The sequence below is a fragment of the Anser anser genome (assembly GCF_964211835.1).
Source record: "Anser anser genome assembly, chromosome: 3".
Taxonomy (NCBI): Eukaryota; Metazoa; Chordata; class Aves; order Anseriformes; family Anatidae; genus Anser; species Anser anser.
This window is the reverse complement of record NC_139722.1, coordinates 77,567,801-77,856,158: the sequence shown is the minus strand read 5'-3', so window position 1 is coordinate 77,856,158 and position 288,358 is coordinate 77,567,801. Positions and strand designations below refer to the sequence as shown.

Genomic DNA, 288,358 nt, shown 5'->3' with positions numbered 1-288,358 from the left:
GCCGCACTTGGCTCTGTTTATTTCATTATATTTCATTTATTCTTTGGTGTTCACCCTACCAGAAATATAATAATAATCAGACAGATAGATTAAACAAACCAGAATCTCTGCCTAAAGATTCAATAAAAATTGAGCTTAACCATCTAATAAGATCAAACAAACAAAAAACACTCTTAATTAATTTTCCTTTCATTCTTCCCTTCTATTTAATTTAATTAGAAAAAAAATTCTGGGTCCAGAAGGAGAGCTATCAAAATCCTTTGGGAAAGACATCCAATTGCAACCCAACCAGAAAGAAGTTTGCACTGGATCGTGTATGGGGGCTTCTGTTTTTGTTGCTCGCAGCCCATTTTCACAGTTGCAGAGAGATGTCAGCCTCTCAGTGTTCTGAGTGCTTACAGCAGCAGAATTCCTGAAGCTCCCAAAGTTTTTCTATTGCTGTTGGTTTGTTTTTGTTTGAAAATTACTGTACATAACCCAAAATCTAACAAAATGAAACAATGAAAACAGGAATGACCGAATGACTCCTCCAAAAAGGAGCCAGAAGCCTCCCCTGAGCCCTGTCACATCCTGGTGTGCCAGACCAGTGGGGGATTTTGCACCCAAGCCAGGCAGATGAGTTTGTGCAGTGGGTCTCCATCCTTGCAGGAGCATCCTTGCCACCTCAGCCACCCAGACACCCCAGCCTGCCCTTTCCAGCAGCACTGCTGTCCTTCAGGAAGGCGGTGCTCAGGGGATGAAGCGGTGAGACGGGATGGGGGCAATGCAAGACCTTCTTGCCCCCATCCTCCACAATCTTGTTGTTATAGCTGTTATAATTAATTCAAATAAAGACCTTAACTGCTCCAAGCTGTATTCACATTTTCCATCACTGAAACTCTACAGGCCAGTGAAAGGCATTTCTAGGAAAGCGATACCCTGAGATATCTTTAGGCAATAAATTATCCTTTCCCCCCTCCCCCTCCCCACTCATTTCATTTAAAAGTGAAGGGTGCTGAGTTTTATTAGGCCCCCTCTTGTCATCACAGGCTGTGATTTGCAGTCCCAGGGCCAGACTTCTCTTCCCTGTTTTCCCCCACCCGCCACAAGATTGAGTTACATGAGACAGAGAGGTCTGCCAGGTCATGGCCCTGGTTGCTGTCGCCTACTTCCCGTTTCCTGCAAAACCCATACGTGGGAACATTTTCCCTTCATCTTTCAGAATAAATGGCCGGAGGGTTAGTCCACGCTGGCAAACAAAGGCGCTTGCTGTATTTGTGTGTGTGCGATGCTGATGGACATGGCCGCACCTATGAGCCAGATAGACAGAATATCTGAAAGGGAAAGTAGGGGAAGTGGTTAAGGCTGAGTGTCTGGAAAACACATTTTCCACCCTTGTACCACTTGTCACCGCCTTTCAAGCAAGCCATCACCCTGACAGCAGCACACCGCTGCTCGGCAGCATCCCCCTTGCTGCCCGCCGCGCACAGCGAGCATGCTCGGCTGCCACACCGGGATCTGCCGATTATTAAGCTCAAAGCAAAGAAAAACAAACACTGCCACAAGTGTCGGTGACAGAAAGGGAGCAGAGCGCATGCTTGCCAAAACCACAAATGGTGTGAGACCCATGGGGACCCAGGTGGGTGCTCAGAGAGCAGCATCGCCATAAGCCCAACCCAGGGGGAGCACAGCGATGCCAGCAGAGGCATCAGCCAGGGTCCCCAGCCTCCTTCCCCAAGCAGACACTATGGCTCTGGGAATACTGGTGAGTGGCAAAAAAGCCATCAGGGCTGGTCAGGAAAATCCAAACTTGCAGGAGCTCTTTCTCCCAAGTGACATACGCAGCAAGTTATGAATTACAGTCACCGCAGGGGGATCATCAACAGTATCATTGCAGCCTCGGTGCTGGAAAATAAAGACAGCTCCCCTCAGGGGAGTAGGAGAGCCAAATCATTTTCTTTCTTCTCTTGCATTAATCCCCGGTGAGCTGCCTGTCTTCTGTGCGAACATAGCCCATAGCCAGAGCTGAAATAAAGGGCTGACTTTATCAGACTCTGCAGGTTGGTTTGCTCTCCTTTATGGAATCAGTAACAGGAAGGAATTTTCTTTCTTATCTAGGAAGTGAACCTAAAATTGCTTTTCCTCAGGCTTTTGGTTTCGCTGAATGGTATTTGCCATTAAAAAACAGCAATCGTTAACTGCAGCAGAGTGGGGCCCCTTTCCCTGGGAGGGCAGTGGAGATGGCTGTCCTAGCATCTGGAGTGAGGGGACAGGAAGCGCACCAGTCTTTCCCTGACGAGTTATCAGCAGCACAACAGAGGTGTGAAATGGAAACCTAACCACGTGAAAGGGTCCCCCTCTTCTGAAGCTATATGAACAAATAGTGATACAAGATCTCTCTGTTGAAGGTATGCTTCCAAGCCAGAACTACAAACAGAAATTTGACCACATGAATCTTTCAGACTCCTTAAGTATGTCAGATATAGAAGAGTGTAATGCAAATGAGGAGAGACAAGAGAGACCAGCCCTGAGATATGCAGATGGGGTAAGGGATGACACAAGGCAAAATCAAGGATGGTGGCTGGAGTGTAGCTGTGTGAAGCTTCAAAGAGTAAGTAAAAAGAGGCCTGACCTTACCCTGGAATGCCAGTGAGAGTGGCCAGGGATTCACATGGGGAGTGATGTGTCTGATGAGAAGGGAATGATGGTGTTATAAGAGATGATCTTTGTGGAGTCCTTCTGGGGTGGACAGGAGAAAATGGCAAAGAGCAAAGCAAGAGTTAATCAATGTCTGGGCAAGGGACTTAGCAGAAAACACAGGAAGAAAAACAAAGTGTTGGAAAGAAAGAAAATACTCAACATTTGTGAGAAACAAGCCAGAGTGATGAAAAGGCAGGAGAGAAAAGAATCAAATCAGGTAGTGGGGATGCATATGGAGATGACAGCAAAGTTAAAAACTGTGAAAGAGGTAAGGGGAGCACTGCAAAGGAAAATGTTCAATGCCTGTCATTCTGGCTGCACATAGCCAGATGGAAGAGTGAAGGAACAGGCAGAAATGTTAAGAAGAATGCAAAAGGAGAAGCCAAGACAGAGATGTAAGTTGGTCAAGACAGGGTTGCTTCTGCAGTCCAAGGTGTGACTGAAGTCACCTGGGTATAGAAGGCAGAGGAAAAAAAAAGGGGGGAATAAAACCAAGGTAACACCAAACTCAAAAGTCAGAAGCAAAGATGGTGCCTACTGAGAAGCAGCAAGAGAAAGAGGAGATCCTAGAGAAAGAAAAGAGCTCAGGAGGCAAAACTATTGAGTTCTGAAATGAAATACAGAGATAAATGGTCAAAAAGTCCTTTTTTTTTTCTTTTTTTTTTATCCCCAGACAAATATGCTGCACAGTAGCAGAACAGTCTCTCCTTACTATGTACGCACTCCACAAACCAAGGGGTTTGATTTTAAACACAGACCATTGAGGTCTGCTCCAGCATTAACTGCAGGAGAAAAAAGAAAAAATAATGCAATTACACTGGTCTGGGATTGAAGTGAGAAGAATGACTGCTTGGAATAGCACAAGTTAGCAATATATCCCAGCAGAATGTGGAAACCGCTGCCCTTCTCATGTTGGGTGCAAAAAGGGAGATGAAAATGTGTCTGACCCCTGCCTTGAAGAACAGTCAGTAAGGTCTCAGCCATCCAACCCCAGCAGTGGCAGGCAGAAAAACAAAGCAGGAAAAAGGCAAAGGCGGCCCAAACTGGCACTGAAGACTCACAGTAGTGCTTCAGATAGTGTGGCAGGGCTTTATATAACTTGTTAGCACACAAACCTGCCTACATGTAGTGAGTCACTTGCACATGTCTGACCAAGCATCATGCAGAGTCTCGGCAGGAGGCTTTGCCTGCACCCTCTCTGATTAAGAGCTGCTGCCAGGTACAGCATGTTCCTCCTTAGGGCGTAGAGGCAGGAGAAGGAAGCAATGCTTTGCTTCACCCTTCTCCCCTCTTCTCTGGGGTCTCAGCTCCTTCTCCATGCACCTGGATCCGACCCTGTGGGACTGCTGAGGAGTAGAAGCAGAGGCTGGCTGAGAGTGTAAAGAGGCTTGGTCTGGAAGGTCAGGGCGGAGCAGCAAAGAGTCTCAAGGACCATCACATGTGGGTTACTCTCCCTCCATTGCTGCTTCTTGTTCCTTATACCCAAACTAACTAATGCAGCAGGTGGAAGAGGTCTCTGTGTAGGCTGCAAAGCAAGAGTAATTCTGCAGGATGTTCAGGGGCATTGAGCTGCCTACTGGACAGCTGCATTGATGACAGTGCTCAAGAGGCTTCAAAGGTGCTGGAAAATGTCTTTGTGAACTACCACCACCAAGTGATGGGCAGACACCTTGGGGAGACGTTGTGTCTGCTGCAAGAGGCATTACACACAGGGGTACCACATTTGTGACACTGGCACGGGTAGTGGCTTTCTCTTGATCTTTTCCATGGCAATGAAAAAACAGTTTTTGACCTCTGATACATGTACAGGACTACTGTCTACTTGCAATGAGAGCTATGGCTCTCTGCAAGCTTTGCTGGGCTGTCCATGGGAGGATTAATTCCATGGTTATTTCCCCCCCCCCCCCCCCCCACTTTTTTTTTCAGCAGGTTTTCTACTCCAACTGTATGAAGCATTTGAAGTAAGTCTGATATGCCTGGAAGTCCCAAGGGGAATGAGGGGAAGCCTCAAGGAGAGGCAGAAAATTGAAGATTTAATGACTTATAGATGCTCTGCTCAGCCCTCTGCTCACTGCTAAGATTAAAAGCTTGACCTGCTTCCCATGTATCTCAAGGCTGGATTTTTGTTTCATTTGAACAGAGCAACGGTGGGCCCGTAAGACCTGATACTCTATGTCTTCTGCCAGGAAATGCACTGTAGGGAGTAAGGATTCATGAGTCAAACCTCTCCAAGGGTCAAAGGGTGAGCAAATGGGGACAAAATAGTTTTAAAAGTAGACTTCAAAGAGACACATGAAACATTAAAATCTGATTGAAAACCATGTACAGCTGTGAATCTGCTTCCTCTTCTGCATAAGTGCACACTCCCGAGTTTCCAAAAAGTAGGGCATTTGGGGAAAGAGTTCAGGCTGGGAATGTTAAATTTTAAATTAACAGCAGGCATATTTCTAAACAAATTGGCTGAGAATCCCTGCTAGGCTGGGGCACCACAGACACCTGTTTTCCTTCTTATAATGAATTTCTTGTGTATTAGCTTGCATTTTATTCTTTCCATTGCCCCATGCATGGCAAAGACATTTTCTGAAAGAAATAGATTAAAATTTCTGGGTGAGCATTCAGTTGTTTATATGAAACACCAACACAACTGAAGCTTGTGAAGTTTCTGGCCTCAAAATGAATAACTCCCTGACAGAACACTCCCAAACCTACTCTGTTTTTGGGGCTGCTTGTGGATATCCTCCTACCTCATTCCAGGGCCTCTTATTGTGGTTTTAACTTTCACATTGGGAAAACAGCCTTTCCATTTACATTTTGTCAAGTAAGTGAGGTTTAAATTCCTCTGCACATAATTACCTCTAAAATGAAAGACACATTTACAAAATTACAGCAGAGCAAACTTTGCAAAAGTCTGTAAATATACAAGTATTTAGAAACCTGTCATGTAGACTTCTAAAATCCCTTTCCTGAAGATTCTTGCTCCTCCTAAAATTATTATTATTATTTTAAATTTTTATTTATTTATTTATTTTTAACAGCAAATTGGGCAGAGCTTAGCCACAAGGATAAAGTTTTCATAGAATCATAGAATCATTTAGGCTGGAAAAGGCTTGCTTGGTGTAGGCTTGCACCCTAAATCAACCTGGGTTCATAAACTTCTGAAACATATAATGAACCTGTACCAAGTTTCCATTGTTACCTGATACTGGCAAAATTAAACCTTTCTTCATTGTGAAAAGCAGTCCAAGGTTTAATTTTTAAGCTAACAAGGCAGCAATAGGCAGCAAAGTTGATGGTATTACATAGAAGCTGAGCCCCATGTCCATGATTCAAAATGTGCCATGCCATTTATCTCTGAAGCAGTAAAGTGCTTCTGCTTCCTTGGTACGTTGGGAGCACCCAATTAACACCACTGAGGTAACAAATAGGTTTAAAGTTACATGTAGTTAAGTTCTCTGCTGGATCAAGGTTCAACTAAGTACGTTAGTTGATGAAATCCAACCATCGAGGAGATCTTTATAAACACTTTGGCATCTTTTATCTGCTGTGTTGGCATTATAACTGTTCATTTCCTTCACAGATATATGAAGAGTGAGATATGAAAGAAATAGATTTTTTTCCTATTTCCAGTTAGATGAATCTGGTAACTGCCTGTATTTCATCTAGAGAAGCCCACAGAGAAATTTTTCATCTTTCCCTCTATAATGTCCTTACCCCAGTACTGAAGATCAAATAGCCCTAGTCTCTCACGAGGCCTTTTGGCTACCCAGCCCAGCCAGACACAGGAATCATCTCCGTTTACTCACAGTGCTAAGAAGTGATCAACAGGGGTTGGTCTGCCCCAGCTCTTTGCTCTCTGCAGCTGAGCACTAGTGGCTGGGGTCAGGGCATGAACAAGGACGCGATGTTAGGTGATGTGCAGGGCTGTTCTTGTAACTGTGAGAGGAAGGCAGGGTACAGCTGGGTACCCACATGTACATGCTGTGTAGGCAAAAGTTAAAGAACTATAAAAATTATTCAGCTCCACGCAGGCTTTTAAGAGATCACTCAGGCATTTCAAGAAGAGAGCAGAAAAGGTCTTTCGGTGCTAACGTCTAAAGCTGTGAAAATGGGACCTTTTTTCCCATCAGTGCTGCAATAAGCCACCATGCAAGGCAAAGTTAAATTTTCTCTTTCATCACATGCCTGTCACTCCAAGTGTTGCTAATGTCTGAAATCAAATCTGAGTGGCTCCCCAGCTCACTTGATGCTCTGGGCCTCTCGTTTCTCTTTGGGTCCCCAACCCCTGAACAAATCATCACATTAAATATGTATCATTTAAGTTGGCCTGTGGGAGAAGCAGTAACTGTATCATGTACTAATGGCCATATTTTTAAGTGGATAACCTCCCAGGGCTCTATGTGAGCTCTATCTTGGGCTCTGGCATGTTGCCTGAGTTCAGAACCATAATGAGCAGATTTGCACCTGACTCTGTAAAGTATTATTACTCATTTGCTGCTTTTATTTCCTCTCCTTAATATCCTCTGCCTTTCTCCTTTGTACTGTAGGATGCTCAAAGGCTCCAGGGAAACCTACTGACCTCCATGTTATGACTCCAGTGTGTGCATGTACACACAAAGAGGGACTAATCTTTCTGCTACAAAAAGAGACCAGCATCTTGGGTTTTCCCTGCAGAAAACAGGATCCACAAAGGCCTGGATGTGCTTCAGTGGCATTTTGATGACAGCCTAGAGGTAGAATACAGACTTGGATAAAGTGACCCTTTCCATCCTTAGGACTGTTCTCAGCGGGGGTTATTTGTGCCATAAGATCCTAGGGATGACACAGATAAATATTTGGTTAAGAGGAAACAAACCAAGCAGACAGAGGGAGGAGTAGAGTGAACAGGCACAAAGTGGTCTAAAGTGTCCCCACAGCGATGGGAGCACAGATCACAGAGAACTCCATCCTACGGTTTTGGAATAGAACATGTCCTGTTTTGTTTCCTTATAGTAACACTTTCTACTGCTCTGCTCCATGGGCAAAGCTGAACAAGAGGAAGATGCAAGTTCAGCTTCTTTGTTCCTCACAAATCTTGGAGGATTTAACCCCAGTGGAGATAGAAAGGATTTTTACAGGAAGAACCTTGGATATGGGAAGTCTGTGCCATAAAGAGGCATTTTAAATTTTAAAATGTAGCACCCAAAGTAAATAAAGGGTCAGACCTTAGACAAGTTATAGAGTTATATGAAGTAAATTGCTACCTAATTCTTAATCCCATTTCAATGACTTGCCGTCACTTGAAATTTTTATTGAAATGCCGCTGTTTTCTGTTGTATTCTCTGAAATTGGTGAAGCTACTTGAAAGACAACCTAAAAACTATAATAAATTAAGATTTTGTTTTTAATTATTTTTTTACAGTTTTGTCTGTTTAACTGGAGAAGCTAGGATTGATAGACTAAAGCCAGTGCTCATAGCACTCAGTGCAGAGCATTCATGGTAAATCTAAATCAGTAAGTAAGTATGGATTATTTCTAAGAGTTCTCATTGTCATGATAAATGAATCCAAAATATAAAAGAAGATTGAAGAAACTGGAGCTGGAATATTTCAACAAGCAAAGGGCAGGCCCATTCTGATCTTGCTCATCACAAATTAGTAAAAAGGAAGAAAGAATTAGGGGAAGATACTGACAGGAAGGAAGTTAAGAAGCCAAGAGCAAAGAGCTAGGACATAGCACCCTTGTATTATTTATAGAGGGGAAGATTTATGAATCATAATCTGGGACTGCAGCAGACCATTTGCAGACAAAATTAAACAAAGGTTATTTCTTTCCAAAGGAACTGCCAATCCAATGCCAACTACTGAAAATGCTGAAAACCAAAATGATTAATGGGAGAAGAAAGAGGGACGTTTCCTGTCCCTTTATTCTACAGCTCTACAAAATTAAAGAAAGGATAAACTGCACCCTCCAAAACATATCCAGAATGTTCACTGGTTTTATCTGGATCTAGGCACAGAGACAAAAGGGAAAACACAATCTTCAGCATAACCTCATCACCACACCTCTTAAACAGCAACCACCTACAAAAATATTTTAACTACTTTTCTAGTTTTCCTGTTCTGATTTCAAACTGGATAGGCCAAGATCACTGGCAGACTACGGGGTTCTCATTCCCCAACTTATCACTTCCTGTGCCTACCTCCAACTTCCTCCAACACTGGGGAATCTTCTCCTTGATTCGGGTTAGTATATATGGAGATGGAAATAATTTTTTTTCTTTTTTTTCTTTTTAAATTCCAGTTGAGTGTCAGGAGCTATAGAAGCTCTAGTGAGATGTGGTTGCTTGTGAACATATAATGTAGATATAATGAAATACACTAGAAAATACTGACAATTAGGGCAGCATTGTCCTATGTTGGTGCTAATGCTTATCATTTCAAGACCTTAGGCAATAGGAAATATACTTAGACATTGAAGTCAATGGAATGTTGAAGTGCTCATCACGTTGGTATAAGAGACCATTTACATATAATACTAACCAGAGATAAAGACTTAGGACTCTGTATTTGAACATGCTAGCCTTGGTTATGAGCTGAAGTGTGTTATATCTTCCATTTTAGCACAAGAAGACTTTGTGGTTAGCACTGGCTGCAAGAGCCAGCAATTATCGATGACTATTATTCTGTAATTCCATGTCCTTATGAAAAATTCATTTTACAAAAGAGCAGAAGAAATCAGCTATTTTTGCTTGGAAAGGCAATGGCTGAGAGGGGATGGAAGTGCTGGCTGTAAATACATCATGAAGCAGTAAACCTGAGGGAGGGGAAAAGAGCTATTTAAAATAAAAAGTCACTTTGGCACATGAACAAACAAGTGCTAACTGGCCATGAAAAAAAAAAAAAAGAAAAAGTAGAAGTAGGTTGCCAACAATCCAAACAATGAGAGAAGGAAGGACCTTTCCAATAGAAGAAACACAAGCACAATACCAAAGTACATTTAAGACAGGGTTTAACTATTTCCTGAAAGGGAATAAGAGGTTTGCCTGTTGTTGTCACTAAGTAGTGAGGCCTGGGATCACTTCCATGTCAGAATGATATTCCTGTGAATGACATCTTCTGTCTCCTTGCATCCCATTTTATGTCAACAAAGACTCCAAAGACCACTGGTAAAAAGCAAAGCAAGAAAGATGGCACATTACAACTCAGCCAGGTTTCTTTCCTGGAAATTCAGGGAACCAAGAGTTTAGCTAATGCTACAGAATGTACAGTGACCATGGTCCCACTTGTGATACCACAGGTCTGTAGTAAAGTGTCCAGAAAGTCTCTTTTTATGTTTTTAATAGTCAATGCTTCCCTATTTTCTAAAGAAAAATACCCCATATTTCATATAAATAAAAAGGCAAGCCATTGCAAGCACATTTTATTATCATGAAGACAGACACACATTCCAACCGCTAAATGACTAATCTTTAGTTAATTAAGCTACTACTAATTATTAAACTGAACACCTTACTGCTATTTACAAGGGTTTGTAGGACCACAGGAGAGCTCTGATCCCTTGACTGGCAGACTGACACAACTTACTCTTTGAAGACTATTTTCTCTCAGGGATGTCACATTGATGAAGTGTATGTTCTTTTTCCTGACTTGATTATTTTCCTGTCAAGGCAAAAGATCCTTAATCACACACATTTGTTTTATATAAAGAAAACAGTGACAACTTCTACTGTCTACAGTGAAATCACACCAGGTGAATATGAAAGATCATCTTAAAGTTTGTCTGTTGAGATTTAAGTGACACATCCCTCATTCAGCTGCAGACAACGCCACTCCATTCCTTCCAGAAGGATGGAATTCCTGTTGTACTCATAAAATTAGATCCAAAGTGAGACAGTAGAACTTAATTCACAAGGCTATTTTCTAGCTTTTTCGAAAACTGCCACAAACTTGACAAACTACTAAGCCTCAAATATCTCATGCAACACCATTTACTTTACCACCAGTCTTACAGCTGAAAAGTTCATTCATTTTCCCACCAAGAAGTCCCAAAAACCACTTATAGCTGGCAGAGCACATAAGGTATTAGCCCCCATGGAGCACATTCCTCACCACTTGAATTTTCTACCATTAAAATGTTCTCTTCAGCTTTTACGTGATGTCGTCACTTTGCCTCATCTCTGTCTCTTGGCCAACTGACAAGCTAGTTTTGCATCAAACAACACATGTCCCAAGTCCCCATGCCTTGAAGAAGCAACTCCCCACCGACTTCAGACAAAGTCTTGTGGAGACAGTCACCCGCTGCATTGCTTGTGTACTGTGCCTAGCCACTTGTCTCAGGAAACAAGCAGCAGAGACCCCAGTGTCACCATGACTGTGAAGAAGGCTCTTTTCACTGTCCTTGTGAGCAGGTGTTGCTTAACCTCATTTCCTGGGTGCAGTGTGTGCAGACAGCCTTTGTGTCCTGGGAAGTGATCCATGCACAACTGCCTCACTTCCCAGGACCGTTATCATCAACTCTTCCTCTTTGCTGGTCTCTTGGAAAGGGGATAATTTTTTCCCAGGCTGTTCATTACTGTGAACAAGAGAAGGGGGAGTAGGAGCAGCAGCCCCAGTTTGACAAATGAGCCTTAGTAACAGATTAAACAAATGGTAAAAATTAGCTGTACTACAAACTCTTTTAACTCCCTCTCCTTTCACTTCTCCACAAGTGCTTTCTTTCCCACCTGCATCTACCTAATAGGCTGAAAGAGATCTTCTTGGCATCCTTAATTAGCAGGAACACATTAGAGGAGAGGAAGGATGACCACAGCACACACAATTAGTCACTGAATATAATTGTAATTCAGGACACATCACTGACTAATTGATTCTCAAGTCCAGCATTGCCCAGACGCCAGTGAGTATGCCTGGCATGGAAGCACTCTGCCTCCAGTAATCACTCTCACATCAAAACCTGTGTCACAATGACTTGCATCAACAAAAACATCCAGGGCATTCGGAGTTGAGTCAGTTGTTAACTTACTCCACACAATGGACACTAGAAAAGAAAAGGCACAGAGGTGGTGTAGACCTTCTAACTGCCAGCTGGAGATGAGGAGGCAGCTGGGTTTTTAGCATGATCAGATAGTTAAAGAGCACAGGACTGTCCAAGTTCTTCCTTGACTCCATGAGGCATTTTTGAAAGATCCCCTGTTGTTCTTGTGGGGGTATATTCATACCCAGGAGTTTGAGTGCAAAAGGTAGAACCTCTACATCTGCAAATGTTGAAGGTGCAGGTCACTAGAGGCTGGAGAACAGACTTCTGTCCTCTTCTAGCATGGCCATTCCTATGATCTGATTCTGGAGGTTATGCAGACATCCTGCCTTTCTGCTCAGCCTCCCCCATCATGTCTCTTCGTGCAACCAGTCAGCTGGCAGTGGAACCTAGCACTATATATTGTATCTTTTGCTTGACCACACTGACTTCTCACCTTTTTCTAAACTTCATCTGAAAACAGGACATTTTCTCTCCTGCTGTTTTTGCAAGGAAGTAGTCAGATCAGGTGAAGTTGTTTTCTATTGTTTTTTCATTTTTGATTAGAATGGCCAAGTTCTGCCCTGCTGTTAATTAAGCTAGTGCATCTTTTAACCTCACTGCAAACTAACCTGATCCTTTCAGCAAGTCCCTTGTTTGAGGGCAAATCCCTGGGATGAAAACTCTTCCAGTTCTGCAAGGGGGATCTGGATTCTGATGTATTAATTTTCCAATGTGCAGGAGTCTCCTTCTGGGACAATCAGAGATCTTGCTACATAGGGTGTGATCCAAAATGTGGCCCGGTGAGGAGTGCTTGACCTCTGGAAGACTTTAGGTTATGCCTGCATCTCATTTCTGAGCAATCATGTTAGAGACCATCTAACCGTGCCCTAACCTGTCTCTCATTGATGTTGAATATCCCAACTGCTTCTCTCACATCACTAATCATATCAAACATGGAAAAACTGAAGCTACAGAGTTGCTCTCCTTAGCACACTTCCATGTCTGTTATTTTTTTGCCAACAAAAAGATACTGCATCAGCAGATGAAAGTACCTGAATTTCCAAATTAAATAACTGTCATTATCCATTTCCGAGTTTTCCATTACAGGAAAGGAGATTAGCCTGAATCACTCTCGGCACTTCACAGGAACACTTCCATTTTAAATCAACTGCATGAAGTACAGATTCAGAGAATGAGGGCTGAAAAGTTTGTCTTGCAGTCAGCCAAACATGCAGGAGAGAACTCAAAGTTTAAGAAGACACTGAGAGCTTGGGTAGTGTCCTTTTTTTGTGTGTTTGTTTGGAATTTACTGAACTGTGAAATGTTTGTTAATGAACCAGTGAAATGTTTGGAAGATCCTTTTGGGCCAATGCTGTGCTACTGCTTCACAGCAAATAGGATCTCCTTCTATCATATCATCACTGCTATGATAATTTCTGTATGTAATAAACAGTTACATAATTTCAATGCTACCTAGTCAGTATGTTGTGAAAGACTTAAAGTGCTAAGTCTGGAATCTTTATTCCTAAAACTTTGAATTGCATCAGGTTACACACTCCAATCTTTGTCTATAAAGGTACATCATAAACACCTGCATGTCGAACACTGAATCTTTGCCTGGAAAGATGAAGACTGAAATCCCTTAAAAGTGGGATTGTTTGAGTCAGTGTCTGTGTAGCCCAAATTACTTACTTATTTCTACTCCAAATCATAAAGTAGGATTTCAGTAGATCACCTACTCCTTACCTTCCTTGATAAAGGCTTTATTTTTCATTTTAAGAGCCAGCAAATAGTACATTTCAATGAGAACTTGCTAAAGGAACATCACTGCTTACAGAGGACTCAGTTTTTGTGCAGACAGATGATGAAATCGTCAGTGTTGTTTGCTATTAGCAATGCAAATAACTGCATGTGGCTAAGCCACCACGAACCCAACACTGTTTCAGCAAAGCTATAGTCAAATCTGTCACAAGTGTCTACCTGCATGTGACGCTAGTGTTCACCTCTATTGTCCCAAGGCTTTCAGCCCTATCAGAGGCTGTTGGGTTCATCACCGTGACCATGGTTGGGGCATTTTAGCCTATGCAACCTGCAGTCTTTCCAGCCTGCAGCAGTCCAGAGGAGAGACTGCTTTTCTCAGGCATGCCCTTTTGTCCAGTTACATCTGGAGTATAATGCTAATTTAGCATAATAGGCCAACTGCTCAGCTGTGTAAATCACTTTAGATCCCCTTGAGTCATTGGCTGTACCAATTAACTCCAAAGAGAAGTCTGGTCCAAAGTACCAGAGAGCTTGCTTTTGTCTTATTGTTGAGGCTGTGAGAACACTACTACTTTCTGGTTCTTGTACTGAACTGTGACCCTCTCTCCAGCTCAGGCTAAGGTATACTCTTTGAACACAGCTATATTATCTTCTCCTTGTCAATGCACCTAATTAAACTCTGCGGCAGTTTTTGGTTCTCATTAGGGACCCTGTAAGATGATGGCAGTACAAGGCTCGTTTGAAGAGATGTTCAACAGGAGTACACAACTGACTCTGAAGTGCTGCGTTTAGGGTCTGGGTACATGACCCCCCCGAATCATACAGCACTTTTTTGATGTAATTGTGTGCTCAAGTACCTTCAGACTACAAGTGTGAAGTTTGGTGCTGTCCTGTATATAGGCTACAGAGAGCCAGGTACATTTGTTGTATCTGGTCTGAGATCTCTACGGCTCTTCTGAGGTCTGCCCTTTGTAAAGTTTTCCAGGTAAAGGAATTGCATTGAAAAGGCTCAAGTTTCCAAAGAAGTAAGGAAACCAGCACAGAGTCAGTGTTCATTGAAAATGAACAGATTGAACTGAAATCAGGCAATCTTACTCTGAAGTTTTATGAAGTATTATTAATTATTTATTTATTTATTTATTTATTCCCTGCAGGATTAAGCTGACCAAAACACATTTATTTCATTTAATTTGCATAAAGCACACTCAGTCTTTCTAATCACGAGGGCCGGGAATCTCAAGTGAAACCTTCCCTGCAAAATTCCCAAAACACTGCTGTTAGCTTTGAAATTTTGTGAGAATAACCTTTTTATTTTTCCTGGCTTTTTGGCACTCTTTCTTCAAGTCAAAAGCAGAAGTACAGAAGACTCAAAAAAAGGAAAATAGGCAGAACTAGCTAGGTCTTCGCAGAACCCTGCCCTAACAGGGTCCAGATCCAGACTGGTTCATACCCCATCAGCAAGGATGGCGGACAAGGTTCAGCTCTGCCTGTTTGCCGAGATGCTATAGAGTCTACCTCCTCCTGCACACAGAGAGCAACTGTTAGCAGTTCTGGTGAGATCTGAGCTGTAGGGAGTTAACTCACAGCCCACCTCTGAATTTGATCCTGTAGACTAATACTGCAGCATCCTTCAAACCTCTAGTAACTCTGATGAAAATGTTTTAAAACAAGATATCAGAACAAAAGTATGGTAAAAACAAAGTGGTTTGTGGAGAGTTTTGTCTAGCCTTGTAGAGCAAGAAACTCTAAGCAAATATTTATAGTCTGCTCATTAGGAGTTTAGATACAAACCCCAACATACTAATATCAGCACTCGAGAATTAGTCATTCTTCCCTTTCCCATTATGCAACAGATTCAAGAGAAGAATTTTCTTTGAGGTTTGCTGCAGGCAAGGTATATTTAATAATTGGAGGGTAACCTGGTCAGGAATGCAGAGGTGTCACCAAGGACACCCCTGCTCACTGGTATCCTGAGCTGTGCTATGTGGACAGTCTGATTCCTTCAGGGTAGGTGTCTGTCTGCGGCGTGATGTCCACAAACCCCACCAAGATGCCTTGGTTCCCTTTTTATGGCATTACCTCTTGAAGGGATTGAATTGTGAGAGCAATTTGGCAGCAGAAGAAATCAGCCAGAGGCCTTTAGCATGGATACTAGCTTGGTCCATGTCTCTGTTTTCTGTGTCACCTGAGCTTGTATTTCAGTTCTGCACATGTGCTCCCCACTACACATCACCTGCTGCAGACTTTGCATGTGTTCACCACATGCACATTGGGTAGACACCTTTGGGAAATACAGCTCTACAATAGAAAGAGCTCTGAAATATGGCTGTGGTGAAAATAGTTGCTTTTTTACTTTTCCTTGCAGTGTTACTTATATTCATCTTTAACAAGGCAAAAAGCTTCTGCAGGAATCCCTCCATTGCAGGAAAAGAACGAAGAAGAATGAGCTTGAAACACAGTCTGAGCAGGTGCATGTTGTCCTCTCAAATGATATTTCCCCTCTTCCTCAGTTTCTTTTTTCTCCGATGTGGCTGGCAGACCTTTTACATAGCATAGCTGAAAAGTGAGGATGTTGTGCTTTGAAGCAGGAGGATTTGGGGCAGCCATGAGTTAAGAATTAGTTAATATGAATTAAAGTAAACAACACTATTAGTTTTACCTTTCCAAAATGTGATAATAAAACAATAATGTAAGTCACCAATTCCTGGCCTTTCTCCAGTATTCTGAAGTTTTGTTATGATTTACTGGACACAACAATGTCAGGCAAATCTATTATCTTTCAGATGGCTGTTTATCTCAAGCCTGGTCTCCAGACCTAGCTTTTTTTTCAAGGCATCCAGCTTTATCTTGAATTCACAGAGACTGACCTGTCTGACTCCTGCTAGAATATGCTATGGTTACTTTCCAAGCTATACACAAATATATACATACATAGCAAAAAAAGTATATGGCAATGCCAGAATTTTAGTTACATTTAGTATTGGGGCAAGTCATGATTTTGTTTTATTTTTAATGCCTCTGTTGGCATGAAACCAGCAGTATGCAATAGCACACCTACATCAAAATATTGGCAGATATATTGAGTGATAACATTTTAATCTCGGATTCCACCAACATAAACTTCAATGTGGATTTCCTTCCCCTCTTCCCCTCTCATTACTCATTACAAGTTCCACTTCTGCTTTTTTTTTTTTTTTTTTTTTTTTAAATCTGGAATTAGAACCTATTGCAGTCAATGAAATGAGACATCTGTAAATTTAGCTTCAGGCTCCAATATATTAAAGGTGGTGTAATTGCAGTGTGCAAAGGTGGATAATTACAGTGTGTGGATCTAGGCCTGGTTGAGATCTATGTTCAGATGTCTAGCCGAAGAGGACTCAGCTCGGTCTGAAAATACTTATTGGAGGCTATCTCACTCTCAGTCTGTCAGATCTGACAGCTCAGCTTGTGTTCTTTCTCCTTCCCATAGAAAAGGCCTGATAAACCACTTCTGTCCCTCACAAGCTGTTATTTCATCACGCAGTTAATCACAGCATTGGCTATTCAGTAAAAAACAAACAAACAAACAGACAAACAAAAAATTAAACAGACAAAAGCACACAATCAAGCTATAGCATGGGAGTTCACCACTTCGGAATATTGTTCTATAAAGAATGTCTGTTTTGCATTCTGTGGTATAATTACTTAGATATAAGCATTCGCACAATTGAAAAAAAATTATAGAGAGCACTGACAATACTGGGTTCTTGTTATTCTTGGGAGTCCAGCATATGAAGAGGGTTTTTTGTTACATGTTAAGTATTGATCTAATCTACCAAAGGGCTCTTATTGCTTCTTGGAGCTCAGAGGAACATTTTCTGCTTCCAGAACCAGAACTGCAGCATCAAATGAGCACCGAAGGGCAATAACCAACCTGACTTCTTCCTGCTTTTTTGCAATACCTCAGCAAATTTCTGTCTAAAGATGTGGCCCCATCTTTCTTCTCCTTTGATACAACCCAGTAGCACATATGCAAAAAGTGAGCTACTGCAAAATTAAAATTACATCTTCACCTCACGACAAGACACTGGGAACTGAGGCAATGTCTTTGGTCATGACAACCTAATTCTCTCATTCTTGACAGAAAATATGGAGCAGGATGCTGAAAGGAGAAGTTGTACTTTGGATTTAGATTTACTACACTGTAACTGAGAGAGAAATTTTCCTGGGAGGGTCTTCATTGTCTTGGTGCTACACTCATATGCAGAACCATGCCATGTATGAACTTCGAATGTCTATGACAATTTTTTCTTCTTAGGCTCACAGCTGATTTCTCCACAGAGAGCTGAAGAAAACACAACTGTTGATGAGCTCTCAACTTACTCCTCTAAGAGGAATGTCAGGCCATGCTCAGTAGCATGGGGGACAGAGGGTTATTGGGGTGGATAGTTCTCACAGATGCGGAAGCAAACAGCTGTGGGAGCACTGTCCAGGAGCCAACCATAGGTACATCTGTTGCTGGTGATGCTCTGCTTAAGCACATCTGTCTGTCCCAGCTGCACATTTTATTTCTTCTTTAAAGTCATAGTCTTTTTAGTAGCAGTAGCTCCAGAGGCATTTATTTGTGATCCAAGTGAAATCCCAGTAGACTCACCCTTTTGGTCTGCTTCTAAGACTCTGGGAAAAGGAATCTTGACAGAGGGCCGTGGCTGACTGTCTTTTTGTACTCAGCATTTTAGCATTAGAGAAAACAAACTTGTCACACTTGCCTTGGGTGGTTTCTGGAGACCAACGCCAAGCGTTCCCTGTAGAAATGGAAAGAAGCCAAAATGCTGTTTTTACACACCTTACTCTAGCATACAATTAATGGATTCTAAATGTAAAACAGATTAATGCAAATATTTGCCTGACAATTAAGCTGAAGTTAAAAGTTTCTCTCTATTGTCATTAGAAAGATCATTTTCTCTAGCTTTTGGTGAAGTCTCTGTAACCAATCTAACAGTTCCCTGGCTTGCCTGTTAAATGGCTGTCAGACTACCCTGGACTGGATATCACCCTACCATGTGCCTTTGCAAGGCAGTTACCCAGATTAATAGCCATGTCTAGCTTTGAATGCAGTGCTCCTGACCGCAAGGCTTGGGGGACATTCCTACTTCTGCTCCTTGAAGGACATTAAAATCTGGACACAAAAAAATATCCCTGGCTGAACTGAGTTTGGTGTGTCTTAGTCTATTTTTTTTTTCTTTAAACCGTGATTCTCTAAACAAGTCAACGTCATCTGGGAATGGCTGCAAACACCAACATTTTTTAATTATATGTACACATAATAGTGAACAAAGATTTGTCAGTGATCCTCCCGTTGGCACATCTTTGCTCAAAAGAAACGTCTGTCTTTTAACCATACCCCTCTAAGCCTTTCTTTTATGAGGCATCCTGTTATGCAAGACCTTGGCTGCAATCCAAACCATATTGGGCCCCTTTTAAGCATCCCTTTTACAACCTATCCTTTACAGTAACACACCAGTCCCTTGTTTCCCAACAACAACTTTCTGTACAGAAAGCTTTCAGCCCAAAATAAGCCTTTAGACCCAGCAGTTGTGTGATTTTCACCATAAATAATAGCTCTTATTAATCAGCGGCATTAATCTATGAAAGCATTATTCCGAAAACTAGCAGCTTTACAGAAGTTGCTGAGAATGTTACAAGAAAGTAACACCTAGAAAATCCTTTGGATTTAACTAGTGTTGTATTTCTTTTGGGTTGTAATGTTCTGTTCTGTTAGCATACTATCTCTCAGTTGTCACTTAGTTGACCTAGACGATGCAGTGTATATATTAACCATCCACTGATCTCCAGAGAAATCCTCCTGAACTAATCACTGAGCCAGTTATAGGCTTATTTCACGACGACATAAGAACTAAGAATGTGGAGATCCCAATATCCTTTTACACACCCTCCTCATGCTGCCATCTGGTTAACAAGCCAATACGAAGGGAAGTAATTCATCTGTTTATAGGTCTTCACGGAGAAGTCAAAGAGAATGAGTTTTTGATTGAAAAAAAAAAAAGTTTATTTAGGATATTGAAAAAAGATAAGGGATACTTAGGCATCGTCCAACACTCAAATCTCTTGCTGTACATGGGAATGCAAAATATAGCAATCTAATTAAGAAACATTTCTGTCCTGTAACCAGAATATCCTGCGTTCATTACAGTGTGGCCCAGCACCTCTAAATAATGTGGATGAGTTTTAAACTCTTAAAATTTTGTTTTTCCAAGTCTTTAATTTAATTTTGCAAGCAGAAAGCAATAACAGTACATATGAATGCTTTCCTAGGGAAATCGCAGTTGCTGTCTTGCAAATTATGACTCGAGCACAGGCCAGGAAGAGAGGGTATTTTGCCAGGGAGGGCAAAATATCAGTGGATGTTTTCATTATCATTAAACATAAAGGTCAAATGAGCAGATTTTTTGCCTGGGCTGGTAAATTTTCAGGCTACTTTGAAAGCTGTATTACAGTACCTAGTATACAAATTGCTTATTGTACCATACTTCCACAGTCCCCAGTTGGAATTTGGAAGAATCTGTGTTTGAAAGACTGAGAAACAAACCATAATGGATTATTAGTGGCAAATGGGTTACAGTAACAAGTGGAATGGTGATATGGTGTCATGTTCTTGATCCTGTGACACAAAAAATTAAAATCCTGTGGTCAGATTTTTTTTTTTTAATGGTGCTGGTGTAATTCAGAGATGACGGGTTACACAGGAAAGGAGAATCAGAATCCAAACATGACATTCCTGCTGCATACAGCCTGGTTGGGGTCATTGACTCTGCTTTTGGGGTAGCCTCACAAGGGTGAGACTCACAGCTCTGTGTAAGGAGAAAAAGTAGGCACTACTTGTACCTGCATTGCACTACTTCAGGACCTCTTATGGCGCTCTCCAGACTTTTTCTCCAGCCTCTCCAACAATGTGTAGTTTCATTAATTTGTGAGCCTAGCCTGGTTTGGCTAAAGTATTTGGGAACTGTTTTTGAGTTAGATTATTAATACATTTTTGGAACGGAGTGGGAATGAAAGCAGGGAAAGTGCATTTTTTCCTATTAGTTCTTCACCTGAGGCTATCATTGTACAAACATGATTGGAAAGAACAAGAATAAGTGAATACATGACTTCAGCAGCGCTTTAATTCCTCTGCTGTCAGGTATTAATTTAAGCCACAACTAAAACAATGGGCTGCTGGACGCCATTGATTCAACCAAAGTCCTAGTGCACATGACTTTTCCACTGGAATGCTTTCAAGGTCTTTTTCCTCTTCCTATGCTAGCTCTAAAACCTTTATGCAAACGGTCTTAGTCACAATTAGATTACATCAAAGAATGTTTGTCTTGGTTTCAAGCCTGCTTGGGTTAAAACCAAGATAAATTGCAAATTGGCTAAAACCACCAACAAACACCCACTTTTTCTGGTCATTACAGATGAGGAATGTACAGTGCATTTAGGTCTTGTATTTCCACCGCCCTATCCTGTCCTTAGTCAGCAATTTGTTAGGTAATTGGAAAACAAAGTTCAATAGACACTCTGACAGTGGGTGGGGTTTTTTCTTTCCCCTTTTGGCTTTTGTGCGTCATAGAATACCTACAAAGGCATCAAGTCACAGCTGGACACGTAAAAGTCGTCACATGTGAAACATAAAGAAAGGAAGTAATGCTGGTGCATAATGCTCGAAGACAAGTAAAGCTTAATATGACAAATGACAAGGGAAGGCAACCCTGTTCTGCCTCCTTCTCTTCCTCCATGGTCACAAACTAGGAAAATAAATAGGTACCAAACAAGCTTGTCCTCGTCCCTTTGCTAAAGGGAAACTGCTGCCCTCAAAATTGTCTGCAGACTGGAAAGGAAACAGGGGCCACTTAAGCAGACACTAAAATGGAGATACCTCTGGAGGGACACACCACAATGTGGACAGCAATCACCACATGGGAGCCTCTGAACCCTGGTGAGAGCGGAGTTGAACACCCTGCAAATGGCCAACCAGGGATGTGAGGAATAATATTACATTAACAGAGCTGTTTTTGCAGGCTATGGTTGGAGATAGGTAGTGAAGTCAGGAGCCAGGACTGACTTTGCACCCAGTAGACTGGAAATGAAAACTCACTGTTGGTGTAAACGACTTTTTCATTCCTGAAGGTTGAAGAGAGCTGTGCAATCTCACCGTGTTAGGGCTGTGCTGTTCAACTCTCACAGCACCATGCCAATTTTGCTATGTAAGTTTTAAATCTGTGTAGCTCAGTAGACACCGGTGAAGTTATTCTGGACTTATACCACTACTTTTTAATAGAGGTGGCCAGAAAAAATAAATACGATCCATGAAAAAAAGTTGAAAGTACAAAAATATTCTTGGCTAGATATTCACCACAAGGAATATTTACTCCTTGACATTTATGTTGGCCAGTCAGCCCAAAATAGACTGTTTTCCCAGAAAACAATTTCACAAAGGTACATTTCTAGAGACATTTTTTTCCAGGCTCTTTCCCTTAAGTATTCCTGCCAGAGCTTAAGGTGGCTGCCATGACTGCTAACCCTGTGCTGACATTTCTGCCATTCAATCATAAGCTGGCAAAAGGGCTGCATAGAAAACTTAAACAGCTGGAAGTTCAGGATTTCAGTTTCAACTGTGAGCTGCTGCACGCAGCAGATTAATAAACTCCTCTGGAATGCAGAACAACCATAATTATCACTTACTCCAAGCTGAATGAGAAAAGCGTGCCTGATGGTCATCTTTCTAGGCAGGAAGAAATCTAGGAGACCTTCACATCAGATCTATGTCCTTAATTCCAGCAGTTCCCCTGGGTTTTAGTTTTTTGCCCACTTTCATCCTTTTAATAGGAGCAATATTAGATCCTTCTCAATCAGAACAGAGGCATAAAAACTGGGTCTGAAGCTGGGGTGAAAATTACAGTTTTAAACATGAAATTAGAAAAGCGGGTCCAGATATCAGCAGGTAAGTATGTTATGAAGCTTTCGTCTTAGATGAATAGTAACTCATAAGCTAAAGGTCACTTTGGACTTTTTATAGCTTTCTTTTTGTAAGAGGTTCTAGTTTACATGGTGAAGTGATGCTGAGTTCAGCAAGGTAGAAAATGGTTTACACTGCTTCCAGAAGAAGCTTTTCCAGTAACTGAACCGATATTGGTGTACAGCATGGCCCAGTCTGGAACAGTAACAAGAACTGCAAATTGAAATGTTCATCTCCATGGTTACTGAAGCTGTCACCAGAGACAAACGAAAAATTCAATGACGTCAAAAAATACCCCCAAAAACTTTTTGAACAAATCCATTACTTGAAATTCCTCTGAACTGACTAGGCATACGATTAGGTTACAATCCATATTGTCCCATTTAGCCCTGCTATTCAGTTTGCCATGGGGTCTTGGCCACCTCCAGCTGTGCAGAGTGCACTTTCCAAGGGAAACATGAACAAGAAGGACAGCTAGCGCTCAAATCTCAACCAGAAAAGAGTCATTAGGTGGTCTTGGTGTGGCACCCAGAATGGAAAACTAACTCCCAGGTGTGAAAACGCAAGGTAGTCTAGAGTATAATGGATTTGGCTACTTGGAATGATATAGAAGTTAGGTACAAGCTGACAGGTAACAGATCCCTGTGCATTATTTTCTGATGGAAGAAAATGTGTGTAAACTAATTCAATGCCTTCCAAAGACTTTGAAGGTCTTGGTGATTTACTAACTCACATAGCTGTTTTCTTCAACAGCTTGAAATCCTAGAAAAAAACAAGTATCTCTCTAAAAATACTGTTGACATTAAAGAAAATAATTGTTGCTATTATGTTGAGTACTATTTCTAAGGAGGTTATTAAATGCTTCTTCTCTGATGTTTTGAGAATTAAGTGGAAATCAAGATTCTCAAAAAGCATGGGTGGTTCAGGGTGCATTGTGTCTGTGTGTCAAATTGGTGTCTGATTTCAGGCCTGATTTTCAGAAATGTTGAAAAATGGCTGTCTGAAGAACAAGCCATATAACACTGTTGAAAATACCAGTCAGAGTTCAAGATACAAACATAGTTACAACTTTCAGGAATGATTAAGTCAGTGGTCTGTTTTTTATCCTTCACAATTATCATGATGACTAATGAGGTTGAGATCTGGTTCCAGATTTTCTGAAAGTGTGGGACAGTTTAGATCTGGCATGTCCTAAGGCCATGTGCCCATTTAAATTACTTACTTGACTGAAAAATTTGGATTAAAGTAACATACTAACTTTAAAAAAAAAAAAAAGCATCAGCACACTACTGCAGGCTATGTGCATATACAACTGCTAAGCAGCAAAATGTTTTCAGACTCACTCACAAGACAATTGGAAGGGCTCATTACTATCATTTAGTATGAACGCCTAAAGAGTTCTCCAGAGTGAAAAGTTTTCACTCATTAATTTCTGCATCAGATCCGTAGCTTCTGTTGCACAAACACTTACTGAAAGAAGCAATGCTGTAGTGGATTAAGATTTGAGGGGATGGATTTTTGGTGGAAGTCAAAATTAAGCTCAGTGTATGCAACTACATTCAAGTTGAAACATGGAGCCCAGTCAGTGAGCTACTGGGACAGTCCAGAGCAAAGAGCAATGGTTCAGAGTTGTGTTTGAGGATGCCAGTCGGTAGTCTCTGTAGGAAGGCATCCAAGATTGAATTCCTGGCAGACACAGGGTGGTTTTATAATTTCTTGCAGGTTGCCAGTTTTTTTTTTTTTTTTTTTTTCAGGCAGTGAGCACATTCCTAAGAGTGATTTTTTGTCCCTCTTCCTCACTTCCCTGCCTGTTCGTGCATTGCTGGCCAGTTTTTCTGTTTTGCATGGTGCTGTGATGGGAGGGAAGGTGTGGGGGCGGGGAGTTGCTGCTGGTGACCCAGTGGCGCAGCAGCCGTCGTGGCTGGCGGGGAGCAGAGGGGAGGCTCTCAATGGAGTCGTTGCTGAAGTTGGCTTTAATCAATTTAATTGTTAAGGTTCTGGGAAGAGTGGGAAGCATACCACAGACTTACGTGGTGAGGTTAATGTAAGGAGAAGTGATAAAATACAACCTTACAGCCCGCTGTGCAGCAAGGCCCAGAGAGATTAGGAAGTTATCGAGCGAGAGAACAATTAAACTGATTTGTAATTAACTTTGCAGAGAGTAAAAACAGCAGAGGTAATGGAAGGCAAAATATCACTTGCTGGGGTTGTCCCTAAATATCGTTTTAGTCCCTGACTCTTCCTTCTCTGTGCCTCAGAGCAAACATGAAGAACTGGCAAGCAGGGCCCAGGGTGAGCCCGCGTTGGGCTTGCTGCAAGCCAGAGACAGTGCTCACCCTGCTGCTGTTGCCCGATGTTGGAGACGAGCCACAGGGAAAGGGAAACAATTATTCCTGATGGTTTAGACAGCTGCAAAAGTACTTGCCATCGGCCTGTCAGTGAGGGCAGGGAGGAGGTTGTGAGCTCATGCCTCATGCCGGTGCATAGGGCAGAGCCTGCTGGGCATCCTTGCACTGAGCAGCCACCACAGAGAGGGGCTGATAAATGGCACAGCCCTGCTAGTGACCTGGCTGTGGCTGTCAGGATGTGGGTGGTGCAATGTGGATGGCTTGCCCACAGCTGCTGGGGATGGCTCTCCTTGTTCCAGCACCAGACAGCATCACTGGTGCTCCCGTGGCTTCATGGCCACTTCCCCCAGAGCTCCTAGCTGTTGGAGCAGCAATGTCCTGCTCATTTCTTTCTCAGGTTTAACGTGGATCCGAGACCAACTCTGCTCAGAGAGCAATGCCTCCTCTTGTAGCAGATCTTTGTTTCAGGATGAACCCTGGCTTATTTTAACCCAGCTCCCATCTGTACTGAACCCCACCCCCATTTCCCCCAACCTCAAGGTTACCAGTGCATTTAACTAAGCCAGTCACCCCTTCTTTGGTTCTAAATTAAAATGTCACTCGCAGCCTGTTTACTTTGTAGTGTGTATATAACCTAACCTCCCTAAATGCTATCAATATATTCCCAACTTACCACAGGGAGCAGAGGCGAGTCGCTGCAACCATGGCAGGCTGATGTGTGTGGTGCTAACCACCACGACTGTCTGCAGGGAAGATGGGCCACTAAATTCCAGCTTCCCACATGCCTCAGTGCTCGTGGCAATGTGCAGCTGGCTTGAAGAGCTGCAGAGGTGGAGTACAGTTCCCGGTTAGGGAGACAGGCAGGGAGGGATGTCTCACCTCAGACAGTTGAGTGTGATTAACAGATGAGAAAGAAGCCCACCCAACTGGGTGTTTTGCCCAGCAGCCTGTCTAGGGCTGACATGAGAAATGAGACAACGGAAGATTGCATGCCTGTGCAATGGGCTCCCCAGTGCAAGAGAGACATGGGCATACTGAAGAAAGAAATGGAGGATATCTCCTACGGGGAAAGGCTAAGAGAGCTGGGACTGGTCAGGGTGGGGAAGAGGAGGCTCGGGAGAATCTTATCCATCTGTATAAATCCCTGAAAGGAGGGTGCAAAGAGGACGGAGCCAGGCATTTTCAGTGGTGCCCAGTGACAGGATAAGAGGCAAAGGGCACAAACTAGACCACAGGAGGGTCCTTCTGAACATCAGGAAGCACTTCTGTGCTGTGAAGGTGGCTTTGGACAGGGATTTGGACCTCCTGATTTGGAGCAGGGATTTGGACCAGATGGGCTCCAGAGGTCTCTGTCAACCTCAACCCTTTCGTGATTCTGTGCTTTGCTACCTTTTGGGGCACAAAGTGTTTTTTAGTCATAGTTTATCGCTCTAAAGCTGCAAGAAGGGTGAAGTTTTCTTTCCTTTTGGCAATAATAATGTAACACGGAAGGAAGAAAGGGAAGAAACAAAAGAGAAGAGAGGGAAGTAAGGGGACAGCTAAAATAAATACAGAGGGGAAGGGGGAAGTTAATGAACTTGCTCTGCCTAATAAACAGTTTCCTTCTTTCCCCCGCAAGAATGCTGTTTGTTCACCAGCCTGTGCTGGCCACATTTCCCCAGCGCTCCCTGCCCAGGCAGCTGAGGAGCAGGGCCTGTAGGACACGCACCGGGAAAGCAGTGCCGAGGCAGGTGGTCACCCAACCATGGCAGCACCACCACAAGCAGGGCTACCTTGAGGAAGGAGCAGGAAAGCAAGTCCCTGTGGCCCAGACAAACCCCTGTCTCTTTTCTTAGTGTGCCAATAGGGACAGCAATTAATGCCAAGGGGGGTGGTGGCTTTAATGATGCGGACACCTGTTCCCCGAGAAATGGCCCGAGCTCTATTTGGCACGAGTCGCTGCTGAGGCTCCTCAGCCACAAATTGCTTTTCCATAAAGGCAAAGCAGCTTTGTTTATAAACTGCTGTAGATAGGCTGGAGTTTTCATGATGAGAGCACAGAAGCAACAGTCATTACAGCCATATAAATGAGTTTATTTGTTCAGCGAGAGCACATCTGCCAGGCTGTCGTGAGGTAATCTGCTGCCGCTACAGCCTACAATTAATGGACGCTGGGGGACAAACAAGACAAGAGCGCGACCCGTCTGTACGGAAAGGAGAGCTCCACCAGCTTCACAGGGAGCCTCAGCACCAGTCCCTGTGTGGTGGCAAGGGGTCTGCCCGGGACAACATGGCAGACCAGGCCCTGATGCACAGGGCAGGAGCATGCTTGGAAGAAGAGCAGGCTGGGAAAGCAACCATAGCAGCTCCACCCCAAAATAAGCAGCCTGGAGAGTAGGGCTGTTCCCATTTATTCTGCTGGACATTAAAATAAGAAGCGAGAATAAATCTGGCCTGGAAACACAGGATGGTGTCAAGGGTTAGATTTCAGACCCAGACTGAAAATGGTCATCCTTCAGGGGCTGCTTGGATCCAGAGTTTTAACTTGATTCACCAAAAAAACTGGAACCGTTTCTTGACTCTGTTTCTTGGCTCACATTTTGGGGTGGGGGTCAGTGCAAAAGAGGTGTTAATCCAAGGGTTTGGTTTGGACTCTTGCTTAGCTGGAAATGAATGCCCTGCCTGTGGCACAGTTCCTGCAGACAAGTGGCAGAAGATTAGTCGGCTGTCATATTTTTGACCCAATGAGGACTGAAGAATTTGGTTGCAATGCCGCTGAACTGGTCAAATGCTGAAACATGAAGGACAGATGGAAATAACTGCAAAATGCTGTAACCTGGCACGTCCCCAACACTTCACAGCTTTCTTACCGACTGCCAGCAGTAGCAGAAACAGGCATTAACAGGGACAGTGGAAATCTAGAAAAATACCCCAGTTACAGGAGGCAGGGCTGAGAGAGGTTAATCCACAAGTCTATACAGCCAAGTCCTTAATATCTTGCATGACTGTAGAAACAAGGCAAAATAAGAGGCTGTAAGATGCTCAGACTAGAAGAAACACCCCCATCCTTTCCCTTCCACCTCCAGGGAGAGGCAGACGTGACTGGCAGGCCCAGCTGATATTGCTGCTGCTCGTCTGGTCCCATCCAATGGTCCTGACAGATGTTTTAATCTACTGTTTGAAGAATGACTTATGCACAGCTCTGCTGTTCAAACATCTGTTTCTGTTTAGATAGACAGAGGCATTTCAAACTGCACTGGCCATGCCACACACTGGGAATTGTTTAAACGGCAACCCAAGTTGCTTACATTACTCAGTTACAGCATGAGAAGGATTTACTGCAGCAAACCTTGACATATTTTTAAGCCCTGTAAAACAGATCATTCATGAAAAGGGAACAGTTTTGCTTCCTAAATACATCCTTTAAAAAGGGGGTATTTACAATTATAAACCCATAAAGACATCTCTGAAAAGTCAGGGCTTTTCTACTTCCCACCCCTGTAGCCATGTCAAGGGAAGAACTGCTTGTTTAGTCATGATTTCCTTATCCTTGGCTTTCCTAGCTTTTGTAGTTGAGTGTGTGTGTGTTTTTGCTGTACCACCTCTTGCCCTGCTGTTGTCAACACCCTGTGATTACTCCTGCTCCAAACAGCATGAGACACATTGCATGTCAGAGAATTTCTGTGCTGAGCAATTTCAAAGCAGTTTCTCAGCAGAGAGGACCAAGACGAGTCTAAATTTCAGATGACAATGGTGAGAGCTCAGTATCACTAGACAAGTAAAATTTAGAGGACCTTCTACATTCTCAGGTTTTGTGTCCCTATTGTTCTACCCTTGAAATTACAAAAGATACTCCCACCTCTCTTCTTTTCATCTGACTTGCCTAGTTGTTCAAGCCCTGAACTATAAAGCACATCCCAAGATTGGATTTTCAGCTGGTCCGTAATTGCTGTATATCACATGTAAGGAATATCCTGACTGCTGACCATCAACTGGGAGCTGCCATCATCCAGCCCTTTGCCTGCATTCTTGTAACAGGTGGAGAGCTTCGTTAATGCATTTGGCTGATTTTCAACGGTGCAATATTCCCCTGAGGTTCTAGTTTTAAAAATAGCAGAAATCAGAGCGTTGTCTACAAAATGATAGGAGGAACACACTATGAGCTTCTGCCTTTTCAGTCCTACTGGGAATTACTGGGATAAAACCACATGCTGAAGGATCATCCTTGTTTTCTTTAGCATCCTTCCCCCTTTCTGGGGACTTCTCAGATTTGCTAGCCAAGGAGCCAATGTAGCATTCTCCCAGGTTAGCTTTTCTTTTCCAGTTGCAGGCTTCCTTTACAAGCACCTCTCAAAACAAAACACACAACAACGCTTTTGTCCTTCCACATTGTTTCTATTCTCTCTGAACAAAAGAGTAGGTTAAAAGGAAGCCCTTACATAAACATGAACATGCTGGTTTATGGCTGGCTGTGTTTCTGTACGTGAACTGTATTTCTGTGCTACTCAAGGGATTCATTTTCCTTTATGCCTCTGGATATATGGCTCACTTCATCAAAGTCCTTAAGCACACATGTAAATCTGAGTCTTTGAATAATCCCACTGAAGTCAGACGAAGAGCTCACCTTCTTTAAATTAGACATGTTTGAATGTGCTCCTCATTTGAGTCCTGCAGTAATTAGCCTGGAAACAGCAAATAGCCAGTTGCATTGAGCCGAACTTTTCTTTCAAAGAAGTGCCAAAAACAATCAAAAGGGACTAATGATATTTCCTGAGATCCACCTGTTGCTCAGTTTCCCTTCAATTAAGCGACAAAGGGGAGGTGCGGGAACCGCTTCTTGTTATAAACAGAAATTAGTATTCGGATAAATGGAGCTAGAAAAAGAAAGGCAAAGGCAACGTGAAACAATGAGAGAAAAGCAGGCACTGCTTTATCAAGGCCTGGCCATGCACGGGGCTCTCAGGAAGAGACACATTCCAGTACTGCACAAAGGCTCAAAGAACAATGCCCTCCTTCCTTAATAAGGTGTTTGAACAGGCTAAATGATCCCTCTGGAGATTATATGGAAGTGAAATACATCAAAATAGGAAAGGAGGAAGAAACACATTTCTGCCTTGATGAGGCACAGCCCACATTTTGCTGAGACATGACAATGGACTTGTAGTGAAAACACGAAGCAGCAGATGAATATTTTTCTGGGCGTAATTGCCAGCCTCTGCTCCACCATGATGTGAATGTGCCTTGGGGGCACCAAGCCTTGGCACACTGTCTCTGCTTAGGTTGCACCCCTGCTTGCCCCACATCCTTCTCCTCCATCCCACAGTTCTCTGGCAGCACTCACTTCTCCATGCCGTATTCTAGGTGTCTTTGACATCTATAATCAAAACCTCAGTTCAAGGTGCTGCAGCTCCACTGTTGTACTATCATTTCAATGCCTGTAGGAATAAAGCTGAACAGGAGGTGACTTGCTCATTAGTCTTCAGGAATTCCCCAACACCCTTGGAGCACCTTCACAGTGTCCAGGCCTTAATGTGACCTCCTTTATGGAGCAAATGCTCCGTTAAGTAATGGCCATGGCCCTTCTCACTGCATGTTCATCCTCTTGGCACAAGTACAGCAGTGTCTTTCAGGCAATTATGCCCACCTGACTGGGCAGTGGAGGAACTAGGTACTGATGGCTGCTAGTGGGGATTGACAGCCCCTTTTCAGTGAGGACATTCCCCCAGGGTTGCCCTACTGACTCCCTGTATCATTCCCATGACAGAGGGTGGTGGTCATGGAGGTGCTCCTCAGCCACCCTTCCAGTGAGTCCGGAAGAGCCTTTTCCATTTGGTGTCCCTGCTTGCTTTGCTGTAGGGTAGCCAGGAGTGAGGGACCCAGCTCTGCTCTTAAACCTGGTAGAGAAAGGGACCCCTTTCTGTCTTCCCTATTGTCACATACCAGGGGATGTCCCAAAGCCCCTTTGAGCATCAGGCAGAAATTAGGAGGGATTTTGCCGGATGCTGGGAAAGAAGGAGAAATCCTTGAACAGACCCTCCTGTACCTCCTCTGCTGCTGAACAGCACCTGGGTGTTGCAGGAGGCTTTGTGCTGTAGGTTTGCCACACAGATGACTACTCTCCTTTATCTTTCTGATAACGCTTTCATGTTGCAGCAAGCAGCCCCACTGAGGAGCATCTCAAATACATCCTGAGCCAGAGGAGACTCTGCAGTGTCACCTCTGACAAGACCCCAGGGTGCCACATGCAGCACACTCTTGTCCTTGTCACTGCATGTCCTTGTGTACTCTGGAAGAAAATTTGGGACTACACTCCTTCATGCATGATGGCTGAGGATAACCCACCCTGACACATTGTCACTGGTTTTACTTAGGACATATTTCATACCCCATGGCCACACCACCTCCGGAGTCAGATGACAGAGTTTGTCGTGTCTGACGTTGTACGTGTCAAAATCTCACAGGCATATATGCACTGTAACAGAATATCGTTAGATGCTAGTGGAAACACCACTGGTGACCTTTGTCCATCTTCCCATCACTGCCAGATGAGCATCCTGTGACAGAGGCTGTCATCTGGGAGCCAGTGACAGCACCTGTTAGTAGTATCCTCGAGAACCTCATCTACACCTGAGTGTTTTGTAATTTCAGGTTATCCATGTACTGTTCAAAATATTCCTTCCTTCACTCCAGGGATCTCATTGTCTTGGCTCTGGGAGACACCACAGCCAGGTACTTTCCCAAGAGATCAGGTAAGAGCAAGTAAACATATCTTCAGGAGGAGGATATTCTGCTTTCAATTAAGTTAATTTGTGATCAGATTACACCGGCGCCTATACTCATGAAGCGTTCAGCATTATTTAGCAGATGCTTTTTCTAGTGATGTCCATCTTAGGCAACTTTATCCCTGCTTTGACATGAAACAAGTTGTTTTCTAAATAAACATTCAGTCAGAAGGAGGTGGGGAGGGAAATAACCCTGTCTAGAAAAGCACTAAGGGGCATGTAGGCCCGTGTTAGTTGGGTAGATTAATATAGGGCTCAAGTGGGGTGGGTATGGACGTGTCAGAAACCTGGTGGGGAGGGGCCACTGGGGTTATTGTGAGCTGAGATAAAATCTTGTGGAACAGAACCTGCTAAGGGACACAGTTCTGGCATCACACTGACCGGGGAGTAAGTTTTCCTTAAGTGTAATATTTGTGCATTTACATCCATTTGCGTCTTCAAACTGTACAAAAATTGTTCATACCACTCTCTGAGCTGCTGGCATCATGTTTTCACAAGTCTGAGCAGAATGGGCCAGCTTCCACTCTGACTTTGGAACAATTTCTGAAGTTCTTTCTTCGGAAGCAAAGCTTTATTTAAAAACTGTGGTTTCTTAAAGAAGTGCTTTTGGGGGCAATTCCCTATTTTACATGGATGTAGAAGAAATGTGCTGCTAGAGAAAAAGATAAAGCTTCAGACTAGATCACATTCATAAACATATGAAAAAAAATCCTAGCTTTATAGAGATTATGAGTACCTTTGACAAATACCCATTACTTCAGCTCGTTTGCTCTTTTTTTGTGTGCACACAAGTACTAACAGTGTTTTCTTGAAGGAGAAAAAGCGCCTGAGATAGTTTGTTCTGCCAATCATTCCCTAAATTATTTATATAGTGTTAGCATTTGATTAGAAAGTGCCTTTAAAGTCACAGTGTAATACCTTTGCTATTTTCTTCACAGTTGTACAATGAAAAACAGCTGAATTGCTAGCACTGAGTTGGGTTTGTCTGAGGCCTGCTGCCAAGTGTCCAGGATAAAGATCTTCACATAGAGGTAACCTGTAATTTCAGTGAGACCTTTGCTTGGGAAACAATGTGCATCTTTATCCTAGATAAATACATATATGCTTTATCAGTGGAGGTATGGAAGATGCTTATCCTTATTGACTGCTGAAGGCACAGGAAAGAAACTGTCTGCTAGGGGAGAGCACATTAAGTCTCTGGGATCACCAGTGCTTCATGGATTCATGGAGCAGGATGTGCTGAGCTGTGCCTCACACAGTCTTAAGTCCCATATGGGCTAGCAAATGCCAAAAAGGTGCATATGTCTGGGACTGGGGAAATGGGAAACTTCCAACCCTGCTGTCTTACCTTGGCTCAGTTTGACATTGCTTCTACCCAAGTAAAAGCAACAGCTGATTATATATAATAAAGATAAATGCTACATTGCAGTACTGTGTTTATTAAATCACTGCATTTGTAGGGGAGTTCCTTGGCATTGTTTGTCTATGATATAAATATTTTAAGTCTCTGTCGGTAAGTGAGGCTGGTGTGTGTATATTACATAGTGTACTCTCTTATCCGGTTAAGAAAAGCAACAGATGCAAATTGTCCAAACAAACATTTTGTTTCTCCCCACAGCTGGCCTGATTGTCATCATTCCTTCCAGCCTCAGGCTCCTTCTCTGCTCTGGGTCGAACACGTTACTTTTACAGGTGTGGATTGCACTGGGGAGGGACAATCTGAGCTCTGGATTTCCCTCTTTCTCCACTTCTCAGATCATCTTGCACAGATTCAGCCTTCTGCTCCACCTAATCAGAAAGCCAAGGCTGCACCCATCTGCAGTCCTCCACTGCAGCCCATTTTTCTTGTCCCGTCCACAGTCAATATAGAGAAGAGTTTATTTCCTTCATCTTTGCAGCAACCACTTACATAGCTGAATTTATGTTATTGGTCTCCTCTTAGTCCTGTCTTTATTCTAAACAACCTCAGTCTTTTCAGCTTTTCCCCATAGGTTATTTTTTTGAGCTCTCTCATCACTTTTCCCTGGACCATTTCCAATTGGTCCGCACATCTCTTGCAGCGTGGTGCCCCAAGCTGGACACAGCACTCCAGCCGAGACCTTCAAGTGGAGAGAAACTATTTTGCTTGCTTTATGTTCAGCACTCCTCTTACAGTTCATATGTCACATTGCAAGAACACAGCAAAATAACCCATTACAAAGGGACATGGCCATTTCCTTATAGAAGGACAGAAGAAGATCACAATAGTAGCATCTGAACTAGACTGTAGTCCTCTACTATGTCTCACTTTAGGGCCGTAAGCACTTCAGAACTCTTAGCAAGCCAATTTCTGATGAAACCAGGATGTGAGATTGACTTTTGGGTCTCATCCTGCTCCAGAGTGACTTGAATCCCAGTATAGACAAAGGCACAAGGGGTAAAACTGAGAAGAAGAATCAAAGCTGCCAAAATGACTGCTAATCTCAGCAGAGAGGAGGGAGGTGGCTGTGGGAGGTGAATTGTGGGGTCAGAGCAGCTGCTGGTAAAGGACATCCTATTCCTGAGATGGACCAGAAAGAAACAGACTCAAGGAATGAGGAATTTCACTCAGTATCAGAATAAATGCCTAAAAAAATGTTGTTCTGATCTTGCACAAAAGTGATCATTGCACAAAAGTGATCACAGGAAATACACCAGGTAAACTTATAGAAGCCCCCACCAGAAACTGATGTATAGTCTGGCAGCACTCATGGATCCCCATGCTTCCACATCCCAGTTGTGTCCTCTTGCACAGAACAGATTTCAGGTCATCAGCACAGGAGAAAATATTGGGTCTGGATGAATTTGAGTGTCTGAATGACATGCATACAGGGGTAGCCAAGGATGGAAACACATGTTTAATGGATTGGTAAAGATGTGCGAAAATAAATGATTGACACATGATACTAAAAAAAAATATTAGAGTAAGCATGCTCTGTGTGAAAGACAAAGCTACCACAGGGGAAGTTAGACCAGGATATCCCTGGTGAATAACAGCTGGTGGTGCAGGGCCTAGGAGGAAGGGTCCCATGGCAAGGCCAGTTCCTCATCTGTAAATACCTCAGCACCCCAAGCACTACTGTATGTCTGGTGTATATTTTAGTGTTTCATTCTAACAGTGCTATTTGTTCAGCAAGCTAAAAGTCACCCAAAGTACTTTGGTGCAGAGATGAGCAACATTAGTTCAATCACAAAAAGGAGCTACTTCTGTAGGTGCTGAAATCATATTTTCTTCTTCATGATGCAAGTGAATGAGAATGCACCTTATCAAAATTTGTAACTTTTTTGGATCATGTTTTCACCAACTTATGTTATTAGGAAGCAAATTATTTTGGTAAAAAGCCAGATGCCATCTTTATGCGAAGGTAAAAACCAGAACTGCTTTCTGTTGTAAGAAGGATGTTCAGCAGTGTCTACTGCAGTGAGAAGCCCAGATGGATTCACAGGTTGTCAAAGGAGTAGCCCAGAATCATTTTGCATCATTAATTCTGACTTTTGTAAAATAAATCTTGATGCACGTGTGGTACTAGAGTATTGGGAAAGATCGTCATGCTCCACCAATATTAAAAGTCTAAATCATATGTATTTGGTACATGCCTCTGGAGTTTTCTGTCTAACAGTCTCAAAGTGCGTGGTGTCTGCAACCATCCTTAAATGCTTGAAGGCAGTGGTGCAGATGGGTCGTGATGAGTACCTGGTGCATACAACAGTGCCTGCCATGCTCCTGAGGCCCATAACCTAGAAATGATTTATTTATTTATTTATTTAAAAAAAAGCAACCCCCAAAACTCTAGCAAAATCAGGATGCTGCACTGGTCACTCATTCCCAGAGTATTTTCTAGCAAGTGCACTCTTTAGTAGATTAAGTAAAATAATGTTAAAAATCATCTTGAAAAGAAGTATTTCCTTGAAAGGGGTAAATAAGCTTTTCCCTCACCTTAAGCTTCCTCTTGAGAGTGACACAAACACCGGCGATTAATATCCCAACAAAAGATCACATGGCAACATCTCTACAGTGGGACTTACCATATGTATAATAACATGTTGTCATTTGTCAGCCCCTGAGGTAACCTGATGGCTTTTGTTACTCATGCTTTTGGCAGTGAACGTGTTTCCTCTGAATTTTTGCTGCTAATAAGGAGAGAGGAAAACAAACAAACAAACAAACAAACAAAACAGAATGCGACCTTAAAAATACAGAAGTATGTTAGAAATTGATATTACGATATTTTAATTGTGCTTATCATCCTAAATAAAAAAAAGCGTCTTGGATATAGCATCTGTGTTCAGCATTTGCTCAATGGTGGCTTGCTGTGCAAAGCTGTTTAAAACCTTCCTGCAGGAGGCAACATGACCGCGCTGGTGAGGGTTAAGTGAGAGCTTTGGGGAAAACCCTTAGGAACTGCGTATGTGTATGTTATCACTGCTGTTTGTGCAGGTTGTGCCAGACCCGCACAGCTCACAGCACTAACACATGAGCTTTGTGGGTCTGGGCGCCTCAGGATTCAGTGAACCACAACTGCACCATGTTGGTAACCCAAAAGCGCTGAGACCCCGAGCAGAGGACATCCTGATGAACCATCTCATGATGCTGAAGAGGGAACTGGAGCAAGGAGGACAAGTAACAAATACACAGCACGAGGCCAAGGGTCTTCAAGGTTCTGATACCTGCTCCAGCAAGGAACTGTCATCACTTTCTGCGGTCTTTGGGCAAAGGTCTTGCTCATTTCAACTTTCAGCATTCTCTCATATCACTTTTTTTTGGCCAGACTGTCATTTCTCTGAGCTCCGTGAAGAGACACGAGAGGAGGCTGAAGGAGGGAAGAGATACAAGGCAGTGCCGGAAAGTCAGCCCTGGGAAGTCAGTCCCGTGTGTGGGACTACAGCGGCCGTCCTCTTGTTTAGTAAATAATCCTCTAACGAATAGTCAGTTTAGTCTCAGGATGACTGAGTTCCCTTGTGTTGTTTCTCAGTCCATGACACGTGTCTTACTGATATTCCTAGCATAGCTGTCCTTTACTTGATAGAAAATATAGTTTAACAAACACTCTGTATTTTGTATATTCATTCCTGTTCTTCAGCAATTTAATCCCCAGCCTATGTCAATTTAAAATAGATAGCTGAACCTAGGTTTGCAGCTGACATTTGGATTTCCAGGGTGAACTCCCATATGCTCTTCCTGGCTGCCAGCACGATCCATGTGGAGGAGCTCCACGAGGGAGCCCAAACCTTTGCCCAGGACACAGGAATGGAAGGTTTGCTGTCAGCCCCACCTCGAGCAGGACTTGGCATGGTGTGGCATCAGGGGGAGGTGGCACAGTACAAGGCCGAAGGCATTTGCCAGAAGGGAGGAGAAGAAGTGTCCCACGCACAGCTTGGTGGTGCCATGAGGGCAGCTTGCCTCAGCTCTCAGCCCACCGCACTTCCACTGATGCTCACTGGGGCAGGGATGGTCTCGCTGCATCGGTGTGCACAGGAGAGACCAATTCTTGATCAAGAACTCTAGGATATTTTTTTATTTTACCCTGCATATATAATTTTATATATATTATGGCATTTCCTGGCACAGCATCAAGTGTGTGCATATGCTGATTATGGAAGATTTGTATAGCTTTTCCCCTTGTGAACTATGTCAAGCCAGCCATGGTTCCTATACACATTCAAACACCTCTTTTACCTGTGTCTTGTGGGATTCTTCAAGCCCTTAGCTGAAAAAGGAAGACAGAGAGAAGGTATGATGTGATCAGGTCCCTCCATGAAGCTGCATTAATTGGAAATGTAACTAATGTGCTTTGAATCTCATCTTCTGAGCCATATTGGTATTATTTGAGCAGGTTGTGTATGCTAGAAATGTCTTTAGAGACACACCTAAACTGCTTTTATTCTGATATATTCTGTTTCTGGTTTCCCTGAGCTGTTTACCTTGGGAAAATTAAATGTCATGCAGAACCACACAGTGCCTCCTCAAAGAGAAGTCATCACCGTGCATAGCCACTGCTTTTCCTCTTACCAAAAAGTTTAGTGTCAGAGCTACCAGTGTAGCAAACGATGTACATTATACAACGTACATCTCACCGGGCATTTCCGAGGAGTGAGTGTTGCTCTCCGAGGAGTGAGTGTTGCTCTCAGAGGATGGTTTATTAACAAGCAGAGAGAAGCCCTACCGATTTTGCATTCACAAAAATCGACTTGGGATTGTAACAGATGGGGTCTGTTTAGGTTTGGCTGTTTTTTTAACAGCACGAGGAAGGGTTCTCAACCGAACTGTGTTAGATGATCCATCAGCAAGAGGGTTCAGTCGAAAGGACTGAAAGGGAAAAAAAAAAATCCCATTCATTTACAGCTACAGCCATCCAAGTTAAAGCCTCTCTCGCCTGACAGCAGCAAGTGGCAAACTTAGGGAAGCAATGGGTCATGGGAAAGGTCCCATTAGATCAGTGGGAGCACACACTAAACAAATACAGCCACATGGATGCACACATTTAAATACTGCCCAAGGGAATATGTGGACATATGTTCAGTGTGGCTGAGAGAAGCAGGCTCTAGGCCTCGAGAAAGCTATGTTTAAAAAAAAAAAAAAGAAAAAGAAAAAAGAAAAAAGAATTCCATCAATCAGTCCCTGGGCCTTGTGAAGTATGAAGATGAAAACTGCAAAGGAAACATGTGCTGGGCTCTCTCCAACAGCTGCCCCATTAAGCAGCGCTGCTCTGCAGTACGGCCCTGGAGACCCCACGACTTCAATTCCAGCCCCTATTTAAGCCTGGGTGTGAGAGAGAGAGATTGGGAGGGAAACAGAAAGAATAAGAACAAAAAATAGACTAGTACCACTTAGCTTTTTCTGCAACCTGTTTTTTATTTATTTATTTTTTTTGCCAGTGATTATGAAATTTACTTTTTATGTTGGTATCTCTCCTTTTGAGATCTGACTGAAGCTTATATGGTAACAGAAATGCTATTAGCACAGCAAAGCAGGGAAAAAAGAAAAGACAGACACAAACTCGAACATGATAATCTTACTGTGCCACCTCAGCTGGTGCCAGCCGGGGCTTTGTGATGCCATCTGCAGTGATTCTGTCACTGGGGCATTTCCCTGCTTAGAAAAATAAGATCAAATCAAAGTAAAAGGAATGGGTCTTCATCCCATAGCACTGTGCCACTTGCAGATGTTAATTTAGCAGTCAAGTGTATTCCCTTGCTTCACATCACTCAGGCACACTGCCCCATCGTGCACAGCAGGCACAAAGCCTCCTCCTTGCTCTCGTGCTGGAGCAGGAGGGATGGGGTGGCTGTGCCCCCGGGGCAGGAGGGATGGGGTGTTCATGACTCCAGGGCAGGAGGAATGGGGTGATACATGATGATTTGTCAAGGTTTCTTGGGAAGAGCCCTAAACAACTCGCAGCTTCACAGACCCTCCAGCTCCACTTGGTGCCTTTGGTAAGGCCATAGACATGATCTGGGATGTGTCAGCATCAGCTTTCAGCAGTGCTTTCTAAGGAACTGCCTTACAGCCAGGAGACCTCAATCTCACCTAGCCCTGCTAACCCAAACTGCCCTCAGGAATTGTTCTATCTTATGCCAGGCAGGGACACTGCAACTGCAGCAGGATGTGTGGGGTGATGTCTGAGGATGTGGGTTACTTCAGCCAACAGGCATTCCCCAAAGAGCAAAGGGACACTTTGAAGGCCGTCCTCTTTCTTAAGAGAGCACCCACGCTCATGTGCCTGGGGGTTTCTTCCCTAGAAAACAGAGCACCTCTTCCCAGACCCTCCTTCCTGGCGGCTGTGCAACATTTCCTTCAGGAGCCATTTTCCACATCAGGACAGGGTGTGGGTAAAGGCAAAGCTGGCTTTTGGGACAGGAAGAGGAAAAAACAAACCTGATGTGGCTATGCTTCATCCCTTCAGTTCCTTCAAAAAGTTATGGGGATCTTTGTTGTGGTGGTTTTCCAAGAGGCTTGGCTTGCTTCGCACCATGCTGCTCTGGGCACTGACAAACCTGCACCTAGCCTCCACAGGACTCTTTCTTGCTGAGTGAAGATGCTCTGTGGTATGGGATCACCACGTGCAAAAGTCAGATCTCTAGCTTTAGAAGGTAGGAGCTTGTAAGGGACACGGAAGGAAGCTGGAAAGGGAAAAAGCTGTTTAAAGGGTAGGAAAGGGAGGAAAGTGTGGAAAGCAAAGCGTGAGCAGGTTAAAATTTACTGCGGCAGCCAGCTTTGCACTGATATCCCAGAAGATTTCCTCCCCTCCTTCCCCCGCCCTGGCCCAAGCTGTTTGGAGGCTGGGAGTCTCCAGACATGTGGCCACCGCAGGGGTCTGGTGCTGGAGGCTCTCGGAGAGACAGCCCCAGCCCCTGCTACACGCGGTGGTGCTGGGTACCCATCTGCTCACTTCAGGAGGAGCTGCACCCCCAGCCCAAGGTTTCCCACTGCTTGACATCTTCCCTTTGAAAGTACAAGAGCTTGTGTATCGGGAAGAAGAGATACGCAGGCGTTCACCAGGCTGCAGGTTGGACAACGCAGCTCACCTCCACTACCAGTGCATCAAAACCTTTACATAAATAAATAATTTTAAAAATATATATTGAATTTCTCAATATATGCTTATAAAGCTGTTCACAGGTAATTATCACTCCCATTACACGCACAAGAGCTCTTTCCCCCTCGCTCTCCCCGTGCACAGAGCCCTTCACACACAACAAAGAGGGAGGCAGAAGCCTGCATTTTATGTCCCTTTTGACCTACAACATGGATCTGTTCCAATCTAGCAGGTAATTAAGTGATGAGGCATCTTTTTAATCCACATTTTATGTTCACAATCAGGTCTTTAGGGTATTGATATAATTAAATCATGTGATCCCTTATAATGAAATCCTTAATTAGGGAAAATATAATTAAACTGGGTTTCTTAAAAACCGAATGTCACAGCATTTAAGTGTGTTTTTCTTTTAAACATGCACAGCATTTTCTTTTAAACATGCACAGTAATCAGGCTACATCTCCTGCTGATGCTTTGCTCAATTTTCTGTATAAATGGCATTATATATATTTATGTGTTTAAATGGAATGAAGGGATTTGAAACTAATTTTACAATACAGTCTTTAAAATTAGTTCTTAATGCAAGATTCCAGGCATTTAACTCTGAAGACCGTGAACAAAAACTGCTAAATCTGAGACCTGTGTTTGGCAAATCTTGTGCTCATAATGTTTAAGGTTTCAATTGTGAAATACTGAAAGCGAGACATATTTTTGGCTTCTTTGTTTGCTTTTCAGCATCAACTAATTTCATTATTAAAACTGCCACACCGAGAGCTGCTAGAGACCCTGGGGAGCTATTCCTTCCCTGGCCCCCAGCCTCATGCTGTAACATTATTCAGCAAGGTTTTTAGGTGGAGGCAGAGGTGGGGAGGCAGGGAGGAGAACCTGGCCCACCGTTGACCCTTGTCTGTCTATACCTGTAAGCTGCTACTTCCTAGACGTTGTGTACAAGGTTTGTCAAAGGGATGAGGTGCTGAGTTAACACAAGTCAGCATCTCCTAGCTGCTCAGTGCTGCAGGATTTGCTCTGGGGCAGATGCTGCCGCCCAGGGTGTTTGGTACCACCTCAGTGACAGACCAACAAAGAATGTGGCTGTGCTCTTTGCATCTTACCTCGGATGCTGTCAGGACTTTGATGCCAATTCCTCCCATGGGTGCTCTGGGGCAGCAGCGACACCACAGCTGCCATCAAGCCAAGCAAGACATCTCATTCTGATTTAGGCAGGAATGAAGAAGGCAACAATCCTAACGCTTGTGCCTGAAACTGGTGGAAAACAGGGTGTGAAATAAGCGAAATAATTGTATGCTCTGGCTGCGCAGAAAGTGAAGAAAGATTTCTCTGTTCCTTTCGCTGCGAGTTGGCACTAGCGCCTTTGGTAATGAATGACATCAAAAATCTATTCTGTTTTAGTTTGATATCCAGTGAAATGCACTCTCTTTTAGAATAATTTTGCCACTTTAAGGCAGTGTTTGCCTGGTTGTTTGGGTGCAAGTCAATCTGAGAGGATAAACACCACATCTTGGACTAGACATTGACACTCCCTGAGGAACTGAGTTTGTTAAGAGCTCCTCATCAGTGACAGGAATTCAGGGACCACACAATGCCCAACTCCTGAAAACAAGCATAGAAAATATTTGTGCTGTTTCTGGAAATAAATAACTCCTTAAAAGAGCACAAGCTGTTGACCAGTCTCCTGAAGGAAGCAGGTGAATCACAAGCTGGTGGTTGATACTGACACCTCAAGCACCATTTGTGGTCTGGGATTCATTTTGCAGGAAAATGTTGAAACAGCTCTGAAAAATAACAAACTTGACAAGAGATGTAATGTTCTCTGTAATCACTTTCTGACTGAAACTGGCCATGAGACTGGCGTTTCAGCTACAGCTCACCCATGCCTCCCTTCTCCCTCTACATGTCCTTGCCACTGGAGATGGCTCTGAAGTCTCTGTCTCTTGCACAGGACATTCCCTGAACACCTTCAGCAGGCCAGCAGTGATGTGGCAGTGAGTGGTGAGCAAGAGGATGTCACACTGTGCTCTGGCTGTGTTAGTGCCTGCAGGAGGAGCAGGGAGCCTAGCCTGGACGGGATCAAGGATTCAGGTTTGGTGTCTGCAGTTCACTGGTTTGGGAGCCACAAAAGCTATAACCTGAAGAGAAAGGTGCCTCTTTTCACCTCTTAGTAAGCTTCAAAACCTTCCCTCAGACTTAGACAGATGCTTTGTCTGTACACTTGGCTTTGAGAAACAAGTGATGAAGTGTGTTTCAAGGGTGTCAGAGCTGTCTTGATTTTGCCAGTTTAATTTCTTAAGAAGATGCTAATGTTCTTTACTAGTTTCTGAAAATGGCTTTTACATAAAACAAAACTCTTAAGAAATGTCCCAGGGATTTCTAATAGTCATAAACATAAAATCCTAAATATTTGTAAACCAATATGAATTAATCGTTTTACTACTTCAGAGTGCTCCATCTGCAGCAACTAAAACAACTAACCCATCATTTGATTTCAGTGGACTTTCTGTCCTAATCCCCAGCCTGTGACAACTTTATGCCCAAATGCCCTCTGAAGGGTCCCTGTCACCAGCTCCCGTGTCTCTTGGTGCACCCAAGGAGATGCCTCCAGGGATCCTTCTGCACAGGCTGAAGCTGCAGGCAGTTCCCCCCCAACCCTGACAGGCAATGCCACGGCTGCAGCCGGAGCGCCTGGGCTGGGCACAGGGTGGCTGCAGGAGCTCCTGCAGTGGCTACAGAGGTGGGGAGCAAGCCACACTTATGGGGACTCGGCAGTGCAAGTCCAGCCTAACCTGCTGCATGGTAACTGCAGCACTTGCATCGAAACCACTGGCAGCTGTGGTTTAGCCTCTGGACCACAGGAATAAAAAATCTGCTGTGGTTAAGGCTGCCTTTTACCACAGTACCCCATGCCTGTGGTGTGGTATGAGAGAGGAGCATCTTCTCTGCGTTGGGAGATACTGCTACCAGCACACATTCCTCAGCTCATGGCTCCTCCAGCATTGAACAGCATCAGGTACCATGAATCATGAAGCCAAGTACACAGCCCACACATCTCCTCCCATGGCAGCCCTTATTTCCTGGTAACACCGGGGTCCTGGGGGACATTGCCACTGACGTCTCTGCAAATCAAGGTGCGAATCACTCACTGTGGGGATTGAGAGGAGGTGAGAGCCTGTTTGTGCTAGGGCTCGCACAATTAAAAAGTAGGACCCCCTGTGATGGTCTTTCTCTTGCTGTGTTCTCAGCTGTAAACAGAAAACAGAAAAATCCAGTGCACAGACTAGCTGAACAGTGACACTGCTGAAAAGATGTTGTGGTCACAGTGCAATTCAAGCAGAGCAAGCAGTGCAATGCTGCCTTTTAGATATCTTTTTTCACAGAAAGTGAAAAAAAAATCTTCAACTGGTGAATGTGCTTGTTTTGTGACAGCCATTGACAATGTTTATTTCAAATGGCCCTGAGGTTTCAGCTGGGGCAGTGAGCAGGGAGGAGGAAGAGTAAAACAAGAGACATGCAGAACCTCCTGGGACACAAAAGGATGCTGCCTTAATGAGAAATATGGCTAGTTAATCCTCATCTCCACCAAGGACAGGCCAAGAATAGCTGCTTTATGAAGGGACAAAGAGAGATAAGTAATGCAGAGGGAAAACATAATAATTAGAAAGGTATCATAGACTGTTTGTCTTGATATAATCATCACTTACAACATTGAAGCAGGTTAGCTTGTTAGACCAAAATCCTCCTCATGGGTGTTTAAACACTGAGTTGGGCAAAACCATGGTCTCAATGCAGCAGGAGCAGCACAGCTGGACACCCAGTCTCCTTCCAGCCACCTACTCCTGTCATTCTCTGCATAAGAGACCTAGATAGAAATAAGAAGTCTGATTTTTTTTTTTGTTTGCTTGTTTGTTTGGCTGTTTATCACAAGATGCTTATTTTCTTCCTGGTTAAGAAAGCACCAGGTAGGAATGGTGGCAGTTGTTAACAAATTTATTGAAGACTGACAGCCAAAGTTGACATGGCAGGGGAGGTGGAATTAGAGGGTCTTTAAGGTCCCTTCCAACTCAAACCATTCTATGATCCTATGAAATATTTGGGTTATTGTTATTTGTCGCTAGTATTGTATTTTAGTTAAAACTAAAAATTACTTTTTTTTTTTTTGTCATGGAAAATGGTGTTGAGACAGCCATCTTTGACATATTATATATACACCATCATTTATTAAACAACTTTCATGCATATGCTGCTGATATTTGTCTGTCTTCCTGTATTTGTTTGTGTTTAGCAAGAGGCAATTTGAAGGCTGTTTATCTTCAGCTCTCATCTGCAGCCTGAAAAGAAACAAGAAGCAAGCTTTTCCATGACTTTACATTAGCTCAGATAGTTGAGAATAAAAAATAGTAAGATAACTGTTTGCAGAAAAGTAATGCTGTTTGTAACTCACGTAGTCCAAGAATCAGAATGATCAAATACAATCACAACCTTGTGACCACTGAATAGTGTTGGACTATTTTGGCTGGGACTATTTTCCCAGGTGCCAGTAATGCTTTTGGTGAAGTGAAATACCTTCAAAGGTTCAAAGCACTATTGAGAAGTCCTAGTTCTTCTCTTGAGCCCAAAATCATGGGAATGCTGGGTGTCTGTATTCATTTCCCATTTATTTAGCATCCTCCTTCCCTGTCCCCCATAGGATTTTGCCAGTTAGAACTCAAACCCTATGTCTGGTGTTAAAATACCTGAACTGTTGTGTAGGATTCTTTTTGTTATTGTTGTTTTTTCCAGAAGGGATTCAGGATGTTTCTCTGCTCCAGTAGGTGCATTTTTAACAAATGCCACTAAAGAAAATAATTCCAATACTTCTCTTTGCACTCTACTTTCCTCAGAAAACAAGTTTGTCTCAACATCAGGGAAACTTATTTTCACACACCATCAACTGCAGTTTTGCTAAGGTGTTTCACCTGCAGATTAATGCAGTGTCTACTCCTGTGTAGTTGATGTTTGTAATAAGATGTCTATTAACATACAGTACAAAATGAAATTTTTGCTGACTGTTTTAAAATTTCCCTCATTTTCAAGGAGGATGTTAAGCTTCATCACTTTTCAGATGTTTTATATGATTCTCCCAAAGAAAATAAACTTTATTATCCTCATTGTTGTGTGCATATTGTGCTGATTTCAGCTTAATGCAACAGCATGTCATAGCAGCTCTTGGACAGCATGCAAGTGTTTCACAACAACAGCATCCTCCACACAGAGATCAAACTAGAGCCTCGTGTTGTTTGCACATTTGAAGATTGTAGAGAAATCTTTTCTTCTCCTCAGTCAGCATTGTCTGTCTTCAGTAACACAAGATGAGAAGTGCACGAAACACCCAACAAGCTCGAATGAATTGACTCCCAGCATTAGTTTTTATAGCAGTGGATCACTGCTGACACACACGTTTTTCCTAAAGGGTGTGTATCCTCTCAGACTGCTGTTGAACAGAAGGCTCCAAACTGATGCTTCCCTTGAATCAACACTTCTGATGTCAGAGCACAACTTCTGCACTTGACAAATTTTGTGCAGAAACTCAATGTGAAAACAGTAACTGCTAAAGCATTCCCAATGTCAGGCTGCCAGTCACACCCTCCAGCTCCTTCAGCAATTAAAGAATAATGGAAACTTTGTAAACCACCAGCTATTTCTGTTTGATAGCTGTCATATGCTTCAAGAAGATGTATTGTCAATAGTTGTCATCTCAGGAGAAATGTTTAACAAGAACGTATGTTTGTTTAGCAGAGCTGGTGAAGATGTGGAAATGGAGTCCTCTCATAGCATGCACAGTCGCCCACCAGATCTGCTTCTCTACACATACATTGCAAACACAGCTCTCTCAAGTCTCATGATGTTTTTTTTCTCAGGCCTTAATTCAGTGCGACTGGCAGATTTATTTTTTTTCCCAAGTACCCAGAAATTGCTGGCTTTACCATTTGCTTCCCTGCCGCAATGTTTGTGGCTTGAGGTCGTAATATCCACGCTGTTCCTTTTTTTCAAACATTTGCTTCCAGCTCTTTACACTCTGCGTGACACTCTTTAGTGGCTTCTCCATACGTTCCTTTCTCACAAACCAGCTTCACATTTAATTAAATGTACATCTTTTTTGCATCTAAACACCAGACTTTTATTGACAAGTTTGTTTTGGCAGGGAGGGAGCATGGTAGAGGAAAGCTAATTACAAATTGCTTCTTAAGCCAAAAGAAAAAAAAAATCCACCAGAGTCCACCAGTGAGCCTTCTAGCAAGAAACAGCGGGTGGGAAGGGGATGGTTTTAATACATAAGCACAGAAAATCTTTGTGCTGAATACTGTTTATGCTTGTAACCTGTTAATATAGGTGCTCCAGAAACTAAGTGAATAACATTTCTCTGTTCTTACCAATAACCTTCTCTCCTAAGCAGAGAGAAAACTTCAGGATATACATGGCTGAACCGAGGTTACTATGAGGGCTCATCTTCTCTGGAAATGGAGGAGAGCACTGTTTACTTGGAAGCTCCAGGGAGAACATCACTCTGTTCTCTCTTTTTCTATTTTCTAAGTACACCTTCTTTTCCTCTGTACTTCTTTTATCATACGTACTTTTTCTTTCCAGGCAAGATGTGCAGTGGCAGCTTTGTAGACAGATATCTGATCCAATAGACTCAGAACCATCCCCATCAACAAAGCTGCCACTGCACATCCCCACAGCATCTTCTAACACCCAAACAACTTCTCCTTTAAGCCTCACATTTTTTCCAGTATTCCTGCAAATAACTCAGCTCTATTCCCAAGCAAGCATGCAAGCAGCAGTCCCATCCCCTGCCCTCCCATCTTATCTCTCTGAGCCTTCATTACCCACATTACTCCTCCAGTACACAGCCCTCTCCTTATTACCAGCACCAACAACCTCCTGTTCTGCTGATTACACACAGATAATGTCACAGATCAAACAAATAAATCTTTCTTCCAGCTGCAGCAGTGCCCTCCCCACCACAGAATCCTCTTTGGCCCCATGACTGGGAGCCCTCCCTGTCCCCCTATTTATGTGCACCTGCCCAATTAGCACCTCATTAAGAAACACACCTGCAGTGGCTTTACTTCCACCCACTGCACTGCAACCATTAACTCTCTATGGTAAGTTACTTGAATAGCATCCTCCACTTCAAAGCCACTGAGCCTTTTTTTCTTGCTGATTTTTTTTTTTTTAATGTTAATTGAGAATTAGCCTGGTCTGAGTCTCCCACTGGAGAAAATATGTTGTAAAATGAATTTACACCTGAGAAACACTAAAAATTTGTGCTGGTGACAGTGAGGCATGGGTCTAGCACTATGGGCTAATCTGTGTGTTATGTGTATCTGAGGCACAACCCATCCTAGTGCCATGTTGCCAGAAAGCAGGGAGTCACACCACATAGAGGACAAAGTCACAAACACCTCCAGGTAGGGCAACATGAAATTTCTTCTCCTTTGAATCATATTCCACCAGAAGACACTAGTTAAAATTCATAGGTAGTTGGAAAGGACAACAGTCCTGTATGATTAACCTCACAGACAAAGGATAATTAAGATATTCTCTCTTTACTGCTAAGGATGTGCAAGTAGAGTTGCCTCTGATCTTTATTTTGTTTTATGTTTTTGCTGGTGTAGCCTCTGAAAGGCGACAGCCAAGGGAATTTGTATCAGTAAAACCTGTGCCAGATCAAATCACGTCTGACATCCCACCTCCTGCTAAATGCTTCAGGCAAAGGCAACAACAGAAAACTCATCCCCAGCCTTGCTCCCACTGGGCAGTTCCTCATCCTTTAGCTGCAACAAATGCCACAGTCACAAAGACACCAAGGGCTCCACAACATAAAACTGTGTGAGGACTCAGCCGATTGAAATTCTTAAAAACTCTTTGTGTCTTTCATGAAAGAGGCTTGGGCTCAGCTCCCAGTGCACTGGCATGGGCTTCTCCTGTCTCTTGAGGCATTTGTGGAGCACGTAGCACTCTATCCAAGCTACCTGTGGGAGACATTTCTTCTTCAGCCTTCTAGCAACTGATCTGTGCCCTGCAGCAAGTTCATCCAATTGTGCAGATGAATACAGCATCTCCTGCTTGTCTTTTACTAGTAGCTGTTCCCCAGAAAATTGGCTGTCTTTGATCATCTTGTACCCAAGGTAGAGAATTTCATAGGCTGACCATCAATGATGAACATGTTCTTATTTTGGGCCTAAATTTGTTCCCCATGTATGTAATATTATGTTATAATTGTCAAAAAATGTCTCCAAAACACATTAAAAAATTGATAAATGAAGGACAGAAATAAACTAAAGATTTCCATGGGATTGTCTTATGATAAAATAATTTTCTGATCAAGTGTGTTCATAGGTTGTAAAGCCAGGACCACTGTGATCAACCTGCCTGATTTTCTCTGTAACACAGGACATGAAAGTCCCGGGAATTATGTGAAGCATCTCTCATTTTTTGTGGCAGAAAGAGATGGGGAAATCCTGATGTGATTTAAAATTCTCTGGCACAAGAGAATCCATCATAGCCAGCAGCAAACTGTTTCAGCACTTCGTTGTCCTCCGCCCTTCCCAGGCCCTTCACGCCAGCTCCTTGCACTGGGTGGTGTTGCACTTGGGAAGACCAAGGACCTCTCTTTTATGCTGGGTATGGATGCTTTTCCTGGCATTTTTGCTCAAGTTTGTAGCTCTGCTCAGCTCCCTTCTCTGCAGCCTTCTCTTCCTCACTTACCTCCCTCTCAGCCTTTGCTTGCTTCGTGCCCAACATGATTTTGTTTCCTTCCAGATCACTGAGAGAAACGTTGGAGAACTTGGTTCAAAAATGCATCTTCTGAGAGCTGCTAGAAAGATATTTTGTGCTTTCTGTTACCCTTGGAGATGTATCAGCTGTCCAGTTTATTTAGTACATTTTATATCTTTCCAACCTCTTAATAAACAGACCTTGCAAAACCATGGCTTCCTTACACAGTCCAAGTACTTTAGTCACCCAAATATACAAATTCTTCAAAAAAAGATATAGAATTGCTTAGACAAAATCTGTTCTCCTTGCCTCCTAATTTACTGGCACAAGATATACAACTTCCTTATTATTCACTAAATAAGACCCACATTAGCTACCAACTTGATGTTAGTTGTTTGTTGTTACAAGAAAACAACCTGGAAAAAAAAAAACCAGCAACACTGAAAGGTCAAAATGTAGGTAGGAGTCTGTGTGGAGGAAGAACATCTGCTCTCAATAAGAGCATCGCTTCATTGCACGGCATTGACGGCCACTACCAGGCCAGCACCACAGTGCTTCAGAGCATAGCTGCTGAGCACTGGAGCGCTTTAACACCAGCACAGGCCCTTTTACATAGCTGCAGGCAAAAGGAAAGTGCTCGTGCTCCTCTGTGGCTGTGTGAGTAATATTTCCCAGCAATTCTCTTAATGGGGAAAGCAAGGGTTGTTTCTCTGGAAAATCAGAGGAAAAAATAAGCTCTGTCCAAAAAATACACAGCCTTTTTTTCTCTTCTTCCTTTTTTTTTTTTTTTTTTTTTAAAGGGGGGAGATGGTGACGAGGCTCAGGCAGAGACAAAAGACAAGATTTGTCTTCAAATAGCAGCACTTAAATGCTAAGCCCCGACCACGGCAGGTGTTTCAATCCTTGATGAGCAGGTGCAGCAAACTGGCTATTGGGCCTTGCAATGCCCTCCAGCCAGATTAGACCATTCATTCAGAGAAAGAAAAGGAATGTGCAAAGCCACCGGGGATCTGGCCAAACGCCGGGTGACTCTCAAGAAGGCCAGTGCTTGTAAAGAGCCCAAGGCCAAAATAATGGGAGCCTCCACTTGCTGTGCCTGCCTTGCATCTGTCGTGCTGCATCCCTGAAAGCGGGCTGGGGTGAGCCCAAGCTTCACAAATCTGCAGGGCGAGGAGCACCGGGCATGGCCTCATCCTGCCGGCACGGCCTCATCCTGCCTCTCCTCCCAGAGAGGCTGGGAAGGAGGGTGGTGAAGGGGGCATCGCTGGCTCTGTGGGGACAAGGATAGGAGCTGGGGGGGCTCAGGCAGGATTCTTCCACCTCCCACTCATTATCTTCATGGCTGCCATTAAAACTGACACCTCATTAACAGCTTGTAGTGAACACCAGTAAAGCACGTGCTGGTAAATAATAAATATATGTGGCTACCTGATTGGCGATTACAAACATGGCTCATGCTGTTGGGTAACTCAGTTCATGGTAAGCAGCAGTCAGAGGCTTCACCAAGCCTTCCTCTCCCATCCTCACAGGCACTGCGAGCTAAGCTGAGAGCAGGCAATGCACAGCACACCCTATGTTGCATGTTGCCACAGAAAACATCTCATTGTCTGTAATCCTAGCCCTGCCAGCATATACCCATACCTACAAATCATTCCTGCAAAGCATCATGCCATGGGCAAAAGCCCTGCTCCTCCTCCCAGCCAGACCCCGATCGCCTGCTCCCTGCTTGTGCTTTGTCTTTATGGTGTAGTTCTCCCAGGACGCCTGCATGTCCCACATTTCAGGTTTTGGGGAGCCTGTGAGGACCACCAGTGCTGGGACTCATTGGGGCAGGCTTTCTATGGGCACCTCCATGGGGAACCACCTTGCTCAGAGCCCACTCACCCCGCACCTCTGCACGCTCACGTGCAGCCAAGGCACTGCGTGGTGTGGCCAAGAAACCCTGCATGCAGGCTTCATTTTGCCAAGCTTTTGCCACCATCTGAACAAACTGCAGCTCTTCTGGCACCCAGAAGCCAGCTGGCCCAGAAAAGACAGCTGAACTTGGCCCAAGAGGGCCAAATACTATGAAAAAGTCTATTTCCATAATCTGCCTGACAAGTCAGTGCTGGAAAGCCCTTAAAAGAACCTGAGTGAGCGCTGTTTTGTGAAGCTGGCTCATTGAAGGGAAAGGTTTTAAAAATGAATCACAGGAAAAGTAACCTGCTTTATTCCCTCACATGCAGGGGAAGGAGAGAAAGAAAACTGGTTGTCCTCATAGCTGCCCTGCCAAACTGGTCCCCAGGGCTGCAGGTCCTCTCCTGGGATGGCGGAAGGGCAGGAGAGGGAACAGTTTAGACTGGTGCTCGTGGGACCGCGGTGATTTTGCTCTGCAATCATAACAAGCACTCGGGGAGAGGGGAAAGGGAAGCTCAACAAGCTTTCACAGGGCAAACATACATCTCAGTCTGGCAGCAGTGTATCGCAGCCATCCTCTCTCAGGCTCTTTGGGTGGGCATGTTTACAGCAGAGAGCACAGAGCGCAGGCAGGGGCATGAGGAAAACATCACAGCTGCAGCAAAGAAAAGTTTGGTTAGACCTCCTGAGTTCATCAGAGCATTCCTGGTGGTGAGAGTCAGATGACACCTCCTATCTGCAGCAGGCAAGCCCTGTACACACAGCGTTTGGCAGTGTGGTCCTCCCTGGCTCCTGTGCACACCAGCATCAGCAAAAACGCAAGCCCGAGCCGCGGGCTCTCCAGCTGCCTTGGTACACAGACTAACACACGTCTCAAAATGGTTTTCAAACGAGCTGCCTCGGGTATCCCTGCACATCTGATGCAGTAATGAATGCAAGGTGCAAAATGGCATGTTTCCCTTCGGTTTCCCATGTTCTGTGGATATCTCATGTTTTACATTTTGGAGGGATCTGTTAAATGCTTCTCACCCCTTTCATCTACCCTGCCTTTCATCTCTGGGAAATCGTCGTTTCAAGAGTTTGGGTAGCTCTCCTCATCCCATCACACTGTGCTGGGAGCAGGATGGGGATGGGGATGGGGAGGGAAGGGAAGAGGGCAAACTCTGGTGGTGCCAAGTGACTCTGTCCCACCCAGGACCATGGGGAAGTAGCTCCTTCCTCGTGAGCATCTTTTTAGCCTCCAAAGCAATATGTCTAGAGAGTGGGACCAAAGAAACTCCATGCTTGGAAAAGCCTGACACGCTGTCATTTCTACTGCTGGTGCTGCAAGCGCCTCCTTTGATACATTCCAGACAGCTGCATTATTCCTGCTGTAATTTGGCATGGGCTTTGCTCCCCTGTTTGCACAGCGTGCCAGGTGCCTTGCTGTTCATCAGCCCAGCCCCATCGCTACTATGGAGCCTGGCAAGCAAACAAGCAGCGACGACACGCCGGCGATACCGAACGCTCTCAGTCTGCAGGGCCAGCAGCCAGGGCAGGGGCGTGCTGCCTGAGCTAACATCCCTGGGCTGGACACACGTTCCCATTTCCTCCCCTTCCAGAGGGTGAAGGTGGGCCTTTCATCTTCCCTAAGTAGCTTTTGTGACTCAAAGTAATCATACGTGGTTGGACACCCCTAGAGATAGCGGATCGCGTCTACTGGAGCTCGCTCACCACCGCAGGGCCGGGAGCTGTCAGTGAGCTGATATTCATTTTGAGTTGCACACTTATTGCAAAAGCTTCACCCTAATTCTCCAGGCTTGCTGTCTGTCGAGAGCTCCTGACCGCTTGTTCCCTCATCACACGTGTCCCCCTCACCCACACACCGTCCCCGGCTTTTTTGGCAGCAGACTCTGCAGACGCAGGACTTGTCCGAGCCCTCTTCCCCAGTCCCCTGGTAACCTCTGCAGGAAGAGGTGTCCCATTAAACGTGAGGTGTTAACTGCTCTCCTGCCTGCATATTCCAAGATGTTTCCTGCTCATATTTCAGGAGCGGTCTGTAATGTTGCAACCCCCAGTGGGGCCGTTCTGTCAGTCCAAGCATTTAATTAGCTAATTACAACCTGCTGACATGAATACACAGAATATGGTGTTCGAAGAGCAATTTTTTTTTCAATTCATTTATTATTAACCCCCAGTAAACATCTGATATGCTCTTCCCCGAGGGGACAGAGTGGTAATTGGTCCCTTGAACACCGGGTTCTCTTTCTAATCTGCCGGGGCTGGAGCCGGGTGTCACCATCTGTCAGTGTTTGCACATACAGCCCACCGCGCGCTTCACGTGGTGAAAGGGGAGAAAGAGAAAAAGGAAGCAGAAAAATCTCAGGCAAGGGTTTTGAATGCAGCCAGGTCCCCAGCTCCTCTGCCTGGCATTCATCGCTCACACATCTGCAGCCGGCCTGGCGGGCGGCACGGCGGGCCCAGCTGAAGCGCCCGTCCCAGGGTGCTGCGCTAATTGGGCTGGCTCCTTTTAGCCTCACTTTCCGCCCTGTTTCATCAGGCGTCTGTGTGATGGTTGAGGGAAGGGTGGAAATGATCCTCCCCTCGAGCACTCTGACCGAAGTGTCACAAAACAGCAAGAGATGGGCTGTGTTTCTGGAGGGGACGTGGAGGCCTTGTGGGAAGCTGGGAAATATTACAGGTGCCTGATCCTGGGCGCAACACCATGGCTGGAAGTGCTCTGGTGAGCACAGGATCTACCAAGCCAGGCTATGGTTTGGCCTACATGGTGTTTCTAAAAGCAGTGTGACTGATATTTGTGCTGTAACTGATGCTGGTGGCCTTCTTGGTGCTGCTACATTTGGAGCCGAGGGTCAGACCCCGAAATGCTGGGGGGCCCAGCAGGGCTCGTGGCTGCCACGCTTCCCAAGGCTGCCTCCCCGTCACTGTTAGAAAGACAAACCAAACTCCTAAGTCTAATAAATATTGATATGAAAAAACAATCAGACAAAAAACCAAACAAACAAACAAAACAAGCAAAACAAAACAAAACAAAACAAACAGAAAATCTGCCATGGTATTTTAACACACCTGGATTTCACCTGTACTCGTGGGTTTCATCTGTACTCATGCTGTTCCGGTTTCTGCTTTCTACAAATGCCTTAGTGACTCCATTTGTTAGCAGAACTGAGCACCGAAACACAGAAAATGCTGGGAAATATCTAGAAAAAGCAAACTTCTAAACTTGAATTGTGTGAATAGAGACATTTCTGCTTAAAGTGATGGGGAGACTCTCTAATGGGTGCTTTGTCTTCAGTATTTTCACCATGGTATGTGCCAGGGTCCCAGGGACAGAAAGTAATGTCAAGGTGAAGCCACGGAAAGAGGCAGGAGAATCTGGGAAACCACAGAAATAAGGGATCTTGGGGTATGAGTACCAATACCTAACTTACAGTCTCATCCAGGGGTTTTAAGACTTCAACAACAAAAATATGCATTTGTCTTTGGGCTTCTAATAATCTGATTTGCCCGTGGTTGCTTTGGAGGAAAGTGGAGCAAAATCCAGAGGAAAAAGTAAAAATACATAATAATAAAAATAAATAAATAAATAAATAAATACATACATACATACATACATAAGGAAAATCAATAAATAAATCTTTGTGTAAAGAGGACATGGGGGCAGACCAAGTACTTAGAGCTAGATGGTTGACTGTGGACAGCTTGTCTTGCTGCCAGCCTGAGCAGAAGTGGGGTGCTGGTAGCTATCCAAAGCTTGTCCTATACAAGGTGAGTCAAGCACAGGCAGGTGCAGGCATCATCAATGAACTGACTAAGACTGACTAAGTGTTCAGTCCTGGGAGCAGGAAAAGTATTAAACTGCAGTGGCTGGGTTGTTTAGAAAGAGACTAGTTCTGGCTAGGCTGCTTGTTTGACTCGAAACATTGACTCTGGCAGTACTCTGACTCTGACCCCAGCATGCTGTTTTTGTGGTGGTCTAAGAGCATGTAGCACACCATCTCTCAGAAAGCCAGTTAACAGCATTTTCTAATGCAATGTACTAACTTCTAATTATTTCTAATGTAAAGCATATGAAAAAAATGTATTTAAAACATGATCGTGTAGCACAGTCTCTGCTTCAGGAGACCTTGCTCTTTAGAAAACCTTGGGCTGCAGTTCAGGTACAAACTAGTGACACTTTGGCATCCTCTAGGAGCCTTCACAGCTGCTGAGGGAACACCCCATGCTGTGCACAGTGCTCAGGAGGAAACCCTCAGATCTCAGGCAGAAGGCCCGAGGCGCTGGCTTCTCCCACTAGAACAGCAGAGCCCACTGCGGCCTTTAGTTGGGAGCCACGTGTGAACTTCCCCTTACTTTAGTGGTGTGTGGCAGAGTGTCTGCTCTTAGAGATTCGGCCAAAGCTGCCCTGGGTGTTGGAGGCATCCCTAACATGGCTCCACCGCTGCTCTATGGCCCTGCTCTCCTTCGTGGGCGGCTGCCACAGGACTGAAGCAGAGAGCCCCTGCCAGCCCTTGGGGCAAGGCCTGAGCTGGAACCTCTCAGCCTTCCTTCATCAGACAGGGGATTTCTGTGCACCGCTGCGATCTGCCTGGATGAGCAGAGGACAGAGCCCTTGTCACGGTCCTGGTGCATTTATGTTAAGCAGGTTTTGGGTAGGTGCCACGCACAGATGGATTCAAAACATTTCAGCTGTTCTCTTGTTGTTTGCTGCCACAAAGGGATGCAATAATTTCACTGAACCCTGCTGATGCTGTAGAAAATGGTTTTCTTCTCTTTTAGCTGCCCTGGCCTTTTTTCTTTTCTTTCTTTCTTTCTTTTTTTTTTTTTTTCCTTTTTCTTTTTATTATTTTTAATGCAGCATTATTCAAACAGGTTGGCCACTGACAATTGAGATCACGATGGCAAAGACAGTTTAAAAAATATCATGAATTAATTATTTTCTCCCATGCCCTACTGTATCACTTATCAGGCCTTCAATGGGAGCACTGGCCCAGCTCTCTTACCATGTGCACGCTAATGGCTTGCTCCTCTATTATCCCTTTTGATCAGACACAGGTGGACAACAAGGCCTCCTCCTTGTCTGCTGAAAAAGGTGCACACTGTTGTCAGGGTGATTATATCTAATTACATCCTGGTTAATTATCAAACATGAATAATTATAGTAGAGCCACTCTCCTCCAGAGATAGGTGCATCTTCCAGATGTCACCCTGCAGTCTCCACAGGGCAATTTCCTGAGACTTTTGTCAGGATGCTCCTGCTGCAGGAAGGGGGTGCTGAGGATGTGCTGAGGGGACCCGTGGTCTGCTCTGGCCCTCCCTGTCCCTGCAGCCAGCCAGGATGGGTTGCTTTGTGTTGTTCATGTTGATAACACAGAGTCCTCACATTTCCCTCACTGGGGTCACCACCATGCTTGTTTATGCCAAAACCTCTTTCTCTTACATTTGCTCTCTTCCCCCTTGCGTTTCTTCTTATTCCTTCACTTGATCCTTATCTCCCAGCAGACACCTTCCCCCCCAGCAGTGTCTCAGCTACTGCCTACAGAGAATGCAAGACAGAAAGGCATATCAAGACATAAGAAGAGTATGTAGTACGTGGTATTGCTCCTACTCTAGCAGCTTTTGCAAGAGGGATCCCAGTGTGTGTCCCCTGATGGGTGAGGTCAGTCGGCAGTACCCATCCCAAAACCCACATGCTCATACAGCCCTCTCCACCCTCCTGCCCCTAACCCTGCAGCTCGGTTTGTAAGGTCGCCTCAGCCTCACTCTAATCAGTGTATGGAAGACATGAATACCTCTGACAAACTGAAAGCAGCAAAATAATTAAATATTTCATCAGTTGGATCCATTGCAAAATATAACCATCTTCAGCTAAAAGGCCATTCCAGAGTCTATATCTGTCCTGGTTCCAGTTAGGACAGAGTTAAGTAGCTCATAGTAGCTGGTAGGGTGCTATGTTTTGGATTAGGATGAGAAGAGCGCTGATAACATGCTGATGTTTTAATTGTTGCAGAGCAGTGTTTACACCAGGCCAAGGACTTTTCGGCTTCTTGCTCTGTCCTGCCAGCGAGCAGGCTGGGGGTGCAGCAGGAGCTGGGAGGGGACAGACCCAGGACAGCTGACCCAAACTGGCCAAAGGGGTATTCCATACCATCTGACGTCATGCTAAACAATATATAGGGGTGGCTGGCCGGGGTGGGGGGCCGGCTGCTCGGGAATAGGCTGGGCATCGGTCAGCGGGTGGTGAGCAATTGCATTGTGCATCACTTGTTTTCTTACACATTATTATTGTTAATACTATTACCATTATCACTATTATTATTATTATTGTTATTATTATTTTCCTGTCTTAATAAACCGTCTTTATCTCAACTCACCGGCTTCACTTTCCCGTTTCTCTCCCCCCATCCCAGAGAGGGAGGGGGGAGGGTGAGCGAACGGCTGTGTGGTGTTTAGCTGCCAGCCGGGTTAAACCACAACAGTCTTTTTGGCGCCCAACGTGGGGCCCGAAGGGTTGAGATATCGACAAATCTGACCAGAGTGTGTTAAACTAAAATTGGTATAAGTATTGGACCTGCTTAATAGTTGCTAGTCACGATGTTGATTGCCTTAATCTCCAGTCTGCTGTACCTGTATTCCAAATTGAGTTTTATGGTGCGTTACTTTCTGTATGTGCTCCCTGTTGCACTGTTTATCCTTTCCGGGCCCTGGTTTAAGATTGTTATGGTACTGTGCGGTGTAACAATGGCTTATGAAATGATGAAATATCTGGTCACGACTTTAACCTGGTATTTGTACTCAGCACTGACGTCGACTCTATACTTTGGAGCCCATATCTCGGAAACTATTAGCAATTACACCTATTGCCTGTTTTCGTTAGGGAGCCAATCTGTGAAGGGGACAGGGGAAGACATGTTTCCCTACCTGTTCACTCTCCCTTTCTCCTTCACCACCACCCTCTTATCCCCCGAGTTAGTTACGGTGGTTCTCCGAGATGTTGAATATCCTTGGGATACTCAGACCAGCCTGCTCTTGTTGTTATGTCTCCTGAATGCGCTTCAGATTTTGTGGAGGGTTAAACAACTACTTAGGAATCTCATCCGGAGATCTGTCTTGAGGCGGGATAGTTGCGAGTGGCAGGGAGTGTGGGAGGATATGGGCAGGTTTCTAGAGCAGTGGTCACCTCCAGTGTTTTGGACATTCACCCCTGAACAACTGCAAAATCCTAAAAAGCTGGCAGAATGCTTGAAAAAAAGGTGTCATGACTCTGGCAGTTCCAAAGTGACACAAATCACTGTAGCGTGCTGGGGTCTGGCTTGTGCCTATCGAGCTGCAATTGATGTTATTAGCAACCTAGCTCCAGCTCCTGCAGCCGCTCCAGCTGCAGCTCCTGCAGCCGCTCCAGCTGCAGCTCCTGCAGCCGCTCCAGTTCCAGCTCCTGCAGCTACTCCAGCTCCAGCTCCTGCAGCCGCTCCAGTTCCAGCTCCTGCAGCTACTCCAGCTCCAGCTCCTGCAGCCGCTCCAGTTCCAGCTCCTGCAGCTACTCCAGCTCCAGCTCCTGCAGCCGCTCCAGCTCCTGCAGCCGCTCCAGCTCCAGCTCCTGCAGCTACTCCAGCTCCAGCTCCTGCAGCCGCTCCAGCTCCTGCAGCCGCTCCAGCTCCAGCTCCTGCAGCTACTCCAGCTCCAGCTCCTGCAGCCGCTCCAGCTCCAGCTCCTGCAGCTACTCCAGCTCCAGCTCCTGCAGCCGCTCCAGCTCCTGCAGCCGCTCCAGCTCCTGCAGCCGCTCCAGCTCCAGCTCCTGCAGCTACTCCAGCTCCAGCTCCTGCAGCCGCTCCAGCTCCTGCAGCCGCTCCAGTTCCAGCTCCTGCAGCTACTCCAGCTCCAGCTCCTGCAGCCGCTCCAGCTCCTGCAGCCGCTCCAGTTCCAGCTCCTGCAGCTACTCCAGCTCCAGCTCCTGCAGCCGCTCCAGTTCCAGCTCCTGCAGCTACTCCAGCTCCAGCTCCTGCAGCCGCTCCAGCTGCAGCTCCTGCAGCCGCTCCAGCTCCTGCAGCCGTTCCAGTTCCAGCTCCTGCAGCCGCTCCAGCTCCAGCCCCTGCAGCCGCTCCAGCTCCTGCAGCTGCCCCAGCTCCTGCAGCTGCTCCCACTCCTGTGGCTGGGTCAGAGAAACGAGCTGTAGCAGTGCAAGTTGACCCCGCAGAGGGTATCCCAACCCCTGTGGCAGACCCTGTGTCTGGGTCAGAGAAACGAGCTGTAGCAGTGCAAGTTGACCCCGCAGAGTGTATTCCAAGCCCTGTGGCAGACCCTGTGTCTGGGTCAGAGAAACGAGCTGTAGCAGTGCAAGTTGACCCCGCAGAGGGTATTCCAACCCCTGTGGCAGACCCTGTGGCTGGGTCAGAGAAACGAGCTGTAGCAGTGCAAGTTGCCCCTGTAGACAAGGTGAAAAAATGGTATAGAGGCTCAGGTCGTTTAAAACGCAGACAGTCTTCTGCTAAGTCTGGGCGAAGTGAAGACGAGGCTGGGCCATCAAAGGTGCAGGAGACTGAAGATGAGGATGAGGATGGCGAAAAATCAACAGTAACTACCCGGACTCCATACCAGCCATCAAAGGTGCAGGAGACTGAAGATGAGGATGAGGATGTCGGAAAATCAACAGTAATTACCCGGACTCTATACCAGCGTGAGCTACGAGATGTGCGAAAAGATTTTGGTCGCTGTATAGGCGAGCAGCTTGTCACCTGGCTGCTCCGGTGCTGGGACACGGGAGCCAATTATGTGGAATTGGAGGGCAAGGAAGCCAGGCGGCTGGGATCCCTTGCTAGGGACGCATGCATTGACAAAGCAATTGGAGATGGAGCACAATCTCGCAGCCTCTGGAGGCGTCTCCTGTCAGCTGTGAAGGAAAGGTATCTCTTCAAGGAAGAACTTGTATGTTTACCAAGCAAATGGACCACCATGGAGAAGGGAATTCAGTACCTGAGGGAATTGGCCGTACGGGAAGTAATTTATAAGGACCTAGATGACGCACAAACATCCACAGATCCAGATGCAGTCCAGTGTACACCACCCATGTGGCGGAAGTTTGTACGGAGTGCCCCATCATCATATGCCAACTCATTGGCAATACTAGCCTGGAAAACGGAGGAGAATCCCACAGTGAATGAAGTGACTAAAATACTCCGGCAGTACGAAGGAAATCTCTCCTCTTCCCTAAAGGCCTGTGTCTCAGCTGTGGAGAAACTCTCTGAAGAGGTCCACCAACTTAAAGAGAATTTATCTTCCCCTCCACCTGAACGAACCAGTGTCCACCAGCTAAAAGAGAATGCTTTAGAGAAACTTTCTGAAAAGATCCACCAACTTGAAGAAAGACTATCTTCCCCTTCACCTGAACGAACCAGTGTCCACCAGCTAAAAGAGAATGCTTTGGAGAAACTTTCTGAAAAGATCCACCAACTTGAAGAAAGATTATCTTCCCCTTCACCTGAACGAACCAGTGTCCACCAGCTAAAAGAGAATGCTTTGGAGAAACTTTCTGAAAAGATCCACCAACTTGAAGAAAGATTATCTTCCCCTTCACCTGAACGAACTAGTGTCCACCAGCTAAAAGAGAATACCTTGGAGAAACTTTCTGAAGAGATCCACCAACTTAAAGAGAGTTTATTTTCCTCCCCACCTGTACAAACCAGTGTCTCAGCTATTAGGGGTAAACGTTCATCTATGCAAGGAAGACAATATGGTGGGCACACACACCGCGCCACCCTGTGGTTTTACCTACGTGACCATGGAGAGGACATGAGAAAATGGGATGGAAAATCTACTGCGACCCTAGAGGCACGGGTACGTGAATTGCAAAGGAAAACAATTGGGAAAAAGGAGTTCTCTGAAAGGTTTGCTGCTCCAACTTCCAGCAGGCAGTCCTTTAAACACAGAAATGAAGATTCTGACCAGGACTAGAGGGGCCCTGCCTCCAGCCAGGGGGAGGAAAGGGACAATCGAGTTTATTGGACTGTGTGGATTCGATGGCCTGGCACGTCAGACGCACAGAAGTATAAGGCTTTGGTAGACACCGGTGCACAATGTACTCTAATGCCATCAAGCTATAAAGGGCCAGAGCCCATCTGTATTTATGGTGTGACGGGGGGATCCCAGCAGTTAACTGTATTGGAGGCTGAAGTGAGTCTAACCGGTAATGAGTGGCAAAAGCACCGTATTGTGACTGGCCCAGATGCTCCGTGCATCCTTGGCATAGACTATCTTAGAAGAGGATATTTCAAGGACCCAAAAGGGTTCCGCTGGGCTTTTGGCATAGCTGCTTTGGAGACAGAGGACATTAAACAGTTGTCTACCTTGCCTGGTCTCTCAGAGGACCCTTCTGTTGTGGGGTTGCTGAGGGTTGAAGAACAGCAAGTGCCGATCGCTACCACAACTGTGCACCGGCGGCAATATCGCACCAACCGAGACTCCCTGAGTCCCATCCATAAGCTAATTCGTCAACTGGAGAGCCAAGGAGTGATCAGCAAGACTCATTCACCTTTTAATAGTCCCATATGGCCAGTGCGAAAGTCTAATGGTGAGTGGAGACTAACAGTGGACTATCGTGGCCTGAACGAAGTCACGCCACCACTGAGTGCTGCAGTGCCGGACATGCTAGAACTCCAGTATGAACTGGAATCAAAGGCAGCCAAGTGGTATGCCACAATTGATATCGCTAATGCATTTTTCTCCATCCCTCTAGCAGCACAGTGCAGGCCACAGTTTGCTTTCACTTGGAGGGGAGTCCAATATACTTGGAATCGGCTGCCCCAGGGGTGGAAACACAGCCCTACTATTTGCCATGGACTGATCCAGTCTGCGCTGGAGCAGGGGGAAGCTCCTGAACACCTGCAGTACATCGATGACATCATTGTGTGGGGTGACACTGCAGAAGAAGTTTTCGAGAAAGGGAAGAAAATAGTCCAAATCCTTCTGAAGGCCGGTTTTGCCATAAAACAGAATAAAGTTAAAGGACCTGCACGAGAGATCCAGTTTTTAGGAATAAAATGGCAAGATGGACGCCGTCAAATCCCAATGGATGTGATCAACAAAATAACAGCTATGTCTCCACCAACTAGCAAAAAAGAAACACAAACTTTCCTAGGTGTCGTGGGGTTTTGGAGAATGCATATTCCAAATTACAGTCTGATTGTAAACCCGCTCTACCAAGTAACCCGTAAGAAGAATGCTTTTGAATGGGGCCCTGAGCAACGACAAGCCTTTGAACAAATTAAGCAGGAAATAGTTCATGCAGTAGCCCTCGGGCCAGTCCGAACAGGACCAGATGTAAAGAATGTGCTCTACACCGCAGCCGGAGAGAATGGTCCCACCTGGAGCCTCTGGCAGAAAGAACCTGGGGAAACTCGAGGTCGACCCCTGGGGTTTTGGAGTCGGGGATACAGAGGATCTGAAGCCCGCTATACTCCAACTGAAAAGGAGATATTGGCAGCATATGAAGGAGTTCGATCTGCTTCGGAAGTGGTCGGTACTGAAGCGCAGCTCCTCCTGGCACCCCGACTGCCGGTACTAGGCTGGATGTTCAAAGGAAGGGTCCCCTCTACGCATCATGCAACTGATGCTACATGGAGCAAGTGGGTTGCACTGATTACTCAGCGGGCTCGAATAGGAAACCCCAGTCGCCCAGGAATCTTGGAGGTGATTATGGACTGGCCAGAAGGCAAATACTTTGGGATATCACCAGAGGAGGAGGTGGTTCGTGCTGAAGAAGCCCCCCTGTACAACAAGCTACCGGAAAATGAGAAGAAATATGCCTTGTTCACTGACGGGTCCTGTCGTATTGTGGGAAAGCATCGGAGATGGAAAGCTGCTGTATGGAGTCCTACACGACGAGTTGCAGAAGCTGCTGAGGGAGAAGGTGAATCGAGTCAGTTTGCAGAAGTAAAAGCCATTCAGCTGGCTTTAGATATTGCTGAACGAGAAAAGTGGCCAATTCTCTATCTCTATACTGATTCATGGATGGTAGCAAATGCCCTGTGGGGGTGGTTACAGCAATGGAAGCAGAACAACTGGCAGCGCAGGGGCAAGCCCATCTGGGCTGCGGCATTGTGGCAAGATATTGCTGCCCGGGTAGAGAACCTGGTTGTAAAGGTACGCCATGTAGATGCTCATGTGCCCAAGAATCGGGCTACTGAAGAACACCAAAACAACCAGCAGGTGGATCAGGCTGCTAAGATTGAAGTGGCTCAGGTGGACCTGGACTGGCAACATAAAGGTGAATTATTTATAGCCCGATGGGCCCATGACACCTCAGGCCATCAAGGTAGAGATGCAACCTACAGATGGGCTCGTGATCGAGGGGTGGACCTGACCATGGACACTATAGCACAGGTTATTCATGACTGTGAAACATGTGCTGCAATCAAGCAAGCCAAACGGTCAAAACCTCTTTGGTATGGAGGACGATGGCTGAAATATAAATATGGAGAGGCCTGGCAGATTGATTACATCACACTCCCTCAAACCCGCAACGGCAAGCGCCACGTACTTACAATGGTGGAAGCAACCACCGGATGGCTGGAAACATATCCTGTGCCCCATGCCACCGCCCGGAACACTATCCTGGGCCTTGAAAAGCAAGTCTTATGGCGACATGGCACCCCAGAGAGAATTGAGTCAGACAACGGGACTCATTTCCGAAACAACCTTATAGACACTTGGGCCAAAGAACATGGTATTGAGTGGGTGTATCACATCCCCTATCATGCACCAGCCTCTGGAAAAGTTGAACGATACAATGGACTGTTGAAGACTACACTGAAAGCAATGGGTGCTGGGACATTCAAAAATTGGGATACACATTTGGCAAAGGCCACCTGGTTAGTCAATACCAGGGGATCTGCCAACCGAGCTGGACCTGCCCAATCAAACCTGTTACGCACTGTAGAAGGGGATAAAGTTCCTGTAGTGCACGTAAGAAACATGCTGGGTAAAACAGTCTGGGCTACTCCTGCCTCAGGAAAAGGCAAACCTATTCGTGGAATTGCTTTTGCTCAGGGACCTGGATGCACTTGGTGGGTAATGCAAAAGAATGGGGAGGTCCGGTGTGTACCTCAAGGGGATTTGATACTGGGTGAGAATAGCCCATGAGTTGAATTGTAGTATGTTAATTATTATATAATAATGTATGTCATCACTACCATGATTGCTATATATCATAGATGAAAATGGTGATTAATTAGAATGTATTGGACAGAGTGTAACCTGAGCATGACATAAATGGTATGGAATAAGGGGTGGATATCTGTCCTGGTTCCAGTTAGGACAGAGTTAAGTAGCTCATAGTAGCTGGTAGGGTGCTATGTTTTGGATTAGGATGAGAAGAGCGCTGATAACATGCTGATGTTTTAATTGTTGCAGAGCAGTGTTTACACCAGGCCAAGGACTTTTCGGCTTCTTGCTCTGTCCTGCCAGCGAGCAGGCTGGGGGTGCAGCAGGAGCTGGGAGGGGACAGACCCAGGACAGCTGACCCAAACTGGCCAAAGGGGTATTCCATACCATCTGACGTCATGCTAAACAATATATAGGGGTGGCTGGCCGGGGTGGGGGGGCCGGCTGCTCGGGAATAGGCTGGGCATCGGTCAGCGGGTGGTGAGCAATTGCATTGTGCATCACTTGTTTTCTTACACATTATTATTGTTAATACTATTACCATTATCACTATTATTATTATTATTGTTATTATTATTTTCCTGTCTTAATAAACCGTCTTTATCTCAACTCACCGGCTTCACTTTCCCGTTTCTCTCCCCCCATCCCAGAGAGGGAGGGGGGAGGGTGAGCGAACGGCTGTGTGGTGTTTAGCTGCCAGCCGGGTTAAACCACAACAGCATCGAAGAAACTTCCTAGAAACTTTGCTAAATAAATATGTGCTAAACATGCTCATGTTTTTCAAATAGTTTCTAGTAAACACACTTAGATACGTCCTTTCGTGGCATAAATCACTAGATACAAAAAGATAGTGGACTTCTGACATAAGTGTCTTCCTTGGCCTTTACTTCAAAATGTTAAATATCCACAAGTCATTATTGACCCCTACCCCCCCAGATAAATAGTTTTTTTAGAAAGTAGTTATCAGCTTCTGCTGTGACCTTTAGACTTTCTTGGTGTTCATTGTAGGAGCTCATGAATCTTTGGGGCAGCCTTGTGATAAAGAGGCAGAGGGAGAACATGTTAGCCCAGGAGCTGCCATGAAGAAGCAGACCTGAGGTTCGCTTAGGCATTGATCAATATTTATCAGCACCAGATATTTCAGAAAGAGACAGAGGAAAACCAAACCAGAAAGATATGGTACAATCCACCCCCATTAACATATCGTCTTTAAACTTAAAACCTGACATTATTTTACAAGTAAAGCTTTGTTATGCTTATTAAAATCTCTTCTAAATTTCATTAGTATAATTCTGTTTATTCTTGTTACAGTACAAAAGTCAAGCCCCATGTTGAGTCTTAGTAAGTTCTTGGGCACAAAAGATACATCTGCATTAATGTTTTAGTTTGGATCTGAGGTGTGTTTTTGAATCATTTCTCCTCATGGTCCCCGTGTGCAACTAGACAGTTCATGGTGTAGAGTGTTCGTTTCCATCAGATGAAAATAAATCAGAGTATGCACCTGAGGAGTACAACTCACTAGTTGCTGCTGGTGGTTGTCTGCTCTATGGGATAAGAGTGGGTCCAATCTGGCATAAAAGCCCCAGGTGCACATAGCATGGATGGAGGGTGCCCAGCACCAGCCATTTGCTCTGCAAGTCCCTCCTGTCATGCCACACTACTTGCTGCTACAGGCTTAGCAGATAATGCCTGGTGGCATCGAGGCCAATGATACATGTGCAAAATATTTTCTTTTCCTAATCAGCTCTGAGATTGCTGCTTTTTCAGATTAGCCACTCCACTTTTGTTCCTGAATTGTAACACACCAAATACGCTTTCTACTTGCTAGTTTTATATCACAACCTACCTTTACAATATTTATACAATATCACATCTTTTTCAGCTTTTTTTAAAGGTAAACTTAGGTCTAGCCTTGTCAGCCTCTTCTCACATGAGAAATTTCAAGTGTCCTTTTCCATTCCCGTCACCTTTCTCTGAACTCTGTCTTGCTTTGGTGCAGTCTTCTTGTGAACTTGGGAGTATTGGGTGACCTGTACTGCATATGTTATTCCAAATGTGAATGCATCATTGACTTACATTATTAATTGCTTGTATTTTACACATTATTCTCTGTCCTGTTCCTTGTGCAGTCTAACACCTTGCCTGACCAATAAATTAGAGCTGTGCTCTGCATCCAAATGATCATTGAGCCGTCCACGGTGAAACTCAGCTGACTTTCCCAAGCCCCTGCAGGTAATTGAGAGCCTTGTGAGCTATATGAGCACATCCATTTTTTTCTCCCCTTCAGTGTGCAACACTTTGTCTGAACAGAGCTGAACTTTATCTGACACCATGTCACCCATTCATCTAGTCGGATTAGGTGCCTCTGAAGTTTCTCCCAGCCTTCACAGAATTTGACTAATTCTACATTCTTTGTGAATTTGTTGGGTTCATAGCCACCTTTTCCATCTCTCTCCTGAATATCCAACAACCCAGAAGGCAGCATGAAACCTTAAATAACCCAAAGGCAAATTTTTGCCATGATGAAATACAGACATTTAAACACACATTTGTTTCCTATCTCAGAGACAATTAAAACACTTGAATGAGCAAATGTTACACTGGACCCGTTATTTTTGTGCTCTTCTCTCAGGACCCAGGGCTGTTCCACCCATACAGGTGCAAACAGATAACAAGAGCCCATTAAGTCAGCAAGAGCAGGAATCTTTCCTTAAGACCACTCCAAAACATTAAGGATGGCTCTAGTTCCTAGTGGTATCCACCAGCAGCCCCATGTCTCTTAGGGGTAATTTCCTCCATTCTATCGTAATTAAAACACCATGATTTTCCTTTATTCTTCTGTCAGCTCAAATTTGCCTGAGGTTTCAGGAGCACTGTGTGTCTGTTCCTTTTTTTCCTTCTTTTTATTTATTTATTTTTATTTTGAGGAAACGATATGGCATTGCCCAAGCGTGGCAGACTCGAACATGGCAAGGAAGAGAGGGACAGGAAAGGTGCCAAGCATGAATTAAGTCTGCATTCTGCCAGAACAATGCTGCATCGTACAGACGTGTCCCGGAGCGCACAGCACCCTAGTGATAATTTCACAGAATTAATTTTCCCAAAATGAAAAAAAAAGGCAACAGCACAGAAAGGACGAGGCAAATTACCAACACTAATCAGTCTCTCTCTCTCTCTCTCCCCTTTTCCCTTGTATGATAATTATGATAATTAACAAGCTAACAAGCTCCTAGTAAAAACAGTTCCAGAATTTCAATGTATAATTAATATTTACATCCATAACAAGTTGTCATTTATAGTGAATGTTGATTTTCTTTTTTCAAAAGAAACTGCACTTTATACTCAGAAAAGAGAAGTCCATCGAGAATGTGCGCTAAAAAGGCATCCTAAATTCAGAAACCTTGTCCTTATTTGTTATTTATTTATGCAGGGATATGGAAGCATCTTAACATCTGCGTTTTTTACAAATTATGAGTTACATATGCAAACAAATGCAGTTTCCCTTTTCTTCACAGAAGAGAAGGCCACAACCGCACCATGATGCTTAAAGCCAGAAAGCAGATGCTTCCACAATGGACCTGTGCTTCATGTGGGTCCCAGCACACAAACCTTCTGTCACTGTTTAGTGACCTATAAAGCCAAGCTCAGGTGAGCAACCAGTGATCTGCAGAAATTTCAGACCCTTATTATTTAACGCTTTGCTGCTTGTTGATGCATGCCTTCTCCAAGGGAGCTGGATCTGCAGTTTTCCAGCTTCTGAAGGGTGCAGAGTAGGAGGCAAATGCTTCACTAAAATAGGCTCAAACTCCTCAGTGCTCATGCAGGGTGGCAGCCATGCTCCGATATCATGGTGATGTTGGACAGGAGTTGCACAGAGGAAAAAGCTCAACAGCAAGTTCACTTTGAGTATAAAAGCACCACCCACGGACAGATGGATAAACTGACTGCAGTGACCACTTAAAAGCTGCAGCTTCTGCTTTGCAACCAAAAGATCTTGTAACTGAAAAAATAAGAATGGTGCTGTCTCAAGGGCACGTACCGACTGAGTACCTCTTAACCCATCCATATGCCATATCTCTCATCTCACCCCACAGCAAAAGATGGTCCTCAGGCTCACAATACGAAAGCACTTCAAAGGAATAACTGCAGGAGACAGGACAGTGATTCACAGGGCACTGAAAAAGGTTACGTGATGAAGCAAATCTGTATGGAGTTGCAGAGAAGAACAGCAATGGGGGATGTGGCCAAGAAAATTTTTGAGAAAACTTTCTGTTCTTACCTATTAGTATTTGACCCAGCAGCATATGTTTTTTGGCCAGTTGGTTTTCAGATTTTGTCTTCCCCACAAGTGGAGTAACCAAATTTTCAAGAGAAGAAGGAACGGTGGAGTGAAGGGCTTGTTCCACCAGCCAGAGTCCAGGGAAGGATGCTGCAGCAGTGGGGTGGGAGACAGCTCATCCTCGAGCTCCCTCCGGTGGAGACCACAGCCCATGTTGCTGGGGGTCTGCTTGGTAGAAGGGTTGGCAGCAGGGAACATGGGGAAGAAGAAGGGAGGGAATATGTATCTGGTAAACCTAGGGTGGCTTTGAGTCCTTCTAAGACACAGGTGTTCACAGAAAGGAAGGGTGCTGTAAATATCCACAGGCTACAGAGAAGCTCATAGAAGTAGCCAGCTTCAGAAGGGAGTCGACACTTGGTGTTTGAGTTGGAACCTAATGTAAATTTCTATGAAAGGGAAGTTGGACTTGAAATCTGACATTTACTTCTTTGATAGATTAGATTGAGCATGTGGTCTAGATATACAGCTGAGTCCACAGAACCTGAACTAATTAGAATAATTCACTAAACTGACCGCTCACATCCCAGCTGTGGAGGTGTGAATAAGCTTTCATCTCTACCAAGTCATCATCTTGTACAGTATTTCATGGGGAAAAAAGAAAGAGTCGTGAACTTGTGCTTCTTCCAAACTGCTATGCAAAATGATCCCTGGCAAATGTTGACAGTAGAGTCATCTTTTGGTTATTTCCCAAGTGACTGGCAAACTTTGAATGAATTCTTTACATAGAACAGAGATTATGGATTACACCCACCTTGGTTGGATACTTGCACAAAAGTAATTAAACATACACAGAAAGTCATAACAGAAAAAGTTCTTGTGTACAAACCTACGTGACTCCTTGTAAGCTCTGCATCCTGTAGTTATATCAAGACTGAAAGAGGGTACTTTGTCGTGATAAAATACAAAAATATATTTCACAGAGGATGCTCAACAGATGTTGAACTACACATTCGATTAATAAGGGCAAAATAAAGGAGATTTAGATTTCTTCCATAAAGCATTTCACCTGGTACCATATGGCATTTTAATTAAAAAACTAGGACACTACAAGATCAAAGCTCTTAGATTAAATTTATTAAAAATTAACTAATATCCCTCAAAGTGCAATTTGAAATGGCAAATCATTACCATCAGTGTCAATCTCCAGTAAGTGGGTGTGACTTTTATACACATAATATATATTTATACATATTTTTATCAGTGGGGAGAGAGGGGTTATGATATTGCAGGTGGCACAAAATAACTCTCTATCTATGTACAATTTAGGACTTATGGTAGAAGCTAGGCAATTCAGATGGTACTGTTAAGCCATAAAATGTTGTGATGCATTGGAATCCCTCCTCGACTGTCAAAACTGAAACATTCCTTGGCTGGAGTACCAGTCACTTACTAACCATGCATTAATCCAACAGTGGGGATGTTTAGAGGTTGTTTAGGCAAGGAAATCAGTTCTGCAGTGTACAGCTATACGGAAGCAAATTAGTAGCAGCAAAGACACCTGCTGATGGTAAGGAGAAGGATGTAAAACTGTTTAAACATTGACTCAGAGAGCTAAGTAAAAAGCTTCAGACGAGAAAGAGGAAATAAAGACACACTCTCCTGAAGGAATTTCACTTGAATCCTGGAATCCTCTCTAAGGACAGGGAGAATACATCTACCTAGACATGCTATTCTGAAGTAAAACTGCCAAATGGAAAGAGAAGTTAAAAAAATTAGAAAGCTTCCCTCATTTTCATGATTTGCACTGACACTGAATCTCAAACACACAAAAATTTCCCACAGGTGGGAAATTTGCTTCTTAGTGGTGATAGTAAAATTTTGGGATGGTCTTTGTCATATCCTTGGAGGATGCTGCAACAAAACTTCATTTGTTGGATTTGGGGGGCCTTTTGGCAGAGAAATCCCTGGACACACAGCCCAACTGATGACGTTGAGAGTTGCTCAATTGACAAAGAACTGACTAAAGACACGATTCTTTGTTTGTAGTAGAAATCCAGTTTCACCAGCAACTATTTTTAAGGAACCCTATAGTGAAATATGTATGCCTATAATGAAATATTTGTATTTTATTTCCAATAAGACTCTGAATTTGTGAATATCATGATCAGTGTCTGTGTCTCATCGAGTACTTGGACTTTGCCCTCTGTGCTTGCTACTCTCAATCTCAGAGGTCCCAGATATGTAGGCACATTTTGAACTAATTTCCCCAAATCGGTTCCATTTTTGCACTCTCTCTGAGCATACATGTGGCTCTTGATCACCTGCAGGAAGCCCCACATGCAACAGGTGAGCTAGGCAGGGAGCACAGAGACATGCCAGGGGCATGGCCACAGTCCCCGGTGCCTTGTCCATGTACCTCTGAGCACAGGCATGGACCCGCTGCCTCTGCCTCTCCACCCATTGCAGTTTTTGACTTCTGGCCTTCTCTCTGCAAAAAAACCATTGCAAGGCCATTCATACCAGGGAAATTCAGGGGCTTTGCCTTAGTCAGGACGTGCCAGCATTTTAGTCAATGGAAAGCCTGATTTATTTTTTCTCCCAGTAGGTAAGAATGCTTCTGTGCGGAATATCAGAAGAGATCCTCCACCACCCCCTCCTTGCTGTCTATTTGTTTTCTCTTGGTTAAGTCTGTGAGGAAATCCTCTTGGTAAAGCCAGTTAATAAGATTAGATAAATGTCTTTGAAACCAAAATGCTGATATAAAAATCAGAACAACAGAGCACCAGCTGGCTTTTCTTTTGCTCATTCAGATGCAGCTGGAACGCCGCAGCCAGTAACGTGCAAACTGGGAGTGATAATCAATAAGCAGTAAAACAAGAGCGAGATGCCTCTGGAGGAATTTTCCCTTGGTGAGAAAGATGGATTAACTCTAATTCTCAAGGCAGCTGAACAAAAACATTTGCCTAAATTCAGACATAATTTAAATACTGATCCAGAGAAATGTGACAGCCTGAAATAGCAGTGAAACAAGATCCTCTGCTCGCAGCCAATGACGCTGTTTAATGTTGGCACTGGATTTATTTATTATTATTTTTTTAATGTAAGGTAGCTGCTGCACTGCACAATAAGGAACACCTATTAATGAAGTGTAATGATTAAAGGCTGTTTAGCTAAGGACACCAGGTGAGAGGATGATATTGCTGACTATTACGGCTCTGTGCATACAGAGGCACACAGTTCTGGGCAGCTTATCCAGCAGGGTGCTGTGTACACAGCAGGCTAAAGACAGAAACATTAACTAAATCACAAGATTCGGATCATTTATCTTATTGTCACATGGGGAAGGAGTTTGTCTTCCAAGCTGGTGCACCTGCTCTCCTGGTAAAACTTTACTCGCGCCATTACCGAGCGTGTTATTGTTTCTTGTTCAAACATGCCGCTGCAGGAGGCGGCAAAAGGTGGGTGTCCCTCCTGGAGCGGGCACCAGCCCAGCATCCACACATCCTCGCTGGCACAGGGCACCGCTGTGTGAAAGCAGCAGACAAACACCACTGCCTACTCGAGTCAGCCACAGGAAGGGCAACAGGGTTGAAAAATCCCACTGACATAGATTTTGGAAGAAATCTGGAGGGTCTTTAGGAAGACAAAAGTTATGTGAAGTGTCAAACCTCTGGCCAAAGGGAGAACTCTGTGAGGACAGCATCAAATCCATGTGGATGAGTGATCACCTCAAAAAGTGTATTGAATTAAACAAAGACTGCAAAAATACTGGAAATTGAGGTTGACCATCGAAGAAGACGCTCTAGGAGTAGGTGTGTGTCACTCAAGTCAAAATTATTCCACTCAATCTGGACTTACCTGACAAAACAAGAAAAAAGTAAAATAATTCTGGCATTTAAATATAATAAAAAGCAAGGAAAGTGAGGCTTTTCTGAAGATGTAGACATCACAGCTGTTCTAGCATGACCTGAAACCTAGAGGAAAGCTTCTCCTTCCTGTAGAAGGTGTGGATGGCTAGTGGGAGGGAGGCCCTTGAGATGGAAGCCACTACATCCTAAGAAGCTGTGAAATAAAGAAAGGACTGTGTAGACTCCTCAGGAGTCTGAAAAAAATGCATCCTGTGAAGCTGGAAGATCAGGGGCAATATTTTTAACAGGTATTTCAAGTGAGGAAGGGTCAAGGGAGATTGATTGTCAGTGCATGGCATTGTTCCAGAGGGAAAAAAAAAAAAAAAAAGAAAAAAAAACCATCCAACCTGCATGCTTACTTAAGGAAGATCAAGAGGAAAAAGACCTTTATTTATGAGGTGATCATAGAATGACTCATCAACAGGAGATGCTGCAGAGGAAGATGTGGTCCTATCATGTAGTACATGAAGTAAAACCAGTGCAAGCAGGGAGGTATTTCTGCCATGACTCCAGATGCTGGTACAACGTCCTCTGCAGGTCTGGTCCCATGGATGAGGAACTGAAACCAGAACAGGTGCAAGGAAATGCTATTGGGTATATCCAGGAAATAATGAACCCGTTTTATGAGTGGACACTATACAAGCTGGGCTTGTTTAGCCTAGCAATATGAAAAATGAGAAAAGATACTGTTCCTTATTATAAATACATCAAAGTGATGTGTAAACATTAGACAGGGAGAGGAGTTACCTAACTAGGGGACAACACTGGCACAAGAATAAATGAATACGAATGGACCACACAAAAAAAAAGGGTACTAGAAAAGGGTTTCTAAGCAACCTGAGCGAGGTTCTAATACAGCAGTACGGCAAACAGAAGAGTAGGCGAGATTAATTATTTCTGGTATTTGATACAGATCAAAAAGATAGCATGCAATCTGGTTGGCTGCAGCAGCAGCACACAGCACCTAGGAGGCCCTTTCTAGTCCTATTCTTGACGTTTCTAAATGCTTTTCACTAATTGGAGGGGAAACTACATATACAAAGGTCGAACTCACGATCTTTGGAAAATTTGGATAGAAACACCTGAATAAATAGAACTCATATTAGGCCAGTCCGTAAAAGTCAAAAGGAAACGATAGCTTCCTCTTGATTGCTAACAGCTGCAATCCCTGCCATCCAGTAAGGGTGTTGGCAAGCAAATCCCAACCATGACAGACCCACCGATGTACATGACCAGCCTGCTCACGCTCACACACCATTTCCTATGTGCCTGCAGAAGCCCCAGCTATATATAATGGTGCAGCAGACACAGGGAGGCAGGGCTCCTTCCATTGCACTTCCCATCTTTCCCACAGACAGGACTGCATCTTGCTTGCATTTCAATTAAAATATCCTAACAGAATATCCACAGTATAGCTTTGATATAGACTGGGTTAAATTAATTTCCATTAAACATGCATGTATTCACAGAAATGGCTGTTCACTCCTGATTTGTACACAGCATCACGCAACAAAACTGAGTCATCCTGTTCAGTTCAGATGATTTACAACCTCACTTAGGATGTCCGGGCACAGCCACAGTGCAAATAACAAAAAAAAAATAATATGCAATTTTAATGCTCGGGTCCCTCTCCTGAGTTCAGTAATATGTCTTTCATTCTTCAACACATTAACTGGCTGAAAGTAAGGGATGCTAGGAATCTCTACTGGGCACTGTTTCATATTATCTGGTATGGATAGTCAAGTGAAAAAAAAAATACAGCAATAACCTCCACGGATTTATACATATTACACGTATTATACACATGCAAATGCACAGGGGAGACTTCACCCAAAACAAAAAAAAATCAACCAACTAAACACCCCCCCCCCCCAAATTATTCCACTCAATCTGACCTTACCCAACAATACAACAAAAAGTAAAATAATTCTGTCATTTTAAAAAAAGAAATATTACAAATCAGGAGGTTAAATTGGCCAGTATTTCGAGCATGAATAATAGATTGTAAACAAACAAACAGAAATGGTGTGGCAGAGCTTTAAAAGCTCACTACGTGACTCCTCGTGTCAAGCAACCGCTGATTAATCTGAATAGAAATTAGAGCAAACTGGGAGATAATTGTGCAGCAGCCCTGTCTGTCCGGGATGCAGAGCGCAGGTGCTGGGCCACATCTGCCCCCGAGGACAGCGCAGCCACCATTACTCTCGCCCAGAAAACACCCTGTCCCACTTTTACAGCAGCGGACCCAGGAGGACAGAGAAATGCTATCAATTTGATGGCCATCACTTCGGTAATCATCCCACAGCCATCTCCCCAGAGATGTATTTAGTATCGGCTGCATTTTTCAACCAAATAAATATTCCAGACTTCAGCGTTAATACACCATTAAGATGACACCATCGTGCTACACGGGGTACTATAAATTAGACCTCGAACACAGCAGGCCAGACAGGAATAGCCATTACTCTCTCCCCGCCCCACTTTCCCCATCTCTGCCTATCTTCCCTAAGAAAAATATTTTTAAAGGAAGCAGAATAATTGCTTCCTTGTAACAACTCCTCTGACTTCGAGGTGGATGCTGTTTCTCTGCTGATGCAGGTCCCTGGATATCAAGAAATAAGCCCTGAGAGAGCCAGTTTGTAGGGCATTTTCAGTTCAGAAAGCATTATTGTTTTGGTAACATATTGTTATGGTGAGCTGGGTTCGCTTTATTTTCCCTCCTGCTTCTCTTTCCCCTCTCTCTTCCCTCACCTCATCCCTCCTTACTCCCTCCCTTTGGTGCTACATAAACCAGAGGGCAGGGCATCCAGCTGCTTCCACAACAGAACAATGTTTGGGCAGAGTCCATGTTGACACAAGTGCATTATATCCTGAAGGGTCAACTGCAGCTTTTTTTTTTTTTTTTTTTGAGAGGAGGGTTGGTTAGTTTTTCTTTACCAACTGCGTAGAATTAACCTTCCACTCCTGCAGAGCTGCCATTGGTCCTACATCCATGAGCTCATCTAATTATCATCTCCTATCATTGTCCTATGCTGCCGGTTTAAGAATATTACCATTTTCCCATTAACACATTTAGAAACCCTCCCCTTCCTTAACGTTTTAATAAAAGTTACACCTAGGAGATGCACGTAGGACTTGTTAGACAGCCAACACCACCCTCTCTCGTTTTGTGCTTTTCTGAGCAAGGCTGAGTTCAGCTAAAGGGCAAACACAAACACACAATATGCCATCCCATGGTCCAAATGCTGGCTAACCACCCCAGTATCCACCCTCATGGGTAGAGGAGAGCTGCCCTAGGGCTTGGCATGCTGTACATAATGCCTCTCCCAGCACACCTATCCCAGTCAGTCCTGTGGTCCCCAGTAATAGTAAACTGTACATGAGGGGGCCTACACCATACAGCTTCTTTGGGGGTACATTTCCTCCACACCATAATATTTTTCCTGTAGCAATATACGTCCCAGTCTGAAGACTTTCTAAAGGTGCTTCGATCTTCCTTCTCTAATGGGATCTGTACTAAAATGAGCATAACAAACTTTAAGCCCCTTTCCACCCCATCGCTTCTAAATATTGACTGCACATCAGTAGTTCAGTGTCCAGGCATTTCAGATATATAACAATCAAAATAATACATTTTATTTATTTATTTTTAAGAAACTTCCACCATTCATTTTCCAGGAAAAGTCTTTGTGTTTGCCCTTCCAAAACACAATGCTGTGGTATCTTGGAGTTTCTGAAGTGGCAGTGTAGGCACTGTACTCTTATGTTTCATTGAGTGCTCGTTCAAAACAGCTGTATGTTCTATATAAAACATGTTTACATAGTAAATGTACTTCCTGTAGACACAAAGAAATGTTAATGAATAACCATTCCTGCATTTCAAATTTTGCAGGGCTGTGGGAAGGATCAGTGCATGACAAAATAGTTAATGTTCACCCACTTTCTGGCACATGAAATCTGTTACTACAACTAATCCCTTACAGAGAAAAGAAAACATGGAAAACAAACTGGTGCTGGCTGGATCTACTATGCCTTTTTTTTATTATTATTTTTAGAGAAACTGTGAGATGCATATACATGGAAGATGAACAGAGGAGGTATTCGGTGGAGAATGCCAGAAGGCATGGACTCTTTCTGGTAGGCAAGGCTGCTGCTGGTTTTAATTGTATACATTGTCTTGGATTCTCACCTTCAGAAAAAATGCCAGTTTCATCTCCCACAGTATTCACTACCCATTATTTATATCCTATTGCCTGGGGCCCAGGGAAGGCAAACAACAGGTATTTTCCTTTCAGTCAATTTCTATCTGAAAATCTATATGACTTAAAAGACTTCTTAAATAACAGATATACATTTATCCCTGAAAATTTAAAAAAGGCAAAAATCAAATGATCTAACAGCATTGACCCTGAAAAAGCCTCAGAAAGAAAAACAATTTAAATGAAGTTCTTTCTAAAACACAAAAAATATTTTAAAAATGAAGAGTTTGGTTTATAGCTGTGAAGTCCCACACGATCTCCACTTCCCTGTGAATTAAGCCACTAAGTTAATTAGTGTTTGTTGTTGTTGTTTTGTTTTTTAATATATATAGCAGTTTTATCTGAAATACATGGCTCACTCTTCTAGTCCCCTGAAAAGATGCAAGTCCAAAAAGGAAGCACTGATAGGAGCCAATTCACTTCAAGGGAAACACAAACAGCATGGGGCAGATCCTCAGTGGAGTAAAAACTCAGCACTGAAGTAGATGGGACAAGAATAATTTACTCCAGGAATCTGCTCAGCATCTGCAGACCAATTTATGAAAAAAAGGTGATACACCATACATGGACCAGATGCACTGCTGTAGTATAAGGCAGAAACAAGCTTTGTTGGGGATGTTCCAACATTTCTACACAAGATTTCACAGTGTACTAAAACTGCTTCATGTGAATGAAAATCTTTTTTAACTGCAACCTCTTTGCGTGGTCTGAAAGTGCTACTGTGGACATGGATTTCAGAGGCCACCCAACAAGCAATGCTCAACTTTATCTTCTTCACAGGGTGGCATACAAATAGCACATTTCAGTTTTAACAGGCTGAAAAATCATTACCATAGCAATAAGGCTAAGACCTCAGAGCAATTTTCTCAATAAACACATTCCTTGACAATTATCATTTTTGTACAAAAGATATATTTTGCTTTTGAGATAAGACTTGTTTTCATGATACCACAGCAATTAACAAAAGATAATCTGGAAACTTTTCTTTTAGGAATATCAAACTATCTCATGTTCTGTAAGAAACAATAATTAAACTGTTTATTAAATTCATAGAACTTATCCTCAAGCTCCTTGAGGAGAGGGGAGCTGGATGGAGTACTGGCAAATTTGAAAAGTCCTCAGAAAATAATGTGGTGAGTGATAAACCTCTATCTTATTATTAGAATGCAATTTACAAAACATTTTTAGAGTTGTTCAGTTTCTCCAAAAGTGATCTGAAACAAATGAGGAGAGAAAACACTTTCAACAGAAGCAACAGCCACAATAAAGGACACACAACAAATAACAAAGCTGACAAGATTAGCAGAAAACTTGACTACTTTACAAACACATTCAAAGGAAAGAGATGAGAGTAAATGTCAGGACGTGATGTTATTTTGAGTTACCGAACACTGCCACCATGCGTTTGCTTCGAAGACTATCAGGCTGCTTGAAAACTGCTAGATAATGAGCATTAAAAGATAAAGTAAATCAATTTTGTTCCCGTATAATACAATAGTAATAACAACCCCAGAAATGTTTTAAATATTTGTCACTTGAGTTACATTTTTATAAGGACATAGGGTGCTGTTTCTAACCCCTTCTACCATCGTGGTGGTGAACAATAACTAGAAAATGCTAGAGAGACAATAATGGACAGGCTTTGTTTCCACACACAGGTTCCTACATAATTGATGTTTTGTTGCATTTCTACAGTGCCCAACTCAATAAACTACACATTCATCATCGTGATCCCAACCAGGTACCAAAGCCCACAAATATTGACACAAGTGCAACAGAATTACTTCAGAGATAAGCTTTTCTTCAAACTTTTATGTGAATGAACTACAACATTCATATAATGATGTAGATAATGGATTCAGAAGACTTCCTACAACATTAATTTTCACCAGTTCCTGTTTCAACAGCATAGGATCTCTACTCATATTTGAAAACTATATCCATTCCAATTTGAATTAAAAGCATTACATTTCTTACTGTTTAATTCAGTCTTTTATCTAAAACCTCTCCTTGAGGTGGATGACAGGCTGCATCAGAACTCCTGAAATGCTAAAATAATTTAAGATGCCCTTCTTATGGGGGATATTCAAGAATATGCAATGGAATTCGGGACAAGGAGGTGATCTGAGACAGCCAGCACAGCTTCACCAAGGGCAAATAGTGCCTGACCAATTTGGTGATTTTCTATGTTGGAGTGACTGCATCAGTTGATAAGTCAGAAGACTGACCCATGTCATCTACCTGAACTTCTGCAAAGCTTTTGACACTGCCCCACATGACATACCAATCTCCATATTGGAGAGGGAGTTGAAGGTTGGACCATTCAGTGGATAAGGAATTGGCTTGAAGGGCAGATCCAGAGAGTTGTGGTCAGTGACGCCATGTCCAGGTGGAGGCCAGGAGCAAGTGGTGCCCCTGAGGGGTCTGTCTTAGGACCATTACTATTTAACATCTTTATCAACAACATAGGAAATTGGATCGAGTGCACCCTCAGCAAGTTTGCAGATGACACCAAGATGAGTGGTACAGTTGATACAACAGAAGGAAGGGATGTCATCCAAAGCGACCTGGACAAGCTTGAGAAAAGTGGGCCCATGCGAACCTAATGAGGTTCAACAAGTCTAAGGGACAGGTGCTGCACCTGGGTCAGGGCAATCACAGACAAAAGTACAGACTGGGAAAAAACTCACTGAGAAGAGCCCTGCAGAGAAGGACTTGAGGGTGCTGGTGGACAAGAAGCTTGACATGAGCTGGCAGCGCACGCTTGCAGCCCAGGCGGCCAACTGCACCCTGGGCTGCATCAAAAGAGGAGTGGCCAGCAGGTGGAGGGAGGTGATTATCTCCCTCTGCTCCGCCCTTGTGAGGTCTCACTTGGAGTACTGCATCCACACCTGGGGCCCCCAACACAAGAAGGATGTGGACCCATTATAGCAGGTCCAGAGAAGGGCCACAAAGATGATCAGAGGGCTGGAACACCTCTCCTACAAAGAAAGGCTGAGAGCGCTGGGGATGTTCAGCCTACAGAAAAGAAGGCTCCAGAGATACCTCAATGCAGCTTTTCAGTACTTAAAGGGGGTTTATAAAAAAAGATGGAGAGCAACTTTTTCTCAAACAGATAATGACAGGACAAGGGTGAATTGTTCTAAACTAAGCAAGGGGAGATTTAGATTAGAGGTTAGGAGGATGTTCTTCACTCCTAAGGTGGTGAGGCATTGGAACAGGTTGCCCAGATAAGTTGTGGGTAGTGGTGAACACTTCAACATCCATGGAGGTGTTCAAGGCCAGGCTGGATGGGTGCTTTGGACAACCTAGTAGTTTAAGGTGTTTAAGGTCCCTTCCAACCCAAGCTGTTCTATGATTCTATGAATTCCATTGATTTGGCCAGGATGGATGCCTGATTTTCTTCAATGTTTTCAAAATTTCTGTATTTTTTTTTTTTTGAGTTAGAATGCTTAACATTAGCTTGTAAGTTCAGGAAGTAATAGAAGCAAACTCAGCTATTTTTTTATATGTATCTGCGTAGACATATTATAGAATATATGTATATGCATATATACACACACAAATACAAGTTGACTAATTGAACTTGGAAGAACTAACCGAAGAATTCTCACTCCCTCATTAGCATTACCCAGGTTTCAGAGATCCTTTTTAAACAAAATATTTCAACTACCTTCCTCAGACTACTTTACAGATTCTGCACCTATGTCTATACACCTTCACTGTACTACCTTCAGGAAAATGCAGACCTCAGGGAGCAGGGCCAAGAAATAAAACTGGCAAAAGTAATACTTGGATAAAATGCTACGCTTGCAAGAAGACATTTTCTACTCTTCTAGACATTTGAAATTTCAAGAACGAAAACATTTTTAAAAAGACTGAGCAAATATTTATACACTTAACAGGAGACTGTGCAATTTTGGATAGCTCAGTCCCAGAATTATGTTTAGGACAACAGAAAAATCAGAACACTTGCATTTAAACATCAAGTGTTTTGTCAGCTTTACTCATGCATGCACCCACTAGATACTTTTGGTTATTCCAAACTTCTTTTATTCTTGGGAATACTGGAGTCCTGACTCTGAACCTACTGTATCTTAAAACTCCAAGTGATTCCAAACAGATGGCAAAGATAACAACTGGAGCAGAGAAGTCATTTCAAGTAACTGATAAAGGACAAAACCAATGATTTTATCATGTCACTTCCCATTTGCTCTCCTAGGTGCATTGCAGAATATAAACTTATTCTGCAACTCTATTCTGTAAGTCTTGTAACAACAGGAAGAAACCATAAGCCTTGCATGCAGCTCCACTACAAATGTCTAAGAAATAACAGCATCAAGACAGAATTAATTGGATTGTCCTAGTCTGTTCCAGATTTGTCTAACCAATAGACGGTAGCAATGTTCCCATCAGGGAGCTTCAGAGGTAGGAAAAACAAAATTGCCAGAAGTCCATCATGTTTCTTACTGCAGACTTAAAGCAGCAAAACACATCTGTGGCATTAATTAGTAAATGAGAAACTGTCAATGCTCTCCTTCTTAGGTAAACACAGATGAAGAGAATAGTGTGCAAGATCATTTTAATGAAGTTTAAATATAGGAAGAAAAGGAGAACTTTTATGTTGTTGAAAATACACACAGTCTGTAAGGTGCTTTTCAGTACAAGAACATATTTTCAACAAGGAGAAAGCATGTCATCTATTTATGCACTTTTAAAACACTAGGAGTTTTAACTTCTTAATCTCTTTCCTCAACAAATAGGCAAAGCTTTAATATTTTTTTGCCTTATAACACTTACCACCATCAAAGCAAGTGTCATAAAAGTAACTACCAAGCTACGCCTAGCAGAAGTTAACACTTCTGAGCAAAGTCAACAGATAGAAAATGCATCTTCCTAATATAATTAAATTTGCCACTTCAGCTGTTAAAAAAGCTGAAATTTTATACTGTGACTGAAAGATTGCATTCAATTAATTATTCCTAGTTTAAATCCTTTTTTTCCTCTAATTCCCACTTCTTCATATCCTTTAGTTTTAGGATAGCTAAAAAACCTTGGAAAGTGACATAGTTAAATTACAAAATTACAACTAATATATTGAAAGGGTAGCATAAAGGAAGCAACATGATTTTACTTTATATCTACCCCCCTCACTGAACTAGTGATTCTCTCACTGTGATTTCCAGTCAAAGAATCTTATTAAAATGTAACTTGAATCTCTAATCATTTGTATAATCAAACGATCTCCAGACATTACCCTCTGGTTTTGCTCTCCACAGGAGAAAGAAATGGATAGAGATTAGTTATCTTCTGTGAATCCATTCTTAACTTGATGCATTCCTTTGAAATTCTAGTCTTTGCAGACAAGAATATGGGAGAAAGTATTTTGAAAAAATATATATATATATTCAAAGGAATCTTGTATGCAAAACAAAGATAACTTTTTGAACCATAGTAAATACATGTCTGTGATTGTGTACACTTTAGAGTTCATATTTAATTTACATGCATTTAACTTACTAACTAGATATGTATTGGGAATGAGCAGATAAATTAAACAAATGACACACATCATGCATGACCTGGCTGTTTTGAACTAATATAAACAATTATAGCTGTCAATGAGCATTACTTTACCTTAAATGTTGTACTATTCATTGTTTCTTAATCTGTTGATCACAGCACTTGAAACTATTTCCAGTGTATTTCATCAACACACAATAAATCTTTAGGGATTTGATTTTTTTTTTTCCAGAGCTTTTATTCATGCTCTTTTCTTAGATGCTTTCAGTATAATAAAAAACTTTTTATATAAAAAAATCAAGCTACAAAACATAATAAAGTAGAACTTGCATCATCCTGAATGGGCTTGCAGTCAATCCTTTTCAATGGATTTGGCAAACAGCTCATTCTTCAGAAGCTTGATTATTGAACTCCAGTCTCAACAGCCTTCTAATAAAAACAATACATTTTGCATCCAAAATTTTACAATGACTGATGAAGTTTGCTTTTAAACCTTAGACTCATCAAGTTTGAGGACTTAAAAACTCTTAAGATATAACAATATCCTAATAACTTTAAAACTATTTAATTTACGTAGCTGACTGAATTAATGTTAGCTTTCTGTCACTGAATTCCCTTATTTTTATCAAAGCCTTATTTGTAAGCTCTTCGGTTTCGTCCCACTTGTTTTTCTCTGGGCTTGTGTATGTCACCAAGTTCTCAGTATACTGCAAGACTGACTTCAAAAACCTATGAGAAATAAAAACAGAAGAAAAACTCATTAAAGGACTTAAAAATAAAAAGCTCTCAGTGCCTGACTTAAAGTTGCTACTTTCTTCTACTTCTGAAAGAAATGCACTTGTTCATTCTCACTGCTAGAAGCAATGATTTTCAGAACTGCAATTAAACACTGACAGAGAAAGAATGCAGTCATATAATGTGTAGTACAATTTTCCCCATACTGCTTTTCTTTTCTCAGTCAGATGTTTCAGAATACAATCGTCTGTTAACTGACACACGAGGAGTAAAATTACTAACATATTAAATACCGCTTTTATATACTAAATTTTTCAATGTGATCATTCTCTGTTTATACTAAGGAGGAGTCTAATAATTAAAAATTATAACTGAATTAAAAATGAATAACTGAACCACATATTTTCAACTAACTTATTTTAGTCCTTAGTGAACATTGTATAACATAACTGATGACTAATGATAGAAAGAAGGATGATAATTCTTCTGCAATAAGTCATGCTGCTCCTTTTTTTCTTCTTTACAGGATTTACATTACAGATCAAATTTATTCAAATGGCCACAAAAAGAGTGCACATAACTCCCAACTATCACAATATAAGTTATATATACTCACTTTAGATACTGCTGATAATCAAAAGGAGTCTTCTTACAAATCAAATGGACATTGACTACTTCCAGAGTAATCAACAGTAAGATGAGCCGCAACACCGGAGACAAAAACTTAATACTAGAAATAAGGAAAAGTATTTAATTATAAACAAACTAAATCCAAATTAAATTGAAATCACTAATATAAAAAATTCCTTAGACTTCTGGATCCATCCTAAATAGTTGGATATTTAATAGTACAAAAAGAGACTACAAAAGTCAGTCAGACAAAAACAGGCCAAGTATCAAAACTACACAAAGACTATAAATTATGAAACCTCAGAAGAGAAATACATATAAATAAGACTCCAGAGAAAACCTCACCAGAACCCATTACTCCACAGATAATAAAATGGAGATCAACTGAATTACAAATATGCATTGTCAGTTTACACTGTTTCTTAAATAACGTGTTTTAACGTTTTGAGGGATACGTTAAAAAATCTGGCCAAGAAAATTGCGCTCACAGTTTTCCCAGTTTTTAAAGTAGATTCGTAAATCCTTGAAAAACACTTGTGAATGGGAACAAAATTAATGGAATCCTAAAAATCTCCCTTCTATCTAAAAGATGCTGACCCAGCCATGATAAAAAGCAGAAGAACTGAAGTAGGTAGAGTCTTGAAATCAATTTAACATATTGCATTCAGGTAAAACTCGAATGGCATTTTTATGCTTAAATAGGAAAAGCAGGAAATATATATATATAATCTAACATTTAAATGATACTTTTATTTGAAAGCTTATAATTTACACTGTAGTAGTCTAGCAGTGCTAAAAAAAACCAACAATATTAAATTGGTCTCCAATTTGAGATTTTCTGTTATTTCAATATTACTACATAACATAAACCTGTGTTGACACTTAACTCTGAAATTTTTAATGAGAACATAAACACTGCGTATTTTAAACTTGTAAAACAAAACACTGGAAGCTAGCAACAGCAGCATGCAGCCACTATACCACAGCACCATAAACATAGCCACAAAGTAAAGAAAAAACATCAACCAACCTGTTTAACATTCGTAGATAGTTATGCCTTTGGCGAGAACGTAGCGTCTTTTTCATCCACTGTTTATATCTCAACTCAGTGCTGGTAATAACTTGTTCTGACACTTGATGGCACTGTGTGCATATTTTACGGAGCACCACTAATACTTCCAGAACAGGTCGTGGAGAATAGAGTGTGCAAATGTGTTTATCACAAAGTTTTACCAGCAGCCTCCAAAAGAGGAAGTAATTGTTAATTTCAATCTTTTGCTAGATGCACCTAACATGAAATATATTTCATATTTGGTATGGTTAGATTTGCAATGTTTTAACTTAGAAAACTAATTACTCCTACCTCATGACCAAAAAAAGATCTTTATACACTCTGTGTACTCTATCGCTTTACTAAATACAATTGAAAAATTACTGGTGATGAATGTGTTTCCCATTTCAAATCAAAGAAATACAATGACAATAAACAAAAACGTCTAGCTGAAATGATACACTGAATATACCAAATCAGAGCATTGCTGTGGTTGGAGCCTCCCACTATACTTCAATTCACAATGAATTATCATCTATCATAACAAAACTTACTCAGACAAATGGTATTAACTAATACTCCCACTAGTGTATTGTCTTTCTTAAGGCAGAACAAACAGCAGACTTAACACTTCTCAATATAAAGGTGGTGCAGCCATTGTTCTAATCAACTGCACCAGATTATGAATTGTTAGGGCGACCAAATACATTTCTCCTGTCCTTTTCTGATCTACAAACATAATGTGTCACATTTCACTTTAAACACTGTTCTTACAGAACTGTTTCTTAATCTCCTTCACACCAAAATTATCTCTTAGACAGCAAAACATTAATGAGTAAAACTGATAAAAGCAGAAAACTCTTAAAATGGTTTACCAATTTAGCAATTGGGCTGCTTTTTAATAAATTAGAAAAATGCAAATTGATGAATAGAAAATGGAAGGCACACAGTCTATATATGTAAAGCAATGGATACCATCCTCTTTGCCTTATCCTGCCCACACCCAATAGGTTTGATTAGGAGCACTTTGTTCCATCATGTTTATTTAGTCATGAACCTCTTCAGAGTACCACAACAGGGCCAATTAAAAGACAAGTTGTTTTGATCATTATTCCATGTCAGTTTTAACTGGACCTACCCATATACCTCTAAAGTCTGAAAAGTGTAACAACGTATTTTCTATTTCAGAATCTTGTTACTAAAACACATAAGAAAAGAATTATGTAGTGACATATTACTATTTTTAAATGCCATGCATAGCTATGACATCAAACACATTAAAACAAAATTTCTGATGCAGTTTTAGATTAAAGCCAACTTAATCTAGTCAGCACATACATATTTACATATATTGCTTCCCCAGTCTGATTTTTTTTCCCAATGCTGAATTCTAAACTAAATCTAAATAAAGACCCAGATCTACGTCTCATTGTTGCAGCAGCAATATTGGAAAAATACATGCAATATTTCAAGTACTGTTCTGAAAGCAGGGAAATGAGTAACTTAGGTTTGAGAGTTCTCGTGCTGAGCTACGTGCAGAAGTTGACAGTGGAAACCAGGAAAACATCAAACTTACCTCTCTGTTACAACACTATTGATAGGATCATCTGGACTACAGCAATCCTGGGGCAAATATTGCTGTAATTGACAGAGGATTTCAGCCATCTTCAAAATTAAAGAACTAGTTTCAGTATTTCCTTCTAACCTTAAAAAAATAAAACATTAAAAAAAGTAAGATTGAGATGACAACACTGTATAGTGCTCATTTGTCTAAATGGCATAGATTCAGATGTAGATATTTTGGATAGCAAGGTATTTGATAACCCCTCTTTCTACTGTCTTGGTTTTCCCTTTAAGTATAACTTTCCTTCTCCAATTAAAATCAGCCTTTTCTCAGTCTCAGTAGTCTCTTAAACTCCTCTTAATCTTCTGCTTATTCATTAAAATTGTGAAGCATACTGAATATGTGCCTGGTGCATTCCATTTTCACCTGTCAGATCTAAATCAGTGTAATTTCCTATTTAATATCTTGTGTAAAGTCTTCCATTAATTTACTTACCAAGCCCTTTTCAAAATAAGCAATTCTTTTCTGTTTTACATCTGGTGAGACATCTTTTTGTTTTTGCTGTGATGGGCTCAATTTCTAGTTTACTTTCCTAACAGCTCCTTCAGTATCTCTTCAGAAACAGAACAGGGAGTCACTAACACCTTTGTGGTGCTTTCAAATGGTTCCTCATTGCCTTCTAGTTAGTGCATTGCTTGTAGTTTTTACACCGTATTTGCGTTACAAATATGTATAGCACAGATTAAGTTAAAAAGAAAAACAAAGGGGTCTTTCCACAACCTCTTTGGTGTCTATCACCTTACTAGTAAAGAATTTTGAGACACTTTTCATCTCAAATCCTATTGTTCATAATGATTTTGAGAACCTTTTTTTTTTTTTTTTTATAAGCAGCATATACGTACCCTTTAACTGCTTGAACATGTTCCTCAGACACTGTTGGTAATTCAGGCCATAAGTGAATGCTCTTCACACATTCCAGCACCTAAGATTCAAAAATGTACCATGAAAAATTGTATGTAAAGTACAATCTTTGACAGATAACATTTTATTTTTCTTAGTGGCTATTTTAGAAAAAAACTGCAACAATTGGTAATCAGTTCAGTAGTCATAATTGTATAAAGTGACACAAATTGTTAAGGTTTATGTTAGGGTAATCAAAGCATGAAGACAGTAATTAAGACTAATTTTAAGGATTCACAATTTTATGGACTAAAATGCTTTCAACTGTAAGCATTTACCTGTTTCTTGAGTCGGGAAATTGGATGAAATCGAGAACGGTAGCAACTTGCACAACTCATCAGTGGTTTTATGATCATGTGTTCCTGATTACAAAATCAACAGTTGACAGTCAGCAGACAAAATACAACATTTTCTTCAAACTGTCCTAACTGGATGCAGACTAAGACTTATGCTTAACTTTATGCAAGCTACCTACACTACTGAAGTCAATTAATTTCAAATGTCTGAGGGATTAAATCAATAATCATTACAATGAGTTTTTAAAGCTTGATTTCTTTGGCATATTTCAACAATGAAACCTGACTGCAGCTGAGAGAAAAGTAACCATGAACTCTCAATGCAGCAGCATGCAAATCTTGAGAAACTAAAAAGAGATCCAAATTATAAATGGAAGATTTGTCTCAAAGGTTTTTGTTTCATATTGAAGGAAGTAATGCCAAATATGAACAGGAAATTTGTGACAGTGAATGTAATAATTGCTAATGTTAAGGAACATGTATTGCTAGACAAAAGGTGTATACAAATTCACAATATAGAGTGTGGACACAAACTGCATCTCCACTTCTGAAACATTATTTATAGTGTCTCAGAGAGAACAAAAATCTCAAGCATTACATACCTCAATGGCTGAGCTACAGTTGTTCTATATACCTTTCCAACAATACAGCTGATAAACAGGCTAAGTATCAATATAATTTGACAAATCATATATAGTACTATCACTATAATCTATGGATCAACTATCTAAATAAGGAATAGTTAATCAAATTGAGATACAGTAAGAAGACTTATTCCAGAAAACTTTCTGTACTTACTTTACTACAATACTAGAAAAACATACTTGCACAGTTTTTTACTTGGAGGAACACTTTATTTCCACGAAAAGCTGCTGTAAAGAAATATGTAGTCATGACACTATCTAAAATTACATTCAGCACCCAAAAGAACTGAAAATTCTTCTGACAGCATAATATTGATCCCTACCTTAAAAGCAACTGTGTCTTCATCTGAGAATCTACAGAGAAGTGTAATTGCAAATGCAACTATCTGATTAGCCATTTCTCTAGGAAATGTTTTTAGATTGATCTCTCCATGGCTTAAATGATCTCTTATACGTGGACCCTCCTGGTGGTTCAAGAAATCCCAAAGAAATTCCTGTGGAAATTTATACCAGTGGTGGTGAGTGTTCAGAATATCATCTGAAAAATAAATATGTGTCTATAGGAAAAGCGGCGTTTAGATGTTTGGAGAAAACAATGCACACTAGCGGCGTTTAGATGTTTGGAGAAAACAATGCACACTATGCTCGTAATAAAAGGGCAACTAGTCCGTCTTGCTAGCTTCTCAGGAAATTCAAAATTAACATACAAGTTATTTCATGAAGGGTAACAACAAATTTCCTTTAAATTTGTGTCCCAATTCCTACATAGCTTCACTGCCTCTGACTCTCAGTGCAATAAACTCATGTCTTTCTTGCAGTCTCAGAAGTCTCTAAATTCAACACCTCTAGTTTTCATGTTCACTGTTACGTTTGGGTTACAATATGCAGAATGTTCTCTGGTAGGTTTGCAGCTATGTTTTTATGCCATCTGCCCACCTAGTATTACATGTGCCCCAGAGGAAGTCAGAAAACAGTTTTAATTTTCACCACATGTGGCAACAGTTTTTCTCCTGCTCTATTCAGATGATCTTCAGAAGTCTAGAACAAACACCTCTGAGACATCTGTACTTCATACAGGACAATCTTAGAACCTAATTAAATGTAGCATGTTAGGTACTACTTTGTATATTTCACAGTGAAAAAAGTAACAACCTTTTGGTTCTCGGGTGCTTGAGATAAGCTACATGGAATAAATAAATAAATGATCATAAATATATCATTATTCTGAAAGAAAACAAAAATAAAACCAACAAAAAGGAGAAACAAACAAAATTACAACCACCACAAAGAATTTTCAAAACACTTGCCATGGCAGGTTCTTCAAGAACTGAAGGAAGCTGGTTGATTTCTTCGTTATCCAAATGCTTTTTTAGCATCTAGAAAAAAGTAATTTGAATATAAATGCATTGTTGAAAGCCAAACAATCAAAGGAAAAACACTAAGTAAATAGCTTTTCTAATATTAAGCAAATATTTCTCCCACTCCAGAAACAAGGTGTATATTTACTATTGATTAAATATTTGTCTATTTGAGACTATTTGAGATAATTCAGAAGGGCTGTAAAATTGAGGACTTCTGCTGGCAAGGCTTATTTGTGTTTATTTTGAATAGCTGAATCTAGGAAAATGGCAGAATATGTTTATTTGAGATGAAGAAATAAAAAAATAAAAACATTTAGAATAAATTAAAAACTCTTCATTAGAATTTGTATTGATTTTGATATCTTCTGGGGGGTGCCAAATTTAAAGTATGTTTTCTGCCATTATCTTCTGTTTGGAAAAATTTAGAAGTAATGCCTTATCCAACACAACAAGAAAGTGCTTTCTGATCTCTACTAATAAGAAACATGCACATGCTTGAATTCTTTCACTGATCCATATTTAAAAAAAAAATAAAATCACAATTACCTCATCAAAAGTGGTGTAGAGAGCAGAAGGCTGGAACAGAAGATATTAAGAATTATATAATTTTTCAAAATAGACAGGCATATTGAAGTTATACTTATTCATTTATGTGAGATACCGGAGGTGCATGAATAGCAAAAAAAAAAAAAAAAGGACTCAGATTTTTTTAGCAAGTTTTTTTTTTAATAAACGTAACATGATCTACTTTCATCCCTTAACTACTGTTTTTGAACACTAACCTTCAAGTAGTTTTTCATACCACTTTTAGTAGGATAAAAAAAAAAGGTGTTAATGAAACTTTACTGGAAATTTGTAAACGATGTTCCACAATTTCTTGGAATTTTGGGGGAGGAAAAACTGGAAGTGTCACCTTGCTTCTAGAATAATTATTCTGTAAATATTGTGAGTACTAAGTCATAATTGACTAGACAGAAATTTACCTCAGCTGTTAGCAATCGATTTGGACATTTATTAGTTGTAGTGAAGAGCAATCTGAGTCCAACTTCCAGCTGAGGAAGTAAGAGAATCACACAGTCAGCATACCTGAAAAAATAACAGAGATACCCAAAGGGTTTTTCTTCCCTTATAAATATAATCCAAATGGAAATTAGAGCCATCTTAGAGATATTCTTTCAGGCCAAACAATCCAGACCAAAATTCCTTTGTAATGAGGACCTTATAAACAAATATCAATGACTATCTGTGCCCAACAAAAGCTGACTACCTAGTTCAAATCAGCTCAGAGATGACACTAACTTACAAAAAGGTGGATCATAGAAGATGGAAAAAAAAAAGTACTATTTTTTTTTAACATGTTAATATCTGAAGAGTTACTTCCATTCACTTTCTAAAGCTCTTCTCCTTCGCTACATCTGCTGCAGTTCCTCAGCTTAAATTTCAATACATAGTTTATATTTCTAGTTGGCACAAAATAAACTAATAAGTCCACCAACTTTCTGAAGGACCATCATTACGATGCGTAACTATATGTTTTTAGGCAACAGATTGAGCAAAATGCTTTGGAATCCACAAGAGCTGCCGACTGGTATTCTATAAATAGTAAATATCTAGAAATGAAAAGACTAAAGAAATGGAAAGACTAAAGACTACAGACCAAGACTAAAAATAGGGAAAAAACAAATCAACTATTACCTGCTTTGCTTGAAAGCTGTTAAAGCAGCCATCCAAAATGGTAGCATTGATTTAAATACAAAATTAGACACTTGTACTAGCTCTTCTGCTACACAAAGTGTTTCATGATTAAGATCTGCAAGTTAGCAAAACAACATTGATAAGTTACATACAATCTACATTTTTCTAATTCATTCTTAACATTTAATTGAAAAGATTACTTCAGCACTTATAAAGGAAGACTTAAAAGCTATTCAATTTATTTCAACTATACAAGTAGAACAGCAATCACGATACATTTAATATCAGAAATTGAGTTTATAAGATTGCATTTCTACTAATAATATAAAGTGACAGCATAAACACAGTAAAAAATGCCTACAGTTTTTGAGACTAAAAGATTACACAGCAACTGGCCCCAGTTTCTATTGGGATGTTCTCCACCTGCTTCAAATACTTCAAAAAGTATAATATATCTTAATCACTTTAATTCAGTAAGAATCAGTACAATAGTATTTTAAAAATAAAAATACTGTTTCTATTTTATCAGATTTTCTGTACCAACATTTAGCATAATAAATACTTTATACTTCAATGCTACCACATAATGAAAAGACACTTAGAAAATCATATTATAAACACGTTCCATGACAAGCCATAAAATAAGTGCAACTTAATTGTAGTAGATGTTTTTCTGAAGCATACCAACAGCTACAGGATTTATACTACATAATGATTTGAATAGTATCAGCTTGATATAGTTTCAAAAAGCCCCATTCTCAGTTCCGTGAACAGATGTTTCACTGAGAAATTGATTAAATAGCACAGACTATGGCCACCGTATAGACCAGGATTCCTCATATGTTGTTGTTCCTCTAAAAACAGTGGAAATACACCAAATATGGTCTGAAACTACGGTGATGAAGAGATTTTCATCTGACGCTCTTCAGGTCCTTCCCTGAGAAAAGCATCAGGGTACTGAAGATGAGGCATCATACTGTTTCACCACTACCTTCCCTGAAATATGCAGAGTACTCCTGCTGGGACTTTTGCACCTGAAACCCCCTGACTCAGGAAAAAATTAAAGATTTTGTATGACTATTAAATAAAATAAATTTTCATCATCAAAAGATTGGAACATACAGTTGAAGTTTTCATAAGCAGTAATGTTACACATTTCAGTGTGCTGCAATTATTTTGGAATACAGTATTTTTTGATTCGATAATGAGTAGAACTGCTTTTGTATTAAAAAGCGGTCCTAGAAGCACAATTGATTCATCTAAAGACAGCATATGGTATTTTAGTTAAAAGATTCAGTCTTAGAACCGCGGAAACTGCATTATTTTCAACAGCACTTTTGGACAATGAAGCAATAAAAAACAGCTAAAGGTTAAATACTTGCCTGGAAATGCAACAAGCTCCTCTAAGGTAATGAAGGTCACATAAGGTCGATGTACTAAAATAGATTTAGTTTTCAGAAGATATGTCTGTAATAACTGACCCAATCCTGCAGTTAAAAAAAGCAGCATAGCACAATATCTAGGGAGAATACCATAACATGTTAGAAAAGTCTATGTAACTAAATCTATTGAAAAAAATCCACATTTGTGGGTTGGGGACAAAGGTTTCTTCTGCTCTTTCAAAGAATATCCAGTACCTGTCCTACCCATTCCTTTTGAGTAGGGGTGCTTTATGATTAACTACATTTACAAGCATGACAAAACGTGGAATTAGGGAGAAGAAAAAAAAAAAAAAAGCATCAGTGTATTCTACTTGGCTGCTGCTCCTCTAACCTACTTTTTGTTCCAAGTTATTCCTGACTGTCCTAACACACAAGGAACTGTGTTGCACAAAAGACCTTAAGTTTTCTCAGTTTTCCTGTTAGTAAAACACACTGGTCCTAAAACTGACCAGTTTCATAATGGCTTAAGTATTCTATGGAAATCCAATTCCAAAAACAGCAGCAGCAGAAAATTGTCAGGATACTGCCAAAGGCCTTAGGACACTTTAGTACTAAAATACTAAAATTTACTAATTGCTTTTTAGGAACAGTCAATCTGACTGATAAGAAAATAAAGTTTTTTTATTAACTTACTTCACAGGAATTTCTTGTGGGGATGCAAACCCATGCCACAAAACATTACGAAGATTCAGACCATATGGTGATCCAATGAATACCCTTAGTACATCCATCTAATTAATAAACAAAATGATTACTACATGAAGAAATCTATTATTTATTACCTTGTGTCTTTCCCTGACAGAAAATTTGAGAAGTTATTGAGAAACTATAATGTCTACTGTCAAAATGACTGGGCACAGCTTGTCACAGTAATGGCAACTCACTAGTTGCAATTCCCAAAGGTATTGAAAGGAAATCTTTACTTTTTTGTACATGCTATAGAATATAATAAGGAAAGAATAAAACTTAAAAACATCCTAAACAATTATGACAGGAAAACAAGTAAGATCAAATTTAGCTCTTATCAGATACATACACAATGATTTAGCAGAAATTTACATAAAAAAGGCAGGATTTGCATTCAAAGTTGTACTCCCAGACCACTATCAAACAAAAAGGGAAACTGTTTAACTGTAAGAATTGAACATTTCCACATACCACTAAGAATTCCAGAAATAATCCTTATAAAACTACTAGACTGGCTAACAAGATACAACCAATACTCTGTCCTAACAAAAAATTTACATTTGTAAAACTGTGTGAGAAAGACTATCTACTTTGTTTACACAAGAGGGTAAATGTCATCAGAATTTTGTTTTATTATTTTTATGCAAATGGGAATGGGCTAACCACTTTTCTCTATTGAAAAAAAAAAAAGTAGTATGGTAACAGTGATAAACCATTTTACTACAGTGGCAGTGAAGAGAAACACAACTTATTAGAAGCTGCTTATTAGGTGTGTATTTTCAGGTAGTAAAACTCAAAAAGAGGCAGACAACTCTGCGGCTTGCTTACCCCTTGCCAAATATATGATACGTTGTGTATGTGGGCTTTTCATGTAGAAAAGCAAGTAAAAATATATGTGCTTGCCTTAGAAATCATTACCATTTACAATTACAATATTCACTATTTTTTGCCATATATCTCCCAGATTTTCTGCGACACCTACGTAATGAAAATTTTCCCAATATATTACAAAATTTGCAGTGCAAGCAAAGGTTATGTTTGGAAACCTGGCAAAAAGAAAACCAGCTCTGTAGTTGTTACTTATTTCAAAACTATGCACTTACTACATCTTGTCCAAAAACAACTCCAAGCTGCTCAGAAGCAAGCAAATCTCTTAGAAGGAAGGGACAATCTTTACCAATCAGTAAATATACCTATTAAAGAAGAAAAAAAAAAGTAAAAGCAATTAAAGCATAAATAATTCAGTATATTTCTTTGTATTTCAAACACAGAGCTTGACTATATTATCCATTAACCATTTTCACTACTGAAAACAATCAGGGTGTTGAAGAAAGTTCTCCAGCAGCCCATTCCCTTGTTTGCTCCTGCCTCTCCTCACAGAAATTAATACATCACCAGGTCATCTGTGGAAAGTATGCTGCTCTGTTTCAGTTAAATAACTCAGAGCAGCAAAGACCTACTATATGCACACAGATTAAGCAAACATTCCTTTTTTTAAATGAAATCAGTTAGTGAGTGCATTCACACAAGCAACTCTACCAGCACAGGTGAAGGGGAACCAGAACACTTCCATTAGCACAACTGGATCCAGAAAAGAACATCTGTCCAACTGCAGGTGTTGCTATGCTACTGTGTACTACTACATTACAGGGTAACTTCAGTTTTTCAAAGTGCAATTAAATCCAAGAGCTCGTTCTCATTTTATAAAACCAAACCTGCAATTGAATACACATGGTGGCACTTACATCACCCAAAGCTCTCTCCAAGCATGATGTTAGCTTCATTAAGCCAAGAGCAACTTGTGTAGCTTGTGCATATTGTAGAACATCAAATACTTCAAGAAATAACTGTGATTTGTGGGGAAAAGACAAAGAACATTGCATTAAATATTCAGAAGGAGAAATCAAATTGTCAAAGGAACACAAAAACGTGACCTAAATATTCCTCCGTGATTGTCATTATGCAACTACAGAATGAAAACCATGCCACGGTGATAAAACTGCAGATGTCTGGAGGGTTACTTCCCTAGCCCATCTCTTGTATTTTTGGTCACAACTTATCTATAGGCTCACATCTGAAGAAACATTATAACTAACTTTACACGGTAGTATTTGATATTAGACACCTATTATTAGTCTTTACAGAAAATCCTACCATCTTAGCTTAGAACAGGCCCAAAGCACCACGTGTTCTTTTTGTGGCAGCATATATAAAATCTAACTATAGAGTCAGGAAAATTAGAAGTGACAATGTATCACAGAAGGACAATTAGTTACAAATTCTAATCACTTTGGTTCATTGATCTCTCTTGTTTATTCTTATACTGAACTTCCACAATGAGATCATGTGTCAAAATACAAACTGTCAACAGACATTTCCATACCTCCATGTAGTTTGTCCAGCGGAACCATGCTGAATACTGAACTACGAATTGCTCTTTGGTCAGAGATTTAAAGTGCAAATTAATGGATTCACATATAGGTCCAAGTGATTGTACACTTTTGACATAATCCACACTTTGATCTTCAATTGAAAAACAGGTGATTAGAATACCAAACTTACAAAGGTCCAATATTTTAAAAGCCATAAGAAGTAAAATCTCCTGTAGCCCGTGTACGTATTTAGCTCAAACAATTTTATCCAGATTATTTTAACACAACTGATACACTACAATTTACTGTCCAAAAGAGCACACAAATGAACTACGGAAAAGCGTAGTGTGAAACCAGGTAAGATCAAATGCCTTCTCCAAAACAAAATAAAAAAGACTTAATGCAAGAACATGTGGAATTAAAGGGGATTATTATGTTCTATCTTCTTTGAAAGGGGAAGAACCTATTAGTGAAAGAGTACAGTAATTCTATACAACCAAATTGGAAGCTAGTGCAGGCTCAGAAGCCTCGACCAAATTGCACCACTTACACCCGTTAAAGAATGCAGATGGATGTGGCGCTTGTAGAGTGGTATCATTGCTTTTCTTTGGTGCGACATTTTGAAGCAAAATATATTATTCTGATTCACTGAAAAATGTTGCTTGAGGCAGATATATCTATCAGTTTTACCATCTCTGGAAATTAATAAAAGCTTACAGTTTGTCAAATGAAAAATCGGCCAGTTCATCAGGACACATATTTTGTTTTGCTTAACAAACAATTACAAACTACGTACAGAAGTGAAAGTTGGTAGAATAAGAACTGAAGCAGTAGTAGGTCTACTTATACCTCCCAGGTGTTTTAAATTTACTGCAAAAAGCATATAAAGAGCATAGAAGAAACCAATTATGAGGCAGGAGAGAGGCAGAACTGAATCTCTTACATAAACACACAAGGAGCTGTGAATTGAGCAGAATAAGGAAGGAGGAGGTACCTATGTAGCGCAGATTACATGAGTCTTAGGAGTCAGCAATAACTAAATAATAAACATGGATGAAATGTTTAAAGCTCCTTGTAGATAAGTAATATATATACTCTAGCAAGTGAAACTGATGCTATACTGTAATAAAATGTTATGACTAAGCCAGTAGTACTATCAACTGTACTGAGATGCTACATCAGTCTTTATGTATCATTACTACAGAAGGTAAACACCAACCTGATTCAAGGTAATGCAAATGCTCTGTAACAGCTTGCCAATGTACTTCTCCATTTTCAGACACAATATCATTAATATCATAAATGTCTTTTTTCTCAAATCCAAGTTTGCAAATCATGTAATGCACAGGTGGAGAAAGACAAGTACTGACTGCGTCTGGGAGTGCCATCTAGAACACATAAAAAAGATTCTTGCATTAAGAAAGTATGTAAGAACAAGCAAATTATTATTGAAGGATACCTGTAAGCACAGATACACAGATAGCAATATAGGATCTGTAAATAAGTAATAAAGAATCTGTAAACAGGTTAAGTTTTGGAACTCAATTTTCATCTATACATATTATGAAAGGAATTCTCTGAGCAGAACCACTTTGTAGAAAAGTCAGGAGGAGGAGGGACAGAATTACTCTTATTTGCATATACCGGTTTGGTGTATTTCTGAATGGTTACATCTACCAAGCTAGTGACAAGGAAGAAATTCTTCACTCAGAGGGTGGTGAGGCCCTGGCACAGGCTGCCCAGAGAAGCTGTGGATGCCCCATCCCTGGAGGTGCTCAAGGCCAGGCTAGATGGGGGCTTTGGGCAACCTGCTCTGGTGGGAGGTGTCCCTGCCCATGGCAGGGGGCTGGAACTGGGTGGTCTTTAAGGCTCCTTCCCACCTAAACCATTCTGTGATTGTATGAAGACAGACAGAAGAAAAAGATCACAGCCTGTACGTATCTTCTGCAAAATCTCTGATCTTTGTGCAGAAATTGACGTTACTTCAAGCAAAAACAAGTGCTTCAGTAGTCTCTTGCTACCAGCAAGAAAAGAGCAAGTAAATTCCGCGTGAGTTGGTAGTAATGGTAAAACAATCCAAATATAAATACTACCTGCATCTTTGTCTAAACAGAACTTAGACTCATTCAGAAGCATATACTGAATATGCAAAAAGATAGAATGAAAGATATATATGATAGATATGAAACAATATGCAAAAATTAGAACCATTCACACTAATAAGGAATATATTTCTGACTTAGTAAAAAAGTTTCTCCATTGAAAAGGCATAAAAGACAGCTAAGAAATTGCTTAAAAACAAAGGATGACAATAAAAATGCAAGGGGTTTAGCGTTAAATAAACATACGCAACACGTTGTTTCCTCTTTAATTATGAATTCAGACTCACAAGACCCATTTTCTGAATTCGAGGCTTTAGGGAATCGCTACGAAACTGCGCAGGTAACGCCACAAACACCCCCGCTCCTACACGGACCCGCTACCAGCTGCCATCGGGAGCACCCCGCCCGCGGTTCCCCACCAACCCCAAGCGCTCACAAACCACGAAATTCAGCCCTTCGCGTCGCTCCGAGGCGCACCAGGCTTCTCCAGCGGAGGCCGGGCATCAGACCAAAGCCCACAGGACCGCGGCAACCCCCCGGTGCCCCGAATAAAGGCGGCGGGGAACCAAGAGCCAAGGCAGCGCGTCCCCCTCCCTCCTCTTTCGCCGCAGCCCGGCAGCCATTACCTCCCTGCTGCCCGCCCCGCGTCACGGCGCTCTGCGGGTACTGGGGGAAGGCCCCACCCGGCCCCACGCTGCCTGCCGGGAAGGAGGCGAGGGCTGGCCGGCACCAGTGGCCCCCGGCCTGCGTTGAGCCATGGAGACGCGCCCCAAGGCTGAGCGGCGCCTGAGCCTGTCGGTTGCCCAGCGAGAGCGGCCGGGCCGGCTGGTGGAGGCTGTGAAGGTGGCGGCAACGGTTGTAGCGGCGGCGGCGGCGTGCACCCCGGGGGGTTGGCGGGGGTGGCCGCTTCGCCACCGCTTTGGTGGCCCTGTCGCAGGCGTTAAAGCCGGCCTGTTGAGAAATGGTGTTTTGTCCAAGTGGCAGAGGCTCTCATCCCTTGGTGTACAAGCTCCTGCCTGCCCAAGGTTAAGCCAGCACGGCACAGTCCAGTACCGTGAGAGCCGACTTCTGTACAGCCCCTGTGAAACCAGGTTGTCTGGCTTCGATAGGGCCTTTCCAGAGGGATGTAGAGGCTCGATAGAAATGTAACGGCAACACTGAGAATCATAGAATAGAATCATTAGGGTTGGAAATGACCTTCAAGATCATCTGGCCCAACCATCACCCTACTACCGATGTCAGCCACTAAACCATGTCCCTAAGCACCATGTCCAGCCTTTCCTTGAACGCCCCCAGGGATGGTGACTCCACCACCTCCCTGGGCAACCCGTTCCAGTGCCTGACTGCTCTTTCTGAGAAGAAATGTCTCCTCATTTCCAACCTGAACCTCCCCTGGCACAACTTGAGGCCATTCCCTCTAGTCCTATCACCAGTTATCTGTGAGAAGAGGCTGACCCCCAACACTGTGCTAGAACTTGGAATCCCACGCTAATAATGCACATGAAGAAGCAAATTATACCGTCTAGTGTTTGTATGGTGAAATACAGAAGTGGATTTACTTATTAACCCATTGAAAGTCTTGGTTAATACAATCATAACGACAAAACCGTGCAGAGAGATCAATAAGGATCTTGGTTACCTCATTAGCAAAAGAAGAAATGTTTATGGAATCTTTTGTCACTGGTAATAGCACTTAAGCTTCTAATAGCACCATTTGAAGTTGGGTGCTATAGACACAAATTTTCTTCCGCCTGCAATTGTACAGGCTGAAGATCTTGTGACTCATATTGAATCACAATAGCAAAGAGTTGCTGTTTAGATTGTAACCATTTTCACAGACACAGTTATATTGAAAAGGTTTGGGATACTCATCTGGGAAGCTCAGATAGCAGAGTTGATTTTTCTTTTTTCCTTTCATTTTTTTTTTCCCTCCTGCTAGAGGACATGGGATAAGCAGATAGGTGCTACAGCTTTCATAGCTTAACCTTCATAGTTCTGAGTTTCTGACAATGAGTGTCCACAGCCTCAGTGCAAATTTGTCTGCTCCTTCCATTTTAGTGTAGTGTCAGTACTATTCAGAGCTTGTGCTGTTGGCATAGTATCAACAAACACCTGCAGCCACTTTGCATTAGGGCTGCCAACATCACTAGTTTGTAGCAGAGTTATCCAACGGTGAGGGACTGGGAGAGAGATGCAGGTAATGTCTTTAGTGTCAACATGGCTAATGAGTGATATCATAAGGAAGAAACTGCATTGCATCCCTTATTCTCAAACTCCTCTGACTGAAAGATTTGTGAACCCCAAAGCAGTGCATCTTTTCAAATAGTTATTATTAGAGCTTTCTGTTACCCACAAATGTATTTTTTTCCCTATGCCTTTTAACATAAGCCTTTCCCTGTAGTGTTATATCACCCTCATGCTCTCTTCTGACAAGTAGCTGATGATTTTCTCTGGTCTAAGTTCTCTCTGTAGTAAGGAAGTGGAGCAAGGGGCTGAAGAATCAGCAAAACTGGAATGTGGTTAGGAGGTAGCTGGTATTGAAGACCACGGTCTGTAGCAGTTGTTACAATCTCATTTTTAGCATACCCACGTGCTTTTCTGTCTCTGTCTTTTGTTATTGTTTTACAATTGTGTTTTAAGCCAACTGTGGAGGACAGCAGGTGATGACATCTGTATGCATCATCAGACTTGCTGCTTGCATTCATAGAAGGCCAAGTTTTGTTATGTGTATTAAAAGAATGATGCTGATGAGATGCATGCAAGAATGATGCATGAGCTGGATGGGGAGAAAACTTGGATCTTCAGAGTTCTCATGACACATAAAGAATTACTACTCTGCTTTGAAGTTCCAAGCAAAATTACAAAGCTTGCAGATGAAAGTATCTTTTTCTTTTTAATGAGCACATTAAGACATTAATACATAAGGCATTTATTTAGTAGCATCACAGCAGTGAGGACAAGTAAAATTTCCTAGTAAATGAACCAAGCATATATTTTGGATTTTGTGTATAATTTTTGAATGAAAAGCTTGAAATTGTGATTAACAGTCTCAGGCACATTTTTTTTTCCCCTATAAAATGGAGTGAATGCAGAGTGCAGGTATGGCATACTTGCTTGACTGAGATTAAATACAAACTTAATTGAGGCTTCATTGGAAAATAAATGAAAATTGAACAGAAGTTAACCACCATTCTCTTTTTCAGTGAAAGTGAAGGTCTTAAAACAGCCAGAGGAAAAAATCTCAAATTTCTAGCTTTTCTGCTTTTTCATAACATAGACTGTTTTTTTCCGCATAACTATATACCATAAAGTATCATTTAGAGCCTGTAAAACACTAAGCCATTTACATCTAATGCAGACTTTCTTATTATTTTTGCACAGATGAAAGGAAAATGGAAGCAATCTGTTTTTGAACCTTTAGCTCCCCTGGAAGAAGAATATTTCAGTGATTCAACAAAAAATAGGCGACTGCCATTCAGAGCTAGTAGGGCAAAGATAAAATATGCTAATACATACAGACTAGAGTCATATAATAAGTTTCGGGATTATTTAGTAAGAGACAAAGCTCAAGCAATACTAACGGTATAGTACTTTTTAAATGAATTTTCTACTTTTTTTTTTTTCAACAGCAGTTTGTCTTGCAAAGATTAAGCAACTTCCGCTGTTCCATTAATATGAACTTAAAACATAGGCATAAATGTTTGCAGACTTAAGTTTTGGCACACATGTAGTATAAACGTACTATGTTTCACAAGGTGCAGAAGGCCCTCTGCGAGTTAGCCACTAAGCATGTGCTGTTCAGATGGAGCTGAAGCTTAAACTCTTACTATTACCATTTCTAATCGAAGTAAGCTATAGTACAATTCAAAGTACCCTGGCCTCCCTCCAAAATATCTGGATATCCAAAGATCCTGATCTTGGATTTGTGAAATTCTACTTTGATTGGTTCTGTTAATATCACTTGACCAGCATAACATACGCTTGGTGTCCTTGACAGTCTGACTGCCACACATAAAAATTAAGCAGAAAATAATAAGAACAATCTGTTAAAATGTAGCTGCTCCTGATACCTTGAAAAGTTACAACTAACTCTTGTAATTCTGAGGACAGGCCTTCAATATATGGAACAGGTATTTGTAGAACTATTTTCCAGTGAAGTGAGCCTAAGTGCTGGAGAATAATACACCCCTGTTTGTTGAAATGAGATTGGCTGTATATGTGTAATTGTAACTTTCAAAAAATAGATAAAGCATTTCATATTAAAAATAGTGCAGCTTTTGCTGTTTGGGAGCAGCAGCTATATTTTACAGTCTATTCTACTCCTTATTTTTTCTAATGAAAATACCTGTAAAAATTTCTTGCAAAGAACTACCTGGATGAAAACTAAGATCTTTCAAAATTGTTTTTGATAGAATAAACTTCAACAAGGCAACTATGATGCAGTTTCTAGTCCCTCCTTGTGTGCTTCAATCTCTGAAGAGATATTAACAGCTACGAAGGAAATGGGCTTTGACCGTTATAAGTACGTGGTATCAGTGCTAATTGTGGAAAAGGCAGGTCAAGCAATACATGTGAGCAAACGAATTATTCTTAATATCTTTTGCAAATTGAAAGTAATTTTTAGAAGTGTATGTTATCTCCTAGGCATTAATCCACATAGAGCAATGTAACATGAAGTAGTCTTGGAGCTTTTAGGTTCCTTAGGGAAGTAGTGTACTAGGTGACAAAGGCACTGCTGTGTTTCTGACTAACCCTGTTAAGGTGTGTGTTTGGTTTAGGTTGTTTTTTATTTGTTTGTTTTGTTTTGAGTTCAGTAACGGTGGTAAGGAGCCCATGCTGCTTTTCTCTATCGACTGGTTATTTCCACTGTGTGCTGTGCCAGTACAATTGCATGACACCAGTGAATATTTTTTTCCTCCTCTATTTCTAGAGAAGTTTGATCTTCAGTTAGGTCATCAAATGTCAGAGTAAAATGCAGTGCAGTTGTGGCAGGGGGTGATATGGGAAGGAATAGGTGCAAGGAAAGGAATGGAAACTGTTTTAACTGGAGCTGCCACCAAATGGATACTCCTGGGACTACACCTGGGACAACAGTGACCTGAACTTGGTACAACCAAAACAAAAAGTATTTATTTGACTGCAATTTTCCTGTGTTGTGTGATAATTTACATGTGTTGCAAGCTGTCTTTGGCCTTCAGCACACTTTTTTGTCTCTTGCTGAGAATTAGAAAACACTTATAGTAGTTGAACCGCAGCTGGTGTTAAAACCTGGTGTTTTGCTCAGGTGATGTCATACCTTGTTCTTAATGGCTTCTGTGAAATACTGTTTGAAGGGATGCTGTCTGAGGCTAGTCTATGAAGGTCCTACATCTACCCACTTTTCCTGGAGCCGTGGTGCAGTACATTGCTTCCTAATTCGTACTATATGGGTGTAGAGCTGTAGGAGAAAGATGGATTACTGAAATGTTCCAAATTAACTTTTTATTTATTATTTTTCTCTTGAAGATTATATTTATTTTAGCAGTGAATTTACACGTTAGCTTTCAGAAGAATTTTACCAAAAAAAATGAGAGCCCAGTAGATAGTCACAAGTATACTGGTAGAGGTGGAATTGGCAATCACTTTTTACTTGGATTTGTTGCCAGAAATGGTGTCTGTCGATGTCATGTTTGAAGGGATGCTGTTACAGTATGCTAAAGTGGTAAGAAGTGAACATGACAGAGCTGAGTTTTTGGTGTAGACATTTCTGGGAGAACTGGGGTGGGAGCTTTAATGTGAAGCAAGAACATATATTTTCATATCAGATTGCATTTGTTCATTTTCACTGTCATTTTGCAGTTGCTTTTACTACTTGTGGCTCTCATAATGCAATTATGTCAGCATTTATGTAATGCACGTGTTATTTAAAGTATTAAAATTGTGCTATATATAATCTCACAAATGGCTTTATCTTTTCTTTCCTTTAGGTTGCCAGCAGATGGGTCTGGGATGTTCAAAGAGACAGTTGGGTTTCAGCTAAATATGAAACGGAAACATTTATAGCACTGGCTTTGGTAATGGCTTGCTATTATGAGTAATGCTCTAAAAAGCGCACCTATTTTTGTGCATCACAGGACTTGGTATATTTGAAAATTTTCAGAACATCAGTCTACCAACAGCATTTGCCCCAAATCTGGTACTAAAATATAGATGCTGACATATAGTTGGGATAATTTTGCTCATTTTTCTTTGTAAAAATAACTTCTGAAATGTGCGTGGTTAAGTACATGTGGGCTTCATCTGTCATAATGCTCTGAAGCAGCTGGTGTAAAGCCAGACTTTGTGCAATTTTGAATGTTTGTTGCATGCCTAGAGCTGTTAACGAATGCTTGCAATAAATTGTAGGTGTCTGTTTTCTTAAAAGTGTGCTTTTTGAAAGAGGAGGCAGCGCTCAGTTTTTTTTTTTCTCGGTTGTATTTATGATAAGATGCCGGTTCGCGTAGAAACGTGAAGTGGGAAGCCATCTTTTGCACGCTTGCATTGTGCACCATTTCCAAAGGCTTGCCTTGAGCGAGGTGTGAATTTAATCCCCGGCTTCCCCGGGTTCCAGTCTTGCGTTAAGCATCAGCAGCGTTCAACCTGGTGCCCAGGGGCCGAGCTCAGCCAGCCTGGCCATTTCAGCGGCGCGAGTCCTAATGGCCGAGACAGGCTGACAGCGCGCTCGGTGCCACGGCTGCCGACAACCCGCCCGCACCGGGCGTGCACGGCGATGGCTGCGCTCCTCGAAGCGGCGCTGGCCGCCCCGCGAGGCACGCAGGCAGGGGCTGCTGTGCACGGAGGCGGGGCGCGGGGCCCCATTGTTCAAAGCGGAGGCGTGCGAGCCTCGCAGCCGGGCTCCCGGTGCGGCGGGGCGGCTCCCGGCGGGGGTCCCTCACCGTGCCGTGGGAGGGGCCCGGCGCTTTGTGGGCTTTGCGGCGGGGTCTGTCCGCGCTCTGCCTTCAGCCGCCCGCCGCGGCGGGGGCGGCGCCGGGCGGGGGGCGCGGGGCGGCGCGCACCGTGCGCGCTCCCTGCGCGCAGCGGCGGGGCCGGACGCCGGTGCCCTCCTCCGGGGGGGGGGGGGGGGAGCGCGCCCCCCGTGCACCCCTCCTGCGGTGGTTGATGGTTCACAAGCGTAGCTCGTCCCCGGCTGACGTGCCCGGAGACGGGAGCCCGGCGGCGGCGGAGCGGCCCAGCCCAGCCCTGCCGGCTGCCAGCGGCTCCCGTGCCGGGCGGCGGCGGCGGCGCTCGGCGCTGCCCACCCGCGGGGGATGCTGCCCCTGCGCCCCGCGCTGCTGCACAAGCGCTACCGCGGCGGATCGGCGCCGCGCTCCCGGCCGGGCCGCGCGGCCGCACGGGCGGCGGCAGCAGGAGGAGGAGGAGGAGGAGGCGGCGGCGGCGGAGGGCGCGGAGGCGGCGGCAGCGGCGGGTCCCCGTCGATGTGCCCGCGGGGCGGCGGCGCTGCCGTCGGGGCGGGCCGCGCGTCGGTCCGGCGGCGCGGGCCGGGGTCGCCGCGGGCTGCCCGGAGGGGGGCGGAGCAGGATCTGCGCGAGCCGCCGCGCTCGTGCCCGGGCTGGCCGGTAGGGGCCGTTGCCACCCCCCGCCGGGGGAGGGGGGGCGGAGCCGGGCGCGGCGCGAGGCCGGGGCGGGCGGCGGCGGCGGCGCTGCTCCTCGCCCAGCCGGCGGCGGCGGCCCCCGCGGCGGTGATGGCGGCCGTCCTGTCCCCGCGCCTCTGCGACAGCGACCCGGCCACGCCCGGCGCACAGTCCCTCAAGGTGAGAGCCGCGGCCTCGCCGCCAGGCCCGGCCCGCTCCTCCCCCCCCCCCCCCGCCGCCTCAGCGCGGGCCCGGCCCCGGCCCGCCGGCGGAGGGCGGGCGAAGTTTGGGGCAGCGCCGGGCGCGCGTTGCCTCGGCCGGGACGCAGCCCCAGCGGTCCCCTCCCGGGGGGCGCTCTGGGCGCCGGGGCTCCCCGTCAGGCGGTGAGGGGTGTGCGCGGGGCTGGGAGCGCGGTGCCGTGCCGGGACCTCGCGCTGCAACTTTGTGGGGGCCGGTGGGGGGCGGCTGGGTCGAGCTTTGTCCGTGCCGGAGGGGCCTCTCTGGGCTGTTGGGCTTAGCGGTGTGCTCCGCACGGTAGCTGTGGTCGGGCTGCAGCCTGTGTGCAGGTGTTTTCGCGTTCTCTGGTAAGTCCCTTGCAACAAACCGCCCGGCTGCCCGCAGTGTTTTACTTCCTGGGCCCCGAGCCTGCGTGATGCGAAGCGAAAGCAGAGATGTAAACACAGCACGCTCTGCTCTCCTGTGCGCGCTGCCGGCGCTTTGCAGGCTTAATAAAAACGAAGTCTCGAGGCAGAAAAGAAAAACTTATGCTTATGTCTTCCTTCTTAAAGGCCACGTTGAGATTTATCACTTAAAAACAGAAGTTTGGAAGTTTCTTGTTTTGAGTGTAGATAGGCTTTTGTACAGAAAACCATAGCTTTGGCCCTGTTTATGTATTTTTGGAGTGCGTTAGTGTACTGGGTGAGAAGTAGGAGTGAACTGCTGTTGAGACACAGCTGTGTTGCAAAAACTCGAGTGTGATACTGTTTTGGTTGGGACTGCTGGTTAGTTTATCTAGTTGAGTTTATGCAGGGTATTCTTAGTGATACTCGGAAGCATTATTGTTGGTAATACTAGTAGAGATGCTGCTTGCCATTTCATTGACGTTGCTTTTAAGTTTTTGTTCTTGTATGAAAGACATTCTTCTTTCTTAAAGAAGAATTGGAGTAAAAACTCCCCAAGAAAGAAAGAAAGAAAAAGTCACGTAAAGAATTCTGTAATACATGAAATAAACCGAAAGGAGATGCTTTTCTCCTGCAACTTGCCTTGATTATAGTGCTATGAAGTCTTATATAACAAACTTTATTATTTGCTGAATTCTTTTTTAATAATAGTATTTCAAGTGATATGGTATGTAAAACATACTAGAGTGAAAAACACTAGCTATGCAGACCTAATAATAGTTCTTGTCACTGTTTAACAGAGTGTGGTCGTGGGCTTGATCCATTTATTTCTGGCACATTAATTTTTATTTCTTAAAGTTTTCACAAAAGTTATGAAAAGTGATTCTTTCACACTATTCCAGCGTTTCAGTTACTTAAACAGTTGTTTTGTTCTTGGATCTACTGCTGGTCACAATGCATAATTCACTTCGCTACTTCTGTCTCCTCTTTCTCACTTGTAATCATGCAAGGGCGTTCACTAAAGGCTTTGAGATTTTAGGTAGGAGTTAAACAGTCGTTTCAGTTTTTCTTTTATTTTTTTCCTCTCCACAAAAGAAAAGTTTTTGCTCTGTCCTTACTGTTGCTTTTGGGAGCAAGCATGATAAAGAGACTTAGTCTTGTCCCTGACTGTCACCAATGAAGGAAGTTTATTGGGTCTATACCTGCCTGGCTCTGCTTATGCCATAGGTAGTTTACATCAGGAATGATGAACTTGGTGGTCAGAGCCACATCTGTCTATTGAGTACTCCATGTACGCAGCAGGCGAGAAACAACCAGTTCTCTGTGCCACTTTGTGGCCTACAGCTAATTTCTATCAAAGAATAATTTGCTGCGTAATCTGTCCTATCAGTTTTTTGTAGAGAGTATTGTTAAATAGCTGACTACTTCGGGTATACTTGAACTGCAGATTGCCGTACGGTATTTTTTGATGTTTTAAATGATCCACTGAATACTTTTAATTTTTTAATACCTATTTGCATTTTTGTTTCAGGATGACACAGAAGAAAATTCCAATGATGGCAGCCAGCCATCCAAAAGACGACGTATGGGCTCAGGGGACAGTTCTCGGAGCTGTGAAACTTCTAGTCAAGATCTTGGGTAATACCATTTCTTTATTGCTAGTCTTACTGTAGCGTTCAGTATGCTAAAGTATTCTCTCTTCCACATTCTTTGCTTTTATATACTTCATATAGCTTCGGATTTGAGGGAATGTCCTGTAAGTAGCTGGGTGTCTTTTTCTCCTGGCATATTTTAAAAGGTCATATTTTAAAACCACACAGAATGTGCTGCGTCTTAATTTATAATCAAAAGCACAGCTTAGAAGTTTTAAAAATATTATGTGTTTCTGGAGTGAATTTTGACACTGTAGCATCTGCTTTTTTTCTGATGTCCTTTCCACCATTACAGTTATCCCTTTTTTTGTGTTCCTTCTCTCAGCATATTGATAAATGCTGCTTTTGGGAAGTACATATGAAGTGGGGTGTAGCTAAATGCCTTTGAAAAAGGTTAAGAGGATGTGGTGTTATAAAGGAATTGTCCAGCTATCCGTAGATGGTGGTCAGTAATGTAAATTGGAATTAGTGAATTTCTAGAAATGTAAGTATCCCTCTTATATATTCTTTGATTTCTTCTAATGCTTTTTTTTTTTTAATACTCAGATACAGCTATTTTCCTGCTGAAAACTTGATAGAGTACAAGTGGCCACCGGATGAAACAGGGGAATACTATATGCTTCAGGAGCAAGTCAGTGAATATTTGGGCGTGACTTCCTTTAAAAGAAAATATCCAGGTATTTGTTTTCTTGTGTGTGTTTTTTTCTAAATTTTTCTTCTAAAAAAATCTCTGCTTTCATACATTTGAATGTAATCTCCGTGTCTTTTTGACCACAGTGTGAGCCAATTGTTAAAAAAAAATTCATGGCAAAAGTATATCTCAGTGTTGTATTTTGTACTTCTTGATTTTTGTTACTGGCATATTGAAAATGTATACTACAGTTTTCAAAGCAATTTAAGACTTTACAGTATTGTCACTGAAAATCTGCAGACAAATCTGATTAAGGGTTAAGGTCAGCAAGTAGCTTTTGAAAACTGACCTCAGCTTTATTCTTAGATATTTTGTTAGTGATCTCTTACTCTATAGCTCTATCTCTGTATTCTGTTTCCTGAATTGTGGCAAAATTTCTATTTAATCTGTGGAAGGATTTCAGAATTAATTGGAAAGGTTCTACGATTTCAGCCTTCGTAATTCAGATTTATCATACATGGTTCTTCTGTCATGGAATTCATTTTAAAAAGCATATTAAAAGAAAAAGTTAAATATGCCGCCTTCTGTACTTGATCATGTTTTCTGCATCCAAGCTCTCGAGGCAGGTTTCTTAAGTATATCTGTAAATCATAACTATGGGCAGGATTCTCAGAAAAATCGGATGTGTCCTGGCAGTGTATATTAAATTTAAAATAAACTTTTAATGTTGTTATGTTTATAGGAATAGTAGTTTTGTGTAGACTCTCACTACCTGGAAATAAAATTCTCAGACTACTTTGATATTGTTTATGGGGGATTTTGAGTAACTTCACACATTTTTATTGCTTTTTTTTTTGTTTTCTCTCGAGATTTAGAAAGACGAGATCTATCTCACAAGGAGAAACTCTACCTCAGAGAACTAAATGTTATCACAGAAACTCAGTGCACGTTAGGTAAGAGAAAAGATCGTTAGCTTCCTTGTTACAGTATTGAAGGTGACACACTGAAAATGTGATTCAGTGTAGTAGAGAAGAATTGGATCATTTGCAACTGAAAATGTAAATTCTGAAAAGAAAACTGGTTGATATTTCATTCTTAATTTGTGTAATTGGCCAAAGGATATTGGTCTTCCAGATTTATCGTTTAGAAAAAAAAATTGGATCCATTCTACTTACTTAACAAAACTTATGTTGTAAATTAACTTTTAGAGCCCTTTTCTCCTTGTAGAAAAGAGAACAACATAATTTTTCAAACTGAAAAGTCCATCAGTCTTGTTCGGCTGAGTGCGCTGGGACTCAGCAAACACTAGTGTATTTATACAAATAAGTGTATGTGTTAGATGTTGGAAGGGTGCATATTGAAGCACTTAAATGTACTTGAAATAGAACAATGCCCTTGATGCATTTTATGTTGAAAGAACTTCAAGTATTTGTTCTTCCTCTGCTAATACGCGTGACTTGGAACATGCTAGAGATTAAATGATGCCTGTCACGTTTTTTTTCTGTGTGTCATGGATCTGTGCAAATGTTAAATCATTTTATATCTTAACAGTTCTCGGTATACTTACCTTTATTTCTCACCTGCCAGCTCTCTTGATTTTTTTTTTTTTTTTACTTAAATATGCAAGAGAGAACAATATCTATTTTTATCAGTAGAAGCAAAATGCTATATTCTGTCTCACATACACAGTATGTGCTATGTTAACCGTAAACAACAGGGATAGTTATATTTATCATTGGTGGTAGTAACATATGCCAACCTCCATTCTGTTGTCAGTGGAGGTTGGTTGCATTGGAGGCTTTCAAAGAGGCATTCTGCATGAGATGATAGCTGCAAACTGTCACGTTCTGACTTCTGAATTGAAATACTTTAATTAGGAGTCAGTCATCTGCGTGCAGTTTGCTGTTCTGAATTGCCCTCACAGTGATTCTTGATTTGTGTGGAGAACCTAACCTCATAATTTAAGTTAAGGTTGTACAAGTTAATGAAACTAACAGTTTACTGACACAAGAAACTGAAGCTAACAGTTCACCAGGTCCTGCTTACAGCAAAGGTGCTGCTTCACAGTGGAGTTGAGTAGGTGGCAGTCAAGTATGAAGGTGGGAGTTGTATTCTGTAGCTGTAAGCAAGAAAAGAAATGAGCCTTTCCTCCTTGGGGAGAAGCAAACTCTTAACCAGCCTTGAAAGCTGAATGTCATAAGTTCACTCCTGCTTGAGAGAGGGAGAAGCATTGTGCATAGTAGGTTGTTGTCTTTAGCTCCTCAAAAACTTCAGCTGATCATTGTCAGATATAAATAACCTACAGTTAGTTTTGCCAGATAGCATCATTATTGCTTTTATCTATTTTAGGTCTAACGGCTTTGCGTAGTGATGAAGTAATTGATCTTATGATTAAAGAATACCCTGCCAAACATGCTGAGTATTCTGTTATACTGCAAGAGAAAGAACGTCAGCGAATAACAGATCATTATAAAGAGTACTCTGTAAGTAAATAGTGTGCTAAGGGAACCAAATCTGTAACATGGAATATACATGTATTAAAAAAAGGGGTGCTCAAAAACTAATAGTGAAATGTATGTAAATTAATAAAATTATTTTTATTTCAGCAAATGCAGCAACAGAACACACAGAAAGTAGAAGCCAGTAAAGTTCCAGAATATATAAAAAAAGCTGCCAAGAAGGCTGCAGAATTCAACAGTAATTTAAACCGAGAGCGAATGGAAGAAAGAAGAGCCTATTTTGATTTACAAACACATGTAGGCAGATTTAAATTTCTTCTCAATGTCAATAGTAGCTCCTCGCGTGTTTTAGTAAAAAGTGTTTATTAGTACTGTCTTAACTATTTTATCTTCAGGGGGTTTGAATAGTCCTGTTACAGTTACGTAGAGACGTTAACAGTTTTGCTGGGTAATATTAATAAAAATAATAATTTCAAATATAGCTAATATAAAATCTTTTTTCAAATGGGAAAACACTTATGTCTGAGGAAACTTCTAAAGTTTCAATGTTACTTTGTCATGTCTCTAATGTGCTGGAACAGCATAATATTAAGAAGGATGTTTAGGTTACTAAGAAGCTTCTGTTGTTATCTGTTCATGTAAGTGGCTCATTCTTTTTTTGGAACGCTACTGAAATTTTGCCGGAACAGTGTAATGAGTTAAAAAGTAAGCTGTTTATCTAAAAGAGTACTTGCTCCCTATCAATTTTCATGTCCGTATTTTTGCTAGGTGTTACATTATTTTTGTATTAGATATATTTTATGCCTCTGTGCCTGATAAAAAAAAATAAAAAATAAATAAATAGAAACCACACATGCTAGCTGTCATTTTGAAGCAGGAGTGCACGGCTCATGTGAAGACAGTATAGCATGTTTTTTCTCTTTGCAAATTATTACAGTATAGTAGTATATTGTGAAGAGTTTACATTTTTCTGATATTGAGACGTGTTACGTACAGGGTAGTAGATAATTGGTTTAATTCTGAAAGAAGACCTTCTATAAGCTTCCTTTGTGTTGCTAGTGGGATTTTTTTTAGTAGTACAGTCAGGTTTCAGAATGAGATGGCAATATTTTGCTACCCTCTACCAACATGGACTCACTGATAATTCATATTAAAGATGGTTATCATATAAGTTTATTGATTAAAGGTTATTGCTTGAATTGCTATATTTCTTTTTTAAAATTATTTTACATACTATACTATTAGAAGTACTCTTGCCTTTCAGTTCACTAGGCCCTTCCTGATTAGATGTAAATCTGTAATATTATCTTGAGAGTCGATTTCTTACCATTTGAATGAATTGAGCTCTCCTTAAGAGAACTCAGATAGCTGTTCCAACTCAATAAAGGGGAGAGACTGTTGAGTTCAAAAATATTTTCAGGGGGTGGAGGGTAGGGAAGGCTCAAAAGTTCGGCTGTGAAATGAGAACTTCATTATTTTGTATTAAACACCACAGATTATCCAGGTGCCTCAAGGAAAATACAAAGTCTTACCTACAGAGAGAACAAAGGTTAGTCCTTATCCAGTGGCTCTCATACCCGGCCAGTTCCAGGAGTACTACAAAAGGTATTTTAAAACCATTGCAACTGCTGATTCTCTTGCAGTGATCTATTTTCTCTACATCTAGCTGATGGAAAACGTTTGCATGTATTTACTGTAAAGTTTTGAGTTAACTTTATGCTTGAGTCACTTGCTAGTCTAATAAATGCACAGCATGAGGGCTTCTGTCAACAACATAAATGTAGTACTGGCTGCAAGAGTGTTCCCTCCAGTGATGTATTGTGGCGCCTGAGCTTTCACCAGCTCAGCCCCTTACTGTGGTAAAAGCAGACACTGATATCACTCCTGCCACCCTCACATGTTTACTTACCTTCTGCCTCTGCATGTTTGCTAAGATTAATATCGCTATGTCAAAATGTTGTAATGCTGGCTTGTGGTCAGGTGCTTTCCATGTGACAGTCTTACTGTCCTTTTAAAAATTTTTAGAAAGTTTTTAACATTAAAAAAAAAAATCCCACCAAACTGTGATTGATCTTGTGGGCTAAGTTTAATGTCAGATTTTTAGGTGAGGGAGAAAGGTGTTGCTAGTCGAATTTTTCTATTTCATTAAATATGTATTGTGTAGACTTGAACATCTACACAAATTTTAGACTTTTCCCTGTGGGATGCTCCCTTTTGGTGAACGCAGGCTGATTTGAAAACTCTTGCCTAAGTTGTACCATCTGTACACCAGAGGTGGTACTACTCATCCTATACATACGAAGTTTTCTGTAGACAAGCTTTTTGTACGCATTTGCCTTGTTCATTCCAGTGTGTGTGCATACAGCCCCCCCATAAATTTGCATGTTAAAGGATATTCTTAAAGGACCTGAATTTTATTAAGTTGAGTTAAAAATACAAGAAATCTTGTTTATTTTGAGCATACAAGCTATAAGTGAAACTGGCTATCCTTCTTAATGAAGGACACAGCCTTTCAAAGCGTACATCAAAATAGCGTCCTACCCTTTACCTGTCCTTAATAGTAAGAGGTCTCTAACTTTTTTCCTAGTCTTTAAGGTCAATAAAAAAAGGGGGGGGGGGGGGGATTACACACATTAAGCTGTATCTGGCTATGAGCAGATACAGATTAGATCTTCACATTATTCTGGTAATATTTTTATTTGCCTTTTTTTCTCCTTCATTACTCAAGAATCTTGGTCTTAAATAGATCATCTTTTCTTATTTTGCTTTGTACCCCAGCCATTCGTGTGCCTTTGGTTGGAGTTGTGCACATGCTATGTACTTAGAACAACAAAGTATATAGTCTGTTGGGTGTAGTAACATGAGTTGATTATAAATCTGTAGACATTCAGGTGACCTTTTATGATTATAAAGGTTTAGAACATGGCAAATATGTTCTTCCTTTGTTCCATGAATATTTACCTACACAAAGATGACAAGTACTAGATACTAGTTAATTTGTGAAGAGAAATTAGTAAGTTTCCTGCAATTTTTTTTATGTGCTTTCCTGAAAAAGTGAGCTGAAATTATTCAGATTTCTTACTTTCAAAATAAATTCATAAAGAATCATTTTGTAAATAATATCCATGCATAAAATACGAAGGCATTTGTTTGTTTATTTTATTACCTTTAGATATTCTCCAGATGAACTTCGTTACTTGCCATTAAACACAGCTCTTTACGAACCTCCTTTGGATCCAGAACTGCCTGCATTAGACAGTGATGGGGATTCAGATGATGCAGAGGAAGGGCGAGGTGATGAGAAACGGAAAACCAAAGGCAACTCGGTGAGACAAATTGAAAGTGTTCTTCAACAAAATAAAATCCTTTCCCTTCGCTTTTGTTAGTTTCAGTAATTTCCTGGTAGAATCTTTAACATTGGCAAAATGAGGTAGAATCATAACCTTGCCTTTTTAGTACTTCTTTTTATTTTATAACTTTTCTATCCAACTTTCCATTGTGCTCCATTTTTAAAGTAAATCAAACAAATATTTGTAATATTGGGCCCTCTCTTACTTGTTTCTAAAGAAGTTTTGAAGAGTCTTCCCAACTGCCGCTCTTTGTTTACTGCCTTTTCCTCAGGTCATGGGTCAGGTTGTTAGCATTTCTGAGGGGTGTGAACTTTAGTTCAGGTCACAGTATGTTTTGCTACTGAAGTTCCACAGAATCCATCAGTAAAGCAAAGGACTTGGTAGCCTGGTAACTTTGCCTTCTTGTAATGTAGAAGCAGGAAGTACTCAATATTGAAACAGTTACTTTATTATAACTTAAAGAAAAGCTTGAAAGCAGTGGGATTTTTTGTTTGTTTTACAATACATCTTTAAAAAGATGTGTATGTGCTCTCTGTTTATGCAAACCCCAAATTAACTGTTACTGGAAGTTAAGGGAAGCTCACATACCTACCTGGAGAGTGTTGCAGGTGCTCAGGAGCAGTTGAGCTTCAGATGGGCTGTCCAAGCACAGCTGTATCATTCGTCTATTGGTGTTGGTGGTATATTGGCAATGACCATTTTCTAGAAATGGAACCCCAGTTCTAAGAAAAACAATATAAAACCAGAAATGCATTTAACAGTTTCTAGTTCAATTGACTAACATGTTAGATAGTGGGTATATGTAATGCTAAGTTTCTCCATATAAACATTTATTTTGTTTAAATATTCACAAGCTACTCATAACTGAAGAAGAAAAGAAAGGGTCAGCTTGTAGATTTACAGAGGATAGCTGTTAATACACCCTTTCTGCTTGTATTTTTTAGAGAGAAAAAAAAAAGTAAACATCATGCTAAATGTCAAACAAAACTTTGATTTAATTGTACTCCATTATTTTTACACTTGGTCGTTAATCACCTCTTCCTAATTCCCTTTTCCACTGACTTCCATTTCTCTTAATGGTAAAGAAAGATAATTGGACTGAGCAGGCTGTCCTTCCATTTAACACAGAAGTTCAGATGCCTTTTTGGTGAGAGACTGCAGAAGGGAAAAATGTGGTTGTGTTGGAAAGGTGTAGGGAATATATGAGGTGAGGTTCCTATGAAGGGGGTTTGGCTATGGAGCAGGGGGTTCTTTCCTAGTCATTAGGGCAAGATATCTGTTGGACACAAAGGTGGACAGTTGCCAAGTCTATTTTTCTGAGTCTTAAGCTGCCTAACATTTATCAGATTTCCCTGGTGAGTCCTACAATATGCTTTTTCCTTTTTTACCCTCCCCATTTTTGGACTCAGATAGCAGTTTTCCTGTTCTGTAGTGTCTTAATGGACTTGTTCTGAATAATTCTTCCCCTAGTTTGAAAAAAAAAAAAAAGGCGAAACAATACCATTTCTATTTGCCAGGTAATTAGCTTTGCTTTTGTGTTCTACTCCTTCCTTTGCCCTCTGTCTGTTTTGTCTGTTTTGATTTTAGGTTCCGGGGCATAGGTGGATTACTTTATTTGTACTGAGTGCCTTTTACTGCAGGGCACCACAATCATTTGGCCTTTTGTTTTTTATTGTAATAAACTTGATTAATTATATTATTATCTGCTGAAGGTTTTTGGAGGCCTTTATTAACACTTCTCTGAGAAAAATCTTGTGCTGCTGCTCTTAATTATGCTTACATTGGTCTATCGTTCTCTTTGAACCTCTTCCTCTCTTCACCTTCCCATTCTTCAAAATGCTTTTAACTGCAGCATGAAATCTGATGTTTGGTTCTGTATTAAATATTCAGGTGTGTTTTTCCTCTGATGGTGTTCTTCTGCTGCAATCCAAATGAAATATTCAGAGTGCTCCTGGTGAAAATATGAGATGAGGGTGGCAGTAAAAACCTTCACATATTTAATTAAAGACAGTGTTATTTGGTCGTACACTTTAAATACAAGGCCAGGGCACTTTTAACTTTTCACTGGCCCTTTACTTTGTAAACAACATCATGCATATAGTCAATTTCTTGCTGACTTTCAAAGGAAAATGGTTCAAAGAATTACACTGTTGTGTGCTCCACTCTGGTATCAAGATTAACTGGAAAACACAACTGCTATTGCTGATGCCAGTCTCTTAGCATGAGAAAAGATAAATAATGAAGGTTATGAAAAAAGTGTTCTAGATTGTGATGCACCCCATGCTTTTGTAGAAGGAAAGATGTATCCTTCTTTTACGTTAGTTGGCTCTAAGGGGCATAGGAAAGACTTGTCTGTCTATCCAAAAAAATAAAAAATATAGCTATGGTATTTTTATTATAGGACAATTCGTCTGGCAATGTATCTGAAGGTGATTGCGCCACAGACAACCAGGAGGATTCTTTTCAGGGAAGACAAAAAACAAGAGACAAAAGTTCTACTCCAAGAAAAGATGGTTCCAAACGTTCTGTATTATCCAAGTCAGTTCCTGGGTACAAGGTAGAAGAAAAAAGCCCCTGACTGAACTTCTATACTGACCAGCCTCTCCCTGAAATATTTGTTTTTCAGTAATGTGGAACTTCTGCTTGCTGTACTTCACTACCTGCCCTCCTGTTGTGTGCTCCATCTGTTTGCTTCCTTACTTCCTTTTTGCTTTTATTTCACTTGAGGCTTTCCTTTACTCTAGCTATACAGTGGCCTCTGTTTCTGTTAACTTCTCTGATTCCCAGGCAGTTACATTAGAACAGTCTATTGTGGATTTGTCATTGGAACTCTGCATCTTTCTGTCTGCCTGGACATAGCAGTCAGAATTACTTGCCAGTTCAGAACTAGCACTAGGTATCCATTATTTTTTGTACTGTTTCGTATGGCAGCATACCTAGAGATCAGTGCTGTAAAGTGCAGCTATGTGGCTGAACACATTGTGCCGATGTTCATTTCAAATAGTCCTTCATCCTGAGATGTTACAATGTATGGGATGAAGGACGAGAAGTTTATTACAGTCATATAGGCAACACTACACGACCACTTTAAGAGTATATGAAAAACAGCTTTTTATGTAGTTTGTACTATATAGGAAAGTTTGTAGGCAATATGCTTTTATCTGACTTGGTTTGGATGTTAATACATTTTAGCTATGAAGCAGTGATTGCCAAACCTAAGACCAAAATCATCAGTATTACTGTATAATAATTTCAAAAATTAGGATGATAAAAGATTAAGATAAAAAAAAAAAATCAGGAAAACTGGGAATTGACATGCATTATTTATGTTATTATTCGGCATACTAAGAGGGATTTTGAAAATAATGTAACACATTTAAAACACATTAGTGCCCAGTCCTGTTCCACTGAAGGGAATTAAAATTTTCCATTGACTTACGTGGGAGCAGGAATAGGTCCATAAAAAAGGAAGACACTACATTAACATAGGGTTTATGTAGCAATCAGGAATGCATGTTGAGAGGTTATGAAAAAGGAAAATTTTTGTCAGTGACAAGATTGTACATACTGAGAAACTGTCGCAGCAGAAGTTAGGCTGTTGATGGTTTGTATTTTATATTCATAACTGTTTACTATCTGTATTTACCAAGTTAACAATAAATAAGCTATAACTAAGAAGCTAATTTCCAACAAGGATTGGATAAACTTTCTGTACATACAGTAACTGTAAAAGTTCGTAACAGGTATCAAGCTCCAGTTGCGTTTTCTCTTTTCAGAAACTTACTAAAACATATGCAAATTACGGAGATTTAGACTGTGGTACCATACATCTATTTTTTATATGTAACTCTGCAAATTGTTGTAGACTCAGAATGCATACCGATGTTCCCACAAACAAGAAATCCAAAGATGGCACTTGAATTTTTTTTTAGCTTTGTTTAACTTGATGTTGGAGATTGTGTGCCACAGGTTTACAGAAAGAAGTTTCACTTAACTTTGAGATGCCTGTGTGCTTGATTAGCCCAATCTATGAATGCATAGAGAGAGGATTTACAGAGCAGAACCTTTTTTTAAAAGTCATACTGGTAGCATACTGGTAGCATACAGCATTGCATTTTGAAAATGGATTCCTATAGCAATTACTCACTTCTAAAAAGTCACTGACTGTGTTAGTAACAAGGCATTACTGTAAACTGACAGTGCCACATCTTTCTGATGTCAACGTACCCTGCCTGCATCAGCCATCAACCTGTTGATAAGTCAAGATGGTGATGCTGTGTTGGGATGTTGAGAGAACCGGCTTTCTTGTTTGTGGGAGTGTTTAAATGCTTTCAGTAAACACAATTATATGAGCTTCTTTAACTGGTAAGACAGAAAGAATCTTGTTTGTTAGCTCATTAAAAACACCAGATAATGATATACCTACCGTATGTGCCTGAGTGTTACGGCACTTCGAGCTGAAGGCTTAACTGATTTAAAATGTTGTCCCTGTGAATTCTAAATCTTTGTAATACTTTTGTTCTGTATTGTTCTCTAATATCTGACTATTTTTGTAGGACGGTAAACTTTTGGTTACATGTAGTTAAAATTGAAGGATAATTGCTATGGCATCAACATGCAAATGTATCATTATAGACACATTATGAGTATTAAAGGATTCACACATTTCCACTGAGTTATTTTTAAGCAAAAGAAATGATGTATTTTATATGGAGCCGTTTTTATTATCAGTTCTTTAACAAAGAACAATTACCATGTGTTTTACATTTTGTCATGTTACAAGTAGCGAGTCTTTGTTGCTGCAGGACTGGCTATTGCAATTGCACACACAGGGTACTGTTAAAAGTACAGGAGTTTTTTTTTGCACATAAAACTGAAATGTATTGAAACTATATTTTACAACACTTCTGTTTTAGGTCACTGTATATGCAAATGGAACCCTTTGCATTCAGAATAGGACCTTATAAAAATAGTGTGATCGGAATGCTTGCTTTGAGAGCTGCATGCTGCAGCAAGGAAGTTAAAACTTACAGAGCAGTCATCATTTTGACCCAGCATTCCTTCTCTCTCCCTTCCTTACCCCCCAATAAGGTGAAGATGTACAAAGCAAAATGTACTCTAATCAGATGGGATATTGTCACTTCCCATTTGGATTTGATACACTTTTTTTTTTAGTGTTTCTAAAAGCCATTTATGATGGTAGAACTTGAATTGTTTTGAAATGTGAAGTCTTGCATTATTTCATTTTTGTAAAAAAAAATAAAATAAAAATCAAAAAACATAACAAAAAACCACCCTTCCATACTGTTGGAACTTTTATTATTAATAGGCTGTTATTCCCCCCCCCCAAATGCACGATTTCTAATAAACACAATTTAGTGAAGTAAGAATTAGATGGAAGCATTGTTAATAAATGCACCCGTATCAGTGTCTAACTTTAGAATTATATATATCAGAGTGTTAATGCACATAACCGAATGCAAGTACAGTGACCGGAGAGTAGCTCACTTTAGTTTTGACGGAGTACAAGGGAGTATGCTGCTGTATATTAAAAGCAGTGATACTCAAATTCGTTAGAAGTCTGATTAGAGAAGTGCACTTCCTATTTTAGAAGGCTTGGTTTACTTAGAAGTAGATAAAAACACACCAACAAAAAAATTAGAATGTAGCCTAAACAACAGAAGGGTGAATGCTGCAACACTGATGAGGTTTAAGCATGTGCCACTTTTGTTGGGAGGAGCAGGGTATAAAGGTGTACATGTAGGACACATAGAATAGTAAATGATTTTGTGTGTTTTTGCTTCCATTATATTTATTACTTTGTAGAGACATTTGTGAATGTTAGACTTCTCTTACCGTTTTCCTATATTTATGTATAAAACAGGTTGACTATGCTTTTTTAAAATAAATAAGCAAAAAAAGTCTGTATGAGTGCCTCTGTCATCTTTTGAAGGAAGTTACCTATAAACATCTCTGATGGTGTTTTGTTTTTTAAATAAAACTCTTCAGACTAGACAATTTGGAGCAGACTGTAGTTGTGCTTTAACTTAAAAAAGCAGATGTAAAACTTCAGAAATCTTAAAGCAATGTGTCCTGACTACTTACAAATGAATTAAGATACTATCTTACTAGATACAGGTGTTGGAAAAAGACTGGCTGGGGGGATAGACACACTTGAGGATAAGTTGCATTGCAAAGATTCCTGTTTTGTTTCTTTGTTTTAATATATGTATTGCTGGTTTCTTTCCTTCTTTTTTTTTTTTTAATCAAACTTTATTCTTCTCCCCAGAAGTGGTTGGTAGTTGATTGGGTATGTTTTTGCTTACTGACAAGCTGTTTAGTTCCTTAGAAAACAGGATGTGCCTTGAATTTGAATTCCAGCTAGTAGCTGCATCTTTGCAGCAACATTTTTTTTTCTCAAAACTCTGGGACTAAAACTCTGGGACTAGTGGTTAATATCAGTGAGCACTATATTAATTTTAACCCTTATTTCTCACTAATTTCATTATGCAGGGGTCCAAGCTCAATAATATAACTACTGAAATATGTCTGAAGTATGCAATGCCTGGTTTGTTTCTTGGTCCTCACAAAGATATTTCTGGAATATGTCATGCCTTATTTCTTTGGTCCTCATCAGGATAAAACTTTTGGGTTTGCACACAGAATTAATACACAAATGTTACTCCATTTAACAGCCTACTATTTCTCTCATACCTTTTAAATGGGTCTCATGCACCCAAATAGGCTCCAGATTATCGCTTAGAAATACTACAAATGTAAAACTGTATTTCAGTGCAAGGGAATGTATTTTTTTACTGCAGTTACGACTGGACTTAAGAAGGAATGGTAAGACAGCAGTGTATAACATAGCTTACCAGATATTTTAAAACTTGTTAAAGTCAAATTTATTGCTTTTGCAATTAAATTTCTATATTCTATAAAGACAATGAAAATGGGAAATTGTATTTAATTTCTTCCACACAGGAAATCTGCATGGAGATTCATAATGAAGTATTCTATACCAGATTTTTTTTTAATGCTATACCATGTAATTTAGGGGTACGTTAGCTGGTGAATTCAGAGGAAGAAACTAGTACATGCTTCTGCTCCCATTCCGTTTACGTAAAGCCCACTACACGTATGCCAAGTTCAAATTTTATGTGGTTAATCTAAGACTTTTTAAATGCTGCTGGTTGTCAATTATTGCCATTTGTGTTAAGGTTCACACATCATAGCAGATAACCCATTAATTTTGAGTTAAGGAGCTATGTTACATTTCCTGTTAAATCTGTAAATTCTTCTGGAATGAATTTATAGCCCTCTTCTACCCTTCCAGCCAAAGGTCATTCCAAATGCTATATGTGGAATTTGTCTGAAGGGTAAGGAGTCCAACAAGAAAGGAAAAGCTGAAGCTCTTATACATTGCTCCCAGTGTGACAACAGTGGTAAGTATCCGTATAAACTAACTGGATTCCTAAGGATTCAAACATTCCTAATGTTTGACAGATCTTTTTGTGGAAATATTTGTACTTGTTTATCAACAGTTCACTTGCCTTTTCTGTCCTTCATTAAAGCTTCATCCCTGTTTAAGATTGTATGTACTGTCACATTCAGCGTGCTGTTAGATTTCTCCAGGAGGCGAGCTCAGCTTCAGCTTCTTTCAATGCAATCTAAATAATTTTAAATTTCATTTCAGTCATAATTAATAATATTGATTTTAATCCAGGCCACCCTTCTTGCCTTGATATGACCCCGGAGCTTGTTGCTATGATTAAGACTTATCCTTGGCAATGTATGGAGTGTAAAACATGCATTATATGCGGGCAGCCTCACCACGAAGAAGAAATGATGTTCTGTGATGTATGTGACCGTGGTTATCACACTTTTTGTGTGGGGCTTGACGCTATCCCCTCAGGTAATAAAGTAAGAGTTAATTGTTCCCTTCCCACCTCCTCCGAGTCCTGGGGTTTTTCTGTCAAAATATGTGTTGCTTTTGAAAGAAGAGTTTAAAATCAGTGTGAAGGGTAAAAATAAGCAGTAGCGTTGGAAAGCATCCACACACTAGGGCCTGAGATTTTTTTTTATAAGCTTTATTTCTGTGTATTTGGTTTTGCACAGTTTAACCTGGCATTTCCTGTATAGGAAATATAATTGGCTTTTACAACAGAATCCAAACAGGCTCACTCAGAGCTACTGTTGTTTTTTTTTAATATTTCCACAGAATACTGAGAATAATTACCTCTTTTCATAAAAGAGACCTGTAAAGAGGCCTCTAATGCTGCATATTGCTGGAGTATAGCTTTCACATTAACAAAGTTTGTTATTTCAGTCTCTAAATTAAAAAGTATGCTCAATTTAGCATTTGTAAACACCTTTTTAAACCCCCCTTCCTTCCCATTTTTTTCTTAAATGTAAAAGCTGGAAGTACCTAAATGTCAGACAGCCTGTACTTTTAAATTACCTGGCCACTCATATCACCTGGCTGACTCAAGGCAATGTAAAGAAAACTTCAGACATAAGTGACTGGTAGCAGTGTTGCTTTTCATGTGATAATAAATCAGTGATAAGTAAGCTCATGATAAAGTGTTCAGTGACAATATTCCTTGTAACTGCTACCTCAAATATATTGTATATTCCCATTTAGAGAAGCACGGGGAGCTTGCAGTTGCTTTACTCCAGGTTCTGTGGTTGATTCAACTTTCAGGCTGACCTACGGACAGAATCTAAGCAAAATAATTATATTCCTACAAAACTAAAAAAAAAAATAATAGCAAAGCAGCTTTTATGATTCCAGCTGTTGTAATATAAATAGTTAATATCCATGCTCAACCCTTTATTGTTCCCTCCATAAACGGGTTTTAGTACAAGGTCTAGTGCTGAACCTCTGCCAGCAGTTTAATCTGTGCTGCCTGACTGCACTGAAATAACTGACGTTGGTTTGGGGAATGGGACCCACTACCTTGTGGCACAATAGCAACATTCTCCAACTGCCATTCATTTCTGCTGTGAGTTACTGCCCACAACCTTGAACTGTGGCCACTCATCTGAAAATCTTCGCTTGCCACCTCAAAGTTTGTCTCTTCTTTCCTAATAACCATTGCCTTAGCAGAGCTGGCACTTACTCCCTGAGCTCCATAAACATTAGTGTAGCCAATTGTTACATGCACCGAGTCTGCAAGGGACAGTGAATTTGACCTGCTGCTTTCTGTATCTTTTAGAAAAGATGCTTGTATTTTAAAGAGAAACACTGGTTGCGTACATGAAAGGAAGTACTAGAAACAGATGAGCACCTATGGAAATGGTGAAAGGTACATAACTAGATGAGTGAGTAAAAAAGGTAGTTTCCCAATAATTGACAACTTTCTTTTCTTAGGTCGCTGGATTTGTGATTGTTGTCAGAAAGACTCTCCCGTACCCAGAAGAGGAGGAAGAAGGGGGAAAAACAGCAAGGAGGGCTAACCCCCACCCTCCCCCCCCACAAAAAAAAAAACAACTTGCTGTCCAAAATTTAACTGCACAAATTAGTGATATTTTGGTGCTATTTAACCAACCACTTTAAGAGGAACAATACCACTTTTTTTTTCTTTTTACCAAATAAACTTTTAATTTTGGCTATAAAATTATTTTTGTGATATAAGTCACTAATCATGTCCTGTCAGCTATCTAGACAGAGAAGTTCCCATTCAAAAAGAAAAGGCTTTCACTAATGAAATTTAAATTGTACATGCACTGTTTGTATAAAATTATAGTAACGTTTTTGTTTATTTCAGTGCACTCATCAGTAAGCTCTGTGAAAAGAAAATTACAGAGCAATTTAAATATACACTATTTGCATAGCAATTGGTTATTTTGAAAGACTCAAACAAAGGGAAAAATACTCCTGGAAAAACTAACTTTCAGGGAAGAGTGAGCATGATCTGACCTTCTTACAATATACTGCAACTTCCTTTCAGTGAAAATTTTCTTTGCAAGCTAATGACTTATTCATATAAATGTACCGAAAAAAAATCCTGTAAACATCTTTTGAAAAGAAAAAAAATCACAAAAAGCTGTAAAGGGTGGTGTAAGAAAATACCTCTCAACCTTAAGATCCTATATACTGCATTGCCTTTAATGAGGAATGAGAATGTCATATTGACAAGTAACAACAGCTGAAGGCTTCCTCTCCCTATAGTAATATTGAAGTATCGTGTACTCGATTCAGGTCATGGATTTGCAGAGGTGCTGAGTGACCGGACAGGCCTCTGCGTACAGATGGTTGATGGGATGTAGAGCACAAGCAGTCAAAATACAGGCCATCTGTCCCCTTAGGTGATTGTTTGGTTTTTCCTTCCTTCACCCTAGGCTCCTCAGCTTGACTGCACTCCAAAGTCACTGCGAATTAGTTTTACTGCAGATAGCTGGCAGAGAAAGAGTAGATTTTATTTTTAAATATGATTGAGAGGGGGCACTTAAGTGCAGCTGTTTGTATTTTGCTCTTCGTAAAATAATGATAGAAGAAAAAGGATTAGAGCTGATTTTTTTCCTAAGCACCTGTTTAGAGATTCCCAACTCTACATTCATCTTTAAGCCCTGATCTCTAAAGTTGAATACTGCAAATACTGTGCTTGCTGCTCATTTTACATGTAGGGCAGGATTTTACAATATAAAATTAAATATGGCTTTTTCCCCCCTCACCTCCTGACTTTCTTTCTGGTTCAGGAAACACAACAAAGAGTATTAAATATTACAGAAAGTTATTCATGTTCAATTTCACAGGCTGAAATTTGATTTAGTCCAGTGTATATGAATTTAAAAAAGAATTTCAAGTATTAATTTCAAGATTCCAATAAGTATAGTCCAGAAAACAGATTCTTCATCCTGAGATTCATCTTCTGTGGTGTGTGAGTATTTCTGGTTTGCCTCCATCTCCTCTGGGTTGTAAGAAGCCTCGCCAAAAGGATACTGTACAATTGTTCGATCGTAGTAGACCTTCATTTCAAACTCACTCTCCAGGTGAGAGGGGTGACCATAAATCCCTATTCCCACTGGGCGGCGGAAGTGTGCTGGTACATGGACAACATCTTGGCCACAAGTTACGGACTGTAACTCGTACTCATCAAAGCTGGGGTGAAGAGTTATATCAGATACATACAAATCCGCATCGCCTTTTAAACTCTGCATCTGAAGTACTATCTTTCCCTCGTGATTTAGTCTCAAGTAGCTGTAGTTTCCCGCTCCAATCTGACCTTGAACAACGTGAAGAAGAAGCCATTCTTCAGGTACATCCTCTTCCTCAAAGGTCTTTACCACAAATAGTACTTGAGCTGCCACAAATATTATCAGGACTCTCCTCCAGCGTGCTGCCATGACTATTTAAGTTTTACTCTGATTCTTCCTGCTGTCACGTGCGCTACCCTGCAAATACAAAAGAATTTAGATTTAGTATACTCCGTTCCTGGAAGGAATCAGTTTTGTTTTTAATTCGCTAATTTTTAAAAATCCTCTCTAGTTCACACAAAGGCAAACAACTTCAGCTATGTACATTGGCTAACTTTTTTCCTTTTTAAAACAGTAAAAAAAAAAACATTCTGTTGCTAAGTTCAGAGCTCTGTATGGTAGGATTGAAATGACCTCAGAAAACAGTTCAGGTGCAAATCTGTGTGCATGTATGAAGCAGTATGCATTCTGACCTGCAGTGGGAAGGGAGCTAGAACTAAAAACAGATCATGGACTGAGACAACACAATATACTAAATTATGGTTCTGCAGCATGGATTATTTCTATGACCAAATTTGGCATATTTTCACTGAAGAACTGCATTTACTTTTATAAAGTTTTTGTTACCGTACAAACACTCAGCTCTTTACAGCACTTGCCTACAAAACAGACAGCTCAAGTTGCTGGGACCAGGGGAAGAAGAAAAGGGCTGTTACAAAACGAAGACCCTTGTGCCCTTTCCCCCTTGTTGCATGCTCCCAGCCAGGCAGCCTGAGCATGCCCGCAGCACTCCAGTCCTTTCAACAACTGCACAAAGTGCACGTGCACAAAGCAGTAAGCTCTAAACTTTGTCAAAGCCTTTCAAAGCATACAGCTGACTGAATTTTACATGCTGGTCTTGGTCAAGTGTGGGAACTGGAAGTACATGCACCTTGATGTTTCAGATGAAGATTTCCACTCCCTCACGCCTTCCATGAGGACTGAGCAATTATCTTAAACGTGACAGCTGCTGGTAAATTGCTAGCATGTAAACAAACTGCATTACTTCCACCGAGACGTCGCTTGAAGCTTGGTGGTTTTCCAGCTAGCCAGATCTAGGGACAAAAACGTACAAGCACTTCTGTAGTAACAAGTTTTCTGTCCCAGGGGCCTCTAGAACACAAGGCCACAATTCTGCGAAGGCAGCACCGTGCAAGGAAGCGCAGCGCTCACAGAACCTGCCAGACTGACCAAGCCCTTTGAACAGTGACAGAAAAGCTGTCTTCTGGATCAGAGAACAAGCCAATCCGAGCCGAGGCGGCGATGAAGCAACACCCGAGGGGAGGAACAGACGGAGCACAAAACACCTGGCTAAGCACAAGCGACGGCCGATCCCACCTGAGCTCCTGTCCGGCGCCCGGGAGATCTCAGGAGACCTTGGACAGTGCCGGGAGCCCGGCCGCCCCCCTCAGCTGCCTCCTCCCCGCGGGCCGGCGCAGGCCGCGGGCACGGAGCGGCGGCGGCGCGGCTCCGGCTCGGCTCCGCGGACGTGCGGCGGCGCAGGGAGGCGCGGCCAAGCCCCACCCCGGGGCCCCACCGAGGGACCGCCGGGCACGGCGCCGCCCCTCCGGCCTCGCCGCGCCCCCTGCACGCCCCCCTCAGAGCCCGGCCCGGCGGCCGCCACTCACCGCCGCCGCCACGGCCGTTACAGCCGTTACCGCCGGTACCGCCGTTACGGCCGCGCGCGAGCCGCCGCCCGCGGCCCTGCTATCGCGAGAGCGCGGCGGGGCGCGGCCGTCGCCCTGGCAACCGCCGCCCGGGCTGAGGCGCTCGGCGGGACGGGGCGGGACGGGGCGGGAGGCGGCCTGCGCCCGGCGGCGCCCAGCACTGGGCTTTTGTGTCATTTCTAGTTGGCTAGAGCTCCTGTGGCGGCACAAACTTCACCTTAAAGATCACAGGATGGGGAAAAAAAATGGAAAGAGGGAAAAAAAAAGGGATTTTGAGAGCCCACTGATTTCAACAGGCACCTTACCCTGGCTGAAATCTTTAAAGCTAAGCAAGACTGAAGGACTGGAATTGATAAAAAAATCTTCACGGAGAATGTTGTGTACTGGGTGATAAAAGAGAAGTTGTTTATGCATCTCAGGGATCCTGTATTCATAGAATGAGATAATACTCTGCCTTCAAACCCTAGCTCTCCAATTTCTTCAAACCCACATAACTTTTGTCCATGCCTGTCACAAACAGACGGGCTGCATGGACCTGTAAATGTGGATTCTGTTAAGGCTGAGCTTTCTTAAAATCAACGTCAGCCTTTTACCAACTGCTCAAAACACATTAAACTATTAAAGCTGCTAAATCTCATTATTTAAAGTTGTTCTTAAAATGATTGGATATTGAGGTTAGTCACAAAAGCACACAAAAACATGACGTGATGGGGAAGTGGTGTTTCCCTAAAATGCCCTAACATCGTAAGTCTATTTATTTATTTATTTATTTATTTATTTATTTGTTTATTTATTTATTTATTTATTTATTTTCATGTAGCTAGTAGTTCCGTGTGGAATAGGTGGATACCCAAGCTATGACAACCTGCTGGGGCCAGGGTCCTTTAGCATTGTGTTGCCTTGGAATGGGACATCACTAGGGGGTGCTTCGCCTGGGGATGCAGCGTGCTGTACGTTTCTCACTGCATCCGTCTTGATCAAACTGGATCATTACTGGATCGGGGTTCAGCTGTGGCAACGGAGTTGGTGTTCTAACTCCTGCTTGATCGGGTAAGAAGTTAGTTCAAGATCTCTGATGGTTTCTTGGATTTCTTCTCATTCCCTAATTTATATGAATTGTGGGTCGTTGGAAGTATTGTAGCTACAAACATTGAAAGATGAGAATGAGCTGTAGTGAAATGAATTGGCAAAAAGCACACTGAAATGCTCAGGAACAGTTGCAGACAAGTGCACAACGTGCTTCAGAACAAGTTCTGTACTCCTCAGCACCGTTTGCCTGCCTGAGCAGCACCTTTGTGCTCTATCAGCCTTTATTTGCCGATGACTAAACCGTCATGAGGCGTTTGTAACTGCATCACTCGTGCAGATTGTCAGAATAAAGTTCCTATCCAGTGTCCTCATACCTCCTTTCGAGCTATTTTAGGAAAGAAACACTGCGTGTCCCGTGCGGTGAACTGGGTCACCTCAGCACCCGATGCTCAGGGCGGGGGCGGTCGCGCTGCCGTGGTAACGGCCCGGCCGTTGGGGCGCTCCCCCGCGCCCGCGGGGCCGCCCTCGCTGTGAGGAGCCGGGGACGGGCCCCGGGAGGTGCCGCGTTGTGGGTCTGAGGCGGGATGGAAAGGGAAGGGGCGCGGTGTTCCGCTGGAGGGAGAGGCAAAGCCGGCGTCGTCTGCGAAAAACACGCGGTGAGATCCCGGCTGTCGGCCCGCTTCGTCCAGCCGGCGTGCAGCCACCCGTACTGCGCGTTCCCTCTGAATAAAAGGGAGCTGTGCGTCTGGAGTCCGGCTGGCCAGGTAAAACCACAGCGCCTCTCTTTGTAGGCTGTTGCTGTAGAGGAACGCTAACAGGGAAGGCAGGCACAAATAGTAACAGGGTCAGGTTTCACCTTTGTGCTTGGAAGATGCTAGCGTTGGCTGGGAGCTATGTCTGTCCGGTGTGAACAATGTAAGCGATCATGCTCAGCACCCACACAGCCACCCACTCGCTCCCTCCCAGCAGGGTGGGCGAGAGAATCCGCAGGGCAACAGTGAGAAAAACTCGTGGGTCGAGAGACACAGTTCAATGAGTAAAGGGAAGAGGTAGAATGATGTGATGAAAAACACAATCGCCCACCGCTTCCTACAAACAGACCAATTTCCAGCCACCCTCTGAGCAATCTCTACAGTAGAAGACAACCCCTAACACCATCTTCTCACACTCCAGTTCTTTTGCAGAGCCTGATGTCACTGGTATGGGATATCCCTTTGGCCAGCTTGAGTCACCTGTCTCAGCTGTGTCAGCTCCCAGCTTCTTGCCTGCCCACATACAACTTGCTGGACGCTGGGGGAACAGGCTGGCAAAATGAGAAAGCCTTGATGCTGTGCAAGCACTGTTCAGCAACAGTTAAAATGTTGTGTATTGTCGTCACTAGTTTGGTCACAAAATCCAGAATAGCACCATACAATCCGGTGTGAGGAATGTTTACTTGGTCCCAGCCAGACCCAGTGCAGCTATATTGTAATTTATTAAGTGATTTTGGAGCAATAAATAAAAATGAGTTTGGAACAATTTTGTTAATTGCTCAAATATTATCCGTTTATAATTTTGCACTGTTTGTAATTTTAATTTGAGGTGACTCATTTAACTCTTCTTTATGTGCGTTTGTCAGCCATTACGTTTGTTAGGACATCAGCACTCGGTTTCCGCGCTGTCATTTGGAAATAAAACCGAGCCACTTCTTGTCTGCTCTGCTTCCCGTGAGCGCGTGATCGTGTGGAATCTGGCTGAATCTGCGCGGAAAGAGCAAGAAGGTAGAGTATCAGCTACCTACTGGCCACAGGGGCAACGCGGCGCAGCCGGGAACTGGCCGTGGTCCTGGCCACGGAGCTGGGCACTGCTCAGCAGCTGGTGGGCTGCTGGGAGCCTGGTACTGCTGGGGAAAACCGAGCAAGCAGCAGCAACAACAGAGACCTTGGTGTACAGACCTGCCAGAAGAAACTCACAGAAGCACTGTGAAGACAGTTAGGCTTTACCACTATGCCATAAAAGGGACACTGACATTGTAAGCATGCCAGCACTGCATAACTAAGCATGCAGTGCCAAAATCACTAAATGCTAACTTTTCTGGAATATGTGCAGAACTAGTGTGCTCCATCCTGCTGTGTCTGGTCCTTCCTCTCCTGCCTCTGAAACACCGGTGTGTGTGTGTGTGTGTGTGTGTGTGTGAGCCATGCAAGTATCTGATTTGGGAGAGTGCGTGAGTGAAGGAGAGGTATGGTGAGAGGACACGAAAAAGGCAGATGTTCTAATATCCTGAAAACCAGTGAGTGCTGGAGCCTCAGCAGATGGAGTTTGATTCTAGGGAGCAGTGCTAACTCCTCTTTGAGCTTAAATTGACTGGGAAGTAGAGGAATAACGAAAGAGAATGAAAGAGAGCAAGACCCCGAAAGTCATGACTACAGTCCCAGTGATACTCTGTCCAAAAAATATTATTATAGTGTGAGAGTTGAGAATCATTATGGACCTCTTTTGGAGCCACTATTGTGAAAGAGTTATGTGGTGTTGTCCAGCACTACTAAAAATTTCATAGATTTGCCTATGATTTAATGTGTGAGAGTTGTGTCTTGTACACTGCTCCACACTGAACTGGCAATTCTACATATTATGAAAATAAATGTTGTAAAGAAATATTAACATTTTAAGTACTTCTGTAATATATGTCATCATTACATCTGAATCCATATAAGTGTAACACAGAGAATCAAAGAACAATTCAGGGAGTGGGCGTGAAACAGGTCTGAGAATATGGGGAAGACAAAAATAGAAGATAGGTATAGACAGTAAACGGAGACAGATAGATGGTATGGGTAGTTCTAATACAAAGACATTTGAGAGCCAGATTCACTGCTGCTCAGTTTCCTTCTTTCCCTCTTCTCTATCCACAGGCTCTTCAGCAGTCTTTCTCCCCCCAGACTGTACTCTCTGCAGTTTTGGCCTGCTTTTGCTTACCATATTTTTAACAAATGTATCAAGGTGGTTAAGGGATTCTTTGTGTGATCCATCTCTCCCTTCTGATAGACCTTGACACATTGATCTGCTCTAAAAGACTCCACAGCCTTTAGGGTAAAACCAAGAAATGGACCACCTATAGCTGTTGTGACTCTTCTAGTTAATTTTCTGCCTATGAAATCCTAAAATTTAATGAGATGTCCAAAGCCTCTCCACATTGTTAAAAGTAGCATCATAAAGTACAAATCTGTAGAAGCCTACCTGCTTGAACTGCTGAGATGGCCATAATGTGGTGTAGAGAGGGATGAAACATGAACCTGTTCTCAAAGCTAGTTTTATCATCAAACTCTGTAATGATTTTTAGTGATGTATCCCCTCCTTTAGCCCTTTCCCACAGAAGAATTAAAATCAAGAGAAGGAAAGTCCCCCTTGCTTAATGGCTGGGTGGCTGAAATACTCAACCGGAAGAAATATTTTTCAAACCTCTGTGCTACTGGGCTTGAATCAGGATTTCTTACCTCCAAAATGAACATGTCACCACTGGGTTCTCTGGGCACATCACCCTACTCCAAAAATCCCATTCCTGGTAGTTTTCAATGAAAATATAATTTGATTGGCACACTTACTATTAGTATTTCAGTGAGTACCAGATATTGTCTAGGCAACGAGGCAGATGGAGAAATCCTGGTGCATAGTTCTGTGCTTTGCTTTGCAATAGCCTAGGATTGGACTAGATGATCTTTAAAGGTCTCTTCCAAGCTGTTTTACGAGTCTCTGATTATTAAATTCTGTGTTATTCTGTACATCTTCCTGACAGATGCTGGCATAGGTGTGCGGTTAGGTAACTGTTATGCAATGTTTCTGAGAATCAAACTGTACTAGAGTTTTAGAATTTATTGAGTCTTAATAAAATTTCTACAGGGATAACACCTCAAGGAATTATTATTGGAACTCTTTTGGGAATAGTGCTTTATGTAAGGTTTAGTCCAGATGATCAACAAGTGGCAGTATGTGCTGAAAATCGGATCTACGTGTTAAGTGCAAAGGTGAGATACCATTCTTTGTAGCTATGTTGATATTGTCCCTTTAGCTTATTCTCTTTCAACTAAAATAATGATACAGTCGTGTCAGAATAATTAATCAAGTGCATTCATCTTCTCATATACATGAAAGTAAGTATTAACTAATACTTTATAATGCATTGTATACTGGATAAGAGACTAGAATAAAAAGTTGAAACAATATCTCAATAACTTAGAAGTAGAAAACATTCTGACAACATCTGAAAAATTACTCCTACGTCATTCATTTTGAAGAAGCAAATGTAGCATTTAGTGTTTTTGCCAGCAGAATGATATAAAGGGCTGCATTTGGCTTAAGAAAAATCTTATTGAATTTATATTTTGAACACAAATCTGATATTATTTTTAATAATAATTATTAAAAACTTGAACTAATTGTCAGTTTTTGTTTTAAATCTGGTTTGTTTTTGTTTTGGCTTAACTTATCACAGAATGAAGCTATACTAGCTGAGTTGAATGGTCACCTGGCTCCAGTTACTGCTGCTGAGTTTTGCACATGGCAGAGAAATGTGCTTATATCAGTATCTGAAGACAGAAGCTTTAAGGCAAGGAAATTGTAGAGCTGCACTTTAAAAGATATATAGTGAATTTTTGAAGTAAAGTTGACTTTTTTCTTTATAAATGTTTACTGCAAGTTAAGTAAAAATCATCTTTGACTTTATAGAGATCAGGACATTGTTCTGAAGAGTTGCTAGGGAAATTATAAAAATTATTTATTCTTTTTTTTTTTTTTAAAGAACAATACGCGTTTTATATATTCAAAACTTTCTACGATGAAGTGTTAACTTTGGTAATTTTTATTATCCAGCAAATGAACACAACATATTTTGATCTGTTTGGCAATAAGTGAAGTGTTTCAGTATACTGAACTGAATTAAAGCATTCCACTTTGAGTCTGCTGACAATGATTGGAATTTTCTGTTACAGGAATATTGTTTTGGTGTCTCACATGACATGGTTGGGTTATTACATGCTGCCAGGATTTTTTGCCACACAGCATTTTACATGATGGCACCATGGACTGCTGCTGTTGTATACACGATGACAGTTAAAGACATGTTAGGCAATAATGAGGAAAAAGGAGCCTGGGTGAACCTAGGTGTGTCTTTCACAAGATAGTAGGGTGGGTGTTTTGATTAGAAGCAGTTAGTCTTCTACTGATTGTCCTCTATATCCCTGTAAACATAGCCCAACATTTGATTCAACAAGCTAAAGTGAAAGCAAATGTTGCTATATCAAATATACATATATTTATTTTCAAATTTAATTTTTATGGAACTCTGTTCTGGAGAAAATGCTGGTTTGATTTTTGTCCTTGTCTTGGACAAAGGAAATGCAAAGATTGAATTAGAATTTTAGGAAATAATAATTCTGACTTTTTGATTGTTTCTTATTTAGTTTATGTTGACTGAATAAATTAAATAAAGGTGAAAATGACTAAAGAAATGCTCTTTATGCTCTTTCTTATGCATTTGATGAAGAGTTGATAGATTAAACAAAGTTCTAATGATGAGGTCTTTTCAGCTAGATAAAAATTGGGACTAAAATGACAATCAGATGAAAAAATCTTTCAAGTCTATCAAATAATTTAGTAAGACTGTCTTCCTACTTTATTTGCCCTGCCTTATTTTGCAGGTTAGGGGCAATTCTGTAAGGGCAGCAACACTGGAGTCTATGGTAGTTGGCTCCTGTGGTTACAGGACATAGGACATCCGAAACCTCATGCTGCCTTAGCCTTTTTACTAGGTTAAAGAAGTGAAATGGGTGAGAATCTCTTCAGATAAACTGAAAAACAAAATCTAGGAAGAAGCTTTTTAGGAGAATAATATTTACATTCATGAGCAAATGAAGCATGAACAAAGAGAAAAGCTTGGGAGGTATACAAAGGCACACAGCCATGTTTGGAGAGCAGGGGCTGTCTGGCTGCAATGCTTTTAATCCATGCTGTGATAGCTATCGTAAATGTAGTAGAAGAAATTTTGTTGAGGAAGGCTTGTAGAAGTAGCAGCATGAGAGGAAATTTTTGTTTTTATTTAGCTTTCTTAGTCAACTATTAAGCATTAGAATGCATCCCTTAGAAACAGTCACGTTAATAATGAAAGTTGATTTTTTTGTGGATCTATAGATCATAATAAGTAGCATTATTACTAATAATAATCTCTTATTCTAGGGCCCAATAGCAAAATTGTGAAATCATGCAAGCTTCCTGTGTGAAATCTAGTTCAAGTGTATGTCTTTACATTATTTTAGCTTAACTTTCAAGATCTCTTAACTCCTAATTGCTTGTGTATCCATACCAAGTGGGTTTCCTTATCAGTTAAACAAAGGTGAACATGGGGTGAAAAACAATAAAACAGCTGCTGAAAATAACCTTACTATATTGTATCAAGGGCTGCGTTTCCCCGTTTTCACCACTTGATGGCCTTTAAGTTTGTGTTTTCCTCAAAGATCTAAGTAGGTGCCTATCTTTATTTATTTATTTGTTTTTCCCCAAAGGTATGGGACTATTCTACTGGCCTGTTAATATATCAGTCAGGAGTATTAACAGGTAAATTTTATTTTTTATGTATCTTTTCATAATGTCTGTCCCTCACAATAAAATAAAATCATTATAGAAGTATTTAGTTGAGCTAGTCAAAATATTTCTAGTAAATCGTATGCTAGTAAATATATTGTCCTTTAAAGTCATTCCTTTTCAGGGTAGATAGTTTTAGTGTACTTTCATAAGCATTTCTGTTTGTACAGGGAGTGCATATACCTCTTGGCATTTACTGAGATACACAAATAGGAGCTCTTTTGTTTTGTAGATACAGCTCCACTCTCTATGGGCTTTCTTTTTTTCAAGTTTTGTATATGACATGAAAGGATATTATGTATAACATATGTAGATTTATTAACAGGGTCTCTAGCTGAAGGCATACATTGACTTTAAAAATGTAAGTTACTTTTGTGGAAAGATGAGAACAAAAGGAGAAAAGAGGAAGACAAACATCTCCAGTGCAGCAAGAACACACCTCGCCAATAAATGTCTCCTAAAGTAACACACAGTTTTCACTGGGACCTGCTTAAACTCTGTGCTGATTGTTCCTGCTTGTGGTGCAGCTAGTGCAGGTTGGAGCACACTCTGACTAGAGACAACAGGTGCATGGGTGTTAGTTTTTAGGCTTTGTTAATTATTATTCATCATCGTATCATTATTATTATTATATGCCCAAAAGTAAACTAAGAACTCTAACCACATGGTAGGAAAGGAGAGGAAGAAGGGAGACCACACCCATTGCCTATGGCAATTGCAACATTTGAAAAGCTTTTTTAACAGTAACATTAGGGTTTGCAGGTAAAAGGCCGTGAGAATAATTGTGTAGGAACAGCAACGGAAAACTACTACTACAGGAGCTCTGAAAACCATTGCCATAGCAGCTTGGGTGAAAGGATGTGGAAAACCACTGCCATGGTAGTGATTTACAAGGTTACCCAAAAGCACTGCCATGGCAACTTGGATGAAAGGCAGGCTGCAGACCTGCATGTGGAAAGCCCATTGCAATGCAAAAGCTAGGGCCCTTTGCAACCGTAAGGATTGCCGTAAGGGTGTTGTTGTTTTTCACCTGTCCTTATCAATAGGAGGCATTGGTTTTGAATTGTGTGTTTTAATAAAATATTTGATTTCTGTGTACCGTGGAAATAATTGCACCTCTTTTGAAGCAGCATTTCCTTTGCTAAGTCTGCTAATTGATGAAGAAAATAAACAGATCATCACTGGATGTGGTGACGGACAGGTAAGAATCAGACATAAAAATTAATCTCTGTATGATAAAACAATTGTCTATTATTAATTATGTATCAAAAATCTTCACAATTTGCATACAAATGTTGAGTTGTTACAATAATTATTTTTGTAAGCATAATTCAGTGCTTTGAGCATGCACCATGCAAGGTATATAATACCTCTATTATAAAATACAAACTTCTTCCTGAAAACCGGGAAAGGTTTAGAACTACAATCAGTAAGTACATAGCATGTGTACACTGAGAGTCTATAAGTACAGCCATTTTAAGAGAAAAAAGGTGAAAAACAGGATTCTCCTTTTTTGGCCAATGGTTGAAACCCATGACAATAAATCAGAGAGGCCATGATTTCAGCACGGTGGAATTCTAAGCAAAATGTGATAATGTGAATATGCATTTCAGCTTCTCTTTAATTTAATGTTAAGAATATATTTACATGAGACTTTCCTATAGCATTCAAAGACTGTTGTTGTTGTTTAAACACTTAAATATAGTGGTGCCTAAAAAGAGAGAGGTAATAATGAAATTTATTTCCATGGCTCAGTGAGCAATTGTGTGCACAATACCTTTGATTTTTAATAGTAGGAAATAATCTGTGAGAAGTGTTTTTCAAAGACTTAAACATGGGAATTAGACACACAGTTTAAATTGACAGTGGCTTCTTTTGCTGATACTGAAAATACCCATTGATGATCTTGGAATATAAATTCATATAAGTTAATTTCGGTCCAAGGTTAAATTCCAGATATAAAAAAATCATTAGTTACATCATATATAATGTATAAAAATATATTAATTACATTTTAATATTGGACCTGTACTTCTTATCCATATAAGCTTTATGTTTAGTATCAAAAAGTTACTGCAATTGCTTTTTCTTTTACTTGCAGCTCCGGATCTTCAGTTTAATCACTGATCATAATTACCGTTGTGTGGCACGTATTGACTTAAAGAAAGAGCAAGAGAAATTCTGTAATAAAATCTGGAAATCTGGCAAAGAATCAGGTAGCATACTGCTTCTAAAATGCTGATATATGTCAGTTGCTGTTGGTAACTGGGTGTGTGCCTTTGATACCATGAGAATTTACTATAAGTGATAGAGTTAATGAATCTCGGTGGCATGGAATTCTTACTGAAGCTGAGATATAGCTGGGGATTGGAATACTTGGGAAGAATTATGCATGTGTGTCTGTAATAACATTTTGGCCTTAATGTTATAAAAATTATTGCATGATGTGAAATACTGAGCTTTTATTATTATTATTAAAGTCATTGGCCAAGGCTTCAGTTCAAACTGCATCAGTTCCTAAAAAATTCATCCATTGTCTAAGTGAAGTACCATTTCTGTTATCTTTGAAGACTCTAGGAGTTATTTTATTTATTTGCATCCATACCAGAGCCTCCATGATATATTTAATTGGTGGTGTTTTTCTAGGGGTATAACACAGAGTATTTATAAGTCTTTTAATAATGTACCTCAGCAAGGATATTCTATATGCCTAAATGAAGCACTCAGACTACTTGCATACTAGCTAAAGTGAGTTGAAGTTCTCTTAAAGACAAACAAGAGGGAGCTTTCTTTGGGGAAGGGGAGATCTCATTTCCCTTGCTTGCTCTCTTTCTGGACCCATGACTGTTGTATATTTAGCTGCCCACTGGCCCATCTGCAATAGCACAGGCAGACATCTCAATCTAATGAGAAAGATTGGTACATGTCTTGTTATTATGTAAAATACATGCCTGTTGCTTTCATCTTTGGGTGTTTGAAACAGAGTGATGTTGTGTCTGTGCTTAGTTTTCAGTTCAGTGCTAGTAGTTCCTAGGTGTGAACTGGACAAGCATAATGGATTGGAGGCTCCTTTGGAAGATGAATTTTTCCATCTTGTTTCTGGATTATGTTGTAGCTTTAGTGCCAAGGGAATTTGACTGGACCTCATGATCTTCAAGGTCTTTTCCAACCTAAATGATTTTATGATTCTATAACTTAGTGCAAAGGGAACCTGCAGGCTAAATGGAAAAGCACCCAGCATATTTAGGGGCTGTTGGTATATGGCTTTCAGAGTCACTTTTTGATATGAATGCACCTAACTTCTGCAAATCCTTTTCAGTCCCTAAGTAAGCTTTTCAGAACTTATTACTAAATATTTGAAAGAAAATAGCACTAAAAATAACACAGTATTGAGGAGAGCTATTTCAAGAAGGCTGGCTCTTAGGATATCTCCATCTTTTGAAATGGAAATTGACTGTGGTCTTATTTCATGCTACTTTACTATTTTACTTCTAATTCTCTGTTAAATGCCATCTGTTTCCCTCATTTCATTGTTTTGTTGATAGCTGGTATTGTTGATTGGCTATCTTTAGGTGAAAGACAAAGTAATTCCAAGCTTTGCAAAACAGACAGCGTGAGACCAGAAGGGCCAGTGGAAACATCATTGTCTGTCCTCCTAATTGAACACTGTGACTATTCAGAATGTTTCTGTAACGAAGAAAACATGTAAGTCCATTAAAATATCACCAAGTATACAGCTGGAATCTATTCCTAGGAGTTCCTATTGGTTCTCAGAATATTTTCACTGCAATTTACTATTTCTTTTCTAATGCAACAGGTAAAACAGAGAATATATTCAGTGATCTGCAAGTTTTGGTGACCTACTCTTAGAGAGATAATATACAGAAAGTGATACAAAGTTAAAACAGGTTTCTAGCCTGAAAAATAATTTTATGAAAATGGCATTGGGAATATCCACTTTGGTATCTCTTGATACCAGCTGATCAGAAATAACTAGTTAAAAATACTTAATTAGAATTAATAAGCCAAATTTATTTTTAGCTTGCTGTCTTAAGGAAATAAGTCTCATGCAGTCACTTCACTGTGTGCCTGTGTCAGTTTTCCTTCCAAATGTAAATAAGTTTAAATTTCATAACCTGTTCTAGCCAAGCATTTGTCGGAGAGACAGACATTTCAAAACATGATTGTTTTACTCCTTCCTATGGAATTGGTTGGCCAGGTAAAGGATGTATATCTAAATTAATCCTTATATTGCAACTCTTTCCTGAAGAGAAGTTTAACCAAACTAACAGATATCCAGGAGTCTATTCCGGATACAGCCACAATAAATGTTTCATAGAACAATTTGTTTTTGTTATTTATACCTGGCACTTGGAGAAATTTCTGAGCCAAGTTGTGTTTCAGAAAATGTTTATTCCAGTCTTTGCTCTCAGGTGGGTTGTACAGGTATAGCTGATTAATCCTCTGGTTAGATTTATAAACATTTTTTTGATAAAGGGAGAAGAAGAATATCCATCAGTCCTGGATCATTTTGTTTGACTTTATGTCAAATTCAAGTAATTATTTACAAACAGTTATTTCCATGATGCCCGCATTTCCTACCTTAGAGAGGAAGGAAATGGTGAGTTTTAAGACATACATCTCAGACTTGCTTTAATGGGATATCAGACCTCTAAGACCAAGAGAGGGATTATTACAGTCAATTTGTTTTAATGCTTGTATAATACCACTCTCAAATCTTGACAGCTTTGCCTTCATGAAAACTATAGATTTGATCTGACATCTTTAAACAAGTCTAGTTTTCTAGCAATGAAGAATTCGCTATGTCCCTATGTAACTTGTCCCAGTAACTGACTCATTCCATTTTACTTCTCATCTGAATTACTTGTGATGTACAGTTATTGGCTTTTTGTATGTTTTTTATTCTGGTTACCCAGAGCCAGCTATTATCAAATTCCCTCTTTGCATAGCTACTTACAGCTCACTAACAAGTTATCTCTACACTTAATCCTGGATAAAATAGTTTGAGCCTTGTATAAGGCATATTTTCTGTACCTCATACCAATTTTTAACATTTTCTTTTGAACTTTTTCTGAAACTCAGTCTCACTTCTTCTTCAATGTCTTTTTTGGACATGGTTGCCTGAAATAAATTCACAGCAGTGGCTTAAGTAAAATAAGTCACTGAATAGAGATACTCCCATTAGCTCTCAATAGAGATAGCATCACTTTCCTCCACCCACCTGGTACTGCCTGATATTGTACACCTGGCATTGTAAAGACTACTTAGCCTTTTAGCTATGGCATCAAGAACATTTTTTCTGCTTCTAAACCACCACGATTTTTAAATTCTTACTATTAAAAGTTTCACAATATTTTGTTTTAAAAATTTGTGGTTAGAAGTAGTTTTCTGTTTGATTTTTAAATTATCGTGTGTTGGTTTTAGTAGAGGTTCAGATTTGTCTGAACAGTTGACCAGTCCTGGATTTTGCCACTTTTCCTGCCTGCAGAGAAATGCAAAAATGAAATGCTTCTGCAATACTGGTGTACAAAAATTTTATGGGTTTCATATTTCCCTAAGCTTTTTGAACTTGAATAATTTCATTGCAACAAATGGCATTTTATTACTGTAAAGTCAGTGCGAGATCAACTTCCTGTGTATATAACTTGATATCATTTTTCCTAATAACTTGATAATACCACTTCTCACTGTATAAACATTTCAAAGAATTCACAAATTAAATCAGTCTGTATTTGCAGTGTATGAAAGCAGTGCAAACCACAAATAAAACTATACAGAGCACAAAAAAACGTATTAAACCACTGTGGTGACTCTTTTCATGCCAAGCATCAAGTTTGTGTTTTTCTATATCCTCATTTCAACTTTTGTGGTCTGACTTTGCAAATCAAATAGATATGTGTACTCACTTCTATTTGCAAAAAATATTTAAATATTTATGACAGTTCTTATTTACTGTGGCATCAAAACATTTTTAGTTTTTGAGAATGGCAACATTTATTTGTTATAATCGTATTATGCTTGATAACATTTTACTTCCGTGAGGGTGTTGACTGAAACTGTAGCCAGTTGGTCTGCTCTGTGGTGTTGGCAAACACTGTATTTCATTACATAACTGCAATATTATGGCCACTAAGCATAGACTGATGCAGACAGTTGAAGCTTGCCTTTTTATTTTTTTTCCCCTAATTTTTGCTAGTTCTTCTCTTCTACTGTTGTAGTCTACCAAAATACCTGAAGTTTCACTGTTTTGTTTTTTTTTTCTGTGTTCATATTACAGATGGTAAAAGTAAGGATATATGTAGATTTACCTCTTCATTTGAATTTACTCTGTGTGCATACAGTGCTTTTACAGCATCTCCCGGCTCTTACAAACCACAGTAATTTTTGAAGTATATCCTATGCTGTTTTAGATTTGCCATGAGCAATTACATGACATCAAGAATTGTGTTCTCTTCCTAGTTTTCAAAACTTCACAAAGTTTGATTGAAGATTTTTACTTTATCCTACAGTTTAAAAAAAAATACTGTAGACTTAAAATCTTTATTGGGGTGATTTATTAATGTTGTCATACTGGAATTGGTAACGAGCATTACTATATCTTGTAATAAGAACAGCTTCTTCATCACACTCACTTTTTTTTTTTTTTTAATAGACCTTACACCTTGAATACTAGCTATTTTTGGATAGGAACCTCTACTGGATTGTTAATTATTAATTTGACAACCTTTGAATTGGAAGCTTTTTTATGTTACAAAGGTATGACCATAAAGTATCTGACTACAACATGATGGGATTGCTTTTCTTTGTCACTTGATATACAAGTATAACAATTATTTCTACTGTATTCTGCTATTTGGTAAACTGAAGTGTTTTTAAATATTTTAGTATTTTATTTTTGTATGTTTTTCTGTCATTGCTGACTTGTCTCAAAACATGTGTCAGTGCTAGATTTCTGTAGTGGCTAGCAATGATTTTTTATCAAATTTTACAACCTAACTACAAGACATTATTCTACTACTCTTTACAATGTGAAGCTTCTTCAATAAGCTAGAATGATATACAGTGAAAAGAGTGGGTTATGATGGTCTCAAGTTAGTGTAATTTTTTTCTGTTTTAATGATTTTTTTTTTTTCCATTTTCAATGTAAATACAATTCTATAGCACTATGTTCTTTTTGGTAAAGATTACAGTGGCCTAAGCATTCAGTTTGCTGCATCGTGTGCATTAACTAAGAAGACAGTTAATGGAAAGGTAAGTATACATTCAACATTGATTTAATGAATGTTTACATTTCCATTTTTTAATAAGCATTAATTCTGCATTTTGTTTACAGATTAATGTACACCTTCGAGGTTTTTTTTGGTGTGAATTACACAGTAGTTTCTCTGGAGGTGGTTGATTCTTTATGGAGCTTAGTACTTTTAATAGCTGGGTAGTTTTAAAGCTCTCACAATTTGGATACTATCTGAAGTGATTAATAAGAAAAAAGTGAATTGTTTTTTATAGTAGTTGGTGTGTACCTTGAATGCTGAGAATGACCACTGTGGGAGCAGAGGCACTTTCTTAGGGGAAAAAAGGGTATGCACGTTGTTACACCTTTTTCTCAAGCAAATACTGGGATGAACTACTTCTAAAGCCTTCCAAGAAATCTGCTAAAGCTATTTGGGTTGTGAGAAAAATTCTGTGGAAGATCACAAAAAGAGCTTTTAAGGAAACTAAAGGTGATGTTTCTATGCTCCATTTTTGATATTAGTTTTCCCATAGAAGTGAGCTGAGTCTAGGCCTTGCTTCATATTTGACGTAGCAGTATTTTCTTTTAAAAAAGGCTCTTTCACTTAAGTAATTCACTTGTGTTAATCAGTTCTCAGTGTGACTCTGAAACCAGTCTTTCCTACATGTGTGACCCTTTTCTCATGACTCTTACTGCAGAAATATCTGTATTGTAGAAGGTGTTGTAATTTCTGTGAGTGTTAGGTATGAAAGTCTGTTAGGGCACATATTTAAGCAGCATAAGCGTATTTTTGAAGGAAGGCATTAAGCACTTTTTACTGCTTGATACTTTGTGAGATGAAGTTGATGGATATTTTTGAGTAATTTCATAAATGACACAAAATAATTCTCCACTATAAATGACTTAGTGATAGAGCTTAAATTACAAAGTACATGGAGTGTTAGTTTGCAGTATAATTGCTGCAGGTTTTATGCTTGATCACCTCGATGTTTGAAGATGTGATTGCTGTGTTGGAGGTTAACCTTCCTGCATTGATGAGATCTCAGCAGAGTGGTATTTTCATAAGAGCAAGTGAGAAGAGTCTATCAGTCATTGCCCGGTACAGTATAACTTGAAGTGGTTTGTTTGTTTCTTTTTTTGTTTGTTTGCTTGCCGAGGGCGCACCCTGCTCCATCATCCAGATTATTAGAATAGACGTTGCATAGGATTGGACCCAGTACTGCCCCCCTGGAGTACTCCACTGGTTACTGGCCTCCAACTAGGCCTTGGGCCACTGATCACTGCCTGGCTGTTCAGTCAATTTTCAACCCCCTCACTGTCCTCATCCATCCCATATCTCATCAGCTTCTCTGTGAGAATCTTATGGGAGACAGCGTCAGAAGCCTTCTGAAGTCCATGTAGACTATATCCATTGCTTTCCCCTTGTCTACCAGGCCAGACATTTCATCCCAGCATTTTATTAAATTGGTCAAGCATCACTTCCTCTGGTGAATCCATGGTGACTACTCCTGATGACTATTGTCCTTCATGATCCTGGAAATGGTTTCCAGGAAAACACCGAAATCTTGAAGTCACTGAAAAATGTACAGTTTACAGCGAAGTGAAGATTTCAGTGCTTATAATAATATCACCACTTAGAATTCAAAGAAATGAGATTTTAACCTGTAAATGCACTGATCTGTGAATATAGCCTGGGCTGAGCCTTGCCTATGCTGCTGGTTATCTGAAATGATAAGTGATCTACTCTGTATGATTGGTAATTATGAAAAGCGAACTGGTATTACACACATACACACAGTTAACTAAAAAGTTTTGACACCTTTTCCTAATCCAATGCTTTTGTCCATTGCATTGATTGATTTGTGGTTTTGGCTTTATAACTTAGGTGTTCTTTGTTGCCAGAATCTCCATTGTGTAAAGGTTTAAATAAAAACAAAAAGGAATCTTCTAGGAAAACACTTGGTAAGTGTAAAAAAATTTTGATATTAATTAATAAAGTTATATCTTTAAAAACAATAACTGACTCCACTATCTGGTGCCTATTATAATGAGTATATTGATTTCTCTTATACTTGGCATTTTATTTTTATTTCATTAGAAAGAATTTTATTCTTCTGCTGATATTTCATATTCCACATATGTATTTGTAGTGAATGGTAATATATCATTTTTCTTCTTTTAAATATAATCCTCTGCAAACTTTGGGTTTTGAAATAGTTAAGATGTGTAGAATGTTTACATTTTCCGCAAGTCTTTTCACAGTATGTAATGTATTTTTATGTATAATTTTTCTTTTCTTCCTTATTTTTACTGACATGTTTTGATTAATTTTATTATCCTGGAGAGCCTTCTGTTAATACCTGTAAGTTTAGAAAGTTTTGCCTCAGGTTCCTGATATTTGACTAAAAACCAAACATCTGACTTCCAGCTGCTGTGGGAGTACATGTAGCTTCTTTGCTTAATGATAGTAAAACTAAGTCCAGAAAATACGTAGAAAATATATCTTTTTCATCATCAACTTTTCTTTAGAAAAGATAGAAAATTACCGGTAGCTGTAGATGTGTACAATAATCTATTTTGATTATATTGATTGTACTTCATGGACGTGCTAGAATGTCAAAGGTTATATTTTTAGTTTTGTTTGATATTCTGAGAATGCATCTACAGTGTTTTAACTAGAATTCCAGCCTGCTTCTGAAACCCAGCACTGATGCCAGTTTTACTCTTGTTGACATGTCTCATTCAGATAGCTCAGGTGCTGTAAAGAAATAAATCTCTTTGGGACTTCCTCAGGAAGGACCCTTTTTTGCCTCTTCACTACTTAGAGAGAGAGGTTAGCTGGTGGGAGTTGAAGGTGCATCTATCCTCAACATAGGTAAATGTGCCCACAAGATCACTGCCAATGCACCTGAAGTTTTCCCCTGGGAATATGAACAAGTTTTCCCCTTTTACACCATTTATTTAATTAGTTTGTTTCTGCTGATAGGAAATGCTAATAAGTTAGTTTTGGTTGGAGAGGCTTCTCAGGACTGCAGCGTAAATGCAGCCTTTATTAATGACTTCTCAAGCCACATAAAAGAACAAACATTTATGTGTACCTGCCAGTCAGTTTATTAAAAATCTTTGGATTTGTTCCATATTACAAATACAGGTTGTGAATAGATTATAACTAGTGCTTATAAAATCTAAGCATAAAGTAGGCAATTACAAAACAAATTTGTGAGTGAATTACGAAAAAATTTCCTCAGAACAATATTTTTGTTAGTTCAAAGTTTAGTGAAGTTCCTACTTTATACTATTGGAGGAGGGATATTATGCAAAGGAGCAGTTTATATTTCTTTCCTTTTCTCAATATTCATTATTTTAGAGTAATTGGTCATAAATGTGCTTTGTAACATAAAGAGACATTAAAAATTGCCAGAGCAGTAGTTTAACTAAGCATCTAAAAACTTGTAAAAATATAATATTAAGAAACATTTTAATGAATATTAAATTATTTTACTATAGGAGTGAAAAGCACTGTGAAAGATCAGCCATTGGTTTTCCATTATAAAATTAAGTCATCAGGTTATACAGCAGCACCACGGTGAGTAGATATGTTAGTATTTTAGCTGTTTTACTGGTTTGTTATATTTTATCACATAATAGGTATGTGTAGTCTCACCACTGTGAAATTAATGACCCATAAAATGTAGATATTATGTTAACAAACAAAATATTTTAAAAATGTGTTGTAAAACAAAAAAATTACAGCTTCTGATCGGTGTCTTGGAATGAAAATTTCTGTGTACGTTTGCACAATGCCTGTTTCCAAGTACTATGTCACTTAAACCCATTTAGCTCTTTTCCTGTTCTACACATACAGAGTATTCTGAGGTCAACATACAGAGAAGTACATCTTTCGTTTCATCTCAGACATCTGTTGAGATGGGCTATATTACAATTTTTTGAGTTGTATATCCTCTCCTTGCTGGCGTGGTATTGTCTTTGAAGAACCTTTTGATGGTAGTTGTTTTTTAGGAGACTTTAAAATCTCTTGTGAAACAGTTCTCTGAAAGTTGCTGTAACTTTGCCTATGTCCCTTGGATGCTTGCAAAGGTTTCTCTTGGGATGAACAGTTCACTCAGATGGAATGAGAAGTGTTGTCCTAGAGGTCCCCAGAGAAATGGAGATTTTATGTCAGTATCTCAAAGCTCAAGGTGATCCTAGACAAGGCACTTTGTTTTTGGTATGGATTATGCTGGACAGTACCATCCTTGTGTATTATAACTGTTATAGCATAAATATAATGGTGCAAGGTATTATATGAGAAATTATCCTTATTTTGGATGCAAGTGGGTGTTGGAACTGAGGCATCAAGAACAGCTTTTGCCTGTCAGCAATAGATTTCTTCTGTACATTTTAAGTGGTCTGGGGAAAGAACCACTTAGGTTTACAGTTTTAGACTGCTACTGGGAGCTGTGGTTTTATATTCTGAGAACAACCAGTAGAGGTTGGGACCTCAAAATAAATTTAGTCACTGTGAAATAATGGACCTGTTTTTGCTGAGGTACATGATTCCTGGATGTGTTCTTTGTGTTCCTGGTTCAGTGAATATACAGACTGTGTTGTCTTTTCTCTTCAGTTTCTCTAAACCTGAAAGCTTTAGGTAAGATAGGATGAACATGAGCACTGGACTCTGTTAGTTCAGGAAAGACCTATTCACCTAATTTTGTGGCATAGAATTTCCTTGTTTTATCAAACTCACCATTTAAATGTTCATTGAGAACATGACTTGAAATGTTCCCTCATCAAAAAATTAGTGTCAGAGGAAACTAAATCTGGCTTAAGGGCTTCTATAAAATTGCACCCTGATCTCTTGTGTCTTGTTTGTTTACTTGTCAGTTGAAAGAGCTTTTGGTTTTATGCCATCATCATGATGATGCGTGAGATAGTTATTTCATAACTTCATATCTTTCATTCATCCCACCCACCACAGAGCAGTCCCTGGGAAACATTCTGAGTTGCTTTCTAACAGGGTGTCAGGCTTCCACCTTATCCAAAAAAATCACCTTTGTTGTTTCCCCAGTCTTCAGATCTATGAAATAGAAAGTAAGAAGTGTTAAAATGTAGTGCAAGAGGTTCAGGATGGAGTGTCTTTCACTCTTCAGTGATCTGCACACAGCGCCATCTCTTGCAAAGAGCATGCTAAGAAATGTCTCCATTTTTGCTAAGTGTTGTGCTGCCACTACTGAGAGATTTAGAGTGTCTGCCAAGTGCAGTTTCCAGCGAGTCTGGACTCCATTTTTCAGGGAATGTAGCTGAGAAATCTATGATAATTCTGCTGAAGTATAGGGAAAAACTGGCTAGGGAAAAGACCTTTGACACCTGTTCATTTATCCCTTTACTTTTTTTTTTTTTTTAATGATGATGATGATTATTATTATTTGCTGAAATTAGTGTTGCTATATGAAGGAGTTGTGCTGCGCTTGCTGGCTTTGTGTTTTGTCAACTCAAAACTTACCTTCCCCTTTCAGTTGTTCCAGTTTTCTTTCAAAATCTGTACTAGGTATTCTCTCTCTTTCTTGAAACTCTTCTCGTTTCTTCAGTCTGCAGAAAGAAATATCTGAGGGCTTTATGAGAATGGATTTTGGCCTCCAGAATGCTTTATCCAACAAGTAACTCACGGAAAGCAGAACTTAGCTGCAAATTTAAGCATTAGATCATTAAAGATACCTTTATCATTCATTGTGTACTTTATCTTACCTACTGATGTTAGTAGCAGGCATAAGTAGTAAGAAGGAACTAGGGTTATATTTTGTTTGAAACGAACTGCTTCTTTTTGATGAAATGTTTAATGTTTCATATAGGAGAGTCTGTGTTCTTTCTTGTAGAATGACCATGTTTTCTCCAAATACTAACCTGAAGAAAAATTATATATCAAAGCAGAAGACCAGTGTTGAATGGTAGGTAAACTAGCAACTGCATTAGAAGAAGAACAAATTAAAATGAGTTCTATCATAAATATTATTTGTAACTGCTTCTCTCATTGGAACGCTTTAGTTAGAAGTATCAATGGAACTAAAATACTTTGTAAATTTGCTACAAAAGTAACAAGTGATTCACATGATCAGATTGACAATTAAAACTGATTAAGTCTTACGCAGAAAATCTACATATTTATTTTACTTGGATTTTTTTTGCTAGAAAGTAAAATAGGTGTTAGTTATGGTTGGAGGCAAGGTCCCAACAAGTTCTTAACCTGCAATTCTAGTCAGAAAAGCAATGGAATGTGGCAAGGTGAGATTAAATGATTTCCTATCATGTGCCTCATTCACTCCTAAAATCATGTTATCTTAAGTCAAATCAAGCTTAATGTAGTGTATTTAAACAGAGATTGCATAACGATAGTTTGGCCAGTGGATTCATCATCACTGTGGATACAAAGAGCTAATGTTTTTTTAGAGCTGGCACTTTTATGTTAATTTGTGTGGTACATTAAATGGGGATATTGCACACATTTTTTTCTCTTTCTACCAAATAGTCATATTTTTTTGTAGTACAAACATAAACATAAAGATTGATGAATGCTATTTTTATTTTTCTTCTTAAACTCTTAAACATTTAGTAGATGGTGGCTGAGTTTTTATATTCCTTGCACACATATGCAAGCCTTTAGATGAGCACTTCAGATGATTTCAATATTGGTTTGCATTATTTTGTGATGAATTAAGCTACTTAGCACTTACTGTTTTGTTTAGTATGTTGTTAAATAGATAAGTGTCACTCTTGCTTTTATATATGGACATATTTTTTCATATTTCTTACTGTCACAACAAGGTAGTTTGTGTTCTTTAAATAATTTCACTAGATAATTATAAAACTTAAAAAGTTTGATTTTCTGTAAAATTCCATGTTAATTCTTGATTTCATGAATTTATAACAATTATAGGAGTTAAGTATGACAATTTTTAATTTGTTCTGCCCCTTGTCCTGGATTTAACATAAGTTCTCCAGGGAATATTTACATAAAGATACTTACAATAACTCCCCAAACAACATTTATTTCATAATTGAAATGACAGCCTACTGGTTTTAGATATCTCAATATTTTTCCTCTCTTTCTCTCTTTCCCTTCTTTGAAGTACACGTAAAGAATATCCATTGGAAAGTTCTCCTCCAATCAACCGTGAGAGAGAGATATCTGTTACTTGTAAACCAACCCCAATTTCTTGCATTCAGTATTCCGGTATGTATAGGTGTTATAAAAGGTACTGTTGGTCCCTTGTGCAGACAGAAAAACAAAATTTGTGTGATGTGGTTTATTAAGACCATGGATTTGCTAGGCAAATTCCCAGAAAACTCTGGCTTCTACTGTCTGGTCATAATTTTTTAACTTGCAAATGCATGCAAGCTGCTTACATGTATGCAAATGGATTGTAATTCCTCTCTGATCTTACATCTTGTTTGCCTTTGGACTCATTCTATCACTTTTCCATTACAACTTGAAAATTAGTAGTCTAACACATTCTTTCATTAAGGAAGTTTATCTTCTGAGACATTTACTTAGTGTTCTTAGGGTGTATTACAGGCTCAAGTTCTTTTTAAAAATAATCAGAATACTTTATATTTTTTATGTAAAAATTATTCAGTTTTTATATATAAACACTATAAAAAAGAATTGTTGAATATAATCCAAAGAAGAGTACTTTTCTTAACTGCTTTTGAGAAGCGAGTCTTGTCATAGGTTTAGTCATTTCCAATCCATATAAATAATACTATACAAAAATAACTTCCTAGTTCAGCGATCAAATGTATCACCAAGTATATAAATACATCAATCTACACTCTGCAAACCACAATACATACAAAGTATTTAAAAATGTATATCTTTATAAGTATTTTGGGGACAAGAACAATTTTCATCTTCAAGAAATAAAAGCAAACTAGATGTAGTCAGTAACTTCTAAAACATACTTCAGCCCTAAGTGTTCCCTAAAGACCTGGAAGAAATTATTTTTATGGCTCATGAAGGAAATCAGTTGCAGAGAGATCTTTTGTAGGAATGCTCCATGATCTTAGAATTAAAGGCTCCTTTTTAGAAAAAAAAATATATATATATATAAATAAATAAATCAACCAACCAACCAACCAAATGAAAACAACAATCAAAAAACCAACACTATGGTTTTGGTAATACATTTTAAGGAAATATGCTTTTACTTAATCCAAGTAAGGAACACCTTCCTTTCTCTTTCTTTCTTTCTTTCTTTCTTTCTTTCTTTCTTTCTTTCTTTCTTTCTTTCTTTCTTTCTTTCTTTCTTTCTTTCTCTTTTTATCTATCTGTCTGTATCTCACACATGCACGCACACAAACACAAGCTTAAACAGAAACATTTTCACATAACAGGGTTTAACAAAATCTTTTCTTTTTTTTTTTTTTTTTTGAGTAAAAAAGAAACATAGGATTGTAAGCCTGCAAAGATGTGTTCTGTTATTGGTATAGGTTGTGTTAACCACATGGTTCCGACCTTTGCAATACATTTGCTGTTGCAAATTTACAAACTGGAATTGCAGCTTGGAGCACTCCGTCAAGTGGTCATTGTAAACTATGAATCACAATCATTAATACTTACGTGCATCTTTAAACATATGAGATAGAAAATTGAATAGAAAGCAAGTAAATTGAGGTTGTAAACTTGCATTAATGATTTAATACAAATCCTCTTGAACTTAATAAACATACTCTTGTGGCATTGGAGGTGTTACAAGTTATGACTGTTAAAAGACAGTTTTCCACAGGATTTGAGATGATGTTCCATTAAACAAGCTTCCACATTTATAAGAAAAAAGATTTTCTCTCATTCTGTATGCACAAAAAGGTGTATGTTTTGTTAGTTATGTGTGTGTGACTTATGTTATATCACTTACATGGTACATTTACCAATCAGCTCTCATGCTGAAAATACATACTGTCAAAATTAAGGAAAAGCAGGGGGGCACGTGGAAATCTGGAGAAGAGCACCACACTCCAGCTTAAAGACTATGGGGTTTGTGGGGCATGCATTTATTTGAGTATTTTATCCAGAACTACTTATTTTTTTTTTTAGGAAAATATTGAACAACATTAATATGCATAGTTACTAGCATTTGGAGAAAAAAAAAACAAACAGATGAAATATTGCTGGTGAGATATAATAAAAAATTTTGTAAGGTAGCTCTGCTAGTTTAGTATACTGGTGTATTTAATAATTGATAACAAAATGGATTCTGGAATGCCTCTTTTTAGCATATACATCTACTCCATTTTGCATCTGTTTTTTAAAAAAATTCACTTTTAGTAGTTGGTTCTCAGAGATTAGAGATATGGGACTCTTACCTGGTCATATTCTCATGATTCATTTGGATAAAAAAATCTATTGTGGGATTCTGGAACAGCAAGGTAGATGGTACTTGGATAACATTGCGGTATCGACAGTTGACCATGACTTACTCCCTTTCCCTTGTCACAGATGCTCTTCATAGTGAACCTAGTAGCATTGATTTGAATTATGCTATTCGTTTTTTTTGTTTCTCTGCTGTCTTCTCTGGCTCTTCTCCCCTCCCATTGGTTCATTTATCTGCTCTTTCTTCATTATTCAAATGTAAACATTAAAGGAGACTATCCTGTCAGTGTGTGCTCCTGTTAATGAATAATACCAATAGACAATCCAACTGCACTTGAATAGGTTTTGGGGTGAAGCTGGCAGGAAAAATATTGTCTTTTAAAAGTTATCCAGAATGACTAATATGTGCTTTTTTAATATATATGAAAAGGCAATATAACTTCTAATATGAAGATATAGAAAAATGAGTGTAAGTCAGGAAATAGATTTATATGACTGCTAAAAAATTATGCACTTAAAATTTTTAGTACTTTTTTTTAGGTAAAAAGTGAATTTCTGCCATGTGGTGAATAACTATTGTGAGAATGTCAGGAACAAAAGAAATGAATTTGTGTACAAATTCCTACCAAATTCTGCAGTGTGAGTTTATGACATTCATACACAAAATTTTTTAAATGTGAAATGAATACCTAGCCTGTGTTCTGTTGTAGCGGCATGTGATTTTTATGAATAAAAGAACAGCACATTATATCCTTGTTGAATTCCAACTTAAATCATCAGAATCTCTTTGTAGGGGATGGAGAGCAGCTGGCTTGCGGGCTGGTTGACAAGACTATACTGATATTCAATGCCAATCTCACCAAAACGTGTAATGTTTTTTCAGGTAAACTTATGAATTACATAATTAAAAGGATAGTATATAATTGCATTTAACCTAAAGTGGTGTATTAATTAAAAAATTCCACTTACATCACCCTGAAAAGAATGGGGGCGGGAGATGCTTCTGATTCAGGAAGTATAAATTATTTCTCTGACTGGTTAATTTTGCTCTAGAATTAAACTGCCCACCAGTTTTTCAAATTTCTCAGTTTTCTGGGAGGTAAATAGTAGCAATGTATCACAGTATATATTGCAATCTGCATTGTGTGGGTATTGTGTGGGTGTGTATTACAATAATTAAGTAGAAATAGTAAAAGGAATATATTGCAATCATAAAAATATTGTGTATATTGCAGTAATATATTCTAATAGATTATTAGCCAAAAAATGACTGACTTGGCAAATTATGTGATTGGTGTGCAACTACATACTTCTAAAGAATAACTATTTGAAATAGGAGGAACTATTCCTATGGAGAAACCCATGCCTGTAAAAGTGTGTGTGCGCGTACATTTGTGCATTACTTAACATTGTAAAATTAGCCTTTAAGAGTTCTAAATTTCTATAGGCAAATTTTTATAGCAGTAAATGTTATGACTAAAATTCATAGAGCAGGACTGACTTTGTGGAAGGTCATAATGGAAAATGACTGCCGTTTACTAGTAGGCCTTATCTAGAATAAAAGCAGACTATTTTCAGTATTTTTAGCAATTTTTGAAAATTATTTCTAAATAAACCCCCCCCTTTTTTTTCTGAGTACCTTTAATTGTATTTTGTGGAAGACTGTGGGAAAAAAAAAAAAACACTATCCATGGAAAAATTATAAAATATGAATATTGATGCTCAGTCATAGTATGAAGTGTGCTTAAAAATAGGAACTATTAAGAAGATTGACGTTTTGTTTTTTACAAACTAAAATATCAGATTGTTCTTTAATTATTGATATCCTTGAAACAAATGGATAATACCATTTTTTAAACTGACATCTGCCATATTGTAGGATTCTTCTGTATGAAATAGTAATATTTCATAGGCTGTGGTGTTAATGGACTTCTCAAGTCTATAACAGCCAGGCTTGGAAAGCTATTTTTGGTTTCCTATTAAATACATCTATGAATTCATCACATAAGAAATTGATGAAACCACACAATTTGGCTTTTCCCAGATTATGGTTTTCAAACACAAGGAATGATATTTATTGAGACAAACACAAGATATTTTTCTTAACTGAAATCAAACCCTTGGCAAAGCCCAAACTGCTAGCAGCAAAAACAGAATCATGGAGCATCTTGCATGTAGACTTTGATTTTTTTCTGCTTTTAGTAATGTCTCTTTAGTTCACAGACTTCAGTACTGTTATTATTAAAATGTGCCCAGTTGAGTGTGCTTTGAATTTTGATTTTTCTTACTTAACAAAACAACATGTTTTCCCCAGAGTAAGTGTAGCACTGAAGTGTTATGTCTAAATATTCCCAGGGAGATCAAGATCATACCTGCTTAACTTCTCTTGTACTTGGGATCATTTAAAACAAAACAAAACAAAACACGTTATTAATGAAAGGCTTTGTCTTTCTATAAAATAAAACCTCAAGACACCGTTCCTGGATTCAGTTTGTGACTTGCACAATGAATTTACTCAAATTAATTGGTGTTACATGAAGAAAAACATTTATTTAAGTTTACAGATTTACTGGGGGGGGGGAGACCTTATTGCCCTGCTCATAACGTGTATATTCAACTATTACCTCACACAAAGAGGAAATCATCACTAACGCTGCCTCCATTAGTGGCCACAGTGTAGATCATGTCAGCCATTTCAAGGTATACGTAATATGGAGATTATGCGCTACAAAAAGTAACAGTCATTAAGGTGTTAAGTACAAATTGTTTGTCTTGCTTTACAAAGAAAAAAATATATATATTGATAGACTGTTCTACTGACAACTGGCTTTGTGCTGTTAACTTCCTTAGTTTTTGCAAGCTGCTATTTAATTTCTTTCATTGATATCTTCAATTTTCTGTTCTCTGTTCTCTTTTCTGATGCACTTCTGAAAAGAAGTGTAAACCACATTGCACTTCAGGGAGCGTAAGAATGCAACCTGTGTGCACAGTTCTTTTCAAAACCAGCGTAAATGGGAAACTGAGACACTGCTGTGGGGAGAAGGAATCTCAGACCATCAGTTACTTGTTTATTTAGTTCATGTAGTTCTGCACAGCTTAGATTATCATGAAATCTACTTTATCTTCTACTTTAAGTACCACTTCAAATACATCTACATTAAAAATCCTTGTTTGGAAGTTTATAATTTTTTTTTCTTTAAAAACTTTGATGAATTACTCCTACTCAGTTGCACTCAATGGAAATTTAAAGCTTGCTTTTTATTGAGAAATGAAAATGAAAATATTTTATTTTTTAAAAAAAAGGCAGTAATAACACCTGAATATTGCTGATATTTGAAAACATATTTTTATAATGCTCCATCACTGAAGGGTGGTATAACAACAGCAGTTTTACTTTAAGCCTAATCTATTCAGTTTTGTTCCCTGAAGTGCTCAGTTACAGTTTTAAGTATCTTTGCATTCCTCTCAGTGTTGGCTCTTCAGGTGTCTGTGTGCTATTGTGAAGTGCAGGTGATGTTGGCCAGCTTTAAAAGGGTTACAGCCAGCACAGCCCTTTTGAAGAACTCTTTTTACAAAACCAGCTGCTGTCCTTCTCAATGTGCTTCAAGACTGGGGAACCCTGAGTAAAGCCTGTTTTGAAGCTTACTGGCTTCTTGCAAGCCAGCTGGCATCATCTCCCCTTTGCTTTGGGATTGGGGGACCTGGAGTGAAGAAATTCTTAAGCTTTTTACACAGCCTTTCCAATTTTCCAAACCTCAGATTTTCCTAAAGTTTCTCATGTTCCTCACCACTTTGGAAAACTGTTTTGTATATTCTAGTCAGTACTTCCCCCCCCCCACCCCCCACCCCCTTTTTTTCATGCAGATAATTTAAGGCTTCCAAATGAGTTTACAAAACCAAAGCCTCCAAATAAACTTTTACTTTGAGGACAAAATAAGTACAGTACTTACATATATACTTACCCAGTACTCATGCAGTTTTCTGTTGAAAGTTTTATGTTTTTGGTAATTGAGAATTAAATTATCTTGTTTATTAACCTTTTTGTAGATATATGTTACCACAAAAGATTTTAATTGCTGCGGTAAATTGATTAGCTCTCCTGTAATTTAAAATGAAAATATTTCATTTAAATCTTCCATTGGCTAAAGAGAAAATGTGCACAAGAGGGCAGCATAAGAACTTTGAATGTTTTAAGTTTAGATGAGATTTTTTTTAGACTTCATCTGGACAAATTAGCAGCATAGTATGGGCCAAAGTTTGTTAATTTAGTTTGATATATGTTCTTCTTTTCTGATCTTTTTGATCAGTGTCAATATAATTTTAGAATGAATTAATAATTTTACCTTCTGGATGATGTCTGTGACTTCTGAAGTTCTTTCTTTGTAAGTTCCTGATCTTGTTCTTAACCTTGTGACACCAAAATGGTAAAGTCTGATTCTTGCCAAATCTTTTTGCTGTTATGGAGAAACAATAATACTTTAAGCCATAATTTTTGAACAGGTTCTTAATTTTTATTTAACTAATGTGATAGTCCTGTTGAAGCTGCTGTAGTTACCCTTGCATTGTGTTTTTCCAAAAACAGCTAGCTCAGTAATAAAAACCTAATGAATAAAATAAAATACTGCAGCTTTTTGCAAGGTCTTAAGTGGCCTCTAGATTATATCTAATACATATTCTGTCTAACATCAAATTTGATTACCATCTAATACTCAGATTTTTTCTGTTGGCTAATACTGTAACTTTTTTCTTAAAACTGAATTTCAAGAATGTTTCTTGAAAATATTCCCCCAATGACTTTGAAAAATGAGAATGATCGTTGTTTATGGATAAGTTAGATTGCTGATTCTTTTATAACTGCTGATATTTCTTGCTTAAAAACACTGAACTTTGATGAAGTCAACATCACTTCTTCTGTGCTTGAGACTTCTAGAATATGTATTTATTTGGCATAGCCATGGTGAGTTCCTGTACTTTTTTGGGAATCCTTCTGGGACTCACTAGCTTTGCCTTCCTGACTTTCTCCTTGTAAATCATCATCCCACCAATTACATTGTTTTCTTTTGCAATATCTGGTTGTTTGCAGCTCTGAAAAATCAGTTTCTAAGCACGGGAAGTTAAGCATTCCAAATGAGGTTCATATGAAGCCTGATTCAGATCCTGAAGGCCTTTGATGCCAGAGTAATCTTCCTGGGATCTAGGAGTTTACTTTGGGCTGAGCCTTTCCACAGAACTACATTTCTTGCAGACCCATGACAAAAAATTAACCAGGCTTTACAAGGTCCGGGCTGCTAAGTTCAGTTTTGCTGGTCTTCAAAATCTCTGTTATTAGGACTGTGCAGAGTCAAAGCAATCTGTGATGAAGCAATCAGGATAACTTATCAGTCAGAGAAAAATAATACATGATCATCAGTCCCGTGGACTAGATACTGTTTTTCGGGCCTCTCCATGAGCCAAATATGGGCTAGCAGGCAGGTGCAAAGTGCTGTTGTCTTATATGAAAATCATCCTGTTTGCCGTTTGGCCATTGCAGCAGAACATAGGGCTCTGGACCTTAACTATCCCAGCTACATTTGGAAATATTTGGTAGCGATGTTGTCGGTGATAGTTGTTTTATTCACTCTGTCAACAAGAGGATGAAACCAAATGAAACTATTCTCTTAACATCCTTGTCTGGGTAGTGTCTTTCAGACTAGCATTTGGGTCTCTGTGAATGAAAAGAAAGCTTTTCCAGACGTTAGAAGTATTGATTAGAAGTATTAGAGGTTGATGGTCAAGCTTCTGTTTTCCATGGAAGGGTCCGTTCCCCCCCCCCCCCCCCCCCCCCATTTTGGAGTAATTGTAATCCAATTCAGGGCTAATTTAACTCTGAGATAGTCAGCATTTAATGAAAAAGAAAAGTACAACAATTGTAGCAGAAAGGCTCCCTATTAATGACAGCAGCCTTATAACCACTAAGTGCTTCTTATTCAGTCTGGTGTGGGGATAAAATTTATTACTATCACTGTGGCAGCAAAGATCTGTAAATATGTTTTTGTTGCTAACTCATAAGGATGTTTCTTTGCTCTGTATTTGTCTAGCACCATTTTGTAGTTCTGAATTACAGGAAGCTGAAGAAATTTAGCTACTAGTTTTTATTCTTTTAAAATGTTAATGTCTTTGAAACATAAATGTCTTTTTATGTTATAAAGTTTTCATACGAGCCCCCTTATAGCAACAGAGGCAATATCTTACAAATGTGTATGAGATTTCAGGTAGAATATCTCGATATTTCTCTGATCTTATTTCATTTAGTGAACTTTGATTATTAATGAGAGCCTTTTTTCCATATATTTTGGTGGAATAAAAAAAATGAGTGGTTTACTGTTACTAACTTTAATCCAACCATTTGAAGCCTGTATTTAAAATGTATTTTAATATTGTGTATAACTATATTAAAACAATATGATTTACTCTGGAGAAATGTATAAATGCAAGAAATGGGCTTTATGATATTTTCATTATTATTTTTATTAGGTCATGATGGTGCAGTTAACTCTGTTGGTTGGAGTCATGACAAGAAGCGGTTAGTTTCTGCATCAGAAGACAGAACCGTAAGGGTCTGGTCAGTCTGCAAGAATGAACCTGCCCTAATTCTGGTAACTAGAAACTCCTGTTAGGTTAGTTCAGAGGACACTATTTTTTACTTTCATCTACTTGTAATGGTTCTGTAGAAAGAACATATGGCCTAATTTTCAGAGCTACTGACTGGTTGTCATTCCAACTGATACTACAATCCAGGTGGTCTCCATTGACTTCAAATTAGGCTTTCATCATGACAATTTGTGAAAAAAGCCCGGTAGCCAAGTCTAGTAGGCATGTCAGGAAGTTTTGGTTTTAACGTCTGCTATGTATTTTCTATTTGCCTTGGCCCATCTCTGCTTCACTTTAGTCTACTCCACAATTCAGATGGAAGTTTAGTGTCTGAGGCTAGATTGTATTAGATTTAATTGGCTATAAACTATTGCTATTAATTATACTGCCAACTCATTTAAGCAGAATGAAAACTTTGTTTTGAGATTAATAGACATAAAAACTAGGAAAGGACACTACATATCAGGTTAACCTTCTGTGATGTGGTGAGATTAACAGGGAGATTATGTTTTAGCACCAGGTATCTCAAACAAAAAATATTTAGTATCTTAGAATCTGTTCTTACTAATATATTTTTTTAACAGGGCAATGGTATGTTTCGTAAGGCTATACGCTTCGTGCAGTTTTATTTTATGGATACATTTATATTGCTGTGTTGTGGAGCTGAATTTCATCTATTAAGTTTCCATGTAGACACAACCAAGGATGACTTAAAACAGTGAGTTAAATCTCTCATTAACAGAGCATTGAAAATACATGAAATACTGTTTGATCTGAGGGTGTTTGTTTTTTTTTTTTTGGGGGGGGGGATAGTTTGCTAGAGGGAAGAGGCTATCTTAGGAAAAATATTACAGAAGAAAGAATTAAACAAATAGTAAAAGCCAATAGTAAAAGGTCTTTATTCTTGCATAATAAAAAAAAGTGAAATGTCAATTTTTATAGTGCATACCTTATCTGGTGCAAATAATATTTCTATTACTTTTAACAGTTTGGGACCTTCTGAACTTTACCTTCTGTCTGTTTACATTTTACTGTGCATTAATACATTAAGTTACCTTTGAATAGCTGTTGCAGTTCCTTCTCTTATGGCAGTATTTTTAAATACATTTTCTTTCAGAGACTCCAATATGCTCTGGCTGTCTCCTACCTTCTGTGTCAAATGGAAGTGGATTGCTTTCATCATTTTCACTGGCTTTCTACCTTTTATGTTGTATCTAATTACTTCTCCTATTAACTTATTTTTCTCTTTGTTTCTTAATGGTTAGGCATTCTTCATGTACTTTTCACTAACACTGTTCTATTGATCATTAAGTGGCTTCTTCTTTCTGACCTGGAATCAAGTTTTTGTATTAAATCTGTCTGATATACTTTTTCTGATCTTTTAGTTCATAATTGTAGCTGAAGTGTTTTATTATCCTTTTATCTCTCAGCTCTTCTTTTGCTCTTGCTGGCTTTCAGCAGTATTGTGTATATGCATGTATAAATGTATCTGTTTAGACACAATAGTGTTTAAAAAACCTTGAAGAGATATTTTGCTTTGTTTTATATTACCACTATAGATCTTCAGTAGAAGGGCAAATAGACTTTGGAGTTATAATCTTAATTCTATTAGTTGATACTGTGAATAGTGTCCATTTGTGATATTGAATAGTATTGAATCTGATTTTGGTTTGTAATTGGTTCAAAATAGTTGATTAATTGTGATTTTCAGTGACCTGCCTGGTTTTTACTGTTAATCCACTGGCACTTGTTATCCTTTAACTCCTATTTCTTGTCAAAATCCTTAATGGAGGGAGTTGCTGTGGCTTTTACTTGTATGGTTTTAGATGCAAAAGACTGATCTGAACTACCTTTAAGCTAGCTAGTTCAGATGCTAGAAGGAGAATGTGGTGTAGATGTAGCACCTATCCATGCAGTTTTGCAAGGACTTGGGCACTGATCTTCCTCTGTGTTTCTCAAATTACTTTGTTAGAAGTGTGTAATATCCTGATATAAAGCTGTTAATGTGTGTAGGATTGTGCTTATACCAACACTTTTGTTATTGCCGTGCTCTCAGTATTCCTTGATGGATTAACACTAACTCAAAAATATGCAATTAGACTCACTGGGATATTAGTAATGCCAAAAGAGCAACCATAACTGTAGACATTACAACAAATCCACAAACCAGTCTGAGGCCTGATTATATGTATCTATTAAAAAAAAAAAAGTACTGAAGGTTGATTTGCTTTGACATTTTCTTGTGGCTTCCCTCCAGTTCATTTCCCAGCATTTCATTTATGAAATGCTGTGTCATTCCTTTTGTTTCTCACAACTTTTTAATTCCGCCTTCTGAGTCAAGTTTGGAAGAATGCTTGAATGGAGCTGGATCAAGGAAAAGCTAGATCTAACTCCCAAAGCGTGCTTTATACCTTTAATTAGGAGAGCATGGCAATGCCATCTGGCTAACCAATTAACTGTTACTGTATTTCAGATATGAAGACAATACAATGACAAATCAGTGTTTCTCTGTGCAGAGCTTTCAAAGAACTGCCCATAAGTATTAATTAGCTGAGCACCACAACAACTTAGATAAAAGGTTAAATATTGGTTCAGTTTTAAAACTGGAATTAAGAAGTGGAAATAAAAAAAAAAGTTCTTTATAAATGTCATACAGGATATTTACTGCAGCTCTGGGAATAGAATACAGATATCTTTACTTCTACAACTATGATTAATCTCAAAATTATTCACCATCTAAACAAGTTTATTTATGTTCTCCAAAATTACTGTTGAATTTCCACTGTCATCAGCAGTTGCGTATGCTGATATAAAGGGTAAATTATTCTGTTTAATTTTTTTGAAGTTCTTAATTACCTTTAATTTGCACAAAAATTTGAGCAGAACAAAACGTGAGGTTATCATCTTGTTTTTATAGTTAGTTTCATGTGTTGCTTTAAAGATAAGAAAAAGCAATTTAAAATTAAGTTAAAATGAAGGAAACTGCATTCCAGTAAATGAAACATTGCATTTTAAAGCCATTGTATGATGTCTACTATGATGAAATGTGAAGCTACTAGCTAGCACTTCTTATAGATGGGTGAAGAAAAGGCCATGGTAAGTGGATTTAAAATTTCGCATGCTATTGATAATTGGAAGAGTGTTAATTTCAGGTACTTCTGTTAAATTAATAATTAACAAGATCACTATATTCATGCAAACAACTTTAAACCACTTTAGACTTCTTAATAAAATGGACAGTGTAGACCAAATTCAGCAGTATGACAATATGAATGTTCTAAGCTTGGTTCCTTTGAGCTTTAGCCATTAGTTCAAAGAGCTTAAACACTCTTTGATCTTGTCAGAAAAGGAGGGAACCAAACAAGACGTACACATCATAAGATGACTTCTCACAACATTCTCAAAATAACAATCTCTAAATGCTTTAAATTTTCCTGTTTATATCCTTTCTTATATCTAAGATTCATTATAAGCAGTCAGTGAATAACGTCTATCCTCTTCTGTAGTATGAAACTATTTTTCAGTTAGGATGAATTCTAATCATTCCAGAAGATGAAGTATTTCTTTTCCTTTTTACGTAACCGATCTTTTTTTTTTTTTTTAATAGAACTCAAGTCTGTGTATGGAAATGTAGAATTGAACTGGTGTGCAAAGATTATTTTTTAAACGCATGATAAAATGTTTTTAATAGATGTACACCTTTTGATCTCATGGTATCTTTGGTCTGGTCCTTAGTTTTGACTTTGTGCAGATGTTTTCCTTAAAATTTTAAATATTGGATCTTCATTAAGCTTTTTTTTTTTAATTAACTAATTTATTTATTAAACTTAGTTGCTTATTCATCTTGCATTTTTAGCATATATTAACATACTTGGCAAGTTTTTGTGTGTCATGAAAATGTTACTTTATCTGGGTCTCCTGAAAAATGCCTTCAGCAAAAGACTTACAGCCTGCTGGAAAGCAGACACCTCAGTCTTCAGTCATCGCAGGAGAATTGCATTGTTTGTATCTTAGAATCCAGATTTATATTTTGTTTCTGAAGATACACCATTCTCCTGAAAATTACCATACAGTAAATGTATTCCCCAAAAATGAATACATCCCCATAGTATGGAGGACATGAAATTAGAAATTAATCACTAAAGGTGTTACCAAGTTGTAATAATTGAAGGCATTGAAGTGGAACAGAACTGTAATTTTGATTGTTTCAAAACTGTTATTTTATTTGGATATCTAGTATACAAGATTGTCAGGTGAGATTATGTGCTTTGCACAGAATTGGAGACTTGGAAAAAACATAGTGAGAAGATACTTTGCAGCCATTTTTGGCCCTCATCATAAGCTTTCTGTTGGCTTGAGATTGTGGTGTAATTTAGACAATTTTAGGGCCTGTTTATGTTACAATAATTTTTTCAGTAGTCATGTGATCTGGAATTTTGCCTGTACACACTCCGCACTCTTGGTCTTCATTTGTGCAGTATTTTATAGGGCTTTTCTTAGTGTTTTCTAGTATCTAAAAACAACTTCACAATTGACTTTGACAGTGCAATCCTATTGGAAATCTTGCAACGAGGAAATTAGCTTTGCTAATGATGGGCCATCAAATTTACCTATGAAAACTCTCCAGACATGAAGTGGAATTCTTAACCTTGTATGAATTTTATTTTCATTATTTGCTTTTGGTGGGTAAAAAATGAAAATAAAAAAAAATTGCTCCTTATAAAGATTTCTTACTTCTTTATTATATTCTTTCTACCTATACTATAAGGCTCATTATATGCACAGAAATCACATCCTGATGATTCTCTGCAGTTAAAAGCACAATTACTTTATGAAATGCACCTCCTTACTGATAAGCTGTAATATCTTTCAACAGTCTAAAAAGCTTTTCTTTTGTGTACTCTACACAACTTTATCTTGATAAGTATTGCAATACCTTCTGACCTTTACTGGGTTAATTCCTCTGAAAATTTCTCAACAAGCCCGTTGTAAGATACATTGCAATCTTTTGTATAACACAGGCGGTTATTTTAACTGGAAACATAGATTGTTGAAACTTAAGCAAAAATGCACATACATTTTTATTCTCAAATTCTATTCTTACATATTACAAGTGGCATTTAAGCTTTTGTATTGTCTGAATTATGTAATACCTTTCTTCCACAAGCTGATTACTTACCTTCTGTGTTGGATCTTAATTCTTAGCTTATGGAGGTGCTATTAACCTCTAAGAGGCAAGAACTAATGTACAGTGTCCAACTCAGTGTGTCCACAATGTCTGGCTTAATTTCAGTTGACTTGCACTTTGAATTGAGTGTGTATGCTAAATGTGTCAAATGAATTGCATAGAAAAAATATAAGATCTTAAATATAATATATATATTTATTTTTTCTGCTAATGGGTGCTCTTGTTCTATTTTTTTTCTCATGTTACTCATGTTACTTTCGTTCTTTTTTAACCTAACTTGTATTTCCATGTATTTACCAAATTGGTTGAAGATTTACTTTCTAGGTGAAATGATATCTGGGAAACACCCAATGATGTGGGCTATCTATTTAGTAGACTGCACTGTAAAAGAGAGATGCTTCAGCTAACTCAAAACAATTGATCTTGCATTTAGGAGTAATTTAACTGTTTCAGTAAGTTTTTTCCAGGATGGTAAATTAACCCAGAGGAAGCTTCGTACTGCCTTCATTAGACTGTTCCTGTTATGCCAGTCAGGTGTCTAAAGTTAGCTTGGTTATCTTTACTCCAAAATGGCAATAAATCAGTTATCCCTAGGTCTAGAGCAGCTTATTTTTGTAGCTTAATTGGATAAAATGCCTCTGTAAACCACAAAAAAAATCTTGGATTAAGTTGTAGACCACTGTGGTTTAGCTTATGTCTTACCATTGTTGCTGAAGTAGCTCTGATGTCTACCTGGAAAAGCTCAGCAGACTGTCATCTGAGAATGGCAAAAGTATTAATCATTTTTTTTAATGACTGGATCCTGCTAGTAAACATATTGCTTTTGCCAAATGATCATAGTTTTCCAAACTTTGTGCTGGTGGAAAGAAGCAGTAATTATTCCTGTAAGTGTGCCATCCATGACATTTTTATTAGATAGATACACTAAAATGGAAGTATAGTACTTACAGTTTCATTAGAATTATTTTTATGCGTAGAAGTGTCTGCATTTAGAATACAATATGGAAAATTTGATTTCTTGTGATGTGTTGACACTGCCTGGCGTTTCATATTGATCGAAGATCTGTCTTACATGTATGGATGTCATGTTTCTTTTCATCTGAAAAAGTTTTGTTACCAAATTTAATAGAATTCAGCAACAAGTAAAAAGATCTGTGGCTTTAATTTTAATAATAAAATTAAGCATTTTGGTTTGTTTTGTTATTCCAGTGGGATTTTACTGGTGGACACATATCATAACTTATTTCATTAACACTAGCATTCATTTGATATTTTTTTCAGATACAAACAGAGAATTTTTTGCAAATTGATCCAGAAATTTCCCATGGCTTCAACAATGGAGATTACCAGCCTTTCAGCAGTAAATGATTTCTACTCTTGTATCCTTTTTAACAAATTATTATTTTCATTAAAAACAAAACAAAACACTTTGGATTTAATGACGTGGAAAGAATTTAAGTTAGAGTAATTAGCATTTGATTTTTTTTTTTTACTACTCTTTTTCTATTAGTATAGAAATACCACATTTTTTGTGATATTGAAGTTAAGCCTTTGATATAATTTTTTTTAGGACAAAGATTTTTGATTTTTGCATGTAGAGCACTAAATAAAACAGAAAATTTATCTGTTACATATATATATATATATGTATTTGGTCTCTCTCTATATGCTTTTATTCCTTAAGATCAGTTTAACTTTAACACACAAAACTTTGCAGATATTGTGCTTACAGCTGGCAGCAACCGAGCTTTGGAAGTTTTTGACCTCAATGAAGGCCGAAGCAAAGCAGTGATTCCAGAAGTTCATACTAGATCAGTCCATCAGATCTGCCAAAACAAGGTTTATATATTACTGCATATTGATAGTACTACAAGGACCTAATTCTGTGTGATAAAGGCATGTCTGCAGACAAGATCTCATTCATTCTCTTGTGGAAAGCAGGCAGCAGTAGGAATGACTGAACAATCCTGCTAGCAGGGCAGTGTATCTTACTTACCCTTTGCCTTACTTGGGTGTTGTGGTTTAGCCCAGCTGGCAGCTAAACACCACACACCCGTTTGTTCACCCTCCCCCCTCCCTCTCTGGGATGGGGGAGAGAAACGGGAAAGTGAAGCCGGTGAGTTGAGATAAAGACAGTTTATTAAGACAGGAATATAATAATAACAATAATAATAATGATAATAGTATTAATAATAATAATGTGTACGAAACAAGTGATGCACAATGCAATTGCTCACCACCCGCTGACCGATGCCCAGCCTATCCCCGAGCAGCCGGCCCCCCACCCCGGCCAGCCACCCCTATATATTGTTTAGCATGACGTCAGATGGTATGGAATACCCCTTTGGCCAGTTTGGGTCAGCTGTCCTGGGTCTGTCCCCTCCCAGCTCCTGCTGCACCCCTAGCCTGCTCGCTGGCAGGACAGAGCAAGAAGCTGAAAAGTCCTTGGCTTGGTGTAAGCACTGCTCTGCAACAATTAAAACATCAGCATGTTATCAGCACTCTTCTCATCCTAATCCAAAACATAGCACCCTACCAGCTACTAGGAGGAAAATTAACTCTATCCTAACTGAAACCAGGACAGATATCCACCCCTTATTCCATACCATTTATGTCATGCTCAGGTTACACTCTTTCCAATACCTTCTAATTAATCACCATTTTCATCTATGATATATAGCAATCATGGTAGTGATGACATACAGTATTATATAATAATTAACATACTACAATTCAACTCATGGGCTATTCTCACCCAGTATCAAATCCCCTTGAGGTACACACCGGACCTCCCCATTCTTTTGCATTACCCACCAATGCATCCAGGTCCCTGAGCAAAAGCAATCCCACGAATGGGTTTGCCTTTTCTTGAGTCAGGAGTAGCCCAGACTGTCTTACCCAGCATGTTTCTTACGTGCACTACAGGAACTTTATCCCCTTCTACAGTGCGTAACAGGTTTGATTGGGCAGGTCCAGCTCGGTTGGCAGATCCCCTAGTATTGACTAACCAGGTGGCCTTTGCCAAATGTGTATCCCAATTTTTGAATGTCCCAACACCCATTGCTTTCAGTGTAGTCTTTAACAGTCCATTGTATTGTTCAACTTTCCCACAGGCTGGTGCATGATAGGGGATGTGATACACCCACTCAATACCATGTTCTTTGGCCCAAGTGTCTATAAGGTTGTTTTGGAAATGAGTCCTATTGTCTGACTCAATTCTTTCTGGGGTGCCATGTCGCCATAGGACTTGCTTTTCAAGGCCCAGGATAGTGTTCCGGGTGGTGGCATGGGGCACAGGATATGTTTCCAGCCATCTGGTGGTTGCTTCCACCATTGTAAGTACGTGGCGCTTGCCGCTGAGGGTTTGAGGGAGTGTGATGTAATCAATCTGCCAGGCCTCTCCATATTTATATTTCAGCCATCATTCTCCATACCAAAGAGGCTTTGACCATTTGGCTTGCTTGATTGCAGCACATGTTTCGCAATCACGAATAACCTGTGCTATAGTGTCCATGGTCAGGTCCACCCCTCGATCACAAGCCCATCTGTATGTTGCATCTCTACCTTGATGGCCTGAGGTGTCATGGGCCCATCAGGCTACAAATAATTCACCTTTATGTTGCCAGTCCAGGTCCACCTGAGCCACTTCAATCTTAGCCGCCTGATCCACCTGCTGGTTGTTTTGATGTTCTTCAGTAGCCCGATTCTTGGGCACATGAGCATCTACATGGCGTACCTGTACAACCAGGTTCTCTACCCGGGCAGCAATATCTTGCCACAATGCAGCAGCCCAGATGGGTTTGCCCCTGCGCTGCCAATTGTTCTGCTTCCATTGCTGTAACCACCCCCACATGGCATTTGCTACCATCCATGAATCACTATAGAGATAGAGAACTGGCCACTTTTCTCGTTCAGCAATATCTAAAGCCAGCTGAATGGCTTTCACTTCTGCAGACTGACTCGATTCACCTTCTCCCTCAGCAGCTTCTGCAACTCGTCGTGTAGGACTCCATACAGCAGCTTTGCATCTCCGATGCTTTCCCACAATACGACAGGACCCATCAGTGAACAGGGCATATTTCTTCTCATTTTCTGGTAGCTTGTTGTACAGTGGGGCTTCTTCAGCACGGACCACCTCCTCCTCTGATGATATCCCAAAGTATTTGCCTTCTGGCCAGTCCATAATCACCTCCAAGATTCCTGGGCGACTGGGGTTTCCTATTCGAGCCCGCTGAGTAATCAGTGCAACCCACTTGCTCCATGTAGCATCAGTTGCATGATGTGTAGAGGGGACTCTTCCTTTGAACATCCAGCCTAGTACCAGCAGTCAGGGTGCCAGGAGGAGCTGTGCTTCAGTACTGACCACTTCCGACGCAGATGGAACTCCTTCATATGCTGCCAATATCTCCTTTTTGGTTGGAGTATAGCGGGCCTCAGATCCTCTGTATCCCCGACTCCAAAACCCCAGGGGTCGACCTCGATTTTCCCCAGGTTCTTTCTGCCAGAGGCTCCAGGTGGGACCATTCTCCCCAGCTGCGGTGTAGAGCACATTCCTTACATTTGGTCCTGTTCGGACTGGCCCGAGGGCTACTGCATGAACTATTTCCTGCTTAATTTGTTCAAAGGCTTGTCGTTGCTCAGGGCCCCATTTGAAATCACTCTTCTTACGGGTTACTTGGTAGAGCGGGTTTACAATCAGACTGTAATTTGGAATGTGCATTCTCCAAAACCCCACGACACCTAGGAAAGTTTGTGTTTCTTTTTTGCTAGTTGGTGTAGACATAGCTGTTATTTTGTTGATCACATCCATTGGGACTTGACGACATCCATCTTGCCATTTTATTTCTAAAAACTGGATCTCTCGTGCAGGTCCTTTGACTTTATTTTGTTTTATGGCAACACTGGCTTTCAGAAGGATTTGGACTATTTTCTTCCCTTTCTTGAAAACTTCCTCTGCAGTGTCACCCCACACAATGATGTCATTGATGTACTGCAGGTGTTCAGGAGCTTCCCCCTGCTCCAGAGCAGACTGGATCAGTCCATGGCAAATGGTAGGGCTGTGTTTCCACCCCTGGGGCAGCCGATTCCAAGTATATTGGACTCCCTGACGAAAAAAGGCAATAGGTGTAATTGCTAATAGTTTCTGAGATATGGTTTCCAAAGTATAGAGTTGACGACAGTGCTGAGTACAAATACCAGGTTAGAGTCATGACCAGCAATCTCATCATTTCATAAACCACTGTTACACCGCACAGTACCATAACAATCTTAAACCAGGGCCCAGAAAAGATAAACAGCACGACAGGGAGCACGTACAGAAAGTAACGTGCTATAAAACTCAATTTGGAAAACAGGCACAGCAGACTTGAGATTAAGGCAATCAACATTGTGACTAGCAACTATTAAGCAGGTCCAATACTTATACCAATTTTAGTTTAACACACTCTGGTCAAATCTGTCGATATCTCAACCCTTCGAGCCCCACGTTGGGTGCCAAAAGGACTGTTGTGGTTTAGCCCGGCTGGCAGCTAAACACCACACACCCGTTTGTTCACCCTCCCCCCTCCCTCTCTGGGATGGGGGACAGAAACGGGAAAGTGAAGCCTGTGAGTTGAGATAAAGACAGTTTATTAAGACAGGAATATAATAATAACAATAATAATAATGATAATAGTATTAATAATAATAATGTGTACGAAACAAGTGATGCACAATGCAATTGCTCACCACCCGTTGACCGATGCCCAGCCTATCCCCGAGCAGCCGGCCCCCCACCCCGGCTAGCCACCCCTATATATTGTTTAGCATGACGTCAGATGGTATGGAATACCCCTTTGGCCAGTTTGGGTCAGCTGTCCTGGGTCTGTCCCCTCCCAGCTCCTGCTGCACCCCTAGCCTGCTCGCTGGCAGGACAGAGCGAGAAGCCGGAAAGTCCTTGGCTTGGTGTTAGCACTGCTCTGCAACAATTAAAACATCGGCATGTTATCAGCGCTCTTCTCATCCTAATCCAAAACATAGCACCCTACCAGCTACTAGGAGGAAAATTAACTCTATCCTAACTGAAACCAGGACATTGGGCCAGACTGTAATACTGCAGTTCAGTAGGAACCATTAATTGTAAATATTTAAAATGTTTGTAATCTGCTAGTCATTTTTATAGCTGTTAACACTTTCCATATTTTTGACCTGCATTTTTAACATGCTGTTTAGAAAATAGAAGGCTTTTCCACACTGATTTGTTGAAGTATTAATGTAGATGTTATTTAACATTCATACTGGATTTTGATATCTCAAAATATTTCATGACAAAGAGGAAACCAATTTAACACTCAGTTCTTGCATGGGAAAATAAAGGGAGTTGTAAAATTCTAATGAGTCTTATAACCTATTCTAGCCTCCTATTGTGTTCTTTTTACAAAGGGCCAAAATTTTTATATAGTGTTCTGAGTGTATTTCTTACAATAGTGGCTACATATTCCTCCGATATTCTGCTCCTGACATGGGAACAAGAGGTTGATCATTTGTGTATTTACCGATATCATCGTTGTTATTACAATTAAAAGAAAAAAAAACAAACAACAACCAATCAAACAAAACAAAAAGCAACAGCAACAAAAACAAATCAATCAAAAAACACCCCAACAACCAAACTTCTTTATAACAGCAAAAGGCTATTTTCAGAGTAAATTCCTATTGCCCAAAGTTGTTCTCCTGCAGTGCTTATAACTGCACTGTGTATAAACACGGTTTCTTACAAGTAGAGGTAGCTATAAGCTTCTTGAATGTGCAAACTGAACAAGAAGGTGAGATAAAGGGCCTTGTACAGTTTCTTGACCCAAAAGATTATGTGAGAAAGGAATAAATTGGACGTGATAGGAGTATGGATTTTAATCACTCTATTATCTAAGTTTATTGTTCTTATAAGGAAGCTGTCAGTCTTGCTTTTTCTGCCATGAAAATTATTTTCTTCCATTTCAGAGTTTGTTGTGTAAAGTAGCCATAAAACAGCCTTAAGCCAAGCAATGGTTTATTTATTTATTTATCTATCTATATATCTATTTATTTATTTATTTAGAACAGGGCTTTTAGAAAGAAAACAATCTGCACGTGTTGACATATTATGTGAAATTTCTTCTACTGTGATGGAAACCTGGGCAATTTTTTTTACATTTTGAATAAATGTTTTGATTTTAGTTGTATACTTGATCATTTATGTCCCTTGAAAAAGGGTCCATAAACTGTGCCATAGTTTCTTTCCGTGTTACTTGAATCTAACGCTTGAAATAAAAGTCAGTCCTGTAGGCTTAGCAAGAGATTGAAATCAAGTCCTGTGAGAAAATAGCAATATCATAATGCTATAATAATTTGTAGTGTGGGCTTACATACTTGAGGAGTAGATGATCTTGAACAGTTTCTCTCCTTTCAGCCTGGTTTTCAGTCACTTTGATGTTGAGTTAATATATCATGCCCAGGTATGGCATGATGGAAATACACTGTTGCATCCTGAAGGTTTACAGGTAAAAATCATCAGGGAGAAATCATGAATTCGTAGCCCTTAGGTAATGTCATCAGAAGGTAAACCAGTACAAGGTGCTGGGAACTGAAGAGAACCATATTTTTCAGATATTGGCTTGGATTTGCCATTCCTCAATCAGAGTTTTCTTGTTTATTTTTTTAGTACTTGAAACAAAATTACAAAATGTACAGAATGTACAACTTAGTCTCTATGTAAATAAATGATAGGTTCCTCTTGCTAATTTGTTGAATCTCATGGGAGAATTTAGGTTTGTCATCTTATACGTCTTATGTAACCATTCTATAAAGTTGAATCCAAAGTCATCTGTTTCATGCAGAAACTGAAAGAAAAATTGCTCAGTATTACAACGGAGTGGATGGCTTTAAAACACTCATCTTTGGGCTTTTTTTCCTTTTTCTTTCTTTACATTTGAAATTTGATTTGAATGTTTGGAAATCTTATATTCCTGTACATTCCTGCTGGAAAGCCTACTGTGTTAGGTTTGGTTGAGTATGGCTCTTCATTCCCATTTGGAAAGCCCTTGCTTCTGTGGGTTTAAAACAGTTCCTTATTACTACTTTTGTATAACTTTGTGGGTTTTCCTGAGAGATGTGATCTGGTAAAACACTTAAAATTGTGCTAACTATTTCAGTACTATTTGTTACACATACAGGCTTAAAGTTTTGGCTTTTCTTTTTGCTTGGTCAGCTGAGTGGCTTCAGGTTATTTAATCAAGAAAAACTTTAAAGCTGTGGACAAGTATTCGCTTGAGAGAAAACCTAGAGACGTGGTATAGCAAAGAAAATTGACCATTTGGGGGAAAATTATAGATCAAGGTTCTCAATTATTTTTTCAGTTATATAAAATTAATACTTTAGATAGGTCTGTAGGAAAATTATATCATCAGCTCTTTTGTTACATTAGTACAATTTAAACTGTTAGAGTAAATATAGCTTGGAACATTTGCATTAAGAGAATATGCTGAAATACTTTATAGCATACACATAGTATTCTGCCTATTTTTGTAATTCTATATCCTGTTTAAAGTGCAAAATACATTGGAGTCTAAGGATGTGACTACCTTAGCTACCGGGGAGGGGTGGTGAAGTAGAAGCAAATCTGTGGAATGAAATATTTGGTTTTAAGGAACCAATGCCCACACCATAAAATTTATGGAGGCTTTCCTGTAGGTTTCATGCTCACTATTGATTGCAATGCATTATGTATATTCTTGAAGTGCATTTTCTGTTTTGACTTCATGCAAAAACAAGTGAGTTCCCATGTTCCAACATTGCTTTTGGATGCAACCTGAACAGCATTAAGTGGGGGAGATCAGGAGTTTGTTTTTAATAAATAATAATAATAAAGATAAAATATATTTAGAAGGTCTTTATAAAATACTAATGAAGATCTGATTCAATTAAATGTGGGAGAAACCTGTCTGCAAGTTATCTGTTGCATATATGGGGGATTCTAGCAACATACATGACCAGCATGAGATTCAGTTATTGCTGGTTTTGAACAGCAGCAGCTGTAAACAAGTACATGTAACTTGCAGTGTAATTACTTTAAATAGTTCTTTTTGTCATTTCTGGAGATTATTTGCAAGAAATGACAAGGCATGAGATTTATCTCAGCCTTCAGGGTACTTGATTAAGCTTATTTTATCCCTTGGAATATGTTTTTCACTGTAGATATTGTTTTATGTATGGTAGAACAATATGCAGAGTCTTCTTTCTGAACAATTTAGGAGAAAATTGCAAATATCTATATCTATATATCTGTGTGATTATATATATATATAATTATATATAAACATAAAATATTCGGCTGTGCTGATGGTTATAAAGTATATCTCTTAGAAGATGATGGAGTGCTAATATTTACTTGATGGGACCCATTTTAACCAATGTCTGTGAATCTTGTAATCTTGTTTCCCGTTAGAATTTTATTACTCTGAATATGGAAATATATTTAGAAGATAAATGGGAATGAAAATTAAATAAAATTCTCATATTACTTGTGCATGCATATAACCTGCTGCTGAATCAGTATTTCTGTAAAAAATACTCCTGGATTATGTGTGTGACACAACAGAAATTTAGAATGTTATAGGCAAATGTTCAAAACAACATTGAACTATTTAAATGTCAACTAAATCTAAGAATCCACGGCCTTACTCTTCTGTCTAATTTTGAAAATATCCCTGTCTGGCCTATCAAAGTTAGTGTAAAAGTCATCTTTCCCTCAAGAATTAGGAAATTACTTTAAGTTTAATTGTGTGTAGCACATCCTGTGTTGCAGAGGCAGTTATTAGTACAATAAGGTCTTGCTTTATTAATGATATCCTGAAGATAATGTACTACCCTACTGAATCATTACTTGCCACAGCATAGATAAAGAAAGCTGTAGCCTAGCTGCAGCTTTAAGTAGCTTTGTCTTTAGCTTTAGGAATGTGTTGAATCATCCTGACTATAATTATTGTAAAATCAGACCATACCCTTGCATGAGATAGAGGCTGCCAATTTTATTACAGCTGATGAAAACTGATCACTTATCTGAAACATGAACTGTGCAAAGTAATCTCTGTTCTTGCTAACATTCTGTGTAATATTGCATATCAACATGGAGTACATGCTAATACAGTGTGGAGAGAGAGAGAATAAGTACATGGAACGTTTCCTATTGTAGTCTAGGAAATTGCTGCAGTTTTCCCTTCTCTTTTTAGGTGAGGTGTGTGTGTGGTGGTGGTTCTGCCCATTCTTACTGGCTCATCCTTCCTGGAGAAGAAGCAGTAGCAGCAACAAGATGGGACTTCCAACTAGTCTTTTTTCTTGTCATTGTTCTCCATTTCACACTGACAACCGCTGTGATGGTTGTGCTGGCTCAAGCTTCCTGACAGTCTGCCCCAGGTCTGGAATAACTTAGGTCTGAAGCCTGCTCCTCTCATCATATATCACTTGGCCAGCTTACATCTCCAAGCCTATTTCACCTGTGGAAGCTATGCTGTATCTCTCTATATCATTCCAGGAGCTCCACTTATGTAGCTACGTCTTCGCATTTCCAGCTCCTACAGCCTCTTTCCTTTTTCCTCTTTCTCATGTACATAATTCGCTCTTCCTAGTGTAAACCTGTTTTTTCTTTTCTTTGTTTTCTGTTCTGGTCATCCACAACCATGTACTTTACTGTTCTTTCCAGAGCTCCTTCTGCCCTGATATATCTTTCCTTCTCAAGTCCTTCAACCTCAGTGTCTTGCAAGGGTCCAGAGGTAACAGATGCAAGGACTGGAAGAAAGTAGCTCTGGGGAGGTAATGGCCATGAGGAGGAATTGAAGAGAGCAGTATCGCTAAAGCTCACCCCCAGAAGGTTGGGATTTCTCCTTCAGTATGAAAAATAAACATCTTTAAATGCAGTAGCAGTTATGAAGTCTTGTCAGTTTAAACTCTGCTTTTAATGTAGAGGATTACTTCAGAAATGAAAAATTCAATAGTATAATGTTGAAGAAAATTATAAAAATTACATGGATGCTGGGGAACAAATAGTCATTATTGAGTGCCAGAGCAGAGAGAGGTGTAAGAAGGAAATCTTGGCTGGTAAATCTTTAGAAACAACTGTGTTAGTAAGAAGCTGGGTAAGAAGCTACCCTGAGTTGTTACATGTTTATAGTGAGATGAAGAATAATGAATGCAGTGAAAATGTATTTGCATGCTAGCATCGTGTATACTGCTGTACTTATTTTTTCCTTTATCTTTCTTTAACAGTAGGAATAGCTGGATGTCTTAATACCATGCTGTTTGTTTAATTTGAAAACCTTAAATTGCAACAGTGGTTGAAAGTAATGTGTTGTGTGTGTGTGTATATATATACACATATTGTGTATGTGTATATATTCTCACACATACATAAACTTAACACATACATAAACTCACTATACCTATCCATCTGTCATATAGAATAGAATTCTATTCTATCCATTGAATAGGAGTGTCTTCTTCAGGTCTTTCCTTATATTCTACAGAACAGTATTTTTGTTGTGAGTTTGTGTTATTTCATCAACATTACACAAAGGAAACCAGGGCAAGAATGTATCAAGCATCTCTTGAATGGAACATGGATATTCCAAAGCTTACAAAAAGGTCATTTTAGAGCTATACTTGTGAGGCTGTGCCAAATTTAAAATATTGGTTGAAGAAAAACACTAGAAGAGAAAGCTGTAAACTGTACAAAATCATAACAGACTAAAACTCACGTAAGGAAGAAGTTTTTCTGCATAGCATGCTTACTAGCAGGTTTTTGTTTATATTTGTACTGTTTGTGCCAAACCACTTCCCGGTTGTCACCAAGTTTAGATTAGTAGAGTTATTTAGGATTTGATTATATACAGAACCCTTAGGACTGGATCCAAAATAGTGCAACTTAGGTACTGAAGTCTGGGAGAGGAAACCACAAAAGACATGTCTAGCTCTTGCAGCTTGAGGTATGATTAAAGTTTACACAATTAAATTACTTGCAGAACTTTAGGCCTTATACTGCTTGCTTTGAAGTTCTATGATCTTGATTTAATTGAGCATATTAATGCTTATTAAAAATCTCAGCATATTCTTGTTTCCTTAACAAAGACTCTTGGCACCAAATTGTCCTCAATTGTTCAAGGACATGCCATATGTTGATGATAGAAAGCTCATCTGTCTTTGTATACAGGTTCTTCTAGCAGTAATGAAATGAATCGAGTATCTTTTCTAAAGGATTTTAAGCCCGTGTCATAAATATCACCTTCCAAACCCACCAGAACTCCAATTTGAGTATTACATTCTTTATGACCTTCTTTTGCACCACTTGCACTTTTGTTCTGCGTTCGCTTAACACTCTTCCCCAATTGCAATGTTATCATCTTGTCATGTCCTTATTACTAGTTGACTGAGAGAGACACAATATTTGAATGCATGCCTGTTCTGAATGACTCATGTTGGCTGGTTAATGGTTTTCAAAACAAAGTCACTTAATGGCTGTTCTGGTTTGAATTTTTGTATGCTAATTACTCATTTACACATCTTGTGGAAATATATTTATCACTAGACTTTTATTTCTCTGTCAGATTGGATTTAAACAGTGGAGCAGGTTAAAAATTTCTGGATAGAAATCAAGAAGACTGTACAGCTACTGAATTTCCTAATGAAATGATGTTTATGCTGATTACACAGTCTTTGGAGATCTGGTGATGATATTGCTATAGATTCATGAAATAGCTTAGTTTTCAGATCATTTCCTCAGGAAATGGCAGGTGGAGGTTCACTGCTCTTCTCAGCCTGAGGATACTGATGGAAATCATCCACTTATCACTGAAGTGAACCTTCACTCTTCCCTTAACTTACGTCATGGCACACAGGGCAGGCTTCAGAGAGAGAGAGAGGGAACAAGAGAAATCGTGGTGTAGCACGGAGGAAACAACATCCACCTAGGAGGGGGGTGTTCTGTTTTCCTGACCCTGCTCTCAAAACTGCTTATGACATTTTTTTTTAGCGCAGGTTGTTACTAGACCCTACTGGTGCCATTAAGCTCCATTTGAAGCAATGAGCAAATGTTGCTATTCTGGCTGTAGTAACTTCACCACATTTTGACAAATAGTCATTAGAGGTCTTATACCAATCCTGACAAGGTGAACGTCCTAAGCTGATAATAATGTATTTGCATTGCCTTAACTTCTTTTTTTTTTTCAAATAGTGATTTACAATTTAATTTTGTTTTGATGCATAAGATCACCTAAAGAAAATTGATTACTGATGATTACCAAATTATTACTTGACTTTGCATGGTTCCCGTTGGAGCCGTGAATGTTTTGCTTTGCATACTAATGTTTAAGTCATGTAGTAAAATAAATTGACTGAAATATCAAAGTTGTGTTCCTGTTTCTCAGTTTGGAAACCACTGAGATACAAAAATGGGTGTCAATTTGAGATCAGACTATGCAGATTCAGAACTTTAGTGTTAACAACACAGTTGTACTGCTGCAAAATATACTTTTTGAACAGGAGTCCATTATCACCAATGGCAAATATTTTGAGGGTATTGTGTTCTACCAGGGAGCACAGAGGTTACATTCATTTTCAGAGAAATAGCAAGGTTTTTGGTTTTCTCTCCAGGGCGTTTTGTTTCAAAATTCATTGGTCTATTCACTAGGAAATGTATATGTGTAAAATGTAATAGGAAACTCAGAAATTATATAGTATTTGAACAGTCAGCTACTTTTTTTCCTAGCTGTGGTGACAAACCTGTCTGAAGGTATGCATTTGCCTGGAAGGTGTGGAGTGCTTTCTGAGACAGCTATTGATTGATGCCTTTAGCATAAGCCAGCCAGCCAGTTTGGATGATATTCATGGTATTTATATGTAATCAGTGAATTAGATAGGGATTCTATTGAACTGTGTCCTTTTAGGGGAAGCAACAAATACGGACTGCAGAGTGTGTTAGCATATCCTACTACTTTGTGTTTTAGAATAGATTATCATAAATTAACAGACTATAAAAACACGAAGGGATAAATAACATTCAGCTTGCTATCCCAACTAGTATACTTTTTATAGCAATATTCAGTAGCAATTGTAATTTGAAGCTACAAGTATGGCTTTAGATTGGAAAAGTGTTACTGACAAAACGTCAGGGCAAGGACGGAACAAAGGATTTATATTAATATTTGATCACATGTATTACTGTTCATGCTTCATAAAGTAAAGGAGTGTTGCTGGAGGTAAATATGCACTTGTCTAGGGAGTGTTTTTTATTAGACTGTGATGACTGCTGACTGAAGAAAGAGATGGTGAATAATATCCAAAGCACATAAAATAAGGGTGCTCTGTAACTTAATGAACACCATCCTTTGGGCAAATATTGTCTTTCTCTTTTGCAATTGTTCTTTTTACAGAATATATATACAGAGCTAATGTGAGAATGTGTAGGCTTTGTCTTTGTTAGAAAATCAGTGGCACAGTGTAGTTTATTTCACCTGTTAGAACAGGCTGTGGTAATCTTTAGTTTAGGAAGTGAAAGCTCCTATAGTCTTTTTAGTTCTGAGTGCCCCACTTTGTCTTGCCATTTGGGGAAATTTCTTGACAAAGTACTGGAGCACGTTCCACCCATACGCCAGTTTTCGTAAGGAATAGAAGATTCCTGGCAGTCGAGAACTGATTGCGGGAAATGGCCTTGAGGTTTCTGTGATGTATTCAGCCAAATCAAGAATGTGAATGGTGGGGAAAGGAAAGAAGGAGTTCAAACTGTTTATATTTAGTTCCTTGGAGAAAGACGTTTGTAGCCAGTAAAAAGGTCAAGGTTTGCCAATGTGGATGTTAAAAAATCAGAGGTTTAAAGATAGCCCAGATTTAATTATTTAAAGGTATGAAGACAAAACTGGTCCTGGTATGAATGAGTGCAATTACTACTGAAGTCAGTGGAAAGTGTGCCCACTTATGCCAGGGATAAGCATGGCTTATAGTTAAATGTTGGACTACTTTGGCTGTATAATGTAGTTAGACTTTGTAAAGATAGTTGATTCCTTAAGGTTTTCTATTTTTACTTCTTTTCAGATTCTAAATGTTATTTTCATCTATGTGAGGAACAAGAAAAGTAACTTTAAACTAGAATTTGCTGAAAATATTCCCTGCTGGTATTATATATTCATTTTCTGCTTTAATGTGAACAAATTTTAATTGCTCATTCATTCTATGAAAGCTAAAGTCCTCTAATTAATCATTGGAATATATGATTTGCTAATGAATGGCCATGGGCCATTTCACATTTGTATAATTAATCAATATTTTGCCCATGTCTATGAGAAGGTGTAAAATTAGTTTGTTTTGATGACATGAAACTTTCTTGACATGCTGTTGGGCGATGTTCATGCCTGGTATGGTTTGCTGTCCCTTAGTAATAAGAAAGTCTTGAATGAAGATAGAAAGTACAATTTGAAACTTCCTTTAAGGACCTGGGAATGTATTGAGGCCTTACTGCTTTTAAACGATTTTTGTGGTGGCAACCTCAACCTTTTTCTGAAGACCTTCTTAATAACTGAGGATCATAACAATTGTTTTCTACTGCAAAGAAAGTGAAGTGAAGTTAAACTAGTACGTATTACAGGGAGAGGCTTTTGGAGTGAAGTTTTTTGTAGGGTCAACTGAAAACTGAAAAATAGAAAAAATATAGAATAGGTCCAGGAAGTTTGTGTAAACTGAATCTTGCCAGCTTTACAAAGCCAAATAATGCTTCTGAAGTTCTGATAAAATATTGTTAGAAGTAGATGAATGCAGTAACCCAATGGAGTTGAGACTGCCATAGGTCCCTTCCCCTGGGTCCAACCAGCAGTGAGGCTGAACTTCTGTTCCCAGTTGGCACATATATACATGTACACAGGACAACATAGACAACAACACTCAGCACTCATACAAACATGGGCATCACTGGCAGCCTCATCATATTTCCCTCTTTGGATGATTTGGATGAAAGTCCATTAGTGGGAAGATTTGCTTAGGCAGAGCCTGTCCAGTAGCTGGCCCTGGATCTCTGCTGTCTCCAGCTGCTGGCACCTGGGTAAGTGTGCCTCTCTCTCCTGAGACCTGTAGCCCTACTCCAGCTGCTGGTGTAGACCAGCACCCTTGCACACACTTAGGATTAATCCAGGATTAAGATTTAGACTTTAGATGCTGTTCATCTGATAGCTGGTCCTAGATCTTTGCTCTTCCGAGTTGTCCTATTCAGCTCTACCCCCCTCCTCACCCGCCTCCACAGGTGGGTGGGTTCCTCAGTCGAGCCCCTCACGATACTCGCACAGTCTAACAAACTATATATTGTTTATTCTTGAATGGACTAAATATTTAGCATCACAAGAAGAGTTATTTGAAAATAATTTTAATATTTCAGGGGTCAGCATTCAGCACTCAGCAACCTGAAGCTTACAATCTTTTTGTGACCACGGCTGTAGGCGATGGCATCAAACTCTGGGATTTACGAACTCTCAGGTAAGGCTGAATTAGCCTGGAATTAGCCTTGGAATAAAAAGACATGCTTTGTCTCTATTCAGAGTTGTCATACTTCCTGTGGTATACTATTAGAAAATAGTGTGTGGAATCAGATCTGCAGTCAGGCCTTTAAAAAAGTATTATGCATATTATTAAGGGATATTGGGCTAACTGGAATTTACTTATTTTAACAGACCAAACATAATGTTGAGTAGATTTTTACCCTTTGGTTCCTCAGTTGCAGTTACTTATGTGAAAACCATTAAATAGTCAAGATTTATCACCCATGTCTTACCCACCTTACAGAGATCTAATTGTATATATAAAATAGTATATTGATGCTAATGGTATTTCCAAAACAGCATGTCATTACTGCTAAAGGAGGTAAAATTTATGATCCAGCTTTTAAAATACAAATGTAATTGTAACAGCATTATTATAAATCATTTATACAGTTCTATAAATATGCATAATATTCTATGATAAACTCAGAACAAGATGCTGCACTTTTCGCTGTTGTACTTGGGAAATGTATGGGACAGAGGGAGAGAGTGGCAGGGAGGGAACACTGCACAGGAAAGGAAATACTTGGGGCAATCTCTTTTGTGCAGGCTTTTGTGCAGGAATTATATTTAAAAAAAAAAACAATTTGGATGGGAAAGATGCTTAAGTCTTTAAGAATAATTTAATATTTGCCTTGTGCATATGTAAACATACTTACTGAAAAATTTATTGTTTTAACTTTTTTTCTTTTTTTTTTTTTCTGATATTGATTTTTCTGTTTAGAAATGCATAATGGTTGTTTCAATTATTACCAAATTTCTGTGGTAAGAATACATTAAACCTATAGGGGGCACATAAGTTCTTGCCAAAAGCATTGCTGTTATTACCTGTACTGAATGTCAGAAAGTAATGAAACTAGAGACTGCTGAGGTCGGAATCCGTTACCTTCTTATGTTTTTCTAATAAGCTGTTCAAACCGTGTTGCTAGAAGAGTAATGAAAAAGTAGAGAGTTTTTCACAGATCACTTATCTGTCTCTTCATTTCTAAATACTTATATAAGTAGAGCAGGTGAATGGTAAAATAGTTAAAGTGTAAAATCTGTGCAATCAATTAAATGAATATGTCCTGGGAAGAGGGGAATAATTTATGTATGTTCTTGCTCCATATTTAATTTGGCAAAGTCAGTGTATTCTAGTGTCTGCTGAGTTCTGCTAGCCAAACTTCAAAAAATTTATTCAAGTCCTTAATTATCCATATTTTCAGTGTGCGCAATAGGTATTGTGTAAATATGTATGCTTGTTTCACACTACACAGCAATCAATGACAGTAACCATTGTAGAGGAAAAAATAGAGCAAATAAATCACCATTTTGCTATTGTTTGTAACTTTTTTTGTGTGAATAAAAACCACAAATTTTTAAAAATGAAATTTTCCCTCATTCCTCTGGCCAGAGGTTAAAACTTCTGTATTTTAAAATCTACTCTTCAGTTCTCATAAGGAAGAAAACTGTTCACTTTTTCCTAATGTGTTCACCAGGTGTTTTTTACATAAATAATTTTGAAATGGTTGAGTTTGGAAAGCTCTATCTGAACTTGGAACAAGTCTTCACCAGAGTGCTAGGTGTACTATACAGTTACACAGATTGAAAACTTTTGCTTTTTTGTTCATAGGTCTTGTCCAATCAAATCCAGTTCATCCCTTGTACCTAGAGGAGAGATTAGTTCCTAAACAATCTTATGATGGGCCAGTTCCTTTAATCTCTTGAAGTTGCTGATTTGTAAAGGTGGTGCATCTGCCATTACTGTATTTTGAATGGTCCCGCTGGAATGATCTCTCTTTTTCTACTTTTTTTTTTGGGGGGGGGGGGAGTTGACAGAATAAGTTTTTTTTTTTTTTTTTAATTTTATTTTTTTTAAGTGAAATCATTTTCCAGTGTTTTGAAATATAGCAAAGGTAAGTCAACCTTCTGATTTGTACTGTTTGCAGAGTTGTGGATAGTAACATCAACTGCAAGATCTCAGCTTTTATTGTCTGTTTATTTTGTTCTAAATATTTGCCTCAGGCATCCACAGAGAAAACAGTTTTTCTTTCGTTTAACCTGCTTATTGCCCTTAATGAATTTTATCCACTGATACTATATTTAGTGACACTATAAAGTGAAAAATGCTGATGAAATTGGAAAATTTGAGAGCATGGTGCTCTGGAAAGCTGCAGTTGAAATCATGGGAAATCATTTTCAAAGATTCTGCACAATTTCTTCCTTAGTTGTTTCTTTTGTTCAATTTCTTTAATGATGATTCATTTTTTTTCATTCTTCTGACTTGCATTGCTTTTATCATTATTAACTGAGGAATCACAGCAGAATGCTCAGGTTCTTTTTTGGTCCTTGCTTAGAGTATAACTTCAGACACTTTTTCCTGGCCTGCAGCTTTATAGGCTTTGAACACAGTGTTTGTTTTTTTTTTTTTCTTCCTTTTTTTTTTCCCCTCTGAGTTTCACAAGACTCTTTCCATTCAGTCTGTATTATCAAACTCTGTTTTTTTTTTCCTTTTTCCCCAGTGAAAATTCATTTATGTATGTTTTCTCTTGTTCTTGAAGTTGGTGAAAGTGTTTTTGCACCTTCCACTTTCATCATCCTTGGTGGATAAAGCTGTAAATCCATCTGCATCTTTCACTTTGGATGGTTTGGAGGCATTCCAGGGCTACTTCAGAGAGTGCCAGGAAGTCTTATGGGTTCCTCTGAAGGTGGTACAAGAAAAGACATTTAAACTTCTGATGTTGTCAGCCAATCTCACACAGCCAGGTCATCTTGCCAATAAATGAGGGAATCTTGGATCATATTAGTGACTTTTGGACTTACTTAGACTCCTGCTTCATTTACTTTGAAATGCATGGAGTTTTGAAGTTTCATCTGAAGATTTTGAATATTTGTATACTTCTCCTGCATTCTTCTCTTCATTATAAATGTAGCTAAGAAAAACTTCAGACAGTCTACAAAGCAACATAAAGATCTAAGGAGGTTAGATCTTTTTGGAAGAAGAAAACTCTGGCTGCTATTCTTTCAGGTTACAATAATGAATTAACAGGCTTTGTGAATGCATACAGTGGGGTAAGATAATGACCTTTGATCATCTTCCAAGACACTGTGAAGACATCGCGAAGAGCATTTTAAGTCTGTCCTGTCTAAAAAGAATGGCTAGTTGGAGGACAAGTGAAAATATTATCTATGGTCCAAGTTGGAAGCAGTGAGCACAGAAATTAAATTGAGGTTCAATGGGAATCTAACTGAGAAGAATATTAGTTACCAGCTTCAGGGTTCCCAAGAAAGTGTCAGACTAAAAGTTAATAATCAGGAGGTACCAACAACATTTGATGCATGCTTACTTTTTTGAAAGATTTTGTGTTCTTCATGATGAAACTTTGTAGACTCCTAATTGCCCATAAAATATAGAAACTTTACCATTTTATCTCTTTTACAGTTTTATCTCCTCCTATCTCTCTGGTGAATGTATTTGAGACATCACAACTCACCCCCCCCCCCCCGCGGAAGTCAAGAGTAGCACTGATTCATAGGAATCTGTTCCTGTTGCCTCTACCATTTAATGTCCATCTTTTGATGAAAAAAATTGGTGGGTCCGAGTATAGACTAAGTCTCCTTATCCACCAGTCCTGCCTGCTTTCAGTAACTATGTTCATGAAGACATAGGGTAGTGAGAGACAGATTTATTTCTGCAACCTGCTGCTCTAAAATTAATGCATAGAAAGAGCACAGAAACCTAATTAGGGAAAATTCCATTTCCTTACACAATAAAACCATGACAACCCCAAATGGCAGACTAGACTAAATACCAGCTGCTTTATTATGTTTGTGTCCTTTAAATTTCACATGACAGTTCTTCTGTCTTACCAGTCTGCATCACTTCATTTTTTTTGTTTCCTCCAACTTGCAGATTAGATAATTGTGATTTATAACATCCAGAATAAAGGAAGTTTTTTTCCATTCATGATACTAGGGGGAAACCATGAATTCAAAGTGCTGCCCTCTGCACTTTATCAAATGTTTAGAATATTGACTAAACACTTATGCTACAACTAAGTTTGTTTGCCAGCAAAGTTACATGAATACCCTTATCTTCATGATTGGCTGATATTGAGAAAAATCATCTGTCCAGATTTCGGCAGCAATTTGCTGTTTCCCTTGTATGTCACATTCCAAGCAATCACATTCATAAGAGAAGTTCCAGAATGTGAAATAGTGAAAGCTTTTCTTCTTCAAGGTGAATTTCTTCCTTCTTGCTCATCAGCAAAATGTGGCTAAAGTCATGGTGTTATACAAATTCATCCTTCTTTATGACACTAATTGCATGGCCTGGCTTTGTCTCAGATTTTCAGACGTAGCTTAACTTGAGCTACAGACTGCACTGTCAGGGCCCTGCACTGGGCTCTAACTGCTCTGAACAGCCTTGGGCCCCCACCTACACACTCTGCACCTTGCTCCAGGTGCTCCTTTTAAATGTAGGCTTGGGCATTCAGTCTGCCAGAAGCATATTGTAATTACACCTGTCTCAAGTTATGCCTCCAGCCTTGTTTTCTGCATGGACCTTAGACCTACCTTGTAGGTAGTGTAGGTAACTTGCCTTGAGTTCTGTTTGCAGCCCTGTCTTCAGGAAGTACCTTGGGCACATGTTACAGTCTTGCCTCCTTCTTCAACCCCTGCTATTCCTGACTGGACTCCATGGGTGGACCCTAGACCTGGTTCATCACCTCTCCTTTTCTGGGACTGACAATGGACCTTGTTATCAGGTCAATACAATATCTGTTCAGAAGTTTTTCCTATGTCTAGATGACCAGGAAGACACGGTTTCTATAAATTTCTGAGGAAAAAACCCTTCAGAAAGGACAAAAAGCAGGACCCAGGGAACTACAGGCTGGTCAGCCTCACCTCAAGCCCTGGGAAGGTGGTGGAACAACTAATTCTGGAAAACATTTCCATAAGCATGAAGGACAATAGTCATCAGGAGTAGTCACCATGGATTCACCAGAGGAAGTGATGCTTGACCAACTTAATAAACTTCCGTGTTGAAATGACTGGCATGGTAGACAAGGGGAAAGCAATGGATATAGTCTACATGGACTTCAGTAAGGTTTTTGATGCTGTCTCCCGTGAGATCGTCACAGAGAAGCTGATGAGGTATGGGATGGATGAGCACACAGTGAGGGGGTTGAAAACTAGCTGAACAGCCAGGCCCAGAGGGCAGTGATCAGTAGCACAAGGCTTAGCTGGAGGCCAGTAACCAGTGGAGTACTCCAGGGGGCAGTACTGGGTCCAATCCTATTCAACGTCTGGTTTAATAATCTGGATGATAGAGCAGGGTGCACCGTCAGCAAGATTGCAGACAACACAAAACTGGGAAGAGTGACTGAAATGCCAGAGGTCTCCTGACAGGCTGTAGAAATGGACTGGCAAGAAGATCGAGAAATTCAACAAGAGGGAGAGCAGAGTCCTGCACATGAGGAGGAAGAGCCTCAGGCACAAATACATGCTGGGGGTCGCCTGTCTGGAAAGCAGTTTGGCAGAAAAGGACTTGGAGATCCTGGTGGACCACAAGCTGAATGTGAGCCAGCAATGTGCCCTTGGAGCAAAGAAGGTTAATGTTGTGAGCTGCATCAGGAAGTGTTGCTAGCAGGCTGGGGTAGGTGATCCTTCACCTCTACTCAGCCATGGCGAGGCTATACCTGGAGAACTGTGTCCAGTTCTAGTCTCAGTATTACAAGAAAAATATGGAGCTACTAGGCAGAATCCATCACAGTGCCACAAAAATGCTGAAGGGACCTGGGCATCTCTTCTATGAGAAAAGGTTGGGAGAGTTGGGACTATTCAGCCCAGAGATGACAAGGATCCAGGGGGTAGAGGGAAAGGAATCTCACCAGTGTTTGTAAATACATTGAGAGGCTGTAAAGAGGGTAGACCTAGTTTCTTTTCAGTGGTGTCCCATGGCTGGACGAGAAGTGATGTACACAAACTGAAACACAGAATGTTCCCTCTAAAAAGTGTTTTTTTTTCTTCTTTTTTTTCTTTTTTTTTCTTTTACTGTACAGGTGACTGAGCACTGTCACAGGTTGCCCAGAGAGCCTGTGGAGTTTCTGTCTTTGGAGATACTCAAAGGCCATCTGAGCATGTTCCTGGACAACTGTCTCTAGATGATCCTGCTTGAGCAGGGGCTTGGACCTGGTGACCTCTGGAGGTCCTGTCCAGCATCAACCATTCTGTGCTTCTATGAAACTAGCACTTGCTGTTCTCTACTTGTTACAGAGATACAGAGATGGAGAATTTGCTGGGACAGCTGTTGTGATATGTAATAAGAAAACAAGATGGAAAAGGACAGTTAAAACCGGGAATTAAATTGCAAGGGAGGAGTGGGACAGTGGTCAGGTTCTGTCAGATGTGCTTGTTTTATATGCAGAGGTGGGGAGAGCTGGGAAAAGTTACCATAGCCCCATATTATTGCTATTTAATATATATTTTTGGTCTTTTTAGAGCACTGGGCTGCTACTATGTCATGTTTGGGGAGGCAGATGTGACAGCTGCTAAATTACCTTTTCTGCTACTGAGATTGTCAGGGGTAAGATGTTGTGAGGAGCCCCCAGCCAGTATCACCTTTGGTGGCAGCAGCAGCATGCCTCTGGCTCACTCTGAGGAGTTGAGGAATACAAGTTCAGCTGCTCTAACTGTTTGCTGCTGAAACAGCCATTCCTCATCTCTTTCTGGAAAAAAGCAGTGTATGCTTATTGGACCACAGTGAAGACTTTGGAAGAATATTGGATTGTTTGGACATACTGAATTTCTTCTGCAGATTACTCAAATTCATGATAATGCTTTGAAGGAAGATCCGAGAGAAAAATCAGTTTCACCCTCTTTCAGCCTCTGAAAAGATTTGCCAATTCTTTATACAAGACAGCTTTTGACATTAAGGTAGTATCTCCAGCTAGTATTATGATCTTGTGCAACTAGATCATAAGCTCCCCTGGCAATGTACTTTAATAGAATTCCTGCAGCCACATGGAACTCATCTCATACATTTTCTAACAATTACACTTTGAGAGCATTAGGGTCAGACATGCAGTTTGAATGAGTTACCTTCAATTTTCAGAGACTTCAGTTTCTATCTTTACTGTGAACTAACTGCTTGATGTCATCCTGAGCAAGATATATGCATATACATACCCAGAATTTGATTACTTCTTGGTCTCTGGTCAACCTGAGGATCCCATGATGTTTCATCTTTTTTTCTTTTTCTCCCAGAGATTTGAGTTATCTTGTTACCTGAGGATAACAAAGGAGAACTGGATAAGCAGTGGCTGGAGTTCCTCCAAATTTGGGATTGGGGATACATTAAAATATACAGGTTGGGGAATGTGTGGTCCTTACTGGATTCTGTTGGTGAAAGCATCCTGAGCTCCTTTGTGAAGGGTTCAGTGTGTGTTTTAAATGAAACCCACATGTACAGAACATCTGAGGTAGCTACTACCCCTGTCAAGTTATACTTAGATTTTCATAGTCTCAATGGATTGATTTGCTAGTATTGAAATGTCTCTGAGCAAATACCAGAGCACTGGGACAAAGTGATAAAGTAAAAGGCAAGGTGGTTAAAAAAGAAAAAAACTTTGGTCTGCTGTCAATTTTGAATGCAGCAAGAAGAATGAAATACTCATTCTTGACAGTATTCCCTGATTTATAAAGACGTGTCTTATTCTGGTATCATTCTCTTACAAAGACAGAAACACCACGTTATGTTTTATTCCCCCTAATATTCTACAAGTTGTTTGTGACATAAAAAAAAAAATACATATTTTGGAAAGTAGACTAAAAGCTGTACATTGGAAAACATAGGGAAAACTTGGCTGTTTGCTGTCCCTTGCAATTACCAGATGTTTGCCATGGTAACTCCTGAAAAGTTCTGACCAAAGATTTATTCTTAGGAGCCTGGACAGCATGCCAGCTGGCCAGGGAAAACCTGCAATATCCAAAATAAGTTTGATCACCACCTGTTGCTACTTAACAGAACAGGAGGGAAAAAAAAAAGCTGAAATAAAAGAACTCCTAGAATAAGCTAAAATTATATGCATTATATCTATTTATTCTAAGATTTCTTTTCACTTCTTTTCATCACTGTGGTACCTGGAGATATCTGGAGTTAATAGACAGTATATCACAGTTTCTGCTACATTCTGTGGAAAATTTAACTAGAATTATTATTATTATTATTATTATTATTTTAAATGTCTTAGAGCACAATTTTGAGGGGGCAGGATAGTAATAGAACATACATCCTGATTATAATGGCAATTCTGAGTAGGAAAACAACTAAGAAAGTGGAATCCAGGATGTTAGTTATTACTGTGGGTGTACTAGCAAGGTGGCAAGTGGTACTGTCCTATGACTCCGACTTTGTTTTACATTGCTGTGGTGTAGCATAGAAAAGATCCGTGGAAGCCTTGTAATTGTGTAAGTTCTTATGCATCCATTCGTAGGTAGAGTAATTGAGTTATTAGTCATAGCTGCAAAGGAGTTAAATTCTTTTGCAAAGAAGTTGTTGTCACTGATTTACTAGGAGACTTTTCTGTGAGAAAGAGACAGTTCATTAGGGAAATTAGCATTTACAGGCCCTGAGAATGAGGGCTTAAACACTAGGAGTTAGTCTTCATGGCTAGTGGTCTACCTAAAAGAGAATGGTGCTTCCGAAGGCATATTCAGGAGTGACAGAGAATATATGAATACAATTTATTTGCCTCTTTGAAAGTGTAATTTACATGTGTATTCTGTAACTTGTTCTCCATTACATAACCTTTGGATTTATATGTGCTAGAATGCTGTGTTTGAGAGGAGACTGAAACAATTGCTACTGTCCTTTGCTGACAACAGGAAACTTGAGTAGAGGCAGGTTATTCAATGGCATTGATTAGTTATTGAAAGTCTATGGACAATGACCCAAGACCTATGGTGGAAACTGAAGTAGAAGAACGTTTTTATATATTAGTCATAGTAATTGACTGTCTCTATAATTTACTTTTTTTTTTTTTTTTAACTGCAGTATTCTCTTAAACTGGATTGTTTACAAGATTATTATGGTAGAATCTGCCTGAAGTGAAAAGTCTGGTTACTCTATACTCAAAATGTCCATTGAAATCAGTAGTTTTGTTATACAGAGATTCAGCCAAATATGCGCTGAGAGTTAGGCTCCATAAAATGATGCATTTAAATGCATTCAAAATTGTCCTTTTTATGGTTCGCTAAGTGATAGCCATTGGATCAGTCTTAGAGTGATGTTTTTGTTTAAGTATGGCTGTTTCACCTGGGTGAGCAAGATCAACTTGGCATTCAGACATACATGTGTGTGTAAAAAAGAACAACGTGGTATAAAAATTTAGACATTTCTGCACGCAAATTCAGTCAATTGAATTAACACAGTGTCCATGATTTCACTGGCCAGGGAAAAGTGTATATCACAGGTGTTGGCAGTTTTTACTCTTTCAAATTTGTTCCTGGACTTAGCATACATGAAAAGAAGAATATATGACAGCTGTATAATGGCACAGCTTTTGTTTTGTAAGAAGAAAGGCAGTGTGATAACATTCATAATAAAGGCAAAAGAAAAATGCAGATTATGTGTTTTGAAATGACATCTTCTTGTGGGTATAAAAAATAAGATTTGAAATGAGGCACACATTTACAGATAATAATTCTGAATGTGATTGAAACTCTAAGTTGTACATGTATTAAATGACTTTTAACATTGAAACAACTCTAAATCAGACTTTTTTCCCTTTTTTTTGGTATGACTAAAAAACTATCACAGTTCTTTACAACCAGGGATTTTTTAAAATGGATAGTAGTCTTCATCTCATTTGAAAAATATGTTTTTAAATGGCCCAAGTGTGCTTAGCTATCAAAAACTTACTCCACATTGCTAGTAATGCTGCTTTGCAATATTAACATTAAATATGGGAAACTAATTCCTTGTGTTAAATTTAAATGTATTCCTTCCTTTAGACTGAACTAACACAGATAAGTAAGAAGCTATCTACAGTTGTACTGTAGATAGATTTATGACTTTGGAGTGTCATTTGTATACTGCCATTCTTGATTTTATAAGATTCGATAAACAAGTGCATGGAGTAAGAATGCAAATAGAGCAACACAGATTAAATATTCAGATTTGGGTATAAGAAAAGCAAGCAATAATTATTTACATTATGTTTCAACATGCTGCATCTTGATTTGATGGAAATTGCCTGAGGGAGATTTATAAAGCTTCACAGTGCACGCTGGCTTTCACAACACCCTCCCCTTAAAGCAGGGTTGTTTTGGCTTTCCATGCTGAGATAGCTAACTGGGGGTAGTTTGACAGCATGCTTCACAGCTCCTCATTTCTAGATGCTAGTGATGTTTCTACCTTTGTAAACAGAACAAGGCCAAAACATAAGTTGGGCATTATCCTGGAGTATTGTATGTTCATTTTACTTTCAATTTTCACAACATTTTGGGACAGAGTTATTTATAACTTAATTTGTGCGTTTGCCTTAGTTAAGTTTGTAGTCTGAGGAAAATGAATAAGGCTTCAGCAGAATTTCAAGAAAATGGTAGTAAAAGAACTAGGTTGTTTCTGTTATTAATGACTTCCTGAAACTCTTCTGAAGGTGTGAACGTCGATTTGAAGGGCACAGTAGCCGCCGCTACCCATGTGGAATTGCAGTATCTCCTTGTGGGCGGTTTATAGCCAGTGGATCAGAGGACAAGTGTGTAAGTAATGTTTTTATTTATTTTTCTTCAAAACTGTAGGAGCTGCTTGTATTGTACACAACATAGTCCTTTCATGAGTGTTCCTAGGATTCAGCTTAATGTGCAAAACTGAGGAGGATTATACTTTTATATACCTAACTACTATGTAGCAGCCACATCTGATTCCTGTTCTGTAGTTTCTTTGTTTTGCTTGGTTTTGGTAAATCCCCAAACAACAAAAGTTTACCACTTTTAGTCACTTGTTAGGACGTTATTTCTCAAAGTTTTCATAGTGTTTAACTCTCAATTGCCACATGCCATCAAAGATGATGAGAATGGTATCCCCTGTAGCACAACTTTATGTAGCGTATGTAGTGTGTATATTATCTGCCCACTAGGAACTACGCAGCCACTACATGTTAATATACTTAAGCTACCAAATACAGAATGATGAAGCTTTCATTACTGGTTTTGTATGATCCAGTGATGCTACAAAGTGAAAAGGCATCCAACTGTATTTAGAACATTAAAATTTACGGTGACTTTGAATGCATGTCCTCCCCAGACAAGGTCTCTTCTCACTCACTGTCAACTGTATTTAAATTAGCTACGCTTAGCAAAGAGTCTTAATTAAAAGTGTATTGCTACCTTTTTGAATATGTACCTAATTTTAACTCAGTAAGTCCTGCATTGTTGGCACGATGTTTTCCTTGGTGTTTGTTGAGAGATAGACGCTTGCAAGCTTGTCGTACAGGCCTTTGAAACTGGGCTGCTCTCACTGCATGGGGCTGGGTTACTTGTAAACACATAATTCCAAAACAGTTGGTTAGAAAAACTGTTTAACTTTCTTCTAGGTCTTTCTAGGTGACTCATTAGGACTATGACACAGGGTTTCTGGTCAGCTTCAAATTCAGAGCAAAAGGAATTTACTGTTGTGGCCAGTTTTGAAATACTGGCTCCAATCATGTGTGAAGGTTAGAGATTTTATTGGCAGATTGCTGTAGGTTTGGCAGTAGCTAATGTATTCTTGTCATTTCCAGGATAAAATATATTCTTCAAGTTTCTGGTAATTTGTATTTGAAAATGTAGCTTGCAATACAGTATAGAAGTTTCTTGTGTTGTCCTTTAAACAAAATGTACCTAATATTGATCCCAGCTCATGACATACAAGGTATAAATATATTTAGTTGAAATTTTAATTAAGGTCATTGATGAATAAAAAAAATATAAAAGAGGTGTATATATAAAAAGAGTTGTAAGTTGTAAGTTGCAGTTGTAAGGCCTTTTCTCTTTTGAGTTAAAGTTTTTGTCTGGAATTACTGCTGATAGAAGAGAGAGGCATAGAGCATGGTTTTGCCAGTAGTCCAAATTTTTGGCACATGGTTGCTCATCATAGGAAGCTGAATAGCTGGACTGCATCCTGCTCCAGTTGGCATATAGTCCCTGGTGGGCCCAGTGCCAGTCAATACTTTTTAGTGTGGCTCTTGGGTTGGAATTTTGCATAATTTGTATCACATGTCTGTGGAGATCTTTCATTGTTCTTGTTGCACCCTCAGGAAAACCGAGTCAAGTTTCAGAGTCTGAGAAACTTGCAGAAAACTTTCTACAACCCTACTGTTAGGACAAAATACAGATCTGGGGCATTTTTAGAAGGCCTCTCTTTGAAACATTGACACTGGATATACTTTTGTGTTTCCTTTTGAAAAATAAAATTGAGCATGGCACTGAATTGTCCATTCATATTGTTAAACTAATAACATCCTGAGAGATGGACTGATGTGCAACTGTAACAGTGTTAGATTATCAAGAAGCCAGATATTTTTGCAGATTATATTCAATGAATGAATATCCATGGGAATTGATAAAAGTTGCATAAAAATGGAGGAATGTGAATTATATGAGTGAATGTCCATTGGAATTCAAAAAACGGCATACAAATGCATCAGTGTGGATAAAAGGTTATTTGGTTATCTTGTAACTTTCCACTGACCAGTAACTACGTCTCAATCATCTTGGCATTTGATTTATCAAGTGTGATGTTTGCACCCCATGGTTAACAAATATGATTGATTTTAAAGCCAGAAGGGGCAGAATTGGAATATGATTGAGAGACATTAATCTTGAACTGCCTTTTATATTTCACAATATGTAACGTGTTTGACAGAGAAGAATATGTGCTGGCTGCATTGATTAACAGCAAAATCAAAACCATATTCTTACAGGGCACAGAATCAGAAAACTAAAATATGTTGTTATAAACAAAGGGTTGCAAATTCTGCCTGCCTTTTACTCCACTTATGAAGTATACAGCCTATTTTATACTACGACAGCTTGGTATAGCTTCTGTTTGGCTGAAGTAACTCCTTGTTTTCATATGAACTGCTTTTGTGTCTGTTAGTGTGAAATCTGTACATATTGTAAATCCTGGGTTGAAAGTGTTCCCCTATGTGGCTACTTCCAGTTCTTGAAGAGAACCTTTATCAAGAACTATATAGGAAGTGGCAGTCTGATCAAGGCAGGTACCCACTGTATCATGGTTTTGAACTGTGGTTATCTTTTCCATAATTTATACTGATTAGAAAACCTAGAAAGTTAGCGTTTCTTATATCAGTTCCTCTCTTCATCTTAAATAGCCTAAGTATATAAATGAGGCAGGTTTACTTTTTTGACATTATTTCTGGCCATTTTACAGGTGGACAGTTTGAGGTTTCTAACTATCAAGCAATAGCGCTAAGGATGTTAGACAAATATTCCAGCTGGGCTGAGATTTCCATTTTCCTGGGCTCTGTAGAAATATGTTTACCTAAATATTTTCTGACCAAAGAAATCTTATTCTGAAAGGATAAAAATATCTGGATAGTATGAAATACTGATTTTTAAAATAGAAATAGCTAATCCTTTTCCTGTGTTCCATGTAGTTCTAGCTAACTGTTTTACTTCATGTCTAATTAGGTTCTTCATTTTTGTCTTTGAAGACCTTGAGGCTCTTTGAATAAAGTCCAAGTTTCCAGAAATGAAGTAGGGAATGCAGAAATAGAGATTTGGGTCTTTAATTGTTTTCAGATTCCTGTTTGCTCTCTTTGAACTGTAGATATTAAGGGGCACGTTTTGGCCCCAGTGTTGAAATGCAATTTGCTAGCATAAAATTCTGTGTCCATGTCAAGTCTAAAAGGCTGGGCTCACAGTTCTCACTGACTGGCTTATATTGACAACCCAGAGTTTTTTTGGCATAAGAGGTGGCTACATCAGTAACAAAAATGCAAGGGTATTGTATGAAGTTGTCTTTCATTTTATTTATTCTCTTGGTTAACGTATAGGATTTTTCCTATAGCAATGCCTTTGAAACATTTTCCAAATCCAGGATTAAGTGGATTTTCTCCAAAATGTGAAGGCAGCAAAGCTAGAGAGAGTAGGATTGTTCCTTTCCAGAGGGCATCAACACTGAAAGGAGGAACAGGAGACAGGATACGTCGATTTCATGCTTATACATCAATACTAACCACTTGCAGAATTTCTAAATGTTTACATTTGTGCAAAAATTTGTTTTACAGTGAATTCCCATTATACAAATGATGCTGGATACAGAGATTGGTCATGGGGGCATATCCACAGCATTCTGCAAGCCTGTGAATGGTTCCTTGTTGCAAACCTGGACGTAGTTGTACTTGCTGACTAGGTTGCATTCTACATCTGGCATAACACAAACAGTAGAATTTGTTTGTAGTTGACAGTTCTAAATAGTTACAGAGGTTGTTATTCCACACAGAATTTCAGACCTACTGAGCAATATTCTGTAATGTTTTATCACCAGATATTTATTAAGCCATAAAATTGACCATTTAAAATCAGACAATCTCTTTATGACTTTCTATATTGGATTAAACTAGTAAATTCTTCATTAAGGATTAAAAAAAAAATTACATTATATATCAGAATTCTTAATTTTCATCTGTAATTATATCAATATGTGTAGCTTTTAAAATATTTCTTATTTTGCTGCTCTTAAATGTATTAAAAATGCAATGCTGCTTTCTGTTAAACTCATCATCTGCTTTACTTGGTTGCATATATTTTGGCTTTGAGAAACCATAATGAAAGGAGCTTTATTATTTGAAATAATTTATTTTTTCCCTCCTTACTTTCCCTAGTGCATGAATTCCTTTTATTGGACATCTCACAGTATACTGACATTTTGATAATGTTTTATTCATTGTAGGGAAACACCTTTTTGCTTCAGCAAAGTTTCAAATACTGTTCCTTAATAACACACAAAACCAAAAAAATACAAAACTTTATGAAAAGAAAACTATTTCAATGTTTGAAACACCTTGTATGAGCTTTAGCAAATCACTCTGTGATGAGAAAGATCTGCTATAGATGTACATATATGGAGGAGATAGGACATGCTAATAGGACAGGCAGAAGAAGACTGGCCTGGCTGAACAGAGAGGAACGAGATCAGGAAGAAAAAGAGGGCTTATAACCTTTGAAAGAAGTGGCAAGCCACTCAGGAGGCCTACAAGGATGTTGTGAGGCTGTGCAGGGAGAAAATTATAAGGGCTAAGCCCAACTGGAGCTATATCTGGCTACTGCTGTTAAAGACAATAAAACGTGTTTTTATAAATACATAAACAAGAAGTTGGATGTGGGGGGAAACATAGTGACAAGAGATGAGGAAAAGGTTGAGGTGCTTAATGCCTTCTTTGTCTCAGTCTTTAGCAGCAAGACCAGCTGTTCTGTAGGTACCCAGTCCCCTGAACTGATAGACACGGAGAGGGAGCTGAACAAAGCTCCCATAATCCATGAGGAAATGGTTAGTGACCTGGTAAACCACTTAGAGGTAAGCAAGTGTATGGGGCCAGATGGGATTCACCTGAGAGTATGGAGGGTGTTGGCAGAAGTGCTCACAAAGTTACTTTCATCATTTATCAGCAGTCCTGACAATTCAGGGAGGTCACAGTCAACTGGTGGTTAGCAAATGTGACACCCATCTATAAGAAGGGCTTATGGAAGGGGGATCCAGGAAATTACAGGCCTGTCACTCTGACCTCTGTGCCAGGGAAGCCAGCGGAACAGATTATCTCAAGTGCCATCACGTAGCAACTACAAGGCAACCAGGTGATCAGGCCCAGTCAGCATGGTTTTATCAAAGGCAGGTTCTGCTTGAAAAAACTTGATCTCCTACCACAAGGCGATGCGGTCAGTAGATGAGGGAAAGGCTGTGGATGTGGTCGACCTAGACTTTACTAAGACTTTTGACACTGTTTCCCATAGCATTCTCCTGAAGAAGCTGGCTGCTCAAGGCTTGTATGGGTGTATGCTGCTTTTGGTTAAAAACTGGGTAGGTGGTTGGGCCCATAGAGTTGTGGTGAATGGAGTTAGATCCAGCTGGAAGCCACTCACTAGTGGTGTCCCCCAGGGCTCAGTACTGGGGCCAGTTCTTTCAATATCTTTGTCAGTGATCTGGCTGAGGGGATCAAGTGCATCCTCAGTAAATTTGCAGATGACACCTAGTTGGGTGCAAGTGTTGATTTGCTCAAGGGTAGGAAGGCTCTGCAGGGCGGACTGGATAGGCTGGAATGATGAGCTGAGGCCAACTGTATGAAGTTCAACAAGACTAAGTGCCAGTTTGTGATCTTGGGGAACAACAATCCCATGCAATGCTACAGGCTGCAGGAAGAGTGGCTGGAAAGCTGCCTGGTGGAAAGGGACATGGGGGTGGTTGATGGCCATCTGAATATGAGCCAGCAGTGTTCTCAGGTGGCCAAGAAGGCCAACAGCATCCTGGCCTGTAATAGAAATAGCATGGCCAGCTGGACTAGGGAAGAGATTGTTCCCTTGTACTCAGTTCTGCCGAGGCCACATCTCAAATACTGTGTTCAGTTTTGGGACCCTCACTACAGAAAGGATATCCAGGTACTCGTGTGTGTCCAAAGAAGGGCAAAAAAGCTGGTGAAGGGTCTAGAGAGCAAGTCTTGTGAGTGTAGTGGGTTTACATGGCAAGGTTTTCGTAGTGGGGAGGCCATAGGGGTGGCTTCTGTGAGAAGAATCCAGAAGCCTGCCCCATGTTAGCTAAAGGACCCACCACTGTCCAGAGCCGAGCCAATAAGCGATGTTGTTTTTGCCTGTGTGAGAGCATATTTAAGAAAGAAAACACCAACAACAAAATCTGCTGGTAGAGAGGGGGTGAGAAACAGCCTTGCAGGCACCAAGGTCAGTGAAGAAGGAGGGCAGGAGGTGCCCTGGGTGCCGGAGCAGAAGTTCCCCTGCAGCCTCTGGAGAGGATCATGGTGAAGCAGGTTGTTCCCCTGCAGCCCATGGTGTAAAATGGTGGAGCAAATTTCTATGCTGCAGCCCATTGAGGAGATCATGGTGGAGCAGGTGGATCTGCCCTGAAGAAGGCTGCGGCCTGTGGAGGACCCCTGCTGGAGCAGATTCTGGGCTGGAGCTGCAGCCCGTGGAGAGGAGCCAACGCAGGAGCAGGAGGTCTGGGGGGAGCTGCCGCCCATGTGGGCATGGTGCGGCATGCTGCACCATGCTGGTGCAGTTTGACCCTGTGGTATGGACCCATATTTGGAGCAGTTCTTGAAGAGCTGTTGCCTGTGGGAAGCCCCTGCAGAAGCCTTCCTTCGGTTCAGGAAGGACAGCATCCCATGGGAGGGAGCCCATGTGGAGCAGGGGTAGAGAGTGACTGTGAAGGAGCGGCGGAGATGAAGCATTGGGGACTGACCGCAGCCCCCATTCACCAGTTCCCCTGTGCCACTCGGGGGTAGGAAGTGGAAGAGGGTGGATAGGGGGAAGGTGGTTTTGGTTTCTTTCCTTTGTTTCTCACTGCTCTAGCTTGTTAGTAATAGGCAATAAATTCTACTGTCTCTCTACTCTGAGTCTGTTTTGCCCATCACCATAATTGCTGAGTGTTCTCCCTGTCCTTATCTCAAACCCTGAGCCATTTGCATTGTATTTTCTCCCTCTTTCCCTTTGAGGAGGGGGAGTGAGAGAGCAGTTGTGGTGGAGCTCAGCTGCCTACCTGAGTAAAACCACCACAATGAGGAGAGGCTGAAGGAGCTGGGGTTGTTTAGCCTAGAGAAAAGGAGACTCAGAGGAGACCTTATTGCACTCTACAATTACCTTAAAGGAGGCTATAGTGAGGTGGGGATCATTCTCTTCTCCCAAGCATCAAGTGATAAGACGAGGAAATGGCCTTAAGGTGTGCCAGAGGAGGTTTAAGTTGTATGTTAGGAAAAATTTCTTCACTGAAAGGGTTGTGAAGCATTGGAGCCGGCTGCTCAGGGAAGTAGTGTCATCATCCCTGGAGGTCTTCAAAAAACACGTAGGGGTAGAGCTTAGTGACATGGTTTAATGGTGGACTTGGCAGTGCTAGGTTAAAGGTTGGACTAGATGATCTTAGAGGTCTTTTCCAACCTAAATGATTCTATGATTCTAATAGTTCAGAAGTTGTATTACTGTATATGTTTATATTGTTATCTCTTGGGAGTGATAAATGTATGGTATCAGTGATATTTTAAGTTAGGTATCTTTGATCAGTAGAGTATGCTATAGTGTTGACTTTAGTATTGGGTTTGGAAAAAAAGTAAGATATTTTCTGGAAATAATGGAAAATTACTTTTAGAAATGTCTGATAGCAATGTTGTATTAGTATTTATTGTGTCAGTCTATGCTATGTACCAGAGGGCTTGCAGAACAGAATGTATTATATGAAACAGTGGCAGGGACTATCTGAGGTATTTTGGGTTTCAGTGTCATTGGCATCCCAATTATATTTTGCTCAAGTTATATTTTATATGTCCATATTGTTTAACTCAGATAGGCTTTAAAAGAAAGCATCTGGAGAAAATAGCATTAGTAACGATTACTGTGGAAAAACCAGGACTGATGTTGCTGGCAGAAGGAAATCCATGGCAGAGTATGAATGACAGCAACTGTGACTACCTCTCTGCCAGCTATTGTTGGAGAAAATGTATCCCTTTCCAAAGAAGAATACAACTTTGTATTACTCTTGAACCTTGGTTTCTTGGACTCTTTGCAGTGTGGTTGGCTTTTATGACTATTATTATCCTATGAGAAAATACCCCATATTCAAATGTAAGCAAAACGGGAAGTCAAAGTAGATATGAATACCCAAGTTTCATTTTGGTATGCATGCATGCGTAATAGCTGTTTATGTACAAAAACAGCAGTGAGATGCTAAAAGTGCATGCATAGAGACTTATAACCACAGGTCATGTGTTTTCTATATGCATGTCTCAGTGCACACCTCTGAAGAATTTTATGTATCACATATGTCCTGTTGTGCTTCTAGTTGATAACATTGTGCTTGCAAATTTATTAAGGTAAGATAATCCATTGTAAAGCTAGTGAAATTCTCTGTTGTACTTAAACACCCGAATGAGGGTCCTCTGCATTTTTTTGAATCTCATAGTATTTCTGTCAAACAGGCAATACCAGTACACAAACAAGGAATGGAATTATTGGTAAAGTTAATACAGAAGACAGTTTTAGCAGCAAAGAATAATTTGCAGAGTGGGTATGGTACAACCGTGCTGTTTCTAGCTGTAACTAGAGGTGAGGTAAATTTTCCTAGAACAAAATCTTCAAATAATAGTTCTGCACTCTGCCAAACCAAAATATGTTATAAAAGTAAGAGTAACCTAAATACAGCAGTGTTCGGTGCTACATAAATAACACAGACAGACAGATAAAAACAATGGTATATATGAGGCTTTGAAATTGGTTAATTAAACAGAAACTAAAATTAGGGAAAATATAAATTGGACATTTCTAAGAAGGGAAACTTACAGAATCACAGAATCGTCTAGGTTGGAAGAGACCTCCAAGATCATCTAGTCCAACCTCTGTCCTAACACTAACAAGTCCTCCACTAAACCATATCACTAAGGCACTAAACCATATCACTAAGATACAGAAGTGAAGCTGAGCTATGGTTAGATTTGTTTAAATTTCCTCACTAAAAAAGATTATATAAAGCATGTTAACTATAACTGTCATCATACTGATACTTTTGAAAAGTGTGCCCTGTGTTTTGAAAGATCTGAACTTGATAATATTTATTTTTAATAATGAAGAGCCTTATTAATTTTCACCATTACTCCTTTGGTGGTTATATGAAAGGAACTCAGATGGAAACTGGGATCCTATAGTAGTGGGCAATTTCCTGAGACCACCAGAACAACAGCCTCTGCAAGTGACATTAGAAAGGGAAGGAACTCTCAAAGGGCATATTGTACTCAATATTTTGGACACAGGCTTGAAAAGGCTTTCCATGCTGCCACTGTATAAGATATCTCAGGACTAAAGACTGTTAATCAGTGCTTAGGATACTTGTGAAGCCTGTTTTATTATGTGTGGAGTTGGCACTGATGCCTGTAGTTACAGTAGTCTAACACTTTCCACTATAATTCTGTTTTCAGTTGCTTATAACTGGGAATGTTTTGTGCTGAAACTTTCCATGCTGGGTGTCTGCTCCACGCTGATTGTTATTTTATATTTTAGTATAAGTAGTTCAGGTGCTTTTTAAGCTTGACGTTTAGGAAAAATACAGGGTTCAATGGGAGATGCAGCTCCAGTGTAAACAGGGAATGGTGGAATGCAAGCCAAACAATTCTATCATGTAGCATGGGACTATGCACCAGGCTTGATGGCACTGATGGAGGCAAATGGAGACTAATGCCTTACTAATAATTCCAGATGTCTTTCATAAAAGTGTAAGTAAAATTATTTATTTTCCATCAGAGGCTCTAACACTTTCATCTTCTGGAGCTTGCTTGAAATATTAGTAGTAGTAGTCCCAGGAAAGGGATGGCTTTGTCCAATTCATGCAAAATTTCTGAAGAACAATATCTATATTTATGTAAGGTCAAATTAGGTATGCTAGATGCTAGGTCTTTTATTTATTTATTTGTTATGTGTATATAAAGAAGGTACTCCAGTTTAAAGCCACAGCAACTAGAAAGGACTTTTCTTGAAAGTGTTGTTGCTTTTCTGGTCCCTGAGCAAGAACTGATTTTAAAAAGACTTTTTTTCTGTTGTGATTTTAGTGTTGCCCTTTCTGACTTGCTTCCCCCTCTTCCCCTTCCCAGGAGGAGAGTAGACATATAAGTATTTTGACTCAAATGCACATGGTCATGGATTAGACTAGGGTGCAGTGGGAACAGATGGGGACAAGGTTGCCTTGAAGGCACAGTATAAGAAAACAGAGGAAATAATTTATAGTGAAACTCTGCAGGTACATAGTCGATTTATTTTGCACACCCTCTCTACCAGTGTAATAGAATTAAGTAGTTTTCCATTTGGTTATAAATTCTCCTCCTCGAGGAGGGACCTTCACCCTTCTTCCCCGTCTCTTGCTAGAAATTTAAAGAAGAAAACACAAGCCTCTACATACATATAAGGTGCTAAATACGCTCTCACAGTCTGGGTTTAATGAAAACTGACTACTCCAAATATTCTTCAAACTTCAAGTGAAAGGAAACACAAGTAAGTATGTGGTTATGGGTGCAGGAAACCTGTTTGGAAGCTATAGGTACAGGTAAATGATTTTTACTTTTGGCTGACCCTTAGACAGAAATGGAAAGGAAATACCAGTATCTACTGAATTGGTATTTTTATTACAAAAAACTTGGTCTTAATATTAAAAAAAGGGATTGACTTTGGCTAAAGTCTGTAGCAGATTATATGCGCATATGCACTTGGGGTATTAGTGAGTACTTCCTAGACTGTTTTGCTTTCTTTCTTTCTTTTTTTTTTTTTTTAACTTGGTTTGCTGAAAAATTTGTTCTTTCTCTATCATGGAATTCATATTTTCAACATTATTTCTTTTTGTTGCTAGTGTAATGTTACCATTTATACATCACTTACTGTTCTTTTTTTCTCTATAGAGAAGAAAATAATAAAAACATCTAGTAAGTATAGAATAGAAAAACAATTTGAATGACATCAGAAATGTGGTAAAAATTAGAGTGATGGTGGACTATAGTAGGAGAATGTTTATATTGGAGTTATTCCACTTATGAAGACCTGGATATCATTTCCATTAAAATACAATATATATATATTTAACTATTGAAGATAATAAATTTACTGAAAAGTTCATTTTCAGTCTTGCAACAAGTTCACTTCGATTCTCAGGATTTAGGCTATCGTTGGCTAGTTTAAATATCTGTGACTAGTGTTAATTAAACAGAAGCTGTTTTTATACGCTCTTTGTGGTGACATTTTCCTTTCAATGACATTCAGTTATGATACATGTCAAAATTGCTTCGATTTTTTTTTTTTGTTTTCTATTCATTTCCTTAAAAGCACAGCTCTTGGAAGAGATGATGATAGCTACCACAATGTAATAAAAAGAAACTATTCTGGGATGTAAACAGACTGCCACTTTTTCTGTTGAAGCTGAATTACTACATCTAAAAAGATTTTTAGGAAAAGAAATACAGTACCAGAAAGAAGTTTAACAGTAGTTCTGTTGGGAGAGAATTTTCTGAAATATTGTGGGAAAATTGTTTTCACAGCCCTGTTGTGTGTGTTTTGTGTAGCAGCTCTTCGGTGTGAAAGTAGTCTCTAGAAAAGATCTGAGTTGAAGTCATCCTCATCACAATGAATGTTTCAGTGCTTAGCTGCATGTGGGCTTCCATCTGTAACTGCTTGTCTTTAGTTTACTCTGACTCAGTATGTCTTGTTACACAATGTGACTGATTCAGAAAAGTGCTGCATCCAGCCTAACTTCTAGTTCATCACTAAGAAGCATTTCTTGAAAGGTGGGTGGCAAGAGCTTGATTGCTTTGTAGATTGAGAAGTGTGATTAGTTAACATCAGGTATGAGCTGAAGTGTTGATCTAGGAACAGGGTGGAAGAGCATAAATTACTAGAATACCTGTGTTTCACAAACATGGGATTTATCTTCAAAAGGACAATGAAATGTTATAACATTTATTTTAAAAGAGGAATTGGGACATAGAGACTTAGCTAAAAATGAATGTTCTTCTCCCCAAATTAAAATAAAACTGAGAACCTGGAATGGAAAATTTATTTTTATTGCATAAGTTTGGCAAAGTTTTGTAAGCCATTGAATTATGATGGAAAAATTTCAGCTTCACTAACCATCTCTCTGTGATACGTTCTTTTCATTAAAACATGAAGCCATGTTTCTTTTTGGCTCAGAACCTGTTGGAAAACATTATGCCTGTGATTCAGAGCATTTGTGCTCCTGACTCTTGCTGCTATTGCCTTCACTTCTTTCTTGTGCCTGCTTCCATGAAAGGGAGGGAGGAGAGTAGCTTAAAGAAGAAAAGAAAGGTGACAGTAAGGCAATTTGGGGTCAGAAGGAACAAAGATGATGGGGAGTAATAGGAAGCATAGTGCAGTCTGATGCGTATTCTTCTCTGTCAAAGACTGGTCTTACTGTTAGCAGAAGAACTGGTGCAGCTGTTCCAACATATTTCGATCGAAGAGTAATTAGCTTGTGAAGGGAAGTAATCACTCACAATATGACCATTAAAAATTTCATAAATCTATTTTACTAGCTCCCCATGCATTAGGTGAACAGAGTCCAGAGGAATTATGCTGATGCCAAACACCTGAATTTTAAAGCTGATTTTATTCTCTACAGTATTTTCCTCATTCATTTCTATTCTGTTTAAAATCTTATATCTAAGAGTTCTGTAGTGTATTAAGCAACATGACGTGTGTCCTGTTTTTGCCATCCCCACAGTTCCAAAGGGCACGGACATATGTACAATAGTGATGGGGAATACAATTTGAATCTTTAATGACACAAACACCCCAAAAGTGTCATAGCATTACTGGGTATTGTGATATTATTGAACCATTTTGACAAGAGGTCCACAGGATTTTGGAAAGGCATTTGGTAAGGATGATCTCTTCTTTTTCTCATAAATACCCTCTTTCATCAGTCATTTACATGCAGAGGAGCATCCTGTTCAGGAGATGGAAGTGTATCTTGCTCTTCTCTCCTTCAGCGTAGTCCGTTCCTTCCTGGATTATTCCTGGTTTTTGGACTTCTTACCGCAGTAGCATCTCATCTCTCTCTCATTTTCTTGATATTTCCCATTAATTATGTAGACATGATAGCACTGGCACTGTGGTGGTGAAGTACAACCTGACTGCAATCTATACATCTCATCTTTGCTGGAGTAGAAAAAGTCCTTGCTAGCACTTTCTCTGTTTTTGGAAATAAGAAAGTCCTGTGCAAAGTCTGTACCATACAGCCAGGTAGTATACAGTGTGATACAACTTGGTATGAAGTAGAGAGCACAACGTTACAGCTACTGAGGTAACAAACACAGCAGCACACAGAGATGTCAGCATCTAATAAATGTTAATATCAGTTGAGTCTTGGTATAGTATCATCAGAGAGAAAAATGGAGAGTCAGTATGGAAGGAGGAGAATGAATGGATGTGATCTTGCAGCCTATAAAACAAGGGAAATTTTGGAGGCTACTGTGATGTTAAAAACTTTTCTGAAACCTTCTCTTTTTATGTCAAATTACTTGGCAATATCGTAATCTGCTTGTAGTGTGAAGTAAATAACCAAAACTATGTCTTAGCATTTTTAAGTCAATAAAAAGGAATCTTATGATAAACTGGAGGTATTTATAAACATAAGTTGTGTTTCTGCATGGAAAATTTCACAACAGCAAGAACTTGAGTAGTTCTATGTACAGACTGAATTTACTACTGATATATTTTCTTGTACTTTCCATCATGTCTATTTTATATCCTTTTTTTTTTTTTGGGGGGGGGGGAGGGGGGAGGGGGGAGGTTGGGATGGGTGTCATTACAGCACTTTAATCTCTTAATCATATTTGGGTTCTCTTTGCCTCTGTGTTCCCTTGTGAACTGATCATGTTCCAGGTGGAGTAAGTCATAGCAATTGTGGTATGGCCATACATTTTAAAACAAAAATTGCTGCTTGTGTATTACTATCAGTCAAATACTTATTCTGACCAGTTTCCTGACATGCATAAAAAGTAGAGAGGAGGGTCTTACTGTTTGAGACAGAGTTTCCAATTAACAAACATTTTTTTGGTGTCCTGTAAGGAAGGACACAATGATTTTAACACATTACTGGGTTTTCTGATGCTTTCTCCAGTTAATATGGCAATATCCATATGGAATGTTACAAAAGATCCAGAGGTTAAAAATGGATACTTATTTTTCTATCCATTTTTAGGTGCTTGATTGAAGCCAGTAGATGGTTTTAATTCCATATCCTGGACTGAATTCTGAATTTGTGAGGTATATAAACAGGATGCAATTATGTAGATTTACAGTTGGACTCCTGGATTGCCTCTCAGTGAATATGGTCATGAATGGAATAGTTGACACTGAGTACTATCCAATGTTTCTTTGGTGCTGGCTTGGACTAGAGAATCGTTTGAGTCAGCTGATGAGATTTGTTTTCTGAGTGAAGCATTAAGTGATTCTCAGGAGCTGCCTAGGTCCATGATTCTTTTCATGAATTGGAAAACTTGTCAGTTGAGTCCACAAGATTTTAGGACACGTATCTTGTAGTAGTTTGCAACTGAGTTGCCCTGGGTCTGAATGATTGAATTCATCTTGGCATAGCAACAAAAATCTTAAAGGCAAGTCATGGAGTAATAGATTGTTGTAACAGTACCCGTGCACAGTTTGCTTTAGGTTATATTAAGCTGTCCTCCAAAGTCCACGTTTGTAGGCTTAACAGCAGATATTTAAAAAATGCAATGGAACATTTTAGCTTTTTATTGCAACTGTGAAGTTTGGATTACCATCTTTCTGTTGTTTTATACCAGAAAAATACAGTATAAAGCAATCCTATGTGCAAGCATGTGACTCTCACTAGTTTATAGTGGGGGACCGATACAACCAGTTCTATTTGAAAACATTTTTTTTGTTAATGAAAGATAACACTAATTTAAATACACAATTCAGCTGTTTTCTTAGTATCAGTATGTCTATGACTTTCATAGGATTTTGGATTTGTTTCTTAATACAATTCTGCGTCGGTACGATTCCATTTTTTGAGGTTGTACCAATAAGAGTATAATTGTTTTGATACTAAATTTAATTTACTCCTTGGGAAGCACTTTCTACTCTTTTCTTAGAGAAGTGAAGAGAGGCAGCATTTTTTTTTCTCCCCGATACCTGTGGTGCTCATAATAGTTATTGATTTGTTATTGAATTCTATGCTGTTCAATTTGAAACTACAGCCTTGTGTAGAAACTAAAGGATTCTATTTGAAATAGCAACAGACATAAGAGTTTCCAAATTTAGAAATGAAGGTTTTAGATTTCTACATATTTCTATCTAAAATAAAGGGTTTAAATTATGAAGAACACCCTTAAAATACATTTTGGGATATACTCAATATTTAATTGTTCAAGGGGAAAAGATTACATTACTCTTTCTAAATATATATACACATATATATATATTATATATCATTTGGGTTAATTTTAGTTAACCATTTGTTAAATTATCCTGAGCTATAGAAATCCCTTCTAAATGTTGATGTCATTTATACCTGTTTAACTATTTTGAAAGCATTTCTAACTTCTCTGCAGATTGAATATTTTGTCCTCATTTAGTGCTTTGAGAATGTTGTTTCATAGCTTTTTTAAGTGAAAATATTATTTTTTTTTTTTTAAGGCTTACATATATGAGATGCATTCAAGTACCTTTTTACATAAACTGGGGGGACACAGAGAATGTGTCGTCAATGTGGGTTTCAGTCCCTCATCTCCACAGGTAAGACTTTTTTTTTTCTCTTTGTAATTATAACATGTAAAACCTTCACTGTAAGCTTTCTCACCTGTGTGCTTCACGTTTGTCTAAAGATAATTTGGGAAAGTAACACTTCCCTATAATCAGTGGAACTAATGGAATCTAGCTTTTTTTTTTTTCTGAGTTTTTGTCACAAGTCATCTTCCCATTGGTATTCCAGGACCTACCCAAGCTTCCATGTCATATTCTCAACACCATATAGTTCAACCTCTTTCATTATGACTCTTCCAATATCAACCTATGTCCTCATGTCCCCTCTCTTCTGCAGTTGTTCTCTGCCCAGTCATCAGCGTTTCTCATCACTCTTTGCTATCCTCCTCAAAATGTGTCTTATAAGTACTCCTTATAAGTACTTTTTGAATCTTTAAGAATTAGCCAAACACAAAAATAATTAGTTTATGTTTCTTGATATTTTTGATTTTTAATATTTAAAGATTATTAAGGGACATTTTTTAAGATTTCAAGTCTTTTTTTTTTTTTTTTTTCCAATTACATATATTGCTTGGAGACTTGAAGGTCAAATCTGACCATTCCTCAGGTATAATCTGCACTAGAGCTCAGGACTCCTGGCTATTCCTGTTCCTAGATCTTTCCAGACTGTGGAGGGACCTTTTTGCAATTTACCTCTTCCTTGTTTATTTCCCATTGCTTCAGCTTTGAAGAAGAAATAATCATGCTTCCTTTCCTGAGATTATTTTGAGGGTAAACTCAGAAAAGGAGATTATAATCCGTCATCCATATAATATAATAATGATGTGAAAAGTAAACAAAGCTAAAGAAATAACCAAAGGTTTTTTATACGCACATACACGCCTCTACTTTTTGCTTATTTAGAATATAGAAGCTTTATTTACTGATATATAAGACCTATGTCTATACAATTCTATAATACACACCATCTCTCACACACAGACAATTTCTGTCTAGAGATGGATTTATACTGGGAAATATAACTTTGTTTTTCACTGTTCTCATATTTACATGTCAATTTACTGTGCAGCTGTATGTTAAACTGTTCATCTATTTTCAACTATAGTGTGGTTATGATGTCCACTGTAAACTCATGTGGGATGCTGCAGCAATAAATGCTCTGACTCATTGCTTACAAAGAAGAGTTCTGCCATGGAATGTATTATGAACCTATACTCGTAGGGGAAAAAAATAAATCCATCTCAAATTACCTGAGTAGATTGCTCCTAATGCAGAGAATTTTAAAAAAAATACATTGGGACAGGGAATTAACAGAGGGACTTGGGCCTGCCCTAATTACTCAAAGGCCTGAAAATTTTACAAATCAATGTTATTTTAAATGTGCTGTATTGGAATAAACAGTGGAATAGCTTTATGACAATGTTTTGAAATACTGTTATTGTTTGTGTTTTGTGCCTTTCAGATATAGGTAAAGAATATTCCAAAGAAATTTAGCATTAGGAAATGACAGTTTTTATTTTTTACTGATCAGTAATACTGCAATGTGTTAGCAGCATTATATTTCAGCGTAATGTTTTAATTTTAGTACACCAATATATAGATAGAAGTCTGTTATCTAAGCTGTAGAAACCAAGGCTTCCCAACAGCCAGTTTATTCCATCAAGTCTTTGCATGCTATTTTGATTCCCATAGACTTACCTTCTTTATTTTTATATATTGAAACTGTAGTGAAGCTTTCTGCTTTCAATGTTTCTTACTTTAAAGAGTCATCAATGGTAACTCTCTCTCTGTATATGACTCTGGAGTGCACAGTATCTCCTCTTTACTTCACTGCCTCCTCAACAAGAGTCGCTACTGTTCAAAAATATTTATGGAATGAGTTTAATTTCTTTACATCTAAGAGTATGTTTTTTTTTTTAATTTACGTCTCATTCTTCCATATATAAAAGAAGGTGTATTTCTGTGATTTTAGAATTTCTAGAAGTTTTATTCCTTTTGCATATGTTGTTTGAACACAGAAAATGTGTAATTGCTATTCTGTGGTGAACATTATGTATTTCTGGTCTTTGGATTCAGCATTACAAGTACTGCGATCAGTTTTGGGCCTCTCTGTACAAGAAGGACATTGATACCCTGGAACGTGCCCAGAGAAGGGCTGCAAAGCTGGTGAAGGGCCTGGGACACAAGTCCTGTGAGGAGTGGCTGAGGGAACTGGGGTTGTTTAGTCTGTAGAAGAGAGGGCTCAGGGGAGACCTTATTGCTCTCTACAAATACCTGAAAGGAAAGTGTGGGGAGCTGGGGGTCAGCCTCTTCTCCCAGATAACCAGCAATAGTACTAGAGGGAATGGCCTCAAGTTGCACCAGGGGAGGTTTAGTTTGGAAATTAGGAGAAATTTCTTCTCAGAAAGAGTAGTCAGGCATTGGAATGGGTTGCCCAGGGAAGTGGTAGAGTCACCATCCCTGAGGGTGTTTAAGGAAAGATTGGACATGGTGCTTAGGGACATGGTTTAGTGGGTGACATCGGTGGTAGGGTGATGGTTGGACCAGATGATCTTGGAGATCTTTTCCAACCCTTATGATTCTATAATTACAATACATTCAACCAAAGGGTATAGATTATTAAAGTTTACACCCAGATGAAGACTAGTTTCAGATTTAGCACTGTTCGGGGGTGGGGGTGGGGGGCAGAGGAGGGGAGGGGAGTGGGCAGGGTGTGAAGGTGTTATATATTGAAGGGGAGAGCTGACTTCCTGTAGTCTTCCAGCATCATCTTCTTGTGCTCCAGCTGTTGGCATGCATTTTGGCTGAAAAAGTATAATCAGAGTCCAACTGATGAAGTCTAGTGGCTTAGTTGCAATACTGTGACTCAAGATTTTGAAGTAACCAAGTTCAGACAAATCAGTTGATAAGGGGGGCAGAATGAGCAAAAGGTATAAAGTAAATGCTGTCTATGGATGGTATAACTGAGTGTGCCTCTGGGCAAAAAGCCTTCTGTAATGAACTTTATAAAACATCAAAAAGTTAATTCAGTATTGTGGCTAAGAGCCAGAAGTTCAAGGACCAAAACCCATTTTCATGAAGAGCTATTCCTTGAGAAATGAGAGCTGTGGATTTCAACCATGCTACAATTTTCTCCATAGTTATGGTTCTGGGGGAAGATTTGGAAACTGATGTTATCAGGAATACCTTACCAAAAACCAAGAAATAGGCAGAAACTGCTGTTTTGAAAGATTACAGCTGAAATGTAAGATTGCTTAACTAAGTTCTTCTCCATAAAGCAGTCTGAAAAGCTTTCTAAGTATTTCTGGGGGAGTTGCATAACAAAAAAAAAAAAAACACAAAACAAACCAAAAAACCCCACAAACAAACAAAAACACACACATATATATATATATATATATACACCTAGGTTTTCCAGTAAAGGAGTTAGCATGAAGTTATATTCAGAGGTGCTAGGAGAAGGCAGAAGAAGCAGCTAAAAATGCAATGAGAATCTTGTAGAGTGGAAAAAAGTGAGCCACATGTGAATCAGAAAATAGTAATCCCATGCTTTGAAAGAAAGACTTTGTATGAGGCAGCCAGAGTCTCCAACACTGCAAGATTTTTATACCTACTGCTACCACTAGTTAGGGATTTAACATCGACAGTGTTTTTGTTTCATCCAATGTTTGAATGAATACAGTTAAGAATTAAATTGTGTTCTGGGTAACCTCTGCACAAAGCCCCATTGCATTCAAAGTGAAACACTGGCAGGGGAAAGATTAAGGGGTGAAAAAAGGGAAGTGGCTGATGAGTGAAATTCAAACATTCTGGCTGATCTTTCTGCTGTGGAAAGATCCAGACAAGTGTGAGGTGTATTGGCAGCACTCCAGTTCAGTGGTTCCTTGCCCAGCACCTGTCCATGAGGCAGTTTGTTCCAACCATTATTATAAGTCTCACTTGCATAAATGTTCTTCCAGAAATGAGAGGGAGAAAACCTGGATGGGTAGTGATTTTTTGGTGATTTATAGTGATTTTTTTAATTTTTTTTTTTACTGATGGGCATTTTTCCTTTTATCATATGGTATTCTGGAGTTATTTATAAAATGGTTGCCATGAAAGCCAGAGAAGAAGAATCAGATAGCATTGGTTTTCTTATTTTAATTTTCAAGACGATTTCTCAGTTTTAGCCTCTCAGTCTTCTTTCCCTATTTCATTAATTGTTCAAAACTTATATAGGGAAAAGTATTTAGCTAACCACAAATATTAATTGAATTTCAATCTGTTTTAAGGAATATATGTTAAGGGATATTTTAATTTTTCATAACAAAAACTGCAACTATTAACTCCGATACACTTGTGTGAATCTAAGTTAAAATAGGGTGGGAATCTTATCATCCAAATGGGGAAGGAATAAATCATCTCTTTATGAAATGATTTTGAAGCAGAATAAAAGCAAGTGGGGACACTATTGCCATCTGCTGGTTTTCTTGGTGGCTTTTGTATAGTTGTGTTGGTTTCGTCTTTGTACAAGCTGGGTGTACGCTGTCACATATTACTTCTCTTATTGCTAGTTGCTTTCAAAAAAAAAAAAAAAAGGCTCCAAAGAGCTCCAAACTGTGAGCCAATGTAGGGTGCTGCAATTCCTTATTTCAGGACTGAATCATAACTGATATCAGTATGCATTGCTACAGCCTCACTGATGTTCTGAGGGGTAGCTTTGAGAGACAGCGAAAAGACACACACACACACACGCACACACAAATAGATTTTTATGGAAAAAGCCCTGATAAACATAATCCAAATTTTGTATTGACCTTACTTTGACTAGAAGGTTGGATTAGGTTTCCAGAAGGCTACCCATCTGAAATATACAACTATTTAAATGCATGCACTATAAATTAATGTAGGGCATTTGATTAAAAAAAATGATTAAAATATCATTTGCATTTGATAAAATGTGGCAAATCTGTTCTGTTTTCCATCTTTGTCTATAGTTTTAAAGCTAGTAAGTATGACAGTTTGGTGTTACCACCTGACTGATTTACTGAGAGGTAGCTTCAAGAAAGGAGAAAACCCAAACACACTAGTCCCCACCCCTAACTAGACTATAAAGGAAAAAGCCCTGAGCAACCTGGTCTGCGTTTAGTGTTGACCTTACTTTGAATAGGCTAGGTGATATTATTTCCTGAATTCCTTAAGTTTTGAATTATTCTATGTTTGTGATTCTGCATATGCCAGAAATCTCTTATCACTGAAGGCATGACAATTTAAAATTGTCATTTAGAAAGCATTAGCATCTTTTGACTTCCACATAATTTCAAATGCAATATACAAATTGCTTGCTCATAATGTGAATGAAACAGTTCACAAGTTGTTTTATCAGGAAAATATATAATGTACGCGTGTGGAAGATATTAATTCAAACTGCTACTTTGATTTTTTTTTGCATTAATTTGTCTGATTGTATGCTCAGTGAGTACAGCTATATTTCAAATGACGTTAGTTTCAGGCATATTGTTATATCACAGCAAGTTTAGGTTAGAAAATATTTGACAGTATGTAAATTACTTCCCAGATGGAGAATTTTAAATAAATAATAGAGATCTGGAAATCTCTTCCACAGCTAGATTTCTAGCTCTGAATTTCACTGAAAATTTCATACTGATTTTCTGCTCACCTGCTTGAAGGGAGACATACATTGTGCTCCTAGTAAGGAGGTTTGCTTGTGGATCTCAGACAGTTAGGCACTAAAACCACCACTTGAGTCAGAATTGGCTACAGGTAGTTTTGGATGTGTCTGGAAATATGAGTTATTGTCTTTTACTAGCTACTAACAAAGTATACTTTTCCTGGTGGTTACATCTGGAGATTTCACTTCAGAACAAATGGTATAAAAATGCTATTCTTTTGCAATTTTGGTCCACCATTGGTGGTTCACTTCATCATATATTTTTCCACAATGGAGGTAGCTTTTTTAGCGATACGGAAAATTCTTTTTCAGACTTTAATTTGCTGAGTTTTGGCTTTAGTATCAAATCAGTCTTGTGTCATCCCTATGTAGGCCAAATTTTTTCCAGTATGATATTCTTCCTTAGGACTCAGGACTACCTTGTCAGAGATTAAATCATGTAGATATAAAACTTGTGACCAGCTTGACCTCTAATACGACTTTTCTGAAGTCAGGAAAACTCTTTCATGTGGTTCTTTTGATCCTAGTCACAAATATATCAAAAATAGATGTAAATAGAATTTGGTAGTTTTAGCTTTTATTTCTCCTTTAATTTTCTGTCTGAGAGGAATAAGCAGCCAGCTGTCGGCTTTTCTGATCTTCCATTCCTGGAGTGACCTTTATACTCACGCAAGAAGTAGAAGCAGAAGATGGAAAGTAAGCTCACTTGGACCTATAAGGGGAAGCCGTAGTCGTGTCAGAAAACTTCAGAGGAGTGTATCTGGGAGTGCGAGTGCTCTCCTAATGAGAAAGCAGCAAGAAAGAGGCAATGAAAAATGGTCAGGACATTTGTTCACAGGGCAGAAAGTTCACTTAAGTTAAAATCTGGCAGCTTTGTAGGAGATAATGAACAGAGGCCCCCTTGTGTTATATGAGATGATAAAACCTTACAAATCTATAAAGGGAAGAAAAGGTTTCTTGAAGCCTCAAAAAGCTAGATACTGAGACAAGGGATGTAAGGATATTTGTGGAAAAGGACACCTTGTAAAAATCTGAAGACTGAATGTTTTCTTTTGGGTTTTAATTAACTCCAGAAAAATACACTTTTGCAAGTGGGTTGCTATTCATCTCAGAAGAAACAGTCTCCTAGACTTTTAGGATTTCTTTTTGCCTGAGCTGAACTGAGTATGCCTCTACTATGCTTGTTAAACAATTACAGTTGATATGCCTATAAAATGATATTCTCTAAATGCACTACTGTCCTGCTTAAAAATTATTGTTAAAGGGGAAAAAAAGAGACACTTTTTTTTGGGGGGGGGGGGGGGGGGGGGTGGCAGAAGGGTGGTACTACTGAATTGTTAATTATTCCTGAATATAACAAATTACCAAAACTAATTGTTCTAGTATCTTTTCTACTTTAGAGGACTTCAAGCATATTCTGTGATGTGCACAGCTATCTTAAGTGATTTTGCTTAAGAGCAAGCTATTTTGCTATCTTAAAATTTTTACCTTTATGCCACTGTATATGTTAAACAAAACACGTTTGCAACTGCAGTTGCTTAAGCTAGCATATTTTATTTCACATTTTTGGTGAGCTGGGTCTGTACATGCAGTCAGTCAACTTTTCCTTGTGTGTCTTAACATCGAGTCTCCAACACTTTACTTACTATTTCGCAGCGCTGTCCTTTCTACATACTACTTTAAGATGCTGAGAAAGAGGTTTCAGTTGTTTGTTTTCCTTATGAGCAGTAGTTTGCAGTAATGCAGGCTTTGTATGAGGACTGTCTTTGCCAACGACTGTACTAGAGTTTGTGTCTGGTGAGAAGTTATTTTCTTTACCCTCATCCAAATAAAGAAGATACTTGCATTAAAAAGGAAAAAAAGCCTGATGCTGACCTTGTTTATAACATACTATCTGAGGTTGAATGTATTCTTTCCTTGTCTTCCCTTTGTACTGTTAGCCAAACCTGTGTACTCTCATTTCTGTGACTAATCTCTGTGACTTGAATGGCAGTTTGAGGTGGTTGTCTTCTTAAATTTAATGAGCACATCAGTTTAATTTTTCTATCCAATTTACTGAAACACCAGTCTGACTGAATTTTATTTTCTTTCACTGTAATGTTCAGTCTTCCTCTTTTATCCTCAAACATAAAGATTTATTATCATAGTATTATTTCTAAAAGAGATTGGAATAGCAGAACTAAGACAACTTTTCCTAGCTCTCATCAGCTAAAGGATGTTTTAGTTTGATCCACTTGTAAATGGTACAAATTTGTGTGTAAGGCAGCCAAAGGCAGATGCATGTATCTTTGCTTATTCTTATGAGACTAAGACTACAAGACTTAGGAGCAAAAGTTGGACTGGGCCAAAAATAAGGATAAAAAGAACTCTGTGGAAAGCAACAGCTCCTTGAAGGCTGTTGAAGAAATGTGACAAGGAGCGAGACCTTTGGTGGTGTTTTGTTTTGTTTTGCTTGGTTTTTGTTTGTTTGTTTTTATGTAAGAGTGCTTTTTTTTAAAAAAAAAGAAGTTAGCAGTCATTGACTGAGGTGGCTGTGTAGCTTACATCTTCAGAAACAAGCAAATAACTTGTTAATAATAGTCTATGAGAAACTCTTCAAATTTAGTGAGCTGCATTATCTGTCAACTTGCAAAGGTTACATGGATTTAGAAATCCAGTCAAAGCACAAAATCATAGCTTGTCTTTTAAGCTAAATATAGTCCTATTCTAAGTGGCTTGGTGGAAAGGAGGGGCTTCAGCATTACCACCTGTGGGAATTCTCAAAGGGGGCCTGATTCCTTAGAGTGCCTAGTTTGGTTCCTACCTTTAAGTTACTGTTTACGTTTACAAATCTTGGTCTTTGCTTTTGTAAGGACTGCTTTGATTGGGGGCAGGGGGGGGAAACAAACTTCTGGTTGTATCACAATTGTACTATGAGGGTACTTGAGTCTGTGGAGAATCTAACAGAGTGACACAGCAGGTAGTCCTACTGAGTTTATTCCAATCTTTGGTATCTTATAACCAGAGTTTCTCACTTTGCACTTTTGTCTCTGCATATAGCAGGAATAATGTTTCTTTTGCAGCTTCTAATAAACAGTAATGCTGTGTGTCACTTAGTATGAGAGTTAATGTTTTTTAGCAGAAAAGTTTGCTTATACTTAAGGAATTATTGTAAGCACATATGACAACACTGAAGAAGGATTTTTTTTTTTTTTTTTTTAAAAGGGAAATAAATCTTCTGCTAGCAAGGACACTATAATTCAGTTTAACCATGGGATACTCCAGCCATTATAAGTATGTTGCCAGCAAACCGCAGCTGTACAGCATATGATTTTAGATAAATATGCTTGCACTGGTAAGCTTCTCAATTTATAGCATATATGTCATAAAATCTTTACTGTAGTTACAAGTGTAGATATTTTATTGAATGGCATTAATAGCCTGAATGATACTTAAGGGGTGGTACTAAAAAATTGGTTACTCAGCTGTTTGACTTGAGTTCTATTTACCAAGAATGTAGACAGGGAGGGCTGGGGTCACTTGTGGACTGGAAGGGGATAGGATTGGCTGGGAGCAGCAAGGAAAGGCACCAACTGTAGTCATAGGAATAATCTGGAGAAAAGACAGCTTTTTGGAGATCATCAGATAGAAAATGAGGGTGAAGGGGGAAAGGTGGAGACTAACTGTAAGAATTGGAGGCAACTGACCTACGTATGTGCGGAAAGAAGTGATGATATTGGAGAGATGAAGAGAGTGCCTAGAGGGAGGGAGTGAAAGCCCTACAGTGAGAGGTAAGAGAAAATAGCTGCAAGGTTAACAATAATAGGTTCTGCACTTTAAGTTATGCCTTCTGTCTGAAAAAAAAAATAGCAAAAATGTGATGCCCAAAGCCCCAGTTGATCTTAACAATTCTGAAAATCAGTGTGCTCAATGCCTTAAAAAAACTACCCTTCAAATGACACAAAGCAAAGTGGCCAGATAAAGTAACCTCTCTTGTTCCCCTCACACACCACACAACTGTCTTGCAGGACCCAATAATATAACACTGAAAAGGATAAACTAATGAATATCTACTTTTCATGCTTCACAAAGGGGAAAGTAGAAAAATATTTTGTGCAGTGGAAATCTTATGCTTCAAATACAGACTCCTCCTCTGTCCTGAGAAGCTTTGGCAAACAGGAAGTATTAAAGGACTAATCATTAGGAATTTGTTCAATTGTGTTCCTTTCATAGAAGTACGAATTAGGATTTAATTATCTTATATAGCCCTCTAGGAAGTTGTCTTTCAAATATCTCATTTCTTTGTCTTGCTATCTGAGTGTCATCATCAAGCGTTTCTCTTAACAAAGAGCGTTCAGAAAATGCAGTCCAATGCTTGCTGATACTAGAAACCATTTTTGGGGAGAGCTCAGTTCTACAGTTCCTGCTCTTTCATGTAGAACAGGTACAAAGTGTTTTCCCCCACTTTGATTAAAATCCACGCATTTGCATTCCAAGCAGATTCTACCTTCTTACATGGTCTTCAAGAAATGTAGGACCAAATGTATTGGCAATTATGATATAAATGTATAGAGGATGTATAAGAAATCAGAATTCAGCTGTTAAAAGTACAATTAGATGAAACACAAGGAAAATGAAATGTCAAATATAATGCATTCCAAATGATCTTTTGGAAAAGGGAATGCTAAATCTTAGCTAACAGATTAAATATGAAAAGAAAAACAGACACAACTTCTGTCTCAAATTAAAATAGCAACATAAAATGATTCCAGCTGTCCAATGGAGTATGATATAGCCACACCAAACATTTTGGCCTAGCTCCTGGTTGTATCTGAACTGTGTACAGCACAATGTGGGGAAGGAGGGAAGCAGAAATTCTTTAAAGCTGCCTTTTGTGCTTCTTTTCTTACAAACTTCCAGTCTACTGCATAAAGAACAGCGGACTCAGAACTTCCCAGTTCTTCACTCTCTAACAAGCATTCTGCATGAGCTGATTTGGCAGATGGTGGCTTCTGTTTTGCCTTCTTCCTTTCAGGCCTGTAGAATGTGTTGGAGGAGGCAGGAAAGAGTAAATCCTGATAAGGGCATCCTGTAACTCTTATGCTGTAGAAATATTCAAGAGCTGGGATCGCCATTGTTCCTAGCTGCTGCATTTCTGAAGAGTGGTATTTGAGATGTCTAACAACTATGGTTATTCATGTGTTAAAATGGTTGTATTGTAGTCTGAGGAGATGGTAATTAAATTATGAAAAAACATAAATGAACCATATCATGCTAGCTGAGACATCCTGTGACTTTTTTTTTTTTTTTTTTAATCAAACTTAAGCAGTATCCCATCCCATGAACTGCTTACTCATGTAAGAACCTTTCTTGAAACAAATAGGTCACTTTCCCACTGCCATACTACAAGCCCACGTGTGGGACTTTTTCAAACATTTACGTCCTTCATTTCTGCTCTCCTGCTAAGAACACCTGGAGAGAGTCACATTGGCTTCTGACATTGTCTTTTTTTGTCAGGGTTCTCTGACCAGGTAGTGACCTGTACTATGCACTGAAGAGAAGTTAGGTTTGGAGAAAGACAAATTATAAAGCTGTAGCTCATCTTTGAATGTTACCTCAGTGTGTTACTCTTTCACCTGAATGCAAGTGAGCCACTTCTTAGATCAGATATTCTGAAGAAGGATCAACAGAGGATGATGGCAGAAGCATGAAACTAGCATGTTTTTCTCCCTGGCTTTGGTTATTTTATTCCTGGTTTCCAAGAGAAGCTGGTTCACTGCCTGGAAACAGGGAAAGAGTGACAGAAAGAGAAATATGATGTGATATAACCTCCAGTTATAAGAGAATAGCCTGAAACAAAATATGCTTTTAAGATTTTTTTTTCTAAGGCTGATCAATTGTAATGTAGAAAATGTTTTAGTGTATGTCATTTATCTTATTTTAATGTTCTCATTTTGACTTGTCAAATGCTGTAATAAAACAGAAAACATTTTTGCTTGTATGTCATCTAGCACGGAATAGTCTAAGATGTGAATTTAAAGTAAAAATAGTCATTATAGAAGAAACTGAGGCTAATTTTTACTAGAGCTGCTTGTCAATGATTAATGTTTTCCTGCAGTTTCCTAGAGTTCCTACTCCTTGTTTATTAGTTGCCTTTTGTCATGTTACAGACTATTTAATTAACAGAAGGAAAAAAACACTAACAATAGAATTTGTGTCTGAAAAAGTATAGGAGGTAAAGTTGGCCAGAATTTTATATCCTTATATCCTTCCCCTTACAATGTTGATGCAAAGGTAGGAAAACTAGACCCTGTGTCAACTACTCTTATGACTGTGACAGAAAAGCCTGTATATCAGGTGAAAGCCAATACATATGGAAAATGCCGAGGAGATGGTCTACCAGGCCATTTGCTCTGCTACACTGCTGCTTTCCTGAAGAAAATCTCAGAAGGATCATGCAATCAAGAGAATAGGCAATTCTAATTTTTATTTGTTCACACATAAAATGTGGTTGAAGTTAATGGAAATTAATACAGCATATCAATGTATGTACACATGCATTATTTTAATAGATTTTCCTAGAACATTAGGTTTTTTTAAACATATTTTTAATTAACTCATATATTTAATAATAATTTAAAAAAATATCACCAATAAAGTATTTCAGTGATGCTTCATTTACTTTAAAGTTAGTATAATTATATTTTGGGGACAAGTCTTTAGTAAGTTGTTTGGAAAACACCAGGATCATGTAACAGAAACACTGAAAGAAATGTATCCAGATGATGCTTCAGATAAAAAGATACAGAAGCAAAGAAACATGCTAGGTGTTAATGTCAGAAAACATTGCTTCATTTATTCATTCATTCCAGAAGAACAAAGAGAGATTGAAATAGTAGAAATGAAAAGTATTGCTTGATGTTTAAATAAACATTAACACTTGAAAAAATGCTACCATTGAAAAAAATGTTTGTCAGATTTTTGTGTGAATATTTTAACTAATTAATAAAAAAAAAAAACAAACACCACCAACAACAAAAACAGAAACCAACTATTTTAATGTAGTGGAAATATAAAATATATCAAAGCATGTTTTCATATTTAATTCCTGAGATGAAGATAGGTAGAGTATAGAATGTAGAAAAGGGCCTGTTGACATAAAAAATATCCTCCTGCAATTTTCTGTTACTCCAGCCAGATCAATGCCTTGATCCAATTCATCTTCCAGTCAATTCTTTATGAGGTCAAGTTTTTATGAGGCCATGAGACAGGGGGATAAGAGCAAACATCCAACATGGGAGGAGGAATAAGGCAATAAGCATTGAATATTGGCACTACAGATGTGTCTGTGCTCTCAGGTAGTTACTCTAGTTCTGAAATCTACACTATTCCAATTATTTGTTTAAACTTAATATAAATATTTCATCTACAAGTAGCAAGGACAGATAATAAAAGAAGACAGTAAATATTCTGAATAAGAACAGATGCAACAGACATGTCACAATATTAAATAGGCAGTGTTGCTAGAGTCTGGGGAAAAATTAAACACAGGATTCACTTATATTCTATTTCATAAAAGTGATACACATGGTTAGGGAAGGAAAAAATGTATTTATAAACTGATGGGCTCTGAGCCAGTCATTACTGATCTAGAACAATATCCTGGGGTTCCATAGCTGCATGTAAACATCAATTTAATGTCCAGTAGCAGTGAGTAAAACTATGTTGAGTTATGAGAAAAGAAACAGAAAGCAGAACAGACATCTTCATGTCATTGTATACATACATGACAGTCTATGTGCAAGTTTGTTCTGCCAATCTCAAAAAAAAAAAAAAGATGTAATAGAATTGGAAATGATTCAGAAAAGACTCACAAAATTGATCAGAGACTTGGAATGACTTTGACAGAGGAAGTGACTGATTAGAATAAAGATTCTTCAGCCTGGAAAAGAAGCAATTCTGAGATGTTATATGAGATGCCTAAAGAAGCCATGGGGAAATTTCATAGCATCCAGAAGATGGGTAAGAAATAGTTGTACATCTTCCAATAGTGGACATCAGATGAAGATACCATAGCTTAAAACCAAATGAAACAAGGATTTTCCCTAAAAATAGTTAAATTTTGGAATACCTTGATATGGGATACCGTGCATGCTCAAAATTTATATTGCTTTAAAGGAAGACTGGACATATTCATAGGCAAGAAATCCATTACAGGTAAATTAGAATACATAGAAATCACATTTACCGTGAAATGTGTTTGGGTTTCAAGTACTATGGGCAGAACATTAGGGATGATGTACTTAGTCTCTTCTTATAACTTGCTATTCTTAAAAGTTCATTTCTTCTTACATTCTTATTTCCTGGGCATCCACTTTGGGCCACTGTCAGAGGCAGGATATTGGGCTCGTCTAAGCCTGTACAGTTATTCTCATAATTTATATGCAGTTAAAATCTCTGTGACCTTTCTGATGACTGGAAGTGACATAACAGGTAGAAGTTCTGTAAGCTGACAAGACAGGATGAAGGAATTCATGTATTTTCCACAGCCCAAAGGCGGAGTTAGCTCCACATTTGAATTTACTAACTCTACCTTTATTTTACATTTATATGTTAAGTAAATATTTTGCTGGTGACCTGAATAAAGTTATATCAGATCTTTGATTATGTCATTAAAAAAACAACTGAAACCTCATATTTGTGGCTATGGTCTCATTGAAAAATTTCTATATGTTTAGCCAATGCATGTAGCTGATATCATTATTATAGTTACTGTAACACCTGAGCTTTTTTATACAAAAGCGCCATAGTCTCTTTTTTGTGTTTTCTCCATTTCTTCCTTCTTCCCTAACCACTCTATGAATAAGGCTCTGCTCCACTCTTCCAAAAGTGGTAACTCTTTATTGTTTTTCACCATTAACTTTCTCCAGTATCTGTTGGAGCAAAGGTACAATACTCTTTATTATGATGCTGGTAACAAACAAGGCCATTTAATTTCACAGTTGACATTAATTATTTTACAAAAATCCCCCCCACACACCTTTTCTTTTTTTCTTTTTTTTTTTTTTTTCCCTAAACCTGAACAGATGGGTAACATGGACTGCATCTAACTAATCCCTTTAAGAACACATCATATCTATGGTACAGTAATACTCTTAATTCCACATATCAGGCTTTTATACTTCCTTTTTTCTTAGTGCTCAGGTTTATTCAGGTTTCATGCCATTATTGATGTCACTGGTGAATGCTATCAGTAATGGCAATAGCAGAAAATTTAGGGAATAAAGAACTCTATACATTACGATTTTGATCACCCTTTTTTACAACTTTATTGTTAGGACTAGCTGCCCAACTTTTAACAGCAGAAACACAGACAACTGAAGTACTATCACCATTTGAAGAGATTTTACAGTTTTCCAGGTGAAATCTGCAGGAAAAAAAAAAAAAAGAAAAAAAACACCCTGAAATAGTGATTCTTGTGATCTTAAAAAGTGTGATTTGAAACTTATCTGTTCATATATTGAAATTTTAAATTATTGCTCTGCTCTCATTTTTGGAAGCAGAAATCATGGAGTCTTTTTTTGCTTGTTGTGAGTGCATGGTGTACTTTAAATGATGCTGAAACTCCCTTTTGATAAGATTTCAGTCTGCATTTTTTCACACTGACAGAAAATAACTCTTTGTAAGCTTCTTACAGTTTTGGAGAAAAATCACTAGATTTCATAATTTTTAAAGTAGACTGGCATCACCACAACTAGATGATCTATACAATTTATCTTTAGATTCTACTAAATTTTATATTCAATAGGTATTTACACATAAAAATCACTGGGAAAGCTTCTTATTTTTGCTCAGAAAAAATCCTAGAACTATACACAGATGATGCTGAGTTCATGATACCTTTAGTAAGTACTAAACAAAAAGCAAGATTTTTTTTTTCTGCTATTTCAATGCACTTCTTACAAGTGCTTCTGTCATTTTTTGAAAAAATAAACAAAACCTGACTTTACTTTCATTACTTGTTTAGTGAAGTCCAAGGTTCCTATTAGGCCAGGTGCCTGCTAGGTGTTCTCCCAGTGAGCCTTATAACTTAAAAGGCGATAATTTTTTTCCATATTTTCTTATGTATGTGCCAGTTACTTCAGTTCTTTCAAAAGCCTCACAATTTTCAGGTCATGCCATATGCAGAGACCTCAGGAGAAGGCAAGGATAGCTAAATTTTAATGTATCCAAAAAGGGATAAAGCTATCGTGGTTTTAAATCTCAATTAGATCTATGTATATTGAGCAGAAATAGATTAATTTTTTCCTTCCTTTGAAGAAACAAATTTTTTTTTTCCTTGCCTACTGTTAAGAAAACTCACCCATAGTCTCACAGTGTGCACCTGAAACTTGTGACCATAAATTCAACAGTGTTTTTTAGGATAGATCTTGTGCTGCAATTACATTATACGAGGTTTCCTGAGTCTCAGAACAAGCCTGTAAAGTATGTCATTTGTAGGCTTAAACCACATGGATGATCTAAGGAAGCTCTTTTCTGTCTTCCGTCATGTAATTCTGTTTTCTCTTACTCTTTTTTTTTTTTTTTTTCCTCCTCGTAAGCATGTGCAAAAATTAAGTGGGATGTTTCAGAACATTGTAATTTGCTGGAGATATCTTAGCACTCAGAAACTTCTTGGGGAAAGTGAGAATATCCTAGTAGATCCACTGCCAATTTGAAAATGTGTCTCACTAGTAAAATATTAAAAGTAAAATTATTCATAAACTGATAGTGTACTACCCAGGATGAGTGATGGACTCCACTGGGAGAATTGTTACCATGTATCTACTACAGTTTAGAAGTTTTGAAAGCTGATTTTCCACACTACTATTTCCCCTGGTTCTGTAAGGTCTGGCACACTTCAGGCAATTAAAAATTATGTAGAGTGTGAATACTTTTATTATGGGCAAAGGGATTTTGGTGCAGATACTGATCATATGTAGAAAGCTTGAGTTCATTAGCCTTTACTAGCTCTGTCTCAGCAGTAGCCCTGCAATGTCTGCAGAAAACTCTGTGTTGCTATACATTAGCTTATTGGCTTATTGTTTGCCTAGAGATAACTAATTAGCTCCCCAAAACCTAGTCTCTGAGAAGTGCAGTGCAAAGACATCTGACTGGCCCTGCATGTGGAGAGCAAGCTCTTGTCTCTGGGAGTTTATTAGTGCAAGCCTTGTGCATTTACATTCTCTCTCCTTACCATTTTCATGAACCCTCCTCAATTACCTGCTTGCCAGACAAAATATCTAGCCTACTGCATTTTGTGCAGTCTGTTCTAAAGCTTTCCGGGTGCCAGTTAAAATTTCAGCTTTGCTTGTTTCCATCCCAAAGCCACCAGTCAGTCTTCGCGGGTTTAGAATAGCTAACGCTGAAATGTAATGTGCAGCCATGCAGAATGACATTATGTCTGTTATACTTACAATTTCAGGGTTGAAATATTATGGTGATGGGTACAGTATAGGAGCCTTTGCAGAACAGAATAATCAGAGTTTAATTGCCTGAACTGAATGTGGATGGAACACTGGGGGTGAGAAGAGTGCAGTAGTGAAAAGCAACATCTGATTCCAATTGCCAGATTTTAGCTAACTTTCCTAAGTTGAAGTATTTTTTGTAAATGTATAACGTCAAATATAGGAAATAATAAAAGGGAAAACAGAAATTACAGATATATAATTCTAAGAAAAGTCATATAGTGAGATTTCAGTTCATATGATTTTATGGAGAGTATGGCATAAAGTTTACTATTTCATATATACGTATTTTAGCTAGAATTTCATACGAGCAGAAGATACAGAACTAGCAGATGAATCTTGAGAACATCCAAAAGATTGTACTATAAACCAGATGTCACACCATGTCTGGAAACATTTAATTGTATCTGGAGCACATCATATCTTCTCCTGTGATTCTAACTAGAAGTTGCATTCTTTCCATTTTATTTGCAAGGCTGACAATATGAAATATGAATTAATGTTGTATTTGATACAAAATTAAGAAATACATATTTTGTCTTTGCTTAAGAAGGAGTCCAAAAGCCTAGAGGAATACATTAGTGATAACAATAGATGCCTATAAATACGTACCATTTATCATTTAGTTAATGTCAAGTAATAATAATAACAAAATAGTGTTTGGAAAAAAAATCACTTTTTCATTGGGCTGTTTTAGCTGAATATCTGTTAGGACTTATATTAAGGTTAAAAAAATATCAAATGAGGGACACCCAAGCTGTGATTCCGTACAAAATTTCTAAGGATTTCCAAAATTTCTTCTCTTCCTTGAAAAATACTGTATTTTGATTGTGAAGTATGGACATAGACTACCATTTTGTTTTTCTTGTAGCTATATATGATCTAAATGTTTTGAATAGAGTCCAGCTAGTATTTGAAATGTTGGCATCTGCTTTGAAATGAAACTTTTGAGGTTCTCCCATCGATAACGTATCTATGCAGTTATATTGTGATACTTAGTGAGAGAAGTGTTTTTTGCTTCTAAGTGCATTCTCATTCCAAATTTCAGATTTACTCTATATTTGGAGTTTGGAACAAATCATCTCTATGAATGACTCAACTTCAAAATGTTTTGTTTGCGCTGCAGAATATGATACATTCCCCATTGGGAAGTTGCTAATCTGGCACATTTAACTGGTTTTCCCACTGACTTACCAAGTGTTATGCAAGCGTCACTATCCCATGACTTGAACAGCTCCTGTTACTTTTACTTTAGATACTGAAACAGAGTGTTTAAAAACATCTTGTAAATAATAAGGCCTTCAGGAAAGTTAGGTGCATTATTTCAAGACTGCTGTAAGTGACACAAAGCTCTGTATGGAACGTACATGATTCCACTTTCTTTAAGTGTAAGTTATATGCCTTTATTGTTTTTTAAAAGACTATCTTTTTCTCTTGAAAATCTCTGAGAATGCAGTATGTCATTTAAGACCATGGTTTGGCTTTTGAATATGCTACGATCTGCAAAATATTTTCCTGAGGAAAAGGTGGATTACCCAACAGTAAAATGAACTTTCATTCTGTGGGTAAATAGAGATGAAGAGGAATAATTCGGAAACAAAATATGTTTTCAGTCCCAGGCCATATCGTCCAGGCGAATATACACATTATAAATCTGTCAGCCGCAGAAGATGAGTACTATCTGGAGGAAAGTAAAACCTTAAAAAAAAAAAAGAGACAGGAAAAAAAGAAGCAATACCAAATTAACAAAGTTCATTATCATCTAAGTCATTCAGATGGAGTAATGACGATTTGCATTAAGGAACTTCAGGGTGTGTGAGAATGACAGGAATACTTCTTTTAGGTAGGTTATTTTAAAACGCAAATCTCTATTAACCTTTTACAAAAAAAATGTGATGATTATATAGCCAATGAAGACTGCCCAATGCAAGGGAGTTTTATACAGCAAAATGAACTATATTGTTTCCTTTTTGCATGCAAGGAGAACTAATATAACTGCATTGACTAGGACCAGCCTTTCTGACTTTTTCAAAAAGGAAATGCAAACAGAAAAGACCATGAAAGAGTCTGGAGGAAAAAGAGGCTGGTCTCTGGTTCTCCAGGATCAAGTAAAAGAAAACAACTGTTAATCCATTTGTTTAATTACATACTTTAGACTTCTACTAGGAAATAGACAGGTTTTTCTTTATCCCTTTTCACTGTATGGGAAATTGTAAAGAGGCAAGAGATTTTTATTTGTTTCATTAAATAGTTTTGTAAATAAACTATATGATACCAGGTCTGGAATCCATTTGACTGATATCACTACATCTGGCCATCCTGTCAGGGTGATTATGGCTGACGTGAAAACCGGTTGTAGTTTTTAAGCTCCCACTTCTGTAAACATTTCCTGTTCCACTGAGTTATTTTTGGAGTTTTAATGTGCAGTGATTCCAAAGAAGTAGTGCCAATGAGTAGAGTGTAAAAAGCAGTATTGAAAATCACTTACTTTAGCTTAGTAGAATATTATATAATAGATGGCAAAGTGCCTTTCAATGTATCTATGTATACATTTTTTCTGACATTATTTCATTTATCTAACTCTAGTTCTTTTCTGACAGATGGGCACAAATTATGGCCTCAGAGTTCAAAATTAGAACAAATGACAGGGTCCACCAGAGTTCTGTTCAAGACCCAGAATGAAAGCTTCCTAAGAGCTAAGCTTAATCAGAATTAAGTTACAGATCATTAGTGGACAGCATTCAAACCATATCCACTGTGCATCCTCTTGTTTCATTTTCGTTTCCGCTATGCTTCTAAATTACGAATTTCAGGCTTTAAAAATTGGAATGACTTAAAAGTCAAAATGAATATTGCAACAGTTAAAACCAAGAGAACATCAAAGTGTCTGAGATTTATACAGTACATGGTAAGGACAATACTTGGCAGCAAATGGAATTTTGGAATGTAGAGACTAGGCCATACAACAGTATTCATGACAGAGATGTTCACAAGGCAATAGTGGCACTTCATTAATATTGTAGCCTGGAAATCTAAGTAGATTGCAAGAACATGTAACCCATATGAATGTATCAGAGGCTTTTGTACTTTTCCAGGATTTCCCACACAAGAGTGTGTAAGGTGTCTGCTACATATGTTGGCTTATGGACTAAATATTAGGGTCTTAAAACACTCAAGTAATGTAGGCTTGTGAGAATTTATGGATCTGTTTTGAAGATGGGATTGGAACCTACTCAAGTCACTTATTCCGCTTTCATTTATATCATTTATTCATTGTTTGAGCTTTTCGTCCTTTAGCTCAACTCATGGAGACTCTTACTGTTTTTGTTGAATGTCCTGAGTTGCATTCCTCATGCAAACCCACAATGGGTGGTCATAATAAGCTGGCAGTCAGGGAAGGTCCATCAATAACAAATAGCGCTTAAGTAGCATGTATCATGGGTGGTCTAAGAGCTTCCTGTGAGGGACAATTTCAGGAAGACACTATGGCTACAGTGGGAGTAGTCCCCTATGTTTAAAGATATATTCTCAAATTCTGCTAAGCGTGGATAACCTTGTGACAGCCACCCCATTGGGAAGGAAAAAGACATTACACAAAATGAGGATTCTGCATACATAATGCCTCCGTGCAAAATGCCTCATAGGTCACAGTCTCATTTTAAAGTGTATTTTCATTAGCTGGCTTCCTATGTTATTTAAATGAAGAAAATCAGGGCTTACAACTCTAAATTTCATAGAATCATATAATAGGTTGGTTTGGAAGGGATCTTGAAGATCATCCAGTTCCAACTCTCCTGCCATTGGCAGGGAAACTTCCACTAGACCAAGTTGCTCAAAGCCCCATCCAGCCTAGCCTTGAGCACTTCCAGGGATGGGGCACACAACTTCTCTGGGCAACCTGTTCCACTGCCTCATCCCCCTCATAATAAATAATTTCTTCTTTATATCTGATCTAATTATGCCCTCTTTTGATTTAAAGTCATTACCCATTGTCCTAATACTACATGTCCTTGTAAAAAATCCCTCTCCAACTTTTTTGTATGCCCCCTTCAAGGTCTTACTAGATCCTTCTCTTCTCCAGGCTGAACAACCCGAACTCCCTCAGCCTGTCTTCACAGGAGAGGTGCTCCAGCCATTTGATCATCTTTGTGGCCCTACTCTGGACTTGCTCCATAAGGTCAATGTCCTTTTATGTTGGGGGCCTCAGAGCTGAATGTGGTACTCCAGGTGGGGTTTCATGAGAACAGTGCATAGGGGAAGAATCACCTCCCTCAACCTGCTGGCCATGCTTCTTTTGATGCAGCCCAGGATATAGTTGGCTTTCTGGGCCACAAGTACACATTGACGGCTCATGTCTATCAGGGCTTTAGCCCTGGCTGCTTGGGCAATGTCTCTGTATTCCTTCCAGGATACCTGTCCTTGATTCCACCCCCTGTAGGCTTCCTTTTTGTGCTGAAGTTTGTTCAGGATCTTCTTGTTCATCCATGCAAGCCTCCTGGCATTTTTGCCTGACTTCCTTTTTTTCGGGATGCATCACTCCTGAGCTTGGAGGAGGTGATCCTTGGATAGTAAACAGCTTACCTGGGCCTATCTTCCCTCCAGAGCTCTGTCCCATGGTACTCTACCAATCAGATCCCTGAAGAGGCCTAAGACTGCTCTCCTGAAGTCCAGGGTAGTGAGCTTGCTACACTTCCTCCTCACTGCCTTAAGGATCTTGAGCTCCACCATTTCATGGTCATTTTCTTGGCTATCCTTGAGATTCATATTCCCTACCATTCCCTCCTTGTTGGTGAGAATGAGGTTCATCATAGCACCTCTCCTTGTTGGCTTCCCTATCACTTGGAAAAGGATGTTATCATCAATGTGTTCCAGGAACCTCCTGGATTGCCTATGTCCTTCTGTTTGCCGAAAGATATTGGGGTGACTGAAGTCCCCAGTGAGGACCAGGGCTTGTGAATGAGTCTGCTCCTATCTGTCTACAGAGTGCCTCATCCACTCAGTCTTCCTGATCAGGTGGCCTGTAGCACACTCCAACTATAATGTCTCCTGTCCCTGCCCTCCCTTTAATCCTGATTCATAAGCTCTCATTCAGCTCCTCATCCATTCTCAGGCAGAGCTCCGGGCACTCCAGCTGCTCATTGACATAGAGGGCAATACCCCTTCCTCATCTTCCCTGCCTGTCCTTCCTAGAGAGGAAGTATCCTTCCATTCCAATACTCTAGTCATGGGAGCCATCCCACCATGTCTCTGCGATGCCAGTGAAATCATAGCCATGCAGGCATGTGCACATCTCTAACTCCTCTTGTTTACTCCCCATGCTTACATGCGTTAGCATTGAGACATTCAAGTTGGGCCCCTGATGAAGCTGACTTACTGTCTGAAATGGCTGGAATCCATTTGTGCTGCTCTTCAGGTGCTCTTCTGCTGACCTGTGACCCTTCTCCAGGCTCTGGGCATCTATTGCACTGGCATAAAATTGGTAGGATAAGGATGGAATGAGGTTCCCTTTCCTCAGCAAATTTATTTTAAAGCTCTCTTTACCAGCTTAGCAAGCCTATGACTGAAGATGCTCTTCCCTTTCTCTGCCAGAAGGACCCCATCAACCCCCAACAGATCAGGTTTCTCAAAGTGAATCCCGTGGTCTAAGTAGCCGAACCCCTGGCTGTGGCACCAGTCCTGTAACCATCTGTTGATTTGCCAGGTTCGACTGGCCCTTTCAATCCCCTTGCCTGTGACCGGAAGGACTGATGAAAAAACGACCTCCTGTCCAGAGTCCCTTACTGCTCCCTGAACTCTGTAATCCTTCATACTCCTCAGATTGCTCCTGGCTGCATCACCGTCACCCACATGAAACAACAGCAGTGGATAACAGTCAGTGGACTGTACTAGGCTTGTTAGTCTCTCAGTGGCATCCCTCATATGAGCAACACACCTCTCTAGAGAGTGCATCAGGTCGGTAAATGGGTGCCTCCGTACCTCTCAGAAAAGAGTCACCCACTACTATCACCCATCACCTTTTCTTAGTAGTGTTTGTTGCTACATGGGGAGCAGATCAGGCTGCCTTGCTCAACTCCAGCATCTCTCCTTATGTGATGGTCTTCCCTCTTCAGTCTGCAGAGTGATGAAGCTGTTCTGCTTCAGATGCGGGTATAGTTACTGGATTGCGGGGGGATAGTGAAAGATCAGAATATCTGGTTACACTTTTGGCAATTTATTGAAAAATAGATAAATTATTTGTATTAATTATTATAGTTTTTTTTTTTTTCTAAAAGAAATAGTACATTTTTCCTTCATTAATACAGGATATGTATACAGTTGTACCCTTGTGCTGCACTCTTGCCAAACCGCAGAATTTTTCCAGACCTTGAGGTTGAAGAGAATTTGCATGCCAAACTGCTGTAGGGAGGCTGAGATTTGAGTTATATTTGCTTAGCATGGGAGTGAATCACTTTGATTACCTTGTTATTAGAGCAGAATTTCTTTTTATTGACAGTTGCTTAAGTACACCTTCATTCATGTAAAGTAGCAGTGGTGCTATTGCTGATGGTTTCGATCCCTTCCATGTATTTCTCCTATGTCATTGTATTTATCCATTCATAGTGGTTTATATTATCATATTTATGTTGGAGATGGTAAACTGAAATTTTTCCATCACAAGTCAGTAGTCAAGTCGCCATTTTTTTTCCTTTCCAGTAGTCTGAGTAATCTATCTTTATTCTGCATTAAAAGTAGTCTCATATCTGACTTTTTATAAAGTGCCAATCCTACAATAGAAAAAATAAGTTAAGTGAAACAAAATGAAGAAAAAAACAGAAAAAAAACCCATGTTGCTATAAACAGCTATTAGGGTTGAATCATAGTTTAGTTTTTGTGAATGTTTTCATTTTAGCATGTCATTTGTTTACTAACCTCTGAAATTTTTGCTCTTTGGACAAATTATTAACACATGTTTTTCTCCTCAGCTGTTCAGAAAAAGCAGTTTAGACATTTTTGAGTAAAAAGTGAACAAGAAGACTTATTCACACTTTTGTGTCTGTGTGTGTGCTTGCTTTTGTCTAGCTTGAAAAATGTGAATTCTTCAGCAGCATGAAGTAGATGTTAAAATCATAGGAAGGATCTAGCTGGCATTTTCATGGAATAACTTTAATTGGTTTTGGCCAAATCTTTATATTCTACTGCATCATGATGCAAATGGGCAAGAAACCTGACGTAAGTCTGTATGCTGCTTTGCTTTGTGGGGAAAAATAAAAAAGGATCAAAGACAAAGAAACAAAACTTACACTGAATTAGTATTAGTTAATTCTAGTATATAAAGTGGCTCTATGGTCAGGTAGGAATGAGCTGTTGGTAACTTTCTGGTTGCTAGTAAGCCAATGTGTTTGCTGAAAACTGCAGCTTATGTCCATTTGTTATCCCTCCACTTTCCTGATAACATCGGAATAGAAATAGACTAGTGAAGTCTTTCTTTCAGTTGTGAATGAGAAAAGTGAGTTGCTTTCTTTTATTGTTTATTGTTGATAAATTCATAGCTAATTGGCTACAAAAATAAAAGATTATTCCAAGACTAAAGTAAACAGCCACCCCCATGTTGATTTAGAAAGCGCAAGTTTGACAATATGTTTGAATTTACTGCAGGTTTGCTTGAAGAAGAATCCAAAAAATGTCTTTTAGTTTCATTTGATTTTGAAATTCCTAATATAGATATTATACCAACTGTTTTCTGTCACAGCAGATTGATTTCACAGTTGGATTTTACAGTCACACCTATGTGTATTAGTCTTTATAAAAGCGTAAGCTGTCCTTTTCGATTTTTGAATTCACATTGCTATTGTTTGGCATATGAGTAAAACCTTCTATCTGTACACATACTTGTAGAAATCATCTGAAAATCTAGAATTTATCACCTCCTCCTAAAGAAAACTTCAGGTCTAACTAACCAGTGTTGCCAAACTAGAGATGTTCAGGCATGTTCATAGTTCTTACATGGCATTTGAACATTTCTGTTCAGTGGCAATGTGTGTCTGACTGAAGATGGTGATGGTAGGGGATGCAGTCTTGCAAACCAAAACTCTGCAGGGGACATACAGCTACTATGAAAGAAAGAAAGCTGTTATAAAGGTAATTAATGGTCCAGTTCCATCCCAGGTTCTGAAAATATTGGCCTGATCTGTGGTAAATCAACCTTATAGATTTAGGTATCTTAGGAAAGTTGTTTACCATGCATAGTTGTGTACTTTAACCATATGTGGCCGCCATTATATCCTGCTTATATTTGTGGTGCTATAATGCTGTCATTGACATTGAAATTGACTTGTTATTGAAGACATCTATTCATTCCTGCTACTTAAGAAATGCAGGTATTTTTAACATGTTAATTAATTCTTTGAGCAGAAAGAAACTCTTTTTCTGAGGAGTAATGGCAGAGAAATCTTTAATGGTATAGCATAAAATGACAGCAAATTAAGGATCTGTTTGTGCTTTTACATATATTTGAACATTTCTAGATGAGAAGCTAACTTAGGCTGCAGTTTTTTCCTGTCAGTACAGCTGAAAAAATATTTTTACACAGCTAGATCCCACATATGATCTGATACCATGCTGAGGAGGACAGGCCGAGGACAATTAAATTTCTCAGAACTCATGGCAGCATTTTTTGATTTCCATGTGACCTTATCCAAGCTGCTTCACTGTCATTTCAAATAGTCTGTGATTGGTTGGTGGCTCTACTAGGCAGTGCATAGCTTTGACTTGAACACTACTTCGCTTTGGAAATTCAGCATGGATATTATATCATTTTTGGCTTAGTTCTGTAAATCACTGGAAATGGTGTAAAATACAATTTGAAAAGAAAGTATGTATTTGCTTAGTTACCAGTATAGCCTGATCATAACTGACCATATCGAAAATCAGCTTAATATTGATCTTCTTGTCTATGATGCTGGGGTGCAACATTCAAAGTATTTCAGGGACTGTTTAACAAATCTCTTCCCAGTATTTTAAAAAGATACCATGCTAGCAAATTTTTCGGAATCTGATATATCTGCAGAAAGGGTCATTTGTGTTAATGGACCATGGATACTGAGGATGAATGATGAATGGTAGCCCAACGTTCTTGACAGTCTTATGACAATCTATGACACACTGTTTTTCTTTGCTCTATATTAAATGGCAGAAAAAGATCAATCATAAAAGTATTTGCAGCAAAACCAAAAGGCTGCCTCCATCTCTGCTGTTTATGACTTCCTATGTAAAAGTTATAATAATGGAAAACTGATGAATTACCATGTGCTCAAGAAATTATTACATGTCAGCCATTATATACTTGTCAAGAGCTTTGGCAGGGTAGTGAGACTGCCAGAAATGCGTTGACCGTTTAGGCTTCTGACCGTTTATGCTTGGTCTGCAAGAAAACTGTGCCCTGTGGAAACTGCATGGATGCTGAGTCAGCAGCAGAGCTGGAGAGAAGTGGGAAATAGGTCTTTGAGTGTGGATTAATTGTAGATAAGGAAAGGATGTCAAGGGAAAGAAAGCAAAGGGAGCCACAAGAGAAATTGTGGACAGAATTACCCATTTTGACTGAATTATAGGAATTTATTCAAGAAGTATTTCTTTGGGACCAGCAGTAGGGAATTTTTTATACCTCCAACAGATGAGGCAGGGAGTTAGCAATAAGGTAAGAACATGTATGTTTTGAGAGAAATGATTTCACAAACATATCTTGTTTGTCTGCCTGATTCAAAAAGTTTCTTGCTACAGCATGTAGTTAAACAAAATTCAGAGATTGCTTACCCTGATTATCTTTGCACTCTATTGATTGCTCACCCTGCTTACCCTGCCTTGGTATAGATTGTCTTTGTGCGGTAGGGGGATTCTATGGACAATATAGGGGCAACGGTGACTCTTGGAACTTCACATCAGACAGACATTCAACATGCCCAAAGTAAAGTATTCTAAGTTCCAAAGAAACTTAATCTGTGATTTACATTAGCAATTTGTACTGAATGCCCATTTTAAGTTATTTATTAGAGACATGCAATGCATATTATTATAGCAGAGGTAATGTGGTGAAAATTGTTTTTAACTGAATGGTTACATAAAGAATAATAATTAACTACAGATAAATTGCTTTGAAGCTAGTGAATCTTTTCAATTTAAAGAATTGTGATAATTAAATTAAAAATAATAGCTGACCATCTCTTTGTATTTTCAAATCACTGTCATTTTCTTCTGCTTGTCTATGAGGACTTATCAAGCTTATCAGAGTAAACATGTAAGAATTTCTCTAGACTTATCTGTCTGTATGGGCTCTTTAGACATGCTGTGAAAGAATGTTATCCAACATTACCATGTTATATTAATAACCTGCAAGAATTAATATGTTGGAACACTAATAGTATACTTCATATGTGTTCTCTTACCTTATATTACCATAACAGTAAACCTAAAATGTTATTATAATTATCCTTATAATCATTTCAGGATTAATTTTCTTTGTGATTCAGACATCATCTTTTTTATTTTCTCATTGCAGTTATGAAATTAGTTTTGAATCAATTAGATTAATTTACATCCATAAATGTCAAAATAAATCGTTGATGTAAGCACTCTGAAACATTTCACAAGACTTGTTTTTGCTCTTTCAAATAGGATAGGCTAATCAATTCTTCTTTGCAAAGATGGCTGATACATGAGTTTTTTTCCTGTGTAAATAAGATGCATGAAGCTTAATGTAGAAATAAACTTTGCAAATTTGCATTTATTTATTTTTTTTGTTTATATGTAGGAGATTGAATCAGTGGAGACATTTATTCCAAAGTTAAAGATGATGCTACAATAAAAGTTCCAGAGGAAGGGCCTTTACATTTTTCTATGGACTGTGAGGTCGGTGAAGAATGGTCATAGATACCATGTGAGATTCACTGAACTCTTACTGCCCTTTCATCACTGACCATTGAAAATGATAAGCTGAAGCCTTTTCTGCTTCTAGTGCAAGCTTCCCTATTGTCTAATACCTTTGCTGACGTATGATCCAGAAATCGTCTGTGAACTCTTTAACCTGTTCTTTGTCATTCTGTTGCTTGTAAATATTTTGGATTAAGTTGCTATAAAGTTTAAAATGTAAAGTACCCAAAAAAGCATGAGAGCAATTAATGAGCCCAGGATAAAGGATATTGTTGTAACGAGACCTACACTTAGATAAACATTTAACAGTTTAAATGAGTGTAGAAGGCCATATCCTAGGGACCTGAAGCAGAATGAATTTGTATGACTAAGACATAACCTAGATGTGATGATGATGTAAAGGAAAACTGAAATAGCAGCTGATGTGCTAATTATCTATCCTAGTGACCAGTTGCTGTCTACAATGACAGAGAAGGTTTGGGCAAAAATTACAGTGAAGTAGAAACTAGGAGCCTAGTTCTAATCTTGTTGGACTTGAAATAATAGTGAATTATTAGATAGGTGTGGAGATAGGGCTAGAGTAGTGTCATACTCAGAGGAGTAGTAGTTTGTCATTATCTGAAGTTAATATGTGAGGAGACGGGGAATAGAAAAGCAGGAACAGACTTCTGTGAGATGCATGGAATTGACTGCGGAATGAGAATACACTAACTTATGAAGCAAGAAGATAATCAGGACAGAGAAGAATCAAAGAAGACAACCGAGGTCTGGACTCCAGGATAAGGTTTTTCAGCAGTATTAAAGGCAGCTTGATAGACAGAAGCAAATAAGGATGGCATGATTATTCTCAGTTATGGCATGGAACAGATTATTAGAAGGACTGTCAGGAATCAATTCAATGAAATTCAAAGGCACAAGGTGCCTTAGAGAAATTGGCTGGAAAACAAACAAACAGACAAAAAGCAAAACAACAACAGACAAAAACAACAGAACCTGACTGCAAACAGCACAATCTTTATTATTAAGTAAATGAGAAATGGTCTGTAGCTGGACAAACAAGTGTGGACAACAGCAGGCCTTCTGAGGACACAGAAACTAAGGAATGTTTACGCTGGAAGGACAAAGAGCCAGTTGACAATGAAATGTTAATAAGTAATAGAGGAAATGGAGGAAATAAGTTCATATGTGAGACTGCATCTCTGGAGCAAGGGAAGGAGGACAGAAGAGAAATTTCTCAACTGATAAAGCAGCCAGCAAGTAGGGGAAAAGGAAGACAAAATTTGGAAAATCCTGTGGAGAAAGAAAGAGGGTTAGGAAAGAAGCAATGGGGAAGACAGACATGAAATTTCATTTTAGAAAAATAGCATTATTTAGCCAAGGTAGTAACCACTCCAAAAGCAGAGAAATACAATTCTCAGAATATTAATTGAAACTCCTGGTGTCAGTTCCTATAGTTAAAGTGTTCTCCTCATCTGCTCAACGGCAGAAGCATAGTTAGCCAGGTCTGGGTTAGGTTGAGGCTCCTGGATCCATACATATACTAAACAAAATTTACCTGTCATTGAGACAGGGCTTTATTGGGCTGTGCCATTGCAATTCTACTAATCTATATTTCATCTTCAGAAGATTTTTTCTTGTGAGATCTATCCTCACAAAGATAGAGGAGATAATCCTTCATGGCATATGCAGATACCCTTACAAATGTTTTCTGTTGGTATTGCTTATCATTACATGAAGTGCTATGAAACAGTGTTTCTTGGGAAGAGGGTGGAATAGGGCTTCCTCTTTAAAAATTGCTAGGTTTCCCTCTCAATTTTACCATAAATCGTTTTTTTTTTTTCCCTATGAAGGGCAATATAATATTCCTTATGGATTAAACTTTATAGGAATGATGGCAACGCCAGGATATGCTGTTCCAAAGTGATCCATCAGTCTTGCAACTTCTTTCAGTTTTGACTTCTTCAAATGAAATAATCAAGGGAAAAGGTTTTCTTTATGGGTAAAATTGTAATTAGTATTACCTTATGTCATTAACACACATTTGAATAAATGTGTCAAAATAATTATGTTAATTAAAAATGTTCTCCCATTTGAAATATTAAATTGCCAGAAGGCTATTTGCACCATTCTACTCTAAACTTATATGTTGAACATATTATTATTGTGTTTGCTTCTGTTTCTTCACAAGGTACCTTTGGAAGGTGAAGCATTAACATTGTGCATACACAGGCCTTGCCAGTTTAATATGCGTGAAAGATTATTTGCTTTAATTTGCAAAATTTGAAAAATACATCAACTAGTAAATGCTTTCTCCCTGTTTCTGGTCTGTCTGTGACCAAGAGAAACCTGAAGCAGGCAAAAATACAGAGAACAGATGCATCCATATCACAGGTTTGTTCTTTGGAATGTATTAGGGTATAGCTGACAGTGATTTGACTTTAAAAGTATCCTTCAAAATAAGTATTAGCAACTTAGCACAAAAGGGTACTCAAATAGCTGTATAAAGTTGAACTTAATAAAAATAACAAAATAGAAATCCAAGTAGAACAGAATCTGGAAGGAAAGAAAGAAACAAGAAAGAACTGTGTCTTCACAAAATAAGAGTGCAAAGCTTTAAAGTGCAGAAAAGGGTAGAACTGATATTTGTTTTTACAAGGTAAAAAATTCTTAAAACAAGCAAGGATAATGAAAAATAAAAAAAAAATAATTAAAAAAAACGAAGTATGAGGTGAACAAAACATGTATACATACCTTACGCAGGCAATATAATGACATTACAAATTTGATATACTCCACTAAGTAAAGCAAAATGAATTTTTCTCTAATAGCCATAGGGAAGAAAGTGTTATGGAACAATAGACTCTCATTTACTGTTTACATGTGAAAAGCAAAGGATTATCTGGAATACTGAATAATTGTGGACTAATAGTAATGGCAGTGTCAAACATACTTTTGCAAGTAGATCCAATTTTCCTGATTTAAAATTTGAATAATACAGTTTTAAATCCCAGATTTCTGGGAAGAAAATAGTATTTGTAAGCATTCTAATTTAAAAAGAAATAACATCTTATTAATTTACACCAGGTCCATATTCTAAAACATGTAAAGATTTAGAGAAAACTGGAAAACAGCTTAATTAATGACACAAGGATTTTCTTCCTTTAGAATACTAAATATCCTCATGGGATTGAAAACTCTGGGTTTGACAAATTTTCATCAAATGTTTATACCAAATCCACAGTGCTATTTTAGTTGGCTGTGGAATCTGCTTTTCAGGCCAAGAGCTTGGGATTTCATTGGCCTAAATAGGGTATTATACAATACATATGGTGAAAAATCTTTATATTTGAGGACACGATCTATTTCTAAATACAGATATTTTTATTTTTTGGGGGGAGGGAGCTTAATTATTGTAGATATAGTGATTTGTTGATGAAAAGCTTGCTTTTGTGTTCTGTGTGTTCACATTATGGATAAAAATGGTAGATTTTGGTCTGATTGTCATTAGTAGAAATAGCCATTTCTTCCATTTGGAGTAATATTGTGTCTAAAGGCTGTCACAGAATTGCAAAAATTTGTAGCAAAGCCTACTAGAGTAATATCTATAGCCACAGTCATGATTTTACATAACATAATACATGGGAAAACAAAATAACACAGTTCTTTCTGGAAGGTACATAAAGAATTGTTTGTTTGTTTTTCTTCAGAAATTATTCAAAAATATGTTAAAATCTTGAAAGCGTGAAGAAAGATTCCTGTAATTACTTTCTGTGTAACTATTGCAGTCAGGTACAGTTGGACTGAATTCAATAATTTTTCATGTACTTCTAGACACCTACTGATTCACTTGACAGATTTAGAGCTGTAAGGATAAAATAAAAAACTGATCTGTGAACCTTTGCAGCAAACAGGCTTTTATAGCCTCTGCAATTCCTTAGGACATGTCCCTGATCTTGTACTGTTTGCTCTTAGAGCGTATACCATCTCTCTTCTTAACTATTCAATGAATGTAAAGTTCCTTTGCTATAGAATTTTCCTTATGCCCTTAAGTTTCCCCTGTTGACATTTTAGTAATAATTTTGTCATTTTTTTCAGTGGTAGCCTCTCTGTTATCTTCTAGATGATCTGACTGAGATTCACCTTTGCCTTGGTTCTGGCGGCCTAATTCGACTCTTGGATGGCTGTATCCCGTGTCTTTGTTTTTAAAGGAAGAACACATGCAGCTAAGTGTTTGGGTATCCAAACCCTGAGTCAGCCAGATGTACCAGGAAAAACTCTATGAAATACTTTCTACTTTCTTTGTTCCATCAGGAACTCATGGATGTTCATTTTTGGATTCTTATTTAGCTACTGAGAAAAGTTTGGGTGTTTTCAGTTGAAAATTTGTTTCTATGTTTCAAGGATTATTGTCAAGAAGGGCATTTTCATCTTCTGCAGGGCTGGTGTGCTACAGAAGAATCTCAGGAATAATTTGGATCCAAAGTGATACTTCTGTATGTTGATGTGAACCACTCAGGAGAGCATAGAGGAAACAAAAAGTACAGAGCTCTGTTTCCCCTGAAACCAGTGGTGTCTGTAGTGGTCTCATGCTGGACTATTGAATCAATGCCAGGAGCTTTTGCTGCCAGCTGGGGTTTGCCCCCATAAATGACATTTTCTCAGATTCCCTCTGTTGCTAGCTCTTCCGTCAATAGGATCACCCATAAGAAAATGCCGACTTTTCTGCTCCAGGCCCAGTCTAAGAATTCCAGTTGGACCTATCTTCTGTATTTATTTGAGACTCTAATATATGTCCTTTATTTTCTGCTCTTTCAAACTGTTTTCCTCTGGTACTATAAGTGCACAGGAGAGCAAGGCAGCATGTTTCCAAGAAAATTACTTCACATACGTGGTAGTGATAACTCTTCATTGCAGACTACAGAAATATTGTATGACTCTGAAGGTTAAAGCAAGTTTACTTGACACTTAATTAATAACAGAAAGGAACTTGCAAGCATATAGTGACGTGGACTGGCATTCTAATGTTGAATGTAATCAGATCTCTTTCAATCAGGAAGACCCTGTCCCAGATACTAGTATGTTTCTTCCCCCTTTAGAATGAGGAATTATGTGAATCTGAAGATTAATATCAATTTCTGCACAGTATTTCTTTTATGGAAGAGTATTGAATTTTTTCATATGCTGACATCTTTAACTTCTTTGAGGGACTGATGACTTCTACCCTTAGAGAACATGACTCAGAATGAGATATTAATTTCTTGTGAACATTTATGTCTGTTTTCTCATATCTTCATCTTTTTATGAAAATTACTTTTTGGTAACCATTATCTTTCCTGGAAGAATGCTTAGATTCAGTCTTTTTTTTTTTTGTTTAAAAAAAAAGAACTACTACATATCATTTGGCTTTCCTGATATGATTATTCCTAAGGCTTTCACTAAGACCCTCTCTAAAGTAGTACTAGGTTTGTGGGTATCTGCTATCAATTGCCTGGAGAGAATTATCTATTATAAGATATCAATTTAAGCCAAAGGGAGTCTCAAGAAAATCCTGGAAATATTTCTAAGCTTTTGTATATAGTATATTTTGTATACTATAGTATATATATACTATATATATATATTTTGTAGCTTTTGTATAGTTTCTACCTGAAGAATGACCCATGCTTTTATCATGAATCATGCCATGGTAAAGTGAATGTGTCCTTGTAGTATCTCTGAGCACTGAAAGCATTAAGGACATATTTTTGTAGGTGTGCATGAAGACTCCAAGCTTGATTTATTCTCACCAGACTTAAACTGATCAATGGAGTACTAGTGAGCCAATCTGTGGCTTGGGACAGTTTAACGTTCTAGTCTAGCGCTGTAGAGGAGCTAATAACTCATCAGCTTTATTAACTGCAAGGTGATACCAAGATAACATGGCGGTATTGCCTGTGAACTCCCACAAGTCTGCATAGTGACATAAGCCATATTGACACCTTGATTCTCTGTTGACTCAAGCACCATGGTCCATTTCACAGTATAGGCATGCCCTAAATTTCATGCCTTGAAGTTCTGTGTTTTTGTTTCTGTTATAATATAAATAGTAGATTTCTCCTTACAAGTCTTACAGTTTTAAAACTCAGGTGTAAATTTAATGTTTACATTCTAACTATCCCCCCCCCAGAGCTACTTAATACAAATGTTTTTCTATTTATATTTGAGGTACAGCACATTGAATGAGTCTGTTACTTGACATGCTACATTTAAACTTCTCATTTGGCTGTACAAATCGTGCACTTAGGAAAAACACATTTTAAGAAAGCTATTAATCTAATTTCTCCAATGTTTTTCTTTTGTGAGCTAAGAAATTCCAGGAAAATAACTCTGGTTAGTCTTCTCTTAGTGTTCTGAGTATTTTGTGAGTGTATATTATTTTAGTATTTTTGTTCCAAATTGCAATGTGGCATTGCAGTTTTTCCTGCAGAATATTTCTCAATGCTTACAATTTTGAAAAGTTAACATAAACTGGAAAGATTCAGTGCTCTGAAAATTAACATATTGTTCATTTTGTATATTTGCCATGTCACTAACTTGCTATAGAGAAAGTTTACCACAGTACATATCTGGGTTTCTTGATAATTTGCAGGATTATTGCCAAAAGCATTTGTAGGAATTATATTAAAGTAGGAAAAAAAAAAAGAATAATTCCGTTAGCCTGTAAAATCTTAGTTTGAAAAGAACATGAAAGTGTAGAAAATCACAAATAGTTAAGAATGGCTATAGAGAATCAAATCATTTACATATATTTTTTCCCTCAAAGAATTTATATATTGTAAGAATTCAGCCTCCTGAATCTGTATTAAATAATGTTTTTTCCCAAGTATTGTATATCAGCAAGGTTTTCTTTCAGAACTGAAATATGCCATACAAAAAATATTTGATTTTCTCTTGTAAAATAGGAAACGTTATGTATGAGCCTTTGTCTCAACAATACTTCTGTAAATGCTTGTATTTGAAGTCCCTGGGCTTTGGCCATGGAAGATGGTTCAGATTATGCTCATTGATCTAGTATCTGACTAATAAAAACTATTTGTTCCTAATCGTCTGGCAAGTCACTCAGTTCTTCATGTGCTGAGTGCTGGGATCTCCAGCACTGAGTGCACTGAAGTCATATCTAAGGAATGTGTCAATTAAGTAGCAATCTTCTGTTCTGATCATTTTATTCTGGCAGTTTCTAAACTTAGTACATAGTATGCCTTCTTGTCATGCCCCTCTTCCTTCTCCCCCGTACATATAGTCCCTTTTCAAAGTGCATGACTTCAGATACATTCATTGCAATTTTCCAGAATGATATATTTATATTATATATGTCATCCAAAAGGTATCAGATATCATCAAAGCCTATCATTTGAAGGAACTTAACAAAATATAGTCCTTACCTCTGAAACAGCAGCAAAGTTAAATAATCTGTTTATAAATAATATTCATATTATGAAATAAGTAATTCCACATGTAGAGCCTATTGTTTTATAGTCAAATTCCAATGGTGAGAAATCTGGAAATTGCACCTTTTGTGGGTTCATTTCAGCTACCAGAAACATTAAGAGCTTCCTAATTTAACCAAGTGAAAATATGAAATGAAAATCACTTTGTGCTTTCCTTCTATTTCCTGTTTCCTTTTGTGGGAGAAGAAGTGAAGACTATTCCAGATGTGATGGCCTACTCTTAGAAACAGTACAAGGTTACACAGAAAGAAATATGCACACCATCATCTCATATTTTGCACAGGAACAGGAGACTATTGGAGAGGCATATTTATATTTAGGCTCAAGACTTGTAGTTTGGTTTAAATAGATTTAAAGGTAAATCTGCTCAAGACTTTACTCACACTAACAGTTTCTTGTTAGAATCTAAATTTCACCAAAATGCAGGATGACAGATTTTTTTTTTTCCTTATTCTCTATTTTATTTTGTATGTATATTAATACATTTGAGAAAACAATACTTTCTTAAATAGCTTGACCTATACAGCACAGGTAAATTCTCCCTCCTTCTTCCTTGTAGTACCTTGAGTGGCTTACAGTCTTTTTAAAAAAATTCTTCCTATCTTCACAACAGCCTTGGGTGGTGGGGAAGACTTCTTATCCCTCTTTTCAAATTGGATAATCAAGGCTCCAAGATGTTGGTGTTTGCACTTGGTCACAAAAGTTTGGTTTTGCTGCCAAAAAATGAAAGCAGCCTAATTACACAGGGATTAAAATAGGGATTTAGGTTTCTTCCCTAATCTGACTAGCACAGAGCAGACTTGAAGATACTCAAATTGTTGACACACATGATTCCATGGGTGTGGTTCTGGATGGACTATTTTGTTCTTCAAGAAAAGAACTATATGTGGTCCTAGTTAATGCTAGGACCTAGCTTCACCTGAGCAATACGAAAGCGAAGATGTGCCCACTGTATGGCAGATCGAGTCCCACTGGCAATTCAGTGCACAGACTGATAAACTAGCTTGTCCACTTAGCATATCAGTGATTACTAGGGAGGTGAAGATCATGTCAGAAGAATGGCCATGTAGAAAATGCCTGTGAGCAAGATGAATCAGCACAGCTGGGTGTGCATAATTTTCAAATTACTTGTGAATCAGCAACTTGAGCTTTCTTCTAACAGTCTAGAGTTTACCAGATAAAGGAATAAAGGAGTACTTTGCATTCTACTAGTGAAAGCAAGAGGCAATATTTGTGACTTCGGATAAATGTCATTTGTACTCTTTGGGAAACTGTGCTTAATTAGTGATCTATATTTGTGCCCACGGGATTTTTTTTTTTTTTTAATTTCATTTGATATATAATGCCCTATTTTACCTTTAAAACTATGCATCTCAGAACACTTCTTGTAATTGCTAACCTTAACAAGGATCATCTGAAAATACAGATCTATTGGGAAGATGTTAAAATAATCAATGGTGGAATGGCAAAAGTGTGATGAATGATCCTTCTCCTCAAGGTATGCTTACTGGAGTGATCGTGAATGGAAAAATGCATGGATCCTGCCATAGAGTCTTGTAGCTGCCTCGCAGTTTCCTGCACTCTAAAAATGCATCTTCCGTTATTTGACCCGTGGACTTGCCTGTTTTAAAGGCAGGAAAGCACTCAGATTTAGGGCTTATCAGTGATTTTCAGTGTGTTAGATTCCAAGTGACAATAGCCCATGACTCTGAGAATATGGGTCTGTGGAAATTATAGTCACATTCGCATTGCTATTAATGAGCTACCTGGACTCTTTCATGTACAAACTGTTGCACTATGTCATCAAGTAGTGGGAAGATATTTTTTCATGCAGTGAAGCTTTGAGGTTTCATTTTATTTTATGGTTTTTGACTGCCAACAACTGTACTTCATTATACATGGAAAACACATTTGGCTGTTTCTTTTCTTCGATGTTCATCTGAAGAATTACATTCAATAGTTGCTTCCAGAAGTATTTTTGACACAGTGGAATCTCCCTGGGCCTTCTGCTTCTTCAGGGAAGTGATAATATAATACCACTGCAATGATTTTTCATGAAATTACATTTCCATGAATTGAAGAAGGAAGGTTCATTTCTGTAGTTCACGTTATAAAGTTCCATTGTATCTCAGGTTAACTTTATCACTTCACTGTTTATGGAAAGTGCAAATATACATTTCCTTGTTTTCAGCCAGTTTATGCCAGAAGAAGATACGTCATGAATTTTTTAATTTAATCATTGCACTTTTGCTTTACTGAATTTTGGAATACATGCTTATTATTGAGTGTGTCTAAAAGTCATTAATAATATTAAGAGGCTTTAGTAAATTTAACTTATATAAAGAGCACATACTATATTTAGTAGAGGTAGGGCAGAGTTCAAGTTATTTAGCATTTCCATGAATTTCATCTGCTTTTAAAATTACACTGGTGTTATTTTTAGTATGAATTTTTGTACTTTTACAGACTTAGTACATCTCAGCCAACAGTTTGTTATGGGCATATAAAAGGGTTGCTAACTAATCACTCTTTATTGTCTTTATTTTAAAGTGTTAACTCAAAAGTAAATTAAAACCCAATAATATTTTGAATGCCTCTTGTGACTGTGGTAACTGATAACTGGTTTAACCTTTGCTTTTACAGCCCTTTCTTTTGGACAACTAATTTAAGAGAATGTTGATTTACTATGAATAAGAGGTCTTCATAGCTTTAAGAATCTTTTAAACCCCTGTGACAATTTGAACTGTAAATGTAGTTACTCTGAAGAAGTCCCTCCATTTGCAGTTACTTTCAGCTGCTGTGCTTAGATCTGCTGGGTAAAAAAAAAACAAAAAAAACTGGTATAAATGACTTCATTATGCTGTTTGTGCCTCAGTGCATCGTGCTGCTTTTGTGATCAGTAGTTAACACCTACTTTTAAAAAACATTTATGCTTTCTTGCAGCTTAGGCTTTTGTAACACATAACATTTATGCCAGTAGTACAAATATTTGTAATTACCATATCAGGTGGGAAATAATACTGCTCAAGATGAATCATACTGAAAATTTCCATTTACTCTTGTATTTTGCTTTGAAAATGTTGAATGCAAGAAGTCATAGAAATTCCTTCATACAGAAGACTTACTTTTTTGATACTTGCCTTTCTTTCGTGATACGTTGTTTCATGATGAAGTGACTGTTTTAAATGCAGAAGTAGTATGAGAATGTCAGGGTTTTGAAAAAAAAAAAAGCAATATACTCTAAGTAAACATGTTCAGTCACTTGAATGTGGAGTAAAAAAAGAAGAAATGTGATCCTGTTAGATTCTGATACATGCTTTAGTTTCAGGAGGAAAAATTCATCCCTCTGGTGTATCACGGATAATTAGGGTTATCTAACAGCTACTATGAAGGGTCCTGCCTGACTACCCTTTTGTGGCTGGGATTCCATGAAAATTTTTTTTGAGTATTTTGCTGTGAGCTAATATCCAGATTTTAAAGTGGAATTTGTGCAACTGAAATAATACACCTGAGTGGGATGCTAGTAAAAACTCTTCTTCATGTTTCCCTCAGTTTTTCTCGTTACTGAGTGAAGAGACAGGATTGTAATGACAATGATGTCATGCAAACATTAGCAGCCTCAGAGATTAAGGCAGTCTTTCGAAGAATGTCTGAGATTACATTTAAGTTGTTTCAAACCTATCATTAAAGAAATGATCTGGAAACCACTCGTGATCATTTGTCCAGCCATGTGAGTTCTAAGTATATTTTGCAGACTTTACAAAATTACTAGTGTAAGAATATAGTAAAAGTCTTTTATGCATTGAAAGTGGTTTATTAGACATTTTTATACCTCTAATTATATATTTTCATTCTTTTACATTTAATTGAATTTTGCTTTAATGTACCCAAGAGTCCAACTAAGCCCAGCATCCTTCTTTCACATATAATAATGACTTAGGTCAATAATGTACTTTTCTTCATTGTACCCTTTGTTGTTCATTATGCATCATCTTCAGATCTGTGCTTCGCTTTTCTGACATCATGGGTTGATACCAAAACCAACAAGGTGGAAGGGACCTCTGTAGGTGATCTGGTCCAACCCACCTGCTTAAACAGCATCAGCTACAACTGATTGCTCAGAACCATGTCCTGTCATGTCCAAGGTTGGAGACTTCACAATCTCTGTGGGAATGACTGTTTCAAGATCGTCTTCAATATACTGTCATAATGCTGAACCATATACTCTAGTGTCCCAGATTTAAAATGGGATAGCTGAGAGATGCATGTAAATACATGGCTGAACAAAAATAGCAACCAGATTAGCAGCTGCCCTCTAATTTGTGCAAATCTGTATATGCTGTACAGGACTTGAGCTAGGGCAGAAGACAGGCATGTTGCTTTGTAGTGTTGTTAGTCCAGCCATGAAACTTTTGAAAAGGACTCCTTAGAAACAGTGATCATGGAAAATTTTAAAAACTCTTTCCTGGTTTCCAGCCTAATAACCAAGTGTGTAGGGACCTGGAACAGACTTCTGGTTAGAGGTGTAGGGACAGAAAAACTTTTAGTTAGAGAATGGATCTTGATAATACATGAAACAGATCCATATTTCTTGATCTAGGATATTCTCAATTTCATCATTTCTCCATTGGCTTTGTTGGCAAACAGTTCCCTACTCAGCATGCTGCTCTTATGGATTTCGTTCTGAGGTGCATAGCTTTTCATATGCCATTTTATGAAGACCTGAGATTACTCTCTTGAGAATTAATTGCATGGTCAAATTTTGTGGTAGAAAGATCATTTGCAACTGAGATATAACTGTCTATGATATCAGTCAAACCAGTGGAAATTTAGTTACGATACGGAAACCAGAATTACCCAGTACAAAACTGGTCAGAGATGAGAATCTGTTCCAAAGAATCTTGTTTTCACAACTGAAAATATTTTTGTGACATTCCTATTCCACATTTTGATCTACTTGAGATTTTTCAGCAGAGATAATTCTTTGTGAGTCTCTGTTGGTTTCTACAAGTAAGATATAGGAATACCTAAAGCAGAATTGGTGATCTTTGTTGGTGGATAAACCATGAACTTCTAGAGATTAATTACAGCTTTTTGTAAGTTTCTGGTGACCTTTTGATTTCAGTGGGAGCAGGACTTTCTCCAGGAATGCTGACATTACTCAGCCTTTTATCAGGAGGAAAATTTAGCAAAGAAGCACTGACTTTGAATATGACCTCTCAGAGAGCAGATCTCACACATGAAAGCTCACAGGCTGCTTAGATTCCGTACATTTTGAACAAATTGTGTAAGTATAGAATGTGTTATGCTATGAGTGAAAAGATGTAACAAGTTCACTGCTGTTGTGTGGATGAACCAGAGAAGCAAGACATTTTTAATTCCCTGAGGACAATATCCTAAGGCAAAACAGCTGTATTTTATGCTGTGTTGTGTGCTTTTTATGTTAATTGATGTGTATTTATAAAGACGTGGCAATATTGACATAGCACTCTTGTTTAAATGCAGATTTCTGAACCTTTGTGGGTTCATTAAGAAAGACTCTTAAATGTTCTTTATCTGAAACACAACCGACACTTAAGCAATTTCTGGCTGGTTGAATGAGCTCATGCATATATGCCCACATAAACACACATAATTAATGTACTGCATGATTTTACCATTGGAATATGAAACCAAGATTATAGTAGAAGAGGAAATGTTTGTGCTATGTTGTGTTTATTTCTAATGGTAGTGTATATGTACATGCACAAAGTGGGTGGCTGATCCACCAGCACTTGAAGGCAGAGACTTCATAACTTAGGTAGTAACAAGAAAGGGCACATATGTCCCACTCCTTCTTGGGACAGGAGTATGCTTTATATGTCTGCTATATATTGCTTTTTACTCCTTTTGTAATTCTAAGCTTTTGTAATTCTATTTGTGTGCTTCCAGAGAAATAATGTTTTGTTTTACAATTTCTGTTTTTCTTTTCTTCCTGTGCGTTGTTACTACTGTGTTTTCTCCTGCTTCTTCAGTACAAAATGGTTCTAAAATATAATTCCTAGTGCTATTCTTTCCTGAACTTCTTGGCTCAATTATCTTTCTTTTTCTTTTCTTAGAATTTGAGTTTGCAAACTGTGTGCAGAGTGGTTATTCTGTTCAGAGACTATTGTCTCCTTTCTACCTTCTTCTCAAAGTCAATTCAGTTGGGAACATTATCTCATACTGAACAAGATGTCATTGCCAAACCTTTTGGTATTTAAGATTTACTTTTCCTCTTCTAGCCTTATACTGTCTGGTGAAGGGCACATGCACTGCTTTGACTATACTAGAAATTCCCATAACTGAGACCAGTGAAGCAGCACGCCCTGAAAAGGAGGAGTAAAGCCTAATTTTATTTTATTTTGTTTTATTTTATTTTATTTTGTTTTATTTTTATTTTTATTTTATATTTTATTTTTTAAATGGTATACCATGAGCTATGTTTCAGGCTGATAGTGCAAGCAGACCCAAACTGCTCACTATTTCCCTCATGACTGATAGCAACATCAGAAGTCAACCACAAAATGAACTGGTAAAACTGCCTAAGAAATCTATTCACAAGAAGTCCCATTATCCATCTTTAAGACTTTGAAAGCTTATTCAACTTACTTTGTACAACCTGTCTTTTTGATCAGTTTAGCATCTGTTTTTATGATTATTAGCTAATATTACCTTTTTGACCTGCAAAGATCTCTGATGACCTTCCTCCAAGGCAAGCTAACTATACTTTCCTGAAAGACCAGTATCTGTTGGCACATTCATATCTATAAAACGTTAGCAACATATAGAGTATTTAAATGACAGACTTGAAAAGTTGAAGTAAATGAGATCTTAAAAATAGTCCCAAAATAATAATAATAAAAAATATATATTCATCTGTAAGTATGAAAAGAAGCAAGAAAATAAGTGAGCTGTTACGTTGTGAGGATAAAAAGATGGTTGTTGTGTAGTGTGTTTTAGACAAAAAGTCTAAAAGAATTATCTTCATTTCTCATTAATGTTGCAATGAAAAGAAAGTGGGAGCAAAAGAAGGATTGGTAGTAGTAATGAGGCATAGAAATAGAAATTATTATATCTGTGGTGGAAATAAAACTGAAAGAGCTTAAAGTGATTCATTTAATGCCCCCAGTTAGGGCAAATTAGAAAATATTCTCTTTGGAATAAAGATATAATTGGCACATAAAGACATACATCCAATTGCTAGGTTTGATATTAAGTGCATCAAATGAGGAATGGCATCATGTTAACGTGAGATATCAAAAAAATTTTAAAAATTTTCACTCTTTGTAAGCGCTTCTAAGTCACCATGCGCTATGGGTCACCATATCTGGTTTGGGGCATTGTATTTCTAGAAATGCTTTACTGGCCTCAAGAAATGTTTCTGACTTGACTTCAATAGACTTGATGCAAACACATGCTAGCCTTTGCTAGTTAGGGCCAGACTTCTGTGTGTAAGGTGAACTAGAAATGTATTTGGCAATTTGGGAATTATTATGTATGAAGTAATATTTTACAAACCTGCATGCGTCTACTGTAAGTTAAAGATCCTTATTACAGTCTGGGCCCTAGGAAGTCAACTGGAGTTTTGTCTTGTACTAAAGTTTGAAATCCCTGGTTTAAGTATGTGGGTTTATTTAGAAATTTAAATCAGGCTGAAATTTGGGAAGAAGCAATGTTTTGCTCAAATTTCATATATGAACATGGATTAAACATAATCACATAATGGATCACTCTTGTTTTGATTTATTTTTTATTTTTTGCCTTTTATAATTGAATACTTAAATTGATATTTATTGTGTATTGTTTCCCTTCTCTGTCCCTTAATCCAGGAAAAGATTAAATAAGTTCTTTCACTTTTCCTTTTTTTGTCCCTTCTGAGTTTTCATTATTGAACTTTTATGTCCATAGTTTACTATTTTGATTCCATTGAACCTTAGACATGCAGTAAGAGATTTTATATGACTGCCTTTTGAACAAATGTTCAGCACATAACTAAAACTATTGTTGTTTTTTTAGACCTTTTGTTATGTTTATGTAAAGTCAATTTCAAATGATGTTCACAATACTGAAAATACTGTGTGGTTTTGTTTTGTTTGTTTGTTTGTTTGTCCTCCATTAATCAATATCTACTACAAATTTCCTTTCCGTTGTTTTCTTCTGCATATAAGTATGTTGAAGAAAATTTACTGGGAAAATATTTTTTTTCTTTCTTGTAGTTAAACTGAGTGATAAATCAATGTCCACGTTCAATTAAAAATGGAGAAGCTGAGAAATGCATTTGAAAGGATTGCATAATTCTGGAGGGCTGCTTTAAGTATTTATATATAGTGTTTTTACCTATTTCTATTGCTGTTGCCTTGCAATCATACAAATGGCAAATCAAAAATTTATATTTAATATTGAAAATTATTTAACATTGATATCTGTGATTGCAAAGCAAGGGACTAAGCTACTTCTCTGAAACGATAATATGTGACACATGTACCTCTGCATCATGGGAGGTGAATTGTTGTATTCTCTTGTTGTAAGAGCTGTGGTCTGCAGAGAAGTTTACTTTTTATTCACAAGAAAAATACACAAGTAATAAATTGCAGTTTATTTCATTGCTGTGCTTCCGTACCTTTATCCTGTCCTGGGAATATAATTTCTGGCAAAGAAAAGTGTAGTTTGTCCCCTGTAATATCACATCTATTTCCTCAGTATGGCCATTTGCGATTTTTCTTTACACAGTATAGACACATTCCCATTAGCAGGGTGAGCCACCCACCTGTTTGGAAGTGAATATACTATGATTGATGAGTTCTAGCTTGAATTGCAATTAGTTGCTTCAAAGTATCAGGCTACAGTCATTCTTCAAGCAGCCCCAAGGTGTTAGACCACCAGGATGGAGTGCCTGTTGGGACAGAACTTTATGTTGGAGCCAAATTTAATAAAAAGATTGTGTGAAAAAAACAATTGTACTTAAGTCCTTTTCAAAGTTCACTTTTTATTGTTAAGGTATTTGGGAGTTTTAAAACGACTGTTCTTTACACTCCAGCTTTCTTGATCTTGCTATGAAATCAATAGCAATAATAACAACGTCAACAATATTTTTTGACAAAAAAGACAGGTATGATGTCACAAAGCCAATATAGTGATTTCATTCAAAAATCAAAAGTCTGGAGATAGAGAACATCTGTAGTGAAAGAAAGGAAAAAAAAAAAAGAAAAGACAATTTACATAAGTTCATGACACAAATTTTACATAGGACACTCTCCCAGTAGTTCTTCTGTCAAAGAACACCATACATATTTCTTTAAAACATGTTATGTTTATTGAATGATTCTCTGGTTTCATCAGAGCTCACCCCATGCTTTTATTATGCCTGATTTTTTTTTTTTTTTTTTAAAGTCATTTCCTTTCATTTGTATTCTAGCAGCTGGGATTTGATGTATTGATATGGACTTAGTTATGTAAGGAATGTTTACCGCTACTTTGTTATAGTTCTCTTCACACATTAGGGTTTACTGCCAAAATGGCATGGTTTCTAGAATTGAAATATTTAACATGGCCTATTAAAACAAAAAGTGCATTTGGAGGCCTACGTAAGTTGTCATTAACAGTATAATAGCAAGAAGGAAACCAGATTTTTTGATTGTTGTGAGTTCTAAAGAGTGACTCTAAATTAGTGTGTCGTTCCATTTAATTAATTAATTAATTAATTATTATTATTATTATGTGAAGATCTGATCCAATTCCCCTTGAAGTTAGAGGAAACTCTCTTGCTGGACTTAACAGATGTTGGCTTATATCTCAAATCTGGAGAGTACAGGACTTTTTGTACAATCTTGTTCTGTATCACACTCATCCTCAGAGCATTTGCATTGCTGTGGTGTTGAACTATTTTCTAGTAGTGGTACAAGCATTAGAACTATCTTCTGTTATGTGTTTGTTTGTTCATTATCTCTAAAGGAAGAAAAAATATGAAGTGGATTACATTCTTTTAGGTGAGGGCATTTATTTATTTGTTTGTTTGTTTTTCTGTTTATTATTGTCTCGCTGGTATTTTTGTGCACTTTACACAGATTCTTATGCTTGAGCAGGCAAAGCCAAACAAATAAGGTTCATGACAGGAGTTTGCAGTTATTTGGGGTAGCTTATTCCTTCAGGTTTACTTCATCAATACCAGATTTAAAACAGAAAGATCTGTAAATGTTAGTATAGAAGGAAGAAGATAGATTTCAAATTGATTCATGTTGTATTTTGGTCAAGTAAATTTCACACCTTGGAAAGACTTATTGGGGATTACTGGTTTTATTTGCCTATAAAATTGTTGTTAAATATATATATAATATTGAATACATATATTATTTAATATATATAATTGTTGTTAAATATAGATGAGAATTTTGCTTTTTTTGAGCACATGAGTAATATTAAAAGCTGACAGCGAAGAGATGCAGGTGCCTAAATGTGCAATACATTTTAAAATATGATACATGAAGGAAACTGCCCAGGAAGTTCCAAGACCTCTGACCAGAAGAGAAGAGTTAATCTTAGTCATAAAGAAACTAAGGTTTTAATACTTAAGATTGGCTTAGGATTGACTTCTGATTGGATTTCACTTCTATGAAAGATCAAGATGCAGAAATTCTGTTTTCTCAGAGGTATGAGAGAGGGTAGAAATAGTTATGTAGAAAATATAAATTATGCTGCTGAGAACTGAATTAGTGTTGCATTTGTACAAAACCTAAAAAAATATGATGGAGTGAATAGAATGCTCAGCCCTGTGAAGGCAGTCCTGGGTGATATATTAGGTTTATCATAAATTTATTGGAAAAAGGACAATCGGTGAGTCACTTCAGTACAAAGTTGCAAAATGTTTGGGGAGCATAGACTAAATCTTGCTAGCAGTGGATGTATGCTTTCTGTTAAAAACAGCTTCGGAAAGAAACAATTTAATAAATCTCAGCAAGAAATAAGGAGTCATGTACAGGCTGAAATTCCCAGGCTTGTATAGGAAGAATACAGTATTGGACTCATATCGTAGTAACACAACCAGTGTGGAAACACTGTGTTATGGTAAGATCAGTGAGGGCAGGAAGCTCCACATCAGAGGGAGAACTCAGCTACCATGCTGCAGCAGGATGTATGCAGAGGTCAGATTTTAGATGCTAACAGTGTCTGCTTGTTTTTAGGGAGACCACCAGGGCCAACCCTCAACTACACTACTGAATATGTAGAAATTGTATGTGGCTCAAGAAGTCTCTACATTGAACCTAAGTGCAAACTACAAGTGTATCTCACTCTGCCCTGTGCGTTTGTTTATAGTGCTCTTGGAGTCAGATTCCAAGATGGTGTCTAACTAGGTGGGTCTTAGGTCCAGTATCTCTGTTCCTACGTTCCAGATAAAAGCACTTGAATAAGAGCACTGAGTATTCTGGACAGAAATTTCAAACAAATATGCCCACACATTTTGGCTTTGCTGACATATCTGCATGTTGTAACTATTTTAAGAATTTTAAATAACAAGAAGCCCAGGTAAGGCCATGAAATTAATAGTGTTGCTTTCAGATTTGTATTTCCTGAAAACTTTATTTAGAAAAAAGATATAAATAAAACTTTGAGGTTTTAAAACAAGGTTCTGCAGTAAAGATTCAGTAGAAAGCTGGGTTAGACACTCTAGGTTGCATTCAGTTATTCTTATCTTCAAATTCTCATATATACCTTTTTATGTATCTGCTTGGTTGTTCTGAGTGACTAGGAAAAATACAGTAGATCTGTTACATTACTTGTAAGTTTTGTGACAAGGCTTCTGCACATATAGGTGGTCTGGAAAAAATGTCTATTCTTTGGCCTCTCTACCACTCAGACTTGCCAAGTGTGAGGCATTGTTTGCGTGATACAAATTCAAGCTGTTGAATAATTTGGCTTTCTTCACAATTATCCTTCCTACCAATTCTAGAAAATGCTTTCTTCCTCTTTTTATAGGCCCAAGCCCTATCCAGAACATCTCTGTATATCTATTGATGGTGACTCCTTCAACAACTGTGTTAATATCTCAGTCACACTGGCCTTTGAACTTGAGTCCCTGTAGACATGCAAGCCATCTCTGACATTCAAGCCATAACACATACAGATATTAGAGACACCAAAAGTTAGGTGAAGTGAATTCTACCTTAAGTGTCAATCCTTTCAACTAAGTCATGTGGATTTTTTTTCAGACATGTGCAGACTGATTTTCTTGGCAGTCTTCTGTTCAGAGATTTCCTTCTGTAAATCTGAGATGTGGGTTCAATTTTTGGGGGAACAGAAATACAGAGATGTACTCCATGAACCCTATGCATGCACTGAGCATAACAAGAGGAAAAAAGTGAGCATATCAACTATGGGTACTATGAATACAGAAAAGTCTTCAGATCTTGAATGCCACTGTCTGTACTCTGTGTGATTATGTGTGCAGACTATGCCTCGACGTATTAAGATTAAAAACTGCTAACTGTTTTTTATATTTTTTCAGTTCTCATTTTTGCAATAGGAGAGCTATCTTAACTATTAAAAATTTCTATTCTGTCTTGTCTGTTAAAAAAAAATGTGGCTTTGATCTAACTGATTGAACGCTTAGAGTATAGCTGTCAGATTAAGCAGTCATCTTTCAAGAAAACAAGACTTTTCATAAGTGCTATTTATATGTTTCTGTTCTTGTGGTAAACCACAAAAACAGTGTTGGTAAGTCCTTTGTGTACCATAGATCTTCAGGGATAAAGGTGCTGAATGTTACATTGCATTAGACATCACTTTCGGAACAGGATAAATATAATAAAGTTCTGTATTGTCTGCTTGTCCTTTTGCTCATGATTGTTGCTAGCTGTCAAACCAATGTAAAATTCAAGAGCAACAGTAAGTACCACTGTATTGGTGACTGTGTTTTCACTGGTAAACACTAGTTTTTAGTGGTACTCCTGTCAATTTCACTTTAGCTACATTATTTTCCCTGTCACAGTTGTGTATTGCAGCTCTGAGTGTGCTGCCTGTAGTTTCAGAGATCACATCTATCCATTTAAAGGTGATAAAACCAAAAATGTGTTGTTATATATGCTTACTGCCTGAAATTTATATTTATTGTATTAGTGAGTAATGTGAGAGTATTGTAATATGTGCAGTAAAAGATGGTGCTTGTTCTTGTGTACCACACTTTAAACCCATTGAGCAGTGCCTTTTCTCAATTGTCATAATTAGCTGAAAACCATGAAGCTGAAGATAATACTGCATAGCATTACAGAGATAGGAGTTCTAACTGTTTTATCTGTGTGACTAATTCCAAGTTAATTTTCAAAACAATTACTTGCTAAGATGACATTCGGTTGTTCTGACTTTTGTTTAACTTATACTCGAAGCCACAGTGAGAGGCTGTCTTTTGTTGGGTTGTGCTTCTGTGCCACCAGTGTGACTTGCTGGTGCATCTTCTGTGCCCAGTGTCACCATCGCCGCTGGCAATAACAGAATCAGCTGTGTTAGTCTGTGGGGTGAGAGGGACTCAGTGCAGCAGGATGGAACCTTGTCATCCAATTGCAAGCTCAGTGTTTCTGTGAGGATCAGCTGAAAACATTTGTTTATTTTATTTTATTTTATTTATTTTATTTTATATTCTATACTTTTAATCTTTCTTTTAGAAAGAAAGAAAAGGTGATCTTATAATCAGGACAAATAAGTACACGATGGGCTTTCCCATAACACTTCATCACACTATATAAAAATCACTTACATGTATCTGTTAAACAATCAACAACAAATGAACTGATCTAGTGGTCCCTACTTAGTCAAGGCATAAGAGGAGATTAAAATGTTTCCAGGGAAGATCCAGTGTGTTGCCTCCATCTCACAGTTGATATGACGCTGTGAGCAAAGTAATGGAAGTGTTTATTCCTGAGTATATGGTGCAAGCATGTGACTTCTGTCAGTTGCCTGTATTCCACTTTTGAGCTTTTTTTTTTTTTTTTTTTAATAGCATATTGCGTAGCTGAGTAATTGGGGTAACTGAGGTTAGAATAGTAATGGCTGATAGGAGTTGCATAGTTCAATATATTTGCAGGAGAATATTTACCTAGTAAACACATTTTGATCTGCAAGACTGGACTTCAGAAGGGGGGAGATAGGGTCTTTTAAAAATATTTTGTTTCCTTTTTTTAAAATGATTGAGAAGGAGAGTTTCAAATTTATGATTCCATCAATATATATATGAGAAGAAAGAATAATATAATTGGTTGAAACCTAGACTTCTTAAGTTTGGAGCCCAAAGCAAATATTTTACTAATTCAGCAGTAGAAAAAGGAGAAATGAAGAATTTTTTGCAGCTATAATAATTTCATTATAACCATTGTATTTTATTTGGCTTCCTGAAATGGCACTTATTTCAGTTTCTGAGTGACTTAAATCCCTTACAAATCTGACTTCACTTGAAATGAAATAATTGAACTGAAACATTAGAATTATTTGAGTCAATGAATAGCTTTCTAAATTTTTAGAGAAAAAATACTATGGCTTTTTCACTACAGAGTATATTCTGCTTCCTGGGCCTTAGCAAACTAAGGAATATATTTGCTAATCATTTCAAAAACACTGCAGCTATTCCCTGTAGTTCTTGCTGTCTTTTCTCTTGCCAATATTTGAAATGCTATTTTTTTGGCTTTTTTTCTATTAAAATTAAGTTTCTGCAGTAGCTCCACATGTTCTGATATGCAAGAAGGACCTTCTGGAACTTCTGTTCACTGTGCTTCTTTAGGCTATGTTTGGAAATATAATACTATCATAAATTAAACATAATTTCTTATTGAAAAAAATATTCAAATTTCAATGGATTCTAAATATGTGAGCATATTCTTTATCAGTTTTGATAGCTCTTAAGTGTAATCATTCAGAGATTTCAAAGGCACTACAGGTTAGATTTTTAGTAGCTCTTTTGGCCCATGTTAATGCAGATTGCAATTAATTTTATACTATTATTATATTGCTATTGTACTATTAGGTAAAATTTCTATATTGTCCAAAATGTAATACACAATGTAAAACAGTTGTTGGGATGTTTCTGCATTATCTTCAGCCATTTCTGAAACAGATACGCCAATTTAACAAGTGAAATTACTTTTTAAGCAATGAGTCATTCCAAAATCTGAAGGCTAAACTGGACTGCCTTTGAGTGAGTATTAGCAATCTAGTTTGGATCTGAATGCCTTTGAAAGGAATCTTCCAGTTCCTGCTTATCCAACTTTGGTTCTTGTTACCGTACACTCCTTGAGGGTGTGAATTGGATTTGCCTCTGATCAAGTTAAACCAAAAGATGAACTCCAGAGGTGCACTCAGTGTGCTAACAGGCTTTCAATCCATGGGACTAGAGTAGACCTGGTTACATTAACCCTCTGAAACAAGTAACACGGGTGTCCTCTGCACCAACACTTTCGTTCTACGTATTCACTACTGCTGTGCCATACTACTTAGACATGGTCACAGATGTAGAAATACATGTAATTTTTTCACAGGAACTGAAATAAGAAATCTATTGATGTGGTCGTCTGACAAATTCTCCTATACCTGTATGATCTTTCTGTCCTATTTCAGCAGCGGGAAAGAATGGATAAATACACGATTTAAAGTCAGTTGACACAAGAAAGCAGGTCAACAGGGTAGGGTGACATTGCAATAAACTCAGTTTTAAAAGGTGAAATACAATTCAGGAATTAGCTATATATGTCATTAAAAAAAAAAAAACACAACTGCTAACTTTGCAGGGAAGAACTTGGGATGCTAATGACTCACCGATCCCATCAAAAACTCTTTTTGGTGAAGCTTTTCTGTAACAAGTAGGCAATTTAGATTATGAGTGATAGTATCATTGTAACTGTCTAATAATCACTTTATTTTGATTAGACTTTTAAAACATTAGTTGGATTAAAAATAATAATTATAATCCTGACTCTATTTAGGGAATATTCCTTTTGCCCATGGAAAGATAGAGTGTAATGCTTCTCAGGAGAGTGACACAGCCTAAGGGCATTCTCTTTTATCTTCTTCCAATGAAAGCAGGTTGAAAAAGTGGTAGAAAGGAAAAGAGAAGGACTTGTGAGAAAATCAATGGCTTGGAGCACATGACCAACAAGGAGATGTGAAAGCTAGGAAATGAGCATTTTTAGTTCTGCCAACATTTCTATGATTCTGTGCTTTGGTGTTGTAAAATATGTGGAAAGTGATCAGATGAAGTAGACAATTTTTAGTGGATGAACAGTAGGACTCTGGAAGGGGAATGTAACAGTACTTTAGGAAATGCATTTACATTTAACAGGTGGATGCCAAGCAGTGTTTCAGTAGGCTATGACACAAGGCAGTGACCACCACATGCTGCAGTTTTTGAGGTTCAGGATGGAAATTGGAAGGAGGGCAGTGTGGAACTAGAACAGGTCATGAAATCTTATATTCTTGTAGTTCTCCCAGATTTGGCCTCCTAGATTTGGCAAGACAAATCCATAGCTAACCCATTCTACTCTTTTCAGTGGTTTCACCTAGAGCAGAAAGATAGAACAGATGACCTCCCTGGGTCTTGTAAAAATTCAATTGTTTTACTAATGAATCTTCAGTTAGAATAGAATCCATCTCTGATTTCTCAGGTTAGGTCAGCTCTTTGTTAATAATTTGAAATAATAAAATCATTTTATTTCTCATAAGATAAATGGATACAGAAACTTAGGATAGATTACTTAGATATTTTATAAATATATCATCTTTCCAATAATAAGTTACAGAGGTAGATAAGGAGCCAATAAAAGTATTTGTGAAAGGTGTAATAGCAATGTGGATATTACTACTTTGATACTGGAAAAAAAATACAGTTACAGGCAGCAGATTGGACAGTTCTGGGTAGTTCATAGTTTTAAGATTACAGAAGTGAGAGTGAGAAAGAAGAATATAAGAAAACTGAAGTCACAGTCTTTGTAGATAACAGTTGTGAGAGATTACAATAATTTGTCGTAGGAGATTTTGAAGGAGGGTATAGAAGCCCAAAAGCCAAAAAGATAATTTATTGAGCCAAAGGAAGTAAGCAAATGAATAAACATGTCAAACAACAGGTCAAGAAAAATAAGGATGAGAAAAAGTTAAACCGAAGTATAAGTGATGTGATGAGACCATATTCTGATGAACTGGTTAGAGCATGAGATATGGTTGTGGTTCTAGCTCTTCAGATTATTGCCACTGTAAATCCTGATATGAAAGGATAAACATGAATAAACTTGAATAAAAGGTATCGCTTGTAGATCATCACTATCCGAGCTATAGCAGAATTTCAAGTGCTTGTTATAGAAGAAATTGCAGCAAATAGTACTTTTATTTTAAAATTAAGATTTTGTGAAATTGATAAAAGAAAGCTAAAGCAGCTAACAACTCTTAACACGTCTTTGAGGCTTGCCTCTTTATAACGATTTGTGTCCTTTTTCAATATACTTTCTTGGAAAGGAAATTATACTACATTTAACACCAATGAAAATCTGAAAACTGCATTTGTTGGTATGCCTCATTTAATTCGTAGTATTTTCCATCTCCATTTATTCCATCTCCTTCATATTTCTTCCATGTTCCTTTCTTGAAACAAACACAGTGAAGCCTGTTTAACTTTCTACGTGGTTTAAACATATGCTTTGGGTTTACAGACTGTTGATATGTTACCTGATCTTGACACAAATTTGAAATAGTTCAAAAAGAAAAATCTAAGGAAAAATGGAATTTTCAGATTAATTTGGGTTAGAATAATCTACAGGTTATGTTGTTGCACTTTTTAAAGTAAGTTCTGGATCTCTTAACATAGAAGTAATGTAAATATCTTCTTGATGGTCTTTATTCAGTTGGTTGCACACTAAAGTAAACTTCACTCTCTGGAAAGATCTTTACTAAAGCCATATGTTCTTTTCTTTTGAACTGCAGCTCACCACAGCCACCTTGGGTGGCAAACTCCAATTGTTTCTGCCCTGAGATTTGCCAGTATATGGAGCTTTGGACCTGTTACTCCGAGAATAATGACGTGCTGAGAGAAAGGCGACCAGTAGCTGGCCATAGGCAAGCAGTATAATATTCCCTTTTAATGTACAGATTTCTTCTGATTTTCTTTTCTGCAAATTCCTCAAACTATTCTCAAAGTTTTTCTATTGTACGATCTGATGCCTTTATTGCAAAAATAAGGGCAAAAGATCAAGAAATAAGACTACTCATTCTGACTTCATTCCAGGAAAAAATCACCAGAGAAATGGCTTTCAGAAGACACTTTGAGTGTTTATAGTTGGGTGTAAGCTGTAGAGCTTTTCTAGCCTGTGACCACTTTGTTCTAGATTGCAGTTAAAATAACAGCTCTGCCAGTTTTAAAGCTACCTCTGCCTTTGCCCTAATATTTAAATTAATCTGAGAGGGAGAAGAATTGTCTGTCTCAAGTGCCATGAGAGTCTTTCTATTATACAACTTTGGGGTTACTGGAATCAGCATGAATGTTGTTTGAAGGCAGAATTTTACTGTTTTACCCTTTACCTACATTCTGTAAATTTTGTAGGCAATATGTGATAAAGGTCTTATTAAAAAATTATGGTCTTGCTGCAGTCTGATATTATTCAATGACCTTTAAATGTAAGTAAACTATTTCTGCCTTTGAATAACTCTTAATTATTTTTTGGAAAATATTTAAAATAATATGAAAATAAACTTATGAAAAAAATCATTCTTTTTTTTTTTTGTATTCTTCCTAGTTTACTTGTCTTCATCGTAGAAAAGGATTGTGAGATAAATGCTCTTTAAAACTTTTTTTTAATACCTATTCTAAGCCTTCATTGACAACAGATAAGAATAGAGATAATGTATGTGACAGGTTGAAGGAGACAGATGTTATTTTCCATTGGAAAACTGTGGTTATACTTCAGTTTAATTTGCCAGAACAGAATCACTAAATTTCATTAATCACTCCACTTTAAAAAATGGAATAAATGGATTCCCCACTGCTATGTCAAATCAATCAGTATGGCCAAGTCACCTTTCAGTATGGTAAAGAATGCTATGTTCAACCAGCACCTCCAATTTATACGTGTAATATTTAGTATATATAAATCAAGATACTTCTATAAGTTGTGTAATTTCCTTAGCAAATGTTCTTTTGAAAATGCTTTAGCATTGTGAAGCAAAATTCTATGCTGTCACTATGTATCATACTCTGATACTCTCCACAATACAAGTATTTTGTCAATAACTACAGGAGTGCTACACAGCTTGATAATGCTCAGGAGTCTGAATATCAGAATCAGTTCTGGTATGATCAAAGCGAATGTGGAATAACACACCTGAATACTTTTCCAGTTCAAAACCAGTTTAACCAAGAGAGCACATTCTATCCTGTGGCTACACACTGATAAACTACACTACACTTATGAGTTATCAGCAGGATTGAAATTTTTATTTTCATCATAGTGATTCTTTGGATAGTCTTCTTCAGACTTCATTTAGTTAACTTTCTCATTTGCAAGCTCTGGACTCCACATCAGGCATCATTAGTCAAATACAGAAAACTAACACGGCCCGAGCTGTATTTGCAAGGAAGGTGTTCTTCAGCTTTGGGTTGCAGCCTGTTTAGTAGAGATAGACTCTTCAGAAAATATGAAATCTCTGCTGAGGATGTGTGAGCTGTAATTATTAGTACATTTTAAAAAATCCAGATTTTTGAAGCAGAAGTAAGACAGAATACAGAGGCCATACTCAAAAAAAAACTGAATCCTTGCTCCAAGAACGTAGGTTGTCACAGTCTCCATGGGAATGAAGTAAAAAGGAAAGGTTTCCCTTTTGTGGATATCTTACTTTCTAGGACTAACTGCTTTCTGTCCCCAGTCAGCCAACGCATATCCCAGTAACATTTCCTAATCTTGGGCTAGTTTGATCTCTGAAGAAGGATCTCTTCTTCCAAATCTAATGGATCATCTCTATTTGCTTAATGTGAGACTCAGCTTTCTGAGGCTTTCTGGTTTGCAATTTAGGGCATTCTGGCAATAGCCACAGCATCATTAATCCAAGCTGAATAGAGACTTTCATCTGTCTGTGACTTGCAGATGTGCAGCTTGTTGGTAAACCAATAATTTGTTAACACCTTTTTGCTTCCTGGTGAGACAATCTGCCTTACCACACAGGCACTAGATCTTTTCAAATGGAAATTTACTACAATTCTGTCACATGTTCAAAAAAAAAAAAATCAAAAAAAAAAATCCCCCCTGGACTCCTCAGAAATGCTTGAATACTTGTGGTTTTGAGAATGGAAAACTTTAGCTGACACAGTTCAAGTCTGGCAAAGTTAAATGCTTGAAATCAGGTTTTCTAATGGCAAACATGAGGAAAAAAGAGTCATGGATGGTGCTACCATCCCATATTGTATTTAAATTTATCATAATCAGTAGGTTATCCTTGTGAGATCTGTTTGAGGATCACAAACACAGAGGAGTGTATATTTAATTACTAAAGAATTACAATCATAAAAGGTTTCTTTTCAGCATAATGTGCCCTCAGAGGCACTCTGTCTTTGGTTTTCAAACAGGGAACCCTTAAGGTTTGTATTTTCAGTTCCTGTCATAAAGACAAAGCTATTTGAAATGAGACAGTCCTAAAGGGAGATAGGAAAAGTTCCTGGTTAACTAAATATATCTCAGCTATCAAAAATTTTCCTAGAAAACTGTAAATGTAAATATTTAATAGGTCATTTTGAGGAATTTGAGCATGCTTTCAGACATTTATTTGAAAAAAAGTGACTACTGTATTTCCTAAATATCTTATGAACATTAGAACTCTGGCTTTGAAGGACTATGTGGCAATGTGTGATGAAAATGTTTGGCAGAAAAATAGCCTAATTTCATTAAATATTTGCTGTTTTACCATGTAACATATATCCTTGAATGTCCTGCATTTTGAGGAAATGAATGGTGTTTTCCTGTCTTTCTGGGAACTGTTATGTGGGGGACTTTCCCAGTTGAACATCTTCTACTGAGTGTCACTGAATTATTTTCTTAAAATGGGTTGCCAGAGTAGTTTGGTATCATTCTTTAATGGTCAGAAGATACAGGAAGCAGCCAGCACAGTTCTGAAGTGGATCCTGTTAAACACTGTTTGGGATTAAGTGGTTTGCAAAATATCAGGTATTACCCATTTTCCTGTGTGGAATGAAACTGAAACCTTTCTTAATTGAATAGGTATACTATTTGGGTTTGTGGCAAACTCTGGAGCTTGGAAAAATGGAAAAGAAAGCATGGAAAAAAGCTTCCAGAAACAAGAAAAAATTGAGAAATTCTTTGTTTGAGAGAAAATGGTCTGCTTTACCCTGTGGATATATGTTGATCATTTGTGGGTAACGCTGAGTAACACTGATGCTGTTAAGTAATGCCTTGAGGAAAAGAGCATGACCCAGGCCTCATGTCAGTTCTTCGTGGGCAGGGGAAACAGGCAATTCTATATTCCTGTTCCTGCAGTTTTGATTACATTTCCTTTTTTTAAATGCAACATTAATAGGGAAAACCAGGCAGCAAGAGCCAGGATCAACAGTCCAGATTGCCAGAGAAGTCTGTACTGATGAGGGAGGTCTGAGGTGAAATCAGCAGATGACATCATCAGGTCAAGATAAGGGTCAGAATCAGGAAAATACAAGGGCAGACTCAGGTGTACCTGCAGCATAGCTCAGGCAGAGAACAAGAGTGACAGCCTGAGCATTAAAGTCACTCCTGAGTGTAGTGGTTTTACCTTGCTAGGCAGCTGAACTCCACCACAACCGCTCTCTCACTCCCCCTCAGAAGAGGAGGGGAAGAAGAAATGGAAAGAAACAACTCATGGGTTGAAATAAGGATAATTTAATTAAAGGAAAAATAATTATTAAGGGAAAATTATTATTAAATAATTTAACTACAGGGAAAAGGGAAATGGAAAAAAGAAAAAAAAGCGAAGGCTGTGTGGAAGCGCAGAGGAAAGAAATTACTATCTATTTCCCACCAACAAGTGATGCTTGACCACATCCTTGAAGCAAGGCCTCAATGCACATAGCCGTTGTTCAGGAGGACAGACGTTTTCACAACAAGAGCCCACACAGCTGTATCAAAAGCTCTCCCTTGACCTATCTATAGCATGTGATGTGAAAAAAGCAAAAAGGTTTCTGTAAGAGAAGGTGGCTTCTGAGGCAAAAGGGAAACAGACATCTTGTTTTCCTTGAAGCATAAGAAATAAGACAATGATAAATGACGATGCTGTGGATGACTGAGATTGTTTCAGAGCAAGAATGGATGGAGCAGCCGTCTCAAGGACAGAAACAGAAGTGGTGATGGCAAAGGGCATGAGAAAGAGAATGGAAGGAGTATTAAAGCTGGGCCATGTGCCATAAGTGTTGAGTAGACATAGGGTGTGTAATATGAGCTTGGAAGTGAGGATAGAGAGATGGAAAGAAGTATATAGAAGCAGAAACAAGTCCTAGAGAGTTGTAGGTTATTGAGAATGAATGAATAGAAAGAGAATAAGATACGGTGGAGAAGAGGGGTGCGGGAAAATCAACAGGGGGTTAAAAGATGGAAGAGGTTACAGGAATAGAAAAAGCAAACTACTGACTATTACTAACACAGGTGGTTTTTTTTAGATATATTACACAGGGATGTGAGGTGAGAAGTAGCTTCCTAGCACTTATGTTCCTGCAGTGACCCCCGGAGAGATGGACAAATTTGGCTTGCACTGTCAGGAGGAGGGGAAGAGCAAGCCCATGAACAAACACCGCTTTCCTCTGGTCTCTTCCAGTTCTTTAGTTCACCATAAAAGAAATGCTCTTTGGATGCATTCTTCAAGTCTATTTTGCTTTCCACTCTACGTGATGGTCACATTTCAATACATAGTTAAATATTCCTGAAATATCTGGAGGTAGTCAGTGGCATTTATGCTTGCTTTCCTTCCATCATTCCTTCATTTAAACATACCTAATAATCTTTTGAAAATCAGGTTGTGAATTGTATTTTCCCTTTTAAACAACAAGATCTGTTTGTTTTATGGTATTTATTACAGGAGGGTAAAATATCAAAAAAAAATTTGCATTAAATGATTTCAAAAAGTGGCAAAACTGAAACTGAAATGGTGTGATGTGAAACTGCTGTTAATGTCATTTAGGATGACCTGCTTTGGTTCTAAAACATACCACCAAAAATGGAAGACCAACCTCATACAGTGCTTCAAAGTACTCTCCTTGAAATCATTGGAGGTTTAAAAGAGTAATCTTATTCAAAGACGGTAAGATGATGCTCTAGGGGATAATCCTTTTTATCTTATTGTCTGAGTTGGAAACAGCATTTCCATGATCACTTAAGCCAGACTCTGCTCTTCAGAATTCTACGCTTCACTAAAGCATGAGTTTTTTTAATTTTGTGAACATGGGTGCTGCTAGGAGAGGACTCTGTCTCAAGCATTTTAACAACTTTCAAAGGGTAATGGTATACTTCTAACAGTAACACATTTTGGGTGAGTGAACAGTGGAGGCCTTGAAAGCTGTATATAGCTGAGGAGACCTACAGAAGTAACTGATGGTGAGAAAGTTCTATTTTAACTGCTTTTGTTAAATCTTTATATGTTTTATGTCATTGCAGTATCTTTATCAGAAAAGATATCTAATTGGAAAGTAATGTTTGGCTGAAGGCCTTTCTTGTATATATTTTCATGAAAGCCAAATGTTGTCGTAAAAAAAATATTGGACTAAAAGTGATGTAAATGTTGTTCCATCAATGATCAGAATTATAGCAACAGCAAAATTTATTTAACATAAAGTGAAATATGTTTCATTCCTGGATTGTTTAAAAGCCTCCAGATTAATCTTATGTTTTGGCCAAAGTTAAATGAACCACAGTGAAATATTTGCACTGTCTTAGCTAATGTGAACAAATGAACTCACATCTTCCCTTCCATTCAAGTGATGGAGAGTTTTTGATTTGTTGGGTTTTGTTTTGCTTTGTTTATTACTGGGAGAAAGTCTGTTCTGAGAAGAAAAGTGTTGTAAGATAACGTGGTGATTAGGTTGAAACTGTCATCCAGTCACAGAAGAAAGATGAACCCTTGAGAAGTCATCTCCAAAGCCCAGCCCACCATCCCAATGCAACTACTTCTAAATCATTCTTGACAGATGATTGACAAAACAGTTCCTAAAAACCTCTGGTGACTGAGATTCCACAGCCTCCCTAGGTGGGAAATCCCCTTGGTGCAATTTAAACCCATTACTCTCAGTCTTAATACATAAAGCACAGGGCATAATTTATTGTCCTCTCTTTGCAGCAATCTTCTACATATTTGCAGATTGTTATCATGTCTCTCCTCAGACTTCTCTATTTTAGTCTAAACAAAGCCAGGTCTTTCAATTTGTACTCATAGGTCATGTTTTCCAGACCTCTGTTCATTTTTGATGTTTTCTGCACTTCTTCCTGCTCTGTGTTGCAATTTGTGGAAGCACAGTGCTCCCAGAAGCTTACACCATTACACGCCTTGTCAGTACTGTGTAGTCTGAAGGCATATCTTGGTGAATCTTAAATATAGCACTCATAATTTGATATTCTACTGTGGTGTTGAGTTTGTTTACAGATATGTAGCACTACTGACTTGTGTTCACCCCATAGGTTTGCTGGGGTCCCAGAGCCTTTTATGAGGAGCTGCTAGCAGAGTAGTTGTTGCCCCCCTCAGAGGTATGCAGCTGAGCCTCCTTCCTAATGGAAGAACTTCACACTTTTCCATGTTGAACTTCTCTCCTGCATAATTTCATCTCATTTTTCCAATTGGCCAAGATCATACTGAATTCTGATCTTGTGCTCCCAAGTGCTTCCAGCCCCTCCTAATTTATTATTGTCTGTAAATTTAATAAGCAAAGATTCTGGAGGGTGGAGGAGTCAATCGCCTGCTGACTTGGCTCTTAGATTTTATATTTACTGCCAAAGAAGGTGTTCCTTTTATTTCACTTAGTTCAGATGGGGGCTAGGGGAGAGGACTTTCAGTGATATAATTAGCTGAAATTACTACTTTATTCTAGCTTTCCAGTGAAAACAGAGCACTTCAGCTTTTACTGATGCTGTTGAGGTCAAAAACGTGAGTATTATCGGTACTTTATTATCTCATAGTGCTTATTTAATGTCCCTTTGCTCATCGGGAACTTGTGTACATGCATTAGCCCCTTGTTGAAAAAAACAATCATGCACATATTTATATGCACACTTTTTTTTTTTTTCTTTTCAATCTGAAGACATGGACTTTGAAACAATTTGTTGGCCTTGAACCTAATCACTTGTTAGGTACAAGGAGGTTCCTGCCATGAGAAAAGCAAGTACAACTTAGTCCTTGGACCAGGCACTGTAGCCACAACAATGTCACATTTGTCTTACACCTAATCTTTGCAAGCATTTTAAAGAGCCTTCTTCATTTGCAATGGTAAAACTGAGATGAGTTAAAGCTCTGACTTCTCTTCAAAGGCCTTGTATTGTGGTAGCATCAAATGTTGCCATTTGGCTGCGTTGATTCAGACCTGGGGGATTCGCATCTGGAAAAGGACAGGAAAAAATGTATTGCTACTTTATTCTTCAATATATTATCTCAATACTTATGCAGTTTTCTTGTAAAGGCTACAGTGTTCCACTGCAGGACTGGCCATTCTAGGAGAGTGACCGGAGGCTCCCAGCTGCTGTTTCTCTCATTAGCTGTTTCATATACGGGGAGCTTGCATATTATTGCATAACATTTCTTTGAACAGTTGAATTAACAGAAGAAAAGAATTACACAATTTTCTTAAGGCTGAAGGAAATATGCAGACCATCTGAAGCTAGCATTTTCTTCATTGTTTCAGGTTCTTGATGTGGCATTTAATAGCAGTAAAAGTGAAGGATAAAAGTTAACCTGATTTTGCTGTGCCTTGTTTTAATTTTAAAACAAGGCAGGATTTCAAAACTTTGAGCCTTATTACTCTTAAAGCCTTTTTAATCCAACATATTTTTTAATCTCTACATGAAAGAGTTCTAATTGACTACAAGCACTACCCAGAGTCTTTCTCCTTGGGTGACGTGAACAGTCAAGCTGCATTGTGCTTACAGGGAACAAGCTCAAATGTAGCTGAATCTTCACTCCATGTTCTATTATTTTAAACCACTGTGAGAAAAAAAGTAAGAAATAGCAGCTATAATTTAAATACAGGCCCAAATTCAGGGCTGACTGGAACACTGGTTGAGTACTTCCCATTTGTTTGCAGAACCTGCAATGGCAAACTCATCCTAGAGCTGACTTGCAATGTGAGCTGTGAAAAATAACAGCATATAGCAATGTAGCTGCTGTTCTGCTTCCATGCTATTACTCAGAGATCTGCCAAAATGCTTGGATTAAGCACTTTTTGCTTTCCCAGGATAGCACCTGCCCCTAAACTTGCCATTTAAGCTCTCATTTTGGAAGAGAGAAATGCCTGTATATAGTTTACTCTCCCACAATACCCCAAAGTATCTCATTTTACCAATTTGTAGACCGGACTCACAGGCAGCTACCAATCACCAGGCAGAAAGTGTTGCCTCACGTCTGTGTACGCTGACTGGCCGACCAAAAAGCCATGCCTCAGGGGAGGATGCCGGTTTCAGGTGGTAATGGCTCCAGAAAGAATGAGACCAGAGGCTGAAAGTGTTCCTGGCCCAACTCCATACACTTAGCTAGGGTTACACCAGGGGAGCTTGGCCTAATGAATATAAAATATGCTCTCCACAACTGTAGATAAAAAGACATCTAAAGGAAAGGAAATAGAAGCTGAACAAATGAATGAAATGCCTTCCACCATGTGTGATTCTGGGCTATGAAGTACAGTTGGAAAATGTTTTTATTCTCCTCTAGTTGAAACCACTACGATCAGTGGTCTGACATGGTGGTATGTTTTCTTTTACCCTTTCTGCCTTTCTCCTCCCACCCATGAAGTCATAACAGAGAATTTCTCTCTGACAAACAAAGCACAATATGGAGTTGCGGGATCCAATAAATGCAAATTACCTTCTTCTGTCCTAATGCAGGAGTATGATTTTTTTTTCTTTTAATTTATCCAAAGCCTTTTTCATCCACTGTAGCTTTTTGATTCTATGATGTAAGTTACACTAAAATTGCTTAAGGAAACAAAGTTATATAGTGGTGGTTGTAAAATACATTTTCAGGCTTCATTCAAGAGTCACATCAATATATTTTTTTTCTTCTTTAGAAGTGCTTTCACTCTTGCACTTTCCAGATTGACAATTGGTGCCTTAATACAAATAATCTTAGATATTATCTATATTTTAAACACATTCTTTATTAATCTGCATGTTGAGAGCAGTTGGAATAATTTAAAATATGGATAAAAAAGATTTCTTGGATGATGTAAAAACGAATATAGTTTGGGTGGAGGAGACTGGAGATTTAAGACATTTTTCTCAAACTGTGGACATTCACTAAAGGTAATGAAGTTGCACACCCTTTATATATGTCATAGAATACACACACCATCATCATCCTACACAGTCCTCTGGCACACAGGCTGGAAAAACATTTTAAAGTTAATAAATGACAACTGGAACTAACACCTAGCAACATGCCTATGCATTTCATATTTACTGTATGCAGTTAATACATTACTTAAGAAGACACCTATAAAAATGTAATTAGGAAAGGAAATAGCTTTCTCCCAGAGGGAAACCTGTAAGAAGGGTGAGGTTTCCTCTTGTAATGCTTTTTCCAAATTTCTTTCCAGTAAGCTGCCAAATTATATGAAAGATACAGGGGCTTCAAGCCTTAACCTTCTCTAATATTCACTAGGAGCATACAGTTCCTCTTAGATTTTCTCTAAATGGAGCAAAGGAAAGGAAGTTGAGAAAATGAGACTGGTGAACTGATTGATTTTAAGTATTCGTTTTGATCTAACTGGTTTTCCCAAGATCATATATGATAGCAAAAGCTATAGCCAAAGCAGAAAGGATATTTTTGCTAAAGATACTGGCTCCAGACTCACAGGTCCCTAACATCAAGCAACCCACTGAAGACTATTCCCTTTAAAACTGACCTTCTGTGTGATAGACAAGAGATCTTTCTATAAAAAGGATAATAAAATGAAATTAATTGCTGCAGCCACTTCCTTCCCAATCCCAACTCCTTTACTATTATTCAGCTGGAAAAACTTCCAAAAAATAAAAGTCTGGATTTGAAAGTAATTTCAAAAAAAGACACTCTGAGCTTTCCTTTGTCCCTTAACCATTTCTCTAGATGCTTGTCCTCCTCTGCTTTTGCAATTTGCCATACGCTGCAAAAAGGACTCACGTTTTTTCTTTTTTCCTTTTTGAGGAAAAAAAAAATAAAAAGGCTCAAATGAAATGCCTGAGACTCCAGAGCTCATCTTTTGCATTTTTTCCGTAAGGGATTGAGCTTTGCAGAAATTCAAAGTCATACTCACATCTAGCTCTGCTGCCCTCACCCTTTCCTTGTGTGCACACTTCAAAGTGAGAGGCAATGTGTATTTGGATCACATCTGAAATGGAATTAGCAAATAACCCCATTAGTGGAGCTAGGAAAATGCTTCCTTGAAAATGGTACTGTATTGTAAGAAGGGCTTTGTTTTAAACCAGGATAAAATGTCAAAGGGCAGGTTTGGGGGTTTGTTCCCAAAATGGAATTTCTGGGAAATTCTGCTTCAAGAGACATAAAATTAAATGTTCTGCTCTCCTGGTTTCCAGGTGGATAGGCTGCTTACCTTCTCACCATCTTGCTTTCCAAAATAGCAGAGAATTTTGGAAAATGTTAGTTGACAAGTTGGATACCTGGGAAGTGGAACCCCAAAAGACCCAGATGAGGTCTAGGAGACAGTGAATGGCTACTCTGGCTCCCAAGCAGTGCAGGAGCCAGCAGAGTACTGGAAACTGAGGATCTAAGTTTCTGGATGTACAGGGAGCAAGACATGGAGTCCACTACTCAACCTCCGGATTAGCCTATGTAGTAGGGGAAAAAAGCTTGGGGAACTGGTAAGATGTTTACTAAACCTGAAGTAGCCTCCGATGTCTGGAAAACCAAGGGCTTCCAGATCCATATCATCTTCCTGCAAAGTCTGAACAAGAGTGGAGAGGTCTCAAACAGCTAGCCCATCAGGATACGTACAGAGGAACCAGGAGTCCAAAGCACAGGCAGGCTGAGTTAGCGAATAAGCAGCCAATCCTCTGACAGTTTTTTTTAATGAAGCTTCCACAGAATTTGCCTTCTCCCATGGAAAATTGTCTCCATGGAAAAATAAAAAACTTCGACCCGATCTTCTTACCTGTTCTGCATCAACAAATTCAAGAAATGTAAAAGATTTTAAGGGGTTAGGAACTTGACTGCCCATCTCTGCAAATCTAGCCTAGAAGAAAGTTCTGCTACTCTGCCTTTTCAGGGCAAAACCCATGCTGGTCTATGTTCTGCTTTAGTAAGTGATTTGCATTCCTTTCCATTACTGTTTTCATAGATGTCTTGAAATTCTGAATTTCCAGGCTGAGAATAGTCTATGCTTACCAGCTTATTCTCACTTCCATGTTGTATTTTGCAGGAGGAAAAAAGAGCGCATTTTTCCCATTTTTGTCCCATAAATTGTTGTCTGCTAAACCTTTTTTCATTTTAAAGAATGCCTCAGTCAGAAGATGAGGTTGTGACTAGACTTACTGGCAAAAAAAAAAAAAAAAAAAAAAGTGAAAGAAATGGTTTCAGGTTGTGTTCTAATACACATCAACCACATGGTATCTGTGGACTGTGAGAAGAAGATTTGCTCAGTGCAACCCCCTGGAGAGCTGCCAGACCTGGTAGATTATTTTGTGTTGGAGTGGCCTGAATTTAATAGCAGAACCACAGCTCTAAATTGTATTGACGTTGTTTTGCTGAATAAAGCAGGAAGTGGGAGTGGCTTTCCTTGATTCCAGCTGAAGTTTTAAAGTCAATTGCTTGCCGTCATTTATGTTATTCCAGGGCTTCTACATTTCTGTGTGCTTCCCACAGGCAGCAGCTCTGCAAGAACTGCTCCCACATGGCTCCGTAGCACGGGGTCCATCCCCCCGAGCAAACTGCTCCAGCACGGGTCCCCCACGGGTGGGCGGCAGCTCCCCCCAGACCCCCTGCTCCTGCGTGGGCTCCTCTCCACGGGCTGCAGCTCCGGCCCTGGGTCTGCTCCTGCGGGGGCTCTCCATGGGCCGCAGCCTCCTCCAGGCCACCTCCACCTGCTCCACCGGGGGCTCCTCCACGGGCTGCAGCGTGGAGATCTGCTCCGTGTGGGACCCATGGGCTGCAGGGGGACAGCCTGCTCCACCAGGGGCCTCTCCACAGGCCGCAGGGGAACTGCTGCTGCGTGCCTGGAGCACCTCCTGCCCTCCTGCTGCACTGACCTGGGGGGTCTGCAGGGTTTGTTGTCTCACTCTCTTCTCTCCCAGCTGCTGTTGTGCAGCAGGTTTTTCCTTTTCTTAAATCTGCTTTTCCAGAGGCACAACCCGTGCTTCGCCCTGGCAAGCAGCAGGTACCTTTTGGAGCCGACTGGAGCTGGCTCTGATCTTACATGGGGCAGGTTCTGGGCTCTTTTCACAGGGGCCACACCTGCAGTTCTCCTGTTAGCAAAACCTTGCCCCATAAGCCCAATACATCTGTGCAGCAGGACCAGAGTTGTAGATGTTTCTTCCAGGTACCTTGCATGCTTTGGCCTAATCTCAGTGAAAAAATACAGCCATGTTTATAACTCTGCATAAAATTCAGCATAGGTACATTCAGCTGCTGCAAGGTTCAGGGCTGCTGTAGTGTAAACCACTATGAAAGACCAGAAGGTATTTCACATACACATGGATTAAGATAACACTAGAACACTGTGGCTCTCCTTTCTCCCGCCATCTGCTATTCTCCCTCTCATCCTCCACTGTCTCTGTCTCTGAGGTCCAGACAGCAAAATGATTCAAAGATTTTGTTTGAATTTTGGTACAGAAAATCTGTCATGCACTGACTGGTCAGCCTGGCGGTGTGTCTGAACTCTAGTTCAAAGAGTTTATGCTGCACAGCAAGTCAGAGCCTGTATGTCGCATATGATATGCCCCAAAGTACAAAAAAGTACAACCGATCTGTGTTGCCATCTGCATGCTCATGTGTTTGCTCCTTGCTGGAATAGTGGGGCTCTTATCCTCTTATCTCTTTGCTTGGGAGAATATCCTGTTTCTCAAGACTGTCCTCAAAAGCTGATGAGAGGAGACCCTCCTAAATTTTTTTTCTATGACACTCTTTTTGAAGATGTAAATATGAAATGCCAAAAAAGCAATGCTTACAAAAAAGAATGTCACCTCCAGTTCCAAATGTGAAGGGTAATAATGAAGTTCACATAACATATGGGAAACAGTAATGATTTGTTTAGCCACTTGGCTTGAAATGTAGACTATATGGTGCTTGCTATGCAAACAATGCTCAGATGATCCATCAAAAAAAAAAAAGTCATGGCCGTATATAATAGTAACAATTAAATGCTTATTCTCCATGATCACATAACATATGGCTTTGTGCTAGAACATACACAATCCCAAAGGACATTATGTGAACATAAAAGATTGTTGACTCATGATTCCCCCGTTTGTGTTCTCTGGCAACCCCTCTTTCAAGAACAGAGACACACATACACACATACACAAATGTGAGGATCTTAATGGGATTTTTTTTTTCCCCTTCAGAGTAATGCATTACTGACAGCAGTGTTTAGAATCTTTATTAACAAAAATATACAGAAATATATTAGTAACATTGAACTCCAGGTTGCATCCATGGCCTAAGAAGCTGAATTGAAGCAAAGGATCTTCATATGTTGAAGCACCTTTGAAAAGGTTTTCTCTTTTTCATTCTGTTTTGCATAATGTTTTTCTTCTGATTTGTTATTCCTTTATTAGATACTAAATTAAGGATGTGGCAAGAATAGCTTGCTTTAGTTCATACAAAACTTAGGAAATAATGCTGGTGTTTAGGTTGAAGGGATTTCTTTATCCCCCTTTGCTTTGACCCTACTCATTGCTTGAACATCTTGAACATTTTTCCTGCAAATTCCTGTTAGTCTTCCTTGGCCACTAATAATCTTTGATTTTCTCAGCGAGGGATGGATAGTGGCAGGCATCTCCAAAAGTTTTCTTTGCCAGCTTTGCCAGCTTTCTCTGCCATGACAGTTCTTCACAAGTCTGGACCAGGCGGAGTGTTGGCTCTGGTGCTTTGGAGTGGAGATGCTTGCTAGCAAGAGTGACACACTTGGTACAGGGGTCAGGCAGGTCCTTTGGGGTGTCTGGGGACTGGCAGGGCACAGAGGGTAGAGGAGGCAACATCTGTACTGGATGGAAACAACTGCAGCCATGATCTGATAAACTTGCTACTAGTGAGCACGCAAAGCTACTGAAACCTTCAGCCAGGAGAGCGGAGCATGCCAAACTTCCTTTTCCAAAGCAGGAATAACTACCTGGACAGGGGCACAGGAGTCCTGGTGGCAGAGTGGTGCTCTGCCTGAGACTGCACCCCAAACCCCAGGCTTGCCTTTCTGCTGTCTGCAGGAGATGGTTGTTGCCCCAGGCATGGGGAGACCCAAAGCACAGTGTGGAAACATCGGTGCATGTCTTCAAATGGAAGTTGGAACAGGGTTTATGAATAATTTGTACATTAGATCTTCTTGCTTTGTTAATTATTCATTCTGTAGTGTCTCTATCTAAATATAGGAATTGTATAGGCATTTTTTGCATTAGCAGTGCATGTACATAAACAATATATTTGAGTATGTGAATGGCATATGTGACTAATAAACTGAGTCACCTACTGCTGGTTCTGTCCTGTGGTTGGATGAAAAAATAACTTTCTGTGAATTTTATATCTTTCAGTACAAATAGTGAAGACTTGCACTCATTAGAAGTCTTCTTGTCTGATTCACAGATGGGATTTAGCAGGAATAGATAAGTTCTAGATGAAAACAGGCTTCTGTGGTAGTCTGTTGCTGACTGACAAGGAAGAAGCATGAGTGCTACAAAATAGTAATAATAAAAAAAAAACCTGAAGTTTACCAAAGTATTTTTGTAATACTCAATGATTTGTGATTATGATATTAACATTTGCAAATTGTACCATTGTACAATACTATTAGTGTTATAGTATAATACTAGTTATAATATTATTAATCTTCCTGTTTTGATGCATTTAAGTTACCTGCCTTCAAAATTCTCCAGAAAACCTGTGAAGTCCTTTACTTGCCTTCACTGTGGCAGTCTAGTTCCTTCACAGAGGCGTGAATGTAGACACAGAGCTATTTCATTTACAGCGCAAATCCATAGCAGAGACAGGGGGAGAATCTCAGACTCATTATTCTCTCTCCAGCCAATTCACCAGCTGCCTTATTTTAATAGTAGCTCAGCTGCAGGGTTTTGGGCTGTGAATTAGCCATGTCACTGGGAAAACAACCACGTGAGTTTGTCCAGCAGTTAAAAATCCAGTGCTCCACAGCTGCTGATACTGTCATTCCTGAGCCAGATTTAAGCAACATATCAGCACTGTATAAAGCAAATCCTTTATTTTTCCTGCCCCCACTCAGCTAAAGCTGTAAACAGGACGCATTGTGCAATTTTTCAGAGATGAGCCTAGCATGTCTGCGGCTGCTAATAAAACCAAGTAACTGTAAACATCTGATTGTCTAAGAAGTGGTAAAAGGGCTGCTTTGCTCTTGATTGCAAAGAGCAACCAGCGACCTGCAGGAGCATTGCAGTGTGTGTGCTGGGATCTGGTCCGAATTCAGAGCTATCAGACAGAAACCAAGGTCTGGGTTTTGTCCCTGACAGTAAAATCAAGGCTGCAGATGAGGCAGCAGATTAATTTGTCCAGAACTTTCCAGTTCTCTGGGTAAAGTCTGGAGGTCCCCTTTTCAGTGCAAAATGTTCAAGTGCTAAGACAAAGTCATGCATAATGTGTAGACATCTAATTGGCAGGCTGCAGCAACATGCTGGCCAGGTCAGAGATGTACACTAGCCTGCACAGTGATTAGGTCACTGGCAACCTGTGGAAACAAAGCAGGTTGCACTACGAAGTGGAGGACTTGCTTTCCAGGTCCTGAGGAGAGGGCTGGAGTTTGCCAAAACGTTCAGAAATCTTAGAAACAGCCAAAGGGAGACTGACATAAGTTCTTTATCTAAGACATTTTATCTTGTCTGCCAAGTTCTTAGCTCCTAAAATAAAGAAGCACTGTCTTTGTTCATGCAGGGTTTGGCATCTGCAGCCAAAACTAAAGGTGACTTTGCCCTGTCAAGCTGCCGAGGTCAGTGTGGCTGCCAGGTCCTTCCCAGAGCCTTAATCCTGGCACAGGCTCAGCAGGTATTCAGTGATACCAAAAGTAACACTGGGGGTGGAGTGCTATCCACATGAGTTTCCAGGTGCTGATTTTTTAGACAAAAGGGCAATTCTGCCTGAGGGCTGGAAGAAGGGGAGTGGGAGCTGAGAGCATGAATCCAAGTGGACCAAAGAGGGACTGAAGTATCAATGAAGGCAGAGAAATGCTGGTGTTTCACAAAGAATAAAGCAGACATACACATGTGGTGGAGGGTCTCTGAGGCCATATGTCTTACAAGATGGTAATTTTTTTTTTTTTTTTGTAAAGCCAGTTTTTAAGAGCAAGTTAGGCTTACATTTGGCCAATAGATGAAACTAAGCAGACCTGCACTGACCGGTTACTTAATTTAAAGGTTGATGGCTTTATAAGCCTTTGGCAAAGCCAATGTTAGCTACACAGACTTTCATATGCTTTGAAGACAATCATTTTTTTGGCTGAAAGAAGTTGGCATCAGTTTTCTGCAAGGCTGACTGGGACCATCCCAGGGTCGAATGGAGCTGCTCAAGGGAAAAGGCTTCAGGGATCCACATGGTATGTTTCTCTTTTACTGTGGTAATTGCCATCTTCAGTGCTGTGCTTTGCCAGGATGTTCTGAAATATGGCAGTTTACACTGTGGAGAAATTTCTCCCCATTATTTATCACATTTTTGTCATGATTATTACTTTGTCCTTGTTGGTTTCTTTCCCACAATGTTTGAGGTGCTTCCAGAGATGACATCTTTAAAGCTCAGCAACCTCAGCATCAATGCTCTTGTGTGCCCCTTGAACAGCTTGTAGTTTCCTTACAGGGATACAGTTGCTCTTGGTTAGTGGGTTTCCCTGTCATGCACTTTTAAAATGATTCCCTTCTCTTTGGAAATTTTCTCCTGTTTTGGGGCATCTTTGCTGAGTTCTTCCCCATGCTGATAATCAGTTGAAATTTTACATTTGCCTTAACAAGAAGGACTTTTTAATGGATTTACATTTGTGACTGAAGGCATAGACTAATGTTATTTAAAATCTTGTCATAGATTGGTTTGGGTTGGAAGGGACCTTAAAGACCATCTAGTTCCAACCCCCCTGCCACCTTCCTCTAGACCAGGTTGCTCAAAGCCTCATCCAACCTGGCCTTAAACACTTCCAGGGAAATCCTGTTGTTACATTTAAAAATAATAAGGGAAACCATAAACTAAAGAATTTGGCTGGGGCCCTGGGAAACAAAGCCATTGTTTCCTATCAGTGTTAGACTACATATGAATTTCAGACCCAGAAAGAACTGATCCTCCTTCCTATAAAGTCCTCAGCAAAGCCAGTTTGACCAAACACAAGATCTTCAATAGGCACACCGTGCATTTAATATAAAAATCAGCTGTGCAAAGATGAAGAGTTGCAGTAATGCTCATGCAAAAAGAGCTTCAATGTTAAGAGTGCGAGAAATAAAAAAGAAACTTTTCCATCCTAAAGCTTTTGCATCTGAAAGCTAACTTTGAACAGACAAATGTGTCCTTAATATCACAAAAATGACAGAACACTCAGAATCCCTTTCTGAGGGATTAACATCATTGCATCCTACATACAGCTTCCTCATGGAATGAAAGAAGTGTTGAGCAGGAGGGTAGTTTTAGATTTGAGTGGTTTGGAAAAGAGATTTGAGATGACTACAAGGTTTAATTCCTCTTTGAGGGAAAAAAAAAGAAAAAAAGAAAAAAAGAAAAAAAGAAAAAAAGAAAAAAAGATATTTCTGGCTGAAAAACACCATACAGTGGCAATCTCAAGACATCAATTAAAAATAAAGATAACTTGTGTCCAGAAATCCTAAAACCAAGAATATCTTCGGTCTCCTGATGCTCATTTTAAATTTGATCTCTTTGAAAGCTGATGACATTTCAGAAAATTTAAGAGCACTAAAGTTCTGCCAATATTTAAGAGTAATATGCTATATTCAGATGAAAAATACTTAACCTGAATTGATTCATGGGTAAAATAACAGATAAATTAACACAGAAATCAAATGATAGTTAAGGAATGGGGCTTTGAATCATGACAGTGTGCATAATGCACGGAAAATTGTTAAACAAAAGTTAGGTAATTCCTTGATGAGTTTTCTAGCAACTGACGCAAAAGAGCTGAGTAATGGAGTGTATTAAGGCTTTGTAAAGCAGTTTGTGTACTGTGGCATAGTATTTGAAATTAGCAGTATACAGTAGCAGTACATGTTAAATGGACTAAAGATTGTGTGAGATGAATCTCAAAAAACACAATGAAAACTTGTCATTGGAGAATCATTATCAAATACATTATTTCAACTGGTGCTCACAATGAGGTATTGGAGAGCCGACATCCAATGCATCAATGCATTCATAACATGAATCAGGAAAAATTAAAACTACAGTAGATAGAATTTACCAATGGAGTAAAATTGGCAGTCAGTGAGAAAACAGCAGCTGGAAAAAAGGGTCATGGTTAACCTGCAGTAAAAAAGCATGATGATTACTTTGCAATGTGATACTAGGACACAGATGAGGAGACCTAGAACAGTGGCAGAGTGATTTCGCTTTGAACGTGTTAGACATTAAATAGTAAATCATGCTGTCAACTAGTCATCAAGAAAAACGAGAAATTTGAGGGAGAATGTCAAAAAGAGCACCAAAAAAGTTTGAAGACATTAAGAAATGATTCATACTGAGGTATTTAAACTTCAACTGTTTACATTATCAAAAAGAAAATGGAACTTGACTGCTTTATTTGAATACTTTCATGTCCAGGGCAAAGAAAGTACCAAATGTTTCTTTAATCCATGCAAGAAAATGTCACAAGTATCTGTTACCACTCATTTTTTAACACTGCATGAGGAAAGCTACTAAGAGAAGTGGCAGATTCTTCATCTCATGAAGTCACTGAACCAAGTGCCTTTTGTCAAAACGGGGTGAGTCAAGTGGCAGGAGCAGGAGAAAAGGACCTCCTCCACAACAGAGCTATGGAACCTGAATTACTCACCTCCCACGCTGCCTATAAATCCTATGTAGCCTTGTAGCTTTGGGAAGATGCTTGGCCATATTGCTTCACTCAGAGGAGTGAAGAAGGCAAGGAAGAGTGAAGAAGGATGCTGGAAAAATCTTAAAACAAAGACCTCTTACTTTTTCTTCATTATTCTAAATATCGTAAAAGAGGTAGATTATGAGCAAGGTTTGAGGCAAGAAGCCTTATGTTTGCTCCCATGTCCTTGGTTGTCCAGCTGTTGGTTTTCATTAACAGCGTACGGTTATATTTGAGAAGACCAGGACTGGATGCTAATGACTTTTGTAACCAGTTCTGAACTCCACATCTGGGGAAATAACCAGCACAGCAGATAAGTAAGGCAATGAAATTGTGAGACACCTGCATACATTTGAATATTTTTGTTATTCAAGAAAAGTTACAAGGCCACTGACATCTTCCACAACTTTACAGAAGGCGACCATAAAAAACATAAACAAAAACAAAAACAAAAATCAGAGGACCTCCTTTGGCAGGTCTGAACGTCTGAATTAGGTCTGCAGATGATCATTTCTTAAACTGACAGAATTGCAGGAGTTAGGTAGAAATGCAGACATCCAAAAAGTTTGCTTGAGTATAGTAGAGACCTAGCTGGTGTTGCCCTTAGGAGGGGTATTTTGCAGTTGGCAGTCAATTGCCCCGTAAATCATGACTAGACTCAATTCATTCTTAAAGATAAATCAAGCAGTAGAAGATTTATTGAGTGTTGGATAATTCTTGAATCAATGCTATACAGTTTCTTTTGAGCAGAGAATCACATGCCAAAGTTGTGCCTGACAGCTAATTTAGACTCATGGGGAAATTGTGGATCTGGGTTTTCCACTTGGACAAGCAATTTTAATTGAATTTGGGAGGTGGTACTGAAAAGAACAGTACTAGAGGAATCTGTTCTCATCCTTGTGGTGGTGGTTAATTGGATGGGTGAAGTCAGAAGAGGAGGATGCAGATCCTCAGGGGAAGTTAAGAAAGGTACGTGTTTTGGATGCTCATATTTTGAAGCCTTTCAGAAGAGGTCGTACAAATATCTGAAAGTAAGTGCACCGAGGACTTGGGAGGCTGCAGCCTTGCTGTGGAGCCCTGTTCCTGGGTTTTGTCTTAGTGGAAAGCATCCTTGACTGTTCAAGTGCGTGTTTTGGACTTGCTGAGAAACATGTTCCTCTTTTGCTGAGAAAATTTCCAAACTGGTTACTGTAATCCATGATGCCGCATGTACAGCATATGCTGATATCACATCTATTTTGGAGTCATTTGTTGATCAGTATTCTTTACGGGAGGATGGAAGTTATTAATAGCCCTCATACTGGCTTTTAATTGGATTACTGTGAGATTCTAGATCTGTACTCGTAGTATCTATATTTTCTTTCTAGTGCAGGTGAGATACTAATACCACTTGCCTTACACTCTTCTTATGTTGGATATCTGAAAAAGTAAACTGCATTTTTACAGCTTTCTTGACAACAGAAAACAAAACAAACCGATTTTTAAAGCCACTTACAAAATTTTCATGTAGCACTGTTATTGTTAAAGCTTTGCTTAGTGTTAGCTGGCACTTTTTCTCTTGTTGTAAACATTTTACAGGCACTTCCTAAGTTTTGTTCTCTGTACAGCATGCCCAAAGGGACATTTTGGTCAGAAATGGGAATAAACACTGAGAACCAGACTGTATTTACCACTTCCTAATGATAGGGTTATTTTAAAGAATTGTTAAATAGTAGGTATTTGGTGCTGGTTTTAGTTGTTTTTGTGAAAAATGAAACTAATCCTAGAGGAATTTGTTCTGTTACTCAGTATTTACCCTTTTTTGGCTGAGAATGTAGTCATTTCCATAAAATGATTGCTGTCTGAGAAGTGGATCAATAACTTCAGACCTCATCAAGGCTTTACTTCCATCCTGTAGAGTGATATACAGTAGAGAGCATGTGGGTGGTCTGCCTGAACCCATGTGCTTCAGTCAAGGAGTGCTGCAGACTGTGCAGTTTTCTATGCAAAAATAAGTATGCCTACTTTGAAACACAGATAATTTTACTTTCAATGAGCATGCAGGCAGCATCGTAACGGAATATGCTCTACCAGTAAGTCAGACTGTCATTCCTGAAGAAAGGAGCAGTTCCATGTCAACTCTGTTCCTCCCTCTCAAGCAAGGGTGACAAGCAGCTACTGCACTCTGACATATTCTGGGTCAATGCTGAATTGTGTTCTCCTTGCTTCCTTCCAAGCTTGTGAGAAAGTTGTGCAGGAACTTTAGGTAATGTTGGTTTTGATTTTAGATAGGGTAAAGAATGAGGGAGCACTGTGGTATCATGAGGCAGCAAAGCCCCACACAGAAGAGGCAGTGTTAATTTCTGCTTGGGGCAAAGGTATTGAATTTAAAGTTCATAAATTTGTTTATTCAATACAATATCATAACAAAAAATGAAGCCAGAGGTAATGCCATTTTGCCAGAGATTCTCAGTGAACTATGGCTCATTGGTTATTTTACGTTGCTTAGCAGGGTCTGTTTACATGCACAGAAAGCCAGCTAATTCAATGAGTCCCTTCTGTCTGTACAGACATCTCAGTATTCTTACCCATCTACCCATGCCCTGCTTGCTATCCATGTGCTGCACACAGAAATGAGCACATATGCTTACTTTGATGAGAAAAAATAAATAAAAAAATTGTCAAGCTCCATTCCAAACACATTGGCACTCATCTGGGCTTTTTCAAACCAGACCAGAAAATACTTTGCTGTTATTCACTCTACCTTTTCTAAGCTTTCATGAGGCCAGAGATCGGGATCATGTAACAGAGGTCCAGACCTTTTTGAAACACACCATTTGAAGAATGCAGTAGAAATCTCTTTTTGTCCAGGCTGTGGCTCTTCCAAGCACTCCCTTTTTGACACAGATCAAAATGACCTTTCCAAAAGGTTGTCCCATGTGCATCTTTCCTGAGGTGCTGTGCTGCCACTGATACCGAGCACATATTGTGCCCTTGTGTCAGACAACCACTGGTGGAGCACAGCAGGAGAGTTCTTCATCAGCACGGAGCCTTAGGAATGATATGGATGCTTCAAAGCTGGATGCTTTGAAGAGGTGGAAAAAGAACATGCGGTAGTTCACGAGCAGATTGGAGGGGTTCGCTAACAGATCTGACATGGGCCAGAGGTGCTCTGGCGTTGCACCCACCTTCTTCCTCTTCTGAGCAATGGTGTGGTGACGTCCAAATGCCCCTTCCTTAGCTGATGTGTTAGTTAATTAATTATGGACACAGATAAATGTGTCAGTCATTTCTAACTTGAAATCCATATTTACACCTACAGTGGGATCTAGCCATGGCATTTCATAACATGGTCAGCTAAATGGTGCACTTATAATAGCAACAGAAGTAGGCAAATAAGTAGAAACATACAAACTGTTCTACTATTTAACAGCTTTCGGGAAACTTTGAGTTTGATTTAAGGAGACTTACTTGTTCTCCCCAAATGATTTTCAAATGTGATTGCTTTCAGATGAGATAACTTTTTCCTTGATAGAAGATGGACCAATGGGACAATAGCCATTCCAGGATTTAGTCATACCCAAACCAATGGTTGGTATTATTTCCATTAGAGAGTTCAAAGTATACAAATCACCAGCTTAAAGCTATTGCTTAAAACTCCATTCCAGGCACACTAAAAAGTACATTCACTTTACTAAAGACATATTTCCTCAGCAGCACAGGAATATAGTCTTGACTTGGTCTTCCATTTCCATCAAACTCTTTGTATAAATCCTTCCACATTGAATTTCATAGGCAAGGAGCCAAGGAAGTAAGCGAATGACTTGTTGGCCAATTTTTGAGTGCACTGAATGGTAAATGACTTTAAGATCTCAACTTCATACCCATTTTCAGATCTTTTACAAGTGATTTTTATGTAAACTGGAAGGGGAATTAAGAACGCCGCCTCCTCCCCATCTATGCACACACACACTCTGTAAGACACACACACGCACACACATTCCCAGGATTTCAAGTCAATATTTCAGCCAGTGAATGTTCAGGGAGGCTCAGCTCACCATGTTAGAATGAGTACTTTTATGTACCATCGGATTAACATTTCATACATACAAATTCTTATCACAAAAACATGGTTCTGTTTCACCTGGAACGTCAAGGATCCCCATACGCGGCTTCCTCAGATTTCAAGGTTGCTGAAAATGCATCTGTTAATTAGACAGCTTAGGAAAGAGCCTGCTTGCTTGGCACCAGAACACCCATCTCTCTCCCACCTGGCAGGTATTTGAATCACTGCAGATTGGCCTTCTCACCTAGACTAAAATTAAAAACTGGAAACCAAGCTGGAATAATACATTTTTTCCCCTTGCCCCCCCCCCCCCCCCAAGCTCCTGCACACATGAGAGTGAAACAAATTGTGGAAACATAAATAAGCAATTGAGAATTGAATTAATTGACATCCTGAGGTAAATAAAACAGCTTTAAAAGTAAATCAAACCATCCCATTGAACAGTAATGAATAACATGATTTAACTCAACTAACACCCCAACAATAACAGCAGCATCTTTCATAGATTCTAGGCAAGCAAAGTTCAAGCCAGCAAAATACTTTCCAGTTTATAAAAGTTTTAAAAACTGCCAGGGGATATGTCCTGGCCTTCCCAGCAATAGAGCAAGAGTGAGCTCCAACAAATCACATGGAAAAAGCATAAGGGGAGCAGATTTTCCAGGCACTAATTCAGTGCAAAAGGGGGGTCTCTCTTCCAATATTAGACAGCACTGATGTGTTAGTGGTCTCCTTTCTCACATCACTGAGCCTTGTTGGATGGATTGCAGGGGGTCTCTTTCCAAATACCATTAAGTCCAAAAAAACCCAAAAGATCTCTCTTCTCTAGTATCGATCTATTGTGTATTAACAAATGGATATCTAGAAGGTCACAGGTTTTGCTGGAGGGTGTTTTATTTTATTTTTTTTCCTGCAGGAGAACATGGGAATATTTGCTATAAGCACTTTTGCACGTAGCTCTTATGGAAAAAATCTGATAGACTTTAATAGAGTGACAGTCTTCCTACAGAATTTAAAAATCAATTCATAGAATTGTATAGAAGGGATATAAATGTTGGATGCAGTAATTTCTATTGGACCATTTGAGCTTCACTCTTATTACATTCCAAAGGATTTTTCCATAAGTGAATAAAGCTGATTATAATGTACTGGATGCTTCTGCAGTTTACAAACTGAAATAATTGTGAGTGAACTTTTCAAATATAGAAACATATTTTAAAATGGTGCAGTTGCTGCAATGTGCCCTCATTTTTATATATTTCAATGAGGTTGATGTGTTTGTGCTGGTTTAGTTTTCTTGCAATGCCTTTTTATGAGCTTGTCATCCATTTGAAAAAGCCAAACAAATCCACAAATCTAAAATAAATAGATAAAACCGTGCTTCTTCTGGTTTGTTTCCTCCTTTCCTTTTCCTCCAATTTTGTTCAGTTCCTTTCTTTTTTTGTCTTCCTTGAGATCTGGGGAAGATTTATATAGAATATAGCCTGGTAAGGAAGTTTACCCATTAATGAGAGCTGTTATCCAATACTGAGAGCCATTCTCTCTCCAGTACACAAGGAAATGAGGTTGGAAGTCCTCAGTGAAAAGATTTATTATTCTGAACTCTGTTTATTGATAACAGCCTGGTAATTTTCTTAGGTTGCAGACTAGCAAACAGAACAATTCACCATTTTTTATATTGTGAGGTACTAGCAAAATCCACTGGGCATTCTCTGGGAGAATCCTGTCTTCTGTTTTTTTCCTGGCCCTTTGTTGTCTTTGATCAAAACCTCCTTAGTTCCCTCCATCTGTGATCCTTTCCTACTGATTGCTCAGAGGATATGCTGATATCAGGAGATATCTTGACTTGCTGTGATTGCCCTCGTTTATGTTTTCAAAAAGGTTTGTACGGAATTTCTATAAAAATTTCAGAATCCCAAGGTACACCATCTACTTATTTATTTATTTATTTATTTTCCTTTCTTCCTGCCATAAGGGGAGAAGGATTTCCCCCTCATTTATTTACTCTGTTGTTGGCAAGGGAAATTCCTGAACTTATTCTAAATTTTCCCACCCGCCTGTTTTATCTAGCATCACTTGCATGTATGTTGTATTGGAAGAGACTGGTGGTTAGCACTTTTAGCTCTTTTGTGGAGATGACACAGATGACATGAACAGTTTGTGTAGAAAGCCACAAGGTTACTTTGTACAAGAAATGCTGTTCAGGCTTGCAGAAAAGCACTGCAAATGCTTATATACAGACCTGGTTGTCTGTTATAATTGTTTTCTTAGACTCCAAGCTCACACTGCAGCAAGTAGTCAGCTGTTTCCCTCCAGCCTTCTCACAGGGGTGTGCTGGGAGACCATTTACGGCCTCAGGAATATTAAACATTCCAACAGGTTCAAATAGATGTTGAGCACCTGTGATGCTTATAGCTGTCAAAATCATCTTGTGAAGTTTTTTTTTTTTTTTTATTTTTTTTGAGAGATGGCTAAGACCAGTGAAATGAACTATTCTGGGAAGATCTCTAGCACTCTCCATTGTCTATGGAATACATAAAGATAGCTGCCTTAGATTGGATGCCTACATTTTTCAGACCTAAAGCTAGTCATGATGAACCCAGCCCTTAGGGAAGGCAGATGTACAGTACATTGCCACCAATTCTTTAGAATTCCTCAGGAGGAACTCTCTGTAGAAAAGTTTTACTTTTTTCTCACAGTTAAAAAGGATTTTTTCTTGTCAACATTGTGCTGCCTAAAGCTGAACACTCACCTCTTCATTCACTTAAGATGTGTTCTATATCAAGGAATAACCCAAGTGTATAGTTCAAACTTTCCTATCTGACTTAGCAGAGTAAATTACTGAGTTAACATTTTTATCTTTTCCTGTTATTCTTGTATTTCCTTCTTGAACTTTTGGCTACTCAGACATTTATTACAAGCCCTTTTGTTTATCACTGTATTCTAGATAGCACTTTTTTTTTTTTTTTAACAGTAGGCTTCCAGCTGTCCAGCTCTAATCCAACAACCAGATGCTGAGCACTACTGCAGCAAAAAGTGTTTAGTTTCCAGACCATAAACAAGCTAGAACATATTTCACAGTTCAGAACCTTTGGGTGTTTACATCTTTACACTTGTTGGGTCACAATGCCCTCCCTACATCTGTTTTCTTTGACTTTGTAAGAGCTGGAAGAAAGAATGGGGAATCCCAACTTCACTTCTGGTAGGTTTGGGGGGACAGACCCTCCTTTCCCTCTACCCCAAATCTCCTATTTGCCGGCCAGAATGTAATCTTTCAATGCAATGTCAAAAGAGAGAATCTTCATGTTCTCTGTGACCTGTGGCTAAGGAGAAATCAGGAAAGACTTACCATTCTCTTTGTTTTCAAAATTTCATTTGGTCCTTTTTAAAAAAATGATTCATGAAATATCTAAACTTTGGCTTATTTCTCAGATACCACTGTCTCTCTGAGAAATCATATCACCAGGAACATCCAGCTGTAACTTCTGCAAGGAGAATCCTGGAGGGCCATGTTTGTGCTTTTCCTTGAACTGCTGGATGATCTTTCAGAGCATACAATTGCAGGTTCTGGGATGAAAGGCATCCTGGACATCTGCCACACACTCGAAATCAAAAAGACTTCATAAGATCAGCAAGACACAAAGCAGATGTGGCTAAAGAAATTCAAGCAGAAATCATGGATTGTTTTCAGTTTGATGTAGGATTCAATTTCTTTTGTTTGTTCATCTTAGGCGGAAGTGCAAATAGCAGTTTGTGTTTTCCAGGAAAATGACAAAGCTGGAAGTTTCTGCCTCTTGAAACTCTTCTCCTTCTGATTCTCCTGATTCTCCTTCTACCTTGGGTGATGTGAGGGCATCTGATGGAAGAGGGAACATGCCAAAGACCTTGAGAAGTGCACAAGACTCTTTGTGTGCTACATATTGATTAACAGGTTGGGGCAGTCTGAAGGGGACTATGTTGTTCATATTTGCCTTTTTATTTCATTTGGGATGAATGTTTTTATTCTGTATTCCGAGACTGCTTTGCAACTAAAGAAATTTGAAGATCAAGATGGTTCACAGAGGTTTAGCATCTTCTGTTAACTGTGGTGATGTACTGGTCCCATTTTGCTAATCATCCAAATTCTCCATATTAAGAAATGTTGCCATTTTTTAATTTCCATCTTTTTGCATTTTTAAAATGGGCACAGCACACATCTCTTCTGTACTGCTTAATTCCATTGTAATTGCATACTGCATCTAGAGTTTACTGCAAAATAAATTTAAAATGTTTTATTCTTTATAAATAAAATAGATACTTTAAGAAACAAAATGTTGAGAAGATTCAAACCAGTTGTAAACCTTTCATTTTTCCAGAAAGCTTGTTCAAGGAAGGACAATTTTTATCTGCATATTTCCTAGAGTGAAAACTTCCTTATTGTTTCCACTTGAAACCCGATTTTTACATCTCTGAATTCAAATACCTCCATTATAGTGTAGGCAATTTACTCCAATCATGGAAGTATCATTGTTGGATGACAGTATGGTGGGGCAAGACTCCATGATTGGAAGGTGGAAATTTGGATGCTCAACTGACCTATATTTGAGCTATCCAGATGACTACAGTTTGCATAAATGGGTCAGAAATATTGTGAGAATAAAACTTCATGAAAGATTTATGGTGTTGCTTCTTTCCAGTCAATGTGGAGGGAAAGCCCACTTGAAGGCTACTCAGAACTCCAGGTGGGTGGATCTTGACCAACCCCCAGCTATGCAGTACATTGATTCTCCCTTACAATAATTGGAAGTCCAGGATTTGTATCTGTCTTCTTTTATGCAGGAAAAAAATGCTGCCTGCTAAATACAATATACTTTGTGGGCCTTCAGCTTGGAAACCCCATCAAGTATCAGAGATAATCTCTACTCTCATTGTATACCTGTGTGTGATAAAGGCTGTGAGAACAGGAAAAAAAAATGGAAACTGATCATTCAGCTTGCTTATCTATCCCTGGAACTCTTGCTAGAAAACAAGAATTATTTCTTGTCCAGATTCTGATGCCTAGAGTCTGTTGCTGTGAAGCCTATAGCTATGTGCCATCCCTATTCTCCCCTCTCATCAGCAGAGGCATGCCTGACAGAGCTCTGGCTCTGCATAACCTTCAATAAAAAGAAATTCAATGGAATTTTCTGGTGATAACTTTGCTCCTCTAGGAAATGCTTCATGAAAGCGGAAGTGGAGCTGACCCCATGGAACAAAAATCCCTGCAGTCAGGAGTTGCCTCTAAATTTGGGAATTATGTATATGGGGCAGACAGATGTGTGTGTCCTTGCTGTGTGACTTCTACCCCATTATTATTACTTTTTTTTTTTTTTTTGAGATTCACAGTAGGAAGGGAAGAAGTATGTTGCAAGTGCAGCAGATGTTGCTGCAGTTGGAGGAGGATTAATACAAACTAAGCAATGAAAGGAAATCCTTAGGACACTGAACAGTGCTGTTACCTGTTCACAGGCTGCATTACTTGCTGTACAGAAACACAGTGACAGCCTCTACTCTT

At 39.1% G+C, this 288,358-nt stretch overlaps 5 protein-coding genes across 16 annotated transcripts; 3 read left to right on the top strand and 2 right to left on the bottom strand.

Moving 5' to 3' along the window:
• Window positions 1–80,935: 80,935 nt before the first annotated feature.
• ERMARD (ER membrane associated RNA degradation) lies at window positions 80,936–98,196 on the bottom strand. Of its 5 annotated transcripts, none has more exons than XM_083830484.1 (18): window positions 98,057–98,196; window positions 96,548–96,716; window positions 95,340–95,479; window positions 94,702–94,803; window positions 94,060–94,149; window positions 92,903–93,000; window positions 92,210–92,346; window positions 90,828–90,942; window positions 90,116–90,218; window positions 89,679–89,708; window positions 89,079–89,147; window positions 88,095–88,265; window positions 87,110–87,193; window positions 86,774–86,853; window positions 85,884–86,012; window positions 84,287–84,496; window positions 83,243–83,356; window positions 80,936–82,620 (listed from the first exon to the last, which is right to left on the bottom strand). In XM_083830484.1, the coding sequence occupies exons 2-18, from the start codon at window positions 96,714–96,716 to the stop codon at window positions 82,461–82,463; spliced, it is 2,001 nt and encodes a 666-aa protein (XP_083686610.1). In that variant the 5' UTR covers window positions 98,057–98,196; the 3' UTR covers window positions 80,936–82,460. The 5 variants fall into 5 exon arrangements, with proteins under 5 accessions (XP_083686610.1, XP_083686608.1, XP_083686609.1 ...); XM_083830482.1 differs by having other exon boundaries at window positions 97,871–98,074; XM_083830483.1 differs by having other exon boundaries at window positions 97,867–98,073.
• Window positions 98,063–104,561, top strand: DYNLT2 (dynein light chain Tctex-type 2). 3 transcript variants are annotated; one of them, XM_083830490.1, is made up of 4 exons: window positions 98,063–98,273; window positions 100,812–101,012; window positions 101,843–102,001; window positions 103,397–104,561. In XM_083830490.1, the coding sequence occupies exons 1-4, from the start codon at window positions 98,187–98,189 to the stop codon at window positions 103,505–103,507; spliced, it is 558 nt and encodes a 185-aa protein (XP_083686616.1). In that variant the 5' UTR covers window positions 98,063–98,186; the 3' UTR covers window positions 103,508–104,561. The 3 variants fall into 3 exon arrangements, with proteins under 3 accessions (XP_083686616.1, XP_083686615.1, XP_083686617.1); XM_083830489.1 differs by having other exon boundaries at window positions 98,063–98,285; XM_083830491.1 differs by lacking the exon at window positions 98,063–98,273 and adding an exon at window positions 98,292–99,627.
• A 140-nt stretch (window positions 104,562–104,701) lies between these two features.
• PHF10 (PHD finger protein 10) lies at window positions 104,702–123,372 on the top strand. 3 transcript variants are annotated; one of them, XM_083830488.1, is made up of 12 exons: window positions 104,702–105,220; window positions 107,192–107,298; window positions 107,859–107,989; window positions 108,819–108,896; window positions 110,293–110,426; window positions 110,550–110,699; window positions 111,898–112,007; window positions 113,575–113,728; window positions 116,154–116,309; window positions 121,089–121,197; window positions 121,479–121,667; window positions 123,126–123,372. In XM_083830488.1, the coding sequence occupies exons 1-12, from the start codon at window positions 104,717–104,719 to the stop codon at window positions 123,209–123,211; spliced, it is 1,908 nt and encodes a 635-aa protein (XP_083686614.1). In that variant the 5' UTR covers window positions 104,702–104,716; the 3' UTR covers window positions 123,212–123,372. The 3 variants fall into 3 exon arrangements, with proteins under 3 accessions (XP_083686614.1, XP_083686613.1, XP_083686612.1); XM_083830487.1 differs by having other exon boundaries at window positions 108,813–108,896; XM_083830486.1 differs by lacking the exon at window positions 116,154–116,309.
• On the bottom strand, window positions 123,327–126,747 carry LOC310897173 (UPF0669 protein C6orf120 homolog). 4 transcript variants are annotated; one of them, XM_083830494.1, is made up of 3 exons: window positions 126,619–126,741; window positions 125,883–126,045; window positions 123,327–125,149 (listed from the first exon to the last, which is right to left on the bottom strand). In XM_083830494.1, the coding sequence occupies exon 3, from the start codon at window positions 125,099–125,101 to the stop codon at window positions 124,544–124,546; it is 558 nt and encodes a 185-aa protein (XP_083686620.1). In that variant the 5' UTR covers window positions 125,102–125,149; window positions 125,883–126,045; window positions 126,619–126,741; the 3' UTR covers window positions 123,327–124,543. The 4 variants fall into 4 exon arrangements, with proteins under 4 accessions (XP_083686620.1, XP_083686618.1, XP_083686621.1 ...); XM_083830492.1 differs by lacking the exon at window positions 125,883–126,045 and having other exon boundaries at window positions 126,619–126,747; XM_083830495.1 differs by lacking the exons at window positions 125,883–126,045; window positions 126,619–126,741 and adding an exon at window positions 126,298–126,576.
• A 169-nt stretch (window positions 126,748–126,916) lies between these two features.
• Window positions 126,917–260,354, top strand: WDR27 (WD repeat domain 27). The gene is made up of 25 exons (XM_083830480.1): window positions 126,917–128,450; window positions 129,305–129,446; window positions 131,566–131,690; window positions 132,158–132,271; window positions 134,223–134,274; window positions 135,429–135,502; window positions 136,403–136,517; window positions 137,874–138,006; window positions 140,975–141,078; window positions 141,506–141,573; window positions 142,519–142,652; window positions 143,439–143,515; window positions 145,061–145,139; window positions 147,427–147,498; window positions 148,678–148,781; window positions 151,711–151,800; window positions 157,431–157,552; window positions 158,132–158,265; window positions 164,017–164,114; window positions 164,453–164,574; window positions 179,159–179,256; window positions 189,959–190,061; window positions 205,728–205,826; window positions 223,999–224,338; window positions 259,307–260,354. Exons 1-24 carry the CDS (start codon window positions 128,271–128,273, stop codon window positions 224,038–224,040), a joined length of 2,481 nt encoding a protein of 826 aa, XP_083686606.1. The 5' UTR covers window positions 126,917–128,270; the 3' UTR covers window positions 224,041–224,338; window positions 259,307–260,354.
• The last annotated feature ends 28,004 nt before the right edge of the window (window positions 260,355–288,358 follow it).

Coding starts and splice junctions, on each gene's coding strand:
- ERMARD (XM_083830481.1), bottom strand. CDS start 97,934: ATGCCCGGCCTCCGCTGGAGAAGCCTG. Junction 94,150..94,701: donor TGGAGAGAGCTTTGGGTGAT/GTAAGTGCCACC, acceptor CTTCTTTAATAG/GTATATTTACTGATTGGTAA. Junction 86,854..87,109: donor TTTCCCGACTCAAGAAACAG/GTAAATGCTTAC, acceptor TTTGAATCTTAG/GTGCTGGAATGTGTGAAGAG.
- DYNLT2 (XM_083830489.1), top strand. CDS start 98,187: ATGGAGACGCGCCCCAAGGCTGAGCGGCGCCTGAGCCTGTCGGTTGCC. Junction 98,286..100,811: donor CTGTGAAGGTGGCGGCAACG/GTTGTAGCGGCG, acceptor ATTTTTGCACAG/ATGAAAGGAAAATGGAAGCA. Junction 101,013..101,842: donor AAGCTCAAGCAATACTAACG/GTATAGTACTTT, acceptor TGTTTTTGATAG/AATAAACTTCAACAAGGCAA.
- PHF10 (XM_083830487.1), top strand. CDS start 104,717: ATGCTGCCCCTGCGCCCCGCGCTGCTGCACAAGCGCTACCGCGGCGGA. Junction 107,299..107,858: donor ACTTCTAGTCAAGATCTTGG/GTAATACCATTT, acceptor TTTAATACTCAG/ATACAGCTATTTTCCTGCTG. Junction 113,729..116,153: donor GGAAAACCAAAGGCAACTCG/GTGAGACAAATT, acceptor TTTTTATTATAG/GACAATTCGTCTGGCAATGT.
- LOC310897173 (XM_083830492.1), bottom strand. CDS start 125,101: ATGGCAGCACGCTGGAGGAGAGTCCTGATAATATTTGTGGCAGCTCAA.
- WDR27 (XM_083830480.1), top strand. CDS start 128,271: ATGGAAAGGGAAGGGGCGCGGTGTTCCGCTGGAGGGAGAGGCAAAGCC. Junction 143,516..145,060: donor ATCTTCTAGGAAAACACTTG/GTAAGTGTAAAA, acceptor ATTTTACTATAG/GAGTGAAAAGCACTGTGAAA. Junction 158,266..164,016: donor ACCAAGGATGACTTAAAACA/GTGAGTTAAATC, acceptor TATTTTTTTCAG/ATACAAACAGAGAATTTTTT.